The 249,431-nt window shown below is 36.0% G+C and overlaps 18 protein-coding genes, 2 long non-coding RNA genes and 1 other non-coding gene across 29 annotated transcripts; 11 read left to right on the top strand and 10 right to left on the bottom strand.

The window, feature by feature from the left end:
• Nucleotides 1–988: 988 nt before the first annotated feature.
• LOC113508284 lies at nt 989–2,126 on the bottom strand. Its single transcript, XR_003402014.1, has 3 exons — nt 1,855–2,126; nt 1,570–1,686; nt 989–1,485 (listed from the first exon to the last, which is right to left on the bottom strand). It is a non-coding gene; the product is annotated as an uncharacterized LOC113508284 (long non-coding RNA).
• A 551-nt stretch (nt 2,127–2,677) lies between these two features.
• On the top strand, nt 2,678–3,527 carry LOC113508283. The gene is made up of 3 exons (XR_003402013.1): nt 2,678–2,778; nt 2,862–2,965; nt 3,137–3,527. It is a non-coding gene; the product is annotated as an uncharacterized LOC113508283 (long non-coding RNA).
• Nucleotides 3,528–43,006: 39,479 nt separating this feature from the next.
• LOC113508285 (protein krueppel-like) lies at nt 43,007–50,623 on the top strand. Its single transcript, XM_026891229.1, has 2 exons — nt 43,007–43,342; nt 47,384–50,623. Exons 1-2 carry the CDS (start codon nt 43,306–43,308, stop codon nt 48,241–48,243), a joined length of 897 nt encoding a protein of 298 aa, XP_026747030.1. The 5' UTR covers nt 43,007–43,305; the 3' UTR covers nt 48,244–50,623.
• Nucleotides 50,624–75,315: 24,692 nt separating this feature from the next.
• Nucleotides 75,316–84,495, bottom strand: LOC113508287 (cysteine--tRNA ligase, cytoplasmic). Its single transcript, XM_026891231.1, has 11 exons — nt 84,099–84,495; nt 83,424–83,690; nt 82,375–82,591; nt 81,954–82,164; nt 81,452–81,684; nt 80,944–81,177; nt 79,999–80,134; nt 78,955–79,160; nt 78,589–78,751; nt 77,789–77,985; nt 75,316–76,888 (listed from the first exon to the last, which is right to left on the bottom strand). The coding sequence occupies exons 1-11, from the start codon at nt 84,278–84,280 to the stop codon at nt 76,763–76,765; spliced, it is 2,172 nt and encodes a 723-aa protein (XP_026747032.1). The 5' UTR covers nt 84,281–84,495; the 3' UTR covers nt 75,316–76,762.
• Nucleotides 84,496–85,035: 540 nt separating this feature from the next.
• Nucleotides 85,036–90,957, top strand: LOC113508290. 2 transcript variants are annotated; one of them, XM_026891234.1, is made up of 7 exons: nt 85,036–85,359; nt 85,805–85,984; nt 86,394–86,707; nt 86,913–87,069; nt 88,336–88,453; nt 89,055–89,188; nt 89,366–90,957. In XM_026891234.1, exons 1-7 carry the CDS (start codon nt 85,237–85,239, stop codon nt 89,465–89,467), a joined length of 1,128 nt encoding a protein of 375 aa, XP_026747035.1. In that variant the 5' UTR covers nt 85,036–85,236; the 3' UTR covers nt 89,468–90,957. The 2 variants fall into 2 exon arrangements, with proteins under 2 accessions (XP_026747035.1, XP_026747036.1); XM_026891235.1 differs by lacking the exon at nt 85,036–85,359 and adding an exon at nt 85,376–85,486.
• Nucleotides 90,958–91,032: 75 nt separating this feature from the next.
• LOC113508292 (intraflagellar transport protein 88 homolog) lies at nt 91,033–100,799 on the top strand. Its single transcript, XM_026891238.1, has 19 exons — nt 91,033–91,385; nt 91,901–92,043; nt 92,268–92,394; nt 92,495–92,599; nt 92,997–93,110; nt 93,194–93,297; nt 93,605–93,714; nt 93,984–94,102; nt 94,434–94,588; nt 95,066–95,291; nt 95,512–95,746; nt 96,555–96,723; nt 97,186–97,288; nt 98,282–98,395; nt 98,930–99,038; nt 99,249–99,356; nt 99,652–99,717; nt 100,051–100,129; nt 100,590–100,799. The coding sequence occupies exons 1-19, from the start codon at nt 91,170–91,172 to the stop codon at nt 100,708–100,710; spliced, it is 2,523 nt and encodes an 840-aa protein (XP_026747039.1). The 5' UTR covers nt 91,033–91,169; the 3' UTR covers nt 100,711–100,799.
• A 1,018-nt stretch (nt 100,800–101,817) lies between these two features.
• On the bottom strand, nt 101,818–108,886 carry LOC113508289 (branched-chain-amino-acid aminotransferase, cytosolic). The gene is made up of 8 exons (XM_026891233.1): nt 108,521–108,886; nt 107,894–108,079; nt 106,770–106,979; nt 106,329–106,559; nt 104,110–104,293; nt 103,762–103,884; nt 103,351–103,505; nt 101,818–103,198 (listed from the first exon to the last, which is right to left on the bottom strand). Exons 1-8 carry the CDS (start codon nt 108,539–108,541, stop codon nt 103,010–103,012), a joined length of 1,299 nt encoding a protein of 432 aa, XP_026747034.1. The 5' UTR covers nt 108,542–108,886; the 3' UTR covers nt 101,818–103,009.
• A 511-nt stretch (nt 108,887–109,397) lies between these two features.
• On the bottom strand, nt 109,398–111,785 carry LOC113508291 (succinate dehydrogenase assembly factor 2-A, mitochondrial-like). The gene is made up of 3 exons (XM_026891236.1): nt 111,668–111,785; nt 111,186–111,325; nt 109,398–109,825 (listed from the first exon to the last, which is right to left on the bottom strand). The coding sequence occupies exons 1-3, from the start codon at nt 111,695–111,697 to the stop codon at nt 109,555–109,557; spliced, it is 441 nt and encodes a 146-aa protein (XP_026747037.1). The 5' UTR covers nt 111,698–111,785; the 3' UTR covers nt 109,398–109,554.
• Nucleotides 111,786–111,880: 95 nt separating this feature from the next.
• On the top strand, nt 111,881–154,138 carry LOC113501716 (cytoplasmic dynein 2 heavy chain 1). The gene is made up of 78 exons (XM_026882923.1): nt 111,881–112,376; nt 112,525–112,658; nt 112,734–112,898; nt 113,108–113,207; nt 113,596–113,725; nt 114,352–114,485; nt 114,863–115,107; nt 115,229–115,328; nt 115,410–115,549; nt 115,706–115,927; nt 116,064–116,207; nt 116,583–116,801; nt 117,322–117,507; nt 117,593–117,721; nt 117,832–117,977; nt 118,048–118,200; nt 118,490–118,702; nt 118,930–119,182; nt 119,276–119,419; nt 119,548–119,753; nt 119,853–119,968; nt 120,206–120,351; nt 120,866–121,033; nt 121,105–121,263; nt 121,571–121,701; nt 134,480–134,693; nt 135,304–135,549; nt 135,634–135,916; nt 136,496–136,583; nt 136,742–136,883; nt 137,031–137,150; nt 137,261–137,455; nt 138,007–138,230; nt 138,577–138,756; nt 138,868–138,991; nt 139,077–139,184; nt 139,349–139,505; nt 139,739–139,946; nt 140,188–140,362; nt 140,439–140,591; nt 140,940–141,103; nt 141,276–141,378; nt 141,525–141,650; nt 141,835–141,995; nt 142,162–142,285; nt 142,567–142,680; nt 142,917–143,127; nt 143,208–143,296; nt 143,378–143,515; nt 143,871–144,039; nt 144,285–144,450; nt 144,802–145,000; nt 145,242–145,456; nt 145,721–145,817; nt 145,904–146,040; nt 146,243–146,452; nt 146,784–146,997; nt 147,120–147,220; nt 147,306–147,462; nt 147,551–147,705; nt 147,941–148,107; nt 148,310–148,419; nt 148,557–148,847; nt 149,062–149,211; nt 149,295–149,411; nt 149,500–149,692; nt 150,107–150,255; nt 150,622–150,762; nt 150,853–150,951; nt 151,047–151,191; nt 151,324–151,586; nt 152,014–152,137; nt 152,253–152,380; nt 152,763–152,894; nt 153,051–153,186; nt 153,260–153,385; nt 153,471–153,613; nt 153,732–154,138. The coding sequence occupies exons 1-78, from the start codon at nt 112,340–112,342 to the stop codon at nt 153,900–153,902; spliced, it is 12,372 nt and encodes a 4,123-aa protein (XP_026738724.1). The 5' UTR covers nt 111,881–112,339; the 3' UTR covers nt 153,903–154,138.
• Nucleotides 126,717–133,412, top strand: LOC113508286 (laminin subunit beta-1). The gene has a single exon (XM_026891230.1). It carries the CDS (start codon nt 126,924–126,926, stop codon nt 132,267–132,269), a length of 5,346 nt encoding a protein of 1,781 aa, XP_026747031.1. The 5' UTR covers nt 126,717–126,923; the 3' UTR covers nt 132,270–133,412.
• Trnad-guc lies at nt 137,602–137,673 on the top strand. The gene has a single exon. It is a non-coding gene; the product is annotated as a tRNA-Asp (tRNA).
• Nucleotides 154,139–154,207: 69 nt separating the features above from the next.
• Nucleotides 154,208–156,002, bottom strand: LOC113508293. Of its 2 annotated transcripts, none has more exons than XM_026891239.1 (4): nt 155,629–156,002; nt 155,313–155,540; nt 154,813–154,994; nt 154,208–154,510 (listed from the first exon to the last, which is right to left on the bottom strand). In XM_026891239.1, the coding sequence occupies exons 1-4, from the start codon at nt 155,700–155,702 to the stop codon at nt 154,383–154,385; spliced, it is 612 nt and encodes a 203-aa protein (XP_026747040.1). In that variant the 5' UTR covers nt 155,703–156,002; the 3' UTR covers nt 154,208–154,382. The 2 variants fall into 2 exon arrangements, with proteins under 2 accessions (XP_026747040.1, XP_026747041.1); XM_026891240.1 differs by having other exon boundaries at nt 155,615–155,985.
• Nucleotides 156,003–157,059: 1,057 nt separating this feature from the next.
• Nucleotides 157,060–172,735, bottom strand: LOC113508294. Of its 2 annotated transcripts, none has more exons than XM_026891242.1 (8): nt 172,300–172,735; nt 167,066–167,284; nt 165,742–165,923; nt 161,223–161,363; nt 160,831–160,954; nt 160,044–160,163; nt 159,452–159,575; nt 157,060–159,155 (listed from the first exon to the last, which is right to left on the bottom strand). In XM_026891242.1, exons 1-8 carry the CDS (start codon nt 172,326–172,328, stop codon nt 159,003–159,005), a joined length of 1,092 nt encoding a protein of 363 aa, XP_026747043.1. In that variant the 5' UTR covers nt 172,329–172,735; the 3' UTR covers nt 157,060–159,002. The 2 variants fall into 2 exon arrangements, with proteins under 2 accessions (XP_026747043.1, XP_026747042.1); XM_026891241.1 differs by having other exon boundaries at nt 160,831–160,957; nt 172,300–172,733.
• A 326-nt stretch (nt 172,736–173,061) lies between these two features.
• On the top strand, nt 173,062–175,204 carry LOC113508296 (cytochrome b561 domain-containing protein 2-like). The gene is made up of 2 exons (XM_026891244.1): nt 173,062–173,447; nt 173,536–175,204. Exons 1-2 carry the CDS (start codon nt 173,220–173,222, stop codon nt 174,043–174,045), a joined length of 738 nt encoding a protein of 245 aa, XP_026747045.1. The 5' UTR covers nt 173,062–173,219; the 3' UTR covers nt 174,046–175,204.
• Nucleotides 175,205–177,033: 1,829 nt separating this feature from the next.
• LOC113508295 (mitochondrial ornithine transporter 1) lies at nt 177,034–181,620 on the top strand. Its single transcript, XM_026891243.1, has 7 exons — nt 177,034–177,190; nt 177,398–177,488; nt 177,597–177,841; nt 178,032–178,178; nt 178,850–178,982; nt 179,129–179,326; nt 180,733–181,620. The coding sequence occupies exons 2-7, from the start codon at nt 177,419–177,421 to the stop codon at nt 180,852–180,854; spliced, it is 915 nt and encodes a 304-aa protein (XP_026747044.1). The 5' UTR covers nt 177,034–177,190; nt 177,398–177,418; the 3' UTR covers nt 180,855–181,620.
• Nucleotides 181,621–181,704: 84 nt separating this feature from the next.
• LOC113508298 lies at nt 181,705–183,535 on the top strand. Its single transcript, XM_026891245.1, has 2 exons — nt 181,705–182,481; nt 183,202–183,535. The coding sequence occupies exons 1-2, from the start codon at nt 182,078–182,080 to the stop codon at nt 183,434–183,436; spliced, it is 639 nt and encodes a 212-aa protein (XP_026747046.1). The 5' UTR covers nt 181,705–182,077; the 3' UTR covers nt 183,437–183,535.
• Nucleotides 183,536–183,646: 111 nt separating this feature from the next.
• On the bottom strand, nt 183,647–185,182 carry LOC113508299 (S-phase kinase-associated protein 1). 2 transcript variants are annotated; one of them, XM_026891247.1, is made up of 2 exons: nt 185,083–185,182; nt 183,647–184,852 (listed from the first exon to the last, which is right to left on the bottom strand). In XM_026891247.1, exon 2 carries the CDS (start codon nt 184,850–184,852, stop codon nt 184,364–184,366), a length of 489 nt encoding a protein of 162 aa, XP_026747048.1. In that variant the 5' UTR covers nt 185,083–185,182; the 3' UTR covers nt 183,647–184,363. The 2 variants fall into 2 exon arrangements, with proteins under 2 accessions (XP_026747048.1, XP_026747047.1); XM_026891246.1 differs by having other exon boundaries at nt 185,013–185,159.
• A 957-nt stretch (nt 185,183–186,139) lies between these two features.
• LOC113508300 (histone-lysine N-methyltransferase Suv4-20) lies at nt 186,140–190,826 on the top strand. 3 transcript variants are annotated; one of them, XM_026891248.1, is made up of 3 exons: nt 186,140–186,394; nt 186,716–187,045; nt 187,334–189,094. In XM_026891248.1, the coding sequence occupies exons 2-3, from the start codon at nt 186,725–186,727 to the stop codon at nt 189,092–189,094; spliced, it is 2,082 nt and encodes a 693-aa protein (XP_026747049.1). In that variant the 5' UTR covers nt 186,140–186,394; nt 186,716–186,724. The 3 variants fall into 3 exon arrangements, with proteins under 3 accessions (XP_026747049.1, XP_026747051.1, XP_026747052.1); XM_026891250.1 differs by lacking the exon at nt 186,140–186,394 and adding an exon at nt 186,437–186,569; XM_026891251.1 differs by lacking the exon at nt 186,140–186,394 and having other exon boundaries at nt 186,725–187,045; nt 187,334–190,826.
• Nucleotides 190,827–191,017: 191 nt separating this feature from the next.
• On the bottom strand, nt 191,018–192,097 carry LOC113508302 (RING-box protein 1A). Its single transcript, XM_026891254.1, has 5 exons — nt 191,912–192,097; nt 191,795–191,822; nt 191,596–191,717; nt 191,419–191,504; nt 191,018–191,145 (listed from the first exon to the last, which is right to left on the bottom strand). The coding sequence occupies exons 1-5, from the start codon at nt 192,002–192,004 to the stop codon at nt 191,133–191,135; spliced, it is 342 nt and encodes a 113-aa protein (XP_026747055.1). The 5' UTR covers nt 192,005–192,097; the 3' UTR covers nt 191,018–191,132.
• Nucleotides 192,098–193,217: 1,120 nt separating this feature from the next.
• Nucleotides 193,218–202,984, bottom strand: LOC113508301 (proton channel OtopLc-like). Of its 2 annotated transcripts, XM_026891252.1 has the most exons (11): nt 202,822–202,984; nt 202,191–202,301; nt 198,115–198,231; nt 197,426–197,543; nt 196,400–196,487; nt 196,004–196,212; nt 194,923–195,369; nt 194,456–194,671; nt 194,058–194,281; nt 193,698–193,896; nt 193,218–193,445 (listed from the first exon to the last, which is right to left on the bottom strand). In XM_026891252.1, the coding sequence occupies exons 1-11, from the start codon at nt 202,851–202,853 to the stop codon at nt 193,263–193,265; spliced, it is 1,944 nt and encodes a 647-aa protein (XP_026747053.1). In that variant the 5' UTR covers nt 202,854–202,984; the 3' UTR covers nt 193,218–193,262. The 2 variants fall into 2 exon arrangements, with proteins under 2 accessions (XP_026747053.1, XP_026747054.1); XM_026891253.1 differs by lacking the exons at nt 202,191–202,301; nt 202,822–202,984 and adding an exon at nt 199,281–199,950.
• A 1,797-nt stretch (nt 202,985–204,781) lies between these two features.
• Nucleotides 204,782–214,977, bottom strand: LOC113508303 (proton channel OtopLc-like). 2 transcript variants are annotated; one of them, XM_026891256.1, is made up of 14 exons: nt 214,134–214,977; nt 213,807–213,916; nt 210,797–210,955; nt 210,349–210,513; nt 209,114–209,228; nt 208,828–208,930; nt 208,440–208,553; nt 207,911–208,362; nt 207,645–207,744; nt 207,383–207,555; nt 207,199–207,313; nt 206,429–206,583; nt 206,017–206,163; nt 204,782–205,318 (listed from the first exon to the last, which is right to left on the bottom strand). In XM_026891256.1, exons 2-14 carry the CDS (start codon nt 213,914–213,916, stop codon nt 205,145–205,147), a joined length of 2,082 nt encoding a protein of 693 aa, XP_026747057.1. In that variant the 5' UTR covers nt 214,134–214,977; the 3' UTR covers nt 204,782–205,144. The 2 variants fall into 2 exon arrangements, with proteins under 2 accessions (XP_026747057.1, XP_026747056.1); XM_026891255.1 differs by having other exon boundaries at nt 214,142–214,976.
• Nucleotides 214,978–249,431: the final 34,454 nt, after the last annotated feature.

Consider the following 249,431-nt stretch of genomic DNA (forward strand, 5'->3'; position numbering starts at 1 on the left):
TAAAAGAAACAAAGAATGAATTGCGTTAAAATGATATTAAACCATTAAAACGACTTGTTGTATTGCGTTCCAACGGTGATACACCATCGAAACGACTTGATTGTAATGTTTTCGTTTTGCGCGCTCACAACTGGTTCTGTCGTCTGGTCCAGACTCAAACGCAGTATACTTTTTCATCGCAATAACGATAGGGAACCAACAGGCAATGTTTGTAATATTTTCGTTTTTGCGCGCTCACAACTGGTTCTGTCGTCTGATCCAGACTCAAACGCAGTATGCTTTTTCATCGCAATAACGATAGGAACCAACAGGCAATGTTTGTAATGTTTTCGTTTTTGCGCGCTCACAACTGGTTCTGTCGTCTGGTCCAGACTCAAACGCAGTATGCTTTTTCATCGCAATAACGATAGGAACCAACAGGCCAATGTTTGTAATGTTTTCGTTTTTGCGCGCTCACAACTGGTTCTGTCGTCTGGTCCAGACTCAAACGCAGTATGCTTTTTCATCGCAATAACGATAGGAACCAACAGGCAATGTTTGTAATGTTTTCGTTTTTGCGCGCTCACAACTGGTTCTGTCGTCTGGTCCAGACTCAACGCAGTATGCTTTTTTCATCGCAATAACGATAGGAACCAACAGGCAATGTTTGTAATGTTTTCGTTTTTGCGCGCTCACAACTGGTTCTGTCGTCTGGTCCAGACTCAAACGCAGTATGCTTTTTCATCGCAATAACGATAGGAACCAACAGGCAATGTTTGTAATGTTTTCGTTTTTGCGCGCTCACAACTGGTTCTGTCGTCTGGTCCAGACTCAAACGCAGTATGCTTTTTCATCGCAATAACGATAGGAACCAACAGGCAATGTTTGTAATGTTTTCGTTTTTGCGCGCTCACAACTGGTTCTGTCGTCTGATCCAGACTCAAACGCCAGTATGCTTTTTCATCGCAATAACGATAGGAACCAACAGGCAATGTTTGTATTTTAAATATGCTATTGCGCGCTCACAACTGGTACAATCGTCTGTAACACAGACTGGTACGCAGTATGCTTTTTCATCGCAAGGCACATAATAAAAAACAAACTAAAAGTGTAATAATATATTGATTAAATTGTATTTAAAATATGACACAAGTAATTGATCTTATGCATTAGACGAAAAAAACGTTGGCGGCTTCATAAACAGCTCATCTGCAGACTGCACGAACGCTTGGAGTTTACGCCACTGGATGGTGTCACCGTCAGTCTGGAGTTTTAATCGAAGTAGCGCTTTCCTCCATAGTTCTTGAGAGTCTGTTTCACGAGCGTCATTAGTTTGATACACCTTGAGGTCAATATAGTACTCGCCGGAGGTGTTTGCAGTCCGGGCGCTCGTTGCCGTTTGCTAATCTTGTAACGAAGAACGTAGACAACACAGGCGTTGACGAGCCATCACATTCATCGTTCCGTTCATGTCGGAGCCCGAATATATCTGTCTTGTTTTTTTTGCTGCAACAAGGAGTAAAGAATAATATTAACACGTACTCGTATATTCATTATAATTTAGCGGTAATTTTATAGTACCGTATATACCTTATAATAGCAGATTTTGTGGGTGTCTTGCGTTTGCCTGTCGATGTTGTCCGTTTATGGGAACTTTCTATTTTACGTTCATTGTTGAAGGGAACGATGTCACTCTCGCAGTCCGACCTGAAAGTTTAATTTATCAATTAATTATAAACATTTATTAAACGTTATGTTACTTACACATTAATTTCATATAAAACGTTTGTTTTAAATAAAATTGAACAAGGTTCGATTACATCAAACACTGAAAAATCAAGATAGAAATTAATCGAGTAATAATATAGTACTTACATCTTTACTGGTGTGATTCTGGCAAATTAGGTGGCGATGAAGTACGAGTATACTAAACTTACACTAAAGATATTCAGAAGTAAAACTTTTGTTTTGTTGAACGATTTACTTTCTAGATTTTAGCTGAAAACCAGTAGCTGGGGTATGGTATTGAACCAAATATTATATCAGCACTAGAAAGTAATGATCGCTAACCAACATGTCTTTGCTTATAAGCAAATGTGAAGTGTTACCTCGAATAATTAAAAACGTTCGCAATCAAAGCAAACATTATAAACGACAATACAATTTATTATGTACGTATTATACTCGTGTAAATCCAAAAAAGTATCGACTAAGGGATTCTTATTGTAATGCAATATTCGCTTTATGTGATCACGTTACATCGTATGATTTTTTACTCATTGCTAATTTAGCAATTCGTAAGGATTATCATTTTTATAGATATAATTATATTATGATTATATTTTATGAATTATAGTTATTAGGCTGATAGGAGAATATGAAAATCTAAAGTAGACAAATAACACCGTCTGTGAGATTTTTTGCCAAAGTAAAAATTTATTAATATCTATTTGACCAAACGGATCGCAGATTTTAATATGCTAAAAATAATTAGTTTTGAACAAGTACTCAACTTTAGTCATTCATTCTGCATTATTTTTAACAAGCTACAACTTGTTATTTCTGTAATGATAATATTATTTATATTCTTTGTGCGACAACCCTACGTAAAACAATGCAAACAACAATAATTGCAATTTGAAACTTAGGTACATTCATAATTTCGTAATTTTGCTGCATGTTAGACCTATGTCATAATAAATAATTTTCACTCACAGTTTACTTACTAAACTTAACTAAAATTAATAAATCTCATGAATTACCTGTAATTCGAAGAAACTCTTGTCTCAACATTGTAAGGTAAGTCTTTAACTATTTAACTAATTGCTTCACGATCATTAACACCTATGGATACTTAAGCTCATGTATTTTTGTTTTTTCAGGACTCCTAAATGTTAAAATTCCTTATACCTTTGGGAAACAGAGATCGTCGCACATTGAATAAGATCTTACAATTTACGATTAAAAATACGATATAAAAAAGGAGGTAATGATTTTCTTTTGGTTTTTAAAATAGATTTGAGCTATCTTAAATAATAATATTATAATCACAGGTTTTTATGTAAAGAAATGACCGCGGTTCTTGTACCGCGTACTTTAGTCTAAATTACATTTTTGTGTGTACACTATTTCTAACCTAAGTTTTATGGTTTTTCAGAAGCAGAATAGAGCCGTTACTTTGGTGCTTGTGATGAAAATATACCATAGTCTAATAGTAGCAGCAGTCAACAGATCCTGTGATTAAGTTTTAGTTTTTAAAGTAGTATTTACACGAAAAATATACCTCGCAGGTACGATTACTCTTTTATAAGTTTCAATAGATAAAATGCCATTCTGTTCGGTTTGCAACATTGAAGTGGATTTTCGTCGTTGGAGTAACCATTTGCGAACTAATAAGCATAAAAATAATAGTACTATTCACATCAATGATAACGTCGCAATAATACATTCCTGTTTGAAAGGACGTATTACAAGTTACCGGATAGCTACACCTAAAACGGAAATAAATATTTACCCAGAAAGCTTTTTAAACATTATTAATGATCAAGTTAAATCTTTAATTGATAGTTCGCTTCAAAAACATTATTCTGTTAAAATTAATTTTGAATATTTCGCTAATTTTTTAATGTTTAAAAATGACCTCCAAGAGTTAAAGTCTTTTGCAACAAAAAATTTTATTATTCATTTAAATTACAACTTCAAATCTTTCTATGAAAAAGCTGTATCGATAATATTAAAAAAAATTGATGACTTTCAAGAAAGGGACAGCGGATGGACGTTTTTGAATAATTCACATCTAGAAATAAATATTAATAAATATCAACCTCTCAGCGGATCGCAATTTATAGATTTACCTAAATACATTAAAAATAAGAAAGCATGTTTGAATATTCAAAATAATGACGAGTGTTGTTTTTTGTGGTGTGTAGTTGCTGCTTTATACCCAACGAATAGACATCCTGAAAGAATAACATCGTATCCTCATTTCCGCGATGTCTTGAACGTAAATGATATCCAATTGCCAATCACTTTTTCTGATATAGATACTTTTGAAAGGAACAATCCTTTTTTAAATATTTATATTTACGGTTTAAGAGGTAGTAAGACTATAACAGGACCTCTATACAAATCTGAGAAAATTAATCATAAATCTAAGAAAATTCATTTACTGTTTTTAGAAAATTCGAATTCATCTCACTATTGTCTCATTAAAGATTTACCACGCCTCGTAAAAACCCAAATAACAAAGCATCATAGTAAGATATATTTCTGCGAAACCTGTTTAGTGTTTTTTTCCAGTGAAGAACGTTTTGAAAATCATTTGTGTGCAGGAGTTATTACTGTATTGCCTGATAAAGGAACATTATTACAATTCAAAAATTATAATAAAAAACAAGACATTCCTTTCATAATCTACGCTGATTTCGAAACATTACTCGAACCGATTTCCGGCCATGAATCGGACACCGCTAACACGTCACGCTTACAACGACACGTTCCTTCAGCCTTCGCGTATAATATTGTTTCATCGTGCGATGATAATTTTAATGAATTCAAAACTTATCGTGGAATTGATTGTGTATCGAAATTTATAGAGTTCCTTACTGAAGACGTCAAAAGAATTTATAACATATTAACTCAAAATGTTTCGCTTATATTTTCTGAGAAAGACGGAATTGATTACAAAAAAGCTTGGAAATGTCACATATGCGATAATCTGTTATGGAATAATAAAGTAAGAGATCACTGTCATATTACTGGTCGATATCGCGGTGCAGCTCATCGACATTGTAATTTACAATATAAGCTACCTATGTTCATACCAATATTTTTTCATAATTTATCAGGATACGACTGTCACCTTTTTATTAAAAAGTTAGGTGAAACGCCTGGCAAATTAAATATCATCCCTAGAACCAAAGAAAAATATATATCATTTTCCAAATTTATACATATCGACGAGAATGAATACGTACAAATTAGATTTTTAGATTCATTTAATTTCTTAGGCACTAGTTTAGACAAGCTATCAAAGACTATGCGAATTGAGGATTTTATTAGCTTACGCTTTCATTTCCCTATAAATGATCAGTTTAATTTACTTACCCGAAAAGGCATTTATCCTTACGATTACATGAGCAATTGGAATTGCTATGAAGAAAAAACGTTACCACCGAAACATTTATTTTTCAATTCCTTAAGTAATGAGCATATTTCACAGGAGGACTATAACCACGCTAACTCGGTATGGACCAAATTTGGCATAAAAACAATGGGTGAATATACTGACTTATATTTAAAGACTGATGTACTATTACTTACGGACATATTTCAAAATTTTCGAAAAACTTGTAAAGTGCATTATAAGCTCGACCCTGCGTTTTATATTACTGCTCCTAGTTTATCGTTTGATGCTATGCTTTTAAAGACGGGAGTTAAATTAGAACTTATAACAGACTTATCTATTGTGCGGATGATTCAAAGCGGTATAAGAGGAGGTTTATGTATGTGTTCCCACCGCTATGCAAAAGCTAATAATAGATATATGTCATCGTATGATGCAGTGGAACCACAGTGTTTTATAAGTTATTTAGACTGTAATAATCTTTACGGCTATAGTATGTGTCAGTATTTACCTCACTCGGGTTTCCGATTTTTAAATCAACACGAAATAGATCAGTTAGTCGTAGAAAATATTAGAGATAACGCGGAATGGGGTTTTATACTTGAAGTAGATCTCTTATACCCTGAAACGTTACATAATTTACACAACGACTTACCTTTCTGTGCTGAAAAATGTAAACCCCCGGGCGGTAAAACAGAAAAACTTATTGCAAATCTCTACAATAAGTATAAATACGTGATTCATTATGTACACTTAAAGAAATGTCTTGAGCATGGTTTATTATTACGTAAAATACATAGAGTCATTACGTTTCGACAAAGTGCATATTTAAAGGAGTACATCGATTAAATACCAAATTACGACAAAACGCAAAAAGTGTTTTTGAGCAGGATTTCTTTAAGTTATTAAACAATAGCGTTTTTGGTAAAACTTTAGAAAATACAGAAAAAAGGGTGACTGTTCATTTAGTGAACTCATGGAATAGTCCAAATAATAAAACCAAAAAATATACTTGTGCTGAAAAACTCATAAGCAATCCTTATTTTCATAGTGCTTCAGTTTTATCGGAAAACTTAGTAGCAATACAAATGAAACCTGACCGTTTAATATTGGATAAACCGATATACATAGGCTTTACTGTATTAGAACTATCTAAATCACATATGTATCATTTTCATTATAACATAGTTAAACCTTTTTACGGCGATAGAGTAAAATTATGCTACACTGACACGGATTCTTTTGTATATATTATATACACGGATGATTTCTATAACGATATAAAATATAATTTTTTACAGTACTTCGATACTAGCAACTATAACATTAATAATAAATTTATGATACCGCAAATAAATAAAAAAGTGCCGGGATTATTTAAAGACGAAATGGGTGGCGAGCTGATTACCGAATTTGTTGGTTTAAGGTCAAAATTATATTCAATAAAAACGATGAACAATGTCATTAAGAAAGCAAAAGGTATTAAGTCTTGTGTGGTCCGTGATTTAACTATTGATAATTATCAGCATGTATTATTTAATAGAGACATAATCCATCGAAAAAATATCTTATTCAAATCAATTAAACATGAAATATTTACACAAAGTGTGAATAAAATAGCACTATCAAGTAACGATGATAAACGTTTAATATCCAAATGCAATGTTGCAACCCAAGCGTGGGGACATACTTCCATCTTAAAAGGTTATTTGACTTGATGTTATCTCAATGTGTTATCATTTAACGTACATAATATAAGTTATATTATTTAAGATACAAATGAGCTGTAATATTATAGAAACAAATATGTTATTAAATAAAATACTTGTTTGTAAAACAGATTGTAAATACGTATAAATTAAATTTTGTTGAGTACAAACTTGTTTTATTGAATTAGAAGAGTTAAATATATAATACCTGTACTTTTGACATGTGTTTTATTTTCCATATGTCTTGTAATATTTGTGATTGCAATGATTCAATATAATACATAAGTTTGTAGTGGACGAGTAGACACTTGTGCTATGTTGCAAGTAAAATATTATGCAAGATTGTAGTTTATACTTTAGTCTAAAACCGTTATGTAATATGGAACTCTAAGTATATTTACGAAAGAGTGGTTTTCAAACAATTTATATACAGACCCAAATAAATGCAAAGCTAACAATTTTAAAGCCTTATATAAAGTTGATTGTTGGTTGCGTTTTTATTATTTACAGACTATTACTATAATATAGTATATGTGACATTATACATCATCATGTCAACGGTAAGTTAGATATTGTATTCTAACGTTAACCTACTAGTGGATTATGTACACCAGTATTGATTATTTATTTTTGCGTATCTTCTTGTTTCAGATATCTGACTCAGAAATTGTGTTTAGCCAGTATGCTCAGGATCCTTACGAAGGATTCTCTGAGCTGTGTCGCACTGAACCAGAACAATGTAAAACCAAAGAAAAAAAACAGAAGCTGCGTCGCAGAGAAACTTTAAAAAAACAGAATGCCACGAAATCTTTTGTTGTCAGCCGATTACAACGACGAGGTCTTAAGTTAATCAAAATTGCTGTTATTGATCTCTGCAACAACAATAGTTCTCAAACAAATGACAGCGATAGTGAAAACGAGAATGTTGTGATAAGTGCTCAGTATATTGTCAGGGATGCCATGGACAGTGTTATGGATGAAACAGAATCATTAGTTAAAAAGATCTCTAAATCTTTAATAGACAGTGATTTTTGATGATATCGATCTAGAATTATATTCAGTTTTTTATTAATCTTATTTATATTGGTTATTCGTTTCAATTTAATTTTGTAATTTGTATACGATGTATAATTTGAATTAAAAATACAATTATAAATAAAAGTTGTTTTATTTAAAAAATATATCTTAAATAATACATTTAATTACCACTCCAAATACTTTTTCAAACATAACACATTTTTTAGAGCACATAGTTTAGTGTGTACACTACAATTAAAATTAGTTTTTATTTACAAAACTATTTACTTAATGAGTAGGTACACATTTTACCATTCTAAATACTTTTTTATACATAACACATTTTTAAGTGCACAATGTTTTGCATGTATATTACAATTAAAATTAGATTGACCAACACAATATTTTTTATACAGCTCTGAGAAATTGATACAATGTGTTGTTCCAAGGTCTGATACCACACAATCCTCACAAAGATCATTTATCCACTTTATCTTTTCAAAGCCATTTACAATAATTTCCTTATTTTCTAGATATGGAACAATTATTCGTTTAAACTCTCTGTAGTCAATGTATCCCTCGTTCCAATAAATACCTTTATGCCTTTCCAACCATTTAACTTGTCTCTTTTCGTCGCTTGTCAAATATTTAAACAAGTATGGAGGTTTTACTAAAAATGTTTGAGTATATTCTCGAGTAGCAAAAGCCAATTCCTTTATTATGAAATTGTTATAAAGATCTTTAAAACCTTGAACATCTATTATGATAGTATTTGGATTCATGATATTTTTCTCACAGTATTACTTAAGGGTTTGTATTCAATGATACAATCGTTCAATATGAGACAATATGCTGAAGTTTGGTCTGGTATCTCCGCTTCGCACTCAATTTCTACTCTCACATCGACAACAGGGCCTGTTTTTACGTTGTCCGCTTGTCTAGAGCAATCGATTATAAATAGTGGTGCTATATCTCTAAATTGTTTCTGGCTTAATAATGGCTCCGAACGGCGTCCGTAATAAGACTGTTGAAATCGGATGTATTGCTCATATAATAAAGCGATTCTATTATTCGCGAAACTAATATTAAGGTTTTCATACGGGAAGTAAGTCGAATTTAGATATACTTTAACATCCCGAACGTGACAGTGATCAAACTGTGACATATCAGAACTTGAATTATTTTTTCTGTTTGTTTGTAAACCAATAATTACGTATCTTGGTTTCTCTATTTGCGATGAAGTTTTTATAGACCAGGTGTGTTTCGTAGTTTTTGGTAGAGCTGGGTATTCGTATAAATCCCAATTTCTAAATATCATCTGAAGAGGTCGATCTTTTTCTAACAATTTTAACAAACTTATTTTTTCTTTGTCCGATACTTTAACATGCGGTACACGCCATATAATTTTATTGATCTTTATGTCGTCAATTACTTCACCAGTATTCAGTTTCACTGCATTTAAGTTCGTGTTACTTCTTAGCAATATCAGTTCATGTCTACTATTTATAACAATTTTCTTAAAATCTTCAGCAAAACCAAGTATGTTACATAGTGGTATAGAAACGGAAAAATTACCTCCATTAATATTTTTTATACCATCAATGTTCCAGCCCCATGCGTGAGATAGCTTTGATTCACTTTCATTCATCGATATTAATGATTTCATGGTGGTAGTAACTCCCGCATTTTTTATTTTATCAATCTCCACGCCATTTAATTCGTACCTTATATCTTGGAAAAGATAGAGTAGAGCATTATTAGTAAAATGAACACTGCTCGCGGCTTCTTTTGAATCCTTTTTATTAACAACTATGGTTCCTTCCAAATACAAAGTGCTTGCTGACGGTAGTACATACAAGTCCTGTTGGTTGATAGGTATGCGTATCTCGTCATTCCTGTTAAAACTAGTCACGTACGGTTTATATGAATGGTATTCGATGCCTTCAACAGTATTGTCGTAGGTTGGTGCGGATAAAACATCTAAGATATTCATTTTAGTAAACCGATTGCTTTAAGAAATGCTTTATTTTCTCTTGTTAATTTTATTATTTTCCTCGAGCTAGATCTTATATGACTGGGAGCTTGATGTAAACTGAGGACTTTTTCTGGTTGATATATATATTTATTATAGTCAATCATTTTTTCTTCTTAGATGTAAATACAGCTGTACTTCTTCACCGCGTAAATTTATCAGTTGATTGTTTATGTCCAGTAACCGTATATGTATGCAGCTTATGTTGTTTTGGTTAATTGGAAAGTATATTGCGTTTTTAGGAATTTCTATGATTCTATATCCTGGTGGCACGTTGAGTGCAAATTCGTGGATAATGTGACTGGGCTCTCCGTTTATGTACGAACCACTGACAATATCACATTCAATCCTGATCACGGTTGTTGGTAAAATGTTAACTGGGAACTGTGAGACATGCAATTTATTAGCTTTCAAGATCTGCTTATCATACCCTAGTAGATTTCGAAAAGTGTCTTCCTTATCGAAGTTTATATCTTTTGAACAGAGTATTGTAGTTTTTAGAGTATTGTTATTGCATCGTAGTTTTATCGATGCATTTTGTATTTTGGATTTAATATAATCACTAATATCTTGAAGTTCATAAGTTCCTTCGGGTATTTCAATTACTTCCTCGGATCCATAGTAGAACTTATTGTTCTTTTTATCAATATTTGGAATAGAATTAAACGTTGAGAAATGCAATAATGCGCATTCGTACTGACCGTTTAATTGTAACGTGTTTGGATAGTATGTAGACAAATCTGATGAGTTTCCAGTTATTGACAAAGTGAGGGACATCTTGAGAATGATAAAAATGAAAGAATAACATATTAATTTATACACGTTTATTTTTCCAAAAATTCCTTAGATATTCTAAACATAAGTGTCCACAATTCACAGAATTGAATTTTTGGTATCTTGTGTAGTTATAAAAAATATTATAGTTTTTTAAGTACCGTATCAATTCGAGAGGCGGTTTTAAATCACCAAAGCTGTCAAAATATTCACAATAATTATTAAATTTAACATAAGCTACCCAATGCGTTCCTTCATTTTTTGAATTGTCCAAATTCACAATAGCACATTCAACCTGGTTTGGTTTTCTCGGTAGCTGATCTTTCATGTAAACTCCTCGAAAGTATGGCAAGTCGCGTGCGTGCTTTTTGATATCAATATCAGTTAATGGCCGATTAGGTAGCTCTCTTATCAGTTTTTTGATGAATTTATAAATAAACCTGTACCATTTTTATGTGGTTTAATGTACAACCCTTTTCCTATAGCTAATGCTTCCATAGTTTTATTGTGTCGTTCAGTTTCTTGTAAATTTTTTTGAGCTGTTCTATAATCGTTAACAGTTTTCGCGATACCAGCAGCACCACCCGCTAAAGATCCTAATGCCGATAAACCAGCAAAAATTGGGATCAAAGGCAGAACTCCACCAGTTTTCGGTATGGGTATGACCCGAGGAACTCGTACTTTCTGTATGCAAGGAAATATTTTTCTTGCAGCCAAGTAAGCGGCGTTTATAAGAGCCTTACTGTCCTTGTGTTTTAGTTTTCTAATTTTTGATCTTATTTTCGACACAAAGCTGTTAAACGTTTTAATTCCTGCACCAGACTTTATTTTGGCTTTCATGACTTTGCTCACTAACCATGAGCTAAGTTTTTCCCCTTTTCCTGCATCTTTAGACCTAAGTCTTTGTTTAGCCATGTTTAACAGTTGTAAATCGGCTTTGTGTCGATTAGGTAAATCTGTATGGTTCTGATATGCAATATCGTGATGCATACAAGCTTCGTCTAACTTGTTTACGCCTCGATCTCCACGTAGTAAACGTTTTTGAAGTTTAGTACCCGGTCCACAATAATTGTAACCAGGCAAATGAAGTTCAAAGGGTAAATTATTAATCACACTATTTACTAGTCCACCACCTTGCATCGTTCAAAGCAAAATGAAAGACATGTAAGAAATAATAATGTTTATATGAATGATTTGATATCTACTTTTTATCAATTCACAATCGCAGCTCTGTTGATCCAACTATTTTCTGCGTTATTTAAACCTAACCATTTCACAAACAATTTATTTCCTTTTCTTTTTAAAACTTTTTCTATCAAATAAACGCTTGGGAAATATGTTTTTTGAAGTTCCGGTTCATAAAAAGTTCCTAAAATAGCTTGTTTTCGTTGATCTTCTATGTGATACGTTGTGGGTGTGGTATTGTTAACTTTTTTTATGGTAAATATTTCAGTTGACCAATTAGGAGTATATCCCTTTTTAAAAACATGCTTGTATTTACTAATGCGAACACTGTCACCAACTTTGAACTTTGGTACGCAACGAAAAGATATGTGCTTATGTGTTCTTTTTATATTGTCTTTTACGTTTAATTCATTGCATTTATTTACTTCAACAGGTTTGCATTTAATAGTACGGTGCTTTGTGTTGTTATACATTTTCAACGTATCTTGTAACACCGTTACATACCACTTGTAGTTTCCGTTCATACTAAAACACTTATACAATTTATTTTTAATAGTTTTTATCAAACGCTCTACAATTGAAGCTTTCTTTGTAGAAAAGGTCGAGTAATGGTTAATATTAAACCTTTTCATGAGCATTTGGAATGATGTATTATAAAACTCTGTTCCTGAATCTGTTTGTAAATTAACTGGTTTGCGTTGACTTTTATTGAGTATGTTCTCAAATGCAGTAGTAACATCAATTTTATTTTTCGATTTGAGCGGTTCTGCCCAGGCGTATTTTGAGAAACAATCAATCACCAATAATATGTAATTGTAACCTTTGTTGTATTTTCTTAAATTTTGCATGTCCATTAAATCGGCTTGCCACAAATCATCAATCCCTTTTAAAATGACAGATCGTCGATTAAAATTTTTTCTCGCTGCTTTATGGATTTCATTTACAATTTCTTGTTTGGACATTATGTTGACTTTTTAGGTGCTAATAAGTTATCTACAGCTGTTTTTGTGTAAAACTTATCTTCTAAATGAATGGAAACTTCATATATCTTCGCTTTTAAAGTATTTTGTACATCGTCCATAATTCGAGCTTGCATTAACAGCATGGCTTTATGTAAATCTTTTGTTATTTTTGTTATGAATTGATCGACATAGACCTTATTTACAGCGTCATCTGGCTCTACAGGAGTTCTGACACCTCTTAACGTTGCAGCTTTCAAATCAAATTCACCATTTTCTGTTTTTGTCAATGAATTATCATTACTCTCGAATAATTCTGTCAATCGCATTCTTTTATGAATATAATGACCAAATTTGTCTATATTCATTTTAAATGTAGTAGTATTAGTATGCTTTTTATTGAAGGGTTAACAGTAAAATGAAACGTATGCAGAGGATGGAAGATATTTATTAACTGATAACCTTACTTTCACGTAATTCTTCAATGATGGAGATTATTTCATTGTCCAGCCCAGTGTTGCCAGCGTCTCGTGAAGCAATCAAAAGTTTTAATCTATCCACTAGTTCGTTTGGATTGTCCCAATAAACATAGTCTACGTTTTTTCTCCACACTTTTGTCAAGGGTAGTCCATTTCCCTTTGGTTGATTATAGATCTGATTTGTACTTTGTAATTTGAAAAGAGGTTTAATAATTTGCAAATATTTTTGTCCTTTGCTACTTTTGATGGGTTTGTTTGGTTCAAAATCTCGACGATGTGCATTTGTATCGAGCAGCATGGACTTGTAATGTTGCATATCATTATCTGTCACTATACTCAAGTCTACATCTTTTTTTAGCAGCAACTGTTTCAAACCGGGTGTATTACGATATTTGCGACCTGCGACTGTAACAAAATCGTCACCAATCGTAATGCTAGCTGAACCTAACATAAGTTTTCCACGCTCTATCCGAACACCGAATGGTACATCATGTAGTGCTTCAGGAGATAGGGACCAAGATGATGTATCGCATTCTTCGTTCTTATCACCCATGGATTGAAATGAAGATTCACTGTCGATTTCATTTTCATCACTGCTTTCTTCGTACTTTCTGCTACTAGAGGCTTCATTGTTTAATGTATGACTGTTTTCCAGGATTTTTCCATTTTCATTAGAAGTAGTTTCATTACTGGTGTTGGTTATTAAATTAAGTGATTCGGTTATAGGTTTAAAAACCGTTTCTAATGCTTGCTTATTGCCAATCTCAAGCTCTCTCATGGCGCGTACTTTTTTCTTTACAGCCGCTGAAGCATCTACTATTTGTCTTTTCAATGATTTTTCCATCGTTGATAAATGTATAGTTATCTCATAAGAGTTGTTAAAGGAGTAATAAGGTAACAATGTCAGGAGTCTTAAATATATATCATTTTCTTATTCAAAGACGACAAATGTGTCAAACTTATTTCTATAACATCCATTATTTTTAGGGCAATCTTTATTTATTACCAGAAAGTTGTAAGGTTCACTCCAAATTTTAGAACACATTTCACGAAACTGAGCCCAAGTCATATCTGTATTAACGTGTTCTTCATATATATGCTTCAGATTAATATCATCCTGCTTAAATAGTACGATAAGGTTAGCGTTGTCTCTTACTAACTGTTTTGGCACTTTACTATACGTTTGATTGAGATAAAAACAATCGATATTTTTGTGTCGACCCATTGCAAAGTAATCTCGCATGTTACTTTGATTTTCACATGCAACGTCATCAAATATTATGACAGAGTTCGGTTTAGCATCCTGAACACTTAAAACGTCTTCATTTCCATGATATTTCTGAAATGAAATACCTGGAACTCGTTGTAAAACACTTTCCAGAAATCTATACTTAAGTTGGTGCAAAGTTTTTGAATAAACGTAAACATTTTGAAATTTTAAACCATTTTCATGGATAAGAAGACCAATGAGCAAATTTGTTTTTCCACAATTTGACGGACCACAAATTATACAACGTACTATGTTAGGTAATAATTCACTATGACGAGCATGAGTCTTGGGAATATCATCACAGATAGTGTTTACATTCAATGATTGGGGTTGTTTAATAAACTTCATGTCTAAGAATGGTAAAATACGTTCATAGCCTTCACTTATAAACTTTTTTGATCAATCGAATCACAAATTACACATGGTAAGCCTGTGAGAATACTCGACTAAATGGATCGAGTCGATTATCGGATATTGAACATACTCTACCACTATCGGCTGCGAGGCGCACCCGCCGAGCGCACCGACCAGCCACCATTAGGCGTTCTATTCCATGATATGTGTCGCTCATAACCTATTGGGCATTCTGTCCCACGACGCGAATGCGCATGCATGAGCGAAGGAGTGGGACAGAATGCCCAATAATATACTACTTATAGACACACCGAATTACTATAATGGCCCTTGAAACCGCTAATAGAGGGAATGACTGGGAATGTGATTTAGGATTTCATGTACGCGTTGGGACTGTATTTGTTGAATCTTGAAATAACGTAAGAGAAAACAATTGTTTATTTATTGTTTAATGACCCTTATTAATTTTCATTCAATTGGGGGCAATTAAGAAACGAGAACTTTAGTCAACACCTACGCAGTCAGAGCTAAAATTATATTAACTTTACAGACATCTTCTGACATCAAAAAATGACAACAATTAAATGGTTTAGACATTTTGTTCTGTACCTACGTATATAGGCACTACAGGCTAGGAGTTACATTTATTAGGTGTTTGCTTAGCTTCAGCCATGCATTATATCGCTTGGCAAAATTTTGCATAATACCTTTGCTTTGTGGTACAGTGCTGAACAACAATAAGAAGAATCAAGTTAATCTTTCGACACTTTGTCCATATCAGCTAATGAAACAAAATTATTAGGTTAAAAAAACCTAACGGATTCATCCTGAATTTGTGTGTTGTGGTTAGATACCATAAATATGACAATATAACAAGCTCTAACAAACCGTTCATAGACAAGTAGTATTAAAGCGAACCCTTTTACCTGTTGTGTGCAATTACACGATGTTTACACGGACATTATTCCTTTACAACTCTTCCCCAACCCTTTTGTTGGGTGTTTTTTGTGCGCGCGCGCACTTGCGTCCCGGACGCGCTCGTAATTGAGCCCGACTTAAAGCATGTGAGCATGGCACTCATAAAAACTTCAAAAAACGTGCATATATGCATCAGGTGAGCGTAAAGTTTCACTTTCAAATATTTCTTTATTCAACCCTTTTTTTCCGTGACACGCGTAGACAAAAAACTGATCGTCTGAGGTTAGCTTTTACTGCGACTTTGTTAATGGTTTGTTAAGATATTAGATACCATTAGAAAGATACCAATCTTTGTGGTTTTGTGCGTGCAATACTAATCTGCCAATTTGGATATTAAACGACGATGATGACTTGAACCATCGTATGTGTTAAGTAATATTTTTGGGCCGTGCGTGAGCGTTTCAGATTGCAAAAACATTTTGGCATTTCCTGAAGGAAAAGTTTCAATTTTCATATTTTTGTTTAAACAACAGACGGACAAACGTTCGACTGTTTACATTGTTACTTTATTATAAGTGAATATTAATAACGGTTACAAATATCGTAACAGGTTAGTTTTTTACGTTCGAAAAAAATATATCAGATAGGTGCGACAGTTGAGGCACCATAACAACTTTCTGTGGACACGGTTAGTTTTTTAGTTCGACACCTGTTGGTCCAGGATTATTGAATTTGATAAAACAACATATTGCGTTAATGTAACCCAACAAAAAAGAGTTCGTTTTTTGTAAACAGTAGAAAATGACGGCCGCGGTGGACCTCTCCTTATACCATGGTTATATTTTAAGTGGACTGTAAATAACTGTTATAAAGACACGTTTTTGCGCAATATTCGTAAATTAATAATTTTCTTATAATATCCTTCTGTTATTCTTCTATATAGTTGTAACATTCGCGATATAATTCAACTTTGCGTTACATATTTGAACTACATTTTATTACGATATAAGGCAACAAAAATGAATTGATTAAATCGAGAAAATTGTAAATGTTAAAAAATATTTTACCATGTTAAGGTGAAGGCAGATGTAGAGACACATTGCTCCTCAAAAAGATTATCGATTAAACACGATCCAATTAATTGATATCGAAACAATCGCCGTGTTCGGACGTTAACGGCGTTCAAATAGCTCTATCAGTATCCTTTCGAATTAGGGTTATAATATGATCCAGAGTTTTTTCTAAAGACGTGTGTCTACCCCTTTTTTAATCGGATTTCGAAGGCGCGTGTGCTGCGTTTTTATAAAACTCAATAAAAAGTTAAATTCACCTTATTGCAGCCGTTAGGGTCAGGTTTTTTTGAAGTTCAGTTGAAACGCGGTAGGTGAATGTATTAATTAGTCAGTTCACCCGCGGGCCTAGCGCCCAATCATTGTGGATGTTCATTTATAACTTTGTTAGCATAATTTAACAGACCGTTGCGTGTATAGGCAGATAATATCATTCTCGCTACAGTCAAGGGGTTTTATCAATTAGACGTTCTTGGGGTGGTCATCAAGCGAAGCCGGGCTGTGTGAATCTTAATTCATCAAGGTTAAAAAACGTCTTAGATAGATCATAATCGTTTTAGTAGTAGTTCGTCAAATAGGTAATTTCAAGTTTAGCTTAAAGTAAAATAGCAGAAGCAAAACGTGTTCGTTTAATGAAAGTATTTAAGAATAACAAGGTCTAGGCGGAAGCACGTGACGTACAAAGAAATTTGCTGAGAATGGATCGTTGGGACGAAAACTGTGGAATGTCATTAATATTCAAAACGTAACTAGGAGGGATTATAAAATAATAGCAGTAATTTGGAGCGGCACGCGTCCGGCGGCCCCGCCCGCGCCCCGCGCCCTCCCCGCGCCCCGGCCGGCACCTACGGGAGGAATTCCTTGATAAGATATGCATGGAAATATGTCCGCTTTATTACATTTTTTTCTGTGATTAACTTGTATTATAATGGTATTTTAAGACTCTTTGTTTCAAAGCGTTCACTGATGTTGACGAAAATACCTCTAACATCTATTGGGACGCATAATTACTCCCTTATGGTGAGATGATCGTAAGTGCAGAAGTAAGATATCTTAATACGGAATATAGGTTAAGATTACGAAACCAGAGTTACTATTTCTTGTTTTAAGCTAAAAAAATTGTCGTCAGCTACTAGCCCATGCCCAAAGTAACCCTATCATTAAATTCTATTAGAGAAGTAGTTTTATAGCAAAAGGATGTCAAGTGCCGCAATTAGGCGCCTTGTAATTACACCTTATTACTTTTCCCTTCTTTTTGAGCCAACGAGTAATATAAATTAATTTTACTACAATTATCTCCTTTGACTTCGGACCAATAATTACGGGGTGAGTCGAGTTTTTTCTTTCCGAATTCATATTGTATAATTCAAACTACAATTATAAGGTTTTTTCGTAACTGGGCGATAAGTTTCCAAGTAAATGTCCAGACGTGGGAGTAACAGTTTTTATCAACAGTTGTTTTGCATAATAGGAGAACAAACAGTTTGTGCATCGTCAAACGGTTATGCAAACAGTGGACGTCGCTCTTCTGCGAATTTGAATATTGGCAAAAATCCTTTTGTTAAACAAAAAATGTAACAGAAAACACAAAGAGAAGTCATTTTGAAAAGGAGCAGTTTTCAAATGATATTGCCGTGTTCCCTTAAAACGACACTGGAACTAAATTAGCAAAAATATGACGCATAAAACATGCCTTAATTTTTTTGTTGTTCTTTTGTTAACTGTATTATGAAGTAGCATTTATTGTTTTAAAAGAAAAGCATAAAGAGCATGCCATAGCGTCATATATATTTGGTCGAGTCGTTTATGTGAGCGTAATGGTTGTCTGGACCAGATTTAGTGGTGTTTTAATGATAAAGTTATTTTTGCATTGATAATAGAAACTAAGATAGACTAAGATCGTTGTAATATTTTTAATCTAGATACTTTCTTGTCAAATAAAGCCTGAAATAATTAGTTAAAAAGAGGCTACTTATTTTTGCGGCGTGAATAGAGAAATTTTCTTAAATAATATAACATAATCTAATCAGTAGTTAATGAAACATGATGCTTGTTCTCATCTCTATTTTATTAACTTTGAAAGGTCAGCTTTTCCTCGTTCAACAAAAAAACAGCTGTTGATATCTTTTTCTATCAAAACAATGATCTCGATACCTTATATTTGCATTACGTTTTCAACACTGCCTCTCTCGAAGTGCGTGTTTCACATAAACAAAAAAAAAACATGAAAAAGCAGTTTAATAATAATGCAGTCCAAAATAGTTTGGTTACCGAGAAGGTAGTTAATTAGGTAGTAGTAAAATAATTATAAGTGTTACTGCCAAGGTCCCACTGAGTCCCTTTAGATAATTATAATTGAGAGCCGGCTCGTGTAAGCCTCTGTTAGGTTCTGTCATGTGTTATTTTATGAAGATGAATTTGTTCGATTCAGCAATCTGTAGTGTGACCAAAAGGTTACTTTCCAATGAGTTCTAATTATAGCATATGTCTTTGTCAATATGTGGCGAATAATGTTGGTGTTATTACTTTGGTTTTGTTTGATATACCAACCTCAATAATAAGTGTTACAAGTAATGATTTTGCCATATAAAATAAACTAATTTAAATAAAACATAATTACAAGAAAGAATTCAATTGTGTAAGTCTTTTGAATGATGATTTTAACACAATATGTCCTAGTCTCGTAAAATAACGATTTTAATCTTTATATTTTTTCTTTTGTGACATCGTACCAATTTTACGATAAACTCTGTAGAAATACAAGATCTTGTTATCCGCAAGAAAATATGTAGCTGTAGGCATTCGGTGGCGGGATAGGCTGATCAATCATGAGCCTACCCCTTCTATCCCGCCCAGTGTCGGCGCGAAAACAAACGGTTGCCTAGCAACGGGCAGGGCGGGGGCGCCCACCGGCCCGGCTACCGCATCACAACCCCACACACGGCTCGCACGACACATACGACACACACGCTCACACGATGCACAAACTTCACTCTTATTGTGTGAAAGAGGTTAAGTCCCCTCACTGTTCGCAATGTCACGCAAGTTTCGAATGTACTCTACTAGGATGCGGGGCTTGGTTATTACGAGTTGATCAAGCATGGCAGTTAAAAGTATCTGAAAGGTTAAAACATGTAACTAATAGCCAAAGACGAGATAGCACTCGACTGTGTTTATTTAAAATAGGTTGATTCTTCTATACCGACAACTTTTTACCGAGATATTTCTGTAAAAGAGTTTTATTTGTTAACTTAAAGGAAGTTCCACATATGCATGTTACATAATAAATGTGTATCTGATCTATCAATATCGGATACCTACGCTATGCGATAAAAATATAAGCAAACATAACATCCAAAATGAGTTGTTATGTGTTGGTGTAATTGAGAACCGAAGAGAAGGTCGGCGTTGGCACGGAGCGCGGTGATCCATCATCCCCGCTGACCGCTGCGGCGGCGGCGCCCGCCTCCCACAGCCACCCTCTCTTACTTTTCACTTTCTCTACATATTTTAAGGAGAATAAAACTTTCCCTTCACCCCCGACGCTTTTATTTTTTCTGCGATTGTAATAGAGCCGCGGTCACAGTTCGTTTCCGGCGAGATTCAGGCCCGAGCTCCGGGACTCTTCAGATCTTACTTGTCTCGTTATCGTCCTCGATGACGGCTTCCAACTGACATTCTAATGTAAAAATTTTATCATAAAGATTGTAATTCTGTTGGGAGTCAACTTTGCTTACCCGTGTCAAGTTTAACTTATCTCTTAAACGATTTCTTTGGAGTCCATTTAAAAGTTGCTTACGTAGGTAGCTCTGCGTAATTTGTATCAATCTATCTGCGACGAAAAATTAAGGTCGTTTGTAATGGTGGAGGTTTTGTTTTTGAAGTGTATTTGGAAATTCGATTTTAGCATTTTTATAGACGAAATGTATTATTTCGTTTTATCAAAAATATTGTGTATCGAATGTCCATAATGTATGAGGAAAGCGTGTTTTATTTGAGGGAAGAAGAAAAAACAAGGATGCATTACAATGAATTGGCAAGAAAGTAAGCGCGGGGCTCATGTCGTGCGTGGTCCGGCAAGCAGCATCACAGTGTCTATAATAAATGAACGGGCGCGGGGGACGCTGACCAATGGTGGTCCCTCCCTCAATCAATATGATGGACTCGGCCGCGAGGGGACGATCGCTCACTGATTTTTTCCCTCGCTGACAGGGCTCGGGAGGACGCGTTTTTGCGCCCTCCGTGCGGCCACGCAAAGGGAGCCAGCAATTAATAAGTACGACCGTGGACCACCGCGCTCTCGTTATGCTTCTGTGTTCGCCTGTTATTGTTCTTACAAGACGACTAGCGACACTCCTTTTCCTTGTTGCTTTGTAAATTGATCTTATTTGCTCTTTAACTTGCAAATTTTACTAAGACTTACTTAGTGATCTATACTGTACCCTCGGTGGCTATGGACCAATAATTCAATATAGTATGCCGTATAACTTAGGTATACTACTAAGGTCTACGGGCTGTTTTCTTAACATTCAATATTATAAATGCATAGCTATTACAACAAACCGAAGTATTTTCTTGTTTGTCTCTCATTACAATAAGTAATTTTAAGCAAACGTCTTTTAATATTTGTCGCGAGACACTTATTCATAAAAAGCAATTAAAAAGCAATTAGACTAGATTGCTTAAAATTCATACTCTCAGAGTAAGCTTTGGAAAAGTCTCTCAAAAACATCTCGCAGTTTCAAACATCGAAATCTTAATCTAAGTTTAAAATTTCTTCGGGAATCGGCAAATTTTGCACTAAGTCATTAAAGTATAAAACTTCAGTCATTTCGTTGGCGTTGCTTAAAAGCCTTTTTAGGCGGAGGAAAGTAATCTTTCATTAGGAGGGGGAGGAGCTAAAACGGAAGTTCTCTTTGAAAGGAAAATTACACGTCGGATGTGTCCGCGTGACGTTCGCCCGAGATGGATTTTAATTATGTCAAACAAAGTTTAGAGAAGCAAAGTTCACGACGTGACAGCCGCCATCAGACGCCGCGAGCCGCAAGCCGCGCGGCTTGTGCTGGGACTTCATGGATTTACTCACTTCTGGAATTACTAACAAGATTTAAAACTTGATGTTATTTAAAATATTTTAGAGCTATATTTTAAACTGTACACAAAGTCTATACAATCTACTCTCATTAGCATTATACGGATATTTTTAATGAATCCTATTCAAATGTAGTGTACAAAATGTTTAATACAGTTAGGTATCCGTGTGTCGTTAGTTCCTAGTTAATTAAGGATGGACAACCTATTAGGAATTAAGCTCACATATAACTATACATGCAATAAATAAGCTTAGTTACAATCACAAATCCGAAAACACAAAAAATCCAAAGCCTGATTCAAAGTTATCAATTACTATAATAGCGATGTATAAAACGGTCGTATTCCACTGATAGCTATTTGAATGGGCTAAAAGGTGCGATAAATCCGCCACGCCCGGGCCGCCACTCCGCGGTAAGCGCGCTATGGAAATGTATTGCGCGTCCACTGGCGTTAATCAGAATTCAGTTGCCATTAATTTGATTAGGGTTAGTGGGCGCGGGCCTATCAATCCAGCACATTACCATGCCGCGCTCCGCAGGGCTACTACCGCGACGCCGCGCCAAGCCTGTTCTACACCCCGCTGATAAGATTACACCAACTGTTATTATACCTTTGTTAGACGTTTACGATACTTGATAACGTTATGCGTGTTACGGGAGCTGTTCGAGATACAATAACAACTAGTTGATACTATGCCCGTGCTCACTCTAATCACTTCCTGATATTGTAGTTTAATCATACCTATGAGACTCATATAGTTTTTATAGTAATAAAGGTACACAGTAATATCATATAAAACTTGTTTGTTTTTTCAATTCGGTAACGGATATAATCCTCAGGAAATGTAATAAAACAGCGTAGCGGGGTGGGCAGCCCTTGTGGCTTGTAAAACGCAATTTCGACCGATTCGTGTCCAGTACTTTTAGGTCAATTAGGCAGAGTCGCACCCGCGGCGTCCGCTAACTAATCACTGGGCACGCCAAACTTTATGCCGTGTTAATTTGACTAATGCGCGTCGGATTACAACAGTGATAAACTGGCCTACCGTCGACGTAAACCCGCGCGTCTATCATTCGTTTATGCCTAATTTGTTTACACGAACGATTACTGTTGTTTATAGTAATAACGATGAATAATGGTGTTTAAAAACTATTATCATGTTTTACATACAGATGTAAAACTTCTGTACCTTAATGTATATCTCGCTGTGTATAACTGTGCATGTTGTGTATGTGAATGAATGTAAGTAGCCTGCGTGTGGAGACGGTTCCGGACAAGTACCTTTTTAGAAGGTAACATAACTCATTTGAATGGTTATGATGCATGAATCACATCAACAACCTTGAATTTGCAATTGAATTTCGGTAACCTGGCTATCTTTGAAAAAATGTATTTCCTTTTGTTAAACCGAAAGGGTGCTTTAGATCATGGATGTTTATTATGTTAATTAAATAATCGCGGGAGAGGCAATTAGGCAGTGGGAAGTAGGTGTCGTGTCCAGCGGCAATTAGGTCGTTCTACTTAACCAATTAGAAGTGAAACAATCGCCCTCATGCGCGGCGTCGTGTGAATACGCCCCTATCACTGCGCTTTTTCTACACCACTTTATGACGTTTTAAAAGGCACCTCATTACCCGATTATTTACAAAAAAAGGAAAATTCGTCCAAAACTTAGTAGTAATTGGTCTGCACTCATAGGGGACAATTTATGCTTCCCATGCCACGGAGTTATTGTTGGTTTGGGAGTAGCATGACGTGTCGCCAATACATTACTTATTCACTGTAGTTTATGTTGGCACCAGCTTTTGTAACAATTTTAATTCAATCAAGTTGCCGGACATTGTTTGGGACATATTAAGGTAATTTGGTGAATAATCCCCCTTTCATTACCGTTCATGTCGTGTGAACCCGGCCATGCGGCACCTCTGCCTACATCTAAAGGTATCTCTTTTTATTTAAATTTGTTATAATTCTGATAACAGTATTTGTGAAGGTCCCCGTATTAATTGCCTGCCATTAAGCAAATGGATCGGATTAAAAATTCAAATTCAACTTTTATTAAAAGCATTAACAAGGATATCGTTTCAATGATAATATATATCTCCATAAACGGAATAAGTGATAATTTGTAAATATGTGTTCACAAATTGTATGTACAGTTGTGCACAAAATAAGTACTAACTTCGAGATAGTAATTTTACAATACATTGATGGACATTTTTTCAGGAAACTAGACGCGGTTAGCTAAGATGCGTTATTATTTTATATTAGTAAAAAAATATGCAAGACTCTTTAAAATCAAATCGTCCTGTGATATGAGCAACGACTTATTTAACGTGGTTTCATTTTGCAAGGTTCAGCCACAGTAGAATAGTTGTAAATAATGCAGTGTTTCTGAAAACGATAATTAGCTCTACCGACTGCGATGCTTGATTGTGAATCTAAAATTCAGGAATATTTTAAATTAAGTAACCACTTCTCTTTACCACTGTACCGAAGTAATATGGCCGGTTGTTCTCAATTGATGGGAGAGGGTGACTGTACTTAATTCATTTGTGGTCGCGGCATGCGGGAGCATTTGATACCAGCACGATACACCGCTGTCATTGCCTTTACAACGCGTCCTTATGCCACAAACACTGTAGGTGTGGCCTACACAAATATATTATTCCTGCATATATCTGTACTGTAAAGCTGACTCCATACTTGAATGTTTAATTGGTGGAAAATGTTAAATGACTAACATGATTCAAGCAAGTCAAAAAATTATCATGATTGTCGCTTGGACATCATGATAATATCAATAAACTTACTCAATTAATTCATATGTTAACTACACTTACACATTTTTTTTGTGGAATTTGAAACTAATCACTGAACAGTGTAGTTCAACATAAGTACACTTCTGATATTTATTGCTGTCCTTAAAACATTGGCGCGCACTCTAACACCGAAAAATATGAGTAGACACACACATGTTTAGGCTTTTTTATATTCTGAAATTAATATCAAACTAAACAGTTAAATTATAAAAAGCTACAGCGTTACAGCTCTCTAAACATAAACTTGAACCGGTTATTGGTCTCATGATGTAATCCGATACCGAACAAAAAACGAACGCATGGATCCTAATCAAAAGCTTCGAGGTTGTTCAAAATAAAACCGCGTCGAGTTAATTCAGAGATGAGCCCCGCCTTACACCGGATTGGCTGTTAACCCTACCACCGCGAAAGGGTTATTATTAGGCCCCTACCGAAGCCGCGCGCGCGCCGCCTCGCGCCGTCTTTTAAGTTTTTTACCATCACTCGTTTTTTTACCAACATAACGCATTCTGATTGGGTGAAAGGGTTAGGGTATAAATAAATCCGTTGCATCATCTACGCGGAGCAACTTTACATAGGGCGTGCCCTTTCGAGAGTGAAAGGGTTGGAATTATTATTTTACAAAGGGGATATTGGATGGGGTTAAGTGGTATAAATCATGGTGACGTGTACATAAACCATTATGTAGTGTCGTGATATGTGATGGAGTTTGAAACGGCGATATCAACGTGAAAAATTGTAAGTACCGCATTAAACCATATTAAAAATATCATCTTATTGCCTTTGTAATTAAAGTCTGATTAAAAAAATAGAGTTAAAATATGCAACGATGCGTATTTATCGAGATTGGCCGACTAGTTTCGGTTCCAACCAGAGTTATACTCATGTGAGTAAACCACTGTATCTTTTAATTATGAACCATCATATAATGAATACAGCTTTAGATAACTTGCTTGTTCAACTTAAAGGATAACTTTAATGGGTATCTGGCAAACTTATTTCATATGGTGTGGCGTAGCACACTCGAGCGTAACAAAATTATGACGTTATTAATGTTCGAAACATTTGAACATCGGCTTAATCTGTTAACAGTTAAAATTAGTCTTTGTTGATTTTTCGTTTATGCAAGTGTGTCATAAAGCTAGCGAGGGTTTGGCGAGGTGACGTGATGGCGGGCCACTCGTGGGGATTACGTATGTAACACCTTGCTCGTTTCGAGAGTTTTCAACGCGGTCATAATGCCTCTCCACGCATCTACATTTAAACGGATTAAACTTGCCATTATCGCGATATAGATGTTGCGTGCTCATGCTGTGTTACCCTTATCGTGTTTCAACATATTTTATTGATAAATTTAAACTACTTCTGTGGTAAAAGAGCTCTTAGTAGCTTTCTCGGTAAATTAAAAGTCAATTAATTTGCGTGTGCTTGTTATGGTAAAACATCTTCAATAAGTTTTCATTATCATATTAGGCGAGTCAATAAATCGTTAATTTTTGGTATTCAAAACATATTACGTAGGTAATATGACTTCTGCTTCAGAATGCAATACACTGGCACGGCGGCCTCACTAAAAAAAATTAACATTCATCTATCATGTCCTTTGTACGAATAAAATCGATTAAAGAAACAAAAGCAGTAATTAAACAAAACGTACACAGATAGATAGCAGGTTGGCAACAAAAAGGCCGAAGCAAATTATCTTGCCAAATCTTTAAATATGAGGTCCGAGATATATGGTATGTCGCAGCGAACCCAAAACAACCGTAATATATTAAAGTTGGATCATCTGAGGCGGGCTGCGGCGGCTCCATAAATTATCTATTAGTCGAACATCACTTGACGTGTCCACAATAGGCCGAGTTAACTTTTGTGCAACCGGGTTGAAGACGGGGGCGAACAATGTATCGGACTGCGCTAGAAACCCTTCCTCACCTGCATTCCCACGATACATTCTGTAGAAAGTGCATCGACGCATCGCAATAGAAAAAGTTTGCGCAAATAAAATTTCACGTCAAACATTCAAATTTGAAGGAAAGGGTCCGATTTGATCGGGTGTGTAAATAGGAACATGTGAGAGCGCGTGGGAAACTAACTACTGACAATGATTACGTCAACTATTACTGTATGACGGTATTGGGTTATTGTGTCTACTCTCTCTAGTTTTTATTGTTGAGAAAATTGGGATAGAAACACCTACACATGAAATTGATTGGTATAGTACAATACTACAGTAACTAGTAGGTTTTTATTTGTGTAGAACACCTACACCAATGCTTTTTTATGTCTATCTTTTAAATTACAAGACAAGACTACGATTTTCTTCTTTTTTTATCACATAGGAAATTAGGTATTGTTTTACTTTCTTTTTAAGATCGTATTTTTTAAGTTTTACATTTTACAAACTCCTTCATTTTATAGAGACGCTTGTTTTTAAGAAGAGTATGTTTTATGATATTTATTTAGCATGTAAACACGAGTTGAGATAAAAATAAGATTTCTTGAATTTGGACTATTATATTATGTAAAAGTTAGATTTTGTATTGTAACATATTCTATAGTCCTACTTGTATGTCTGCTTACTATTAGATAGCGATCACGTCTCTACAAGTTCCAAAAGGTTATCTCCCATAACAAATTCATAGAATGCAAATAATAACGCAATATCTGTCGATCAACACAAGAAGGATATATTCCCACGTGTTTCTACTTAAAATTCGCCAAAGGATCAGTGTGGCGCATCTGATAGTGGCACAAAAACGCGAAGGTCAGTACCCGAGAGAAACTGCGCTCTCGTATTGCATGGACCCTTTCACTCTCGACTATACCTGCGCTTTTTACTGTCTTCCCGGAATCGCCAACGATGAAGGGACCGACCACCAAATCATTGTGTTTCTCAAACATTTAGTGACTGCTCCAATAAATTATTTGATTACATTATATTTTGCAACTTAATAAGGTTAATTTTGGTGTTCGGAAATTCTATTATGTCGATAGCTGTTCACCTCTTTATTGAAGATATGTGTTGTGAGCTTATAATGCATTTATGAAATCAATAATCTGTCATTTAATTATAATTAGCCTTCGATGATCAAAGTGAGTTTGGTTTCTTCTTCATAAACTAATTCAAGTTTTAATTTTTTACACCTTGAGTTCGTTTTTCTCTTATATTCGGTATGATTGAAGCTAAAAATAAAAAGTAAACTCTCAGAAGATTGAGAAACTTTGTTGATTGCGCCTTTTCAATGGGCTGTAATATTTCGCAAATTCTTCTTTTACGAATGAGCCTAAAAATAAATCAAATGTATATGGGATGGTCACAAAAACTCCGGTTAATTACTCGCCTTTGGGATACTTGGATGAAAGGATGTATCGTTTTTCACTGAGTGTGCAGTAGGTATCCATTTCTATCGGGTTTTTACTAAAACGAATTGAAACCATATGCTTTGACCATGCGTTTGTGTGATTGCGTAGCGAGCTATTTTTAGAATTAAAAATTTCTGACTCTACTTTTTTTCGAATTAATTTAATGTTTATTTTCTTAATCTATTCCGTATTTTCTATTTTTCCAAGATAATATATTTATAACTTGTAACTTATTAGGTTCAAAATAATAATGCAATTGATTCGTTTAATTTAATTATAACTAATTAAATAATCGATATTTATGTAGGTATAAAAGATTATTATTAAAGGACTGTGTTATCGAAATGTTATAAAATGATACATGGTTTTTGCAGCCACTAGGTAATTTTCATAAGTTTCTATGTTCTTCGCATTTTTACTTATCACTATTAATTCTTTTCAACCATTTGCACAATTTAATTGTATTTTGCAGTAATAGAAATAGTTTTTCAAGCAAATTTACCTAAATCTCCCTATTGTATTCAGGTAGAGATGTTTTTTTCTTGTCATGCCTAACAAAACCCGATTTAAACCTAAAGTTAAGAGAATAAAGTTCACATTCCTTTGAACACAAACTTATGATTTGTTACATATTGATGTAGCAAAATCGATATCGCAGTTTCGATCATTTATAACTCGCATTTGACGGGCAAACAAAACGTATGGTAGAAAAAAATATAGGAATGCGTAACTGGAAGAGTGGAAATGAAGTATTATTGCAACACTTGCACTTTCGGTGGCTTTTGTAGGCTCCGGTTACGACGGCTCCGGTTTCCAAGCAATTGTTGTCATACCTACACGTGGTTACATGCGACTGGGTTATGTGTTGCTTTTGTACTCTATTTACTTCCTATAGTAAATACAACACTTGTGTCTCTTGCATATTTATAAATGTACCTTTGTGATTCCTCGACTTATAGCGACGTCGGTCTATACATATAGTTATTATATATTGTAAGATCGAACTATTTTTGGCAGAACATGGAAAATTATCAGCCATATACCAAGACCAGTTTTTACTAAAAGAAAAACAATACTTCTTATTTCAAAATTTTCTTTTTCGTATCTTCACAAAGAAATAACAAATCATACTATTTCACTTCCGCTTTGTATAAAGCCGCAAACTCTTTTCACAATTTCCTCATAAATTATGTACTTGAAATAATGTTTTGCAAAACTCCTTTCTGTATTTACATCGTTCGGTTTCGAGTGGATAATGGTCGAGTGTTCTATTAAACATGTATATGTTACATTACAAGGCTTGTTAGTCCAGCCAGTGATGCCTGAAGTCTTTGTCGGCGTGTGTAGAGCCTCTTTACAATAGTAAGTGAACGGGTGATTTCACACTCTAGTGGTCTCGAGTAACGCAAGCAAACTATCGCATCGCTGCACCTCGAGACCGCAGAGAATTGTAAGCAAACGAGCTTTGGCAAGGTCCAAAACATACTATTCAGAATTGTATTTAAAAGTGGCCAATTTTGGTAATGTAAGGCCTGTATTAGCTTTAAGCTATGCTATTTAACTGTCGGTTTGTATAAATACTGTAATTATTTGTATTTCGCGAGGGAAACTGGCCTACATATTTAACTGGACTTTAAATATGTTCACGGTGCTGCAAATTTAATATGAAGAGCCGGTCTCTACATTTTTAATTGCTAAAATTAGTTAAGATATTGTTATTGTTTTTTGTACTACTTTTTATTCCTATTATTTTTATGCTTATATGAATAAACTTGTGACTAAAAGACAAGTAACCAGATCGTAAGTCGTTCTGTCGATGCTGTGTGTTGTGTTGCGCGGTGCGAGGTGCATCGCACGCGTGAGGCGGCCACTTTCGCTCGCCTGCACTTGGGAGCTCACACACGTGCACATTATGAGTTTCAAAGGATTTTTTACAATAAAACATATGCCGCTTTTTGCTTAACCCACTTTAAGCTCGATTATAACCTTCTTACCTACATTTGCTCCGGTTTTTGTATGAGTTTAGCCGCGCAAAAATATTTCTTTTAACCATTCCTGTAGATAAATGCCGCGCTTGAAGTTATTGATTTTTGTGTCGGTGTTTTTGACCTACATAAATATACATAAGTATTACAACCTTTTTTAAGATACTGATCTAAGCTATGAACAAAGAGCAATTATAACCATTTGTACCAAAAGTTATAAGAATATCTATTCTCCTACATAGCATACAAACTACAAGTGTAATCCTACATAACTTAAACATTCTAACGATTGCCACACACCGAACATTTGATATCGTGCAAATAATATCAGCAGTAGTTAATTAATTTATCGAAAAGCTGCGGTAGACAAAAGGGAGTCGTGAGTGTGAACCAAACCCAAGTGTTGTTTGTTTGTGTTTATGTATGTCTGAGCGAGCCTGATGAGACGACTCGCATATGGACCCGCAGGAAGACTCGCGGAATATCGCACATATCGTCAAATCATATCAGGGCTGCCACCAACCGAGGGCTAAAATATTAAAAATACATGTATAAGATCTCTCTTCTATTAATAGTTTAATTAATTCCTTTACATATATTTATTTGTTTGTGATCAGTAAGTGTTTCGTAACATAAACGAACTTAACATAGATGAGAATGACGAAAAATCGGTGATATTTATCGCATTAAGGCAAATAAAACATCTCCGCTTTTATGGCCATGACATGTGACTGTTGTACTGCTATTACTCAAAAATGGATTTTCCGACAGGTACATCATGGATGTTCAAGAAAATATTAATTTTGAATTCAGATTGATCTACATGTATTTTTCGATATGTGGAGTATGTAACCCTAGCAGCGAATAAAAGCAAACATTATTATATTCAGAAGTTGGATGTGTTGACAAACATGGTCGGCGTCAACCCTGGGCATGGTTGCGTCGTATCCCACGGTTGGTGTAACCTGAGCCGGGTGTCCGTGGCTTCCGTCCGGCTTTTAGCGGCGTCTCATCGGTCAGGGCCCCGCCTGCCCTCGCCCGCCCATCCATCCTCGCACATATCTAATCAAACATTGTCTCGTGTGCGCCCCGACGCCGGACGCCTACGCGCCGCGCGCCTCTCCACGACTTCGCAAGACACTCGCATTCCTGTAAAAGCACATAAAGCCATCAGACAAAAATTAACGCGACTATGTGTAGGTGTCAGATAAGGGACGCCAGCGGCCGTGGGCGCCTCCCGGGGTCATTAATATTAATTAGGCGCGGTGGTGCCGCGCTCAGGCTCAATACGCGGCCTCTTTGCTTCTGACTCGCTGCGAAAATTAATTACTCGCAATCTTTATGTTCCAATTATAAAGGCCTTCGCAACAAATTAAATCTGTCCGGAGCAGGCCTCTTTTGAGAGAGGTTTCACTCTCTTTGTGGGCTTGATAAATGTTCTTTTGCAAAAATTATTTGAATTCAGCAAAATGTAGATATTTGACTTAATTCGTTGAATTACGAAAATCTGCGAGAACTTAAAAAGCAATTCGATTATGAAGTTTCAACAATGAGACGGCAATTATAGCAGAAGTTCGTTACTCTGTGTGTGTAATTGTATGTTACTTGGTACTCACCGACGGAATAAAAGCGAAACCGATTCCAAAATCCAGCTTTTGCATAAGTGTAGACGACTTCCGCGTTGACTGAGCAAAAACGAGATTTCATAGAAAAAACTACAAGTTTCCCTTTCATCGAGAGGCAAAATATTTAACGGCCGTAACCGGATATCTTGGTGTGGCTCTTGGAAACAAAGAAAAAACCACCAACGTGTTATTACGCGAAACCAACATTTAATAAGGCTATTTTTTATTTTGCATTGGTTTTGGTTATCCATTAATTCGTGGCGAGCAAAAAATATTTGGGTTCGCTAACGCCTGCGTAGTATTTGAATAGTTTGTTGGCGCTCTCATTGTTGTAGGAAGATGCGGAAATGGGATATTTTCTTTCTAGAGAAATATAATATTCCGTGGCTTTATGCTGACCCGATGCAAAAACGTTCCCATACATGATTATTGTGCAATTATTGATACTTGTGTGTAGTAGGGACTCGGTGGGTGCAACCAAATGTAGTGAAGAATTCAACTGAGAAACATGACAAAGAGTTATGTTTTAACCAATTTCTTCATTATACAAAACCAGAATGTGAAGGAGTTCTTAGTGTTAAAATTATATCTGTCCTGAAACGTTTACGTACCAAGTACGATATAAGGTACATAAGTATATGTAGTTGCATTTGCACGTGTTCACGCGTCACTAATGTTCAACAATATGTTTAATAACTCCTACCTACCTGTATTGTCCTTTTATAAAATTCGTCATTGATATAATTTTAAGTGACGTTCGCCCGCACAAAGGTAAATCCGTATTAAATGCTCTTTTGACACTAATGTTTTCTATAACATTCTATTCTGATGTCATATTGGACAGGAAACGGTTATTAAAAACCTCAAAGGATCGAGATGTCAATTTGCCAATATTATAAAAAAGTGAGATATGTGGGCCGAATTTTATACATGCTTAAAACACGCTTATGCGATTTTGGAAATGAAAACACTGCATAATATTTTTATTCTTGTCAAATATGATATTAATTTTTTTTTGGGTTTTGGGGGTTTTTGTGAAGTTTTGACTTAAAACAACCCATTTTTGCGAAAAGCACTACGAGTAATTTTGTCTATTTAAATTTTTCTTAAATAGTGTAACAATGGAAAATCAATGATAGCCACATACTGGTGTAGGATAAGCTAAATAGTTGGCTCTCCTCCTCAGACCATGGAAAAATAAGATGAAACTGACATGAGATGGAACTCACCGTTGCCCAAGGTTCGGGAAAGTATCCAATATTTGTCGAATTAAATAATATATACCTAGCTATAAATGTTTATGTGGTGCTGGTAAACGAGTCCTAGATTCTTCTTAGTCGTTGCACTCTTGGCAGAGTGGTCGTGGTCGTCATTTCAGCTGTTAGTGGCTCGCCTAACTATACGCCGCCATTCCTGTCTGATGGCTTCCTTTCTGGTGCAGACGTGCAGGGAACTGTCCACAGCTGCTCTTATCTGGTCCGTCCACCTCATAGGCGATCTACCTCGTGCCCGAGTGCCTTCAACTTTGCCCTGCACTACTAGGCGCTCTATGAGTCCTAGATACAGAATCTTATTGATAACAATTGTAAAATCATATTAAACACATTATCGTCCAAAATCAGAGTTACATAAATACTAAGAACATCGTATTTGGTAGAAGAAATTATTCTTCTAGAAAAAACGTATTCCATTTTCGAATCGTTCAGCTATCGTATTTGTATCTCTAATAAAGGGCAAATAAAAAATACAAATCGATTTCCTGTCAACAACTGACCAGACACAAGTGGTTGGAGATGCGAAGCTAAAGATTAATGAATTTACAATTAGATACGTCCGAATTGAAATGAAATTGGTCTATGAGATCGGAAGTTGTTGAATGGTGCAGTATTGATGGATAGTCGGGCAGTCGGCAAAAAAGTGCGGCGTCCGCAAACTGCCCCGCAGCTGGCCTTGCATTCGAGTAATCCGATCAACATTTTTTACTCACTTTAAGTATTTTCACAAAAAAATATAGATGTCAATCACCTTATTTGCAGAGTTTCTCGTAAGCGATTTAGGTGTCGCAATAATTGTTTAAAATAGCCTTCTTTTGTGAGCTTCGCTTCATATTAATGTAGTAGATGGCTACTTAAGTATCTAATTACTTATTAATTAACTATTTTGAAAGTACTTTTCGGACGTACTTAATTAATCATTTCGATGAGTAATTATAGCTATATTTTTAGGTACCTAATTATGACTAAGACGTCTTTAATTAAAATTTAGTACGATTTGCGTGGCCTGAACTTTCCGATAGCTATTGAATATTGGAATATTGCTTTTTAGTCACCAATTTGTGAACAGACACGTCTTTACCAGTTCTTTTTGTGTTATATTGATTTGTGTATGAAATTTGACGTGTGCGAGGAGGGTTTGCGAGAGGTTACGCAAGGGCTGTTTTGTGATTGCGTCAAAGGTGTTGTCAGTTTCAGGAGGTGAGGGCTCCGTAGGTCGGCTCTCCACTGTCCACTATGGTGTTGCCAGCTTCAACATCCTTTTTAAAAAATCTATTTTATTTCAGAGTTTTTAGGATGCCTTCAGTCAGTGAGTATTTAAAGTCAAACTATCAACAAGATTTTGAAATAGGTAATGGCAGCATTTAATTCGCAATGATATTAAAAAATCGCAATAACTATATTAAATGATAGAGAGTCATAAAACAATTTCTTTCAAATATGGTTTAATTTAATTATATGAAGATATATTTAATACTTTACAAATTTCTTATTAAGTACCTCATTGAAATAAAAGAAAAAAAAACGTCACTTTTGTACAGTTTTCCAGTTCTGGTAACACTAACTGAATCTCGTGGCATGTCAAAGTAACGGAGAGCGTACGTGAAATCGGAAGGATTTGCTGTGTCCACGACTTTAGCGCGCGTCCACAATAGCGCTACCGAATCTACGGACTAGTATTATACGTATCTGACATATTTCCATTATTCCTAAGATAGGTAACCTATTGTATTGAAAACTAACAATCTTGACCTTGAGGAAATCTTGTGTTCAATTCCTTGTAACAAATTCCGAAATAGAAAGAATTGTCTGAAACCATTGTGTTGTCTGATTGGACAAAAAACCCAATCAAAGATTTCAGGCGTTTAGGCATTACAGAATAAAATGTTCCTGAAGCGTAATGAGTCTTAAAAAGGTGTCTAACTTTTTTTGTGATGAAGGTTGCCATTTTTATCTAAGAATAAATAATCAATATTTTATATTGACTTTATTATTATTCACCAAGTACGGTTGATAACGTAATTTTAAGTTGGTGAAGAAAATAAATAAAATGTTTATTGTCTATCTATCGTGGAACAATGATAGACAATAAACATATATTTAACTAAAAGGACATGATATACAAACTTACATACAATATGGAAACTTACAAACGAATTACCTGCACTTTCTACACGTAAAGTGTGAAATAAAAGGAAAGCAAAAAGGGATATTGCAAGCTTAAATGATGCTGTTTATGACGAGTCCTGAAGAAAATGTCTATTTAATACATCTAGCTACATACAGAGCTACTGATACTCAACTCAAGGGTGGATGCGTCTCTAGCGCCGCAGGACGCAAATTGCTCAGCGTACCCCGTATGAACACTAGTTTTGTGTGTTATTTGATTTTCTTTTTATTTACATTTTACTGCATTCGATTTGAAGTAAAATGAAATCTTATTGTGTTTGAGATGAAATGAGTGCTTAAATAATAAGATTCTACTTAACCGGTAGAAGGGGTCGTGGATAAATTATAACTGCATAACTTGATCGATCACATCCCGGCTGTTATTTATACATCATTGACAGTCGTTACTGGTGTTCAGAAACTAGGATTTCTGACAACCAGTCTATCTAAGTGTATCGCTGGCATTGCAGTCTATCGTGTTGCCCAGGTAACTGGGCTGAGGAAGTCAGGTAGGCAATCGCTCCTTGTTAAACACTAGTACTTTGCTGCATCCGGGAAGACATAGTTGGGAAAAGCCTAGGCTGATCATGATGATTTTCTACTTGTCGGATAGTTTAATTTTGTCTCAAAACCAGCACACACACAGACATGAAGTATGTAGTTGGTACGATTGACCCCAACCTTTATTTTTCGACAAAAAATATCACATCGAAATGTAAAATTCTAATCTTATTAACAATGGATAGTGTATATAATAATATCTTTTATGCGAACTCGCACCTGGACGTCTCATTTGTTGTCCATGCCGGGGTCAAAAAATATTCAATGGATACCGTCCAACGGATTCCCGTTACATAATCGATCTCTAGGTCACCTTTTTTCCTCATTTTTTGGTAAAAAACGGCATGTGCTTACAAATTATGCATTTCGTTGCATCACAATAGCACGCGTCGCTCCGGGCCGGCACGAGTGCATCGCTATTATATTTTTTAAAAATTGCGATTTGATGTCAAGCTAAGCACCTATTATATTGTGTGGCTTCTTTACACCGCACGAGATGACTCGCTTTAAGTTTCACTTTGTGAACTCTCGACATCGTCTTAATGTATGATGTTTTATTGCTTTTGTGTATTTTAATGTTATTTGTATAATCTATTGATGATGACCAAAAAAACATCTTTGTCACTTTAGGAACTGACTTTGCGATAAGTGACTAGAATTGGGAATGTAAATATGTTTTATAATGTCAAAACATGATTAACGGACAGTTGAAATGTTTTTCTAGGGAAAGGATGCACGGTGTTATGAATCTTTGCTTATCGGATAGAATATGCAAGATTTTTTTAGTTTACCTTAAGGTTTATGGCTATACGTTTTCATTCATGATCAATACACAGATAAGCGACAGGACACGTCCGTTGTTTGCATCAGACAAAGATCAAAGCCAAACTTATCTAAAGTTTGTACAGGAACATTACAAAAAACGTATGTCGATGTTATTTTTGAATTTGTGCAAGGCGTTTGACAGCGGACGAAGAGTCGTGCGACACAAAAGGTGACAGTTTCGACTGGAAGGAGTGCGACGGGCGCACAATGCCCGCAGACGTTTGAAAGACGTTATGAATGGCTGAAAGAAGGAGTGATCGAGCAGTGACCGGCGCTGTACCCGCTACCCGCCGCCCGCCGCCGGACCGCGGCTCTACAATGCCGCGAGATACCATTACCTAATCCTTTGTGCGCCCTTAAATGACATATTTACAAATGAACGGTTTACATATAACATACGATACTGCTATTTCATATTGAGGTCGAGATTACATACGTTTCATAGATAAAGGCTGACGGTACTGATGGTCAAGTGAAGTTGTTTGAGATTATTTTTAATCTTTTTGGTTTAAGTTTCGATTTCAGTTTATACACGATTACTCCTTTACCAAATTACATATGAGCTATCAACAAAAAACAATAACTTAATAAAATCTCGACGGCAGTCGAACATAGAGTACGGAGCGCCGAGTTATGCCTCAATCATTTGAATTAAGTTTGTAAGAGAATTAAAAATGTAGCTATTAACCATAGATCATTCTATAAATATGTATGTATTATGTAACAAGAATATGTTTTGTCTGCTGGCCAAATAACACGTAACCGGTCGTAATGTTCAGTTGGGGGAAAACATAAATCCAGCTTTAGCGTTGAAATAAAAAGAGGACTTCTGTAAGTGGGATAGTGTAGGATATAATTCACATTTATGCGGAGCGGCCGACGGTGCGTATCGAGTCGCCGGGATAGTTCGCAACGACAATTCTCCCGGAGAAAAAGGGAATTATTCATCACACCCGGAAGGGGAGAGCCGTGACGCAAGTATGGAATAGCCACCTGCCGCGCTACAAACGACCTATCCACCCACTTTCAGACCCTCGATTTTATACCCTATAACCATTGATATAAAGTTGATTATTGTAATTCATGAACACATAGGCGACCATCCTGATCAATTCCGAGGGTCCAGTTGACTGTTGCCAGTTGCAGAATCAAAAGTTTAAACGGCCGTCGAGAACAAAGGGCAGTTGGACAGGGCTGCGCGGCCGGGGATAAATATTCAATGCGAATCCTTTGGAGGCGATATTTTATACTTTATTCTTGTTCGATTGTCACTCGCTCTCACCTGCACGATGTATAACTCGTAAAAGCTCAAGAATTTTATATGAGAACTTACTTTGCTGGGGTTGAGACGAATAAATGTAACGGACTTTTAGGTTTGTCGTAAAACGTCAAAAGAATAGATTACTCATGCCCTAGTAGTGAGAGTCAATATTAATTACTGTACATTCAGATTTAAATTATTAGCCGGTGTGAAGTAACAGCATTACATTGTATTTGGAAAAACGTCTAAAAATAGCAACAAAAAACTATTTAAAAATTGACTTTGCTTTAGAAACCACACAATTTTATTAAATATCGAATCCGAAATATTGATTGTCGTGATAATTGTTCGATATAAAAACGTTATAATTAGTAGAACGGTCGCTTGAAACTTTGACACGTTCCATTGATGTGTCAATCTCCTCAAACAAGTTTGTAATCAATCATAAGATTGTTGTAGCGCTATCGGCTCTTGATCAACCGCCCTTCTATTATGTTGAAGGAAAACCTGATTTTGTCCAAAGTTTACCAGAAATTTACATTAAAATCGCACACATATACACAAAAAATCGTTTCATTGTGTGCGATTGATTTGTAACGGCCAAGCGCCCTATAATGTGAATAAAAATATTCACGATTTTTGTAATTCCGTCGCTTGCGCACATCTGTCGTTCACACGGAAGGGATCGATTCACGATTGTACGTAAACAATTAATAAGCTTACGTGTATTGGGCAATTCTACCGAGAAATAAAACATTCCAAAAACAATTTACGTAATGGTCGGACATAAATACTTTAATAACTACCGACTCGTACTTTTTGCTACAAACAGTCGACTTTAAACGTGGCCTCGCTTTTTTATGACAAGCTGATGATTTTTCTCGATATCCGATGTCCATTGTCAATAATTGTTAACTACTGGTGCAAAAAGTTTGCAAGGCTTTATCTCCAGTGATACAATGCGTCCGGCGCGTCATAAAGCGTAGTTGTGCCCCAGTTTGCAAAACGGGTATAAAATTTGCTTTGTTTCAGATAACAACGCAATAGGACAAATTACTTGCGCATGTCGGAACACTTTGTTCTGGACCCTTTTGTTTACTTTCGCTTTTAATGTTTGCTTTATGACGTCAAGTTGCCAAAATAAGGTTTGCACGATATTTCACCTTCCCGACCATTATATTACCTAAAACTCCTGTCTGAACTACATAATTATCTTATTTTTAATTACTTTAAGCACAAGCCATAATATTTACAAAAAACGCTTGTAAATATTACCAACCCCATTAATATTTTAAGATCTTACGTTTTTACGAAATTACCTAAATAGTAAACTAATACGAATATCAACATCAGGTGTTACGGACAGTTGTAAGACTTGTCTATCAAGTATATTGAAAGTAAAAGGGTTGTCTTTCAAATGCTTGCGTCGACTGTGAAAGGGTTCTTTTGTTTACAACATTGAATAAGCCTTTCAAACAATACACATTATTGCGAATAACCCTGTTCGAAATAAAAGAAAAGTGAGAGTGTTACACGAATACCTTTTATTTGCGAGTAAAGTGATGCGTCCTTGAATTCACTTTGGCAAGGCTTAATTGTGGTTTCTCGTCTTCAAAGAGTTGGTTCCTTTGATGAGCGCGCCGGCAGAGGTGGGGGCGCCTTCTCCACAAAACAAAGGAATCTTAGCTTTCATTTTCACTCTGGACAGAAGCTCCGATGTGTATTTTAATATAAAAAACAACATACTTCAAATACGCTTTTGTAACTCTACCTACAAAAATAAATCTAATTAATACCACTATCTTGCATCTGTCATTAGGACACGTGCATTGAATTCTGTAAGACAAGCCCTAAATCAACATTAGCGAGATGGCATCAGGAAACTCAAACTATAATTCTACATTTGTGTAATTTACGTTAATTAACGATGTCGCATCGATGTAAGATAAGTTACACCTGCCTGTTAGCAAACTTAATTGTTTACTGCAAATGTTTGAGGGACAAAGATGTTGTTGTTGCCCAATTTATAGTTACCCTGGTAAAACACGAGCCTGCCCCCGAATCCGAGGCAAGGTGGCTCGACGTGTGCCAGATACCAGACTTAAACATCCTGACAGATAAGGACCATGCACTACGAGCAACAAGGACAGATGAATAGTTTTTTATCTAAAAAACATAGTTGCACATATTTACAACAGTCCCAATTCAACTCTATTGCTATCTAGTTAAGAACGCTTTTTCTATGGTATCTTCAGGCACGCGACAACAGCAGGTGGGAGCAATACTCTTAAAAAACGAAGAGTTCTTTTCGCCGTGCTCTGTATTGTTATAGAACGGTGTCTTTAGTCTTGTTTGATTTATTGATGCTGATAAGGTGTACTGCCTCACACTAAAGCTAGTTCCGGTTACATACATGGTTCCAAGATAAGTGGTTGTTTGATTAACGTTAATTATAATTATATATAGATATTTAAAACAATTAAAATTTGTTGAACATATTGAAATAAGGTAAAATAGTACAACAAGTAAATTATTTCATCACTTAAATTGCTTGCAAGTGTGCTTCGGGAACAGCGGATTTTGGTATTCCAGATAGCATTAGGAGAAATTTCTATTATTTTTAATGAATTGATTCTTTAAATATTTCGGTAACAGAGACTCTTTTAAATACACCATTTAAGATTACTATAATGTGCAGATTAAAGAGATTGATGTTACCTCTGCGATGGTCCCATACATCTACGACGTTGATTGTCTATTAAACCCATTTGTGTCTCACAAACCGAATGATATAACTGGAAATAACTTCACATAATGTTGTCTAAAAACACGAAACTCTAAAATAGTTGTGTGCTTCTCGTTTATTTCCCCGAGTCGGGACAAAAAGTGAGTTTGGCTAGGGAGGCGCGTGCTCACTAAAATGGTAAAAATAAAGTGGTAAAAATAGCGGCTACAATAAAAATGGTTAATTTACGCGGTCCGCCGTACTGGGCCGACACTTATGCTTTTTATGCGTGTTGTCTTTGAGCTAATGATTGCCTCGTGACTGCAAGGACGGCGGTAACGTAGTGGAGCGTGGACCCGAGCCTCGTTATACATAAGGTACCACCGAATTAGACGCCACACCAACCACCGTCATGTTATGTAGCTGTAGAGTGTAGACTATCCGTTCCTATACAGTTGTGTTTTGTTAAATAGTTTGTTTGTTCGGTGATAGTTATTCAATGTTAACCATATTCCTGTCGTGTGACTCATATTTGAAGATAGCTATTGTTTAACTATTGTGACTATTGGCAGGACATCCAACTGTTCAGTTATTCTAGTGATTCCTTGCGAAATTAATTCAGTTGAGGTCTTACGTCTTAAATTAAGTAGATGAAGTAAGCCATACGTACACACGGTGATTTTTTAAACGTCTTACAAAAGCAGCCCCGTTCATGTATCCGACGTAAAATACCCCTAGGCGCGATTATTATATTTTTATCATCAACTAAGATAATAAGTACGAAGAAAAATTAAACAAGAGAAATCTGAAATATACTCTTAAAAATGATAAAAACACCGCCGCCTGCACCCCTCACCATTGTTACAAGGCTCGGACCGCGCTCGCAACAGAGATGTGTTTCTAAAAAACTACAAATTGCATCATAATATTGAATAAAAATTGCATTTTAAATTTATTCAAATCTCATAAATACCTATTTTTTTATCATGAACGTGTTCTAGTCATTGGATACATGAACTGGGCTGCTTTTGTAAGACGACTAAAAAATCACGGTGTATTTGGTGTTACTTTCCATGTTGCTATGAATGTTTTACTTCATTTTATTTTCAGTTAGTATTTTTTAACTTATACAAACCAACAAAAAGTTATTATACAGATCATTATTAAAGACCATTGTTCGACCAATTAAATAATAGCTTTTATTAAAGGTAGAGCATTTACTTAATGCAATGCAATCAGTTTTAGCTCTATCATTAAAAACAACGAACGGGGAAGTTCATTAAAGATCATTATGACAGTCACAATTACATTCATGAAATATAATTAATGTAAAATAGTAATTAAATTATTAAATTAACGAATCCTTTAAGTCATGTTAATGAAATTGCGTTTATATATTCATGAAATATAATTACGTGTAAGTATGTTTAAAATAAATATTGTTTGATAAACTGTAACTTATTTTCTCTTTCCTATTTTGAACTATAGTAGCAGTAACCATTTATTTATATTTTATTTATTATTTATTTTATTTAGTTTATTTTATTATAAACTATCTCTTCAACAACAGAAATATTTTTAAATATCAGCTAAAAGTCAGGAAATAGACTTAAAAAGAATTATGAGCAGATATTCCTACTGGAGTAGTTAAATTGAATATATTATATTTCTTTTTTAAAATCATGTTCATTTTATAGAAAGGAACTTACTATTTTATAGTTAACATAGTTCTAGAATGTTTTAAAAGACTCTACCCACTGTCAAGTCAGTTCACGCAATGAGTTGTACAGATTTCCTCGCTTTTTCCTTTAAAAGCTTCTCTCTTGTCAACGGTCACATGCCAAGTGCTCTACTTTTATACAGGTGGTGCATCTCCTTGCGATATATGATCTATTTACAAAATTAGTGTCAACATTTCTCATTTTCATTTGAATCCATGATTAAATGCTTTAATAAGATAAGTAATTGAATAACAAATGACATCAATTTTCCAAAAGATACGTATTTTTTGTTATTTATATAGTAATTACTGGAATACATGACATTATACTGTTAGTAAGAGTACGAACTCAAATAACACAGTGGCCTAATCTAAGTCTTAAAAAAGTTAATTACACGCAACAGAAACACAACTCATGTTCCAATAGTGATTATAATAATAACAACCGAAGAACAAACAGTAATGAGATAAAGCGCAGTAGGTATGTTCTCAAATTAGTTGCAGTCAAAGAAAGTACCGGCCGGGCCGCACGGGAGCCGCTCGTAAAACATAAAAAGTGCTTATGTGGCGCTCGCTCCGAGGGCTAAAAAACAACATCAGGAAGGAACATAATGTAGTAGCGGCCATAAAAAGTGAATGCATTGCGTGCACGTGGAGTGCACCGGGGGCCGGGGGCGCGGGGCGGCGGGGCGAGGGGCGCGCGGGGAGGGGCGTGGGGGTGTGTTTACCGCGCGGAGGGGCGGCCGGCCGTAAGCTCGCCGCTCGCCGCCGCTACCGCCAGTGTTGTGGTAGGTCGCACGGAGCGCGCTCGCATCGCGTGCTCGAATCATTCACATTCGCGACTCCGCGTCGGCATAACATGTAATCGGTCTCCAATAAATATTATCAATTTGTAGTTTTTACTTGACACTTTATAAAGACTAATAAAAAACAAGTTGCCGAGCGACAATAAACTTTACCAAGAAATTAGTGCAAATAAATGCATTTTGCCGTGAATCTGGAGTGAGATGGCCCTGTCGCTGCAGTCGACGCAGAATTCTAGAGGTTTGTGAAGTTTTTAGTTAAGTGCGTCTAGCTGTCTTCTCGGTCCGCTGAATCTGGAAGTGCATATGTGTAGTAAAGTTTCAAATGTTGCCGGGCGCGGCGCGCGGCGTGCGTGGAGCGAGCGATGCGATTGGCCGCCCACACACCCGCGCTCACCGCACACATGTTTATTTGCATTCAGCGAACTTTGCAGATTCAGTGAACCGTAGGCAGTAGCGAACGCGTAGCCGTGCGCTACGTCTTTGCTACGACGCGTAGTACACTTCTACGAAATGTAGAAAAATTTTGTTTTTGTGTTTGTACCAGTATTTTGTGAATTATAATTTATTTCTTAGTCGTTTTATTGCTTTGATAAAGTGAATAACTTCAGAGGTATTCAAAATTGGACTTTAATCACAACATGCTGGTTTGCCAAGATGAGAAAGTGTCTGGGATTGCAATTTAAAAGGTAAATAATGTTTGATATTATCATATGAGAACCTGACCAGGACAAGATATTCTGTAGTATTATTATATATTACTTAATTCACCATTAACTTCCGAAAACTCAGATTAAGTGTGCACCGTATAATTAATTTTCATAACAGATGTATATTAAATAACTGATTATTATGTCTCGTTGCTAATTAGTAATTACTCATACATCATCTATTATTAGAATTTAGCGCAATTAATACTTGAAATGATTTTTAATGGTCTGGCTCCTTAATGTCACTATGATTTAAAATGATAAATTACATATTGTATCTAATTCACCGGTAGCCTGAGTATCGCAGAAATTTTACAATTTGTGTATACTCGAAGGCATAACAAGCAGCGCCATCTCTTATCGTTTTTATGAAACTGACTCTTTTATTCTTACTCCTCATTCTTTTGTCAAAACTCAACTGTAATGATCAAGTAAGCTTTCTTGAATTAGAAACTTTTTATATTTCGCATAATTAAAACATTCGATTTGTAAAGTCTATTGAAAATCGTTTACTGGTTATTTAACTTGTAATTTTTATTGAACATTATAAAAACATATTTTGAACTATTATACAACCTTATCAAAACAGGTTTTCAGGAAACGTCATACAATTCAATACTTATTTCAAAATCCTTTGTAGGTCCTTACTTAAATTGTGTTCACAAAACGTATTTTTTAATGTCTCATTAATGAAAAAATTCTTCATAAAATGTATTTTAAAGTTTGACAACAACATAATCCATAAAAAACAACTTTAATTAAATTAATTTGCAATTTAAATTCACCACCATTTATCACTCTTGAAGAAAGACAAAATGTTGAGGAAAACGAGTTCCCTCTTTCTTATCTCCTATCCGACGACATACTTACTTAATTGTTATCCATTTTAAAAATATATAATTCAATATTTCTCGTATAAAATAATCTACACAGCTTGAATGCAAACTATAAACACAGATTCATATTAAAATTTTCATTATTTCAACAACAGAAGAAACTTAGAAAAGGTTTGTCTATCTCATCAAAGAAAACTGCCCAGTAGTAAATAGCCCATTAATAAAGCAAGGAAATAAACAAAAACTGCCTTATAAAAATAAACCGAATTAATTTCAAATAAAAAACAAAATAAATTAGCATAGAAGCGTCAAGTAAAGTTACGTTACAAGTAATACGGTTACGTCCAACATTGTTTGTTGTACAGCATTAAGGCTGGATGCTATCCAAGGTTGCCGCTTCAGTACTTACGCCAGTTACGGCTACTCTAGTGTTATGTCAGCGAAGCCCCATTACCCAGCCCCGGCGCGTGTATCGCGCTTAACCCTAAACCACCGAAACCGTACGAACTCTGTAATCTGTGCGAGTGCGAACGTACTTAAAGCCAGCGGTAGCCGCAGGTTAATCCCATTATATGGCGCTCGCCGTAATTAGGTCGTTTACGACAAATTCGGGTTGTGTATGTCTTAAACTATGCGTCTTACCGTAATCGAACAAACACTGAATTGTTTTTATATTTAGAAAGAAGAAAGAAAAAGTGTTTTATTGCGAACTTGAACGCATACATCACACAACACACTAAGAAAAAGATATAACATAAAAGAAAAAAATATATGTATATAAAAATCAAACATTGGGTAGTATGCGTAACAATCTCGCAATATGGTCCTCGCTCAGCAAAATGCTGCGACCTAATGCGAGAAAAAGTCTCAGCCAAATCGGTAAGATCATAGCTAAATGCGCAATATTCTTATACATATCCGTAGCATGCAACCGACAATATTGTACTATCTAAAGTTTCAAAAGTATGGAAGATTCCATCGTAGAGTAAATGCGAATTAACCTATTCACATATTTATTAAGCCCTCATTCTGTAAAACTAGAAGTACACTAGCATCGATTCCTTTAAGAAACCTCTACAAGAATATGAGTAACAAGTAGCAAGTGCGAGCAATAAGGACGTCATTGACACGTCCGTTATCGGGCGAACCCTTACGCAATAATGAGTTATGGAGTGGCGGCCGCAGGCGACTCCATAAAAGTATTGAATATGGGTTATTGACAAATATTTATGGCGTATAAAGAGGGGATAATTACAACTCTTTAGCACATAAAAAGCTCCGTGCGGAAGGGTGCGGCGCGCTGTTAAAATTTATCACCAACATTGTCACCCGACGGGCCCGACCGACTAATAAAAATGATACATTATGACGCAGCTCCGCACAAAAAATGTTCCCAATAACTGATCGATAGGTGCCCAGTGTACTGCGGGATTCATTCAAATTCTTATTTACTCTATTTTTTAATCCTGAAGGAGAAAACCAGTAGCTGCGAAAAGCTCTAAACCTAAACTCGCTAAACAAATAATAAACTGTCGTCATGTTTTAAAACTGAATTAGATTCTACGTCACATTACCAGACTGGTTTGCAAAAAATACGATATTTACTTGTTTAAACTTTTACATTAAGCCTAGTATTATAATTCTGATCACATCACGAGTGCGGTTCGCTGTTCGTCCTCGAAATATAACGAGGAATGTTATTAAAAAGTTATGGGATAAGCCGGTACGTGCCGCGCGCGACGCCTCCGCCTAATCATAAACTTTAAAATTATCTTATACTACGGACTTTATGTACTTATCAATACGTAGTTTCGACAAGTAATTAACAATTCTGAAGCATTTATAAGAAAACGCGATAAATGAGTTGCTGGTTCTTTGTAAGATGTTTTATAATAGGACAAAATGCCTTCCACAGCACAATACTCGTAGACGACAAGATATTTTGCGTTTTTCAATTAAGCGCGATGGCTGAGTCCACAGACGGCCGGGAATTAATTCCACGGCTAAGTAGATAATGTAAGAAGCTCCCTCCTCGTGCCGCCTCTTCACGCCTCGAGGAGAACTTTCAATTATGATTTTGTCTAATTTTAATTAAGTGCTCTCAAAAAGGCTTTTCTTCAACGAAATTAATATTTGAATATAATTTGGGCGGAGCGGGCGGGCGGAGTTTGCCGCTCGAGGAATAATTAATTCCATTATATAGGTAAGTGGTCTGGTCGCTTCTCCCCGCCCGCGCCCGCGCCTCGCCCGCGCTGCGCCCGCCGGCCGCCGCTCGGCGACACTATACAAACTCGTCGCATCAAATTATTACTCTTCATTCCTGACATTTTGAAAGCAAAGACTACTCTGAAGACATTTACTTAGTTTCATCAATCATTAGGCAATGAAAGTTAATAAGTTTCGAAAATCAGAGTGCCACTAGTATGTCGGTAGTGGCAGCTACAATTTGCGCAACAGGTCGGGGCGGAAGCGACCTGCAGCGGCGTGATTGCGACCAAATGTTTCCTTAACAGCGTCTGGTTCAGTTTTTGCCGCGTTTTTTGTTCTCTGACTGATAAGTATGCTATCGATAGGTTTGACAACGTTATTTGTTTAGGTCGAAATCAAGTCCTGACGGAAGTGATCAACGACCAACTTTAACTACACTAAAAGAAAATCATGAGAAGAATTAAAGTTCTCCATATGATTGAATAGTTATTTGCCTAGTGAATTCATTTAGTTTTTTCTTTGATGCAGGTGTATCAGTAAGGCCGCTATCGAGCATGCGTCAGGAGTCACTCCCGATGCTGGCGGAGCGGCTGCTGGCGACGCGCGCGGCGGCGCTTGTGGCGGGGCTGCCGGCCGAGCTGTACTCGGGCGCGCTGCTGGCCGCGTGGCCGCCGTCGCCCCCCGCACCGCTGCTACCGCCGCAGGAGCTGGAGCGCGCGCGCAAGCGTCGCCGAACACCCAAGTTGGATGAAACAGCCACCGCGCCTCCCTCTCCGCCCTCGTCCGGCTCCTCGCCCGGTGCTGCTGACCCGCCCCGTGACAAACTTTTTACCTGCAAGGTTTGCTCACGCTCTTTCGGCTATAAGCACGTCTTACAAAACCACGAGCGTACCCACACTGGCGAGAAACCATTCGAATGTGGAGAATGTCACAAACGATTCACCCGAGATCATCACCTAAAGACACATCTACGTCTTCACACTGGAGAGAAGCCATACAGCTGCCCGCACTGCCCGCGCCACTTCGTGCAGGTGGCCAACCTGCGGCGCCACCTCCGCGTCCACACCGGAGAGCGACCGTATGCGTGTGCTCGCTGTCCGGCGCGCTTCTCTGACTCCAACCAGCTAAAAGCACATGCTTTAGTTCACGAAGGCGATGCTCCGTTCGCCTGTCGTTGCGGCGCGCGCTTCCGTCGGCGGCAAGCTGCCGCGCTACACAGATGCGCCACCACCGGCTGCGAGCCGGACACCCCGAGCCCGCCCGTGTCCACGGCGCCCGACTGGCGCTGGGACGAGTGGCCCGAGCAGACGGAGCCCGAGGACCTGTCCCTGCCCCGGAGGCCGGCCACGCCGGACTCGCCCACTGACCTGCGGGTCCACTCCGCGTAGTGCCCGCGCGCCGCCGCGCGCCGCTGAGCCGGTATACGAGTTCCTCCTGCGTAGACCCCGCGCTGCCGTCGGCCGCTGAATCTGGTCCTCTCTAGTTCGCTTTCACGGAGACACTCGCACTTTACTCCAATATTCTAGGCAATATCCTTGCAAAAATAATTACTGCTCTACTAAATAAGGCAACATTTACTTTTTACAGACTATTTTTTGCTCTTTTCTCCGTAAGACTACCGACATAGTCTCGTTAGGTAGTCCTCTATTCTTTTTTTACGATTTTGCATTTGCAATGTTCCCCATAAAAAGTGCTTTTTTATCCATGTTACAGTTTAGAAGCTTATTGTTGTACTATTTGCATAATCGTAAAGCGAGGTGAGGCAAAAACGACGTGTTTTTGTTCTTTTGTTTTGCAACGTTGCTAAACTTGTAAAGAACATATTTTACAAAAGATATTTTTTGATTTATTGGCAGCGTCTATTGTTTTGTGATAAAAACTTGATAAAAAATGTTCCGTTGTGCTGGATATTTATTGATGTTCAATTGGTTTTCGTGTCCTCACGATTAACGAACTGAAACTAGAATATGTATTACCGTAGAAGGTCATTTGTTTTTCATAAAGTTCTTTGGCGATATAATATACAACTCAAATGGATATAAATAAATACGAAGCCCTAGTATCAAGCAATTCGTCTTACAATAGTTCGATAACGCCTCTAACCGGCTTGCAGTCACCCATGTTTTCTTTATAAAACCTCTTAAAAAGTTTTAAATTGCGGCCCTTTCTTTTGCTCAAAATAGGAAATAATACGATACTCTTGAATTCATGATACGGGATAATTGTATAGAATCATTGGAGCTTTTGTAATTAAGATTGAATGTGAGCGAGGCAGTCTCCGGCGAGCGGGGAGGCGCGAGCGGCCGGCCGCGCGCACCGTGCTTCTGTACATAGCTGTCTCTTACAAGATTATTTATTATTTATCGATTAGTTTGTAGACGTTTCGATGTAATTACGGTATCTCGACGTAATGAATACGGTTACTGTTAATATTACGTGTAAATATTTATGTAGTGTTACATAAAGTACGTTGTAGAGAAGTTGGTGTATTGAGAATTATATTACAAATTATTTTAAGTCGATACCGAACATCTCTGAACGGGCTGTGCTGTATCGATATTGAGACAAGTGAATATATGTGTTAGAGCGGGGCCATGCACGCGATGACCTGATGCCGTTTAGGTGAATATTTACTTGTAGTTGTAAGGCAACAGTCAGAAATATTTAAAGTGTTGTACATACTCTTAGTGTTAACTTATGATCTCCTCGTCGTGGACATGGCCCCTGTGTTACGCCGCTGCGGCCTCGCAGGTCGCGGGCTGCACTGGTGAGCATTATTGCAATTTGTTCTACGGGTATTAGTTTCCTACTAGATGTAATGGTTTATTTTCCATGTTTTAATATAATTTAATTTCATAGTAGTTGTTCTGAACGTTTTAGCGCACATGATTTATGATATCGTATGTAATTATATAACTAGGCTGTACTGTTTGTTGATTATTATTATTTTATTTTCTATAGTCATGTTCGAAATGTAGGGTCTTATTATAAGGAGTCGATGTAGAAGTAACGATATATTTTTTTCCAAAGAAATTATTGGTACAAATATAAATGTGTACAAATTTAATGATAAATCTCGATTAGAAGTCGTAATTTCATGTTGCAATGTTGTAATATTATGGTAGTTAGTGTAAAGCTAGGCGAGTCTGCCATTATCTACCTCACTTGACTACGGTTACTACGCCAGGGTAAAGAGCCAAAGTTCTTGGAAATATTTTCTATTGTTCATCTCCGCGGAGATAATGTACAAGTGACAGGATTAGCGAGCGGCGCCTGATCATTAGTTTGAGACTGATTTTATTTGTTATATTAGTTAGCGGCTGTCCGTGCCGCGACCACTCGCCGTCCGTGCCCGTGTGTGACTGTAGCCGCATGTTACAACCCCACACGTGCACAAAACGGTTTGCAATTGATTTGAGTTCCTATTTAATTGAAGATTTTGAAGTGTTGTTTGCTTTTTATTGTTTATGATACATGGTTAGCAATGTTTTAACACCGAGTGCCATTTGATCACACCTCAGGCCTGTCCGTGGGTCAACACTAGTTAAGATTGATGTCTGGTATATTTCTGTGTACATATATTTAACTGTCAAACCAATCTACCTCATGTACAATCTATATACAGGTATTGTTTAAACATTCGTACACTTGATTTCGACTTTTACTGTACTTGTACAAAATATTATAATATATGAATGTGTCATAATTATTATGGTACTACGATTATATATGTATTTCTTTATCAATGTCCAGTACATAATTATTAAAATAAAGAGATGTTTGTTATTTAATTAATTTTGTTATTTCAAACCCTTATAAACCTTTACATCGAAGAAACACCTTCCATTTGAAAAAAAAAAATCTACTAATACAGGTATAATTAAAAAAAAATATTTTTATTGACAACACAAAGTCCCAATAAATATACAGGACATGAGTTCAATAAAACTAATTTGGTGTTAGTGCGCGATAGGCTCGAGTAGAGGTATCTACTAAGTAAGAAAAGTGTGTAATTTATCTTAGATCGGCCGTAAGTAATGAGTTGTCGCACTAACACACACGCACGGCGCGCGTGTAGTACGCCGCACGCACACAGCCGCACGCCGTCCCCACTTTACGCTTGATTCAGGGTCGAGTCACCTTCAATGGAAGCGTGTTCATTTCGTAAGATTTTCTTGGTATTATGCCAATATACCAGATATTAACGACAAATAGATGTTAAATAACAAGTACAATTATTTCAAGATTTTTTACGTTTTTTCTTTAATACTTCGGAACTTTATACCATCTTAAACTTGAACTTACTTGAACATCAAAAAATAGTACAAATAACACAAATGTTTTTAATAAAAACTATACCTCGTTTCTGGCGTTTTGAGTTAAAATATATGTAACAACATCATGCAGTGACCTTTAATTGCCCTAGTTAGCTACTAAACTATTTAAATAAAACATCCGAAGACAAATGACTTTACACGAATTCTCAGTATCGTCCATTACAAACAAAAATAGTTTAAAACACATAACTATATTACAGATAATAAAAACGAAACAGATTTAAATGAGGGTGTAAAGTAATAAAGCCCAAAATGCAAACTACATTTTGCAATAAGGAATAACCGAATGCATTGCATTCATCTGAATGAATGGAAAAAGGCATTGCGAAATCAAAGGCGGTAGCCGATTCATAAACGAGGTGAGTTTAAATATGTGGTGCTATGAAACGTGGTTATTATATGTACAGTCGGACAGAAGTTCATCAAGATAATGATATACAAAACAAAAAATTGCTGTGTGCCTATTGTGATTTGGCAATTATTTAGCTTTATCGAATAAACTATCACACTTATCAAGCTGAAATCCATTTAAAAAAATGTGTTAGGATATTTGTCAAAATTTCCGAACAAATTTTAAGAAGTTTTTTGCTGACTCTACATAAGTGTCGATATAAAGTAATTCTACACGTATTTAATTTAGACAACATACCATTATACCGTCTTCTTATAAACCATCTCATTATCTGCATAAAATTACTTAATTATATACCAATACAGTTATTAAGCTCCATTATCCCATACAACAGAGTAATTCTACTAAACATTGACGTAACGTTTACATGTTGATTGCTCAATCTCGACGCTGGCCGCTGAACGGATTTGCATAAAGTTCCACATGCGTAGCAAACACTTATTAGATGATCACTGAACACTTGAAGTTATCAGAGGAGATACTTAGAAGTAAGTTTGTGTGAATATGAGAGGCTCTTTGAAGAAGTAGTTTTCAATTAATTTTCATAACTATGTGTAATATTTTAGTTTATAGTGTACAGTTCCAAAATAAGATCAGGTTACCGCTCTAGTGTAATCATGAATAACTTGTCTAGCAATGATATTTCTTTTTTTAAACGAAAGTTTATTTTTGAAATTTTTAAAGTTGTCTTTGAGCCTTTCGATCAGCTTTAGTGCTCGACGAAATGTTTTTGCAATAAAACCTCTTTTTAGGAAACTCGGTCATTCCTAAGTGATTAATAGTGTTTATGTTATCAGCTATAAATACAATATGTAGGGCAGGATAGAGTCGTAATTCAAGAAGCGCCTCACGCCTGCCACATAGCTCGGAGACAAACGCACCGGAATCCGGTTGGTATTTATTAAATTAATCGTTCACCCCACACCGCCCCGTCACACTCCACGATTAGTTCGTGTATTTCTTGCGAAATATCCTTTGTGACTGCTACCTGTATACCCTGCTATACGCGAGAAGCTATATGCCTATACGAGAATGTAGAAAGTGTTAAATTTCCTACATTCTTAGACCATGTTAATTGTTACTAGATACTTGTAGTTTCTTTCCAAATCTTGGTTACGTTTAGTGTACAATTTTGTCGTCTATGTTACTATTCAAAATTCAAATTAAAAAAAAACACAGACTATATGCAAATTGTTTATGGTTTGATTCTAGTAATAAGCAAACATTTAAAACAATAATAAGCACGCGTATATCTTTATCTTAGTAGTATCAGTACAAAGAAGGTACGTAATTTCAGTGGAATCGTAACTTATCTATAAAGTAAATCAAGATTAATAGCTAAGTAATAGGCATGTTTGAAACAGTAGTCGCGAAACGCTCGGGTAGAGGACGAGCGGGCGAATTATAATTTATTTGGAGAAGTGGCAACGAACCCCGCGCTCCCCGCGCAAGCCCGACCTACCCTTTGCTTTCGCCCTTCGTTACGGGCGCACGCTCCAAGCGTTGTAACTCGATAATTAACATTCATACAATTTTATTTTTTAACAAGTTTTACCGACTTTTTGGGATATTTTGATTTTAATTATAACATATTAAGTATTATTAAGTACCTAAGTGTTAAAAAAATCTAATCTCGAAAACTAACTGATTTAAAAAAATGTCTATCATCTTAACTGATAAACATGGAACCTGCAGCGTCAAGTTATCTGGGCCCCGATTCTGCAATTTACAATGGCTGATGAATGAATGGCAATTTTTAAGAATTGTATTGACGTGGCGTTTTCCGTACCATACTACATTTCTAAGTATTGAGTAGGAAAATGCTTAAGAGTATACGAAAGGTGTCATTTTAAGAGAATTTTCATTTATTCATCGGCCATTGTAAATAGCAGAATTGGAGCCCTGATGAACATGTATGTTAGATTTACTTTATAAAATTGTTAAACAGTATAAACTCAGAAAAAATATCGACAACCGAACATGTTTAAAAAAAAGGTACATAGATTTTGGACTACCTATATTATTAAAGTTCTTATCATTTGAGTTTCTTTAACGTTCAAGTGATAACCATTATATAATATTATGCATTTATAAAATAATTGTTTTTGTGTGCTTGATAGTGGTTTTTATACAAAAAAAACAAAATCAAAAATAGATAAAATAAAAATAGTAAACCTATACACTAACACACAGTTTTAAAACTATTTACGTTTTAAGCTTTTGAAATAAAAAGCATCGAGGCACGAAGAATGGTATCAATCTAAATAGTTACAGTTGAATTGTCAACTTCTCAATGTATCTAGCTTTTTTTAACCTATACCAGGCATATGCAACTTCCTATTATAATTTGACTCATGTATTTTACGCTTAATTATTATTTAATAAATCTGCTTCATAGTGCAACAATAAATTTGGCAAAAAATAATAATAATATAATTAATTAAGTTACAATGCTTGGGGAATGAACTTTATACTTTTCTGTTTTTTCTCTAGGTAGGTTGCGTTCAAAGGAGCTGGCGGGGCGCGGGGCGAGGTTGCGGGCCTGCGGGGGGAGACGGAATTAAGAGGGAGGAGGGGGGCGGCCCGCCCTGGATACTGAGAGGAGTTTTAACCAATTAATTTTGTTCCTCAACGCAAACTCCGCTATATAATAAGGTATAAGTAGGCATTAACTGAGGCGCGCCGATAGCTAGCCCGGCCGGGGGCGACTTGGTCGTCTCCTAGCCTCTTATAACGATGTTTTATTTCTTGTTAAGCTCTCTGTTTGCCCACTTTTAATATTTAATGGCATTTTCATAGCTCATTTTTTATAGCGCACTTACAAATTCCAAACATTATTGATGTTGTTTAATAGACTATATTTCGCAGTTTTCCAAACTGAGATTTAGACATCTTAAATACTCTCTCATTTCTTATTTTTTTCTCACGAGCGCGTAAAACGAAAGGTAGTATTTATTTGAAAAATTAAACCAAAACAATAATTATTGAAATTATTTAATTTATCGTCTTTCCTTGTGGCTGGTATCCTTTCCATAACGATACCGCTGTATACAAATATATGTACCAGCCTGTGTACTATATGCAACACCTGCCTCCCGTGAAAAACATCGTCTTTGTCTAACGAACCATATGTCTCGACGTCGCTCGTGCTCTACCTACCACCTTTCCGCCCTAAGATATAAATACAACGTACCTACATGTTACATAAAAAACAAAAGTCTTCCCCTTTACCAATCCGTGACTAAACACTAAAAACTTGTATACCCCATTTACCAGAAGCGTTGAGATTTAAAAATAAGATCGTACACAAAAACACTAGCGATCGCGCCTTGAGCTCGCGCCTCGCGTCAATATGACGCACTTAAAAAACAATTCTTAACAACGGTATTGTGTTGTTAAAAAACAGAAACGCATCACGAGAAAAAACAAACCGCTGAGTTCGGTTAAAAAACAGAATGCAGCACGCGAGCCGAGCGAGACACCCTTTCCCTTTTGCGTCGCGAGCTACGTTTTTTCTAAGTGAGGGTTGTGTTTTTTTTACCGCGATGCCACGTATAAATTAATAACTGAACGTGCTCATAATCTGCTGTTCGAACACTTTCGGCCATCGTGTTATTGTTATTTTTTTGTTATAGTTATCATTCATTTGTTTTTGTTTGCGGCTGTGATGTGGCGGAAACGAGTTTGCTCTATTGATTATGTCGGTGCAAGGACAGGTGTTTCACTTTGTTACTCAAGTGTTCATTCTACAATCGCGCTGCATATCAAAGTTACAACAAACAGGCATGACATTTAATAAATTGTAGCTTGTAGGTATATTTATATGAATGTAGAGCAAACAAAACTCAAGCCAAATTTTGAGTCTGTAGACAAGGCACTTTTTCTACAGACCGAGCGATTTGATCAGCATTTGCTCTCTGCAAATGCTGATCAAATCGCTCAATTTTCTGAAACTGACGTATTACGTCACGTCAGCCTAAATTTAATTCCACTTACTTGCAATGTAGCATTGTTTAGGCGCTCAGTTTTAAATTAAATTTTTAATGAAGCTTGGAGTATATAACCAAAAAATTATACTATAATATAATGGAAACTTTTAAAGGACTTATTTAAACTGTTGATGTCCCAAAACACGTTATGAAGCTTGCAACCAAATGGCATAAATACCGGAAGACATCAGGAAGGATGGACTAATAATGCCGAAACCAACAAAACAGTTTTTGTTCACATTCCAACACTAAAATTTTACGTCGCATCGAAGTCAAACTAGACTCTTTTATTTATTTTACGAAGCTCAGTGGAAACGACAAAATATAAGGTGATTTTTATTAATTCATAATCTAATATAAGTTTTTAGAAAAATTACAACGGCACAATCTTTAAACACACGTTTAAAGATTAGAAGAATACGGTTCAGAATTGCGAACATATGTGACATAGTGCTTAACGGTACCTCGTAATTATTTAGGTTTAAATCATAAATATTGAAAGGAATAAAAAAGAAGTGTAGTAAAAGTAGGTCCACAAACTCTTTCTAATACTTTACAGAAGTTTTTAGGCTGAAGAATGAATAATGTAAATATAATTTGTAACACAAAGCAGCTATACAGTTTTTATTTCTATTATTTGCTAGTGAAAGTACTCAAGTTTATACAATATGTTGGAAAGATTCCTTTTAATAGCCACCAAGGAGGATATTTGAGTGTGAATGGAATCAATCGTTTGGAGCTAAGCAAATATATCTGAATGCATTGGCCACGCATTGTAAGATCAGTCCCTGCACGTGTGCGATACATTCGAGTAGTTTTTTGCATAGATGACAATAAATTATTGCGCTCTGTTTACCCTTTTTAGATACTTGAGAGTCAATACTCAATATATGTAGAAGAAGAAAAAATTGATTCGTTATAGGTCCAAGTTAGTCCACATAAGAAATGTCAATGTTATGTCACCTGATAACTAGTTTCAATAAAATGTAGCAAATGAAAATGCTTTTAGAAAACGATCGCCTACTAAAATTTAAAAAGAAATAATGGTTTTACTCCAGCCCTGTGTAATTAAGTGCTACATAATAACGCTTAAAATTTAACTGCCTCCAGTTTATTCGGCAGTTAAAAATAATATTATGTTACGCATTACTCACCTATTGGTAATTCAAGTGTCGATGATGACACGGCTTCGACCCGCCACTCGACTTTGAAGTAACGTTAAAAAAACCTCCACCCACGCCGCGTCACGCAGCAGCATTTATTTTGATAGTCAGTCCGGGTAACCGCCGGCCATTGTCGCCGCGACGTTTGATTATTGATTTTTACGCTAAATGTCCCCTTTTTCGAAAATTCTATTCAACGCAATTATAGTTTCCTTCACGTTTTTGATGTATTTAATTCACAACAAAAGGATGTATCTGCACAATGTCATTAATAACCCGTATGTATGGAACTTGTCGTGATTCACGTGAATCTCATTCATATACTTACACCAATACTGCAGTCTCGCGGGGTTGGTATAGAGTTGCAAGTCACTATATAAACCTATCTAGTGCGAATTGTTATAATAAAAACTTAAATTGATTCTGAATTCAAAAACGTTTGAAAAGATACTCGAATCTGCAAAACAAGTCGTTGCCTGTGAATTGCTGTAATAAGGAGTAACAATAGCATTCAATGGAATTAGAGGCTATTTGTGTTAAATCAATTGTAGAGTCGAAAAACGCTGTTTAAATTTTAAGGGGCCACTAACTTTGATACAGGGTTAATGTAATACTAGGTCACAGTTTATAAACGCGTCCTTGCCTGTAATATCAGTAAGTTTTGATATACCATAGATTACAGTACCCATTAAAATGTTATGTGCACCTATGTGTAGTCAATCAAATTCTCAGAAAACTGCGGCAACTCAAGGCGTCTACAGCTATAAGACCGGAGTGTAGAACAGATCGGCGTGAACTTGTTTACAACGAAGACGTAATCCTTTAATCCTCGGAGTATCGGTGGCGCGCCGTGGAGCGGCATTTTAGTCCTCCTCACAATACCTAATTGTCACTGAAATCGTATACAGGGTATCTTTCGAAAGAAGCCCAACAAAAGAGTTTGTTTTCGTCCGCTTAGCATTAGTTGTTTGTGTAGCCGCACAGACCCGCACAGTAGCCGGTGGGTTTGTTTGCATTTAATCCGTTTGTAATGTCCTTTCTTCCATGTTTTCATAACAGGAACAAAGGGTCCATCGGCACGTTACATGCATACTTGCGTTGTTGCGACAAACATCGCATTGTTATGTATTTCATCGTTTATTCACATAAATGTATACAGAAAGGGTGCTAATCTAAATTGTAATCGCACTGTGTGTCGGGAACTAATAAAAGAGAAAGATATCGACAACTTTAAAAGTATTGTATCACCTTCGTGTAGCATCATGAAAGCACGAATTAAAAACAATACAAATGTGTGGATAACAATACAGTACTGATTACGTACTGTACCTACTATTAGGTTGAAACAAAGGACATCAGTATGTATTCCAACTAAAACCAAAATGAGTTTCATAAGTATATATAAGTAGCGATCTTTAAATTCTACGCTACAATAAAAGCACTTTTTGTTTTCTTTTTAAGGCGTCACGACTTGAGAAGAATTCCATCAGCAACATTAAATAAGAATCTAATCAAAAATAATTAATTTAGGAAATGGTATTTCGCAGGAATTCTCTTGGGTGGGACTTAAAATTTTCAATAAAAGATTTGTTTGAATTATAAACGTGTCACCCGAGCCGTGACCCGATTTTGAGCAAAGCTAGGAATAATTAAAAAGAACTCTTAAAAACGCCTTGTCTACTGATGAAACTCTATCTTTGCGAAATCAGATCTCGACCGGCTCACTCTTAACTCGTAAAGAAAAAGCTTCCAAAAGTTTTTTTTTCTTTTTTCTTGGTAAAAAGTAAGGTGTAGATACAACGGGGGCGGAGACGACAGCTGCCACTAATTTTAGAATCGCAAATGCGGTGCCTCGCTAGATGGGTTGCTGTTTCACAAAGACCCTTTGAGCAACGTTAATCACTGATAACTAATTATACATAAAAAGTGCTGCGCGGCTGGTGGTGACGGGTAAACAGGATACAGCAGGAGTCACTACTGATGTGGAGAGAATACGAAGATGTGTTTCAAGATTTATGACTAATTTTGTAAACATATAACAAAGAAGTAAGAAACAAGTCAATTTGGTACTGAGACTAATGCGCGTTACGTATGGACTTGTCATTTCTACATATGCATATATATGAATAGAAGTATATGCATTTTATGCGAATCGAACGTGTTATTCACTTTTCTCTAGACGCTCAGATTTTCTTTTTAGACGATTTTTATTAAAACTGTACAACGAGGCTTACCATAATATATTTTTATTTGAAAACACACGGACAGATAGTAGATGCCATATACACGTGTTACGTTCGATAAGTGAGTTTACATGGATTATTACGGCCATGATATTTTTTTTACCATTAGGTACTTAACTTTGTTGACAAATAGTGCGTACTAATTGAAATTAAAATATGATTGCGTAAAATATGATGCGTATGTTGGGTGGTGTACGTTAGCTATCTCTTACGCCCAAATGCTTGGACAGATTTGGATGACATTCTGTATGAAGGTAGCTGTCACCTTGTTATAACACATGGGCTATTTATCCGGCTTCGTTATAGGACAATCATTTTGCAACAAACAACAAATATTTATTTTCAGGTGACAGAATGAATTTGATTTTTACTTTTACAGACGTATTGACAAAATACGCTTCATTCAGTGTCGTAACTCACGTTCTTAAATCCAACCTTACCCATAACTATGACTTTTAACTTTTGCTTTGTTTGTGAAACGGCGGTTAGTTCAGAATTTACAGAAATAAGAGGTGTAATAAATACTACAGCCATGAGAATGTTAGTCGACAGTACACATGACATAGAAACTAAAATGACGTAATCTAATCCTCAACACTCAAATAGTAGATTCAAGCCAAAAGATCTAGGTGTTTCTTAAAAATACCTAAACAGTTACATTTCACAAAACCAGATTAAAGCACAGGCAAGTTAAACTCGCGCAAAAACGCGTCGGGTAGCAGCCAATGGGGTATGTTTTTTTTACTAAAAAAGTAGTTTTAACAAAAGCGTGATAAACAGAATGTGAACATAACGGGCTGCAACTTGATAACCCTTAACACCTTGATCAATGTGGGTTAGAGTGTTGGCGGGTTAATAAGTACCGGTGCCAACAGTGCCAACGCTTTTTACAAATATTGCACAAAAATGAGCGGCTGCTGTGTATTGCGAAAGATGACACCATCCGCTTACTCTACTTCAGAACTGTATTGTCATAAAGGGTGGTCGATTGTAGCAAAAATTATAAGTCGAAATTATTATCAACTCAGTTTTATTATGTGTTCAAAAGATGGTTTGTAAAAAATAACTAATTTTTTATGTTAAAAAAAAACAGTCGTTTGGCCGAAATCGATGCATGAGTTCAAACGCATTTTCAACACCTAACTAAAAATAGCTGAATGAAGTATAAATATTATCTGTTGCAGTTGTTTGTAGCTTATAAAACCTGATACGAAAAGAGAGTGAGAGAGAGAGTGTAATTCAAGAATTATAAGAAGACTTTTATCGCTTATTAATATATTCATATCAATTGTTGAAATTTTGTACAAATTGTTATTTAGGTTATTAGACTATACACAACTTTTATAACTCTGTTTCTTTGTCACATCATACACGTGGAAAAGCTTAGTGTCTCAAAAATGAGAACTGACGATTTCATGAATCTTTGGAGCGCGTGACTTATATGAAAGGAAAAAAAAAAACAAATTCACCTTAAGTAAACATTTTGACCATTAGTTAACATATGACTGTTGATGTAATGCCTACCGAAATAAAGGACGTACATATAAAATATTAACATTATATAAATAATAGTAAGATTTAGAAAGATAACTTATCTTTTTGAAAATGCGTTTTCAAAATATGTTTCCCATGAAAGATAAGCCTATATGTGTGAGAGTTAGTGTTCATATGTTTTTATTTTTGTATATATTATTTCAAACATTCATGTCTTAAACTAATAAAGTTCAAAAACAAATCGCGTATTTTAAAATAATAATATTTTATCACTAACAAATGGCAAGCGTAACAGTTTGACTTACTACAGCGATGCTGCATCCATAAAATAATGCGACCTTGAACGAGAGAAAAATCAATAGCACATGTGATCGCAAGTGCACCATTATGCCGTCAGCTGATCTCTTGTTAAAGGTCATTGCACTATTATTGTTCTCCGCACGAACTCCATACAGAAAAAACTGCATCAATAAAAAAAGCTCGTCGGTCCATTATAAAAAAAACTTAACCCTACCGCTGAGTCGCGTGGCAGGTACCTACCCCACACAACCCTTTACAAAAACGCTTACAAAAAAAGCTCAGGGAAGCGAAAGGGTAAAAAAGGGTTGATATTACGCATGCGCCCCGCGGGATCACTGCCCTCGTTTCTCATTTTAAAATTTCGAAGTGCACATTTAGCATTTTTTAAATTAGATTTTTTTTTCAACCGGATTAAACTTTTTATACTTTTTGGCCATTAATTTACGACCGGGTAGCAATAATAAGGGGTAATAATCGTGAACAACGCAAGTTATTATGGAAATTAATGCTCTGTAAATTTCCCTTTTTCTGTACAAGTAACATCAATATTTAAAAAGATGTATTAATATTAATGGTATTTTAATATTAATACAACCAATAAGTCTCAATACTAACACATTATTAATGGACTTTGTAATTGTAAATCTTTACTATGATAAATAAGAACCTGTTTCAAAATTTCAAATAACGGCACTAATAAAGTTACTCGTTACTGAATGGTTTTCTAAATAATTACCAAATGTGCATAAAAAAAGAGTATTTCCGGCATCCTTTTTAATTAAAGCTTGTGTTTTCACAGTTAACATCCCTTGCAAGTGCGAGGAACACCATTTGAACTTCTCTAATATCATACATACATAACCAGTATCAAGTAACTCGAAGACAAGTTAGCTTTAAAATAAAAAGGTATTTAATACAACAAACGACTTCATCTTATTACGCATTCTTACTTAACACAATTTACACGATAAACAACAATATACATATTATTACTTTATAAGAACAAAATTAGGAACGTTATTAGAGACAGCTCGAAGCTACAATACGAACAAATTTAACATTAACGACAAACATAGGTACATAATTCGATAATAACACAAACATTTGAGGCGAAAACACGCACGGAGCTACCAAAAACAGAGTGAACCATAATTAACAAAGATAAATATCGTTTATTACTGTTAGAAAAGTCGATTAGAAAAAAACTACCCCTTTCACCCCACAATTTGTAACCCGTACAGTGGGCGCCCGACGGCCCGACACGCATAAAAACTACGCGCGCTCCAACCTGTGGAGAGAGCTTCCTTCACCACGCAACACATTCAATAAAAATCTCAAACTGAAACCGATTTGTAAGAGTTATTATAATGTAATCATGTATTAAGCGCGTGTGAAGGTGTCATTTCTTAGTAACGTAATTGTCGTCAATTTAAGTTTATAGTATTTATTTGGTGACAATGTTAAATGAATGATAATTAAAAACAATTAACAGTCTGTTTGTTCGAATTACAAAATATAGACGTTTAATGAGTAACTTTACTTTTTTTATTGCTCTTGTGCAAGCTATTAAGTTTCCTGAAAAATAGTAAAAGTATTAAAAAGAAAATTGTATGTCAAAATGTAACTGTTGAATGGAGTGTTAAATCAGACGATCAAATTAATATGACACATATTCTATGTTAAATAGTTGCCATAACATATATCAATACGTGCCGTGGGGGCAATAGGGCTAAGAAATGTGAAATAACATTCTGAAATCCGTCTCCATACTCACATATCAGTTGGAAAAAAATGTTACAGTTACATAACGCTTTTCCATAATAATAGAATCATTATCGAAAAACAGAAGAGCGGGCAGCTGATTTATTGGACGATAATGGTCGCTGTCATAAATAGCTTTTTTCTAATGAACTTTTTTATGCGTCCGTGCACACACCGGGCTCCGCACAGCTTTTTATTAATGCACTCTTACTAATTACGTATGCATGTTAGCTTTTTTTTGTTTCTTGAAAAACCCGGTCAAAATTCACCTTGCTTTATAATCGAAAAGTAAACTCGATAATCAAGCGTGAATTTTTATAATACAAGTTATGTTAATGTCGTAAAATGGTAAAAATGTTTTTTTTCTGGGTTAAAGCTTATTTTATTATGAAAGGACTACTTTTCACTTACCTACGTTTAGTAATAATCATCAGCTAATATTTGCTGTGGACCAGAAATCTTTTAAGTAATTAGTGACAGTTGTACGTACGTATATATACCTGAATAACAAACAACTCAAGATTGGCATGATTGGCATGAAATGTATTAAAATTGATCACTAAAAAATAAAAGTGAACAATTGGACATGAACGACAAGGACGTCACGAACATATGTGGTTCGACCTTGACAAATGTCCGTGGCTTGAATCGCAACGAGTATCTGGCCTGTGATTTATGACTATCGCCAACTTCAAATATTAGCTGTGTACAGCGTGTATCCGCGGATTGCGTGAAGCGTAGCCAATACATTCAACTCGCGCATAATTTCTCAACATTGCGTCGCGACTTAAAACGACTTAAAAATTCAGCGTTTCCCCGTTGAAAAAAAGAGTTAATATTGATCGTAGATTTCTCGTCGTGGGGTGCAGCGGCCGGCTGAGTCACCCCACGGTTTTTTACTCACCCTAAGTTATATTTTTTGTAAAACCCCCTCTCTCCCCCCGGCCCGCTTTAAAGGATGAGTAGTCTCTATGGAAACGGCTCGATCTAATTTATAGGCGGGAGAAAGTACGGATTGCTTAATTAAGAATTTAAAATGTGTCTGCTAAGTAATTAATTATAAATTTTCAGTCCGACAACTTAAAGCGCGAGATAAAATTCTTTTTTTCTAATGACGCGCAATTTCTGTTGTAGAGGCAGTGAGAATTTAATTAACGCAGAACAAAGAGCTTTTCTCGGAACGAACACGACTACTATTTTACGAACCATTTCAGTAATTTTATAAAAGTCGAATTTAAAGTATGTAAATACATACATACAATCGCTTTGACGAAGTTCAAACAAGCAAAAACGAAATCCTTGGTTCGTCAATCACTATCAGCAAATAAAAATCCTCGAAATCTTAAAATATGAATCATTTTAATACGCCATAAAAGTGTTCAGTAAACTTGTGTAACGACGGTGCACGGCGCGGTGCCCGACGTATGACGTGTGGGTTTATGAATACGCAAGGGTTGTTTAGCGGGAGAGGCGAGGGCACGCGCGCTTCAAAAAACTGTGGGTCACGGCCGCCGCTGCCGACACTCAGTTGCCGCTTTTTTGTGGCCCAGAGCGCGCGTCCCACACCAGCGCCCGCGCAGGTTCCACGATAACTACTGCATCTAAACCGGTGAGTTCCTTTGTTTTTAAACTTAATATGCTCCCAAATATGTACAATAATAACTAAAATTAGCATACCATAGTACGACGCAAGATATTGATCGGCTGACATTAATATTAAGATTATTCGTAATCTCACTGCTTCACCCCTATATTAAATATCGATCCGCCACAATTCCGATTTGATTTGTTTGAAGTTAACCACCTACATCCTTTTAATGTAACTGTTAAATACGATACCTACATGTATCTACAAGAAAAAACACATTGCTATGTTAATCTTAAAATAAAGTATCTTGTCGATTTCTAATATACTAGCCGTGACTTAAAAGTTTTAAGACTTATGTCTTAACAATAATTATAATCAACTTTAAATGATAAACGGAAAACTGTAAAAATGCCGTCAAAACTTTGTTTACAGTTAAGCATGTACATTAATCACTTAAGTAGTTGTTAAAACAACAGCTAACTTGACAGTTAAGTAATAAACAGTTCAGTAATCAATATAATATGTGGATTGAGTAACAAATTCTTTGTGGAGCGTTACCCTTCGTACTAATATTGAGGCACCCCTTTGCTCAGCCATTGTACGCCATAATGAAGATAAGTACCGATGACAATTGTCGATTCTGCCCTATTGATCAATTTCATTTTTTACGTATTAGTCCATTCATCAGTATGTTTCATGGCTTTATTTAGTAATCGCTATTTTATGACGAAATTCTTCATTCATCATGTTCTGTGGAGGGTACAAGTACCTCAATTAGGGCTTTTTTAATTATAACAACAATTGTTATAATTGGTTTATAATTATGTAAAATGTCATTTCTAAATACAAGTTAACGCATAAAGCGTTAATTCTTATAACTTTAGTTTCTATTAAGACAAGAACAATAAAAAAAAATACTTTCAAATATAGGATTATTATGGCATACTTTATATTATATTCAACATTGTTATGAGTCCACTAACCGAATGAACTATAAGATTCGCTGATCATAATAAGTAATTAGATCTTGTGGGTTAGGCGAAAAAAAAACAATGGTGACAATGCTGCCTAATGAGCCATAAAGAAGAAAGCGATACGTAGAGCAAGGCGTAGACAAAAAAGGGCGCGGCAGGGGAGCGGGAGGGGCGCGGGCGGGGGCGCGAGGAAATGGCGGGAGAGCTAAATTAATTTGCGCGCTCCCGCCAAACAAAGGCACGCTAATGGAACGCGCCGAATGGAAAAAATGCCACCGTCCGCTCTCCGGCGACTTATTTTTTTTTGTAAATACAACCTTTGACTTTCCCAAATGAATAACATTACACCCGTCGAAGTTTTCCAGTGCTTGCTTTGTCCCGATTTAATGAGGAAGAAGAAAACGCGATACTCACCACGCGTATTCCATAATTGTTCACTCAAAACAAACTTGGCTTCTGTTTTAATTACTTCGAGTGAAAAGTTTTCTAAGAGAAAAATATTCTTTTGTTCACTGACATATTTTGTGAAGCAAATAAAAATAACCTATTTCAATTTCACTATTGTGATATTACTTGAATAAATTATTTGAAATGAAAAATCGAGATCACAACAGCAATCGGTAGAGTGCAACGTTATTTCTTTGTCTTTGAAAGTAATATATGTCATGATACTTAACTAATTAAATATTTTATCAGAAAGCTACATATATTTTCTGCTTACTCAATTATGACATAAATAAGGAAAGCAGGAAGAAATACAAAAGACATTACATACAATATTGGCGGTTTTATAACCAACGTGTCTTCGTAGCACGTAGCACTTTCGTAGCACGTAGCAACGGATGCTATAACACTACGTATGCTTTCTCAGTAATTAATTACTCGGTTGGGAATAGGTCATTAAAAAAATTCAGTACATGCTACTTGGTATGCATACAATGATGACCTGTAAACTCAATTACTTTTAAATATTAGTCATGAGGTGTTACCAATCCAAACCTTGTCGTTTGGTAGTTTTGTCATTAAAGATAGTCAACAGTTTGGGAATTTCAAAGTGGGCCAATAACTAGTTATTACTGCACTAAGACAAACAAATGATTGAAGGACACTGCATGAAGTTGGCATTACCTGAGGTGTTCGCTCCAAGCCGTGATAAGCGATAATCGCATTAATCGTGTGTGTCAGCCAGAGCGGGCGGCGGCGGCGAGCGGGCAGGAGTTATCTGGAGTCGCGAGATGCCGGAAACAATGAGCGATGATTATCTAAATATACCTGCTCTGAGCAGCTTTTTGTCGCACAAAGATATTAATGCGCGTGCCATTACTCTGGACGGTGCGATTTATGGGCTCCCAATTAAAAGTTGCCACTGCTGAAGACGTGAAATTAGTGGAATACCCTTACATTTATCAAGACATCAACATTGCCTCGCGCCACGCGAAACTTCCCAAATTTAAATTAGAGACGATTTTTACAGCTACCTCCCGGTGGGGTCCGGGGGGGTCGCTACCCTTTCCTTATAACGAGGAAGGCCTCATGCATTTTTATGTGCTTCTTTTTTCGCCGGCGTTTTAAACAAGGGGGTGAGCGTGGGGTGCTCCGGGGGGTGAACTTTTTTATTCGCGTCTTGATAAGTTAGGGTTGAAATTAGACGTTCGAGTTTCGTTCGCGGAATTCATAATGACGAAAATTAATAAGTTTTCTTTGAGGGCCCTTCAAACTACGCCGTTTATCGAATACGATGGCATAGATACATGTAATATTGACTTGACTTACGTGATTGTATTTTCAACTCAATTTCAAGAAGTAACCATCTTATATGATATTTTATACATGCCGAGAATGACATGTAGAGAAGACATATTACGTCAACTGGGAGCGAACTTTAAAGTCTTCATCTAATAGTGAGGGTACAGAATTGGGCACAAATTGGACATTCATTCATATATTTTTTTAGTTATCAGTTTATTATACGTAGGCATCAGATTATTTCCTTAATTATCTAAAAAAATATCCAAAAACTATTCTTCCGTATTCCCAAAAACTTTATGATACCAAATTAATATCAAAATATGTTAATAGCGACAAGTATGTATGAGTTTCTCAAATCATTCGTTTTCTGACGTGTTATTTTAATGTCGGTTATCTTTTTTCTTTATGCAAATAGTATCGAGGGTGAGTCGGCGTATAACGAAACGGAATATAATAGCTACAGTATTAGCATCTCTTCCACTCGACGTGCTGCCATCAGTATCGGTCCTTGTTTTAATTATTTATAATATTGCTCAACCTACGGTAAGATATATTTATGACTATTTGTAGTTAGGGATGCCTTTATTGAGTCTTGTCGGTTCTACTCTATTGGAATTACTTTTGAAACCGAACAACTAGAGGCCTACGTGAAATAAAACTGATTTTGTTTTGAATGTCATAACAAACAATTTTCGAAGATTTGTACTAAAATGTAACACTGATATTTAAATAGTTAGCGAATATAACCATTATTCTGCTGCGATGAAAACTGAACTAATAAATTAAAATGTATGAAGGCTATTGATACCATCAGAATTGTAATTACAAACATTAGTTTGTAAAGGACGTAGTAGATTTCCGTAATCTGTAGTTAATTACTTGACGTGCGATTAAAATGAATACTTCAACATGTTTAATTACAACTCCTATTATTCAATCGCCTTCATATACAAATCGAATAATGGGTTAGTAATGTACTGTCAATTCAATGTACCGACTCGTAGAGGTTCTATTATCTCGACTCTCGATCTCATGAAAGCAAACCTAAAATAGCCGTAATAGCCAGTCGTGTAGGTATTTCCCCCACGTCAAGCATTAGTGCGGTAAGTAACGCGCTCGGACACCGGTGTCCGAGCTGTCAGCCGGCGCGGCGCGGCTCGTGTGCACATGGGGGCACTTGTTGAGTCTATGTGTGAGCATGCGCGATCTCGCCACTACTCACATGTCACACACGCTACGCGCCGCCTATAACAACATCATAAAGGAAAACCACGTTTTAGCATTGTACAGAACATTGCCAACAATTAATAATTATTAAGTCCAGCTAAATATGCCGTCGTTAAGGATTATCAAATATAATGAGTACGCAACTTGATCGACTTAAGTTTAATAAATCACGAGATATAAAACATCCAAATATTCTTTTCATAACAGCCTATTTCCGTAAATGAGCGACTATTATATTTCATCAAAGTTAGAAATTGGAGAAATCAGCGAAGCACCGTGAAGTCTGATTTGTGCAATTATAAGAATAAAAGAAAGTCATTAGTCCAATCAATCTGGGCGGGCGACGGGCGAGAGGCGAGCGGCGAGCAGGCGCGGCTACTGGCAGCAGCTCTCGTATTATAATTCGCGTCTAATAACGTCGTTAACAACGCACATTAAAACAAAACAAACAGCGGTGACGGCGCGGGCGCGGGCGCGGGCGGGCGCCATCCTTCCTCGAATCCGTGTCATTAATTTACGTAATGCGTAGGTACGCGCTATCCCCAAATATTTAAGAAGCCTCCTCCGGGAGCGCCCGCTCCTCCACTATCCCCCTCCCGCGCGCCGCCCGCCACCCACACCCGCCTGCCGAGAATTATGGCGGCCGCCTTGTAATTATATTTTTTAATTTATCTTCCTTAGCGAATACAATGGAGGCGCCACCCCGCCACCGAAGCGCTTCTTTCTCATGCTGAATATTGTATCAGGCCGCTGAAAAAAGGAAAGAACGCTTTAATTACAAGCGAGAGAGCGACCGGCATTACGCGCTAAATATTTGATGTTGTCTCTTTCTCCAGGCGGTGGACGCGGCGGGCGCTCGCGGGGCGGCCGCGTCCTCAATAATTAAAACGCCTATTAACTCATTCCTCTTCAGGTGACCCCTCATTACGTTCCGAATAAAAAATTTCGAACACACCATATACATACTGATTGCTGCCGCCCCACTTAATTAATCCCCACCAAACTTACTCTAAATTCTCTATTACTTTTATTTCCGTAATTATCCAACAACCATACTGTCCGGCTCACCAGATGTTAACGATGAAAATCATTCTCAACATTATTGAAAAGCGTCTTGACAACTTATGGAAAAGTCACCTAATATCTCATATCGGTCAACTCCTAGTTACCTATATATTACCCTGAATTTCACTGGAATGCTAAGACCTTTACTACTTTAGTCCGAAGTCATAATAATCTATTACATTTATATGCTGGTTCCTTTAATCGCAAATATGTTTCAAACATTTCTTTATTGCTTTCACAGAGCAAAGACAATCCACACAATATTCACACGGTATGTGAAATACGAATTAACAAAATAGTAATATATTGTTTTCCTGCATAACGTAACCCATCCGACAAATTAATGAAATCACAAAATTAATCCATTTAATCTGTTCTGATTGAGAGTAAGTAACACTCGCATAAATATATAACTACCAGGAAGTGAAACACTTTGATTTATATCTGAACAACAGTCGCAAATTAAGGCGGATTCCGTCGCGCGGACACCCGTAGGTGCAGTACTTAGCGCGAGGAGACAAAGTATAAAGTAGCACCCCCAACCACCCACTGAAAAACGTCTCTAATATTCTTTTAGAAACGGTGGCATTTACGGGCTATATTTTATCCTGAATTTGCATACGCTCCTTTTTCGTACCCGTCCTCTATTTTATGGGTGAGTATTTTTTTCATCCGGGGGTTAAGATACAAAAGGGTAAAACGAAACCCCGCGCTGATAATTAAATTGCACCGCGGAGCTGGGAGCGCGGCTAGCAGCGTGCCCTCAGCTCCTGAGTCAGCCGGCACCCGCGCCGTCGCCGACGCGCCGCTTTGTTATAGTCGCACGACACATTAAACTTTACGATTAAATTATTAATATTCCATAACAGTGATCGTGTCTTTGTATCTTGTTCTGCATCTGATTACCTTCTCGATAAGTAGATTATAAAATGTAGAGTCTATAATTTTTTCATTGTTTTGAAAAAAAAACATTTTCTAATTAAACAGTAATGTTCTTCATTAATCAATAAAACCGTTTTGATCTCGAATAAATATCCCGTATAGTAAGTGTTTGTCAAGTAGGTACTTCATGTTAAAAAGACTATAAATTGCTTGTATCTATTATTGTACATCCCTCTTCACAAATTAATGATATTCTAATTGAAGGAAATTTTTCGTGTCCTTACAGTCGTGATGATAATTTAACTAACAAATTAGGAGAAATCTTACCCTGCTCTAAGTCAAATTACCATAATTGCTAATCAAATGTTGTAGGAGTAGCCGCGTCGTCGGCACGGGCGCTCGGGCGCTCGGTCGCCGCGCTATGTACTAATTACAAATTCTAATTCCCTCTCTTGTTTTATAGGCCCTTTGAATTTGTAAATTATTGCTTTTGCTTTAAGCTATCAAATGAATTCTCTATTCTTTAGTATCCTACCGACGGTAATTAAAAATGTTTTTGGAGAAAAAAATAATAATTAGCAAATTATTAGCGTATTTAGCAAAACTTTTGTCACACTGTTAAATCTCAGATAGCAAACATTCCATTCATAAGTAGAGTTAATTATCACAAAAGACCTAACTATTTTCAGTTTCAGTTCTTCGCTATTTACACCCGATAACTTCCAACGTATTTTTATCAGGTAGCTTACACAAAACCTCATTTGTTTGAAGTTGTATATATTACCCGTAAATTAAAGTGCTTTTTTAACAACGTTTGGGGTGTTTACACCACCTTGGTCCCCCGGGCCCCGACAGAGTCTTGAAAATTAAAATGTAATGTTGAAATTCAACATCAAGTTACAATATTCCAGAGGAACTCTTCTATTTAAAAATAGATATTGACACGCAAATTATTTTAAACCATTCTTGAAAAATATCATTTTACAAAAAATACTAAATATTTCCTTTTATGATGTGAATTTCCCGATCGGTATCAAATCAATAGAATTATAATCATTACAAATATCTTATTCTGTGTTCGACGTAACATGTGTACACGTTTGTAGAACTGTTTTCATGAAATCAATGGAGCAATAAATAAAATTAAAACATAACATAATAAAATCTCACTGAATACCCATCAGTTATATGAGCTTACGAAGAGGCTGTAAATTTGTTTGAAGTGCTATAAAGAGGATTTTCTTAAAAGGAAAAATAACTCGTCAAAAAACTTAATATTAAAACATTTTCTGTGTATAGGTCTTCGAGAGCGACGTAGCGAACGATTTTAATTCTATCACAAGTCTACTTATAAATAACACCGGCTCCAATTAAAAGCGCGCGACAGCTTTGAACACGGAATGAAGGAAAGTATAAGTACCTAGGTGGGGAAATGTGGCCGTGTTTACGGAAAAGCTCCTCCGGCAAATATTATCGCGAGACGAGCGCGATCAAATATTCAGGCGGCGCGCGGAGGCGGCGGCGCGGGACGCAACCCTCTCCAAGTTTCAAGCCCTTCCCTTTGCACGCCCTACACTAATTACGTTTAGAGTTCTTAAGCGAAATTACTTAGGCCCCTCGCCACCCGCGCCCGCCACCCCGCGCCCCCCTTCCGGAAATGAGGCGCGCTGGAAAAACAAGAAAGAGGAAAGCGTTATATAAGAAGGTCGCTGTCTTTCTGAACGTCCTAAATCTGGCCAATCTCTAAAAGATGTTGATGTAATGATTTTTTTCTTCATTTTCACGAGCCTTCTCTGTTCATGAGCGGTTGCTAAGTGAAAAGCAATTAAAGCACGGGCGAGTGATCTCCACCCCCGAGCCTCCCCGGCCGCCTGCCGCCTACCTCGACACTCATTCGATCAACAAGAAAAGATATTATAATAAATACGATTATATGCATTTGTCGACCATTACCGTCCAGTGACAAATGTCGGACTACCTCGACAACACACTCATGGGAAGATATGAAAATAAATGTAATGAAGACATGAGTCGTATATGTGTTTACATATACATAATAGATAGGCTCACAGCCGGCCGGGCCCACATGTAGCAATAACCTGTTGAGTGTCAAGAGTACTAAAAGCTATCGCAACACACACGTGTAGGTGGTGTACGACTTGTGTGTATACTATTATTGTTTGATTCAATATAGGTATAACCTAGAAAAAACATGTATTAGCTAAATTGAGAAGCTACTTATAATACACTATTTACGGCCTAACCAAGTGAGGATCACATCAAATATGTCGGCATAGAAACATCAAAGATTCGTTAAACACATTAAGTAGGTCGGGAAAACGTTTTCAAAGTTTTTAATTAAATTTACCGTATCTAAGACTACGTTTGTTTGTAAGTAAAATGTTTTTTAAGGAAACAGAACGAATAAATCTCGTTCCTGATAACATGATTTAAAACATAATTAATTCAGTTATGCGGCACAATGAAGCGTCAGCCGCAGCCGCGAATTGAACGAACAACCGCCAGACACCGCGCTTCCGCACCTTTCATGTGCCAACGCATACTTTAATTTCCTAATTTTCAAATATTCTCCAGAGACAAGACAGTCCTGGAAGACTTTATTATCTAATAGGAAGCCTCCGCCGTGACGAATACACAAATACTCGGTACGCAGCCACAACAACGCTGTATAATTTCCTGTTTTACTAAATAGCTTTGATGCCATAAATGGATTTATACGAGAGTTCCTTTTGAGGCACCATTTTGTTAACCTATTGCTCTCTTAAAATAATAACCTCGTTTCATCCTGCTTCAAGTACTAACAAAGTCTACGAACTAATCAACAAAGTAAAAAATCCCAGACTGAGATAAGATTTAGCACCGACATAACTGGATTTTTAATCTCATGAAATTTCCACAGCGTCCAACGGCTTAAATTAGGAAATGTAGATGGAGAATAGCGTCGCAAAATTACAAAACAAGAGAGGGAAACTTGCGGTTGTTTAATGAGATTTAAATAATTAATGAGCGTGCAAAATTGGTTTCTTTTTTCAGGCAGCGGAGTGCTTCGGGGTCCACGATGAAAAACAAGCCATAATTGCAACCCCGACCGACAGGGACAAGCGCTAACAGCGCGTCGCTCTCTCGCGAAATATTACTCGGTGAGGGAGCTTTACGCCGATCATAATTTATAAAGTAAAACTTTTAATTGCTATCGTTATAAATCTTATTAAGGCACCAATTAAGCTTGCGAGCTACTACTTAAAAATTCAGCATTCCTCGCCATTTTAATGTGATAAAGAATCTTTTTGGTATTTATTTATACTTTGGTGCTTTATTATTCTTTATAAGTTAAAAAAATTTGGAACTTTAACTTAAGTTCAATAGAAATAAACGACAAAAATTTACCGACCGCTTAGTTTTGATTCCCACGAAAATGTTTATCCTTGATGGACAATTATATTTATCAATCGCTACAAGATATATAATGCGAACGTATAAAGATCTTATCAAATGTCAAGTATTTACGGTACAGTAAGTTTTCGTTAGTCCCTATGAACGACGCCCTAGTACATTTACATATCGGCCATATAGACTCACAGCAATTGGTTACAAAAGCGCGACCGTTAGTCGCGATTCCAGATGATCGATTTCAAAGACATTTACATTGAAATAAATTTCTAACATTTTCACCAAAAATGCAACTTTCAGTTCGTTGACTTCTTAGAATAAAATCTTGTTATCGCAACATCTCAACGGAATATGAAAACGGAACAATGTTCTTATTCAAATGTGTGTGATTGACATCTCGCCGGGCGGTCAGCGGCGGAAAGCCGACGGTTTGCAAGATTTGCCTCCCTTCGCTCGGCTCGCCCTACCGACTACCGAAGCTATTGTAAGCCTGACCACGATCAAAGCGATTGTGATCAAATCCAAAAACTATTTAAATTTCATTCACCACCAGAAGCTGTTTTCAACAATTCGCTGGGAACTTCCGTTATTAGTAAGCCGACTGTTCTGATTCATCGGCAGTCATGTATTCACCGGTGTCAAATACTAATGCAATAATACCACAGGGTCTGGTAAAAGTACTAGAAGAATGATAAAATCATTTTATTCTGTTGAATGAACATTTTTTCTTACGTAGACATAATGAACACATGAACCGGACCTTGAGTCCATGCATGTAAGGAATATTTATTTTAATTAGAATATTTTTTCTTTAAATTTTAATCGTAATATGTTCAAAAATTCATGTTATTGATTAATTTAGCATTTACGACATACCTACCCATATTTTGCAAAAATGGCAAATTTCCATTATACGTGTATAACTGGTTATGTGTAATTAGTATTGACTACTTAAATCACACCTCTAAAGTGCTTGAAACATCGCGCCCTACAAATCTGCGTGAGTAACGTAGCTGGGTGCAGATGTTGTCTCCGCTCGCGTGCTGTACTTGTGCCGGCTACCCCTCCCAAAACATCATTGTCAGCTTCAATACACAAAAAACGCGGCCAGATTGTTTACCTCAGTTTTACCTTTTTTAAAACTACTGTTTAGCTTTTTATATGTATTTTTGTCGTGGAGCACGCGGCAACCGCCATTGTACAGCTATCATTGAAGCGTTATATATAGGTGCAGTCTATTGTGATCACACGTCAAGGCTATTCATTTTTAATGTTTATTTAAATACTGATAATCGGTGGATCTGTGGAAGACATAATTTAATTTGTATTTTTTTCTGTTTACTTAGGGGTAGTTGCTAGATGGGGAGTATTTTGTAAAGAATCATTCAGCCGTAGCACTTGTTCATTATTCGGACAGTATTACGGTAATCTAGATTTATAAGATAAATTCTCACATGTTTTTAATACATTTACGTCACTAAGAGGTACTTATCTTTTTAGTGTTTTTCAGTGTGTATTGTGGCCTGTTGTCAACCGCAACGTTATTGTATTTGTGTACCAACGACTTTTCTTTCTAAAATTATAATCTTAGGTCACCTTAGGGGCAGTGAAACTACGCTGAGTGCCCTCCCTTGCTCCCTTAGGGTTCCCAGTCAGACTAGCACTTAACCGGTTTTAGTTATAAAACGTATATTATAGAGCTTAGATACGCTACAGCAAAAAATAACTTCAAGAATGTGAATGCAATGTAACTGTGCAATAACTAAAAAATATGTCTTTAATTATAATTTTTAATTGATATTCATATCTGCTGTATCATAATAATTAACTAAGAGTCTCTTGAAATTAAAATAAAACCACGTAAAGACGTTGTTATTATTTATTTATAAATATAGTATAAAGTTACATCAAATGGATGAATTTAAATACTAATATTAGGGACTAAATGAAATATGCGTAATCCAGAATGTACAATAAGTGTTGTAATATTTATCTATATACTTTTATTTCATATGGAAATCATAATAAGCTTGGGAAATAATTCCAGAATTTACCTAATACTGAGTTTCCAGAAAAAACTACTTTATTGTATCATGATTGCACAGCAAGTAACAAATGTCTTACTAATGTTTCCTTCGCCAAGAAACCTTGAATTCAATTGCAAATCATAAAAGGTTAAAACATTTATACATGAAGTAACATACAAATAAATAGTTGTCAACGAACGGAGTTTGTTTTTATTTCATATTGTTAAGGATATTTTCTTGGCGTCACAGTTCTAAATGCCGAAATTACATCTTTGTGATTTTGATAACCGAAAAGCCTAAAGCATAATATCATTTAGACATAAACATTAAGATGATAAGCGAATGACAAATATCATTTAGGAATAAACCACTGACCTTTAAATATAATTTACCCGACTACACACGTATATTGAGCTACGCCAACTACTCTATACATACAAATCTATGCTATGCTGTGTCCCCTCATAAAACAATGTATAATTATGTATAACCATTATTTACCTGTAATCAACCGTTTGTGAATGAGTCAAATCAGTAACCATCTTTACAATAGCTTAATGAGTTCTACAAAATTCTGAGGTAACACCAATATTGTTAATCTAAAGTATAGTATCCAAATACATTTAAATATAATACTCACTTTACTCCGCGTTTAATACAAAACATTAAAAATTACCTCTTACATTTCTCGTAGCACATTTAATTTAACTTTAAATCTTACGCTTACAATAATATCCATGTTTTGGTTTATAATTTATGATACCATAATGTTAATTTACTTTGAGCTATTAAAACGATATTGCACCATAATATTTACTTTGAAATAAGCGCATAATACACCTATGGTTAGTGTCAATCGAATTTGTAAATCAATAATAAAACAAGTTGTTGTTTAAATAAGCTTTATTAATGTTATTTAAGTAAATATTAAGACAGTTAAATAGCAATGTTTATAATTATTTCTATTACAAATTAGATTGACATGTATGTATAATACTACGATTTAATGTATGAATTAGGCACAACACCAAACCTTGCTATGTTACAATTATTATGATAAAAATGCAATGATTTGTCACAGACATTAAAAAGATAGACGAGAAAATGCCGTAGGCAGGTTGAAGCAGTAAGTTTAAGAAATTCAATAATGAATTTGATAGGGTTGTAATTTCCCCATTTTTTTAATATACGCGTGGTACAGGCTGCTCCAATTTTCCTTCTTTTGTTTATGTCTCAGTCTACCTTTTTTAATCGGTCTGTTTGGGTTGTAAGTAATATCACATTGTCAGCAGGTGTTAATAGAGGCTAAGTACTCGTTGTATTTCTTCTCTTGAGCCTGTTGCAACTTCTGTAGCTTCTTCACGAGGCCCTTGCTGAGCTCTTTGCCTTCGTGGTCGTGTGTTGGCAAGCCCTAGAAGAATAATTAGGAATGAATAATAGGCACGATACTACAAACATCTTCGGACTTTTTAACGTTCACATTTATTTCTTTATTTTTAATGCACAATTACTAAATTCTACTACATTATTTAGGCTTTGGGTATACAATCGTTACGTACTTACAGTTTTTTTACAGTGACCATACTTTACTAAAGTATAAGTTACGTAACAGTAGATTGGTATGTGTCAGTAACAAGCAAACTAAATTGTAGAAATAGATTAGCGACAAGAGGTCATCGTTATCGTTGCACGTGCCAATTCATACAAATAGCTAATATAAAAAGATGTGCAAAAAAAGTTATGTTGTTCAAATTGATAACAAGTCAATACAAATATTACATAGGTGAGGACTTTGTTTGTTTGTTTTTTTTTAAACCATTTAACTTCAGTGAATTTCTTAGGAGTTATCACTATTTTAACATAACTCCGCAGCAAAATAATTATTGTTGTTGCGATGTAGCAAGGCCGTTTGTGATTTCGCAATATATTGTACATATGTACTTAATATTCGTTTTTAACTTCTTTTTAACGATAGCTTTCAGCTCTCTCTTATATCTTCATAACTACGTGGATGATGCTCGCGATGGCTAGTAATAGATATTTATCGAGGCAACCGGTCGCCGCACGGGTAGTAAACAAAATTTTCAAATTTACTTTACGCATTAACTAAATAACACATAAAAAATTAGTGAATCTGTTAAAAATGTTAATAGAAAAAAAAAAGTATGTGTGTATGCCGAATAAGTTAATTTGAATTGCAACTTAATGACTAGTGAACAATAACGTAGTATGTTATGTTAATCTGACTTTTAATGACTTTCGGTTTTGCTGACCATCCACTATAGACTCGTTAAAAAGTACTTGTAATTACCTTATCGTCGAACTTGGAATACTTGTCGGCCTCCCGTTTGAACATCTCACTGGGTGGTATTTTCTTTTGCTCCTCTTTAGCGCGCTGCGCTTCTAGTAACTCTAACTTCTTCTTCTGCTTTTCAGCTTCTAACCTGTTCTTTTCTTCTCTTTCTTTCATCAATTCTTCTTTGCTGACTAGTTTTACTATCGTGCGGTCTGCAATAAAGAATGAGAGAATCAGTCGTTATATGCATTCATATTAATATTCATCGAAAGTTAAAACAACAGGAATTACAAAATTTTGTTTGCACTAAAATTATGAATTTAATTTTTTTTTTTAAATTCCAACGATTTTCAAGAAGACTTATTCGTTTTTCTTCAGCATAAGATTATTGACAAGTAACTAGTAAGTACTACGTGCATGTCTAGGTCAGCAAGAAGTCCATATAAATCCGGACATACTTAGGATTTTTGATTGCGTATCCGGCCAAACTAAACTTCTTTGCCGGAAATTGTAAGAATTTAACAAGATATAAGGTAAAGATTCTTTTTGTAGTATCCATCTATGCTGAAAACGAGTTCGAGTTGACTAATTCCGCCGCGTTAGCTCATGATTAAGGACTCCGGTTGGGTCCGAAACTAATCGGGCCCTCCCGAAAAATACTCGTGAGTCAACCGTTGCATCATTTAAAAATACTGATAACCCTCAACAATGTGAAGAGTCCCGCTTTTTTGGTAATACTTTTTTTCAAACGGGCTGGTATATCCGGCTATAAGGATTTGATGACCTGGCAACCAACAGTACGTGTGGTACCATACCGGGCTTGTCCTCGAGCCTGACGCCGAGCGCGGGCAGCTGCTGGTCCCGCAGCGCGTCGCACAGCGCCAGCACGGCGGGCGCGGCCGCCTCGCGCGCCGCCGTGCGCACGCGCAGCCGGAACGCGCTCAGAGCCTCCAGGTACGGCATCACAGTCTCTTCTAACTGTGGGTGCGCGAATTAGTTGAGTGAATATTATAAAATAAGTAAAGTAGGAATTAATTACGTTTTAAATCCTTATATTTTTAGGTTATATTTTAATAACTAGTGACTGAAAATACTGTTTATTTACGCTAATGTAATATTAAAGCTTCATCACTGTGAGAACTGCAATCCAAAAACTACAACAGTAAGCAAAAGATCCTCACGCCGGCACTATTAGCATCAGCAACGGGGAATCCTATCCCTCCACGAGGCCCTTCAATGGCGCCGAATATATGCAGGATATCGGTAACGTATCTGGCGGCGGCGGCCAGCAGCGGCGAGCTGCGCGGCTGCGTGCGGCGCAGGTACACGTGGGCCGCGCCCACCAGCTCGCGGAGCGCGTCCAGGGCGCTGCGGGTGTCGATGTTATCTGGGAAATAACACATTCCATTGTATTTTTTTTAAGAAGGTTTCCCGCTCTAATGAACTGCATCCAAGTCACAAGCACAAACAGACCTAGACTCAGGGAAAGCATTTGCCATGCCGCGACATGTTGCTTAGTGGGATTGGCTAGATGACCTCAACTACTCGGCTATCCGTGCTTTCAAAAATCAAAATCCATTTATTTAATATAGACAATGTAGCAGTTTTCGAATGTCAAATAAAATTTTATATAGACAGCTCCCCGTATCGTAACGTTGAAGGGTGGGCCTTCGACGTTTTCTGAGTGCTCTGGCTATGAAGAAGAAACAGCGCAACATACTCCACAGCTAGCACGCTGTCGCTTTTTTACAATAACACATAATTAAGGAAACGCTGAAATAGATCATTATGTTGGCTGATCATTGCAAATTAACATTGTGAGAATAGATACAGCAAACTATCATAAGCTGCCAATAGTTAGCAGGGTCATTAGAAGCCATTGTAAGAACTTGAAACGATTCGGTATTTTCCGTCGACCCCTAAGATTGCAAACCAAGCGAGCAGTTCGATTGCCAACCACCGGAATGCAGTTGAATTGCGGTCCGTTTAGAGCCTTAGCATCACGTAATGTCCACGCGGCCTAAAGTTTTAGAATTTCATAGATTTATAGGTGGATAATTTCATTGGTGCATGCAGTGGTTGTATCTTCCTGAAAGTACTTTAACAAATTTCTATATTGTTTGTACATAAAATTTATGTAAACAATTATTTTTTATTTGTCATTTGTCAGTTCTATTCAAAACTATATTACACAACTACATATATGTATGTATAATGTTACGTACCACAGAGAGCGGCATGCACTTGTTCCTTCACGGACGTAAGTTTAGCGGACAGCTGTTGTTCTTCGGCATCCCAGACACCGCCGCAGCCTTCATCGTAACCACTGCGTAACGCATCCTTCACGGTCAGGAAAAACTCCTAAAATTAAAGAAAATATAATCAGCAACAGAAGTCTATAAATATAGTATGATTTACATTGCAACTGAACGCAACAAAGCGCAAGAACAAAAGAAATTTTAACAACTTTCATCACGACACATGATAATAACATTTATCGCAGTACGCAAGACTGTTTTGGTTCAATGAATTTCGTAGCTGATAGTAAATCGAAACATCGTGATAGCTCGATCTTGGCTCGTCACGCTACCATGTGTCCGAAATGAATAAAAAGTCGTGATTATTCTGTGTGAGATTTTTATGGTGAGTTAAATCACGAACAAAAATGTCTTCAAATTTTAGGATACACAGTGCCATTTAAAACTAGATATCAAAGGATAATTAATGCCTTAAACTTGGCATGAATTAGATATTAACTATTATTACATCCCTACTAAAATTATAAAGGCGAAAGTAACTCTGTCTGTCTGTCTGTTACCCTTTCACGTCTAAACCACTGAACTGATTTTAATGAAATTTGGGACAGAGTTCCCAGAGTTCCCTTGGAATCGCGATATAACCGACATCGACGCGGGCGAAGCCGCGGGCGAAAAGCTAGTTAAAATATATAGAACGTAGTTTTTTAAACCGCGTTCGTATTTCAAATATGGTTACCCAACTTTTGATCAACTGATAACGAAATATTGTCAGCTGACCAACATTTTCTTTCACTTTAGGTTTGTATTCTGGAAAAGTTGTTTATTTCTATTTCATAATTTACCGACATCTATTAATCCACACTATAAATTTTTGTAACAAGGCACTTTTTCTGCTCATAATACAATACTTACATTGAACATTTTCTCGGTCTGTATCGCCATGTCCATGGTGTTGTCTGAGTAGTCCAGGGTTTCCTTCCAGCCGTGCATGAGGAAGCCGATGCGCAGCTGTCTCGCTGTATGCCGCTGTAACGCCTCCGATATCGTGATGAAGTTCTTAAGGGACTTGGACATCTTGCAGCCGGCGATCGTTAGGTGACCAGTGTGGAGGAAGTAGTTCACCCAGCCTGGCCGGTCGAAGTGGGCCTGAAACAAAGGACATGTAAAATAATATGAATTTATCAATACTTAAAATGACTATAAAGAAATCAATATAATGAATGGCTTTATTGACAGGTGACTTTTATTAAAATTGGTGAGGAATCAGTGTAACCTCAAATAAAGGACCTCTGGCACAGATGAAGACGGGATCGTCCAGTTAATCATCTAATAAATTTATTTGTTGGTATCCAATTATGTCCTTATATCTGTCTTACACATTTGGTTCTTGGTAAACAAAAAAGAATATTATTATGTTTACCTCACTCTGAGCAAGTTCATTATCGTGATGCGGGAACTTGAGGTCGACGCCGCCGGTGTGTATGTCGAGGTTGTCGCCGAACACGTCGGCGGCCATGGCCGAGCACTCGATGTGCCAGCCGGGCCGGCCCGCGCCCCACGGCGACTCCCACGACGGCTCGCCCGCCTTGCTCGCCTTCCACAGAGCGAAGTCGTTTGGGGAACGCTTTTCACTTGTGTCGTCTGACAGATCACCTGTCATCACAAATTATATTATTAGCTTGATATAGCGAAAAGAGCGAAAAGCGAAAGATTATAGCGAAAGCGTACAAAAATCAACCAACATACTAACGAGATTTAAATCAGAGTTTGTCAGTTTTAAGTACATACCTACTCATATATCATACTTTCAAACTAAATATCCAAAATTTGGCTTTCCTTGAACTTGTGCATGAAACACGTAACACTACTATAAAATTACTGCATAAATACTATTTAAACATAAAATAAAATTGTTGTATTACCTTCTCCTTCTTGTAAAGACTTAGTATCTCCATAGGCCTCAGGTACTAGCCTAGCATAATGGTGTTTCTCCTTACTATCAAATTCATTCACACTGAAATACACAGAGCCATTTGATTCATATGCAAGGCCGTTTGCTATTATCTTTTCAATAAAACTAACAATCTGTGGTACATATTCGCTAACTCTTGTTAATACATCTGGTGGTAATACCTGCAATTAGACAAACACATTAGTTTAAATAACTAAAACATACAAGAATATTTCAAGCTGAAATATCAAGCTGAATGTCATAATTATTTGAACAAAATTTATATTATGATCATTATTAAAACTTGATTTATCCTGATGAGTCCATCAGTGATTAGTTACAAAATGTATTACATTATTAAAAGATAATAAAAAGTATTAACAAATGCTTACATTAAGTGCTTTCATGTCTTTATGGAACTCATTCTCCCAGTACCTGGGCAGTGCTGTGAATATAGCATTGTCTGTGACTGTTGCCCCGCGCTGGCTGTCCAGCCATTCTGAGATAGGACTCTTAGCAGACTGGAGCAGCTCAGTCTTTGCATTTGTGATGGTTGCATCATCATTCCCTTCCACTGCAGATTTCAGTGTCTTCACAGCTGATGCAATGCTGAAACAGTTTTGTTTTCATTTGAACATAGTACATAGTGGAGAAAATGCTATTGAGTTTTTCAGGGCAGATGAGGATTACTATGAGGATATTCGAAAATTCAAATTTACAAATTAAATTTTAGAATACTATGTTGTATTATATACTATGTTAATATACTATTTTTCTTCTACAAAAGTATACTAAAACTTAATTCATAATGAAGTAATTCTACACTCTGATCATTAATGAATTTAACACAGATTAGCAGTGTTTGCCAAACTATAACAGACTAAATAAATGCCTAATTACCTCAGTAATCTTCATGATGGACATTATAAAAACACTAGTCAATATTCCCATTATCACTAACTCAAGTTCATACACATTATAATAGTTCATAATTGAAAGGCATTGAAATATGCACCTACTGTATTGTATCAACAAAAAGCAATAGTGTGACTAAGTTTGCTGATAAGCCCATATGCCCTACACATACATGAACCGCTTATCTACCCTAAGTATCACAAAACACACAAATTGTATATTAAATTAAAAGTGCCTTAATCGCAGCTGCTTTGATGAATACATATTATATATCACTGGTGTAGTCTTCATTCAAATACATTTTTGCATGGATAATACAATTTGTAATAGTATTATTGCATTTGTTGTTATTCGCAACAGCAGTGGTAAAATGACAAATGATAAATAAGTTTCCATACATTTCTAAGATTTCCCATGTTGCCTAAACAATTAGTGACTAAGAAAATTGATGAACCTACTTCTTAATTCTTTGAAAAATGCTTATGTAAACAACCACTGTTTTACATACTATAAACAAGTGACTTACCAATCTAAAGTTTTCTGCATAGCATTCTTTTTATCTGGGTCAGTAGTCTCTTTGACCACTGTTTCATAGTAATTTACAACCGATGTTGCATCATCTATAATACAGTTCAGACTCTTATTCTCTCCTACATATTTCTCAAACAAGTGATGTTGCCTTGCTCTCTTAATGATTTTGTCATCAATATCTGTGATGTTCATAACATACAGTATGTCGTATCCAAAGTAGTTGGCCATCACTCGCCTCAATATATCAAAAGATATGTATGATCTGAAAATAATGTTCAAATGAGAATTATTATTCAAATACAGGTGAAAGAAAGAACATGATGTTATGTTATTTAGCTTTATAGAATGTTGCAGTGTGAGGAATGGTACAAAAATATGTTTTTTTTTTTATAATGTTATTTTTTATTTGAATCATTGTATTTCACAGATTGGCATTAAACTTTATTCTACATGCTTTTTATAGCTATAAAGCTATTGAAAGGTTTCTTAAAGCTTACATAGCAAGCTTATTAAGCAGATACTTAGAGGGCCAGGAAAAATTATGGACATAAATAACCTATTGGTTTAATCTCCTCATCCTCAGTCTAATATGCAACTATAATGAGGTATAACCCAATAAGATAGGCAGAAAGTAATTCAAGTTAACGAATAAGGATAACTGAATATTTACCTGGCGTGGCCCATATGGGAGGCGTCGTATACGGTAGGTCCACAGCTGTACCAATTAATGCGATTTCCTCCATTGCAAACAAATTCTTCCTTTTGTCTAGTCAAACTATTATAAAGTTTTAAAACTGGTCTTCTCTCCTTTCTCGCCGGTGGTGACCAACTGGGTTGACTTCTTTTGGACATTGTAACTTGCTAATCATATAATCAACTTCAGACCATAAATTTAAAAGTAAGAAAACAGGTACTAAATGCTTTTTTAAATATTTGCTTATTTCACTTTTAAATTTAATTCGCCACGTACTGAGTAGACTGCAAGCTTCAAATAACCTGTCAGACGGCTGAGCAGCAGAAAACGACAGCCGACGACCCGACAAACCATCTGTCGCATCAAGCCAATATTTTGAGGTTGACAAATGTAGTGATTCCCATTTTTTGATTAGCTTAGTTGATTAGTAATCAAAAGCTTTTAGTCAGCTTAATTTAACTATCACGTGTTCAATTAAATTTACCTAAAACTCAAACAGAGAAAGAGACAATTTTATTTCGAGCAACCTAACACTTGCGTTTAATTAAATTAAGTCAAAATTAATGAGATTCATCTAAACTTGCGTTATTCCCATAAGGAAGCAAACAATATTCGGAAATGAGGAACTAAGACATTTGACTTAATACAATGATATTAGAACTAATTGCTTTAAACAATAAGTTCATTAATCTTTACATGATGTGCCAGCTCATAATGTCTTAAATAATTCATGATTAAAAGAGACCTATTCTAATTTAATTAAAAAATAACTACTTTAAAATTTAGTCGATTTTAAGTGAGAACAGCACTCTTCCGTAGTAAATTTTTAGGAGAAACTGAGGAATTTTTACTATTTCATTTCTTCCTTAACGAGAGTATTGGATTATGACAATTGCCAAAAGAAGACAACGCTATCGATATGTGATAACATAAGTGTACATGAAAATTCCGTGTTGATTGTGTGAATGTGTGTGTTGTGAACAAAAATAACTAAACTATCTATACATATTTCTACGCGTTTATCTAAAAGTTGCGACTACTGTACTCATAATTTACTTAATTTTTGTGTATTTTTGTATCGTTTTGCCCAAATCACTTAATCCATTTAGTCACCATGGCTCTCTGTGTTTGTAAATGCCTAAATGTAACGCTTGAAGGTGATAAAATTGAAGACAATGTCGATATTGGGAAACTGGAGTTATCATCCATGGAACAAAGGGATATTTTTTTCAGTGAGGTACCGTCAGTAAACATGTCTTGACCTTGACTTATAAGAAGGGTTTTTAATACTTGGAAACCATGAAACATGAATGAAACCTAATATACAGCATTGCAGTAATAATTAATTTGATATGTTTATATATGTATGTATTATCCATAATACATAAGTACATGTGCGCTCGGCACTGTCTCGACTTGTTTACGATCGTATTCGACATCGCTACATACTTAATTTTATTATTATTTTGTTGTTTTTATTTTTCTATTGTCTATATTTGTGTTGCGGCTGCGTAACTCTTTAATTTTCATTGAATATTGTTGTTATACTAATTTAATAAATACTCTTCAGATAAAGGCCATTATTTATCGAATACTCTGGTGTTAACAAGTCTATAATTACTTACCAAATTAGTACCAATACGAAATGTATATATCAAATGTTTGTTCTTATTCTGTTTTAGAAACTGCTGTCCTGCTCTTTAAGCAGCTTAAAGACTGAGGTGGCTCAGCCAGCCCTGGTGGACCAGCGCCCCCTCAGCAGATGGACAGTACATTCTTGCCTGGCATGTGGTCAGGCCACCCATGCCATATCACATGACAAAAAAGAACCTTATGCACTGCTTGTTTGTAAATCTAATCAGGTCAGTGTTCACTTAATATTAAATTACATTTGGTCAGCATAGGTACAATGACAACCAATTTATTCATGGTCAACCGCATTTTAACTGGAGTAAATACTACATATTTAGCACCTACAATTTCAATACTGGACAGCAATAATGTAACTTTTAAATAAAATTTCAGCATAGCGACAAAATTTAGTAAAATAATTAGGCAGTGATATAACAATGATTGATAATGTTGTTTTGATGATATTGCTTACTTAGTAAAGTCACTAACAAATCATTGTACATACAATGAATCATTATATTTTTATAGCTATAAGATGTTACTAAAAGTGTTCATACAAAGTTTACTTCATAATCTAAATCTTATCACCAACAACATATCATTGGCCCTGATTTACAGATTTACCTTTGTATGTTTCAGACTACACAGGACCGGATTAACAATCTGAAAAAGTCAAATAACTATTCACCAGTATTCAACTTATTAGTGCCAGAAGTAACAAATGACATAGAAATGAAGGAAAATGTGGACACAAATAACTTCATGCGCAGTGATAAGACTGTGTGGCTCCCTACACAGCAGGTGATAGGCACACTTAGTAAACAGTTGAATCAAACTCTGCAGTCTCAGCTGGAAGCTGTAGAAGAAACTGTCAGACAGTTCAGAGATCAGAAATATGCTGAGTTTGAAGCCTACAGAGAAAAAGCACAAAGAGATCATAAAATATTAGCTAGGTATGTTGTTTAAATTTTTATAAATTATATTTATGCAATAAGCCCTTTCTACATGATTCAGTCAAAAAATAAAAGTCAAGATTGAAGAGCAATTAATTTGGTCATAGTTTTGTCTTGCCCATGGCAAAATTACATCCTATTCTGACACACTCATAGCATTTTATGTCTTAAAGTACAGTCTCAAGTCATGATTTAATGTTTGCAGTATCATAAGTAAGGCGCGCAACAACGTTGAGCGGGACAGCTGGCGGAACGACGCCAACATCGACAACGGCCCGCCGTCCCCGCATCTACCTCCCCTGCAGAGACGAAGACTGTCTTCCTTCCAAGATGCCAAAAAAGTCACACATAGTAATGTTAAGGTAAAACAAAATGACATTTGCTTGAAACAATACTTTTGCTCTGCACAAGTGATGAAAAACTTGTAAGTAGTGTGAAAGGCAGGATAATTACACTCCTTAAAACCTCATCATTACCCAGTTGCGATAGGTAAAACAAAAGAACATATACTTAAAATAATAGTTACCTTGTCAATATGGATGAAGCATTCCCTTTGTTACTGCAGAGTGCAGGAAAGCTTTGCTTTTTATAAACTATAAATAAAATAAACGGTTTTATTATTAAAAGTATAGTTAGAGAGATCAATAAACACCGTGTTTGTCTTCAACATTTAGGTGTAAATATAGATCATGGCTAACAAACAAAAAAACACCTAAATATGTTTTAACTTAGTAACAGTTAAATAAAATGAGAACCATAAGATATTGTTTGTTTTCAGGAATCAAAGCATTTATCCAAAGTAAATTTATCATTTTCATAAGTCCTTGGTTTCATGTTATTGCAAAACTCGCCTTGTGTTTACAAAACATTACATTATCCTTTTACGATAACCGTAAATTACTATAGGCAGTTTAAAAACACAGTATAATTTGTATTAGAAACACTTAAACTGAGGAAAAGGTGGCGATAAATAATAATAATTATTGTGTTTACATTCAGTCGAACACATACAATTATTATTGTTTCATAAATTATATTTAACACTGCCTGGCCTATGCCACTTTGCTGGGTGGTGTTTTTCTAGTTAATAATGTGTAAAATATGACTATGACTACAATATTTCCAAACAGATTCAGATTTTATCCCCTGAACATCACAACCCTTACTTATTTATTGATTGACGGACCAGTTGGTCTAGTGGTTAGTGACCTAGTTAGTACCCTGACTGCTATACCGGAGGTCGTGGGTTCGATTCCCGCCCAGGACAAATGTTGTGTGATGAGCATGATCATTTGTTCTGGTGTCTGGGTGTAATTAATCTATAATATGTATGTATTTAGAAATATATAAGGCAGTTTATCAGTTGTCTGGTTACCATAACACAAGCTCTTCTTAGCTTGGGATCAGATGACCGTGTGTGAGTTGTCCCAGGATATATTATATATAATTTATTTTAATGGGCACAAAAATTAGTTATATTTTGGTTAAACTTATGCTAAATTGACAAACATGAACCAACACCAATTTCCACAAGGATATAAATGACGAAGGATGTTTGTGAAATTACTTACAGATAATACGAGTCTAGATATAGTACTTCAATGCTTTAAATAGTTTTTATTATTCAGTCTTCTAGAAATATGCCTCCTGAAGAAGATTCATTGGATGCGGAGGATCTTTTTGAGTTAGAAGGCATGGACTCCAGGAGCAACATGCTGTCTGACCAAGATGACTATGATTCTGATCGTGAGTATAATTTCCATAATATAAACAATAAAAAAAAAAATCTTTTTTGCCTGATATTTTAATTTGGACAGAAACCAGTATGCTTATTCTAGACACTGATTTGGATAAAATTACATTGAAGTACATATACAAATAAATATAATTTAATGCAGTCCATTAAAGGGTTGTCCTTTTCTTTATTATTCATTATAAAATTATAAGTATTAATCATATAATTATTGAAAATTAGAGAAAATAGCGGTAGTCATCAACCTATCATTATTTATGCACGTACGCGTCAGCGAGTGCGTCACTGGAAACTCGTCAATACTTGTTACGCAATTTAATAAATGTCTGACGATGTTTGTTAATAACAATATACTGTAAACTATAACAGTATATGAAGTTATAGGTATCTATGAGTCTTCATTGCAAATCAAAGTGACGTTTTTCGTATCGCATTTGCATTGGATTAAAAAAACAGGCGTAATAAATATTACACTCAAAATAATCCCTAAATCTAATCTATCTCTCAAAGACGTATTTGCTTGGTGATTAATTAAAGTAACAAAAAAAATTTTGTTATTTTAATTAATCGGGTTTCTTTTTGTTGTTATTTCAGAAGGCAGTAACGACGAAGGTATTCACATTTCGCGCCCTCGCGGCGGCGGTATGGAGGTGATCGCTCGATCTCTTCCTATGAATATGCCAAAGTTCCCCAACGAGCGTCCCGCTACTCGGGATTTAGATGACGATGTAAGGACCTCTTTGTTTTCTTTATTAGTTTAATTAAATTAGTTATAGTTGTCACCATAACAAGTCTCTAAGGTGTCTAAACAATTTTTATAACAAATCTAACTTAAGTATAGAATGTCCCATTGATACGTTCCGTCCGCAATGTGTGCGAGTGTATAGAGCCGGTGTGTCTCGCAGGAGGAGCCGGCGGACATCGCGGCCAGCATCAAGGCGCTGGCGCGCTCGGTGCACGGCGACCCGTTCGAGCTGCCGCGCCCGCGCTTCTCCACGCAGATCTAGCGCCCGCCTGCTGCGCGCCACTCCGACATCCGACGTCTGCCACACATTGGTGCTTCGTAATGTGATCACAGTGACCCTAAACCCAAATTATGAGTATACATTACATTTGACCTTACATTAAGTGACAATACATCGTACGTTAAACATACAGATACAATAATATGGCAGCTATGTAGTGAACCCCGAATAAGGTTAACAATGAATACATATGAGAGCCTGTTGATTACAGAATAAGAAATAAATATATGAGAGTAAAATAAGAGGCTATAAAATGTTATTATAAGCAGAGTAACTATTATATTGATAAACACCAATTCGTTTGTAGCGCAGTTTACTAATTTAATTTAAACGCATTTTTGACAATACGTTACTTTGAATGTATATAAGCTTCGCCATTTTAATAAGTCGTTCGGTACGTTTTTAGGAATGAGAACAATAAATTTATAAGATAAAACGAGTGTTGTGCGTTGATGTGTTTCAATATATGCCTGGCTGGAATATAATTCATAAATGACCAACAATTAATGCAAAGTCAATTAAACATGTAAAACAAAGTGTCAGGTGAGGCATGATATAGTGTTGTCTGCTTACTGTTCCAACAGTGGTGTATTAGCGAGTACATAACCTAGCCATGTAAGAGATTGATAATGGAGTAAGTCTATAGCTGTGACAATGTTGTGTTAATATAAATTCAAGTCGAACTAAGAGTAAGAAAACATGCCATATTACTAAGAGTCATTTTTGTCGGCCTTTAACTGTAAACATAATGTGCAAAAGTGTCTTGGTGTCAGTGAGTTTTGTTAAATGTATGTAAATATAACAAATTTTATAGACGACAAGTAAATATACTATAAATTGTTAACATCTAAGTCATATCCACGTTAATAGACTTTTCTATTATTTTTATCTGGTGTTATCGTAATGATAAGTGAAAAGTGTACAAAATATGAATACCTTGCATTTCTTACTAGTCTTTTAGGGTCACGAATAATTTTTCATTGTTAACATTATTTTCAGTAGGTAGTTTATAAAATCGCATACATAATGGACAATCATAAAATGTACATATAAGGAATCATTGTTATTTCGTTGAATAACGATACAATATAAAACTTTTGAAAATCATTTATTTTTATACCCGATATTTTGAATGTTTATGTAATGGTTAACAGTCAGAATCAGGAGTAGGCCTCGGTGACGCAGAGACGTCTCGGTCGTTTGTATGTTTATTATCTCATAACTTGCTTAGTGTTTAAGTTAGGCTATATTTACGTTTTCTTATCTCGTGTGTTTACTGAACAAGCGAATCATATTGTCAGCGTCTTCCAATAGAACTGATTTAAAAAGAGAAAAATGATTTTTAAGTGGTGTCTATTTCAGTCAGTTATTTTCTAATTTAGCTAAAACTAATATTGTTTCATTGGTGTGACTTTAAAGAGATGGACCTTGATTGTATGTATTTAGAAGTATGTAATAAATATTGAACGTGACTACAGCCTATCATTTACCGTAGCCTATAGTAATAATTCCACTAGTAAATATATTCATACTTTTTCGACGAAACGTAATCAAACTTGACTTATGACCTATGTGACCTCGTGGTCGGTGACAAACCGTTACCATGGTTACGGCGTCACAACAAATGGGAGTTTAATAATTTCGGAGGAATTGACGGTGGTCTTTTTGATTTGCAAGGTGCAGAATGTTGAGTTCGCGTTATTATAGTGCGTCGCGGCTGGGCACGGACGCCAAGCCGCGGACCGCCATGCTCGTGGACGAGGACGACGAGCTGTACGCCGGCTTCAACGACGTGGCGCCCGCGCTCGACACGCGCAACCTGCGACACGACCAGGACTTCCAGGACACGCTGCGGACTGCCGGCATCGGCCGCAAGCCGCCCGCCAGGGTGCCCACCGGGGTCTGTCCACATACCGTTACATTACAAATAATGCCAGGAATTCTAGATATCTTTACTTACAACAAGTAGGTCAAGTCCTCATTATTGCCAGATTAAGAGCCAATTATTTTCAGATTAAATTTAGATTTTCAGTATAAACAAAATATTGGGCACACTGTTTATTACCAATTAATTACATATTTTTAATGAGCGAGCCTTATGGACTAATTAAGTAAAAATGATAAGTACCAATAAGTAAATGAGGTGCCTATCTGCCACTAGATTATGGCGTGGCAGTTACATTAGGTAATTAATTGAAACTTATCCTTAGGGTTAAACACAGTAGTACAGAAACGTTTTGAAGTGTTAATCTAAAATTAAATATAAGTCTTTTTATTCATACTAAACTCAAAAATAAAATTCTTGGATGTCCTCTGTAAAAAAGACCCTATGACAAACAAGCAAACGACATCTCTTGATTTTTCTCATTTCAACGACTTGTGATTTATGTTCAATCAATGATATCTTTGATTAAGATGATGCGCATGAGCACGGTGAGCGTCCGCGGCAACAGTTCGCGCGCGGCCACCGCGGCGCGGCCCGTGACCGCCGTGCGCGCCGCTGGGTACACGTCCACCACCCGCGACATACCCACGAGGGATGATGTCAAGGAGGATAGGTATACGAATAAGTGACTGCATTTTATATTTGCTATCTTACAGCCTCTACTATGATCATATGCTGAAAATTAATTGAATGCCGGACTCGGGAAAGTGGGTAAAAGTATTTATCTAAGCAAATAAATTTAAGATGGTCTTTGGAAGTTTTGGCTTATTCGGCAGAGCATAAAACAAATTACATAAGCATATTTCATATTTACGTACACATTCATATCGATTACAGTATTGAAGAGCGGGTAAAACAAATGGAAGCTCGTATAATGACGCTGGTGGAAGAGTCGTGCATGTTGAGTGCTCGCACCGATCCTGATGATGATAATGCACCGAAGAAGGACGTCGATTTAGGGCAGGTTAGTGTTGAGCATCTTCATAGGACATATTAATATCTCGATATTTACACTAGTAACAATTAGTCAGTGGTATTACTAAATTCTTTCTGCAATATTATAGGCTCTGGCAAAAGCGCAAGAAGCATCGGCGTTAGAGAGGCAACTGATACGCATGCAAGAACAGGCCAATGTAGGAGACACGCACAACTTGGATCTCACATTTGCTGTAACTATTAATTTAATGTATAATTTGTCCAGCAAATTAATCAGTCCACACCTTTACCCCTGCACTCCTATTCTATTTCTCTTAATAGTGTAAAAATGGCATCTATACTATTATAAGTATAGGATATTATAATTATAGATCCCCTTGTGGGTCTCCTAGGTTTCCCCTTGTTTGGGCAACGGAAACTACCATCCTCGTATCCCTTAAAATCAAGAGTCTGACGATGGAATCCTTAGAAACTGTATTCTACTCTTAGAAGCCTTGGTAACTCCGGTAGTCGCGCTCAAACTGATCTTTCAGCTCGTCCCATAAGTGTACGAAATCTAGTCCGGGTTTTAAGCCGTTTCAGTATTATTACAACATAATAAAGGTAAAAAGGTTTTTGTTTAATTTACAGGTTCTATGCAATTTGGCAGGCCAGTATGCGCTCAATGAAATGTATACTGAAGCGTTGAATACATATCAACTACTCACTAGAAACAAATTGTTCCCGCACGCCAATAGACTCAAGGTAGAAAATACGATTTCCTTTGCAAATATTCCTTTATCAACTAGTGCAATATAGCAAAAATTAAAAAGTAACCTTCTTTTAAGGTGAACATGGGAAATATTTATTTCAAAATGGGAGAGCATCCTAAGGCGTTGAAATTGTATAGAATGGCACTGGATCAAACTCCGACAGCTGAAAAAGACTTAAGGTATTACAAATTTACTCTAGATGACTCAATGATTTGTTTTTTTTTTTCTAACGAAGGCCACACTAAGGAGACAAACCCTTATGCTGTGGGAGGTTTCACTAAATTCAAGCACAAGCACAAAAACACACACAATTACTTGTCTCATGCAATGATCGAACTCGCAACACGTCGCGCTCGGTAGATGGCGTGACTATCTATCCCGCAAAGAAAAACTTATATTAGAATGAAAGTTTTCAAAACTTGCAAAACTTTAAAGGGTATTTCCGTTTAATTATTTATTACATTAACATATTTTTCATTTTCTAAGAATGAAGGTGATGCACAACATTGGTCTGCTCCTTGTACGCATGGGCAAGTTCCGAGACGCTGTAACCAATTTTCAACATATTATGCATGAACAGGGAGACTTTCAGACTGGTATGTGTGATATACTGCGATACGATTAGTACACAATACTCAATAGTATATGCTTTTGTCAATTATTGTTTTTTTGCAACGAAAACGTTTTATGTTACGCATTTACGGAGAAAAATGTAATAGGCATAAAAAAAGTAAACTGCATATTTAAGCTATTGTTTACTGAGAATGTAAGTAAATAAAGATGTTTTCCTGTTATGAACTTTAGCCTCGTAATATTATAAGTTCATAATTAAAAAGTCATAATGTTATTGTGTGATTCCTTCCAGGTTTACACTTAGTACTATGCTCAGTGGCGTTGAACGACGCTGAAGGTGCCAAAGCAGCTTTCCACGCGATGTTGGACGTGGAGCCGCCCACTTTTCATCAGGACATCACTATTGATGATGCGAGTGTCACATGTTATTCGTCCGTAATTTTTAACAATTCTTAGAATAAGTGAAGATTGATTTACAATCAAGATTAAACGTGATGCAATAAAAAAGCGGTTTAAAACATCTTTCTTAATTAAAACAAGCTCATTTTTTTTAAATCGCCTCTCAAGTAAAACTTATTTTGAAAAAGATAGTCGCAGTCGCTCAAAATAAGTTAATCAACGAGTTGACTGCGGTCAAAATTACTATTTTATTTGAGCGGCTTCGGCATGGTGACAGCTATTAAATTTACAGTTAAAAAAATCAATTGAGAGTAACTAAACAGAATGATGTGTTGTCGTGCAGGAGAACGACGCGTACGAGTGCGTGGTCCGGGACGTGGTCCGCGGCGACCGGCTCGCGCGCTGGTCCCGCCGCGCCGCCGCGCACGCCGAGCGCTGCCTCGCGCTCGCCGCCGCCGCCGCCGCGCAGCGCCCCGCCTCGCGCGGACCCGACTCGGGGTATCACCACCACATACTTTATGCCATAATATGTTAAACACATAGTGCTTCAAGACGACCGAGCTATTTACACTTCTCCCAATTGGTCTCCTGTGTGTCCACCTACAATGAACATGTTACCGTACTAAGATCACGTTATAGGGAGGGAGAGTAATATTTGACTTTAAAAGACATGCGTCATTCAGCCGAAAGACGTCCATTGCCGGACATAGACCTTCCCTAAGAAGGGGGGGGGGGTGTCTTAATCGTCACGCTCGGCAGACGGGTTTGCGATCGCAGTATTATTGTTAAAGTACTCAAAGAATGCTGCTGCCCATTCTCGATTGAATCCCTTAGACGCCTTTTACAACATCTATGAAAAGAGATGGCGCGATGCCATTCTTTATGTCCGGCACCACACGGGACAAAACGACTTACGATAATTAGCAATAATTTCCAGCGTTGGTGGTTGAATATTTGTATATTTATGTATGTCAGCGGCATGTCGTGGTGCGTGGAGGCGCTGCGCGGCTACAGCGGCGGCGCGGCGGGCGCGCGGCTGGAGCTGGGCGGCGCGCTGGCGGCGCTGCGCTCGCTGCGGCCGCCCGCCGCGCCCGCCGCCGCGCGCGCGCTCATGCGCCTCAAGGCCGTGGCGCGCGCGCACCCGCACGACCGCGTGCTGCGCGCTGAGGCCAACACCGACGCTGCCTTCGTGGCCTATGCGGTAACCACTCCGAACGTCAATAACACAAGTAACGTAATGAACAAACTCAGACCTCACACAAGATTCAAGCCTGCAACTCCTGGCTATACGCGCCAGTCGCTTTACCAACTAAGCTACTGAAGTCCCAAACCAGGGCTTTAAATTTATTCTTTGTATCGTGACAGTCGTGACACGCCTCATGACGGACTTTTCAATAATATTCTTTTATTTCTGTCATCAGTTGGGCAACAGTACGGAAGCCCTGCAGCTGAGTGAAGCCGCATCTCGTGACGACCCGTACGCGTGCGCGGCGCGTGTGACGGGCGCGCTGGCGGCGGCGCGCGCGGCCTCCGCCCCCGCCTCGGGCCCCGCGCCGCCGCCCAGCCCCGCCGCGCCCGCCTGGCGCAAGGCCGCCGACCAGCTGGCTGCTGCCACACACCTCGACCCTGCTGATCTTATAGCTGCACACGATCTTGGTGATTACATCAATTTAACATACGCCGATTAACCGCTTGCATTGGTGGCCTTAGTTTAAATTGTGATCAATAATAGATAATCAAAATCAAAATCAAAATCAAAAAGTTTTTATTTCAAATAGGCCGTATCTCAGGCACTTTTAAAACGTTATATTACTGACTCTAGTTGCACGGTTCCAAAGTGTCATTCTTATGGAGAAGAACCGGCAAGAAACTCCATAAGTTACTCTTTTCAAAATAAAATTTTACAGTAGCATTTTACATTAAAATGAATGTCTGCAAAAACAGCGTAAATTAGCAAAACAAGTATCAAATAGCAAAATGTTAATGATTTTCTATAAAACTGTATAAAACTGACCTCCAGAGAAGAAAAATAAAATAACGTTACAATGAAGTAAGTTTTGCTGAGGTTTACACTGTTGATACATATACAAAGCATATTTCACGAAAAAAAAAAGGAAAACAATAATAATTTAATGATAATTTTACATAATCTAAATATGTAGTCCTAATCAAATCCTTAACAGGAATGTCAAGGCATGTCATAGCTTCTATGAATAGAGCTGTGGCTAAACTAATAGTAGATAACAAGGAAAATAAGATAATGATCTAGTAGACCGCCAGGGAGACCACATGTACAGAGATAATACTAAGTCCACGCGCGTTTATCATTTATATAATCACTAATTTTATAGTACGCTTTCTTTACCAGCATAGATTTAACGGTATTTTTAAACTTGTTTAATGGTAAACTGGTTATAGTATCTGGCAATTTATTATATAATAATGACTTGGTAATTTGGTCTAGCGCTAGCCCTGGAGCGCACCGGCGAGGAGTCTGCGATGAGCGGCGCCATAGCCCGCTGGTCGCTGATCCGCAACGCGAGCGGCGCGGGCGCCACGCTGCGCGCGCTGGCGGCGGCCGGCCTGGCCAGACAACACCGCGCCAGGCAAGATGCCGCCGCCGCTGACCACTGGTACACACAGCCTTATCAAAATGCACACACTTATCAAAATGAACTTCACACTTGAGAAGTGGAAAGCTTACAAGAAAAACCTATTCTATTTTGCTCGTTTCAATACGAACCCCGCAGTTAGGAATTTATTCCTTGAGTTGCGGGGGGTTTCACAAACATTCAAACATGGAGCACAAAGATACCCAGACTCAAGACTACATGCACATTCGTGAATGTACTCTTCACACGAATGCTTGTCCTACGCGTTGATCGAACACGGGATACGTCGCGCTCGGTGGAATTAACATGGTGACCTCAACCCCGTGCAATCACCATTCAAGTCCGTGCATGCATCATAACGTCCTGTACCCAAAAATCCTATAGAAGTACCACAGCTTTGACTACATCATTACACATTTAATGTTATGCCTCTGGGATAAAATAATGTAATGCTTAAATTGTTTATTCTATCTCTGCCTATAGGTACAGTCTCATCGGAAGCTGGGACGCGGGAGTCACGTGTGAACTTGCGCAACTGCATAGTGAGATGGGTGATACTCAGACTGCCAAACACCATTACCAAGACGTAAGCTATCTTTGTTTATGGTGATATATTGCTTTGCTGAAATAACCCGCAGGAACAAAAATATTTTTCTCATTTGTTTATACCTAATGTGGTAGTGAATTTCTAACACCGATTTATTATTATTACGTTAAGCGCAATTTTTTCTCACTGCTGAGCAAAGGCCTACCTCTCCTTTTCCATCTTACCTTCTCCACAGCAAGTGCTTATCAATCCTTCATGTGGGAGTCATGCTCACCCCGCCATTTATGCCTGGGTCTAACATAAAGTGATTGTTATAAATTCCTCATTTATTAGATATGTGATATATGATATAGTACTCATATGTGTGTGAGTGTGACATAAAAACGACCTTGTATCATAATAATGAGTTCCAATCAGCCATCGTGCGACACACATTCATTGTTAAGTATTCACGACGAACGCCTAATTAGATATTTAGTACGTAATCTTTCGAACATTACCATCTACGTCACAAATCATCGATAGTTATGTAGCACACTTGTTTTCAGCGATGGTAGCGATGTATTTTCTATTTAGGCCACTCAGTGTTATCTTGTTTACCATTTAAATCTGATGGTAATCAATAGTTAACGTTTGGGGGGTCTTACGATTTTACGTTTTCGCTGATAACACAAAAACTGCGTTTGAGTTTACACTCGTGTTCAACTATTGTCCCGAAAGTTCCATCAAATCTTTTAGCATGATAAGCAAATGAGGACAAAATAATGTGATGTTTTGCCCTCGTAGTATCAATGCCTTACGAAGTTTTCCTATATCCTGTCTAAAAACTAGAATAAGTTCTGCGCGAACGTATTTTTATACTTACTGCTGTAGCTTATAAAAAAAAGTATTTTCATTCCGAGCCACAAAATTCTGAGGGAGACTGTATTTGTATTAAGCATCTCCTACGCCTTTGGAATAACCAGCTGTGGTTACCTAAAAGATGAATTATTACATTAAGTTAATTAGTTTCATACAATATTGTTGATGTAGGTGGAAGCAGTGTGGCCGTGCGAGCTTTCGGCGTTGGAGTGGCTCGCCAGCGAGGCGCAGCCCGACGTGGCGCTGCAGTACTACAGGAGAGCCGCCAGACTGCAACCCAATAACGTACGTACTTTGCATTCATCTGGACAAAAAAATATATTAAATATATCCGGTTCTTAGTTGACAACATATCTGTACCTAAGTAGTAAATAAATAATGATTTACATGTAAACTAAAACTCTATTTCTACTCTTTTAAAATATGCTAGTGAGCAGCAACTACTAAACTATCAATAACCACTAGTGGTGTCATACTAAACACAGAAACCACTATAACAATTTCTCGAATAAACCTCCATGAATAAAATTAGTCATTAAAAAAAAGAGAATAAGTATGTTGATACGTAGCTATCAGTCATTCCATTTACAAACTCGTGCGTCAATTCAGAATAATCGTACATTGTAATAACAAATTAGATATCTCTACACTGACCTCAAAGAACTCAAAACAACATAAACTTTCAATAGTAAAAGTACAGAAACATGTCCTTTGTTTATGTAAATACAACAATTAACTAGCACACGTTTTCCTTGTATTTTTGTATAGGATTTATGGACGAAAAGGCGTCATACCAATTGTAGTATTTCTGTATTATAGCCACAATGGGGTTTACTAATGGGAGCATGTCTCCGCGCTAGCGGACGGTATCAGGAAGCTTTAACTCTGTACAAGAAGATGAACGCGCGATTCCCGGACAATGTTCAGTGTTAGTATTTCTACAATATAAATAGACTTAGCACTTTATCAAGATATTGTTCGTTGAACTAATATTTGCTGAAAAAACCAATTACGTGCAAAATATTACCAGCCTTGGATAAAATCCGTGGCATTCTATAATAACTATATTATCTTTATTTTTAAAGCGACGTTTTTGAATAGCAAGACTTAATATATTTTATAATTCTAAAATGTCTAGGTTTGAAGCTGATAGTCAAATTATGTGGAGATCAGGGACTTGAGGAGACGACTTCGTGGGCTCGAGAGTTGCAGCGAGCACAAGCACGAGTCAAACAAAAAGAACAAGGTAGCTAAAGACTACAGAGTCTATTTAACATTGATTAAAACAATATTGTTTTTTTTTTAAGAATACTGTTTGGAATAAAACATAAAGGTACTACGTAAAGCGAAATTTACAGTTTACTATCTACGACGGAATAATAAATACTACGCATTATAAATATGTTAGGTCGATGTGAAATTTTAATGCGCATTAGTTGTACGCATTCCGTAACGTATTCTAATCTTATCGTCAGAATGAGATCAATACAATGCAACGACCAACTTGACCGCTTAATAGTTAATTGATGATTTCGTTTCAGTATCAGTTACGTCAGCCGGAAGTATTTCCTCCGGGGCCAGCCAGTCGCCGATCGACCAGATCAGAGGTGAACAACATGAAATACTAGACAACATTACACTGTTTTTTTAAACGTCTTCCTTAATTATATTTACGTAAACTTATCAGATTATCTGCTCAATTAGGCCAACTCGTTATTAAAAAAGTATGTTATCGCTAACGATTTCTGAAAAATATTTTTATGCGTTAAATAAATAGGTTGCAAAAAAATGTTACGATCTAAAATCAAATCAAAATCAAAATCAATTACCACCATTACGACCATTAAAACAAGGAACAAAAATTTTTGTTCCTTGTTTTAATGGTCTTTAATAGATTTGTAGTCTATTCTTTATAAATAAACATGTTGTTGTCTACCCAGGCGGCAGCCGCGTGGACAGCGCGCCGGGCGCGGCCGCCTCGCGCCGCTCTAGCGACGCGCGCGCCGACAACACCTACACGTAACGTTACATTCTTACTACAAACTCTACGAAGATGTATGATCTTCATCACGATTCTTTTATTGGGAAATTGTCTAACGCAGATTACCTATCGTTTAATCAAATATCAGAATTAGACTTCTTTTATTATAGTTGAATATATTATACACTCTAATTAATGGGGTTAATTTATATTATGTGCATATGCATGTAATAAGTAATTCATTAACAAATACCTAACCTGATGAATGTAGCGTGGGAACGAATCGCCGCCTCATTACCGCTATTGCGCACCAGACTCGATACTTTTAAAACTCAGTCTGTGGCGCCGCGGGGTCAATCGTCTGAATATTTATTGGATCGGTTCTTAATCAATTCAATCCATTCAATATGCGTGCTTACGTTTCGTGAAAGGTAATCATTGTCACAGTCAAAAATCTATTTGTGTCGCAGTTTTATAATCAATACGTTTGACCGATAGGTTTACAACTACGCCGAACCAGGACGGCTTACAGCCGGCCAGCCGTGCCATGAACCGCTCCGACGTCCGGAGGAAACATGTAGAAGAGTTTGACGACGATCTACCTCTGCCGCCAGAATAAATATTAACTATATTCTTTAAATGTTTATAATTTCACACTTTTAGTATTAAATTGAGTATATGAAAATGTGATTTTAGTCATACGCCCTATAATTTTGCTTTCTTCTACTTTTAATCTAACCAGAAGTCAATCTAGGTAGACTTAACCACATTTTAGAAACATTTAGCTTATTTTTTTTCTCTTCTTCAATAAATACGCAGTTTATCCACTTTATATTAATGAAAATGCAAGGAAAACACATTTATGTCGGTTGCATATCGCATATCTAGAGAAAATTGTGCACTTATCTATAAATATGCTATTGTTAAAAATAATTTTAATCTTTCAAGAGAATAAAAAACGAAAAGGTTATCGTTTAATCTCCACGTAAGGCTCTTCTTTATTAAATGATGCAAACGTTTTTATGCAGTTATGCCGAGTTTTCTTCTTTTGATAGATATTTATTTAGGAGATCTGATAGCCTAGTGTTATGACCGCAGGATTACCGACTCTCTAGTTCTCTCCCTGTGTTCACAGCGAGTTTTTGAATGTTGTGTGCGTTAAAAAAAATAGTTGCGTATTACCTCGTTTTGAAGCACGTTCGTTTGATTGTGAATGATGTCTTTCAGCTCCCGTTTTACGGCAATAAAAGTGGCTGAAAACCAACGCTGTGACGGATCTCGATTTTTCCGATACAGTATTAGCTGAGCCTCCTCTTTTTCCTATCTTTCAAATTTCACTTTATTGTTTATTTTTGTTCTTTAGTGTGATATCGTATTTTATTAGCAATAAATGAAAGGATGTTCAATCCTTTCATTTATTTATTTATGAGAAAATATCAGGTTGTGACAAAATGACGAAATAGTGAAATGTTATTCAGTTAACTAAAATTTATCTCCACACAGATCCATAACTTATGGCCTATCATAAAATGACATAAATCATCTTCGTCATAAGTCTGTATTATTTATGTTACTGATGTTATGTTTTCATTTGTCTTTGTTGTTAACGTCTTCAATATTATAAAGTAAGAGACACTTGTTTTAAAATCTTGTTATAATTTAGTTTGTCGAACATGTCATCAAAAATGGGAATCTGGACTTTATAGATAAATGAAATAAAATCAAAAAAGGTTTCAAATTATGATATATTTATAAATATCAAACGATTCATACAGATTCTTACCTTAGACTAGAAAAATGCACGTTATCAGTAAAGCTTACATGGAATTTCGTCTGTTTAAACAATTGGAAATATCGCTCTTAATGAACAAGATTAATCAATTTATTTTTGATCGCGACAAATATAACGTTACTTACTGTTGAGTAACTGCTGAAGCAGACAAAAATATTCGGTTTTTTTTATTGTAGAAGTGGATAGGTATGTAGTTGTATATTATATTTTATAGAAATTTAAAAGCTAAATATATTCTTCGCTATCTGAACTTCTTCATTGTTTTTATCACATTAAAAACAAATCGTTCAGTGTATTTGATAACTAATACTAACAACACATTATCTACAATAATTTACAAAATATATATAGAGAGAGAGAAGTTTCGGGTTACATATAATTACACTAAAATATCACATTGTTTTACAAGTCTGTCATGACGGAGTCATGGTTAAAGGTAATTTGCGGGAATTTACAATTAGGTAATTTATATAGCAGAAAATTTTCTAGTCCACTGTTTGCAACATACAATTTTACACAACACTCTTCACAAATTGTACAATTTCATTAAAATTTACAACTAGAATATTAAATTATATTTACAATCCTTGCAACACCTGCAAACCAAATAGTTTGCGGTAACTCCCTAGCAGTCAAATAACAGAATTAGTACGCAGGAAAACAGACAAACCCAACTGATTACAAGTATCCTAGAAAGTTTTCAAAGTTTCTTTTTTACTTACTTCACTTTATACTTAATCAAATTTCACAGCAAAGTGAAATAATACCTATTACTTACGTCCTCCCGAAGATAATAGATAAAGAATAAATAAATAAAATAAACACGTTCATACTGATAGCGCCAACGATAACAGTCTAATTAGGCGAGTTTTTGTGGTACCAAATGCGCAGCATTATACATTCTTCGCCTCCTGTTCAATGTAACCTTAACTTATCAATAAACTTTATCATTTAAATAATATAATTTATCGTCCACACATGTTAGGCACAGAAAGTTTTCTGATTATTGACCAGTACACAACAGCTTCTGATATATTCACAGTTCTCGTCTTACGACGTTAAAATTAGATTGTCATTATGTTTTACGTGAAACTCACACGCGACGGCTCAGCGCCCATTGTTAGCACTATGATATAACCTTCGCATACGGATGTTCTATGTGACCGTACTGTATCGCCAGCAGCGTGTCCTTCACCCTCTGGAATACTGGTTGGGCTTGCTTCATAGTCGGAACGTGGATCTCCCGATCCAAAAATCCAACTTTGCTTATGGGGCTGATCACCACGGCTGTACCCGCGCCGAACATTTCCAGTAACTGAAAACAAAGCAATGCGTGAAACTATCTGATTGATTCGGAAACAGAAAAATAATATTTTTAGTTGAATTTCTCATGCCCGTCGCATGAGAAATTTGTGGGGCTTTAATTTTCCTTTTTTTTAACAAGAAATGAGTCTCAGTTCTACTTACTCGGCCTTTCTTGTTCAGTTCGATGACCCTGTCCATGGTGATGACTTCTTCTTTGACAACTAAATCTTCCCATTGGCTCGCCAGCTCGATGATAGAGCGACGCGTCACTCCAGGCAATATAAGCCCGTTCAAAGGCGGAGTGCTCAATTGTTTATCTAAAAAATGAAATAAAATAATACACGTACCACGATATAGTCTGGAAAAAACATTGGAAGTGATGTTACTGACCCTAATTGTTGCTTCAGATATGAGACGAGAATTTACCGGTCAAAAGGTCAGAGTGACAACGACGCACCAGATAACATTCAGTATCAGCCAGTTACACGGATATCCAACCATTAACCGCATGATCATACATGTTTTTATATTGTTACAGATAGTGTTGATGGGATAATTTATTGTGTGCATTACCTCCTTGTTCATTGATGTAAACAACAAATATGTTCATCGCGCCGACTTCGGTGAGCTCATGATTGGGTCCGAACAGCCACAGCACTTGGTGGTGACCTAGTTTAGCAGCTCGAGCTGTGGCCTCTGTAAACAAAATCAGAACTTACTGACTATTCTCGATCACACCAGTTCCTAACAAAAGATAAACTAATACAGAAGCAGTTCTAATTAAGTTCGCATATATGTATTTTAATTTATTCCGTTTGAATATTGATAACGAAACAAAGGTAGTATTTTTATCAATAAAAGGAAATTGATGTAATGCTGGAATGTTCGACACAGGGTAAACATTGATATAAGGGCTCTTACCGATAGTAGGCCCATAGTTGGATCCGACTTTGCGGTTGCCGACTCCTCCTGGGAAGGCGCGGACAACGTTAGGGTCAGCGTATATTGACACGGCCCCGTCGCCGCCAGTCTTGTAGTACGCGCTCACTGGGCTGAGGATAGCGAACAGTAGCGCCGATTCAGGAGCCATTATGCCAAAAGTAGGCTGTCGAAAGAGATAAAAAAGGCAAATTTAGTCATCAGTAACAAAATTATGCAGAGAATACAATGATTTCCTTTTTTAATTTTAACTCTCTTATCTTTATGATTAATGTATTTGATTTACGTAAGAACTAAGTTATTGCAAAATAATATGTTTACTTCTCGAACTTATTACAAACTTTACCTTGAACCGATAGCGCCAATAAGCATGCGATAAAATCCTACGCAAAAACAATTTTGCCAAAATTATCGCACGGCGATAGTGATCTATCAATATCTAATTGCGATTGTTTTTTTCTACATGACTTATGTACTTATTTTTCTAGTCACTTATCATCTTCAAACTTTTTACTGCCCTTTACTGTGAGGGGCTAGCATGCAGCATATTATTATAATAGTCACTCTGATAAAAAAGGAATAAAAAGAATGACCGCACCTGACCCGTTGGGATACCCTCCGACATTAATAATAAATAAAAAGGTGTGCAATGTTGCATGAGACTTAAAAATTTATTCAATTATACCTAATTGGTTTGCTTAAATTGTATAAAATGTGATAAGGTATTGCAAAATATTTTCTATAAATAGGTTATCGAAATTCGTTAAATATAACGATTAACCAGTGTATAGGTAATACTTTATACTTAGGATTTTTAATAACTTCACTACTTTTGCTTTAGTGATCAGCTTAGTCTAGTAAACATATGCATATAAGGACTAAGTATATTAATAGAGGTTAATTATCAATTGATAACAGTATTACTTGACGACAACGGCCGATCTGTAAATTTATCATCTTTAAGGATAATAGATAAGCTATTTATTGTTCTCTATACAGGTCGATAATATAATTAAATGAAATATTGACGTAAAAGTGGGATGGTGGGCCTAGATTATATATTCCCATGTTGCATTCTGGTTCAAATTGAAAAAAAAAATTGTGTTAAATAGACCATTCATCGAGGAAGGTTTTAGGCTATATAACATTACGGTGCAATTAATAGGAGCGAAGATGCAATGGAAAATGTGGCAAAAACGGGGATAAACATTCATCTACGAGAACTTCCGTTCAAAAATTCCTAACTTATATCTTCTAACCACGCGAACGAAGTCGGGGGTAACAGCTAGTGTTTAATATGTCCGTCGGTACTATTCTGTACACTTCAGCTGCATTAAGGCACTGCGGAGGCAAGTTGCTTGTTTGCATGTTTGCTTTTATGACTTTCAATATTCGAGATACACAACTTTATCTCCAGCATGTGTGTGTCACGTAACTCACGTATCACGTTTTCAATATGCAGTAATAATTTATAAGCAATTCGAGGACTCTACCTATGTTCAAAACATTCACCTACGATCGTCCTATGACGTAATAAAAAAAACTAAATAGATAATTAAGTATAGCGTGATCGAATAAATCTATTTGCGATATCTTGGAATTTATTGATAATAATATTATTTGCCATTTTTATCATTTAGAGGCGTTAAGCTATAAAGATAAATAGATAAGAACAAATGGGCTACTTCATATCCCGTATTTGCACAGATTTTATAGCCCGCTATTATAAACTTAAAGAAGCTTAATGCTTCGTTTTGTGATAAATTATTACTATAAAGAGTTTAAACGGGAAGTGCCCCTTACTTGGTAGCGTGATATGAGCTGCCTAACAGGGCATTACCAACCGCATTACATTAATAAAAAATTACTTATCTTACTCCGAGAGAGCTCCGAGTGTATAAGCTTTTGGTGTTCGTTATTTTAATGCGTTTTAAATTGATTGATTAAATTTAATTGGAGAGCACTAGCGACTACTGCACCTTTACTAGAGTGGTGCAGAGAAATGTCAACAAAGGACCCTAATAAGTAATATCATCCGTATTTATTTTTCTTGGATTTTCCTTATATGAAGCAGTGTATAAGCAGAAGTCCATCCGTGGACATCTATCCGTGGAGGGCATAATTATTTTATCAAAGTTTTAAGTAACTAGAATATTATCAAGAAATCATGCATTGTGATTAAGTGAATGTTGATATCTTACCTCGGTTCCTATTAGCGTAGGTCGTATATATAAGGTAGAGGTTTCTGAATGTGGAACCCACTCCTGGTCTATTTGTACCAGTCGCGAGACACACTTGATAAGTTCTTCTCCATCAAAGGTTGGCAGACCAGACCTTTGAGCTGCTAAATTCATTCTTTCCATGTTCAGATCGGGCCGAAACAACCGTATCTTATCATCGACCCCCCTGTACGCCTTTAGTCCTTCGAACAACTGTAACATATTTTATCGCTTTATCTCTCAGAATACACAAATAAACATTAAGGTCCATAATGACATCACTCGATATTATTGTAACAATAAACTGTATTGATAAAGCGTGTTGGTGAATTTAATAAATGGCAAACATTTCTCTACTGCTGTTTGTTACAAACAAAAACTACTTACATCTCTCAGAACATCAATATCATCAAAATAATATACCTGTATCGCATAGTGGAGAGCTTTGGACGCAGGATGTAGGCTTAAATTCTCGAATGGCACAATCTCTGGTTTTTGCCATCCTCCTAATTGTTTGAAGTAGTTAATTTTGAGCATATGATCCGTGAAATATTTGCCAAAACCGAGGTCGGTCACCTCTGGTTTCGGATTCAGTTGATAGGGCGCGGCTAGCCTTACTTGCAAATCTTCGTGCTGAAATAAATATAGTCATCAGACATTGAACTACACACTGAACTCTGACTGTGTAAAATGCTTGTTATATTTTTCTAATTTAAATTAGCTTTTTAAACGATTCAATGATAATTATTTAATGTGTTGTTTATATTAAAATTGTACCTACTGTCGACTTAAACATTAAGCGTTTTATTATTTTTTGTGTGTTATCATATTATCGCATTAGTAAAAGTACGAAGCTATTACATCACGGTTAACATAAATATTGAATTGAGTCCATGTAAACATTGAATACTGTAACAATATAGGGTAAAGTCGTAAGAAGGGTACGTCGCTGGTCACGTGGCACTTGGCATGCTCGATTCAAGTCAATACATAAATCATGCATCTACCTCCTGACTAGTAGATAGCAGTTTAGAAGCTACTTACAAGAGAGCAGACAAACAAGATAAAGGTTCAAAGCAGATATTTATGTCATTATATACGATTTAAAAACAATACATTACTAGCAACTATCTCCGTCGAAGCCGTTAATAAACAACAAATACCCGCAAAGTTATTGAAAAAAATCAATGCGTACCTACATTCATTAGAATAAAACGTTAATGTCTACATACAATAAAGAAGGTGTAAAAGAAGTGTCCTTTTTTCTTCATAATTCTTCTGAATTTAAATTCTGATTTTATGGCTTTGGTAACTATGATATATATAAAATAGAGGAATCAATCATATTTGTTAGTGCTCCAGATCAAAAAACTTTCAAGAATGTGGAGCATATTGAAGACGCATCGTGATACAAAATTTATTTATTTTGTCAAACAACTTACTCATTTACGAAAAAAGATTATCATAAGATATAAAGTAATTAATCAGATGATTTTGGTGTTGTTGAGTGCTGTTTTTCATTTAACATTAATCGCGATAGCACTCACCTTGAATGAGATTTCAGGCGTAATGTGTGGGCGGGGTTTGTCGTCGGCCGCGGTCATGGGCGGCGCCACGTGCTCGGCCTGCGCTTGCGCTGCATTCTCCTCCAACTCCTTGTATCGCAACGATGAACTACAAGAACGCACCGTTTGGAACTTGTGCTGGTTTTCGAAGATCCATTTTACTAAATCCTAAAACAAATAAATTATAAGCGCATGCAGATATATTAAATAAATTCTAAGTGTTTAGTGTCACTATTGTAGTTAGAGACAATACAATTAATTGATTATTGACGACCCCGATTGTTTCTATTTCTACCTAGAAAGGCAGGCAGACCGAGTAAAAACTTGATGGTATGGACTAACGATAATCATTTCACATTATTCAACCTTAAATAGTTTGAAATACACGTTGCCATACCTATTTCGTCTACCTACATTCATTTAGATTTTGTTATTTTTTTCTTTATTTTACAAATAAAAAAAGAAAATTGAGACAAACCCATGTGTTGTAGTGTAAGAAAATATTGAATTTAATATTACCCTGTCAAGAATGATCTAATAGATTTTTTTTACTGTTCGGGATAAAAAATAAATAAATTTTAATATATTTATTTTTAATTCTATCCTTACCTTGCTGCGGCGAATATGCATTTTATTCACACAATATTTACACTCCACAATATTAAATTATATTTTTATATTTTCACTAAACACTGTCTTATTTGAATACTGAAATATAAAGTCCTATCGATTTCTTGGGCACTCTTGGAATTACTATGTACATTGACAACTGGCTTCAAGTTAACTGACTTCACTGGATCAAAGCACAAACATTTAAACAGCAAATGATAAGATTGTGGCTGACCTGCGTGTGACGTGCTCATTCATAATCAACACAAATTATAAAGCGCGGAGGCAAGGATTAACACGTTCAATTATCGTATTATTATTATTATAGAATATTATTTGATAACGTAGTATATAATCAAAGTAAAGATTACGCACTGAGAGTTATTTATTTAAGGGCTACAACGTGTGCGCAGTTCACACGAAACTAAGGAGCTCCACTGCGTAGCTCCTAGCGTTAGCCGCGTGAGGTCGAGTGAAATGCCTGTATTAGGTCACCGAGCTTCCATGTTCATACACATTTAAATGAATATGTTAATACTCCTGGCAAATAAATGCTTATTTACGCACGACATCAATTTACATTAAGAATTATTTTGCATAATAATACACTTGAACTGACAAAAGAAAATTGTCCAAATACAACCCTTTGTACTTTTATTAAGTGCGAGAATTTAACTGACAAGACAGAGAAAGTGCAAGCGCCGCTGTAGATGAATAGAACTAACCAGCCAAACATTTTTGTAACAAGCGTATATGCGTATTTGCCTGCACCAAAAACTGGACGTCACACGCAGTGCGTAATAATCTTAGTATCCTACGTCAGCAGTGACCAAAAGACGATGTAAGTCTTGACGTATGGTCTAAATGAAAACAACAGTTTTATATCATCGTTATTATTGACTAATTTACAAATAAATTTAAAAAGTTAAATAGATACCTATTTTAATAAATCTTTCAAATACTAAATAACTGCCTATCATGCAGAGGTAGATTCAACTATTTGTTCAGCTAATCCATTTGGGATACATCTGGTTTTATTGCAGGTTGGGCTGGCGTAGGGTAAGTCGGTCTTCATTTTTAGCGTGTTTTTTCAGCATGTCCATAATTTCGTTATCGTATTCTTTTGGTGTCGGTTGCTTCTCGACCATCCAGTAGAAGAGGTCCCAATCATTGCTCACGGTGTTAATGAGGCGATCATACATCATTGTCTGTTCTTCAGTAAGTGAATCCAAGTATTTTTTGGCGAAGGTACTCAAGAGAAGATCATTTTCCAACATTCCTCTCTTGCGAGACTGGTACATAAGCCTGGAAACGACAAAATGTTCATGTACAAAATTGACCTGATAGCATTCTACAGCATTTTATTTCTAGGATTTCAATGATTTTACGAGATTCTGCTGAATTATTGCCACTGCTTACGGAAACAGCTACAGGCTCTGCAGCAAACATTGACGAGGTTTTGAGCGTTCAAACCAAACTAATACTCTTTAATTTACACATTCCAAATGACATAATGACTATGCAATGAATTTAAGATTAGGTGTTGTCGAAACGAAAAAAAAATGGAAGTTTAATTCAGTACCTAACAGTCGCTCAAAGTTGGCTGACTCTAGGTTTGGTGTAAACGCGGCCGGAGAACACGACAAACATAGGAATTTTCTATTCATAAATTAAATAAAAATAAATTATTAGGCCTATCAATGGCTTATATCTTGTAATAGTTGCATAACTATCGCTTCACAGTGACATACAAGTAAATATTTACATTAAATTAGTTATACTATAAACACTTTTACTGTGCACAACAACCAATAACATGTTATGATAAATAATTCCGAGAATAATGATTGAACTAGTATTTATCAGATAAATGTAGCATTAATACTGGGATCACTAACCTATGTGTTAAATGCCACAGTAAGCATGCCCCTCTACCTTTCTTGCATGGGCCTAAAGACCCAGAGGCATACTGGACTACTACATAAATAAGCTCTTGTAGTTATTTAACATAGAAATGGATAATACCAAAATTCAAAAAGATTTGTAAAAAATTATCTAATTCACACTTTTTATTTTATTAGTGATTTGATGGTAATAAATGTCATAACTAGCAATTATTTTATTGATTGAATTGGATTTGTTAGAATTTTTGTCAAGTACCCTATTATAAGAGTGAGAATACTCAACACCCTGCACATAGCTTTTTTACAATGATATATAGTCAAGATATTAGTAGTAATAATGTGCAAGTAGTGGTACTAATACACAATATTTTCACATAACAAACAATGTTGTGTATGTGGGGGTGGGGATACTTTAAGATTTAGATAAGAAGAATTGGTTCTGCATAATTCTACAGGAATAGCTTCTTTCACAGGAATGATCTTGCAACATTTGTTGAAGACGGTAAAGATGGGATCTTTCCTCAAACTTTGTAACCTTTCAAATGAGATACAAGGTCATTAGAACATAATCACCAAGATTTTTTATAGAACAATTTGTAATTATAGGCAATAAAGGCATTTTAAAATAAAGGTTGAAGGAGAGTTTATTAAAAAAAATTATATTTTTTAACCTAAAAAATAGGTTTTAACACATTACCTAAACATAATTATTGCATAACAATTCAAAACAGACATAAGAATATGGTGTAATTGATTCTTACCTTGCCTTACGGGTCTCAAGTGCTTGCGGTTTATCAATATTGTAACGAGGTATTTCCACATAAGAAAAATCTACCTCAGTTGGATTCGAAGTGTCACTCATACGAACAACACTGGGTAGATTAAGAGTCATTCTGCAGGTCTAAAATGAGAAATTAAGTTAGTCAAAACAGAATTCTAGGATTGATTAACTGTGTTTTAAGCAGCAAATCCATTACAAATAAATAAATCATGAAGACAAAATTATTACAATATAGAATATGTTTTTACATAATTCTGTGTAAGCACGATTAAATATTTCTCCATGGAAACATGGATCATCAAGAAAATATTGCAATTTCTATAGTTGATTGAGACTGAGAGCAGCACAAAAGTTTTAAACCTACATTGAGAAATTATGAAAGGAGAAATAAAAAAAATGGTTAAACTCTCTTTAATGGAAACCACCATATTGTGAAAAATATATATTCTGAAAATAACTTACTGAGTAGACATATCTCAGAGGGCGAAACATTGTTTTTAGGGTTTTCTTAAGTTGTTAAATAGTTTAAATATATCTGAGTTCTTCTTTTAAGCTTGAAAAACAAAAATAGATCGGCGATTATGACAGAAAGAATATTGATTTGCGTCATTCCATTCGCGTGAATTTGTGACAGTTACTTCGGTTTTACGAAGAAAGTTTTAGCTAAATAAACGCCTTTTTAAATCTAAAATAAAAATTAGTATAGGATACTATTGATAAAATAAAGTTTATTATGATAACTAATTTTATGCTTTACTTGGAATATTGTAAATAACTTAATTATTTTATTTAAAAAAGCTTTTCTTCACACTATCATTTTTAGATTCATTTGCTTCAGTAAATTCGTTTACCTCAAACCCATAACGTAATATGTATTCTTTGTGCGTTCAAAAACTTCTATTCTATGCCATTGACATAAACCGCAATATTGGAAATTCTGGATAATGTTGTCATGACAACAGTGTTGTGTTCAAATTTTCATAACAACGACATCAATAAGCAAAACTATTATCAGTTAGCAGTTTAAATAATTGATGTATCAATATTCAATAACTCTGTGATGCTTGAAATTGACATGAAATGATTTGTCCTGAAATCGTAGAGTGATAGATCATTGAGCTCTACAATAATAATATGCTACCAATTCGAGATTTGATTATAACAACAACTGGTAAGGAGAAATTTATATTTCCTCATTTAAATTTTACTAAAAGACTGACTATTGATTCATGCCACCCCATACTTTATTTTAACTTTTGGACATAAAGTAGTTTTTTGGCCTTTGCATATAAATTAATAGTTTTATTTATTTATTTCAGAGAACTATTGCTGTAAAACGAATTTGCAGCTTGATAAAAAATCTGAAGAGGCTTTATCAGATTTCATTAACAACCCACAGGTCCTAATACTACAAAGCTTCATAAATGATCAAAGTATTTGTCTATATACTAAAGTGAGTATCTATATAAATATATTTAAAAGTATTATGGTATGTATGCTTCTAATATGTTTTAAATCATATTTTCAGATACAGAATGATAAAAACAAAAGCATTGTTTTCTATAAAACATCATCTCAACAGTTAGTGAAAGATGATGCTGCACAAAATATAAATATATTGACTTTGTCCAACAATACAGCAGAGTCTTTATATCAGATATGGAGACAGGTCTATACCCCACTCCTGGCTGCTGTAAGTATATGTAAGGTTTCATAAACAAGCCTGACCTACATGATTTGAAAAGAATAAGCCATCTATTGTCTACCGCATGCCAAACTCCTCCACATTGTTGATTAAACCATGCTATATTAGATTCACAATAAACCACATTATTAATTTGTAAGTGGTAAACTGTTGTAGCTGTAAAGGGAAATGAAACTAACATTGTTCTCTCTTAACAGGGAAATGACTTGTATTCTAATAAACTGCAGAAAAATCTCTCTGACCTGGAATCCAATCTAAGGATTCTAGCTCATGGAAAAGGAAACACCAATGTATATGGTAAGTTTGACGATAAATGGATATTCTAATGCAGGACAAAGGACTACCAGTTTTCCACTTTGTATTCATCTACAACAAAACACTTGTCAAAAAGCCAAACAGTTGTTAAAAATACATAACATGTTATTACAATGCTTTTTATCTATTATTGCCTGGGTGAGAGACAAGTAGCCACCACAATATATCCTATATTATTATAAGTAAATACAAGATCAAATTTAATTGGAAAAACACAGTGAAATAATTGTTAACTTGTATAGCCATTGTAGATCCTGATTTACAGGACTTGCAATGGCGGGCATGTGTGGCGGGCTAGGCCCAAAACAAAAAAAAATGTTAACTTTATTTGTTGAGCTACATGTTCCAAATACTTATTTATGATTTGCAGTTGTTCTAACAATACAAGACGAATTGGAGTATTGGAAAGTATTGGGGCAAAAACGAGATGCTAATAAACATGAAAAAGAAGCAGCTTCCACTTTTTGTGAGTTGTTTGAAGATGTTGTTGAAGAGTTGAGGTAAGATATTATTTATCTAAAAACAACTTTCCCAATTAATATTTTTAATCCAAAGCTTTTTAAACAAGTGTAGTTTAAAAAAGGAATATAGCTGGAAATATGTCAATGAAAGAAACATTTAGGCCCGATTTTTCAATCGTCAGATAACTTTCATCTGAGGAATAAATATGGCCGTTTGACATAATTTTCTATACAAAAGATGTCAAAACGTCAAACATATGCGTCGAATAAAAGTTATCTGGCTTTTGAAAAATCGGCCTTTAAACAAATATACCTAGCTACCTGAACCAAAACTTTCTAAATGTGAAATTATGCTAAAAGAATGCTTGAATTTTGGCTTTAACTGTTTGTCTACTTATTTATTGCTACGCTTAGGAAATAGAAAAAGGGTAGGTATATAAAATTTTGAAGTCAGTCTAATTGTTCGTATAATAGTATAGTCTAATCTAATCTATTAGATTAGATTAGACTATAATCTCATTTTATGGTCTAATTTCAAGGTCTAATTTTTTTTGTAAATTTTACTTGTAATGTTATTATTATTATTTTTTAATTGTAAAGATGAAACCCTTGCTGAACCTTATTGATTATATACTTATTGGTTCATTGTTACTTATTTTTTGCAGAACGATCCAGTCCTGCTCAATAGATGAAGTCAGAGAATCGGCAGAAAATATAGGGGGAATATTAGATGATGTTTGGCGGTTCTCTTCCTTGCCTTATGCACAAGAGAGGATGGTTCATGTGTTCGATATAATTGGTACAATTTTTTATAAAATATTCCATTCCACTTCTTACTTAATACCAATCACCAATCACGTATACCTAGAAGTACAAATTATTTGGCCTAAACATAATCATGATTAATAATAATATGTTTGCGAACAGGTGCATTGCAATTTGTTGCGAAAATCAGGTCACTTGATTATACAGATGTGATATTCTTCACCTACACACCTGCATATATTAGTCATACATAAATATATTTTTTGTTATCTTTCTTAATTAAATTCCTTTTATGCTTCTCAGGTAAGTAGTAAGCTTACTTTCAACCTTGTTGACTGGATCTTCGTGCACCAATGTGTAGGCAATGATCGATGCGACGAGAGTAGGTAATTGGACCTATTTAATTTTCAGGTCATGAAATGTGCACTGTTATACAGAAAACGGTGACTACCAGCGAACTTTGGAAAGTCCATAATAACAACAAAGACTCTGAAATACTGACTCTCCTATCTGATTGTTTGAAAGTTATTCAGACTTGGAACAGCGCATGTGAAACATTAACTGAAACATACTGGCCTAATTATGCGCTCCATACTTGGACGGGAAAACCCTATGTACCACAGTTTTGCGTGAATTTCCAAACTAGATTGAAAGAGGTAGGTTAAAAATAGGTTTAAAAAAAGCTTTTCTTTAACCAAATGTTTATTGCATGAGACTTAAACTCTTGGAGTTAATTATCAGAGCAAATACTATTCTAATCAAGCTCATTTGTTTCAGATCCATGATATCAGATCGACGCATTGCCAGTTAAATAAATTGCTCTCTAATAATGAAAGATTAGAACTTCAAACTCATCAACTTTTTCTACCGTTTGAAAGTAAAAATTGTTATAACGTACCTGATAACTACACTGTTAATTAACATTTTATCAATGATAATTCATAAAATTTGTTTATAGGCATCAATATTTGGATGTGCAATGGACCGAACCCTGGTTGGGAAAATGCCGTGTCCCGATTTTCAACAAGCTTACGCCCAGCTGAAACCAAAGTTGCTGACAAACTGAAACCTAGACTGCACAACATATCTACTAAACAAGTATTATTCTTGATCAGTATTTTCTATGTATCACAAATAAAATGTTTATTTACACTCTTGTATTTTATTAGACTAGAAAAAGTGACTATTTATATTTGTCTATTATCGTTTTCACATTGATACCCAAGAATGTTATAGAGCATTTTCCATTTTCAGATGCTCTATGAATTTATGAGATACAGTGCTCTGATAGAAAGACCCCTTGTGAAACACGCACTGAATAATGAACTGGAAATATTTGTATCATCCCTTATCTCAATGATGAAGAGTGTACAGACTCAGATGGATGCAGACGTAGTGGACGTCAAGATGTATCAGCCACCAGAAATGTCTACCGTTGTTCATCAAGTACAGTGGGCTAAACAAATGGAGGCTAAGGTACACCTTGAATTTATAAGCCAGCATTGACATGTATAAAATGGGGAATTTTTGTTAAGAGAATCGTAGACATAAGTATTGAATAGAAATGCCGTACTTGAAGACTTTAGACATGACAAAAATACATAAATTCCAGGTAAAAGATATCAAATTATGTGCCGAAAAGTACCTAAAAGAATTCGACGGCAGTTCTGAACTATTGACGCTTGCTACCAAAGTTTTGAAAGATCTGAAAACGATGTACACTCAACTTCATGAAGAGTGGTGTCGCGATCTCCAGGTAATTCCATATTTATCGCATTTGTCATGATTTATTCATGACATGAGTTTTTGTTTCTTTTATTTTTAATACCGTAAATATTTTTAACTCGTTTAGACGAAGTGGTATTATGACCCGAAACTTTTTGGTGTGTCACAAAAAGATAACTGGGTACACGCATAGAAATAAAGACAGTATTTAAGAAAGCCCTAAAAACCAGTTTTATTAATATCGAATTATATAAAAGAAACTACATTTTTTTTTCAATAGTATATTTGATGATATGTGGGCAAAAAACGCCAAGTAATATTCTGACATAAAGGTTAGTTACCTCAGCGCCTTTTGATATAATCATAATGTTGCCTATACATACTAATAAAGTGTTAAAATAATGAGGCGCAAGCAAAGAACGGCTCCCTCCAAATGTCGTCGGACAAGCCGGTGGTGGAGTTCAGCGGCAGCAGCCGGCTCATGGTGGTGAACTTCAACCCGGGGCTGGTGCGCGCCGAGCAGGACGCGCGCGCGCTGGCCGCACTGCGCTTGCCGCCGCCGCCCGCCGCCGCCGCGCTCGACCAGCTCACGGCCGCGCTCGCGCATGCCCGCCCGCTGCAACAGGTACCTATATTCATATGAAGGGAAATTAAATAATTCATTCACACTTATATCGATATATCATCACTTCTACATGTCTGTTTTGATGGAGTCGACATTTCCTATCTGACAACCTCTTTTAAAACCTCCCGTCTCTTTTAAAGTCCAGACAATTTTAAAATGCGAGTAAAGTGTATAAACTAGTGTTCATACACATAGACATTTTATCTTCGCTATGAAGAAATCCGTCGCTGTGCTTCTTCATTCCCCATTTTGCCGGATACAAAACGGGAACACTAGCAAACTACTAGCAAAAATAGTCCTAAAAAGTATTTCCTAAGTTTACTAAGGGCCAATCGCGCACCAACTGGAAGGTGGCGTTGTAGTCGCGGAAGGTAATAATGGAAAGAAGTTTAGTGTGTATTTAAAATTACCGCATGTATTAACAAGTATAGCCGAAATCATCACACTCTAATTAAAAAAAAAAACTTACAATGCAGAGACCAAACGCGCTGTGCTAATAGGATGCAACTTGTATTAACAGGTGGCATCATTTCACAACACGTTGGGTGAACGTATGATCCCTTCGACCCGCCCGATGATGTTGCAAGCAGCTCTCGATCTCTCCAACTTAGTGCAGGACCAAAAAGCTGTATATTGGGACGATGTCGAACAACTCGAAAATTATACTAATAAACTTAAGAAGATTGTCTTAAAATTAGAGACACAGGTACCAGGTTTATTAATGAGTTTTGGACACCATCAGTCATTTTGAATATACTTTAATTCGTATAAATAAAAACTTTATTTTTCAGAACACGTATTTGACTAGCCAACATGTAGCTATCAGGAATATTGTTGAGAAACTAATAGATACGGAACTCCTATCCAAACAATCTGAGTGGAAGAAAAGTGTTAAAGACATCAGAGATATTATAGACACGGTACATTGCTTATACGTATTTGTATAGAAACATGAATTCTTGGAGACTTTTTCAAATAGTATTTTAGTGATTGAAATTTCCAATTTAACAAAAAATATTTGCCTTTGCAGGTGGAAGCTAACGGTTATAAGAATACTGAACTGTGGCGGTCACACTGGGACTTGCAGTTATATAAAGCTCTTGAATATCAATATATAAAAACTCTTCTATCTTTGCATAAGCATTTTCCTTTAGTGAAGGTGGATCTAGTCCTACGGTAAGTTCAATTGCAGGTACTAAAATTAAATTATTTTTTAAATTGCTTTATAAATAATGTCTATTTGTAGTGGACACGCAGTGCGGGTGCAGCCTCCAATGGAAGAGCTTCGTGTGCAACACTACCATCAGCTTCGGCGCCTCGTGTCGATGCCGGCGCATTTTGTCGGCGTCCAGAATAATATTACTGAAAAACAAACTATATTTGCTTCGATTGTCGCAAAGTTAGTAAAATATTAATTCTGTGGTAAATTTAAATTGGTTTGAAATTTTAATTCAGAATTTAATTTAATTTAATTAAATAAAATTTAATTTCATTAATTTAGTTCAGGAGTTGAATGGGAACTAGTGCAGCAACTGTGTGTCAAAAATTGTAGAAAATAGTGAGGTTACGCCAAATTTCTTCTACCTTTTCGAGATGAATTAGAAAATATGAATGTAATGTCATTCAATAATCCACCATATGACGGATATAAAATTGACAGCTAGCATAACAATTTCCTTGTCCATCAGCCACAGCTGGCTGGGCGACAAGGGCGTGCGGCAGCTGGAGGCGGGGCTGGCGCGGGTGTCCGCGCTGGCGGCGGGCTGGGCGCGGCGCGCGGCGCTGGGCTGCGTGCCCGACCTGCCCGCGCTGTGCCGGCAACACCTCGCCACGCCCAAGCACTTCGAGGACAACTTCAAGGCCTGCAAGGCCTACGGACAGGCCGTCGCCAAGATGACCTTGTACATACTTTTCTTATCTATCGAGTTTATTTTTTATAGGTCGAACCTGCTACATCACATCATTGCAACTCCTGACTCAAAACATAAATTAGTTAAGAAGCTGGTCGCCGTTCTTAGTTGATTTCGGTTTTGAGTCGTCATTTTGTTTAATAAATTAAATCAATTTGTGCCTTTACTTTTAATATGTTATTAATATATTTCATCAAGGACCAAAATATTTTTTACAGCGAGGACGAAAGAATAGAATGGATTATAGTCGGTACTACGACTTTACGTCGCGAGTTTGAAGCCCAAGCACGAAATCTTTGGGCGTGTCTTATGACGACGTTGGTTGCTAGCTGTCGAGAAGACTCGGCACGTGTTGATGCATTTGTAGCTTCTGCAACGGTTATGCTGGAAAACCAAGCTTTGCCGAAAAACGCTAAAGAATTAGCGGAAATGAGCGCCACACAGCAAGCTTTGCAGCAACAGATGCCTGAGGTATGTACTTCTCGATGCTAAAGGAAAACAATGTACCTACACTTTGTTATCTTGTTTAAAAAGGAATATCATAATTTTATCTATTCTTAACAGATGGAAAAGACCGTAGAAGATTTAAAACGAAAAGGTCATATGTTAAGGACTTGGGGCGGAGATTCTTCAGTTGATGGCACTATGAAAGAATGGCTAAAGATACACGAATTGATGATCAGCCAGCAAAAGATGTTTGAACATCAGGTAAGACTACAAAAACGAGTAAATCTCTCTTTACGTCGGCAGAAAAAAAAGAATAAACAAATAAATGAATTCACTACATAAGTTTAGGTATTTTTGGCTTTAACAACAGACACTTAATGTTTTTACAGGCTGAACTAGTAAAATCAAGTTTAGATGGGGAGTGGGAAAATCTTAACACGAGTGTGGAAGCTTGGACCTCGCGATGGATTCAAGCCAAGCCGCGTCTAGAAGACACACTCGGTGCGAGTTACACGGAGATGCTCGATAGATGTCGCTCTGTGTTCGAAGCGCATGCGCATTACAACAAGCTGGTTTCAGATAGGGATGAGCTACTGTAAGTTGCTCCCTCGTCTTTATATATTTTAAAACTTGCTTGGCCTCAATTTGTTAGCAAATCTTTATTTCTTTTATTATTTTTTTCAAACTATTACAGAACGGAGTGTCAAAAGTTCAATATGAAATTGAATTTACCTGAAATATGGAAGCAAGCTGAAAAACTTATGGATGAATACGTTGAATTATGGACTCCACTTAAGGAGTACGATGAAGGTGATAGATATTACTTAGTCATTAACAACGCAAATGGCGTAATGTCAGTTTATTTTTGTCCAGTTCCTAAAATTAACTATTGGGTGAAATAAATAAACACGTAAAGTTCATACAAGTGTATGGGTAAAACAGATGTTATACCTCTTTTAGACGCACATAGCCCCCGTGTTCTTACAGAATTTAACATAAATTAACTACGTTTATCAAACTTGATTTTTAATTCTGTTTCTCATTTAGAATACGAATCTATTGCATCGCAAGATTGGATAGTATTCCAAAAGAAGATTCATTTAATTGAAGAATTTTTGGCCAAATGGAAGGGTCGCTTAGAACCATTTACGACGATTACGTTATATATTCAGCAAGAGCTTGAGAAATATACGGTGAGTAACCACATTAAACGCACTTGTAGAGGTCGGTGTAGATAGGCACATTAATATTATTAATGTGCTTATTATTGTACTGTATAATGCTTTGAGATCGGTACTTCGGAGTACTACATCTGGTTGCCATTTTGGTAGTTAGCCTAATATCCAAGATTTACTTGTAATTCAGTTGTTTAAATGGTATTTTATGTTTTGGCTGTTAACATTTGGTGACTCTGTGTACTAAATATAAAAATGTACGCACCTGCATGTGTATTGAGAGCACAGTTTATGACTAGCTCGTTTCAGCTTATTATTGCTGCGTGACTCCGATGCTTCGCGGTACGGAGAACATGTCTAGATATTTATATCATATTGAAGTGTTGCAATCTCATTACTCTAGTACTACATGTGTATGTTGTTTTTTTTCTAGGATTAGCGCAATGACATCATTATCTACACCGCTGTTAACATATTTACAACTACTTAAGGTCTATAAAAACACCCAGTACCTATGCTGTTTATTTCACAGGATTTGTCACTATTACTGAAGTATGTTCGGGGAAACGACTTTACTGAACGTCATTGGCGTGAGGTGTACAGTCTTTTAGAAATGGAATACAAGAAACCAGACACTCTACAAGTTAGAGATCTATTGAACGCTGCGTTAAATATTAAGAAACATATAAAAACTTTGCAGGTTGGTACTTCGGATGGGACTTGAATTGCACGAAATACAGTCGTAAATGAAACATGTGCAATGTTTTACAGAAAATCTGTGTATCTGCGTCGAGCGAGTCAGCTATTAGAAATGCTTTGAACGAATTGGAGATCTGGTTTGCCGGTGCTCGGTTTACTATCACCTATTACAATGATAAGTCAAAACGACCTACGCCTATCGTGAAGGATTTTAAGGATATACTTTCTAAGGTCAGTTTATTAGCCCTTCGTGTCATTTATAAAATGTTAATTTGCCAAACCTACCGTTAGTGACGTGTCGCGGGGTGGATCCCCGTATAGGACAAGCATTTTTATGATCCAGTAGCTGACAGATTCGGGCTGCAGAGCTCGTAGTTCTGGCTTAGGTAGAAGCTTGTGGGCTCCGAGGTGTTTTATGATAGTGGGAATCGAAGATTTTTTCTTCGCCACCTTAACCCTTTGGGGTGAAGCCAGAAGATGTTTCCACCTTTTGGTGCTCAAATCCACGTTACCTAATAATTAGTATTTGTGGGTATAGGTCGAGGAGCAGCAGTGGGTGGTGTCGTCGCTGTCGGGCAGCGCGAGCGGCTCGGAGGCGTGCGCCGCGTGGCAGGCGCGTCTGCGGGCCGCGCGCGCCTTGCTGCGGGCCACGCACCATGCGCAACGCAGGTACGATACCTTCACACTCTACACACACTTTCTGAAAGCCAAGTAGTATTAATACAGTGACATTTTAGTTGCACTTCATCGGTTTTGGCTTTAGATTAAGCTTTAAAGTAATTTATGTTAGACGGACTGTTGCACGAAAAGTATAGATTGAATATTATGATTGATAGATATTTTTGGCTAATAGATTCAATTGAATGTTTTATTTCTACTCTCGGTCTTAAAACACTATTTCAGGCTGTACATCTGATAAATCTGACAATTTGTCAAAATATAATTAGACGGTAAAAAAAAATCCTAAAGATACATTTTGTTTTCAAAACACAATAGGACAATAGGACAATAGTGCCAATGTATTAAAGAAGCATAAGATAACGTAAAATAATCAGTTAGGGCATGTCGAAGGATTTGTTTCGCTGCAAACATATGGTCGACAGATGTGCTAGCTATTTTGACCAAGCATGCCGCGTAGTTCCTGCTCAGTCTGTTCTTGTTTTTATTATATTATTGGGTAGTTACTTGCTAATATTGTGATGTTCTAGAAATTACCACGATAATGCAATTACATAGGTATATAACATTCTTGGTTTCGTCCGCTTCTTAACCAGGCCCGACCCCATTAAATCTTTTCCAAAGCGAAGTGATATGAGTTAGTAAATACTTATTATTATGTTCTCATTAATTATTATATCTAACAGATATGCCTTGACTTTTGTGTTTTACAGTACTTTGTACCTAGCTATTTCTAAGAAGGGGAATTACCGTTTATTGTATTTTATTTACGTATGTACTTATTTCTGAAACTTAATCCATACATCTCCAGTAACAAAACTTTAGTACAAGCTAATGATAACTTTCTATCTCTTTGTATCAGGTTAATCCCCTAAGTTTATTTTCACTGTAAATGTTTTCTGATTGCGGGTGAAATAAATAATATGCTTAAAACTTAACTGAACATACTTACACTACACAAACTAGAAATATATTAAACAAGGCGAGTAAGCCAAAGAAGAGAGCCAATTTACTCCTCATACCATAGCTGTCGGCAACTTTTATTATTTGTAATAAATATCTGTACAAATTCATTTTAGAACTTCAATAACGTACCCATATTTACTGATATCTCAAACATGTTATGCTTATTTGCTTGTCTTGAGATCCATATTTGGTAACAACCACCTCCATATAAAGTTATAATTTTTTAACTTGCATTGCCGTTGTAATACTCGCTATTATAAACACTCATCGCTCAGTTTGACTCTACTTCCAATCATAATAAGTTTTGAAGCCTTACAAATACCGCGTGATTCATCAAATAATAACGTAGACACAGTTTTGTGCAATCGCCTAATTAAGTTAGATGCAATCAAGGACAAAACGGAAATTTGACACAAGAGAGGTAAATGCTCCATCTCTACAAAATATTACTTTTGATTGACGAGAAACCAAAACAATACGGCTCAGAATCAATTTTAAAATAGGACGTAAACAAACTCATGTATAAATAGATCGAGTGACTTTCTCAATGCTATTGTTTTAAGAGTGTTGACACCATATGCTCCATAGAAACTCGGCCCGCGCTGCCAAGCTGTCGTGAACTTGTGATGTAATATAAAAGCAACGTAGTTTCAGTTGATTTTGTAAGCTCAGCTCAGATTAGCTACTAAGGATGTAAAACACTTTCGATAACACGGGGTCGCTGTCCTGACTCAAACATGGCTGTTACAAAATTAGGCGACATGCTTTTAAAGATAGCGTGCGATTTAATTGCCTACTAAAAGATACTCTCGTATGTATGTATATTAAAGTCCATTCGTTTTGATCAGAAATGGACGTTAATTTATACCGGAATACTCTACAAAGTGTTCTTTATAACTTATAAGATTTCATATTGTTTGATCTGCTTCAAATTGAATTACATTTTATGGTGTTAATACAAGTCAGTACGTTTTAAATAATTTTACATTTATTTCTGTTTAATTGGGACTACCTTATAAATTAATGTCTACCCAATGGTCATGGTCATACAATACGAAAGTAGCTAGTTTATAAGCCTATGTTTGTAATATTATCTAATGAAAGTTGTTGTTGTATTATGGAGGATACTGAGACTAACTGTAGTGTTCTTTCTTTGGCTTCGGTCAACGACGTACGTACGCAGTGCGGTAACAAGTAGACACCCTACCTACGTCAAACGAGAATTTTATGATTCTTGCCTTCCTCGCCGCACCATAAAGCTTTGCCATCATTTTGGAATTTCCTTCCTGTGAATTTATAGTAAGCCTATAAATTACGCAATCCAAAATACATTTTATTCGCATACGTGAAAAACAAATGAGTTTACAAAATGAAACATCCAGTTATTGTAGAACTTATCGCATCACATAATTTTTAAGACTAATAAAAAAGCCTTGCTTCCACATAATATGTTCACTATACAACACAGCGAGATAGTGGATCGGATCAGTAGCCAAGTATTTATCTTGTGTGAACTTTGACATCATAACCGCCTTTTGAGAATGAACCCTTATCGACGGGGAAGCGTTCATTCACAGCAACATGTTCGTATTTTTAAGATTATTAGCCGAGTTCTTGTAATTTTCTGTGCTTTTTTTACTGACCTTAATACAAAGCCCGCATTATTCTTTTGTTTGAGAGACGTAATTTTGGTATGGGTTAGTGGCCAAGGTCTCGACTGTTGGTTCTAGGGTAGCAGGTAATATTATGCTATTATAGATCCATTAAGGTACTTGTAAACATTTTTTTATTTTACGAACACATGAATTAAATAAACGTGTAAAGAATTTGACAACGTTTATTGTCTTTCCACATTGGTTTTTGGTCGCATGTTATTTTTGCTATGATTTTATTTCAAAAAGACACCAAAATTACCTTGCAGTACCTAAACATATAGAGTGTAGTGATACTAGTGATATACGTTATTGCCTGCTTTTGTCATGTCCATTTCCACACATTTATGAAATAGATCTAGTCCAGAAGGTAGAAATTTGATGGTGCAGCAAAATATCTTGGATGCTAAAACTGCTAAATTGGCAAAACATTGATTGGTATTTACTTAATAATGGACAGGTAAATTTGATACTATTTATTTACTTTTCTAAACTTATTTTAAATTAAAATGACAATTTACATAGGTACATCCGCAATATAGATAAAACATGCTAAAATTGTTTTAGATAACAGCATTTGTGTCATTTGCATGCTCTTCGTTTATGGACCAGTTTTTGTACTTCCTACAAATTTTACTGCTATAATATGTGTATATTATTAGATCTGACAGTACCAATACATATTTAAAGTTTGGACAAAGCGTTTCTAGTCTTGTTACTGATAACCCCTTATCACTGAAGCTGTTGAAATTGTAACAAGTTATCTGTCTATTAAAAAGAACGCAGACTATAAAATCAATTCAGCCGCCCATGACGTCATTATGAATTCAATGTATTGTAAGATGAATAGGCAATGCACAATGAATGGTAAAAATATTGTAGAGCATGCCCTCGTACCGTCGTTTTCCTACCATACGCATCTACGATACCCATTAGACTACTCGTGATACTCAATACTCAATACTGAATATTTTTATTGCACTCCATACGTTCAACAGGTGTTACATAATATAAGTATAGTACACTATTTACCCTGTAGGGCACGGCAATGTAGGAGAGAGGAGGATGCTAACTTTATTTAGATTATGTATCACAGATTATTTTTATTTATTAAGTGGTTGATATTTAGAAATTAATCATTGATATTTAGGGCTTACAAGTTTGCAAATGATTTAAAATAAACATTAAATTATTTTTTATGGTTAGATTGGCATTTACTACCCTAAGAAAAGACCGATCGACTTTTCGTTTGAATGTCATAGAATGATCGCAAAAGAGCCCTCCGTTGTATGTTTTGTCAGGTAAATAGAGCTGAGCGCAAAAAAATAAATGTAAGCAACTCTAGTCCAAGGTTTTTTTAAATTACATAATTACTTTATTAATTCTTACATTTTTGTAAGAATAAAACAGGATCACTAAAGCAATATCGTATAACATAACTGCGATATTTTACCATTTTATAAATTGCTCGTATTCACTTCATTAAACGTTTTCTATGGCCCCTTCACTGAATAAAGGTGTGTTGTATTGACCCCAAGCGAGCCTAGGTTACCTGCCACAGTAGAAGAGCTTTTGACTACTTTGATTTTTCCTCATGAACTAGGAACAAAGAGACATCAAATATCTTTTTGTGAAATCCTAATATAACGCTGGTCGGCATTGTATCTCTTCGGTCTGTGTGGTCGTTCATTTAGATCGCGAATGTATTATCAGCGGCGGATGTGTAGGGCGGAAGGCCGGCTCTGACGAACCGAGTGTCCAGTATCGGACAGTGTGTGACCCAACCAAAGAGATCTTATGTACGCATTAATATTGCAAACTTAAAAAGCCTTCAATACGTGCTAAATTCATCAGAAGGGAATTAGTAGGTACTTATTTTGGAAAAGACAACGTAAATGAAAGTGATAAAACAGTTATTTGCAAATTCATTACAAATACATGTGTTTATTACATGTCATGTTCTCAGTTGTTAGGTGAGATTACAAGGAAGCTCGTTGCCATAATATAATGACCAAAACAAAAAGCGCATCCCGAAATGCGATGTTATTTTTGTTGCTTAGTGCCCGTTTCGGAGAACGGCACGAGCGGGCGCGCGGGCGGGAGCGGTCGTCGCCTCGCACAGGGTCGCATTCCACACTCAAAACATAACTGTTACTATCACCGCAAGCTTTGCCGTACAATCAAAGCTTACAGTAAAAGAGCGTTCAAAGTGTAGAAATTTTACTGGGTTCCTGAGCATTTTCAGAAAGATACTTGTTAAATAACAAATTGATGGTAACCATCAACCGTCTTGCTTTTTATAGTTTACCCACTACTAAGATTGTGGGAACGATTATTTTATTTGGTATTGTATTTTATTTAATTTAAATCAATTTTACTCCAGGTAATATTTGTTTCTCAAGACAGTTTATAATTCAAAAAACAGTAAAACCATGTTGCTTGAAAATCATCGTAAGAAGCTTTTTTATTCCGTCCAAGTCCGTACCTGTTTATGTAGGGCAGCGGGGAAGTGGGGGCGTGGGGCAGCGCGAGAGTGTCTCGGTCCAAAGCGGCCGCCAGTGCAGTGAGCGGCGCGCTGAGAGCCCGGACCGCGCCATGGCTCTGCGCGCTTTGTTTATCTTCTCGGCGCTTATCGCCGGCAGCGCCGCAGTGTACAGTAGGGAGCGTGACCGACTTCGTGCGGACCCCCGCCTTTATGACCGCTCTTGTGAACTAAGTTCCTGTTATCCGGCTACCGGCAATCTGCTAATTGGCCGTGAATCAAGGCTCTTCGCATCCTCCACGTGCGGGGAGCACGGTCGTGAGCGTTACTGCATCGTATCGCATTTGGAACAGAAAAAGTGCTTCTGGTGTGACTCGACCAACAGTACAATACACAACCCGTATTTAAATCATCGAATACAAAACATAATCTACAAGTACTATCCGGGGACGCGAACAAAGTCCTGGTGGCAATCGGAAAGTGGCAAAGAAAATGTTACGGTTCAACTCAACATGGAGGCGGAATTTCATCTTACGCATTTGATAATTCAGTTTAAAACATTTCGACCTGCGGCAATGTTAGTGGAAAGATCATTTGATTTTGGAAAGACTTGGCGAGTGTATCGGTACTTCGCGCACAACTGTGACGATTACTTTCCTGGCGTCCCAAAACATACTCAGCGGTCCCTGACGGAGGTGGTGTGTGAATCACGTTATTCTGCTGTATCGCCATCTACAGAAGGTGAAGTGATATTCCGAGTTTTGCCGCCCAACATTAATGTTACAAATCCATACTCAGAAGAAGTTCAAAATTTATTACGTATGACTAATCTACGAATCAATTTCACCAAACTTCATACTCTCGGTGATGATAAACTGGACAATAGAGCAGAAATTCAAGAGAAGTACTACTATTCTATTTACGAAATGACAGTAAGAGGCTCTTGCTCTTGTTATGGGCATGCTTCTCGTTGTTTACCAATGCCAGGGGTGGAATCAAAAAACAATATGGTGCACGGACGTTGCGAATGTACACATAATACGAGAGGGTTAAATTGTGAATACTGCGAAGACTTCTACAATGACCTACCCTGGCAACCGGCCGTTGGAAAAACGTCAAATGCTTGCAAGAGATGTACATGCAACAATCATGCTACAACATGTCATTTTGATCCTGCTGTTTATAATAAGACCGGTAAAATCAGTGGTGGTGTGTGTGATAATTGTCAACATAACACAATGGGTGTAAATTGCGAGCGCTGCAAGCCAAAATTCTTTAAAGACCCTAATTTGGACATTCAGAGTCCCGAAATTTGTAAACCTTGTGATTGTGATCCAGACGGCACCACAGACAAGGAAATACTATGTGACGATGAAACCGATGCTGCTAACAACAAAACTTCAGGTCGTTGTTTATGCAAGGCGAATATAGATGGAGCTAGGTGTGATAGATGCAGAGACGGTTACTGGAACTTTGATCCACTAAACCCTGAAGGATGTGAATCGTGCACTTGTAACAGCTTAGGAACGATAAATGAAAGAGGATGCGACGCAGCAACTGGAAATTGCTTTTGCAAACGTCACGTTACTGGAAGAAATTGTGATCAGTGTTTACCAGAATTTTACGGACTATCTGATAGTGATGACGGTTGTCAACCTTGTGATTGCGATGAAGGTGGTTCTTTAGATCGGGACTGCGATGTTATAACAGGACAATGTAAATGTCGACCAAATGTTAGTGGACGTCGTTGTGACAAACCAATTCAAAACTTTTTCGTCGGAGCTCTTGATTCTATCGTGATTGAAGGAGAATCGAGCCAGTGCGATTCTCAAATAGATGATAATGCTATTCAGAGTCAACTTTGCCATGTTGTTATTAGGGAAAATTATCCAGATGGCAAGAAAGAAACATGGACGGGTCCTGGGTTTATGAAGCTTCCTGAGAGCAGCACTCTTGTTTTCGTTATAAATAATATAGAAAAAAGCATGAATTATAACGTTTTGATCAGGTACGAGCCTCAATCACCTATAAGCTGGGAAGAAGCTACTATATTAGTAAAAAGACCTTCACCTACAGATTTGGACTCTCCTTGTGCAAATGTTCGCCCTGAGGATGATACTATTTACACTAATTTACCAGCTAATCAACGAAGTGTTTTAGTAACACCGCCAGTGTGTTTGGAAAGGCATAAGGAAACTGAAATCAGAATTTATCTAGGACGTCAAGATAGAAGGACACCTAATTCTAGAGCATCTATATTAATTGATTCCATTGTTCTTATTCCGTCCTTTGATGACCTACCATTTTTGGCTAGTAATACTTCTAAAAGAGAAGAGTTTGACCGCTTCAATTGTGGCGATCCATACTATTATGACCTCAATAGAGAAAACGTTCCTGAAATTTGTAAAAAATATCATGCGAGTATAGGATTCTATATAAGAAACGGTTCACAGTCATGTCAGTGTGACCCAACCGGTTCAAAGAGCCATCAATGCGATCAATATACTGGATATTGTCAATGTGTTGAAAATATTGTCGGTGCAAGATGCGACCGTTGCGCCCCAGGGACATATGGTTTCAGCAAATTTGGATGCAAGCGCTGTGACTGTAACAGTATAGGGTCCCTTGACAACTTCTGCGACGCGACTAGTGGTCAATGTAAATGTAGAGCAAATACATATGGACGCGCTTGTGACTTGTGTCAACCTGGTTATTTCAACTTCCCTAACTGTCAGCAATGTGACTGCAATGGGCACGCGATTGAGTGCGACGACAGGACAGGAGCTTGTAGAGAATGTAGAGATTTCACTGAAGGCCATCGTTGTGAGAGATGTGTTGAAGGATACTACGGGGATCCACGCCTTGGTTTTGACATACCTTGCAGACCTTGCCCATGTCCTGGAGTAATAGGTGATCCGAATAAAAGCAGTCATGCTGATCGCTGTGAATTAGACCCAGAGAGCAAAGATGTCGTATGTGAATGTAAGGAAGGCTATGCTGGACCTCTTTGTGATGTATGTGCGGATAATTATTATGGAGACCCTATAAGAGGAACTTGCGAGCAGTGTGAATGTAATGATAATATAGATATCACTAAACCTGGAAATTGCGATCCATACACAGGTAAATGTCTACAATGCCTTCATAACACTGCTGGGGAACATTGTGAAGTGTGCGCTGAAGGATATTACGGAAATGCTTTAGAAAAAGCATGTTATCCGTGTAACTGTTCGGTATTAGGTACAAACTTCACAATAGGTAACTGCGACCGCAACACTGGCCAGTGTCCCTGTTTCAAGAATGTCGAAGGTGTCAACTGTGATCAGTGTACAGAAAATCATTGGAGGATTGCTTTAGGAACAGGTTGCGATCCATGTGAATGTGATCCTATTGGATCATTGTCCCCTCAGTGTAATCCATTTATCGGTAAATGTGAGTGCAAACAAGGACATGGTGGCAGGCAGTGCGATCAATGTCAAGAAAATCATTGGGGTGATCCTAATATTGAATGCTACGAATGCGACTGCGACCTATATGGTTCAGTTTCACGTCAGTGTATGCGTGAGAATGGTTCTTGTATTTGTAAACCTGGAATCGGTGGATATAAATGCGACACATGTGCTAGAGGTTATTTAGGTGAAGCTCCTGAATGCTATGCTTGTGGTGAATGCTTTGATAATTGGGACCAATTAATTAACGAATTGCGAGTACAAACAGAATTCGCTATTGGCAATGCAAGTAAAATAAAAGTAGTTGGTGCCACGGGAGCGTACACAAGAGATTTTGACGAAATGACAAAAAAACTGACTGAAGTAGAAAACATACTTGATAGTGCGAAGCAAGGAAAAACAACAGTTCAAGACTTGATGGCTAATGTAACTAGCTTACAAAATTTGTTAACTGAAGCCGATAAGAAAGTAAAGGAGAGTAACGAAAATCTCAATGCTCTTACTTCTAAGATTAGCCTTGGCAACGTCACGTTAGATGGGCTTAGAGTTAGCATAGATAACTTAAAAAGCAAGACTTCTGACTTAGGAAATAACGCTACAAAATTACAAGAAGCTAACCTAGAAGGCGCTCTTAACTTGACTCGAGAAGCTAAACAAAGAGCTGTAAAGGCCGCAGATGACGCTGAAAATGTACAAACTGTTATTGCAAATACTGATCGACAAATTAAAAACACCGATCGACTTATAGAAATGCAATATGCAAACTTCAACAATACTCAAAACGAAAATGATAAGAAACTGGACGATATTCGAGATCAACTGTCACAGTTAGAGTCACAGATACCAAAACTGAATGAAAAAATGTGTGGTCAAGAAAGTGACAGTTGTGATATTTGCGGTGGCGCTGGATGCGGAACGTGCGGTGGTATATCTTGCGACCAAGGCGCTGTCACTAAAGCTGAACAAGCTTTAGATTTTGCAAATAAGACGGAACATCGCATCAAAGAACATGAACTTACTGCTGAGGATTTATTCAAAGTTATCTCTCAAGTTAAACAAGATACTGTAGATGTTAGGTCTCGAGCAAAAGACTTGTTCAGTAAAGCATATGACTTTAAAACATCAGCTGAAAGAGTCACAAATGAAAGTCAAGATCTAACTACAGAATTAAAGGAATTCTTGTCGAATACGTCTAATACTCCGGCAGACGTCAGAACTTTGGCTAATGATATCCTTAATCTGTCTATCAGTATAGAGCCTAAGGAAATAACAGAACTATCCCAAAGAATAAATTCATCGGTATCACAGTTGACTAATATCGAAAACATTATTGCTGAAACTAAACCAGATTTAGAAAAAGCAAAAGCCCTAAAATTGAATGCTACTGCTGTTAATAAAGCGGCTAATTTAACTTTGGAAATGGCAAATAAAGTATTGGACGCTTTAGATGAAGCTCAAGCGGCCCAAGATGCAGCTGAAAATGCTATTGATAAAGCAAATAATGACATTGAAGCAGCTAAGAGTGACTTAGTTCCCATAGCAACCGAAACAGAAGAAGCACAGAAACAAGCAAATAAGACAAAAGATGAAGTAGAAGGCCTTCGTTTAAGACTTTCCGATTTACAAAAAGACATACTGAAAATAGAAAGTGATGCCGATCAAGTTAAAATAGAAGCTAATGAAGTTGTTAGTCGTGCTGAAGGCGCTGAGCAATCAGCGCGACAGTTAAGACAGGATTTCAAACATACGAATATGTCACTCGCGGAACGTGCAAGTCAGACTTCAAATTCAAGAGAACGAGCGCAATTGTTACTTAAGCGTGCTACTAAGTTAGCTAGTGACACTCAAACGCAACTTAAACTTCTTGCTAATATGGAAGTCTTGTATAACGATCATAATGAGCAGTTGAATACATTAGAAAAGGAAATTGGCGAGCTTAACACACAAATGAACTTCTACCTATCAGAAATAACAAAACGATCAGATAACTATAGGTCTTGCACAACGTAAAATAATCTACGAAATTGGTCAGTAATTTAATAATACCTAAATAAATGGATAGGTATCTTTTAAATATTTTCCACATGTGCCATAATTCTGTATTTTTTCAGTCTTATTCATTATTCGTTAAATGTAGTTTAACTACACCGTGTCAGTGTTTTATTGCAAAACTAAGTGGGTTGTAACCAGACATAAAAATGTGTATCTCATTCGTAACATTGTACTTATGAATCAAAATAAGTTTTTTTGTCTTCATTTTTTTTTTCTAAAATCTTTGTAACCGTAATTAATTTTATTATTGTATTCCCACAAAAAATATAAAATGATATGTATCTTAAGAAAGCCCACCACAATTTGCCTATTATAAACATTGTTAAACACATATTTTAATTTTAGTTGACATTAAATTGAATATTTACAAGTGTACTACTTATCATAGTATGATTTCAGACTAATAAGATTCACCTAAGTTTGATAAATTAGTGTTACTGGATTGTAAGTATAAAATAGATTTTGTATGATTTAGACAAATATTCCAAAGAATAACATTATATCGTATATGGTGACATAATGTTGATTTATATTAAAACAGAAGGAAAGTAGTTGTCTGCTGCTATTTTTAATTATAGGTAATTTATGAGCATTATATTTTGTTTTATGCTGTTTTCCATAAGTATATGTTCTGTGTGTAGTAATAACTCTATTGTTTATTTTAACTAATTGTTCTGCCAGATTAGATAACTAGCTATTATTTTAATATCGTATGTATTGTTAAAATAAGTTGGGCACTGTGTAACCTTTAAATACTAACTAATAACGTACACTTACATATACTTTATTCCACGAAACCTCTATTTCATTTCTAATTTAGATCCTATGTAATAATTGACTATTGTGTAAAATATTTATATTTCTACTGTTGACATATGGTATGCATTTAAAGTTTATACTTTGTCCTTAAAATGTAACATCTAATTGTCAGACTAATTATCTGAGACATTGCATTTAAATATTGAGATTGTTTCTATTATTCCATTTACTTAGTCATATTTTGAGGCATGCATTTGAGATGCTATTTTATATTTCCATAATGAATGATTTTGTAATATACAAGGCATCAATACTTAATTGTTAATAAAACATTGCCATAAATGCTCTTGTTTTAATGTAACATCCCTTCCTTACCCAACCAAATAAATATGTAAAAAATATATTGTTGCCACATAAGCACTGGTAATTGTATCAGAAATATACTTATCAACAGTGTTGTGGGTCAAAAGGCAATAGTTATTTGATAATGAATAGTTTTTAACGGGTACAATCTATGACTGATCTATTTTAATTGACTGAATTGTTCTATTTTAACCAGTTGTTTCCCATTCTGCCAAATTTTAAACTGAAAAGAAAATATATCAAAATATTGAGAAATCATTTAATTATCCCTCTTGGGAAATATTTCTTTCAACTATCCTGGTTATTGTAATTTTTCTAAGAGAGGAAATAAGACAAGCAGACCTACAGTAGACCTGGACGCCAACTTTTTATAACAAAGGCGCGAACGAACCCTTCTTTTTTCAGTATTTAGTGTTTAGTCTATTTAATTGCCAACCATAGAAATTGAATCTTTTATAAGATGGCACTATACACGGCTTAGTGCATAATGCGATAGAAGAAACACATTTTTTACCATTTTTTTATCGTTGATTTTACTAACATTTCAAGGCATATATTGTAACATTTTTTAGTCATTAGTTGCTTATAAAAACGTAGTTATATGTGTTAGCAATTAAACTTTGTACTTTTATTAATGATAGGTGTTTCTTGCTGACAGTCATATTTACTAACGCGTTATGTTTATAACACTATCAAGTAGCATGCCAAGTCTTGCCATTGAATTAAACTTAAAAAATATATAAGTAAAGATACACTTCTTCACTTCACTTCTTTCTAACAAAATCTAATAACTTCTATATAGGTTAAATTTGTCATGATTACATAAAACCCGCTTTTGTCCATGGCTTCGCCGGCATTGTTGTCGGTAAAAAGATCGCAGTAAAATGTACCCTTGCTCCTATACAAAATTTTATCAAAATCGGTTAAGCGGTTAAGCCGTACCACTAAGTTACTTTCACATTTATAGCTTTAAGTAGGGAAAAGCACCTCGAGACAAAAGCGATTTCACATATGAAACATTTTGTAACATTGCATTTTAATTTCAGATGGTTATATTTAGAACCAATATTATCCAACGATGATGGAGATTTAGGAGTCAAGTTCCGGAAAGTGGATCAAGGTTTCCGTCAAGTCACCCGTATCTTAGAAACTGATCCTAGACTGTCAGCACTTTTGCAGTCGTCTAGATTACAGCCGATGTTGGATTCCATATCTGAGCAGCTTTTAGCTTGCCAGTCGGCCCTCAATGTGTATATAGATGTAAGTAACGGTCATAAATCAAATGACTGAAATAAAACCATTATCACAACATACAGTTTCCGGTTTACGATTTGCTTTTAATGTACATATATAATATCTAAATAGTCATACTTACATAACGTGATTTTGCGAACATTACAAAGTAAGGTTAAACTCCATACTAATGTAAAAGAAGTAGACTTTTTTCATTAATAAGACTTTAAAAAAAAGGTCTTAGGATAGTCAACAATTTATTAATTAGGTACATAAAATAAAAAATAAGTTATATCATCAAGATATGTTAATATAGTGGTGTAACGAGTTCTTACTAAATTCCCGTTCCTTTTTTTACTTCTATGACATCATTTCTTTATTGAATCTACGACAATGCATTCACTGTACCAACAAGATGTTAAAATACTAAAAGAATATTGTACTCGATATCAACAAGGTCTATAGCTATGACACATTCCGGCCTGTGTTTCATATATCTAAGCTATTTTGTATTTAGATATAAAATGGTAAAGTACAATACTTTTTGGGATATACATTTTCTGGAACAAGGATCAGATTAAAAAAGGTTATTATACAGATCATATTGTACCTAATATGTTTATCAACATAATTTCAGGAAAAACGCTCAGTATTTCCCAGACTTTACTTCTTGAGTGACGATGACTTGTTAGAGCTACTGGGCCAAGCTCGTGCCGGTGCAGACGGTCGAGCGGCCGTTATGCAAAACCATCTGAAGAAACTGTTCACGGGAATCACTGGAGTGCGTCTTGGTCCCGGTGATATGTCCATTACTGCACTGTGCAGTCATTACGGAGAAACATTCCAACTAGACCACCCGGTTGATATCGACTGCCCTGTTGAGGTACGGTCACTTAAAACTATACCGTTTGTATTCTTAAAAAATATTGGAACGCGTTTTACCATGCGTTATCCTTGTATTTTGCAGGTATGGTTGAAGAACTTGGAAGCCGAAATGCGATCATCCCTTAAAAACATGACCTTGAAATGCATAGTTACGAATTCACTACAGGAGCAGGATCCATTTTCATTGCCGACACAAATACTCTGTCTGGCACAAAACATTCGTTTCACAGAGCAAGCTGAAAAGGCAATAACTTCAAAGGAATTACATAAATTAAATGCCAATATTGAAAAGGAAAATTCATACTATGCTTCAGCCGAAATAGAGGACGAAAGTGAGCGACGTAAAAGACAGGCGCTCATATTACATGGGTCAAACAATTTAAGTACTTGGGTCACTGGGTCGTAGATAGTCTGAGTGATGATATGGATCTGGAGAGGGAACGTAGGGCACTGTCGGTTCGATGCAATATGCTGGCTCGTAGGTTTGCACGTTGTTCAAAACCAATTAAAAACACGCTATTCAAAGCGTACTGTCAATCTTTTTACACGTGCAGCCTATGGGTCAAGTATACGCAGAAGGCCTACAGTGCCTTACGGGTCCAGTATAATAACGGATACAGGATGCTGTTGGGTCTACCTCGCTTCTGCAGCGCTTCGGGGATGTTCGCAGAGGCTCGTATAGACGACTTTTTTGCCATAAGGCGAAAAAGAATTGCATCCCTATTGCGGCGGGTGAGGGATGGCGCTAACAGTTTTCTGGCCGTTGTATCTCAGGACATAAATAATGATATCATGAGGCACTGGATGGCTATACAAAAACCGTCGATTCTTGTTTTTAGCGTTAAGTGAGTTAATGTGTTCCTTAACAGTATTTAAATTGTATTTCTAAATATGGACTCTGGTTCGAAATAAAGATATTATTATTATTATTATTATTATATTACAATGTGCTCATTATTCGTCAGTCATCAGAATTCTGATAGACAATAATGTCGTGTCAACTAGCGACTGGCTGTGGCAAAAACAGTTGAGGTAAGTATCTCGCTGTTTATATTGGAGGGCGATGATGTTTTGTTATTATAACAGTTTTAACTTTGTTCATATGTATTAGACAAATTTAAATAAATGGCTAATTCTTTCAGATATAGGTATCTTGTGAAGGTATGTGATTTATTCGTTTTTCATTGCAGATTTTATTTGCTAGGCTCCAAAGAAGTGGTAGCTAAAATGGGTTTAGCTGTAATATCGTACTCTTACGAGTATCTGGGAGTCAACACGGGTCAGTTCGTCCGTACGGAACTAGCTGATGATTGCTTCTTTATTTTAACACAGGTAATTCATAGTTTGTTATCGAAATATTATACCTACATGGTTGCAACTAGGTACTTAGAAAAAATGTATTAGTACTTAAGGACAAGTGGCGTAACTGATTATGACTTGTTATGAATGACTATACTACAAAAACCAATATAATTTCAGGCTCTACATCTTGGCTTAGTGGGAAATCCATTTGGACCAGCAGGAACTGGAAAAACAGAATCGGTTAAGGCATTGGGAAGTCTCGTTGGCCGTTTAGTGTTAATCTTCAATTGTGATGAGGTAACACATTAGTCTTATTCAGCTGTTGGGTTTTTACATCAGGCAGAACTAGATTTTCATTTTCACTTTTACGATAAGTAGTTCTTAAGTTATTAGCTTATTGATTGTAGGCCATGGATGCGGAGTGCATGGGCCGCCTGCTGTCCGGGCTGGCCCTGTGCGGAGCGTGGGGCTGCTTCGACGAGTTCAACCGCCTATCTGCTCACACACTAGCAGCTGTATCGCATCAGCTTTCCTCTCTGCTCTTCGTCTCTAGCGATCGAACGCCCGGCTCCGAACACACAGCTATCCTCAATGGAAAACATGTAAGGCTATTTAAAAGTTATTACTTTTTATAGATTGTTGTGTCGCAATTGGAATGGTATGTGCGATAGTCATTATAAGAACTCTGAATTACTCGTACTATTCTATTTAAGTAACTTGAACTGTAATTTTGCAATTGTGATACAAGTCTTCGGTAGTATAGTGGTAAGTATCCCCGCCTGTCACGCGGGAGACCGGGGTTCGATTCCCCGCCGGAGAGATTCTTTTTGCATTTTACAAGTATGCGTTAGATCTAATGTATAGTGAAGTTGTTTATTATATTAAATTCGCTTTTAATGAGTTAATATAATTGTATTTTATGTTTAATATGATCTACTAATGAAGAAAAATCGTTCTTTTTTTTTAGAAAAATATTTTATTACATAGGGTTAAATACTTTACAATCCAAATAAGTTGGAAAGCATTCCTTATGCCGCCGGCTGTCGTTCTTGTGTTCTTCCAAGTAATCATTTATAGCGTGTGCTTTTAATGAGGCACCAACAGTAAAAGAGTCCATAGAAGGTTGTTGTGTTTATGAGGTGACGTGTGGCAGGTGCGCGTGTCGGGCTGGTGCGGCGTGGCGGCCACGCTGAACCCGGCGGGGCGCGGCTACGGCGGGCGGCGCGCGCTGCCGGCCGCGCTGCGCCGCGTGCTGCGCCCGGCCGCCATGCTGCAGCCGCGCGCGCGCCGCCTGGCCGCGCGTCTGCTGGCCGCCGCCGCCGTCACGCACGCCGAACACCTCGCGCACGACCTGCACGACGTCTTCACACTGGCCAGGTACGCTAAATCTGTGCTGTTATCAAATATTGTCAAAAACCACTAAATACTTAATGGGCAAGAAATAAACGAACGTAGTGCGCCGACAAAAACAATCCAGTTTGAAGTTGTAAAAGTCACTGTTTATGTAATTTTTGTCTCTATTCCCTTTATCAACCAAGTATAACAAACTCTATATGTATATAAACTTTTCGTCTCACGGTACATATTTGAACTCCTCCGAAACGGCTCGACCGATTCTCATGATTTTTTCAGTACGTGGTCTGAGAATCGAGCAGAACTTATTTGTACTGCAAAATGTTTGCTGGAACAGTAAGCATGTTTATCATCTAGAACAATTTCGCAGCTCATTACTGAGCGATCAGCGTCATTACGACTGGGGCTTACGCGCGCTGAAAGCAGCAGTGGGCAGTTGTGCCGCCATGCTGCAGAATCGGAATGGAGACCTAACCGAGAAGCGAGCTGCCGCACGACGTGTGCTCACACTCAATAATCTGTCTAAACTTACTCGATACGATGCACAAAGGTACGTTTATTTCGAATAAGTTGAATAGATAGACTGTTTGCAGTGTAAGATTTGAAAGAGGAAATTCTTCCTCGTATTAATATATAAACAAATGAGAAAAAATGCCTACAGATTTGAAAACATATTGTCGTTGGTGTTTGCGGACGTCCCCTCCGAGGAATCCAGCTCTGACCCAATAATCTCAGCGCTTGAAACTACAGTCGCGAATCTCAATCTAGTGCACAACAAATTCCAGGTACTTGAATATAGTTATTTATTGTTATTACTTTTGGTTAATTCCCAGCTACTTGTTCTATTTTAAAACTTTTTAATTTTATCAGATCCAAAAGTGTGTTGAGTTGTACGAACAAATGCAGCAACGAATGGGCGTAGTGATCGTCGGCCCACCGGGATCTGGTAAAACTACCATCAGACGACTCTTAAAATCTGTAAGTACGAAAATCTTAGAAGATGTCGTATGTGATGCCTATTCTCCATTTATTTAGATACAGAAAATGACACAAAAGATTTGTGTCATTTTTTGCCTAAAAATTTGGTTTAAAATTAAAACGAGACTAACCCGCAACCTTCAGTTAATTTTTCGGTTTCCTAGGCTCTAGCTCTTCAGGGCAAGAGCATAGTGGAGTACATAATATGCCCAAAAGCGATGAGTCGAGAGTGGCTTCTGGGAAATATCGACAACGACACACGCCAGTGGACGGACGGCGTTATATCATCCACTGCACTTGAAATATCCAACCAACCAAGTGGTATGTTTTAATAACAAGTAGCTAATTTAACTCTATTCGTTTATTTCTGATCTACCATAACATATTTCAAAGGGTGAATCAGAAATTCATTTGGGATTTCCTAGCCGTCTAGAATAATTTAATAGGAAAGCTACATTAAGTGAAGCACCACCTTCTGTATAAGTTATTTTTCAACTACATATCAATGCATGAGTACTTCATTGATTATCACACCGACTTATTATGCGAGCTAGACGTGTGGTCGTGGGTTGTGTGCGACGGCGACATCGACCCGGAGTGGATCGAGGCGCTGAACTCAGTGCTAGACGACAACCGCCTGCTCACGCTGCCCTCCGGCTGGCGGATACAGTTCGGTGCCAACGTCAACTTCCTCTTCGAAACCCACAGCTTGGAGTACGCCTCACCCGCTACCATCTCGCGAATGGGGATCATACTTTTCAGGTAAGTGTTTGCTAGGCACAAAATTTTGCCTTTTTTTCGTTTTCACAGTGATTATTGCTGTTTTACAAAGAGTATTTTACATTATTTGAGTGCTTGGCCTTCTTACCACATGCCTTCAATTAAAATCAATAAATAAAATGTAATAAAGTTGGCGTACAGATACATTTTAGTTGTAATAGTATGTATTTTTTGTACTGCTTTTCGAATAACAAAATATTTGTGTTTATTCAAAACCTTTCAGTGACGATGTAAGCTGCGACCTGGACGTGTTGGATGCTTGGATGAGTAAAGCTGATTTTGATAACGAAAATGCAAAACTAGCGCTGCCTCTATTACAACAAACTATCAAGAAATGCATTCAGTGGCTAGCAGATCATAAGTCCGATCTTGCTTTGAAACTTCATAACATTTCTGTGGTTAGTAATGAGGTGTACTAGTATTTAATCTTTTTTTTTCATTTTTAACGCCTTCTATATTAACGTATTTTTTCAGGTAAAACAAATACTAACTCAATTTGAGTACATAGTTCAAGATACAGGTTATAACACGGTTGGCACAGTACCAGAAGAAATGGTCTACCTTGCCATAGAACGAACTGTCGTCGACGCTCTCAAAGATAATGCTATTGATGCCTTTCATGATGCGGTAAGTTAATAAGAAAAGCAATATAAAATAACAGAAAGTTTATTCTGAAAGTTAGGTATACCTATAAGTTTCACCTACGGGCAATAATTGTTGTTAAAGCAAAGCGAGATCCCGTTCCATTGCGTTGTTGCGTCAGAAAGGTTTTTCGTTTATTTTTCCGGGCGAATTTTATAGGTTCATATTTCTTTATTCGGAAAAATCATAATGGACCTTCTCCGCGCTTAAAACCTGTAAAAGCAGCGAAGAGCTTTACCGAAAGCAAAATTGTAATGCAAAATACCGCGGCAACTGTGTAATGATTAAGTCCTGTCGTTATGTCATTACCTGTAGTGTATGTATCACGTGCAGGTGTGTGGGGCGGTGGCGTGCGGCGCGGGCGCGGGCTGCGAGTGGGTGTCGGAGCGGCTGTACATGTCGCGGCGGCTGGGCGCGCGCGCCCCCGCCCTGCGCGCCGCGCTGCACTCGCCCGCCGCGCACCTGCTGCTGCTGGCCGCTGACGCCGCCGCCGCCAAGTAACAGTCGCACCACATACTTTGCTTATTCTTTTCGTGTCATTACTAAACCTAAAGTAGCACACCCCTGTCTCTTTTTATATGCTTATAAACAATAGGGAAAAAATCAGTGTTGTTCAAGTAGAAATATCAAAAATAAAAATAAAATTAAACGCATGATATTCTTTTTCAGTCTCCTGGCCGAGTACATAGTGAAGGATTGTAACTCGGCAGTCATAATAATTGACTGCACACCCATTTTAGAACCCACTGATATCATCGCTGAGCTAAAAAGGGTAAGTGCATGATCTACAGATTTCTTAAACACTGATCCGAATGAAAAAAAATACTGAACTGAATATTTTCAATTTGGTAAGCCCTGTGCAAACGTTACAACTTTATTAAGGTTATTTACAACCCGAGGTGGATGTCTGTCCGTCAGAGTAACCTGGTCCGGTCGGGCGGGGGTGGCGCGGGCGGCTGGCGCGGCACGCTGCTGCTGCGCGCGCTGCACCGCGTGCGCGCCGACTGCTGGCGCTCCAGCCCCGTGCACAACTTCCTGCTGCAGGTAGGCTGTACTCAACCTGGTCCGGTCGGGCGGGGGTGGCGCGGGCTGATGTGCTACGAGCTATGTGAACTTCAAAATTCTTGTCCTGATTGTAGAATAGTGGTAAAAAGTCGCATCGTTTAAAGCATCTCAGCAGATTGTAGTAGTAATAGTTTCAGTTTCTAAGACCCGTTCTTGCTTTCAGTTAATACAACACAACGGTTTCTGGTCTCGAGGTACCGACGAGGAAGGTGGCACCGGCACTCAGTGGTGTCAAGTCGTACCGCTGCGAGTGTTGGCCACGGCTACACAACTCAACGCTATATCACCGCGATTAGCCGCTGCTATGGACCTTACTATTCTGAGGTTTGAGACATATCCCACAGATAATGGGTGGTGTTATATGTTATAATTAGTATTAATTTTTTTTAGTAAACATAGATACCTTTAAAAGAGCTTGTTATTATTTATTATAGTAGTTAAATTTCACTCAAGCTTTTTCACAATTTAGTTTATTTATTTTATCTTACAGCGACCCGGATGATGAAGAACTATTGGAAATAGCAACGAATTATTTAAAGATCAGTGTCGATAAGAGTATTCCAATAATAGAAATCAATAACCTAGCTGACACAGTTCTCTCTATGTTCAAAGAGGTATGTAAATTTGTAGGTTAATTTATATTCAATTATATTATGAGGTCGGTAAATGTGTAATTAGACTCAAGTCACAAGATCAGACCAAAAGAATATGAAGTTAGTCGAAAATGTTAGTCGAAGTTAGTCGAACAGTGGATATCTCGAGAAATTAAATTAAATTTCCTATCTGACTTCCCTGAGAAGTAATGTCGAAACAAACTTTCTGGGGTTAAAGTTGGTTAGCCGATTTACCAAACACAATTGCTGCGTACTCTTTCATCAATATATCTTTTAAACAGGTGACAGATACCTTCTTCTCGCAAGCGCATTACAAATGGAACGCTTCGCATTTGAAGAGGTTGTGTGAAAACATCAAGTGGTACAAGCCAACTGATATGGACCAACTTTTAATCGTAAGTCAAAAATAATTCCTACCACTTTTTCTTAAAATAAGACGGTAGCATCTGTAAAGTAAGAGGGCGCTTTACACGTCATAGAGTGATGTCATACTTCAAATATTCAACATTACTTAAAGTGAATAGATCCTTAGCCATCCTAGCCTAGGGCATCCTTAGCCTGTAATCGGTAAGTACGGGTAAACCTGTTGATTTAAAGTCCTTTTAATCATTTCGGGTACGACCATTTGCAGGCAATTAGTGCAGAAGCAAACTTCATATTCAGAGAAAGACTAGTTTCCGAGCAAGAGAAAGCTATGTTTAACGCCTTATCAAGAAAATATTTAAAAGTCAATACAGAAGAAATGTATTTTGCTTGCAAGTTACGAACTGAAGGCGTGTATTTAGAACGGTCAGATTACGACGTCTGGTATCAAAAAACTCAACAACTTATCAACCAATGCTGTGAGTATTAAATAATTTCAGCTTAATGGTTGAAATATCTGCGATTAATCTTTAATTCTATGGTGAATTTATTATTTCAGTGTCTGAACACGAACAAAATGTATTTGGAGAAACTGGTGCTGAGGTTTGTTCAGAGCTAGCTCTTTTGATCCCAGCTATGGCTCGAACGGTAACTATCGCAATTAATAGAAATATTATTTGTTTTTTTTTACATAAGTGTGAAAGTGCAATTATATATTGATATTTTCAGATGAACGGTGCTTTATTAGTGTGCATCGGTACTGCAGGTGTGGGTCGACTGGCTGCAGCGCATATTGTTGCAGCTGCGTTACCAGCATCTTTGTTTATCATAAATAACGAAGCACAGTTCAATACACAGCTTAAAAATGTGAGCCCCAATGTTTTATGAAATATTATAATATGATAATTTTAAGCTACTGTAATAGTATATTTCCCACATTTTTATACACTCACTTTCTTGTTTGATTTTTTGTCCTTCCGGTTGGATTTTTGCAACTTAGTTTTGAGGCACTACTCGAAAAACGGCTGGACCGATTCTGATAAAATTTTAAAGGACACATAAAACGTGGGTTTCCAGATTTTTTAGACTATTAAACTTGTAGATTTCTAAAGGTTTATAAATATTTCAAAGAATTTGAGTGCACAGAGCCCGTAACGTGGATAACCCATGATAGAATAACTGATATAAGTATTATATTTCGCTCGTTTGTGCGTGTGGTCAGGCGGTATCCGCTGCGGGCGAGGGTCGCCGCTCGCTGGCGCTGGTGCGCGAGGCGGCGCTGGGGGGCGCGGCGCTGGGCGCGCTGGAGGCGCTGCGGCGGGCGCGAGCCCCGCACGCGCTGCCAGCGGCCCTGCGCCCCGCCGCCGACGCACAACACAACCTGCTGCGGAGTAAGCTAGCTGTCTTATTGCAATAGCGATATCTTCTCCTTTCGAGACATGACATGTTACGAAACCAAAAGACAAAAAAAAACAGTGAAGGCACTATCATCATCATCATTTGCCTATCTTAGTCCATTACCGGGACATAAGCCTCAAAGCTTACGCTCGGGACAACACGTTTTTCCTTTTAATTTTAAACTACCAACAATAATAACCAACGGTATCCGAATCAACACAATAACAAATTGTTTCAGACATAAAAGAAAACCTCGGCATTGTCATATGCTTAGACAAAAATCAAGAAAATCTGCCAGAACTAATGGACAAATATCCATTACTATACAATGACGGCAACGTAGTCTGGTTAGACCGCTGGTCTGACGAGACGTTGCGCGAGATGCCACGTCTCATCGTACATAGGTATAGGCACCGCCCACTGTGTATGGATCACTTTGCACTTAGAGTTCATAATGTACCACCGCTGCACATGGTTTCTAGTTGAAAAGGTAGAGTTTTGCTTGTAGTATTATGTCATAGCAAATTCCACATTGTTTTGAATATTAGGTATTGTAACATTAAAAAAATTGTTTAATTATTTTCTATTCCTATGTAAGTTGCTCTCTTTATATCTATGAGAATAAAGAATTTTTATCTACACCTAAACAAGTATGTAAGATACATTATATTTGATAATGACTGAGTTTTGGAGAACATCATTATTGCACGAATTGTTTTCATTCACAAGTAAGATCGTGAAATGTTATATTTCAGATTATTAAAAGAAAATGCAGTAGATATGACTAAAGAACAAGTTGAAGCATTGCCCGTTGACGGATTTATGAACATTCACAAAAGTATCGATGAAGAGTGGAAACAAGCCCCGTGTCGATACGTTAACTTCGTGAAGTCATATCACAATATCTTCAGTAGGAAGAAAACCGCATTGGTGCAAAGGCAAAATATGCTTTCGGTAAGCGGAAGTAATCATTGTATAATAATAAGATATTATATAAGAACGTGGCATATGAATATTAAAGATACAGTTCGAGCAATATGTGTAAATAAATATTACTTTCTACGTCTGGAAAGAGCCATAAGATGGTAAAAGCGAGATGACATAACATATAAGTATGCGAGAAAAAGATGGGTTGTGGCAAGGTAGGGTCTTTTTAAAGGTGCCAATTTATTATAATTTGTTGGTTGATTACCAGGCGGGGGTGGAAGCCTTGCGGCGGGCCCGCAGCGACGTGTCCCGGCTGCAGGGCGAGGCGGCGCAGCAGGAGCTGTTGCTGCGCGACAAGCAGGCGGCCGCCGCGCACGCGCTGCAGCAGATCAGCGCCACCGTGCGCGCCAACACCGACCACAAGGACGAGATGCACGCGCTCAAGCGGAACATCGAGCTCGAGAACGAGAAGCTGCAGGCGCAGTAAGGCCACTAATTTTGTTATTTAGACATAAAGATGACATTGATGTGAGTCCTTTTTTATATATAGCCTGTTTTTGATCCCACTGCTGGGCGAAGGCCTCCCCCTTTCTCTTCCAAACCTCTATGTTCCTTGCAAGTTCCTGCCACTTGCGCCCCGCGTATTTGACTTGATCATCACACCATCTTCGTCTCGGACAACGTAGGCCTTTATTAAAGAAAAAAATAATCTTACTTCTAGATTCTAATTGTAGGCTTTTTGTACAGGAAAAAAGAAATAGAAGCTGAATTAGCAGCTGTGGAACCTATTATAGCGGAAGCGCGGTCAGCTGTTGGAGATATACGGCCAGAGTCTCTTAGTGAAGTAAGTCCGATTTATATTTAAATAAAGAGTGAAACAGACATAGTTTCATTCATAAATAAAACTTATGTAAAAATTTGATTTTATAGGTGCGATCTCTTAGAGCCCCGCCGGAAGTAGTGCGTGATGTGTTAGAGGGCGTATTAAGACTTATGGGTATCGCTGACACTTCATGGCATTCTATGAAGAATTTCCTATCGAAACGGGGCGTGAAAGAGGATATTCGGTAATTTTGGATATAATTTTTAACAGTTTTTACTATGAGAATGATGGCGAAAAGGCAAAGAAACATAACGCTTAGTTAGTTGCTAATTAAACTTTACGTCTTTTGATTATTTGTATTTACAGCCATAAAGGGTATTTTGCATCTATTGTGCATATAATAACAATAATAGAGTGGCGATAACCAGTAAGTTTGATTGCGGCAGCTGCCTGGACGCGTCGCAGATCAGCTCGGGCGCGCTGGCGAGCGTGCAGCGGCTGCTGGAGAGCCGCGGCGCGTCGTTCTCCCCGGCGACGGCGCGGCGCGCGTCGGCCGCGGTGGCGCCGCTGGCGGCCTGGGTGCGCGCCAACCTGCACTACGCCGCCGCGCTGCAGCGCGTGCAGCCGCTGCAGGCGCACCAGGCCAAGCTGCACAAGTGAGCACACACACACCTGCTGCCTTGTTAGCACCTTATAATTTCACCTTGTTACACAAGGGGTATTATATTGGTTCTATCAATTACAATAACTTAGTACTGGGCCTTGAGACTGGACATTACTGGACTGATAAACTACCATAATTTTGCCATAAAATTATGGATATTTTTTCACCGAATAGTTAATTGTAATCCGCTGTTGGAGTTCTTGCCAATTCTTCTCCATAAGAATGAAAGTCATCATTGTAACGTTCTGAAAGTGCCTGGGTAACGGCATACTTGAAATATAAACCTTTGATTTTGTTTTCGCAATGACGATTACTTTTGGCAGAAATTTAACAGACGCCGAACAACAGATGGCAGCTCTGTCTAGCGGGCTAGCCACAGTAGAGGAGCGTGTGGCAGCGCTACAGCAGCAGCTGGGCCAGCACACACGCGACGCCGCGGGGCTGGAACTCAAACTGACGCAGGCCAACGAAACCATCCGCGCTGCTACCGACCTCATCGAGCAACTGGCACACGAATATGCCGCCTGGGAGAATGACGTAATATTTAAGAAATTTCCTATATTTTAGTTTGCAATAAATGGCGCCGCACATCTCGCTAGCTGGTAGTTTTCATACTGATGATGGTTTGCTAATTGATTGTGGATTATTTCTTTTTCCAGTTGGAGTACATATCTAAAGAAATATCTCAACTAAATCAACGGTCGTTACTATCAGCGGCATACATCGTCTACTTGCCTGATGTGACCGAACCACTTGCCAGGTACGATAATTGATAATTTGTTTAAAATTAATACAAATTATTTAAACATAATTGCTATGTGCTAAAAATGTTGACTGTGTTATAGGACCTTTGTTGAGAAATGGAGTGCACTTATAGATTTTAAGGATACATCGTTTTCGATCATAAATTTCTTGTCGTCTACTGAGAAACAACTTAAATGGGAAGCCGATGGTCTTCCGTCAGATTCTTCTGCTATTAAAAATGCGGTATTGATTGATCAGGTACGTAACAAAAATATAATTTAGATCTTATTACTACCGTTCTTAATTCCTTAATACTTTAGCAGACTAAACATTTTAATAATTTTAGTATTTGGAGAGTCAAAAGTGCGGCTTTACCCCCTTAATTGTGGACCCAGATGGTGAGGGTTTGGCTTGGCTAAAGAATACGCTGGCAGACTCCCAATGCGATTTCATATCGCAACGTAGTGAGAAACTGACAACTGCTGTTCAATATGCTGCCAGGTAAGTTATATGACTTATCCATTCGAGTCGTAACAACAATTAACAAACTGTACCATCATGCGTGCATACGGGAATTTTCAATGTTTGTGAATTAAATTAGCTATCATGTTAAATTATTTTGGATATCTTTGTAATTGATTATGGTTTTAAGTAGTGTATAATTACATAGCACGTTCGCAGTTTACTTTCGTTCTATAAATAGCAACTGTGTTTACCGCGTGTTGTATCCTGTCAGACTGGGCCGCACGCTGGTGATCAGCGACGTGGAGTCCCTGCACTGGAGCTGGCGCGGCGGCGGCGCGCGCGTGTTGCTGCAGGCGCGCGCGCCGCCGCCGCTGCCGCCGCACGCCGCGCCCGCACTCGCCAGGATTAACTTCACGCCCACACACCACGCCCTTACCGGTACCTTTACTCATTTATAATACTGCATCATAATTTGACTTCGATGTCAAAAAAGACAAAATTACTCAATCCTACGCCATACACATTTTGGCCTCGAACTATATTCGAGGCCTATAACAAATTAGAGTTGTAAGACTCAATTCCATATTTAAGGACAAAAAAATGAGCGGTCATTGAATACATAATTATGAAACTTTTATAGATCAGCTAGTCAACTACGCTCTGCAACAGCAAAATCCTGAAGTAGACGAAAAGAATAGAGAGATAAAATTAAAGAAGGCAACTTTACAAAAACAGCAACATGAGCTACAGGTTCGTGAATATTTTAATTTGTATACGTATTTTATAACACTCCAGGTTTCAAAGATGCAAAAGAATGCTGTCAAATGATATATAATTCAAGACTTAACTGAAATCATTTCTCATTTCAACTATTTTAACTACATTAGGAGAACTTACTCCGCGAGCTATCAAACAAAGCAGAGATCTTGCAAGACACGGGTGTACTGGCATCTCTGAGCAAGACTCGCGCCACGAAGGCGACGATCGCGGAGTCCCTGTCGGCGGCGCGCGGCGTGCAGGAGGCGACCGCGGCGGCCGCGCGCGCCTACTCGCCCGCCGCCGCCCGCACCGCGCTACTGGCACTGGCCACCAACAGCCTGGCTGAGCGCTGGCCACTCATCACGCTGCCCGTCGACTTCATACAGCATGTGTTTGTAGAAGCTGTACGGAGGCAACAGGTCATTGGCTTTTAATCACTATTTTGCCCATTTTTCAGAATGAAAATATTGACCGCGTCAACAAAATTCGTTTTGCCGTATCGTGAGAGTATTCAGGCTTCTTCTTCCTCCTTTTGCAAGTTAATAAGATCCGACTGCCAATATGCCCGCAATAAGCTGAAGTCGTGGCCTTATATCTGTGATTGTTTTTTTTCTAAATTTATTTTTGTTTTAGGACCAAACAAATATAAACAGTGATGAAGTTGTCAAGTATGTAACACGAAAAATTATGGAGAGGGTTTTACTTGGCTTACATAAGAAAGACAAATATGTTGTTGTTTTGTACCTTTTAAAACAGGTGTACGATAAACTGATACCAAATGAGGTAAGTCTCATACACCTTATTAATTTATTAGTCCAAGACAATGTTACCGTGAATATTTATTTCTTTAATTGTATTTTTTTTAGCTCTGGCAAATATTCTTAGGAAGCTATGATTTAGAAGATACTAGTAACGTTGATGAAATAAGAAGACAATATTCTTGGATACCGCAAGATTGTGTTAAAAAAGTAGCTAAACTGAAGGTATGAAGGTTCATTGATTATTCAGCAAATAAATACCTTAAAGATACAAAAGTACATATATAGCTAACTTTGGTGGTACTCTTTTTAGGAAGTAAATACAGATCTTTTTGCAAGATTATCATTGAATAACGAAGAAGAATGGAAGCAGTTCCTTCAAACAGGCGACATCAATATAATTAATAAGATGAAGCTCACCGCGTTCGAGGTTGTCGTCGCCGTTACAGTAACACGACCGGACAGTGTGTATCGAGCTATTGTGGCCCTCGTGGATCAATTACTAGGTATGAGTACGACTTGTTATTGAATACGTCGACATGTTAACTATACTGAAAAAACACTGCAACAATCTGTGAACATTTATCGGTATATATTTATTAAGTAGGTTTAGTAGGTAGGTATTTATTGGTAATATCATTTTTTTCTAGTTTCAATAAAATGTACCTTTGTATGTTTTCGGCCGTGGTTCTTTTGATGGACGTTCTCAAGTCGGAGAGTGGCTGAGTAGTTTAGAAGAATGCATACCTGGGGCACTGGACACTGGCTGTCACGTGTAATACGCTAGCCCGCAGATTCACGCGGTATATGAAAGAGGTTTAAATAACGCAGCAATTTCAGGGCCTATGGATGCTGTGGAAAATGTTGCGATAATTAAGTTAAGTTTCAGTTAAATAAGTGCTATATTGTCCTGCGTGCAGGTGCGGGTGTCCTGCAGGGCGGGGCCCCGGTGCAGCGAGCCCGTGCGGCGGCGAGGCGGGGCCCGCGCGCGCCCCGGCCCTGTCTGCTGCTCGCTGCGCATGCGCGGGACGCCCTAACCGCGGCCGCCGCGCACACTACACTCACATACGTAACTAATACTTTATAATATACTGAAGAAGGGCTAGAAATGAAGATGACATGAGTATACTTATACCAACCATTCGAAAGTCTCAAAATTTATAAAACAAATAGATTTATATCACTACTAGCTATTGCCCGCGATTTTGTCCGCGTGGTTAGAAGAAATTGCGACTATAACTTGATATTTAAACTATCCTATCTCTCAAGTTGGATCGAACTGCACATGGTGTGCGAATTTTATTATAATCGGTTAAGTGGTTTAGGAGTCCATTGAGGACAAACATTGTGACACGAGATTTACATATATTAAGATGTAAAGGTGTTTTATGTTTAAATCATGTACGACATTTTGATTAATATTATTTTTATTCAGGTGGGGGTAGAGGAAGGTCGAGACGCATGGGAGATTGCTCTCGAGTCGTCTCGCGGTGGCAACTGGCTCGCCATCCTCTTAGGAGCCTCCCCTTTTACCGACGACCTGCAGGCGTTTATCTCCGCCTACTTGGAATCACCGGTTCGTTTTAATTATCCAATAAATCGGGCGAACACTCAAAACAAAATATTGTTTTATTAAAATGGTATTTAATATACTATATTGTTTTAGGCTGACCATTTCAATGAGGAGTTCCGATTATGGATATTATCCGAAGACCGCGACATACCGCCACTTATTTCTAACGCTTGCGTGAATGTCATACTGGAGGTAAGTTTCACATTTCAATGAACCCTTTATCACCATTAGTGTTGTGAAAAATGTATTTACTTATTTACAATTATTTCACAACGGTCAATGAATAGGCGCCAGAGGGCGTTAAGAACAACGTGATGAGCTCGTTGAATGCGTGGGGCGCGTACACGGGCGACCCCAACACCGTCCGGCTTCACGCCGCGCTCGCATTGTTCCACGCCGTGGTGCAGGAGCGACGCGCTTACGTCCCTGAAGGTACGTTTCAGTATGAGGCCGTAACAAATATATTGCCACTTCTGGTCACCCAAGTTGTCTTTTCATGTTACTGCGGTTTGAAGCTTTTAACCCTTCATTGGAAAGAGAACTAAAGGTATAATACTTGAGCAGGATGGTCGCAGTTCTATGAGTGGGAGTGGGGCGATGCGGAGGCGAGCGCTCGTCTGATCCGCAGCGCGGGCGGCGGCGGCAGCGTGGGCGTGGGCGTGGGCGCGCGCGCCGCGGTGGGCATGTACGGCGCGCGCGTGTGCGGCGAGGCGGACGCGCGGGTGCTGGGCGCGCTGCAGCGCCGCTACCTGGCCGACGCCGCGCTGGCCGCGCGCTGGCGACCCGCGCCGCTCGATCAACAGCTGCCCATGACGAAAAACCTAACGGTAACAACAACTTTAGGCTCTAAATTCACTTAAAACTTACCTAATGACTTATGTTACAAGGAGCGACTGCCTATCTGACCTCCTAAACCCAGTTACCTGGGCAACACAATACCCCTTGGTTAGAATGGTTGTCGGACTTTCAAGCTTCTAACTACCTGTAACGACTGTCAAAGATGTAGGAATAACAGCCGGGACCCAGAATTTAACGCGCCATCTGAAACACGGAGGAACTCGTTATGACAAAGATGGTCACCCATCTACTGACCAACCGCGTCAAGCGTGGCTTAACCTGTGATCGATTCACTTATGCGGTTATAGCTTAGCCACGAGCTCCACTAATGACTTACGTACAGAATATAAATTTGCTTTATAAAAAAAAATGAAAAATGTTTTTTTTATTTAAGATTAATATTGCATACTTTTTTAGGACTACATTCCTGCTTTTGACGCGTTACCCGATATCGATACACCACAACTCCTAGCTTTGCCTGCTAATTGCCGTGTCGCTTGGGAAAAAAATGCGGCCAATAATATCATAACGAATCTGAAAGGTAATTACTTGATTGTTTCTAACGTTAGTTGACCACCTTTTGTAACTAAAAGACTGTAAGTTAATTGTATACCAGAAACACCATGGTACGTATGACAAAGATTTTATGTTCACAGAATTACAATCAACTGCCAGTCTTGCCAACAAAGCTGATAATCTAACACCACTCAAATCAGTTTTGTCCCTTTGGAAGAAACTTATGTCCGGAAGCCCATTTTTAAAAGGAGACTTTCAAGTAGAAAAGGTAAGATATGTGTTTTTAAATCAGTTATTTCAAGCCGGATTCACGCCACTGAGGGTTCCGTCGAAAAACCCAAAAAAAAACAAAATTTAAAAAAAATGTGTTCTAGTTATAATTGCTCAGATACGGGCTCAGATACAGCTGGTGACGGACGAATGTTCCGTTTTTTACCAACTGGGTAGGGAACCATAAGAATGACAATACAGATAGTAGTACCTAGACTTAGGGATACCCTAGTTAGTGTTGCGTTAAATGCGATTATTTTCTTGGATTTATTTATGGAAACTGCTTGTCACAGTCAAATTAAACGAGTACAGTGGTTTTATGTTAGTAGCTGGCTTATTTTATTTGATGAGTATGTGTTAAGTAGGACTGTTTCTTTAAGGCGGGCGGCGGCTGGTGGCGCTGGGCGTGCGAGGGCGAGGCGCGCGATGCCCTGCGCGCGGCGCCGCGCCTGCACGCCGGCCTGGCGCAACACGCGCGCACGCACCGCGCCGCCGCGACCGCGCTGCATACTGTACGTAATACTCAATATACGCAATTCGCAAATACGCAATACTCATAGTTTTTTATTACAACTAATAAATGACTGATTTTTATTGGAAGTAAAACCCAACTTAAAATAAGATTCGTGCGATTATGACTCCATTAGTTATAGACTGTGTCGCTTTAGGTGAGTGAAGAGTGGCAGCTTTTATGGGCGGGACCTACCACGGTGGACGCGTACGTGAGAGAATTTGGTATGCGGGCACGTGCTGCACTCTCACGGTTAGAGACCACGCCGCTTAATCCTGACTACATGCCTACAGGTACCTAACCATTGACGTAAATATATATTTTTGAATATTGTGGGAAAATATTACAAGTGTGTATGATTTACAGAAGTGGACCTACGATCATTCCTGCGGCCGTCGCGCGTGGTGACCGCGCTGCGTGTACGCACGGCCGCCCGCCTCGCATGCAGCGTACACGCACTCACGCTTACCGTGAATTGGAACTGGACTGAGGGTGATTAGTCATCAAATAATATCCATTTAATTCTGAGTTCATTACTAAGTTGTTCAGAGGGTGAATGTATTTTGTGCTGTTGAAGGTGAGAGCGTCCAGGATGGTCTGGTGGTGCGCGGCCTGCGGCTGTGTGGAGCTCAATGGGCCGGAGGAGCACTGCAAGCTGGCTCGTCTGCTGACCCCCCACACTCGCCCGCGCCACCGCTGCTTCTGCGCTACGTATTGCAGGTACGGTAGACCATAGACGGTATGTGAAGACTATTGGCGCAAATACGCAATCGACTACAGCCTCCGGCAGCAGTAAGGAAAGAAATATGTATGATACATGCTTGCAATTGGTTGTCAGGAGGGCTCGAGCGCGTGCGCGTGGGAGCGCAGCGTGGAGGTCCCGGTGTACGCGAGCTGGACGCGCGACTCGCTCGTGTTCAGCGCGCGCGCGCCGCTGGCGCCGCACTACGAGCCCGACGCCGCCAGCCTACACGCCGTCGCACTCATTGTTCCCGAGCATGACTACTGAGTAAACCCCACGAACTACGTTCCTATCACAGATGTCGCTTAGAGCCACTGGGATGAGATTAATTACGATTCCTGCTCAGACCTTCCCAAAGTTTTTCTTAAAATAATTATTTTGTTTAAGATTTGTTCCTATTATTCTTATTAAATAAACATTGTATTGTGATGTGTTATTAAGTATAGTTACAAAATGTTCTAGTTTTAAGTTGATTTGGCACAATAAACTTAATTATTAGTGTGTGATTGTAGTTTTATATTTATATAATTTACCTACGTTTTACATCCTTGTAAAAGAAAAACAAACAAAAATAGACGTATTAAGCAGTTTATTAATATCGGAAAAAAAATGACAGGTTTAAAAAATCATGACGAAATGTGTTTTCTTGACCAAGAGTTGAACTATGATTTTCAAACGAGACCGACAAAAAATGCAACAAAGTTTTAGAAAATGTCCCTGGACAATCAAGAAATTGAACAAACTTTTCTACATGTTTTGCATAATATCCGAAGATTTTTCTGTGTTGAACTGAAGCAACTCTTTTAGGAGATGTCGAGGAGAAAATGTCTTCACTACATCCGGCTGCGGAGACCCACGCACCGAAACAGGATCGTCTAAAAATAAAAAGCTATAAATAGTTTGATTATAAAACCGAGGCGAGGATTTCACACTGGCTCTTCATTTCAGTTTCCATTCCAAAAAATGCGCCTTATTTGTTTACCTGCTTCTTTAATCTTAAACAGTTCCTTAAACTTAAAAAATAATAATGCCTCAGCAGTGAACTGCTGACATACCTATTAATTCGCAAGACAGACAATGTTACGTTTGTACTCATTTCCACGTATTGACTGACCAAATACTCCGCTTGTGACAATTTACAAAACTTAGATTTTAATAGTAGACAGTGGATACTTACAATAAGCCACAACCTGAAATACTTGAGTGCGCTTTATGACGTACACAAAAATTATGAAGATGAGAAAGCCGACCACAGCCGCGCTAGTCCATAAGTAAGCGTAACGCGATTCACTTCCAAATTCGAAGAACTCTGGCAATACGCATTTTCCTTTTACACCATCCCGATACACATTAATAAACCTGAAATCCAGTAATTTATTAATACATAACAAAGGTATTGTATGCCTGGGGTGAGCGAATCTTAATTAAGCAACCTGGGTACCAATTCTGTGAATGAATGGAAATTGAATTAAAATGCCACTATTCGTATTCTCCTAAGCATTTTGCCAACACAATAATTAGAAATTCTGTACCTACGGGGGCGGGATTTCCAATTATGAAATGGTTAGGCGAATACGAATAGTGTCCAATTTAATTCAATTGCCATTCATTCATTGGCAATAACTGTAAATAGCGGAATTACGGCTCAGATTTGTAGGTAATCATCGCCAAACGTACCCTTCAGAACAGGGGCCACAATCCGTCGCAGATTTAATGCAGCTATCAGATGTATTAAATTTAGGCGTGTGTCGCTTAAGGTCCGTGCATCTTAAGCATTCTTTACAAATATTAGATTGTATTTCACAAAAATATGCTTCAGAGCAGTGTGTGTCCTCTTTGCAGGATAACGGCTGGCCAGCTGCAATTTGTGTGGTGAACATCATCATCAACACGCACAATCTTGTCCTTAAAATGAACATAATAGTTAAAAATAAAATAGTAATAACAAAAGAAACATTCGTTTAAAAAACAATTCTTACTTAAACATTTTCACCTGCTTTTCCTAATATTCTCTACACTATTATACGTATGCACAACTTTTGGAGTTTTCCTCCAAAAATACAACATAAATCACGGAGATCAATCATATTCCTCTGACGCTCTGAATATAACTGGGATAGCGAAAGGAATAAATTGCTTAAGGCGTTTAAAAAACAAGTAAGAACCTGCATGAACCGATAAGATTATAATCAAGTTGTAACTTGTCGCACGTCACCACACCGCCCTTTTTGTTTTCGAACCATTGTTCTATTCTCATAATAGGAAGAGAATAATAGAAAGATCCTTCAACAATTTCGGGATTATGAGTTGAAAAGCAAACCTAACCTACCTAAGTACTTTGGACAGACTATTGTTTTTAAAAATTTGATAAGACTGATAGCTTATCGAGTAAACTTTAACATGCTTGCGCTAAAAAAGTTAAGGACCTATCTATCTAGATTGTGTAATGTTACGCCCGTCGTGTATAATTATTTGTAAAACTAGCCGCTCCCCGATTTATTTAGCAAATAAATTAAATTAGTCAATCTATTCGATTTTGTTTTTACAGAAAGTGTAGATATTTACATTTGTTGTTAATAATTATTTTTTTAATCTTCATCCTTTGATATAGTTTATTCGCTAACAATCTCGTTGCTCAAAAATAAGCATTGCCATACAACGTGGCAATGCAGCCAGCCTTCTGGGCACGTTCCACTTTCCACAGGGATGAAGATGTATCTTTTGACGTTCTGTAAATTATGTATATTATTTATTTTATATTTATATTTAGTTTTATTTATTTTTTCATATGTAACATACAAGGCGGACTTGATACACTCTCTACCAGTCAACCATAGGGTAGGCGAGAAGTAGGTGAGTTCGCTAGGTGTGATGATGTGCTTACTTTATAAAATATACATACACTAAATTACGCTATTAATATATAAGTACAAGTACATAGGTACAGTAATTATATGATGCAAGGAAACAATTACATAATTCCTGAGATTAGCGCGTTCAAACAAACAAACAAACTCTTCAGCTTTATTTATTAGTATAGAATATAGATATAGATTTTAGGTCAGAATTTGAAAATTGTAGTTTTGAAAAACACACTTCTTAATTTGTAAAATTACCGGCTTGTATTCATAAGTCAGTATTTTTAGCACCTCGTGCGCAATAGCGCATGATAGACAACGTTTTTTTTTGAAGTAGCATGCATGTATTGTAAAGGCGTGGCATGGCGTGGGCAGGGCGAGATATAGCAGCGGTCAAATGGACAGTGTTTTGCCGCGTGAAATGAAATGAAATAATTTATTTTAATAATTTACTTTCTCTCAACTCAATGAATTTAGAATACTTTTAAGAAGCATTACTATGAAAAACGTCAATATTGTCTAGAACTAGCTTTATCGTAACGAACAAAGTAAATAAAAAACTTGAGTATATTTACATTGAGCTTTATTCACAAAAGACTAAAAATCTTATTTAACTCATTAATGAATAGTTTACAAAACACTACAATCCATTAATGATTTAAAGTTAACAATTAACAAAAGAGTTTGTGTAACATTAATTAGTGCTTCACAGCCTAACAATAAGGCACTTCAGTTACATCTCTTATGCAGCAGCAAAACAATATTGGCAGTAAAATATATTGAAAACGTGTTACAGTAAGTAATTTGTAAAATAGCACATACAATCAACCTCGAATGACAGATAAAAGATGGCACAATTATGCAATTTAAACGAATCACAAACCAAATAGCTGTTTAATTAATCTACTTTTATCTATCTTCAAAATATTTTGTAAAATGGACCTACTTAGTTGTCTAAAGTAACTAATTGCACGCATATAACATATTTAAAATCAGAACATGCAAAATAAAAATAATGGAAGCGCTGAGTTAATTAGCACACTTGGATATATAGGGCAACATATTTAAAAGATAAATTATCTTTAATATTTAGCTAATATGTACCTCCTGAAATAAAAACCTTTTCAATTAAATTTCAACTCAGAAGATTTAGTTTTCTTTTTATATTTTGTTTTTCACGATACCGATTCTAACAGGCATAGGTAATGCAAACTTTTTTGTGAAGCCAACATTTTATTTCAAAAGGTTCACTATACACCTAATAATAAAAATAAGAAACGGCTACGAAATCACAAGACAATGTTAAGTAATGTTTAGGTAAAAGCGATGCGATTGAGGCCATCGCGCATCATTGTCTCATTTTGCGCAAGGGGTCATTTCTTTGGTTTTAAAATCAATCTATTATTGTTCGAGCTGTATTGATTTTGATAAGATTACAATTTGATAGTAATTTGTATTTGCCTTTTTTGTCAGAAATCGATGCAATTAAATAAACCGTAACTTATCGAGTCTCCTACTTTGTGATTGGACTATAAAAATAAAGACTAAATTATCACAATTCATAAGTTTCGTATAATAAATGTCTTGCAGTTAAAACTAACTTCAGATATTTACATATCGACAAAATAAACCAAACGTAACAACACTATTATTACTGATTACAGATCAATATATATTTTTGGATATTATTATATTTGTATTATATGTAATTTATAACCCAATGAGAAATTATAAAATTAGAATATTAAAAATACATTTCAGCAATAAAATTTTATATCAGTAAACTATTTGTATCTTGTCTTTAAGCTCTTGGAAACATTAAAGTGAAGATATTATGCAAAATACAATTGGTATATACAATATCATTACATGTATAAGATTTATTCAGTGGTATATAGACCCGACATGGATTTACTCTCAGGAGCCAAACTATTGATCATACCTTACATAATAAAAATGCAAAAAATATTCGCACCTCTAAATCATACACAATACGCACTGGTCTGACTACCACGACTTACAGTGGCAAACGATCTAAATATTGAACTAAATTAACGTTACTTGAGCAATCGAGCTCGTAAATAGTGTCTTTTCTCTCTCTCGAAACCTAGACCGTTTAAGCTACCGACTGTTTACCTACAGACACAAATAGGACGCTAAAATCATTATTACGTATGTTACTGAGATCATGAATTGATCGCACAGATCTCGAACATGACTGGAGTATGCACGGGTATGATGCACATAAAACTAAATCACAGTAAAATAGGTAAGAATCCTCTCCGAGGCACTTCCAGACTCACCTTATACCTTACGAACTAGTTTTTTTTTTAAGTTTTCAATATTTTAATAAAAATATTACAAATTTAAATCTACAATCTCAATTCTATAGGAATAATAGGCACAAGTTTTAAAAGATATGACAGTGGCTTGTCTATGAAACACCATCATTTTCTTTTAAGTATTAAAATGCAATAAGATGTGCAGAGTATTCGTTTAGGCAGTGAGGTCACTTGGTGGTGTTGATTTGCACGACATTGGTGATCTGCGTGATGAAGCTGTAGGGCGGGCCGCCCTGACTCGGCGACGGCGAGCGCGGAAAGCTGCTCTGGCTACCGTCGCCACACGAACTGCTCTCTCGGTTCCTGTTGTTGTTCGAGTCCTGACAACAAAACAACCAAGTTAGGTTTAAGTAAATTATTTTGTAATTATTTATTTTATGATAGATTTACATCGTAATTATCACCAGAATTAAGATCAAGATTTTTTTATTTTTTAACCAACAGATTCTCAACTGGAATTAACATGAAACTTATGGAAAACGTACTTCCTACAGTAAGCAGGAACCAAGTTCATTATTCATATTTATGGAGACAAAATTGCGACTAGTAAACAATCAAGGACTTACATTGCTTTTTTTACAGATTAAGTTTTGGACTACAAAAGTATATTACACACCTGTCGCACGCATCGCTTCTTAGCAGCTGAAGGTTCGAGCAGCGTGGAGTCCCGCGCCGCCGCCAGCAGCGCCGGCAGCGCCGCGCCCGACCCCGCCGCGCCCGACACGCTCACGCTGTCGCCACTGCGGATAACATATAACGTTACATACAATGCCATACAACACGACAAAGGGACTACTATACACTAACTCATAAAATAAGACTGTTACGGTCGTGAAAGCAAGTTGCTGATCTAGACTCTGCAGTAAGCTGTCTTGCTGCTACTGTGCAGTAAGCGGGTATTTCATAAATAAACAAATAGAAATCCTTGGGAACCACTGTGTTTTTAAACTTCTAATAAACCTGCTAACTGGTGACCAGCAGAGTTAACAACAAACACATCACACATAATTCATAATGCCAATACTATATTTCGTCAGTACACATTTCCATGTACGTTAATTAAATATTCATAAATTTGTAATATCGAAATAATGATGATTGGTACTAAAATTGTACTAAAAGCCTCTGCACGTGCAATTGTTTTCTAGAAAGAACGTTGGCACAACAAAATATAATATAACTAGATAGCAAAACTATGTAAGACTTACTTGGCATTAACATCAGGGTTGCCATTGCCGTCCACAGGCGTCCAGGGACTCGGGACCGTGTCCTCGTCATGGATGGGCGAGCTCATGCTCTCCTCGTACTCCGGGGCCGGAGACTCACGGCTGAGGACAACACAACACTCCATCACATATCACCTTACACCAGAACTAAAGTCAACTCTACCATACACTCAACAACAAAACAATGAAAATCAAACTGTATTTATTCAATCAGTACAATCGCGCTAATGTCCACCACCTGAACACAGTCAAGTCAATTCTAGAACTGTATCAGTTATACAAAATGTAAATTGAAATATTTCATACTGATAAGTTTCATTATCAATCTTTGCTCAAGGACACCATGCGGATAGCGTGGATAAAATATGTCTAATATTGCAATTTATTTGTGCGAGGGGTAATGTGGCATTGGTACACCTAACAAGTACAAAAAACACCTCTATAATTCTACTTTCCTTGACTGTTATATAACAATGGTAATTGGAGGTATAATGAACATAAACTATTATTAGAAACGAAGTGCTTGAAAATCTTATCTCTTAATAGTGCTAAGCGTTATAAACAAAGTTCTTAGCACTCAATACAGACTGACCTGTTTTGTAGCTCATCTTGTAAGACCTGGCATAAAGACATTAAAAAATAAATAATGTATTTGAGATCTTAAATTACTAGCATAAAAGAATTTCTTTTAATATTCAGTGATCTGCTTTGATCTGTAGTTTTTTTTTTGGAAATCGTAAGGAGAGTATTTCATAATATAAATGTATACCTTGGTGGACGCGGCTCGCGCTCATAGATGGGCTTGTTGTAGACATTAGCCTCCTGGTTGCCTGCTGCCTCGCGCGCACCGCTGGGTAAACTTGTCGGCCGGTGCTTAATGAACGGTTGATCGTCTTCTAAAACAATACATACTTATTTAGTCTCATCGATAGATAGTTTAATAACCAATAAAAGTTCAAGCACAAATACGGAGGCACAATGGATTTGTGAATAGAGTTATTATTTTGGACAAAAGTGATTAAATTGCTCTCAGAGTTGTGTCTTGTCGGTCTGCACTAGTCTACAGAGCGAATTTCAGTCAGATGATTAAATCAACCGTTGATATCAAATTGACATTCCAATGTTTTGGTAAGAAATGAATCATACTTTAAAAAGTAGTACCTTCATTGTAGGCGCTGTTCTCTACGTCAGTGTAGGGTGAGTCGGTGCGCACGGCCGTGTATGGCAGCGGGTTGTACGGCGGCGGTGCTTCGGGGGCCGTCGCTGTGATGCGAGCTGTTACTGTGCTCGACTGGTTCGAACCTGACACAGAAAATTCAGTAATAAGAGCATGCTTCTTAAGAATACTTACTATTATATTCAAGACAAAACAATTCGTCCCATTAGTAGAACAAAGTTTTATCTACAAAATGTCTACTTTTCGGTAGAGTGATTTGAAGTTTGCGCGTGCATTATTTTGCTTATAACTCTTTTATGGAAGACTTTAGCCATTTAATATTTTTACAATGCACATAGACATAAATATACGCTTTTATTGTTGTAATTATTTATTCTAAAAATTATTCCTGTGCCTAGATAGTGTGTCGCATATGAATACATAACATTGTACTGCCAACGAGAACGGTTCAAGAGCTGTCTCTTGAACTCATGAATCGTTATTCGACCAAATTAATCACGTTATATCTGCATGTGAAACAATATTTTACGGAATCCTAAAATTATGTCAATGTTTTTCGTGAAGATGTTTTATATAATACTAGCTTCTCGGTGCGGCTCCGTCCGTGTTAAGTATTAATGACGATAATTTTAAAATTATTCGACACACTTATCTTGTTTAATCGTACTTTCCTATTTATTTGTACAGGGAAAACAACTAAAAACAAACAATTCTTTAAACAATTAAAAACAACAAGTTGGCAAGTTATATAATATAATCAGAATGAAATTTTACAAATTAAGTTGTAACATAAAAAGAAAACACTAAGGCATGTAGGAAAGTTACTAATTTAAAAAAAATATATTAAATCACAATTAAATCTAGCTTAGGTTTTTTACAGCCTAAAAAGTTTGGCACACAAAATATCACATTTAACCTTAAAGTAATATTATTATTTTTTATATTTATTATTTTAATTAAGAAAGTACATATTTTTTTTAATGTATACAGTAACGATTTCAGTTATTGTATATTTTTAGTTATTAAGGATTATTGTTTGTTTTTTTTTGTTGTATATAGCAAATGATTATTACTTATAGACCACCGCACAAGTAAACTCCACTCTTCTGGAGTGTATATGGTTTTATTTGCTGAGGCGTTTTCTATAACCGAGTGCACACTGTCCACTGTACATTCTGGGTGTGTCCTTTTTCTAAAAATGAGTGTTTAAACTTATAGTATTTAAGAACATTTTCTTGCAAATATTTATGGAAGACGCTTGCCCCTTACTTTTACCTAAAGATAAAGGAAGATAGTACTTATACGTAAAACTTCGTTTATTGGTCGTATTATAAACATCTCTTCTTTTTCTCCTTTGTAGTGTACTTTAATACATACTCTCATTGCTTTTTTCTGTCTCCCAACTCCCAATTTTTTTAAATGTAACCGCTGTACGTAACTAATTCTATCAAAACACTTAAATTTACAGGAACATGGTGGACCCATTTGTTTTGCATTAAATACTTTGCCAGTTTTCGTAGAGTACTCCTGTCCAAGGTTCTTTTGTCGTTTCCTACTTGTATCTGTCCAATTATGGCGTCATTTTGTGCGTTTTTTTGGATTGGTGTGGTATCACAAGTTCAAAAACAGAGCTCTCTGTACCATAAAATGATTAACTTCCAGCTGATAGATCGGGAGATGCCATCACAGTACTCTCATTGTCGGACCGAGGTGGGCAAGATTGAACAATGGGGGATATGGGAGCATCTTTTTGCGTCACAGAATTAGACGGATTAGAACCTTCTAAAGAACGTTCTTCGATAGCTTGCACTTGTGATTGGAGTGGTATGACACTATTAGAAACAGAGCAATCTATAGCATGAAGCGATTGACTTTGATAAGAAAGACAGCGTGATGCCATCACGTACTGTGTGTTCTGAGTGTTGAACTGACTTGAGCAAGATTCAACTAAGTATGGGTGCATTCTGCTGCGTTACTGAATTGGATGGATCATGATCTTCTTCAGTTTCATCCAATATTTTTTGCCAATACTATTTAAATACTTACCTTTGTCTTGAATGTTTGACTAGAATATGATTTCATCATAACTCGTGTCAGATTCAATTGACTGATCTGAATGTATCGGACAAAAATCACTATAACAGTTTATGTCATATATACGGTGGTGGTGACGGCTTAGGAGGGATACAAATCTTAGATACGATACTTGAAATCGTTGCTGTACTGATAGCAGGTGATGCTTCATAACTGGATGCAGATTGAATTTGGAACGGAGTTACTGGACGCAGTTCAGTAAGAGTCGTTTGATCCGCTGGTCCATCACAACAATAGAAGCGTCAGGAACATTACTTGATGAATCATCCCAAAAGGGTAGTACGTTGCTTTTCTTAGCACCTGTAAATAATTATTTTTTTACAAAATGTACACACGGCTACCGTTCCACCTATACAGTTGGCCAGCTTAGACTGATTATATTATGTAGTACACACGGCTATGTGTACTATGAAGTTGGACGAATTTTTTTTTTAAACGACATTAGAATTGAAAAAAATATTGTTATTTATGTTAATTTAGTTGAAAATTAGCTATTTAGAATAGCTGTGTACAATTAAAACTGTATTTAACAATTTTACAACACTTTTAGATTTCGAATAATGTATTACAAAAAACTAACAAACAGAAAAAAGTAGCATAAGCGCTTACGATGCACACTTTAAAAAATAATTTGGTCGAATAATGTTTCATGTGTGCATGCCGACGAAAAGAAGATGCAGTTATGAGTAGAAAAATATATTATGTGCACAAGAAACTACAAAACTAGAGAAACAAATAAGACAAGCTTTATTGAATATTAACATGTTAAGAAACTTATCAGTAAAGTGTGGAAGCGGATTGCACTTTAGTTTAAAAAAAAGCGGCAACTTGGTAGAAGAATGTTTTATGTGATCTTAAATACTGTCTCTGTGGTAATGTCAATAATTTTGTGTAATAGACCCAAAACAATGTAAATTAACAAAATTAAAAATGTTTATTACTTTTAAATTGAATTTAGATTTATGTTTGTTGTATAAACTTTAGAATAATCCAAGAAATATTTATTTTACGTATATTTCATTCCGTAAATAATTTTCTTATCACTAATTTAAACGTTTAATTCTCAACAGTAATGAACCACCTTGTGTATGTAAACAAAATAACAATAATTTAATTGATTTCTTACCATTTTGTTCGCCACTGTCGGTATCCATTGTCGCAGTTCCTCACTCCCGGCGACTACGTTGAAGAAAGCGCGTTGTAATGAAGGAACGCGACACACGGAATCGGGAGCGCCAGAGCGGCATAGAGATATTCGCGTTATGTGTTCGTAAGACGTTATTGTAGGTATGCCGCGCGGCAAAAACTTTATTCGAACTTCATAACTTTTAAAATATTGAATAAAAAGTATAAAAAAAATATATCATTGGATAGCTTACGTCATTCTGATAACGAATTTACCATAATATAATTTTTGTTACATGTGATGATAAAACAATATTCTACTAATGGGACGAATTCACTCAATACAAGTGGGTCGTTAACAAGGAATACATTCGTGGACTAATAGGCTTTGAATACCTTGCCATAGTTAAAACTATTGTTAACAATTATAATTACATTTCCAGGGGTGGACAATTTCTTCCAAATATTTAATTAAGTCTGCCTGTATACTCATTATCATATTCTTAATATCTACAAAAATTGTTTCAAGTCCAGCGTTATTTATACTACCAGTGCGTCTATCAAACATAGTATCGTCATATCTTAAATTTTGATTGCTGTCCACAAAATAGGCATGTCCATGAGAAAGAGTGTCTAGATAAAGCAAATTATTAAAGGACTCAACTCTTGAATTAAATAAATAATTGTTATTAAAGAATTTGTATGTTGGAGTGCAAATAATGACGTTAGTATGACAAATTTCCTGTAATATTTCTCTTATCTGCATTACACAATCTAAGTATCTATTTGTAAATTTAAAGTCTTCATCGCCTAGTAATATTATACAATAGTCCTCGAGGGTAAAATTTGATAACTTTTGTTGAATTCCATCCAGAAGATGCTTCATATTGCTCTGTGGTGTGATGTAATGGCAAGTATCACACTTACTAAATGTATTTTCCGCAATGTTAAGTATTTTATTTTTATTATCAGAGCTTAGGATACAGATTTTTTTGCGCTTCATATTGTTATTTTTCTGTGTAATGGATTTATTTTCGGATCTTTTTTGTGTCGTCACTGTTGTTGGCAGAATCACCTTAGTATTCTTACTATCCAGGGTGCATATTTGTACCTGTTTCTTGTTTTGTTTATTTTTATTCTTCTTTTTAGTCGCAGGTGGATTAGTATATCGTTTCTTTAAAATGCGCAGGTATAATCAAGAACTCCTTGAACGCGATACTCTTTGTTTGTACCGGCAATTAAACGGGAAAGAGGAGAATTCGCTTAAGGAATAAAGAAACTCACCAGCGGTCTTAAAGATCTCAGGGTTGCGTAGCAGGTAGGCGATGATACCGACGACCAGTGCCAGGAACAGCAGCACTCCGAAACCGATGAGCAGCCACACATAGTAGGGCGTGGGCTCCAGCTGCGACGCGTCGGGCGGTACGCACTCCGCGTTGACGTCGCCGCGCCGGTCTACCACCAGCCTGCCGTGAGACGAAGTGCAGCTCACGTTAATTACAATGTTCACAACAAAGGGTCATGGATGATCGTGTAAGATTTTCGGTCGAACCTGGCCAGAAATCGCATGATTTGAAAGCAGGGAGTGGATTAGCCTGACCACTGCTGGCTTTGTCCAGTTTATATAGGTTATTGGAACCATAGTCATCAGGTACTTGTATTGACCTACCTACGTTAACTATGGTTTCAAGGTTTCTAGATAAAGATAAACAGTGTAAGTACATGCTACAGTAGGTACAGCTCTAGTTCCCGCAATTGATAGGCCTATGTTTCCTTATTTATTAACAATTCATACAGAGTATATAGACAATATACTCTGTATGAATTGTTTATATTATTACATGTTATTCTCTATATTATAACATTATTAATGATATGCACGAAATTATGTGATTTTCGCATTATTTTGATCCTTTATAGTTATAGGAAGATTCTACATACATTTACGTTATCGATGATCCTCTCACAAAAGACAGATCTTAATAATGACAGATAATAATTCTCTTATCGCCTAAACATTCCATTTCGATTAGAACCCAGAAATAGGCAAAGTTACAGAGGGGACAAAGCCACCACAGTAACCTTAATTCACAATAGCATTGCTAACACATTCATCTGCACAGTAAGGTTGTAATCAAATTAACATGACGTTTATAACAAGACACGAATTATCACATCAGCGAATGTCGAACTAGATATCGGGCCTCTATAATGCGTATCGTGAACATTGTATCTGAAGCTGAAGGCGAACGGGCTTCTCTGCTTATCACAAATTAAAATGTTGCAATTTCACGCAACTTTTTGTAAATACTGACAGTTTTGTGTCCTTAAAAATGTATTGTATCATAAATTGACATATACTATGAAATCGGTTTTATCCTTATGCAAAGCGACTGAATTAGATCCTATTTTGTTTTTTGATAGTTTGATTTGCCCCGGATACAAACTGGGAACTAGGCTTTGAGGAAAATCTTACTAATATTACGCATTCCGGTTACCGGCTAACCGGTGCCAGCCACGGCGTCTATCGGTAAAAAGGCTGTGGCTGTAAATACGACAATTTCAATGACTAGACTAACGAACTGAAGGGATTAAAAACATTACACACCCTTTGAAGCAAGATCCACATTCGGCGACGGACTTGATGCAGGTGTTGAGAGCCAGCGACTCGCGCTTGAGGTCCTGGCAGGAGAGGCACTCGCGGCAAATGTGGGAGTCGGTCTCGCAGTAGTAACCTTCGGAGCACTGCGCGTTCTCTGTGCAGGACACCGGCTGGCCGGCGGCAGATGAGGACAAACACACCACCGCCACGCACAGTGCTAGCATCCTGAAACAAAGACATTTTATTCGTCTACGGAATCATCAGTCCCATCTTTAAGTAAAGGCAGGTTCTGCCTGACATAGAAGTATGTACTACTGTAACTACGTATAACATACTATACATAGCGTTAAGCAAGTAGTCCTAATTCCAATATTATCATTACTTAATACACTCTGGCGGCATCCTGTAAGCTTGAATGATCAACTCTGTTTTTGTAGAGTTCCCACGCATCATACCAAAAGTGCTCTCAGTGAAACATAATTTCGATAATGAATTACGCACTCCCGATTCCAACAAGTTTAGTCACTCGTTGATGAGGTGTCCGACTTGCAAGCTGATTATTTTAATGTTTTGACGTACATAATCAAATCAATACTAATTAATGTGAGCTTCTGCAAGTGCTTATCAATTGTAAAACCTTGTATAACTGTTAATAAAATTATGAAATCGCAGAATACATCGATTTACTAAGCAATCCCCGCTTGGTTATTTGGTAGATGTACATAAATATTTTAAACGAAAACTACATTTTAGATAGAGCATAAGATCTTCTTTCTAAGTAAGACCGAGACACAGACATACAGCCACCTGCCTACGTGCGAAGAGCTCAGTCTTAGTCCGCCGCTTATTCACCGAACTATTTTAATTTATTCTAAATACAAAGCCCGCCCGCTACAGAGCGACCTGCCTCAAGCTCTTAAATAGGTGATGATGCAATCATTATCTCAAATGCTGTGATAACTTAGTAGTATGAATAGGGAATATTTCTGCAGGTCGTTGACCATGTAAAACGAGGTTTCGGGGTAACACATTTATCCATCCTGATTGTCTTTGATACCCTCTTAAATCTTTTATTATACATATGTCTGTATTTAAACTATAGAAAATCAGCGTCAAAAGATTGGCCTAGTATTTTACGTGAAATCCGACAGACCAGAAGAAGAAAGAAATATTTTATTTTATTTCTAATGGTATTTTATTGCATAAGGTTGTAGGTACTGCGCAATTTAACTACTACGTTATTAATAAATAACATTATCATGACAACAACATAATATAAAAATCTTTGGATAATAATTAATTACTGTTATGGAAATTATAATTAATTCACACGTGCGTCGTGCGTCGTGCGGTTTGTTGCACGCATAATTTACACAATAACATTATGATGGCCCATGTTTTCTTAACAATATAAACTAATATTAACATGATATTGAAATATTGTAACTAAAAACTTATAGCGCTGTAAAAGTACGATGTCGACTTAATGCTAGTTTGTTAGTGCCTGCACCTATAGACTACCTGTCAGCTGTAAACAAAGGATACAAAAAGGATATTAATAAAACGTAATAACACACATACAGATCATCGCCGCGTCACGTTTTTTTATCTTTTGAGTGAAAGCCCCGTTAGACGGATATCGTACAATAATAAAATTCAAGGTCTCGCAGCCTTCGCCAAAAGTCATTATTTTTATTTCTTTCCTACACATGTATTCGATTTCAAATGAGGTACGAATGCTTTTCGTTTAGTACATGACCTTGGAGTAATGAACAAGTACACGCTAATACAAATAAGTCTCTCTGTGGGAGGACGATTTGATTAATATAACACGCATATCATCAAGGTGAGCTAACAAGCCGATGTAGAATTTGAGACTATTAGAACAAAGAATGTTGAAAAATAGAATACGAATTATATGTAAAGAATACGAAGTGTCATATTTAATCTAATTTCCAATTGTTCACGGGCCATTGTAAATAGCAGAATTGAGGCCCTGAGAAAGCTAAAGTTCGGTCCAATTGATGAATATAGTTTTTTAAATGCAGAAATGCTTTCTTTATTTACAGATAGATGGAGATAAAACAAATATACGGTTTAATAATATCATCATTTTGATAATCTGATATGCTTACTTATTATTCTAATTCTTCTCTTCATAAATACTCTATTTATTTGTTTTCCACACAGTAGGTATGCATATAGGTTAATAGGTTAATCTGTGCCGTTGTCGTATCATCTGTTTTTGCTTCATCACTGAATAACAATGTGACGAACACATGGTTAATTACTCCTAGCAATACAATTCTATCTATTTCTAATAATGTTCAATCAATGTCTAACATGGTTGTCCACATAAAGAGCTGACATGGAAATAATCGGAATAAAAAGTACAAAGTGTTCGATAGGATCATCTCATATTTTTATGTTTATTTTTGTTTTAATGCGCTAGTTTTGCTCCTCCTGTTATGTGGAATAGTCTGTGAGTCACAGTCCGGTTTGCGAGTGCCAAGCGCGGTGTGATACGATTGAAAAGCAAAAGGAATGAAATTAAAAATAAAACAAGCGCGAGAGCAGGATGGAGATGGCTGCCGATACAAGCGCAACGATAAAACGACACATGTAGCTAGGACGAAGGATAATAACACTTATGACAAACACAAGAAGGACACTATAATTGTGCATGACGCAATACTGTGCAATACTTATTTATTTTACCTTTACTAGGCTAAAGATAATTTACTTATTGGACGCTGAACTCATTTTACCAAGGCAGTTTATGAACTTAATTTATAAAAGATTCAGTACACTAGATGAAAAAAGCCTACATTTAATATTGCCTATTTAATCCTATTTTGTTTATCCATCATTTATATAATACATTAGAAAACTAAATAGCTTAGACGTCTTAAAAAATGATTTAATTTTTGATAGTTTGCCAAGGGATACCAGAAGATTTAGAAGATAACTAAAATTGTGTTTCTAATTTGCAATGGTAATATTAATTAAAATTACGTTAATTGAATCCATCGCTCGTTCAAATACGTGGCAAGGTTCTTACAAAAAAGGCCTTACCGGGTATAAACACCTGAAGTCGACGCCGAACCCTACATGAGTCATCTTTAACGATCACAAACATTTAGCCGTTGTTACTAGCCGCTAACTAGAGAGCCTGCTTAACCGGTGTATACTGAAAAGGTCTGCTGCGTAACGTTGATTCTTCTGCACGCTAATTTTATCTTTATGTAGAGACGATAAGGTTGATTTTCGTAAATTTTAGTTTTCACTTATATGATTGTAAAAATAAGCAGAATAATGATTTTCAGAGTTTCAGCTTTAATACTTAAAACTCCGAGGTAAAAAACCATTGCCAAACATTCTAATGTGGTTCGATGTTTCTTTTGGTATGATTTTCGTATACTGTTCTTTGTATTTATTTACTCATTTATTCCGGCGTTTTCGTTACCTTGTAGGAGCCTCTAGATAAGCGTAATCTGTACAAATTTTGTAAGTTAAAAGCCCCGAAAGCTACCTATTTATTATTTTCCCCTATTGAAGTTTTCCCACGTTGTTAACTTACTTGTAGCAACGTTTTATACGACTTCTATCGACGTGATTGAGTCTGTTTGCGTTATTGTACAATAAACGCTTTTAACATTGAAGGTTTAAACCTTGTACGGTTTTCAGTTACGAAGGTAAAAGGACACTAAGCTCTACAGCAAAACTTTACAATGGCGATTTTGAATCTCCACCTATATAAGTCGCTAGATACCGATGAACAACAAAAGTTACGATCATAACACCAAAATAAAATTAAAGACAGGTTGAACCAGGAAAAACCAAAACGTTTTCTTGAATATTTATGCTGATTAATGATACTCATGTTAGCTTTTATTCATCTTTACTTTGTCACTGACTAGAGGTCACTAGAGTATCTACAATTTTTTTGACCTGGATGGGTAAGTCAATTCTCTGGTGTTGCACTGATAAACTGATTCCATCATTCTTAGTGAAGCAAGGGATATTGGGTTGGGAAGATCTCTCCTATACTTTTATTATATACTGCAGCTGAATACAATCTGCTCTAAATTGTTGTTACTATGTTCTATAAAAAGTAAACAAATAGTACTTAAAAACATCTCCTAATGTTATGAGATGAGAAAGAATTAATTAGTGTTACTTCCGCATCAAGCAATAAATATTTTACATTGAATTTTGTATTCAATACTTTTGTATGATAAACTTATACTTCAAATTGAATACAGTCAACCCTAAACTTTTAGTTCTAATTCAGTTTAATTTTCTCCACTAATTTTTTCTTAGTCTTTTTAATGTAAAAGTCAAGGAAATAGAATGTATAAATATTACTATTTAAAAAGAATAAGCTTTTGGGTGGTTATTGATATCTGTCTAACAGGCAACTTAATATAGTGGACAGAAAGCATACTTGTTATCAAGTCTGAAATCATAACTTATTAAAAAAAAGATTCTATGAGTTTTTTTTTTTTGTTGTACCGACTATCATAATGTAATGCAATATTTGTTTACATTACTATTTTCGACCATACAAGTCAAGCAATAACTGTTTGTTATATTACAATTTAATTGGTAGTTACAGATGCATAGTGATAAGTCATCTTAAAACATTATATGTAGGCATTTCAGAGGTTTAATGTTAATTAGAACAACTTTATGTCGATACAACTATGTTGATTACAAAATTACATTTCGAGATTTTAATGGCGTAATAGGTTGGAGAGGGTATTTTAAATTTATAGTTAGTGTTCTTTCATAATTATTTTATAAATGCAGGTACCCTGTTGACTATAACACCTTAATCTGAATTTTATAAAATGAATTTCTATTTTTATATTAGTTAATTCTGATACAATACACTGTTTTAAAAAAAATGTATTGATATCTAATACTAGAATATTGTAACCAGATTCTATTTTTGGCTGTTTTTATCTATTTCTGTATTAGCATTATGAAATCATATTTTAGTTATTGTCTGTTGTGATTTATTAAAAAGTATTAAATCGAATCAAACAATAAAACTTACAAAGAAAACACTTATTTTATCTTATAACTTGTCATCATCCAGTCTTTAAACACATTTGAATGGTATAAGTAAACAACTTATAAGGAAAAAGAAGCTATGAAGCAAAAATGATTATTGATTAGCATTAAAACAAAACCAAAAATCATACATTTAATTTAATTAAATTTTTTTGACTTACCTCAACATTCTGGATAACAGTTCATTCATGTCTGGTCAAGTCTCAACAGATCTTTACCCATATACCGATATTATTGAAATACTTTAAATGATTTCTTAAATTATTGAGCAAATGCAATTTTAATGTTTTAATAACTATTTTTAAATAAACACTTAATAATTCACTACACATAAATCGCGGCGCAATAGTAAATGCGTTGCTAGGACGAGGCTACTCATAACAATAATCAACTATATTCTGAAACTTGATCACCGGATAAAGTTAACAGATTTTCTTCACAAAACTTAGTCTCGAAAAGTATGAGCAACAGGCAGCCGACACTTCTGCACAAAAACTTCCAACTAATGCGGTGAGATGACATTACTTAAAATATTTTTGTAAACAACAGTCCCAGCGACAAGTTAGGACTTGTACTCTGCTTGCTGTCTTTGTTTATCTTCAAATGTCAGAAAGAAATAACAAATGCAAATCGCGTGAACAGCGTTTGGAACCTGGAATGGACCAATCGAACAAAAGTGATTCCGTTTGACAGTCTAATAAAGGTAGAATGACCAGAAAGAAAAACATTTAGAATATTTCTTACATTTTATTTATGTGTCAAAGAAATAAAAGTAATAAATATATATTATGTCACATCTTAAAAAAATGCCAATACGCACAATAAAAGATTTTTATTTGCCAACAAAAAGCAAAAGATGTCACTCCTAAACGATTTTATTTTCACTTGTTGATGAATGACGTTTTGGCCTTGACACTCAAATGCAACTGTCAAGTTGGCATTACACTATCATAGAAATAATCAATACGGTCGACTACCTACCTACTTGAGTTTTTAATTATTCTTGTGCAATTTTCGGAACGATTAAGTGTACGGCTGTTCTTATTAAATTCTACCATATACCGCTGAGGAAGCAGCATTTATGGAAAACTTAGACGGAGGAGACATCGATGCCGGTGAAAATATGAGGCGCACAGACAGAAATTCTGAAACAGCCAGATTAGTTAGTTCTGGTCCTAACACACGACCAAGCTATTTAAATATGTTGTCGAACGCATGTGGTATAATATTTCTTTGCATAATAATTTACTGTAGTTTCAATAAAGGTGTTTCGCTGTTTTCTTTTCATCCCATTTTGATGACACTTGGGGTAAGTACTTAGATATAAAAGATTAATGCTTATCTAGTGATGCTGCGTATTTGCTGAGAATAACGAGCAAAACGTTACTTTGTTTCAGTGGATGGTGTTTATGACATCAGCAATTCATGCTATCTCTCCGGGTGATGTGGCCACCCAGTGGATGCCAATACGATTACGAAGTGCACGCCATTGGATTCTACAACTAGTTAGTAGTTCTATATTATTAACAGGTTTTATTGTTATTTTAACAAATAAGATTCTTAACAATGCTAATCACTTTACTTCATTCCATGGTAGATTTGGTTTGGCATCTTTGATTTTTATGTCTATTACCATGTTAGGAGGCATAGGTGCTTTATACAGCCTTAAATTGAAAAATTATCTCCCACCCTTATACACCAAATTAATCCACACTGTGGTTGGTTTAATCACATATTTCTTGGGGATAACTACAATTTGTCTTGGGTTTTTCTCAAACTGGTGGACCTTTGGAACAGTACTGACCTATATCTGTTTTACTTTGGTACTTATAAGTATGGCTGCCACTGTGTTAAGACCTGTTTGTAAAATATACTTTCGAGTGGCAGAAAGATTTGAATCCAATTAAACAGGCTTCTAAGATTTATTGAAAATGTAATTTGTGATATTTTTATTTAAGTTAATCTTGTTATGTACCTATTTTAAAGTGTTTATTTAATTTTTTATCCCAAATTGTTTGGAGACCTTTGTAAGCGTTATATTATTGTCTTCTGTATGTGGTGCTCCTTATAAGTTGACAATATGTTGTCTATAATTATGCCTCATGAAATGTTAAATATATTGTATATGTGTGCAACTTGATAATAATATAATATGTGTAATATGATTGCATTATTGATAGTAGACAATATTTTATTCAATGTCACAGGTGTATGATACACTAAACATTCAGATTTCAAAAAGGATAACTTGGAGCAGGAGAATATTAATTTAAGTACAAAATATGAAATGAATTTTAATAATTGTTACAGAAATATTGTGTTCAGGTAATAGCAAATAGTATGTATATAATGTATAACTATAATCTTATAGCTTTTTATGTTTAATTGCCACAAGTGTTTGTGATGAAATAGCATTTTAGCGAGTAATGTAGATAAACACATTCTTGGATGTGCCAAACTAGTTCTGTCCCTTCCTAACAGTCACAAGTATGTACCTCCTAGGTTTAAGGATATCTAATACTTTTGCTACATTATTTATTAGATCTTATTAACTACTTGTGTGGTTAAGAAATGACAAACATTAAAACAAATTATATTATAATGTCAACTGTAAACAACAGCTTTTGTTAGTTTCAGTCCAATAAGAAATATTTAAAAACAGAAAAATCGTACAATAATCATATGGCCTCAAATCAAAGGCCTCTTACTTTCTGAGAGGCTAAGAGACTGAAAGCTCTTGAGCTTAGAAAGCACAGAAATTTTATATTTTCTTATATGTACAACCTTCATACTTTTAAGTCTGTTTGTATTATATTTTTATTAACTACTTTTTATGCTTTACACACAAGTTTTATCTTACAAATACTGTACTTTGAGATAAGTATATTATTCACTCAATAAATTTATTATTTTTATAGGACCCAACTGTATTTATAGTGAATAGGTGTTCATATGTAGCGTTGTTAGCGCATGTGTAAGCTTCATATCGAAATATTATCGGTGTCTATTTACACTCTAAAAAAAAGAAAATGTATTTATCGAACAATAAACAAGTCGAAACTGCGACTGCTGTTTTATTTCTACTTTCTCTATTGAGTATGATTGGGTAAAATAATGTATACTGTAAAATACTGTATTTATATTTTTGACTTATTATATTACGTTATTACTTTTTGGCCTTAAGATTGGCCTCTATTTAGTATTTTGTCAGGTCACCTCTCATAATCTAATTAGACAGGTTTTTATTAGTGTCACAACCTACAGGTGATTGAGACAGTAACAACTAATGTGAATATAAAAATTAAGAGTGAACATAATATAATTAACATATTAATCGAAATCGCTTCCGCTGCCGCGCTGTCTTTCTGTACATATACGGGGATATTTTGACGAAAACCCAATGTTTTGCAGCTATTTCTGAAAATCTGAATGGTGATAAACCAGCTCTTTTTTTACCGAACTCGCGGATACTCAACAGCGAAAGTAAGTTCATTCACCTTTCGAGGACGGATACTGAATACTGTGTAACGTGCTTTCGACTTATTTATTTATTTAATAATATTGTGTAGGTAGGCCTCTCGTAAGAAGGCTAAAGGATAGGATAGAGATCTAGGTTGGAAATTGTTATAGGCGGCTTAGAGGTCATCATCTAGTGTGTCTATTAGATCGTAACTATTTGGGAAATTCAACAATTTGAGATTAATTCATACTAATATTATAAATGCCAAAGTATTTCTATTTTTTTGTTGGTCTCGCTTTCTCACCAAAACTACTGAACCGATTGTAATGAAATTTTGTACACAGGTAGTCTAAAGCCTGGAAAAGAACCAAGGCTACTATTTAACTGGTCAAAAAGTTGTAAGGGGGGTATAATCAGGGGAAAAGTTTATATGTAACTTTTGGAATGAACTACGGCTTCGAACTTTGGTTTAAATATTGTTTATTTAAAGTCATGAAATATGTGCACAGCGGGGTCAGTCAAATCTTCGAGGGGATGGTAGAATGTTCATTGCTCACGCAAAAAGTACTCCATAGGTTTTAAGGAAACTTTGCAGTAGTGTATTATCCATTTAAAGTTACCAGTAGGTATTCCCGCCAACAGCTAGCTAGTATTCAATATTTTTTAATTGAGTCTTAAAGTGGCTTTTAAAGCTGACTAATAGCTTGAGCAGTTTTTAATAAACATTTTTGTTCTAAAACAACGCTAACCTGTAAATCTGTTTTTAGGTAATTTAAAAACTACTTATAGATGTTTTTAGATTACTAGTTTTATTCAATGAAGATTTTCAAAACGTTAAGTAACATGCTGAAATAATACGCTGTCTATGACATGAGTAAAGATGCAGGTAAGAGCTACTATCCTACTAATTTTATAAACGCGAAAGGGTGTATGTACCTATAGTTAATTAATATGGGTGGATGTATAAGTACCTAGTTTCTCTTTTACGTAAAACTACATAGACTTTATTGACACTTTATAATAATGAAGCTATATTATAAGAATACAGACTGATATTCATTATGGTATCGTAAGAAATAGTATGAATCTACCAAAATAAGACCATAAGTGGCAAGTTAGTAAAAAGAATCTATCATCTGCGAGTTATTCAAGCGTGCGAAATGTTTGTCTTAAATAGTCCTTTAAAAAGCCCGCCACTGTATGAGTCTATAACTTATGTGAACAACCAAAATAGTGAACCATAACAAAAATAAAAATGATATTAAATGCACATTAATTAGTTATGAATTGATTCCTAAATGAAATTTGATTTTGCGCGGACGAAATCACGGGCTCCAGAATCATAAAAAGAATTTGGTTTAACGGTTGGCTAACCTTCATTTCTGTCAACGTCAGTGTCATTTATGAAATGACATATTTGTTTGATTGATCTTCATATTATTTGAATTAGTTACAGATTCTCGTCTAGTGGGTGTGCACGTGATTTCTTCATCGTCGGAAAAAACGAGGATTTGTAAATGTTGTGAAATTTGATTTTAATGAATTAAAAAGTCAGTCGATGAAAGTGATTTGTAACTAAAACATACTTTTTTGTGAGTCGTTTTTTTATGCACGTTGTTGCTGTTATCAGTTATCACTATCAGTTTATTTTGTTAACGTGATCTGGAATTCATTTATATAAAGTATGCTTAGTCTGTAACTGAACCTGGCGTTGTTCTGAAGTGTTAACTGTGCATGTATATTTCGTCATTATATTTGCTATTTTTAATTAAGTAGTTAAGTGTTTATTATTTTTACAGGTTATATTGTTTTCTTAAATCATGGCTCATTCATCGGGTTCGTCAAGCAGTATGAAAAGTGGACTTATAGATTTTACTGCAGGGTCTTTAGGTAGGCAGCACGCAAAATTAAATTCAACTGTTTTTACGACAATTTTTACTGTTTTCATGTAAGTGACTTTTTCAAACTTGAATCACAAATATTGTTTTCTTCCTTTAGGTGGAGTAGCAGTAGTCTATGTAGGACAGCCTCTGGATACAGTCAAAGTTAAAATGCAAACGTTTCCACATCTCTACAAGGGAATGTATGACTGCCTAAAACAAACTCTTAGGAATGATGGTGTTATTAGAGGTCTATATGCAGGTACCACTCCAGCAATAATGGCAAATGTGGCTGAAAACTCAGTATTATTTGCTGCCTATGGATACTGTCAAAAATTTGTCTGTGGAATAACAGGAGTTGAGGTAAGAACAATAAGTCAGCATTTAGATTCTATCTATTTGCTCTTATTTTATTTTATTACTGCTACATACATATAGTTATACAACTAAAATTACTAAATGACTATAGCAAGCTTCCACAAGTAGTAGTTAATTTAATTATTTTTTTGGGTAATTATTTCATAATTTTGTTTATGATATTTATTTGTTTCAGAAAGTAGAACAGTTATCAGCGCTTGGAAATGCTTCAGCGGGTTTCCTAGCAGCATTCTTTTCGTCATTCACACTGTGCCCAACAGAACTGATCAAATGTCAACTACAAGCAATGCGAGAAGTGAACGTGCAAGGTGCACAAACAGCTGTACGCTGATTATTTTGGGTATTTTCAATGTTATATCTGAAAAGTGAAACAAGCATCCATTGATAACATATTATGAGTAATGACTTTAACTTAAACCATTTTTAAGTAATTTGTTAATCTCAAATTATTTTTTAATAGTTGTAAAAAGTTTTATTACATGTATAAAAAATATTTTTTTGTGATATTTTTTATATTATTCATATTTTTTATCAAATAATTGCAATTACAATTCAGGTATTGACTTCAAAAAACAATGCTCAAAAGTTCAATCACAAAAAACTGCGCAAATCAAACGTATTGGTAGTATTTCTTTTTTCATTTATTTTACTGTAGCCTTCATAGTCATCTAGTAAATTCTTATACGTGGACCCTATAAATAAATCTGTGCTTTGATCGTTCTGAGTTAAAGAAAGGTAATGTTTAATAAAGTTATCAGCAATTGTTTTTTTTGCAATAAGTATTAACAACAGCTTCATTAAAATCGCACGTTCGCGACGTGTTTCGTTAATGAACGTCATTTTAATTTGATTATTTACTTATCTCGTGTTTATGTATGTTATCAAGAAGAGTAAATTACTTCTTTATCTTGTTTGTGCCATACATTCGTATTACGACCCTCAAACTAATTCAATATTATTGCAAGTTATGTTTATATTGGGTTTTCTTGGCAGGTTAAGGTGACGCCTCTACAGCTTACTCAACAAATATTTAGGCAATATGGCATTCAAGGACTATTCCGAGGACTTGTCCCGACTATCATGCGGGAGATGCCTGGATACTTCTTCTTCTTTGGAGGATATGAAGGTCTGAGGGGTTTTCTAACTTGTGTACGATTATTTTTGAAACTTGAGATTTTGATTCCTTCTTATTTATAGTACGCAAGCACACATAGCTCCCAAAGTAACGTGCTTCTTATGGAGCGTACTAATCTTGCCAAAAAATATTTTCAGGTACTAGAGAATTATTGAAGAAACCAGGACAATCTAAAGACGACATAGGCTTCGTTAGGACAATGATAGCGGGTGCGGTCGGCGGCCTTGTCCTCTGGACCGTAATATTCCCGACCGATGTGATAAAATCGAGAGTACAAATATCAAATAAAAGTCAGAAGTTCCTCACAGTTGGATATGATATTGTCAAGAAAGAAGGTATGTCTTATCATAATGTTTGTTCTTTGTTAACAAAGATTTGTGCGTCTTCGATATCTAAGTATTAAATAAATGTTTACTTTTTTAGCACATGTACGTAATTGCGTACATCAAAATTATTATGTTTAAAAATAACTTATAGGCATATTTACCGCAGTGGCCGCTGGGTTTGATTGTTCCATTTTTGAATAGGTTTCACAAAATTGATTCTCGGAATGTTGCACTTATTTAATAAATTTGTAGGCACGGTACCTAATTGTCTATCTATTTAAGTATATTGACTAGAAGATAGATCTCAGTAGGGTCAAATAGTTAAACAGTGTTTTAGCAAGGGATAAAGGTTGATACCGTCACAGGAGACCCACAAATTTATTTGAACAAGATCCGTTTTATGCAATCGCTTGGGAAAACTAATGACGGTTTTAATTTGCTTATATTTCATAACAAAAAAAAATGCCACAATATTTACCTTCCCTGATTACTCTTGATTTTCCGTATAAATGTTTGGTTATATTGACTAATAATGTAAAATTCTAAAAAAAGAAATAGATAGATATATATGTATTTAAAATTTCTGCCATTTTACAAGCCGGTCATTAAGTCTATGACTGGACAATAATTCCCACAGTGTTGAGATAAATGAAATACTCTTCAACTATAGCATCATGTCGTTAAGTTTGACCTCGCTGGCATAGGAAGTGATAAGAGTCTTACAAGGAGTTTTAATCGCTGGACGATATCGCGTCATTGAAAATAAGAAGCATTTTTCATCAGCCATAATATGAATATAACGCAATTAAGTAATTACGTACATCTAACGCAATACCTTACTTACTAACTTACCTACTACAATAGACACTTACAGCTTATTTTTTATGTTAGGGAATTCCATATACAGCCGACCAACTTTTTTGCGATATGTCCAGTCATTATGTTATACTTATTTTTGACTGCAAGTATTACCTAGTGTTATAGTGCCACAGCAATTCCTATAATTCAGCCGCGATGTCATTCGGTTCTACGCACGAGAGTAGGTTCGATCCTAGCGCAGGCAAAGAACCAATGTGCCTTTTTCGAATTTCTTAATTCTTATTCTAAGACATTACCTACTGATAGAGCGGTGAAGGAAAAATTCGTGATGGAACCTAGATTGATAGTAGAATCTGAAATCGCCAACCCGCATTAAGCTAGCGTGGCGATCAATGCTCAAACATTCCCTATACAGAAAGAGGTCTGTGCCTAGCAGTGGAACATTTCTCGGCTTGTATTATTCATCAACAAACAATTGTAAACCTACGTTGGTCTCCACGTGCGCGTTGAGCATGTGCGCTTATAATTAAGTACCTATTTTATAACAAAGTTTCAACACTTTTACAACATCTTACGCTCGCTTTACGTGTTTCCAGGTGCTCTAGCTTTGTACAACGGACTGAAGCCAACGCTGGTGCGAACCATCCCCGCGACAGCCGCGCTCTTCGTCGTCTACGAGTACTCGAAGAAATGGATGCACCAGTCCTTTGGAGACTAAAGAAAGCTTATGTAATAGGCATAGATAGAGAAATTTAAACATTTTTACAGCAGCGTTGTATACTTAGGAATATCGCCCATTTAATAAAATGTATATATAGTAGCGACGTCAGTAAAATGAAGTGAGAATGTCATTATGAACGGGGTGTGCAAAATCAACTATAATAATTCCATGTTGCATTTGAAGTGACTAGAAAGCTTTAGATCGACTTTTTATTGTGTTACCAATAAGTACTCTATTTCTTTTACCTAAACAGGTAAATAATCATGGTGTAAACAAATGTAAAACAACAATAATGTTTACCAAAATCAAATATCCACAGACCAAAACTAGTCGTTTATTTACGATGCTATGATTTAAATTCTTGATTAAGACATTGTTTACCATTTTTTGAGGACCTCAAGAAACGGAGTAGGTTAATATGTATTTTACCGCATTTAAATCAGATGAAATAAACTGTTTACAATTGCTACAATGAGTAATGAGTAACAATATTTTAAGACATATTTGGTCTTACGCAGCTGCTGCAAAAAAAAGGTTCTTTTAACATTGCAGTGACAAAATTAGTATAAAGGCGTTTATTTAATAATATTATTTATTAGCAGTATGCAACCCTGATAAACCTTTAGAATAAGGGTGTACTTGGGCCCTCCACCAGTCTGTAAATAGAGCACATTAGTTGGGCGATATCTCAGGGTCAAGTGGACTCGAATTTGTTACAAGTACCTTAGATATACAATATTATTAAATGTTATGATTACATTGTTTCAAAAATGTTTTATTGAACCAGTTGATTATTGAAAATAATCTATCGGTAACGATATCGGCAATTGATCGAAATATTAAAAGATCTTTTAAATTTTCCACTTGTATTATGCCGAATGGACAGGTATACCTACGTAAGTAATTATCTATTTAGGATACAATTTCTATATTAACCGATAAGCTTAAACGCCCATTGGTGCATTCTGAGTTTTATATCGAGTTAATAACCGATAAGTTATTTATTGTTATCCAGCGACAACGTTCTCGTTAGCTTGAAATAGACAATTGACCTCCATGTGCTTCAGACACTTGTCTGATAACAGTCTCTTTAACTCAACAACGTTGAATGAGTGGGTGGGTGTGTATCTCAATTTATTTTGTTGAACTTGTGGAGATCACACCCCTACCTAGGTTAGTTATTGTACACTATTTTAACATACCGCAAAACTCTTTGCGTAATGACAACTTCACTTTTGAATAACATCTGTGTAACGTACACAATCAGTTTGAACAAAGTAGGTATTTATACCCCAATGTCATCAGATGATTATCAAGTACAAAATATTTATAGATATTCTAGAAAAACATACAAGAAGAACAGAAGAGGGACTCATGACGACGCCGGCCCTCTTGACCATAATTACGACGGAGCTGAAGCTTCACCAAGAAGTGATATTCGCAGTGATGGCAGAATGGACAGTAACATCGATTCTCCCGGATGCAGTTGCGATGTAGATCCCGAAAGTGAAATCGCAAATATCCTCCACAAAAAATGCCCTGTAATCACTTTAGCGCAGCAGCAACTTCAGAGACTCCTGGATGAAACTGACAAACTGCTTTGTGATAATACGAGATGTTGCAGGTCGGTATATAGGACTTGATTCTGGTAGAGCTATGCCTGAATTATTAGTAGGTATATAGTTAAGTAAGGTCATAACAGAAAAAAAGGAAAGGATGAACAAACGTAACTGATATCTCTCGAAGCTTTTTAAGTATTCTCATTAAAATAGGTTAAGAAACGAAGTCATTGCGGAATATAGATATTTGTATGAATCACCCTGTAAATACTACACTTCTTTTGGCAGTGGTGTAATGAAGTGTTTTTTTACAAGCTTGCTTGCCCTGGCCTGACAAGCTTACCCTAACCTAGACTCTAGTGTGTAGAAAGCTCTCTAGTGACTAGAGAGCTTTCGATGCATTCAAAAATTAATTCCGCGACTTCTGCAACTGTGTCTAAACAGCTTTTTATAAGCCATCCACTTAAATTACCGAGCACTCTATCATTCCGCTGAATCCGAGGCATTGCTACGTTGCATTTAGGTATGTATAATTAACGGTTACAAAATACGTTACGCATTGAGACACATTCGAATTATTAAAACCAAAATAATTATGTATGCTAGAAACACTGATAGAACTATGTTACGGTTTGGAAAACAAAACGATTATCGACTACGCGACCGACAACCCACAAGCACACGTGGTTCTTCTAAGATTGATGCGACTTGTTCTATTTTTATCTTTAGCTCTCTTATCGCGATTGTGGGTTCCCTTAAATTTAGTTCTTAACTATTTGTTTCAGGTCTTTATACGACTTCCTCTGCATTTGTAAAGAGATTTGTGTAACACAAGATAAGCTTCGATTATTTTTAATTTTATTGGTTGCTATTGGTTTTATAATGGGTCTTATAGTTGGAGGTGCGACATGCGGATCTTACCTCGGAAGATTTAACAGCCCAATACTGAGATGCATCGACACGTATTTCATTTCAGATTCATATAACAATATAGAAGACACATATCGTAGCATAGTATAAAAGTTGTAGTTTTAAACTTGTTATCGTAATTCAAAGATTTCAATATATTTATGTATTTTAGTAAGAATATTTTAGATGAGATTATAGTATTAAAAATAATGTTATTTCTTTTCCTGATATTTGAAAAATCTGCTGGCATTTTTTACAAATGATTAGGTATTTAATACTAATTAAGCATTAACAAGGATTTACGAAAAGAAACTCTAGGAATAGTTGGTTTACAACATTGATTTTTTTATTTATGATTCATGTTTGTAAACACAGGCGAAATGACCTATCCAAGTTGATGTTTTGTTTATGATAAGTTCACACCAATACACTATCAAATCTGCTAGTTTACAAGGGTTATGATGAATAAGAATTAGTATTTGTATGAATCAGTACAAAAAAATCAATAATAGTATTCAATTACAATCACATTAGTTTGACTGATGAATGATATTAGTACCATTGATGCACTAAGGCAAAGAAAAATAAATTAAACCCCTTCTCAAAGTACTATGCTTACAAAATAAAAATTACAAATAATTTGTTACAAGAATGATTTACTAATTCATTCCAAGCATATATACATGTTGAAAAGTAACAAGGATGTGCAAATAAATAAGAGGATTTCAAAGAGTAATGTTATCAATAGTTTAATTTAATATAATTAAAATACTAATACTGAGAGTTCAGAGAATTTATTCTAAAATCAATTTGTATATTCCTGAAATGTTCAGTTTATTGTTGAATGAATGAAGTTCAAATAAAATAGTGGGTTATATGTCTTTTTGACTTCAGTCTATAATCTATAAGTCCTGTAATTTTATCACTACAGATCTATTATAGACAGGTAATTGAATTATAGATACATTGTTAGAAACTTACAACATATTTTAGATATATTAAATCTAAACAGAGAGTGTTGTTACAATGACTTGCAATTTACTTTTCCTCGCACCACTCATTCTCCTTACGAACTTGGTCTTCTTCAGCAGCAGTAAAATCATTTTTAATGTTGAATGTTTTGCGTATTTCTTCAGGAGTTTTACCCTTGATCATATTGGCCACTGTTTTGCATGTAACATCCAGTAACCCTTTTATATCTAGGTAGTTGGCAGCTAGTATAAGCTCAAAAAGAGTGCCTTGATCAACTTTCAAGAAATCTGCATCCCATGAAGAAATGTCATCTGTTCGTTTCTCTTTATTCTCATCATCTTCTGGCAATGGAGGGTCATCTTTGTGATAGGTTGCCCATTGTATCACTTTTTTTAGTATAGCAGAATTTACGTTTGGCAGTGGTACTACCTCCTCTTCGTCGTCTTCCATTCCCAAGTCTTCCAACATTGTCTTTATTGTAACCGAGCATTTTGCTATCTCAACGTCGACAGTAAAAATTTCACTGTCTGAAGACTGGAGCTTAATGTTAGGCATCTGGAACAATAAACAAAATAAATTTCTAATAAACTTGAATGAGAATAAAGATCGAGTAACGAAAAATAGGACGCCATTTTACAATGTACATAAGTTTTAAAAATAGTGGTTCAAATGAAGTTCTAGGTGTTGAAAACGATTTCATGTCTTAATACAATACCTTGTTTTATTTGATAAGACACAAGTTCTGATTAATTAGAAATACACTAGCAGATTAATTTATCGCGCACCTTAATCCAATGATATCCAAAAACTTGAAAAAACAATGAATGCTACCAACTTCCAGTTACTTCAACCTCTTACGCTCGTTTTGACGTCTATAGGGATTGAACAATATCACTAAATTTGGAAAACCGATATTTGGAGCAAGTCCAACCTGATCAAAATTATTGATCTTTTCAAATCATACTAGGCCTGTAACTGAACAATATAAAAAGTCTTAAAGTTATAAAAAATCTGTTTTTACCACGGTTACTCAAAAATGTTCATGGTTCCTCTACGAAATTGTGCTTTAATGGAACCAACCATATCTTCAATATTTAGTTTTATGGGTTTATGCTTCGTAAAGCTTTTTATATAAATAATTATAATTTTGCCAGTCTCGTTTATAAATATCGTTTAGATAATATATCTCGTTGTTTTCTGATGTAGTGGATAATATTTAAGTTATTCATTTTTAAATGACCTTCTGGTTATTTTTTATATAGAAGGAAAGATATAGAAAATACGCATTTGCTTATGTTTCACTAACTTAAGAGTTAAGATAATAATTTGCTGGGAATATCTATACGACCTACCAATCCTTCCCAAAAAGGCAATTTTTTTTTACTACAAGCAATCGGTTTAAACAATCACTTTAATTTCATCAACTGTTAGCCGTGTTTCATACATGATTTCACATTTTAATGAAGACTCTTTTCATCTTACATCAGTTACATCATTGTAAACTTCTCTCGAGTCCAAAGTGACAACGTTTTACGGTTTTATGCGTTCCAAAAAGTAATGATCATTATAGTGTTACTTTTTTATTTACTTATTTTATTTGAATATTATTAATTTATTACAAAATTTGCTTATAATATTTTCTGTGTATTGAATTAACTTAAAAATATATTAATGAATTTTTTTAGATAATATTTTTCGACCTACAAATTATAAAATGTATATTTAATTTACCCTGCTTGGTATTTTCTATATAAATTTGAACCTAAATAATATCAAATAGCTCTTATTTCATCATTATCATTTTGTGGGTTCATGTACTATCTACAAAGTACAATGTACATCACTACCTAATGAATGGAGTGCACGAAAACATGGTTGTTTTTCAGCTTTCCTTGGAGATTAATTTGAATATGATCAGTTTGCTTCAGTTTTGATTCATGTTAAATAATTATGAATTAATTTATTAGAATTTGAAATTAACACTTAGTTATGTATAATATATGTAAATAACCTAGCGGTTAGCGTCTGAAAGTGCTTCTAGATAGTGAAGTTGTTATTAAAAATAATCATGAATTTTACGTACATTCAATGATATAAGTAAGTGTTATTATTAGCTGAATAGTTATTCTATATTATTAATTCATTTTTTTTGTATTTAAGCTGTTCCAAAGAATAAAAAACAGTGTCAGTAATTTGACGTGTCGGTTTTTGGTTTTCGTGTTCGGCCGCCATGTTTGTCCATTTATATTTTAGAAATTGAAAGATTGTATGGGTAATAGTATTGTACTTTTTACTGCTGATGAGAATGCTGCTATTCGATAAACAGTCATTTTTTATTAAAGAAAATCAATCCCAACTGTGTTTATAGGCATGGAAAAATAATGTGTTACTACAGCTTTCGCGTCCTTTGTTATTCAGGTATTCAGGATGGTTGTTGGATCAGCGACATACCCAGGGAGGCAAGTGCTCCACAAGATGCAACCAATGGGAATGACTCCCCGTGAGTTGTCAGAGTACGATGATCTGGCTACAGCACTAATAGTGGACCCTTATCTTGACATCACTACACATAAGATGAATGTTCGATATAGACCATTAAAAACAAATAAAGAGGAGCTGAAGAGTATTATCAAAGAGTTCATCCAGACTCAGGATTACAATAAGGCATACACAAGACTAGCCAATGGTGAATGGATGCCAAGACATTTTAGCAAAAATAAACATCAACAGGGCAAGCTAAGAGAACATGTTAGTATTCTCTCTTCAAAACTTTTTGGTTTTTTCTAAATATGTATTTCATTTACTAAACAGTAGTATTGTTATTCTTAATTTACATATTTCATGATTATGTGGTATATACATCCTATTTAAATACTTATGAGCACAAGAAAATATTTGTTTTGACCTTAGTAGCTTACTTGCTACTAAGGTAAACTGTGCTGACTTTATACCCACTTCTTACATCTCTTTTAGAGAATTGCTAATTAACTAAATTGACTGATTGTATTCTTTAAGTTTAATTCTGTCTCATTTCAGATTTATCGTTATTTACGAGTTTTTGATAAAAAAGCAGGCTTTGTTATTGAGCCCTGCTATAGATATTCCTTGGAAGGACGGGTGGGAGCTAAAATTTCAACAACCAAAAAATTCTTCAAACATGAACGTATTGATTTCTTGGTGGGCTGTATTGCTGAAATGACAGAAGAGGAGGAAAAACAATTGCTACATCCTGGGAAAAATGATTTTTCTGTAATGTATAGTTGTAGAAAAAACTGTGCTCAATTGTGGTTGGGCCCTGCAGCATACATCAATCATGACTGTAGGCCTACTTGTACCTTTGAAGCAACTGACCGTGGCAAGGCTTTTGTTCGTGTTTTAAGAGATATTGAGGTTGGTGAAGAGATAACATGTTTTTATGGAGAAGACTTTTTTGGAAATGGTAATTGTTATTGTGAATGTGAGACTTGTGAGAGACGAGGTAAAGGTGCATTCTCTGTACAAAATGCACACAATGATGAGCAAGCAACTAGATACAGATTTAGAGAAACTGATAATAGAATAAATAGAAAGAAAGCAAAACAAACACAAAAGAATATTAATGGCAAAAATCCAGAAAAACCTCAGATATCTAGTAGGCAAAGTTCTGACATAGTTTCACCATTAAGCATGAAGGAAATGAAACAAAAAGGTTTAACAAAGTATGATGCAGAACTTTTAATAGCTCAAGGTTGTATTGCAGATGTTATTGATGGACCAGGCAATAAAGAGGCACAGGGCAGTAGAGAGTCCTCTGCTTCAAGTAGAGGTGATAGGCTACGACGAAGGACAGACAGTAACAAAGCAAGTAATGGTTTGCCTGTATCTGCTGAAGTTAAAAGACGAGCTCCTCCATCCCGTTGCTGTAGCACAACCAGTTCTCGCAGTAGTCGAGATTCTCATACAGGCATAGTGTTACGAAGTCACAAACGCTTACTTGATACCTGTACACAGTCAACCTGTGTTAAACCAAAATCTACATCAAAAGCAAGTAGCGAAGCAAAATTGGATAGAAATTTAACAACACCAAAAGCAGAAACAGAGTTAAATGTTTTAATTGCAAGTAATATAAAAACTGAACAATCGAATGATAGTCAAAAAGAGAATATGGATTCTCCTGATAATGCAGAGGGTAAATTAGAAAAAACAGAGAATAATTGTGATACAAATGAATCTCTACAGCCAAGTGAAGAATTGAATATTCCCATTGAAGGAAAGATTGAGACTTCTGTTAGTAATTCCAATGTTGAAGAACAAATGGTTGATAATAAATGTGTAAGTGACAATGCTTGTGTGAAAAGTGAGATATATGATTTTAGAGAAAATGTTAATCCAAGTGAATCTAAAGATAGTAAATTGAACAAGAATCCAAAATTAGATGTAACAAATCGGCCTGAAGAGTCTAAGAAAGAGACGGACTCAGGTCCTCCCTGGTTGGCAGATAACTCTAATAAAAGTAGCGAATGCCCGTGCACCCCTCCACGACGTGGTTTGAAGCTTACGTTGCGGGTGAAGAGAAGTCCAGTTGTTGAAGAGGTGATGGACTGTGGAACGACGACAGAGGCGACTGAGTATGAAGTATTACGGCTAGAGGGCGTTGACCCCGAGACAGCGCGACGCCTTAAGAAACGGCGTCGATCTAAAGAGCGTCACCGCAAACATAGTCCAATCCGTCCTCTGCCTCCCATGAAGCGCTTAAGATTAATATTCGGCAATGAGAGCCGTACTATTGATTTGCCAACTGCTATTTCAGCAGACTGACAGCCGCAACTACCTTATGGTTATTTTTCCACCGTTATTATTCAATTATTAGTTTAATTGACACTGATTAGGATTATTTTATCTAGTATTTATTTTGGTGACGTGAAGTTCTGACATTTGAGTAATGTGTGATAAGCATCAGATTTTATTTGATGATTCCATGAAATATTTATTAAAATGAACATTTGGAAAGATTTTACTGATTTTATTAGTGCAAATTATCATTCAATCCCATTTGTGTCAGGTGTTTTCACAGTCGTCAAATAAGTTGATCTAGATATGGATATCTATTAAAACCTATGTTAATCCAAGGCAATTATGTACAAATATGTTGGGCTTTGTTTAATATAGCTACATCTTTATTGGTTTTAGAGGCAGATATGACTTATTTGAAGAAGGTGGAATGAGTCCTGGTGTATTAAACTGCCATTTGTTAAGAAAATTGTTCTGCATATAGTCTTAAATATTGAGAACACAAGTTTTTCTTACCGTTTTTATTTAAATGTTGACTTAGTGGACTTGCTGCAGTTAGATCTCATTGCATTGTATAATTTGTTCTTGTATCAATGTCTTATTGAAATGTGTATATTAAATATGTTATGGATTAAAAATGAGCATAGTGAAATAAATTCTCTATTTAAAGAGTAATAATAATAATTAATGTGTAGCGATATTATCTTCAATTGAACAAGTCTCGAGACAGGATTCAATCATTCTCAAAGTTAGTGAAACATAAGATTGTATGTGAAAAAATTGAGTTCCAGAGTTGATGAAATTTAACATTTGGCATGAGGATATAAGTAAATTGTGCTGAAGTAATGAAATTGATCCTTAATTGGTTTTGATAAATAATTTTTCACTATTAAACTGTATATTGTTAATATGTACAGTTTCATGTTGATTTTTAATATAGTTACGGTAATTAAATGTATCGACGACAGGTGTTACGCTTGTATAAAGCAGTTCAGCAGTTGTAGGGACATAGTTTGTATATAACAGTAAAGTAAAATTAACTATTTAAATGTTGAAGCCGTATTTGGAGTAAAAATAAAATTGCGACAGCTTAAAGAGGATGGTACTTGAGTTGGAATAAGTTGAGTAACCTGAGCGAAAGTATGGAATACATATATTTTATATGGTATTTGTTATGGTTTGTTACAATTAAATTGATATCTTGACATTATATTTGTTCAAAAGATGTGACAGACTGAATATAAATAAAATTGTTAGCTATGAAGTAATAGACCTTTGAGAATGGAGGGCATTTTATAGCAAACATGAGTTATTTCATTCTGCATTATTATTCCATAAAGAAGAGGTGTTTTTAGTCTGGTATGTTTTAGCATATTCTGATTTGTCCAAATGCTATGTAATATAATTTATTTATAGCTTATGTATACAGTGAGTGACTTAATTGTATCCTCCATAATTATAAATTATGTACCTACCTCTAAGAGTGGTCATTTTTACAAATTTGTAGTATAATTTCTGTATTTTAATTTACAAGTATTGGCTGTATTAGAAAAATTTATGCACATACTATGTGGCCAGATAGGCTACTTATGCAGTTATTTGTAATTGCTAGTTTTACGACTAGCTATTGTGATATTCCTAATGGGAATAGTGTATGTAAGAAAACTGTAATTTAGACGAAAACGAGTTGCATATTGTTGACAAACAAATATTTTTCATTTCAAATTATCACAATAAATTGCCTCAAGTTTCTTTCTAATATATTGTTTCATTTGTGTGGAGAATTTCTCAGGAGATCCTCATAAAATAAATATGTAAGTTTTTTCCCTTAAAAATAAACATTTCATGGTAGACAGGTAGATGTTTACTATTTTTTTGGGTTTTTATTTTCATTACAAGAGTTCCATCATCACAATTTACAAAAATAATCGCGAAATTAATAACGAAAAATTTAGTACTTTTGAGTTAGTTTATTATCAACTTATAGCAATATTGACATTGGCATGGCCCATTCTCAATATGGTAAGCAGTGACTTCTTGTGTGGGATAGGTTTTACTTCCCGCTCTAGTGTCCGTACCTGAAATAGGAAATAAGTTTAGTAATACTGATATTGGAACAATTTCTGTAAGACTACTTTGACTTAGTAAGCCAATACAATAGTGTAACAGCTTCTTGTTAAAGATATCCTAAGGAACATGTTAATTAAACCCTAGGACAAAATCCTTTGTTTGCAATATTTTTTTTTTAACCACCTTCACAAACACATTTTAAACTAATCAAGATTTAAGGCCACAAGTGTATGTTATTTAAGGTAAAACAATGATGACTAAGAGAAATAATGGTAACTTACTTCTGGAATTCCCATTCTCTGTTGTCTAGAGGACAGACTTGTCTAGTTTTAAGCCAGCGTGAGATACAATGGAAGTGGAAAGCATGCTGAAAATAATACATAATTTGTTTATTTTTTACAGATAACAATGATTACACTATAATTTGTATCATAACAAGTGTTACAATAGATACTTACATTACACACACCCCAAGCCACTGTACATTCCTCACTCGTAGCTGATGCCTGATTTGCTTGACATTCTATGCACAGATCCATAATATGGTTTCGGCAAATCGCGCAGTTATCGACCACAATATCTGCAACACAAAATATTCATCATATTACTTGGTTTAGGATACAGTGAATCGATTCAAAATATGTATTTGAAACATACCCCAAGCCCATAAAGCGACTGCATTCCACTGGAAGGAAAATATAATAATATAATAAATAATTTACCAACAAAGGAATAGCCTACTGTTACGATGAGTATGCGTTTATGAATATATACCTTTTTAACTTCAAATCTCTTTTTGTCACCTTTACCACTACTGGAGGAAGCCATTTCGACTTCTTCTTCATCTACATCCATTACAGAAGCCATATTTTTTTACAAATACCTTGTTTTTAAAATCTAAAATGAGGGAGTATTGTACACAAATTTGACAGATATGACAGACGCAAACCGTCCGTCCTCCGAGGTTACATGCGACTAACTTTTTTGCAGATTGAGGTACATGTCTTTATGACAAGGGAGATTCTAATTAAAATGTGTCAAACTTTTTTTATATTGGTCGTGAATGTGAACAAATAGGTATGTACTCCACATAAATGGTTGAGTTATAGATATTAAAATAATAGATGATCACTAACTTACATAATTAAGTGGTAGATTTCTAATGAGACGGAGATTCGACTTGGACTAAAACTAAATAGAAGCGTCATATTGGTGTTGCTCACTTAAATATTCTAACCATACCCAGCGGTGAGCCTAGCCTATAATGACTAATTATAGATTGAAAGTAGGTACTTCGTTCCTAAATTATTTGATAAAATAATGTGAGTTGTGCATCTATTCCACATTGTTAATTTGCTTATTATCGTATAAAAAGCATTCCTTACTTTTCAATAAGTTTTGGCTGTAGGTGATCTAACATAATTATAATTTAGTCTCGCATCCGTTTAAGAATCATTTTCAACTTTCTTGTGATTGGTTAGTTTTAAAGGTGCGGCCTCATATGGCCTGGACTTATCTGACCACTTGACTGTATTTTAAATTTCTCGCGTCTCGAAAAGGTCACGTAATATGTACCGACAAAGCTGAAAATTATATCGATATAAGTGTGGTGCTGCAACGGCTTATAAATTTATTCCTATAAATAATGGAATCAAACAAGGTACCTAAAGCTCCTATTTCTTTCACTAGTATCACTACGCGGTAAATTTAAAATGGGATGACTTGACCAGATTTGTCGCTGCAAACGAGCGTCGAGCAGCAGCATAAGACTGGACCTTAAAAGTTTTATCTGTGTCGTTTCAACACAATGTTTGATTAGTAGATTAAAAACATTTCTTAGTTAATGTGGCGACAGTCGTGACTGCCTTGCTATTCTGAATAAATTTTAAAGCGGGAGCCTGAATTTAACAATTAGAGTCGGGAATTGCCAAGCTGTAATTAGCAACCGTGCTAATACTCAATCGATCTCTTCGTTGGACCACGTTAAAGCTTCGGCTTCTTGTTGTAAAAGATGAGACATTGCTACTTTTATGTTACGTACATTGAAGATCTTTAATAGCTTTTGAATAAAACGATATCGGCAGACTAAACAACATTTTATCAGTCAACTTTATTTGTGAAAATACTAAGCAACATGGTGACTTTTCAATTCCAGATCATCAGAGTCTATATAAGTCTCTCGTGATCTTTTATAAGCATTTTTCCAGATTTCATAGAAACACACAGTTGCTTGAAACCTATAGCAAACGAGCAGTGGTACTGATACGTGTGTAATGAGAGTCCACGCCCAAACACCGTAGAACTCCATCTGTAATACAAAATATATCTATGGTTTAATAAGTGCGTTTATAAAACATTTCATCTGTTTATTTTTATATTTAATTCATTACGTATTTAGGTATCAAATTTGTATCTCGTTTTCGTTTCATATTGAAAACCAAAGATTTTAATTGTAATTATTTACCTTTATGCTATTTGCATAACTGGCCACACATTCAAGCACTTTGCTTCTGCTCTTCTTCAAACTTATTCAGATACTGCTGAGTAAAATCATGTTTACCTGTAACGGGTGAAATTCGGCTCTTGCGTTTTTAATTCGATTGATAAGCCATAGCGCCAGGTTACCAACGAGGAGGAATGTCACAAGTTGCCGGCCTGGTCTCTGCCGGCCCGTGCTGGCACACCGGCGGGACCACGCGTCTAACACCAAGAGCGTTTGGCACGAACTTTGTATCACTGCACATAGTGGTGATATGATTCTGTATTGAAAAAGACATCAGGTTGAAAACTTACGACAGTCTAAGTCAATAACTTGTAAAGTGAATGGAGGAAATCTAAATAGGTAGTAAAAATTATATTTCAAAAAAATAAAAGCAGGATAGACTAGCATTTAGTAAAAAAGACATTTAGTAAAACCTACCTGGTTGCTCGAGATTCTTCTGGATATTGCTGTATTAAAAATCCAGCTCCTATTATTTGAAAAAGGTAGTACAGGTAAACCCCACATTGTGTAACTAGCAACAAGGCGTGTTCCAGAGGCAGCGTTGTAATGGCTCGATTTAACGGTAGGGTCCGCATCCTTTGAAGACATGCTCCTGATCCGAGAGTCATTATCATGAACAAAATTGATTCCCAGATGTTTATCTGAATAAATAATTGGTTATAATTACAGTTCAAACATTATTCTCAAAGTATGAAGATCATATATTATAGTGATCGTAACTTTAAGGGCGGAGCTTTTTAGCTGTATTCGGTCTGATTTTGTCCGGCTTTAAGATGGAAGTTGGTAAAGAGCAAAAACATTTTTACATTAGGTACCTGTAATAACGCTAAGTTCATATGTTCACGTTTTTGGAACAATCCATTAAACAACATGAGGCTAACTATAGTCCCAGCCAGTACAGCAACACCCATGAACAGTCCTTTGTGTGTGCTACCGCAGTCTACGGAGAAATGGTTGTTTGATTTGGTTCGAGCGCAGCACTGACGATCCTTGCCAATTATTGCCGCAGGAGCGCGCTGCTTTGCCGGTTTCTGGAAACGAACTCGATATTCGATATTCATTGACCTAATTAATGCGAATCTAGCGCTTCTCCGAATTAATTACGCGGAGTTCTACATCAAGATTATAAAATCCTGCAGGTTTGGATCTAGTACCTATGTAACTGAAAATTTGCGGAAAAATATGTATGTTTCATTACTCAGTACTCATTTTTTTATGCGTGGAATATGAAGAAGATTTGTATAGCTTTGAAAATTGAATATAGAAATAAGATTATACTGACCGATCCAGGTACTGTACATATATCATTCCAGATAACAACGATGATGATGGAACACAAGAGGCTGTATTCCACTCCACACGGTCTCAGGTATGGATTAACACTTCTAATCAAAGGTGTGATCATATCGGTGACGTTGCACGTCCAGCCGTCTTCATTTACCGTGGTATTTAAGAAGTTTGTTGTGCGGTTCGATAGATCAACACTTATATTACTTGAGAGCTCCTGATCTAGTTTAGAAGTGGTATTTTCGATAAGTCCTTTAAAAAGTATTTTTGTGCCGCCGGTGAAGTTGGCGTAGCGTATGAGTGCTGGCCGGTCGTAGGCCATGGCAATGATATCATCTCTGGTTTCTTGTACGACAACATTAAGCCATTCGCAAACGTTTGTTGCTATTAGGTGCATCAGTCCGAATCTATCAAGCACCACGCCACGCATTGGATCTAAAATCTGAAACGTTTATTTAATAAATTCATTGCATGTTATAGAGTACCGGTAGCACTACGAATCGTAATTCCTCAGGCGAGTGTAGCTTCAATAGAGACGTATTAAAAACATACCTATAAAAAGAAGTTACGAATTGATTGAAAAAACAGCATGAGTAGTTTTGAGCATTTATCAGGTGATCATCAATTTGATATCGGAAACAGAGCACAAATGTTGTATGTTTACCGATTAGAGGTAAGTATACAACATACACCGCGTCGTGATGTAGCCATTAGTAGGTAAGTACTTAGTATACTTATGTACGTCATGCAAGAGTTGAGAGGGGACAGGGGGTAACCGAGACGGCTTGAGAACCCAGATATGAGGGGGCGGGTCCTTGACCATCAGGAAGAGGAGACATGAAGGAGCTTAAGTTCCATTCAAATAATTTGTGGATGAGTAGTAGTAATGAAGTAACAACCTGTATGAAGATCATAATGAATGAACCGCAAATGCGATATTGTCCCAATTTTTGTTCAATCGAAGGGAATTAATTGACATTTCATAAAATTGCAATTAATGTGGTTGTAAGTTGCTTATTTATATTTCAATCAGCTCTTGAATTGTGTTATTTAAATAGCGATTAAGTAGTACTTACATCAGTGTAAGAGAAAATGAAGACTGTTTGAGCTACAAGGTACAGAATTCTTAGAGCAGGCTTGAGAGCTACAATAGCGAGTTGACAGTCTCCCGAGAGGTCAAAATAGCCTCCGAACTGCAGGCACGAATATATAATGGATCCCACACCAAAACCTGCCACACCCAAGTGCAGGTAAAAACTGCCGTAGCGGGTCCGTTTCACGTTCTCTACAACGATTTCAAAGAGTTACATTCAATAAATTAAATGAAGACTAGTCATAAAAAGAATAAGCGTTATTCTTGGTTATTTATTTTTTAAGAATTGACAAATTCTAAAATGAAGAAGCTGTGCAATTCTCTAGCTCAATAAACTAGTTACTAATGTCCAATAAACACATCTTACTGGCTAACTTACCATCTCTCTCTCGTTTTGCTATTCGCAGGTGATAGAACGTGTAGGCTAAGAACAGCATACTAACTACATATAAATACATTGTAAAGACCTGCAATTAAAAAATAAATTACTTCTCTAATAATTTGATCTAGTCCATAGCCTGCTTATAAAAGGCCTTTGGGCCTTTTATAAGCAGTTTATATAGATATATAAATAGCAGAGAGAATATAATTATTGTAAGGAGAACAATATTTATGTTTTAAAATTACCTTCTGGATCGACGTATTGAGTTCTGATTTAAAATCATCTTTATTAATTAAAATCAAAACCTTAAAAACTAAACAATTTCCCACAAAACCTAAGTGAAGGTTTGACTTCTATTCATTGGTGAAGTGAAAACGTCAAATATTTATGTACTGCATTCGTAAAGATGGATTTGGAGGAGGCAGTTATCAGTACCTGCCTTATTACCTATATATTTAAGTTACAATTTAAATACTGATATCTCAGTCTGGGTATCCCCTTGAATAAAACAGTCTTGAAAAGATATTCGTATAGTGGCTGTAGTAAGAGTCATGTACATTTTGATGTATTCAATCTATTAATGAAGACCCATTAAATAGACCCATTGGCCACACCACCTGTCAAGTAGTATGCTTTAAAATAACACAATTTAAATACTGATATCTCAGTCTGGGTATCCCCTTGAATAAAACAGTCTTGAAAAGATATTCGTATAGTGGCTGTAGTAAGAGTCATGTACATTTTGATGTATTCAATCTATTAATGAAGACCCATTAAATAGACCCATTGGCCACACCACCTGTCAAGTAGTATGCTTTAAAATAACACAATTTAAATACTGATATCTCAGTCTGGGTATCCCCTTGAATAAAACAGTCTTGAAAAGATATTCGTATAGTGGCTGTAGTAAGAGTCATGTACATTTTGATGTATTCAATCTATTAATGAAGACCAATTAAATAGACCCATTGGCCACACCACCTGTCAAGTAGTATGCTTTAAAATAACAAACGTAGTACTTACGTCAGACATAACATTAGTATATACTTCATTTTGTATGGTGCTCGTTACTGGCAATGCTACTCCTAAAACGATTAATAATTTAGCATAAAACGCTGACAGGACCATGGTCATCGATTCACTGAAACAATATGATATATTGAATCAATTAACTGTTCATGAACTAAAACACGATGCTAGTGGAAATTAATACGACGCTAACATAATTAATGAAAATCGTTAGCAATATTTTGCGGAGAATTCTATTACCGGCATGGCTAAACAGTTTCGGTTTTTAGTAGATGGGTATTTTACCATCCTTCACTAGGATATAATTACTAGTGGCTAGATGTAATTCGCTGAAATTCGTTGGAACTGAAATTGCAAATTGCAAACAAGTTTTGTAGACCATAACTAATGTCATTTAGCTTTATTTTTTATTACGTAACTGTTTTCAAAGAAACATTCAGTAGTCGAAAGTTTATGAAAGAAATTTGAAGTGCAAAATTAAATTATGTTTATTCAGAAGTTTAGTTATAGGACAGTAAACGCATTCTGCCTATTACCAGTAGTGGCATTAGCTATGGGCTATAGGCTGAGTTGATTGTTTTTTTTAATCTGCTTTTCCTTTCAAACCTTGTAATTGACTCTACATGGGGCACTACAAGTGAGTGTGTATAGAAGATTGCTAACGATTTCCGAAGCATACTTACTCTCCATGTGACAGTGGTTTCCGTGTAGACTTAGGAACTGGTATCTGTTCCATGCTGGAGCCCGTGCTGGCCGGCAGCACCACGCTTAGCCGCGGCAGCGAGTGTGGCGGGTGCTCTCTGGAAACATACGAGGTAACAAACCCTCTTTCGTCATAGAGTTTTTACAACTGAACCTATACAATAAGTAGTAGCTTCGTTTAATCTTGTGCTACGGTAAAATTGACTATAAGCGTCTGAAGGCTTTGGTTATCATTTACTAATTGCTGGTCTGCTCTTCTGCAAAAAACGTCAACTACTTAATTTTGTTTGATAAAATCAACACACAACACATGCTAGAAGAGATTAGTAGGTTGTAGCTGGTGGCGGACACTGTGAAGAAGACTACCAAATTAATGATGATCCATCTGCTGGTAACCTGGTTAAGATTTAAAATCTACTTCATGATTTTGTGGTAATTCCCATATCATGATTTAATTTTAAATAACGCAATGAGGCATAACAACGAGTAGGCGGCACTTAAATCAATACCTATTTTAAACCTGAAGGAAAATCGATTTGTGAACTGAAAAATACATAATGACTAACAGATTTAAATTACTGGCTATAAAAGAAACTAGGTTGGCTTAACAGACGTAAATAATAAAGATGCTAACAACAGTTTATTGAGTTAAGATTATCCTACTTTTTCATGTCATTAGCTACTTTTATCGCAAGTCGCTTAGTTAAACCAATATTGTGAAGTGTGTTAATTTGAGAAAGAACTAGATTAAGTCGAGGAATTTGGGATACTTGGTATAGATGTCACTACTAATACATACATACGATTACTTTAGAAGTCAGTAAACACAATTTTACATGTAATTAGGACGACATTTTCATTTCTTATGTCGGGCTACGATACGAAACGTATTTAATCCGTCAACCAAGTCATAAAAAAAATACACAAATCCTTAATTTACTTAGCCACTACAACAACCACAACTAATACATTACAACCAGAACACGTAGCCCTACACATTGAACAGCTAAAACAAAATCCAGTATATAATATTAAAAGTGTTACATAAAGCGGTGTCGATCTACCGTAACACGAAGTTGTTTTGTTTGAGAAAGCGCTTATCTACTAATAGTGGTGTTTAATGAACCCCGCTCAGCGTCCTCCTCACCTTTCATCCTCAGGCACCGCGATGAGAGGCTCAGACCTCCGCCGCCAATCCTTCGATGCATTTTGATTAGATTTCTCTTTATTTTTCGACATCACATCCCTTTAGCACGGATAACCGAGAACTTAACTAATCACCTCGATCCTCACTGGTTTTCGTCGAATCTAACAAAGTACTTTCTTTTTTTGAATTTGAAAAGATTGACACGTGTTTTCGTAGATGTTGTACGCTGTAAGGCGTGTTAAGAACTGTTCACGATGATACAAATCGCAGCGACATGTCGCACTCGTGTGCGTTAGTAATTAGTCGCTAATTGTGGCAGGGTTGAACTTGTGCGGGAATATCGTCTAATTTCCTTAGTCTTAAAACTTTGAGAGTATGATACAACAGTTTGTAGTGAGTCTGATAGTTGAACAACATTGTGTAATATCTAGAATGTTCTGGGAGGTTCTAGGAACAACCGCATGATGAATACGTGAGTCATTTGACATTGAAACGATTTGTTGTTCTCAAATATTTACGTTTCAAAATTTCAGGAACACCATATGAGACATTTTTATGGTAATAGGTGTACCTACAATTACTCAACGGGCCTTTTGATATGGTAGTGACGTATTTCTTATGTATAACAAAATAACGAAAAATATGCTTACATTTAATATTTTTCATTTTTATTATGGAACAAACATTTATGTAATTATATATGTGTATCTAATTATCGTTTTAGACTCAATAGCTTCTCATTAAAAATGCAGAACATGCAAGAAGCGCAAAACGAAGTAGAGTTCTAAAAAAATCGCAAACAGCAAACATAAAAACAGGGACAAAACCAACCCTCCACCCCTTTTAAACTATGATTTAATGCGCAGGTGACCTCGTAACATTTAATTACGTAATAGTCGGCACGCCGGTGTAAGAACACCGATCAATATACAGAGATGCAAGTAACAATCGACACGGGCGTACAATAAGCTGCGGCCCGTACCTAGTACATTACACCGGGCTTTGTGTAGCGAGCAGCTCAATCAATGCCGCTTCGGCCGCTCCGGCCGCTGTGAGCCGCTGCAGGTTACATGCAAGCCCTGCGATGGTTATTGTGATCCTCTAAACCGACAAGCCTGCCTTTGACATAACGTATTCAAATTAAGAATATTGTTGTCTTTTTATATTGTTTTTTCTTGTACACGTTTAAATTTAGAATTAAAGAAGCTTAATATTGTACTGTTATTTTTAGTCTTACTTTGGCAGATCTCAAATATAAAAACCTTTTTTTGATTATAACTAATATAAACAACTCTCACTGATAGTATTATTCTGTCCTAAACTTATCCAAATTAAATTAAAATAAATGTGTGATTTTATTTTTATGTGTCCAGTTTTAAATTTGCTGACAGCCTGCCAGTTTTATAATTAAGCTAGATAGAATTTCATTGATCTGTGATTAAACCGTTAAGGCTAACGTCACTGCTTAGGACAAAGGACAATTAGCAAGTGTGTATGTGTCAACAGTGGTCACGATGCCTTTGATAACTACGTTCGCCGTGACAAATTTTCATAGTGTTAATAACCTGGAACACTGTGTCATTTCAGCTTAACAAGAGTGCAAGAATATTGCCCCAAAATTAGGACATTGATCTCATTTAAAAGGAATCTCATCAGAAGCACTTAACAATATATTTTTAATTTGGTACAATGAATGTTTCACTACTATTTCTATTGTCTATTCATCACTTAAAATCTAGGAACTTTTGTACTTTTTGTCTGCGTTTCTCATCACACGTATGTACACAACAATGAACTTGCAGTTGGCCAGTTTTTCCCAATCTATTTTCAACCGCGAAAACTGCGCAATAACCGAAAAGGTCAAAGTCCAAAAAGCTGTTTATTTTCGTCAAAAAGTTATCTTCGTACGTCACTATTTCTTCTTAAAATAAATGTTTGAATAAAGTTGTGTTAAACATTTATCGGTGGAGTCGGTGAGCTGTAGTCCTCATGGGTAATTAGCGGCGGCGGTGTCACTTTCAGACGTTCTTCCTAACGAGCCTGGCATATATACGCGGATGCACCGCTCTGCAGTCACCCCCTTATCTCTAAGCAATTAATTAGTCGTCTTTCTCAAAGACTGCCTCTAACATCACTTTTTTAAACGATTTCTGTTGGTGAAGGTAAACCATTTATTTTAATTACTGAAAATGTTTTAAATATCATATTTTTTTTGTAGATGTTGCTTTTAGTTATTTGCGAATGTTATTCTTTGTTGAATGAACATCACCAGTTGAAATCTAAATTAAAAATATGCGCTTTAATTTAAAGCTAACATATTTTAAAACAACAAATATTAAAATGGAACGTTGTTAGTGTATAGTTTGCACCATCAACTATTTTACCGGTAAAATTCAAGTTATTCAACTAGACGGGGTTGCAAAATTACACTGATATTTTGATTCAAGAACCTAGTCTAAAAATAAATAAACAATAAAAATAAATTTATCGTTCTAGCTACCGCTCGCTTTTTTAAATTTAGATAGGTATAATGACTACATAGAGTTTAACCGTAGTTGCCTTTTGTGTGTCTGAAAGTTTAATTACTTATGCTTATGACATACCACGGGTCCATCTGAGTGCTAATTTTAAGACAGACATATTGTTTTGTGTACTAAACAGACGCAATAATGTAGTTTTAAGGTACGGAATTTCAATCAGTGGTTCCTGATGTAATTTATCTTTTATATAGCACAAAATATGACGTCATCATGTTATGGTCGTATTCACGTACGATACTCGTCCATTGTCCTTGTGCAAGTGACATATTAAAAAGTCAATTTGTCTCAACATTTAATTTGACAATGACAAAGACAGCAACACTCGATTATAATATTATCTATATTGTATATTTTAGTGTATATCACCGACCGTGTGTGACGTAGTTTCCGCTCTAGCGTGGTACTGGTCTGTCTGTGGGGATGGTAGTGGTGGGAGGCGTGCTCGTAGGATACTGTCCTTGGGTCTCGGTGATCATGCGTCCTAAACGAACCGAAAATAAAAGTTGCATGAGTGATAGAGAGTCTCTATATATAGCAAGGTCGTAGTCTCTATATATAAGAGACTAATATGTGAAAGGGTTCTACTTAAGAAATAGGTATATCTGCAGTTGAGAAACTTTGGTAGAAGAGAGCTTCTTTACCACGTATAGTACAAATAGCGTAGACCAGCTTTTCCCTTCCAAAATCACTATAATATTACTTTAAAAGGTAGTGACCTGTGGCAGGATCTCTGACATCGGTTTCTACAGACACAAAACTACATAATATATGTAGTAATGTGTCACCATAACTCATATGCTTATAACGTCGTGTATGTAAAACCACCTGCTTTACTGGGCAAAGATTACTAGTTACTTAGTAGGCCAGGTGTCTTCAAGCAAATAAACATTAGCCTGACACTGAAAACTGTATCCATGATAATGTCTTTAAGCGGTAATCTTATTGACATAAAACAAAAAATAAGTTTGTGTATATCGTAAATGGGGGATGTTAAAACGTACCATTGGACATCTTCTTCTATGAGGTTTTCCATGGTATACAAAGGAATGTTTTCACACTGTTCAAGTTATTCACATCGGATCACATCTGCTACTGAAGACGTTATCCGCCGCTAAGCTGGCCGAGATAGTCATATTATCTTGACAAGAGTTTACCGACGCGAGCTGTTTTAACACACTCAATGTATGTGATCATTTTTTATACTTAACCTTTCGCCAGGGTTCCATCGCCCTTTCTTGCTAACAACAGGTTAATAAATAAAAATAAGTTAATGACTGCAAAATGAATGATTACTCTGTACCTAGTCAAGGCTACTTGGCGCATTGATTTTGTTCTTTTAGGCATTTCATATGACCTGCAAACACCGTGTGGTCAAGCCAGCGGGTGCTGGTAGCCCGGCACCCGATCAGCTAACATCTTTAGAGGGAGAAGGGCGCATCGTCCTGTATCGTCCGTTCATTCGAAACAGGAAGCACAAGCCTTACGCATACACAATTGCACCACTATCGGAAACCGGGAAGTAGGTCATATTTAACTTTTAAATTAATTGACATTCAACGAATGGGTCATCTGAACATTCTGAACAGTCATAATAAAAGGACGTACATATATGCATAGCGACGTAAGTTGAGTCGTGAATAAAGTTGGCTCTACAATAATTGTAATAAATTATGTCGGTAGTACAAATGCTTAAAATTGAAAAAAGAAAACCTATTATGGCTTAATATTCAAAATAATTAGTTAGTCACATGAGTTATGGTAAACAGATAGTCTATATTGTAAACGAAATCGTCGTCATGAGAGTAGGTACATCATAATTGAGTAATTAATATATCTATCAGGCAGTCTTTTCATGAACACGTAACTTACTATTTGAATATATTATTTTCGGTGTGCTGTCATTGAGTTTTAAAACTGCTATTAACATTAAGCGTAACTTTATGATACTACCAAATATACTATTTTAAATACAGTGTACGTCCACTTTAAAATATAATTTATTAAATTACCGAAGATTTTTTGTTAGTTTAAAAAAGATTTCTATTGTATCTAAATACAAAAGGCACGTTTAAATTTATTTTCGTGGCCAAAGTAAATTATACTTTAAAACTTGCTCTACGAAAATATGTGTCAATTAAAAGGTATCCTTGTGTTTTTTTGCTAAAATTTTATGACATTAAGGATACGGGTTATTTATATGTTAGTGATTACGTGAATATATGCGTAATATTAACAAAAAGTCAAGAAAAATACCAACTTACTCCTCTCAAATGTTTTTCTCCGAGATGAAAACTATCGTCCTACGATAGCTCAGTCACTGTGAGAGTCTACGACTGCACTGACAAAAGCACTTAAAACAGACGACTTAACTGTCGCTACTAAAGAGATTTCCTTAAACTTATGACAAATTAGAAAACAATATTTGAAAAACTTTTAAGATAAGGACGGATGCTTTGGTTTTTTGTATAAACATGATGCACCAGTTTTTAAATATCTCATAACTGGGCAAAGATGGAGCATTAAATTAATAAATCTTAATAATTTCGCTATTTTCATTCAAGAAGCTACAGAATTAGACCTATCGATGTATCAAATTACACTTCATTTAAACATATCAATCACGAGACTATTTCACGTCTATAAGTGCGTAATAAATTCCAAAGTTTGATAAAAATTAGCAGATGTAATCTAAATTCAAGTGTTATTGTCAGAAAGTGCAACCGTGCGTAATCTGAAGTGTAGCTTATGAATGAAAGGAGATATCTAACCGTGCCATTGTGCTGATAACAGTTAGACTATACCTTGAATGTTTACTTATATTATAATCCAAGTTAACTTCTATTTGTTAAGACGCGCTTATAAGTGATTTTGAGGTGAATTTGAAAAAGTGTTTCAAATTCAATTTTGGGTATAGGTGTAGGTTTGGATAAAATGTTGGATCAACAAGATAAATAATAATAATCAGGTACAAAATACTTTTATTTTAACAATTTTACAGTATCATTTATCATATCATAATATATAATAATGCAGGTATTGTCTGCAACTTCATTTCATATTCTTATTAAATTAGGAGATCCCGCAGGAACTTAATACCACGATGTTATTAAACCTATAAGTGTTTTATTTAAGAACATTTAGATATGCCTTCATAACAACTTTGTATATAAAATATGCTTAAATCAATACATTCAAAGGTTTTTGAGATTAACTAAGAAACGTCTTTTCAAACTTATCATGTCTTTAATTTCATCTAAACGCATTGAACTACTAATTATCATTGCCTCCCCTCATTTTCTAAGTTCTGTCAACCCAAATATAAAGCTAAACATTTAAAAACAAGGGTTTGTTCTTGAAGCATTTCTTCCAAATTTCGAAGAGGCATATAGTTGAGTGGAACCGGTAGAATATAGCCAGAGGCATGGAGACGTGGGTGATGATGGTCCATGCCCAGGGTCCGTAGAAAGCCAGATGCGCCGGTCGGAATTCGGCGCGACTCTGAAACATTAAATAAGTTGTCAAAAATATGGGAAATGGAAATAGTGTTTTGTGTGGATGAATAAAAACAGCCAGTGACAAAAAAACTAAGGAAAAAAGATGGCTGGATTCCTCTCAGACTGGGAGAGTTTAAATTGAGAACGCCTTTATTTTCAAGAGTAAAATGGTTTTTTTTTCACGTTTTACCGATAATAGTGTCTGTTCGGTTCCGATGTCTATAATCTGTGCATATTTATACGTTTATTTTAAACAAAACATTGGAATTATGAGTGTCCTAAAGAGCTCGTTGAGCGTACTGTTGTGTGAACAAAATAATTACCATAATGCACATTTGTGATAAATGATGTTTATTAATTTGTTTTATATCGACGAAATTAAATTATCAAATATCATTGGACCATTTAATTCATTTAAATTAGGTTAATTTCAGTAGGTATGTTGATTCAGGGACAATAAATGTAATGTTAGCCGATATTCGGTAAAATGTATTGACTTTTTGATTTCCTAGGCTTATTATTAAAAATCCTCACACGACCCTTCACCTTTATCTCAATATAAGTATATAAAAAAAGTTGTTACAAAAAGAGATACTAAATCTTAAAGGTCTTTACAAAACTGAACTGTAAGACTTTTGTCAAAGAGCTCTCCTTGTCCACTTGCAGGTAACCTTTATACTGTCTTAGCTTTGAAGTGTTTACCTTCTCAAGAGTGTTGATGGCCCACATGGCCATATTAGCAACAAGTAGGAACGTGACAAGCTGTCGGCCGGGCTTGTTCCGCCGCTGCTCGGACGAGCTGCTCCGCCGCCACCACGCATCGATTATGAATAACGTTTGAATAATCGTCTGGAAAACATGCATAACTTAGTATAATAAATCAGGGGGAAACTAAAAGCTTTCTTATTTTTAATGTCTTATTTAAAATCTAATTTTTTTATTGTGTGGATTTTCAAACTGGAAACTACGTCGGTTTATTGATAATGCCTTAGAACCATTTAAATCATCTACTCTAGATAGTCTTTCTCACACATTCACATTCTTAATTGACTACTATACTGACTACTATTCTTATTTGACTACTATATATAAACTGCAATTTATTTAGACTCACCTGATTAAGAGATAGAAACTCGGAGAAGAATCCTGTCAAGCCGACACTGTTGCTTTGGTTCTGAGTGTGGTGACTTCCTATTAAGCTGAACATGCAATACACGAACATACCAGACTGAGCCAGTATCAGTAGGAACGGATCCAGGCCTAGAATTGCTGGAATGTTATAATAATAGTTAAAAAACTAGTCACACTCAGTGTTTCAGTAAAAGGCAAACTATGATCTAACACAATTAAGAAGCGCATTTTTTTTGCATTTAATAGGAATGATATCTAAATATGCTAGGTAAAAGTATTTTAGCCCACTCAGATAGATAATAAAAAATATTAGACACGTATTTTTGCTTCTATCTGAACAGCAAAAATTTATAAGGATAAACTGCTTCAAAGTTCTGAAGAGGGGGCTTGTGATGTAACGACTACGCACTTCTTTATGCACAAAAGTGGCATCAAGCGACAATTAATGTTTGCGGGAAAAATAAAAAAAGAAACATAATTATTATTCATTAAATTAAGTACATGATAGATATTGAAAAAAAGTCTTCATCCCTATTGCGTATAAATGATTAAGAAATTGCAATTTAACCGTCGTCGCTTCATCAGACAAAGCTATAGCAACGTCACTTCACTACATACTACAAACAAGCATATATATGTAGGTACACATAAAACTAAAAACGTATGTGAGTAAAACAGAGTAAGCATTATACCTGAAGGGAAAAAGGTACGGTAAAAGAAAATGTTATACTAAAATCTTAAAAGATTACGAACCCTTTGATTTCCTTTTATATGACAAAGCTCTCATTTGTATAAAGGCTGTTACGGATGCGATTATTGATAAAGAGTATAGAACTAACTCGCATACGTTGACTTCGAATATTGCATCCTAGAAAAAAAAAACAATTAGGTAGGTACTTAAATGAAGAATAAGAAAAAAAAGTGTTTTATTACATACAGTAATCGTGTTAGGGTTGCTGGCCAGTACGAAGAACATAATAAGAGATATTATGGTAAAAACGATGACTAGTATCCCAGCGAAGAGACCGCGGTGAGCGTGGGAGCAATCCACTGAGAAATTATGGAGGGCAGCGCGACTACCATGAGGAGAACTCACTCCCAACATGCCAGCTGAAAAAAAGTATTCGAAAATCAACTTTGCTACTAACAAAATAAGAATTAAGTGCCACATTAGTGCCCCTTCTATTGAGATACGTTACCGAATTGTTGAAGAATTTTTTCTGGTGTCATTGAATTATTCCGAGATTTATTTTTAGGAATATTGAATTTCCGCTCAAAGTCTTCTGGCGTGCACTTTACCTAAAATAATAAAAAAGTTAGTAGGTTCTTCTTGCGTATGCTGACACGGACATCTGGATTAAAAAGACAACTACATATTTATTTTTATATAACAAAGCTTTTAGCGTAGGTTTTCCGGAGTTTAAAACTATTATTATTTATTGTTTAAGATTCAAATGTATGTCACCTCTTTCCACATTTCGTATAATATGACAGCACAGATGAGAGAATATTCAATAGTACATGGAAATAAGAACGGTGCAGCGTTCTGAAGCAGCGCCCCCATAATGTTCGACCTTCGGCAAGGAATCTCCTCTGACACATGATGCGTACTGTTCCCTCGAATCAATATAGTATGTTCTAAGTGATGGATTTCATGTTTCGTTTCTTCGACTAAAACGTACAACCATTCACACAAGTTTGTTGCAATCATGTGCATAAAACCAAACCTCTGTATCAACTTGTATCGGCCTGTTTCAATGTCTTTGTTCGTCAGGAACATAAACTGCATTTGACCTAAAGTTAGGGCCATTCGTAATCCCGGCGTAATCACAGACAGCACGGACCGGCACCTGTCTGTCATTTCGAAGTATTCTCCTAATTCCAATCCACTGCACACCATGGAACCAATACCAAACGCTGCAAAAATATTACGGTTACAAAAATTTGTTCAGTTCATACAAAATAATAAATCGAATCTAGTAATTTTATATCACCTATTCCTCCAAGCCTTAAATAAAAACTTCCGTAGCGAGAAATATTTTCCTTTGGTTTATGTTTATCTGCAGGTGTAGTTTTGCCATTTTTATCCTCCTTTAAAGTATTCTCTTCTGTAAAAAAATAATTGTATACGGTCGCCGGTCGTTAGACAACACATGTAAAATAAAATTTTCCGGTACATTTATAAGAATGGCTGAGAACGTAAATGGAATGCAAACCAAAGAAGCTAATATTCTTTGCAGTCGTAATTATGCAAACAAATGTGATTTTAATGTCTCATTTTGTTAAGCAAATGTGCTTAATTACCTAAGCCACATGCTCTTAGATCTGCGACTTTGTTTGTATTAAAGGAGGCAAATTGAAAAAATATCTGAAATTACTCACCGTAGTCGTTAATAATTAGTTCGACAGCCTTCTGGCGCATTATATTGAAGTATTGGAATACCACAAATATTAGTGATACCAAATATAAGTACAAATAAAATCCCTGAAAACACAAAACAAGTTCATTCATACAGAATTCTCTGTCAAAACAGAACTGCTGCAAAAATACAGCTGTACAAAAACCTTTATACAGATATAGTTAGTCCAAACTGTATGTTGAGCAAGAATTGAATAAATCGTGGTTGACCCATATTCTCAAAACAATAATATGGGAATATAATGTTACCTGATAATAACCATCAGGTACTCCACCCGCGATGACTTCGGTGACGGGAAAGGCCAGACCCAGCACCACTAGAAGCTTGCCATACAAAGCTGATAGGGCTTTGCTTAAAGCCTCGCTAAGAAGCAAAACAATGTAATATAAATTAAAACCACGTTCATCAGCACATTGTAATCAGATGTCTATATTGAATTAATTTAAAATAAACTATTTTTTGTCCATAAAGTCATAGTGTATCAGAATGTCGCATAAGGTAAGTTTCATTCAAAAACATTTTCACAATCTAATTACATTCATGGAGCGATGTTGGCGCTGAATGTTCACAGTGCTATTGTGAGGCTGTCTATCTATTAACAAATAAAGGGTGCTTTTCAATGGTGTTGACGCGACGTAGGCTGCTCATTGTCTGCGGACTACATGACGCTATCCGACTGAATAATATTTACCTCTAAATAGGTTTCTCTTATTCACAATTAAGCGGCAGATGACATAAATTCATGTCAAATGGCAGACGGGTTTTGGTGATGCCGAAATGTTTTATTCTTTACAGAACACTTTAAAGGGTTTTCAGAGTTTCCGTATCGCGGTCTCTTTTCATCATATTTCACTTCTTTCGGCTTGAAATAAAAATGTATGAAATTAATCTATCATTATTTTTTGCTGATAAAGACGAAAACAAACCATTGTACTTAAATTCATTTTTATGAGAGAAATTCTCAGTAGGTAAGAGCAGCACTATTTCTTAGAATCATATTGGTTCAAGTCTAAAGTTGATCAAAGTTTTTAATTATGGCGGAAATTCTGAAAGTCGATTAAAAGTGGTCGTTATAGAGAATAGTGGTATTAAAACGGTGTAAGTTTGCGGTGTGCAGGCCCATGTCAACTATTCGTGAATCTTGCGGTAAGACGAGCGTGTGTCGCGGGCACATGCCGGCTGCCAGCCGCTCTGATTTATAGTGGTGTGTATGTTGCCTTACGAATGTTTACTCAAGGATTTTCACGCGTTTTGATTTATATTCTCGATAGGAGATATGGATATTCCAGGTAAACCAGGTGACAGAGTAAAAAGATTCAAAATTGTAACATCCAATTTCGAACTTTTTTTTAATTTTTGATCGTGATTCTATCCATCGCCATTATGATGTGTGTTTGGTTAGACTTAAAACCTTATAAGAGAGATACGAGAGTACCACATACTTAATTCTTATGAGGAAGTTATACAAAATGATGAGACTTACTGTCCTAGTATGTGAGCAGCTGAAAGCGGTTGTTCGTGTGCAGTGGAAGCTACGGAGGTGCGTGAGTGCGGCGACAGCTCGGACAGGAACCTGCGTTGCGTGGCCGCGCACAGCGCCAGCGCTTGCGACGGACGGCGGAACGCTGCTATTATGGCCGACGGCCGTCTAAAACATCCATCATATTAAACCAACTTGTAAATTTTAATGTCCCACTGCTGGGCCAAGGCTTTTTCTCGGATAGAGTATTGTTTATTGATTTCAACGTTGTCACAAATATTATAGTACGTATGAACGTTCATTTACAATAAAATGCACATTCTAAAGACATCTTCCGCAGTTTACCATCGGGTCAGGCTTTTCTTGCTAAAGTGACTAGATTCAACACTATTTAAAGTATAAAACAAGCTAGCAATGAGCTAGATGTGCTAGCTAGATGTTATGTTTATACCTTGTGTTGAGGTTCGCAGCGAGTTTAGCTTCGATATCGGAGGACATGCGTCGGCTGCTGGGCTGCGAGTGTGGAGGTTGCATCAGCGGCTCCGAGGGCGTGCCCAGCATGGCGCGCGTCCGCTCCCGCAGGTGACCCAGGTCTGAGTACGACTCGTCACTACACAAAAGATATCTCTTCTTCTTATCTTCTTCTCTTATATATAAAAATGAATTGCTGTTCGTTAGTCTCGCTAAAACTCGAGAATGGCTGAACCGATTTGTCTAATTTTAGTCTTGAAATATTCGTACCAGTCCAGGGAAGGTTTAAACAGTGAGAAAATATGGAAAAATTGCGGTAAAGAAAAAATTATCTACGCGGGTGAAACCGCGGGAAACAGCTAGTAAATATATATATATATATATATATATATATACATATGAGTGCCTACTTCCTCTACTAATATTAAGACAGTTGAAGGTGTGGAAGCGAGATGGATCTCTTTACGGCGTAGACCAGTGTATCTTTTTTTAATCCCACCAAGTTAAAAATAACCCTTTCAACTGAGAATTGAGAAAAGGGTTTGATACTGAGATGCCAAGGAACAATCTTGTTTTGTTAATTTTTGATTAAAGGTGCAGTTGTTTTATCCATTCATTGTTTAGAAAATATGGTTCAAAGAGAGGTTATATTTCCAGGAGACATTAAAACCGGAATGCAATAGGCACGTATTTTGTCACTCTTCATCTCAAAATATTTCCAAACCGACGTATCATGAGAGGCTTTTATAATCAATCAAACCGTAATTCGCTGAAAAAAACTGTCATTTAACTGAACTGGTCCAGGCGTGTAACATCGGCTTTAAAGCAGTTCTGTTAATATTTGCCTGATTATGGAAAATATAATTAATTTCGTATTAAAATAATTATGTTGCAGTGTTCTATTTAAATAAATTGTATATCATATTCCAATTTTCGATAAATTTAAGTTATGTATAAATATTGAATAACATATACACATTCAAATCGTTTAGTTCTGAAATCGACTTGACTAAAGATTTTTTTAAATTTCTAAAAGAGTAAACTAATTCGAACACCTGAAAAATCGACTATAATTTTCAGTCAAGTTAAAGCCGGCCAATGGCTACGAGCGCGTTACTTTATACTCACTATTTTCTATTCCCTAGGTATGTAGAGTAGTCAATCCTTTAGGAATTTAGCGTGCAGGGCTGCAGACGCGTGGAGTATCGCGACACAAAGCAGTCTATCAAACGTCATAAATATTTTCGAAGCTCTTTGCGACTGCACCCAAATCCCTCTTTGTGTATGCGTTTCAAACTTTCCGCTCAAATACAGTGTGTTTGAAAGTTACTCGTAAAAAAATTACCCACGGCAAATGACGTGACGTCCAATTGACAGCGTTTGTATACCGAAAATACGCAAATACGTCTTTTTACTTAAATACACGGGGTTTTGAAGCTTTGGTTGAATTTTTGCACTTTTCGTAGCTGGATTTAATTTTGCTCCCGGTTAAGCGGTAAAGACTTAACATTTATTTTCACAATGTTGTTACTAGATATAAAAGCCTCACGGATAAGAAAGGATGCTGTGTGTTGCTGAAGGCGCTGAGAAATTCATTGCAGGTAACCATGTGGTTACCTGCAATGAATTTCTCGAACGGTGGTATTATTTAACGTTATTAAAGAAATGAGAACTGATTATTAAAAAGCTGCCATTAAATACCACAAACGGAACAATTATTAGGAACATCTAGAATATGTAGGTACTATTTAAGTCGGAAATATTAAATTACCCTTAAATACGAACATACTGTAACATGAATATTTAAAGAAACGTCTGAACTGCAGTTGTATTGAACTATTTCGACTGGAGGGTTCTGAGCGCAAAATCTCCAAAATGTGCATCCGTTCGCCGGAAATGTCTTCGTAAGCTTCGTTGTATCCTCACTGAACCTAGTTTGAATAACGTCCGTAGACTCAAAATATTGATATTCGAAAAGAATATTACATCTACACTTGTAGAAAGCAGTGCTTCTACTTAGTTGTGTTTAAATATTATTTATTGCTTTGTCAGTCTGATTGGTGAGCTTAAGATCTTAAGAATATTTTAAATCTCATAACAGACATAACAAAGCCTGGCAGCCAACTATATCTAAAATAGCCTGAATATAAACTACATAAGCAACAGATTCAGTATTTAGATAAAAGATAAAACTGAGTCACGAGACAAAGGAAAATGTGGTTTAAAAGAAACTTTAATTAAATGGTTAGCGAGCACTCTTTGTTTATGACGACTATGGCTGTCCGGCTAGCCGACGGCCCGACGTATCCATTTCCCCGCGCTTTTGCAAAAGAATGGATTTTCATGTTTGATTGTTCACAATAGTAAACAGAGTAGTCAACGGGACAAGGCGGTTTATGTCACAAAAGTGGGTCACGTTTTTTAATCAACGTGCAAGGCAACAACTCAGTTAAAAACATATTGATTTTCTTTAAATAATTGTAGTTTGGTATGAAGCTTGTAAAACCTATTCCATAAAAATTTATACTATACGTATGATGAATACAACTCCGAAATAAAAAGAGGTAGATATTAAATACAGAAAAATAGATGTTGCGCTTTACCGTAAAGTGGAACCTACTGGAGCCATATTAATATGTGTTTATAAAAAGATAATATTTACTTTTAAACCGAGCTTCGTATAACAATTTTCCACCTCAGAAAACTATGAAAAAACTGGGTTAATACGCAGCATACAGGGGAATATAGCAGTCTTTATTAATGACACATAATTATCACTAGTGTTTGTCGACATATATGTAGTAGATATTTAGGATTTACTTGAAGGTTAAAAATAAAAATTAACTCTATGCAAAACGATTAAGGAAATGTGGTAATAGATAGCAAATGATCTAAAAATGTTTTCCATTCAGAAAAATTCAAAGTTGAACTAACTCAGCTCTTATTAAGCTGGTAGCCTCTTATAGTATGAATATAACAATTTGTCTTACCTGTCGTTGTCATTATCATTCTCTTCATGCACAGTGTCCATGTCTGTGATGGTGACCCCTGGGTGCAGGTCGCTCGGCTCGCAGATGGGAGTTCTGTTGGCTGGACTCATCTACAACATACGATAGTTACATCTTGAGGCCCTTAACACATCACCTTGACTGACTACTATCTAGGGAATTTAAATTTCTCACCTAAAACGTCATTCATTCAAAATTCGTCATTATTGTCCGCACTCAGATGCTTTATGACAATGATAAGATAAAAGATGATTCGGCCTACATGACTGGCTTAATAAAGAACGTTCGTAAGAAAAATAAATAACATACCTATTTACCTATCTATTATAATTAAACGTGCGCTGGATTTCTTCCTAGTATATTTTTTCATTTCCTAATCTTCACAACAATGGGCTCGCCTTAGATTCAGTCACGATACAGAAATAGTCTCACGAATGTTTCTAATTGTCCATTTTTTCTCGTACAAAGAATGTTATTGAGACGGGCGAGCCGCGGATGAGGCGAGCTTACACTGAGCTGAGATATAGGCTTTGTTTACAGTCGTGCACGTACGTATTGCTGCGTTACGTAGTTATCCGGTAATCCCTTAATGTCTGTTTGCTTATGGCGGCGAGATGCTCCACTTGAGAGCAACACTTCGCTCTGTCAATTGACTGATTAAATTGACATAAACATGCCGATAGCAAGCAAACGTTATTATACATAAAAGTATAGTGGCAGACTGTTAAGATTTATCTGAAATTTGTGACAAATTAGTCATTTTATGAATGGATACATCTGACGTTGTTAGTACGGTTTGGATCGTTTAGAGATACGGTATTAGACTTGATGTAAACAGAGAGTTGAAGTGTCGACGTATTTAGATACCTTTGTGAAGGTAATTTGATAAAGTGGGAGGGTCGTTATTTGGAGAAGTTCTGGCTAGTTAGGCACGTTTGTTAATTTAAAAGGAACTTTTGAAACATTTACTCACTTTTATCCCGTTGTTTATTGTCCGGTATAAGATGCACTTCTGAGGCTTAGAGTGCGCAAAACATTACTTTTCACCTTTCTTGTAAATAACGAGCTAACTGTTGGGCTTTTGTGATTTAATTGCGCCATATTATTTCATTGAATGTAATATGTAGGTACATATGTACGTAGGTATATTTCTATTCTCTATCCCATGCAAAGAAAAACTTATATAAGGCAACGTATGAACATTGTTAACTTGAATGCATGCTTATCAATTACGTAAGCAATAAAGGATGCAACATTTATATAAAAAAAAATCTATACCATTTCATATCATGAAATAAATTGCAAAAATACCCAAAACAAACAATTATGAAATGTCAAAAGTATCAATATTATCTCGTTGATATAACTGGAATGCAATGAACAGCATAGGCCATTGTATCATTTACGAGGGGTTATTACGGGGACTTTTTACAAATATTTGCAGCAGACGTTTTTTAAGACATTTTTATTTTTAATGTTGTAAAAAGTAAGATTAAATGGTGAGTTTGTTTGTCTTGTGTCCGCCGTTCGGTCCGCTCTAAGGTTGTTAGGTTGTTGAATAAGTTTCTGAATTAAGAGAACTGAAAGTTTTCTCATCTCGAGATTACAGCAAAGTGTTTACCGTTTGGCTGTAGGATGCGGCCGCGATGCCGACACCCCCCGCGCCACGCTAGTCGCGAGACATCGCGCAGACAATCGATATCGATGAAATATGATTCGTATTTTTATGTCATTTTTTGTAGTTTAGGTTTTCAACATTGAAATTGTGTTGTAATTAAGTTTTGGTGTTGCGGTTTAGGTTTTGCCGGAAAATAACTTTTTGTACTTAACAATAATTAACTACCTAATAACATTAGGACGTGGTTTAAAATCTAATAATATTGTGATCAATTTGTTTAAATGAATTTGTTACCGAGGATTACACAAATGAAGTCAGATAAACAGTTTTTAGCTTCACGTCTACCTACCTTTAAAAACTCGCATTAAATTAGCCAAGCTACAAGAATTATATCTACTAATCATTTCTCTACGACACAATCTTACCTTAAAAGTCCTTTACACTGCCTTATAAACGTATTTTTATTGCTTTCAAACATCGATACAAGTAACAGCACTAGTGTTAATAATCTAGGTATTTTCATAAAATATTTGCGTGAGTGTATCGCACCTGATGCCAAACGATGTCGCTGCACTTTAAACTTGCCGAGATTTACACAAACACAACCACTAACTAATATTCACGTGAAAAACTAACTTGGACGTGTGTCTTTAAGAAAGGATTACCGTTTTATATTTGAACAGGGTATTCAGCAATTACGAATTCATATTCGAAATTATTGAATACCCCGTTCATTTGTTCGTTTGAATTATTGTTTACTTTGTCGATAAATAGACATATTTTTAATTGTCATTTGTGTTTTATCATAAGGTCTTCTTTAGGTAGTGTTTAATTATAAAGATTAAATCATCAATGCGATTGTATTTTCAGGTCATTAGTTATTGTAAAATTTTAACCAATCTCTCAGAGGGAAAGGGATTTAATTATGCAAGCTGCGCAGCAATAAATAAATAAAAACTATATCGTTAATTTTACGTAAATAGGGTTATATTATACTAAGAGAAAACTCAGCGTAAATTCATTTTAGTGTTCAAAATATAATATATAAAACCTAGAAAAAGTGTTTAAATATCTTCACTTTCTTATAAAAGATCTGGCAACAAATCTTTAACATATTATGTTATGCATAAACTGTAATATCAGCCTGTACATTTTGTATAATACTGAAGCATAAAAGGTTGTTAGGACGCCATGCACATATTATCGCCTCGCGTCGTGATCTATATCAATTAGCACCCCACTTATATTCTACGTGGCTACGCGCAAACTGTTTGTCAAATGTTTGCGCATGTTATAGTCGGTATATGTACGTAAAATATGTTGTAAACAAATAATGTGACTTCACTGTTTACACTTTCTTAATGTGTAGGTATCATTTTTAAGTAGGAACTATTGTTTGGCTTAAAGGCAATATTTTTTCGGTTAATGGACTTCACTTTTTAAATGTTCAGGAAATCTTAAATTTTGTTATTTTAATGCCCGTTTCGTTGTTTAGACTTTACATTTGCATGTACTTTTAGCGAGCTAAAGTGTTACCAAATAAGGTTAAACATTTCAAAAACGATAAAAAAATATGAATTCTTTGTGAAATAGATGAAGAACTGTAGGCGGGTATTGAAGTTAATATTTGATGCATTTTCAACTTTGTTAAGGTAAATTTTAGTGTAAAGACGGAGTTATAAAATTACCGAAATTCATTAAGCTGTTAACGATCAAGAATTTTAACCAAACAAAACTTTTTTGTAAGATATAAAACTAGACTTTAATAGACAAACAATTAAAACAAATACCTTGGAATAGCATATTTAGGAACGAGCACAGAGCACTAGAATTTAAAAGAATGACAGTTTTGGGAAAATGTATGAAAACAAAATAAAATCACCTTAAAAGGCTTTTAATCACTCAAGAAGTTGTAGAAGTTGTTATATGAATTTCTTATCTAATTCTAGGAATTAAAAAACACTTACCTTATTTGTTTTGCTGCTCACTGACATTTTACAAAATACATCCCAATAAGAATACTCTTCACTGAAGGCACCGACTTAACTCTAAACTCTCAATTTTTGCCAACTAGACACCACGACTTCCATGCGCTAATTACTTGATCAATTTATGTAGCACGACCATCGTATAGTCCACCCATAAGATTGAAACTCTTTTATAACACCTGCGTCTTATTTATAAGGGATAAGAATCATTTTTGTGATTCATTATGTTGTAGCTCAAGGTTGTCGTGTGGCTCTCTGGAGATAAAAATGGTTTCAAACGATTTTTGTTTGTGTATTTAGAGAACTGCTCGTTAATTTACACCTAAGCAATTCAAACCAGTTATTAAACCGTCATAAAATTATTTAAAAAATAGCATGAATTAACTTCTCTCGAATGTTAAGTATTTGAAATCTATTTTTGATTGTTTCGACTGCGTTTTTTAACCGACTTCAAAAAGCAGGATGTTCACTATTCGTCTGTATTTGACTCTTTTTTAATTAAGTAATAATTTTTTTGACGATAATTATAACGAAGCTGGTACACGTCAAAAAGTTATTTAAAAAGTCATGGCAGTGCTTTTAATATCGAATAACAGAGCCGCATTAAAATACCCGGCAAATCCATAAACAAGCGTCACCTTCTAGGAACCACTCTACTTAGGACCTTCGATTTCCTCTCGCATTATTTGTAGAGCGGAGATGAATATGTTTTCTATAAGCGTTCTTAGTAAAGCTGATAAGGAAACAATCGGGCTGCCATTTCCTGTTGAGTACCTCGCCAGCCGATGCAGTGCTCACGTCGACATTGTAATCAAACGCTTGTCGGCATTAAATTGAATATTATGGCCAGAATTACTTCCAGGATAAACAGCTAAGATTGCTTATATAAACACCGTTACCTTGTAAAAAAATGTTTAAAAAGTATAGGAACTTTTTTTTCTAAGGTTTCTTGACTTGAAATAGATTGGGGACGGGATTTCGAAATTCTAACTTCGTGTGTTTTAAAAGAAACGTTCAAAAAAGTTTCAACATGGGGGAAAAGGAGAATTTTGTTTTCAGATAGGATTTTTTTCCGAACATATCTTGCTTCCTTTTCTAATTCGTTTGGTCGATGTCTGTATCTGATTTTAGATTTTACGCTGCTTGTAGGCCTCTGGTGAGGCCTCACAGTCCTTTAAAATATGTTTGTGTGTAGTTTCCTCACAACGAGTTCCTCTTATAGGAGTCAAGTGGAAGTTGAATGATTACGATTCGGTATTATCAAGATTTTTCACATGACAAAGCGTCATAGTCTCATCTCATAATCTGTATTGTCAGGCACAGTCAGAATAAAAGTATATTGGCTTGCCAGAAATAAATACAGAGCTATATTTATCATGAAAATGTAACCACTTGACAAAAAAGATCTCCAGTTTTAGATAATATTCCAATTGTTCTAAATTTAAATAAGTATTTCATTGGATTTGATAAAAAAGAATTGGATGGTATCGGTAAGATTGAGAAAAAGTAGTTTTTTAAAAGATGTCTTTTGAAACGATTGATTTCACAAGTTAAGAAGGACGCTGCGTTGTATGAAAAGAGCCTTATAAAAATTGTTGTTAAAAATTAATATAGGAAAAGGATAAAATACACGTTTTTGTTGTTACCAGTAACAACCAGTTTTTTGAAGATACTAATTCTCGTGTCTGATTAACTTCTTAATCTGGATGCTTTTGTACCGAAAAAGTTAAAAAAATAACACCAAAAATGATAATAATTAGTACCACAAACTATTTGGTTTTAATTTTTTTACCTCTATTAAATACATGTATTTTAATTTATACTATAGGGGAATATTTATTTGGAAATTATATTTTGTGTAGTTTTATGTTATTGGTTTGGCTCAGCTTAATTGCACGAACTTTAAAAAAATATTTATTCGGTTAATCATAATTTGTGTTGTAGTTCTGATGGATTTTGGCCACAACACAGTTGCAGGAAATTGTAACCACTGTCACGCGGTCACCATGTATAGTCCACGATGTTATATGTTTGTAACAATTTCGACTATACACAATTTACAGGTAATTAAAGTTAGATGTTAAAGGGTTGCTTTGGGCAAACCAAATATATATTTTGCTGCAGCGCTTGTTGAGAATTTACCTCTTTTCATAAACCGTATTTAATTAACAGTTTTCATTTTGTATCTCGGACAATTATGGAAATCGAGAAATCTTTTTCGCAATTTAAAGTTTTGTACCATCGTGAACGTCAATAAATAACACTCTCATGTATTAATATAGCAGTTCGTTTCATTAGTTCTCCATATATTCGCGCAATTTTGATTCGTGAAATGACACTGGGCTTGAGGGGCTGATATTAACACAGTTTAGGGACTATAATAATGATCTATAGCCACAGATTTATCTTTATGTATTGCATTAATATATGCATCCCTTCTGCTACATACATGCAATCCATGCAATTTATTTTAGAACTTTGAACAAGGAACTTTCATTAGAAGGTTTTTGAATCATAATGATTAAGTACCTGTTAAAAAGTATTTCGTGCTCAGAGAACGGGTGACGTAGTTATGACGCCTAGTACACGTGACTGCTGGTTTCATGACTCTGTTTCATGATATCCAAATATAAATAATAGTGTTAAGTTTTGATACATTTTAAAAATAGCAATATTTGATTAGATTATTACTCAGGTGTTTCAGCTATACGTCATTGTATAGTTTATACGTAATATAGAATTTGTTTATCACGAATGTGAAATATGTACCGTCATTTCACAATACGTGACGATATCATATCAATTTAAAATTTGACTGACGGCGTCATTTAAAATCAAAAAGTTTTTATTTCAAATAGGCCGTTTTAAAACGTTATAATATTGACTCTAGTTGAGCATTACTTTTGTTGACTTAAATTATTTGTAAACAGTTCATTATTATGCTGTTTCAACTGTATCAAAATGCTTGCGTAAGGAATGTGATATTTAAAATACACAAAACATTTCCCAAAAGATTTTTGCCATAATTGTTAGCGCGTAAAACCTGGCCTGCAGTTTATGCGGCAAAGAGAAAAAACTGTATTCGAGATTGGGTGTTTGACGAATACGTTCGGCTCTGACAGCGCGTGTGTTGAACACTGTGCCTTGCAGAGCACTAGTTTTTCTAGGTAGTAGGTTTAGTGATGTGCTCAAAGAGCTTTGCTGTCGGCCGCAATGTTTGTGAGCGGGTCACGCCTCGCCCTAGCTGCGCTGGACCTCTCTGAAACATGATTGAAAACACTACCGGGAATTTTATACATATATTCACGCTAGAATAACATGGCGTATTTTTATGTTTTTTACACAAACCAGTAGTGAAATTTTACAAATATTTTGATTTTAAATGTTCGTGCTAGCTGGTCCTAACTTGTAAAAGTTCAGTACGATTGCGTGGGATTTAATAATCTTATTACTGAATTTGACTTCCATAATTAACACAAAATTAAAATGATTTACAGACTAGTTAACAAAGGCATTTCTTCATTAGTGAATAATTGTAAGATTTAGCTCATTTACGTATGAGAGTATATTTTCGAAACCAATCTGGGCAAATTATACAGCTTAGAACATTTAGCTCAAGTATACAATACATTTAATTATGCTCGGATCTTGAAATTTCTGTGTAGATTATCCCGTTAGTAACAAACCCTTCTTAAAATCCTTCGTGAAATATCACCAAGGCTGAGGAGATTGAGAGTAATGCACATTAAATGCCACAAAAGTCTAATTATAATGACATTAATGAATTAATTAGGATTCCCCGTTTTTGTGGGTTTACGGGGCACAGCTTTACGTAAATATTTTCTCAGCGACACAAAGGGAGACGCTGATGCCGCGTGAAATTATATTCCGTAAAATGAAGTTGAATTTTTTTATTCTCCTTTGACGTCCAAAGTTGGCGGAGTTAATTCAATTTATTGTCTCTCTTAAAACGAGACTCCACCGTAATGTTATTTATAGGGTTCACCTACGGCTTGTTTACATGCCCCAAAAAGCGAGTGCAGGAGCGCACCGGCGCGCCTAAGTGATTCGATACACGTTCAATATGTTTCATTAGGGAGCCCGGTGTTCGCTTATTCAATCATATCAACGGCGGCAGAGAGGCGCGCGCGCCGCACAACAACCTTTCTACGCTCCGCTCAATTCCTACATAATCAGTTTTTCCGACTCAGTAATGGTATACACTCAATTTGTTCTCCAGCATTTGGCTAGCGAATACTTCCGCAAATGTCTTTTCCGAAGGGCTTTTATTGCGATACTTATTACGTCGTATATTGCGGCAGATAGCACTTCCCTGTTCCCGATCGCGGTGCGTGTGTTCAGAGACGATTGCTAATTAGGAACCAATAATGTTGGAAGTTAAGTAATTGTTATGGCAATTTTTCCTTCCTCCGGCGTGGAGCGCGGAACGTTCGTGGTGCCAGTCCGCTGCTCCTGTCGCCGTGTCTGCGTCCTGTGTCACAGGAAATCGTAATTACCGCCTAATCTCGCCTGAAGCGCAGGGCGGCCCGGCGTCCGGATATGAACTTCCGTTATGAACAATTTAGCGCGCGAAATTGGACGACGGTACGCTCTGCATTCAGCGTGTCGCAGAGCAGGTGATGCAGAGCATACGTGCGCGGCTCACGCTCACCATTCAGCTGCGGATTTATATTTCACTGCTAACGAATAAGTTGCGATGCTGCCGATGAATATGAATCATAAAGCTTTTAGCTGGACTGGATATTACATTTTTATTCAATTTTAAAAGTTTAAAGTAGAAATTTTTCCCTGAAAAGAGAACGTGTAGACAGGAATTTATCTAAGTATTATGTCAGAGGCGTACAAATATTGTAGTAAAATAGGAAAATAATGCGCTATATTCTGTTGGGCTGTTTTTTTTTAAGATTTTATTTAAATATTCCAATTACCCAAGGGTTGAATAAAAGTGCTTAATATACAACGAAATGGTCATTGAAATGAGAGCTATAAATAAGTTGGTTAAACAAGTCAAAGCCTGCGGTTCGACTGGTTGCATATCTTTTTTAAGTAGCGACAAATATTTTTAAACTCTACAATACGGTGTTTGACATGTCCTGAGTTCGTTTGTTTTTTTTAGTTAAACTTGCCCTGTCTATTTTCTTTCCCATGTTTTGGGGTCCACTCACTATCAGCGTCCAACTTGAATGATCTGCGATTCAACCGAAGGATAAAATTTCCCGAATGAGTATACTCATTTACTTTATAGAAATTGTAAAATATATTTATATAGTCCTTTTATTAAGCTCTACATTGGAGCTTAGTTTCAACTTTTATTAAGCTCTACATTGGAGCTTAGTTTCAACTAAGTTAGATTTCGGCTTATAAGATACTTCTAAATATAGCTTGCTAGGTTCAAATGATATGTCGCGTTAGGTGCCACACAAATTGAACAATTTTAATTGTAACTGAAATAAAGCATGGGAACAATATCAATAAAATATTTGCAAAAAATAAACATCCATTTTTATGACTGTACCAACCGTTGCTGCACATTGCAATAAAAATACATCATCCGTAAAAAAACAACTGGCTTGAGGTTCATGAGATACAATACCTTGTCAGACAGAAATACCTTATTTATAAAGTTCCGTTATTACCATTTGGGTACTGAACTATTACTGTTTGACTAATAGATACTAAATGAGTAACGTTACACATGTCTTCTAATTACAGGTTTTACAAATTAAAACAATATACCATATGTTTGATATAGCAGAAAATAGATGTTACGCTTAATTAAAATACAAACATTGAGAACATAAGCTCGAAAATTGCAACATCAGCTTCGCAGGACGGAATGCATCAGAAAACTAATCAGGTCCACGTTAGTTTTAGTTTATGTAGTACAAGCAACATTGGCTGGAGTTGCTTACAAAAGATATTGAACACAATCGGTTTTTGTAAAACTCATCAATAGTACTCAGTAAAATTTGTGTGACCGACAAATGCTTGTTCTGAGTCTGGGTGTCTTGAGCATGTGATTTGTATGTTTGTAAAACACCCCGCGACACAAGGATTAAATTCCTTACTGCGGGAGGCGTTAAAAAAAATACATACAATGCTTCATAGGTCAGAATGCGAGGTATTCTCATGCAAGGGGGTAAGTATTTGCTCTATGTTGATTTCTAGGGACTTAATGAAGAATAGATTACGTCATTTTTGTTTTGGTGTTAGAAAATATGTTTAATTTTGTGCCTAAAATAGATAGGAAGAAAGATAATGAAATACATTATCATAGTGCACGGATGCCCGCAGGGGCGCGTGAAAAGCGCGCCACCTTCGGGGGGTTCGATTCTAGATCAAGAGAAGCGTTTGTGTGATCGAGTGCTTATCCTGATCCTGGGTGTCCATGTGCATCGATGACACAACGATTAAATTTAATATTACAGTGAGAAGGTTTTATTTCAAGCAGGACCTTTTAGGCACTTACCACAGTATTGCTTCTAAAAATGACTGACTTACTTTAAAATAGCTTAGACATAAAACAAAATAAAAAAAGGATTAAAAAATATATGTACTATTGAGAAACTTAAAGTCTTAAAAACCTCAAAGGTTATTTTACGTATATGTTTGAAATCAAAGTTATAAGAAAGAAGTAAGTGCATTTTTTTTCCTGCAAAATAATAGCTGTGTGTAACTTTACACCTGGTTTCATGGTGCACGATCGGATGATGCACGATTTTTCTTCCAGTGATGTTGCTTATCGTATTAAACGAAAATTTTGTAATGATTTAAAAGTTTCTGTGTGTAATTGCACTTGTTTAGTGAGACTATACCACCGGATATTTTAAGGGTTCTGTAGCTAATGTGTGAAAACGGAATTATATTACTGAGGCTCCGATGTCTGAACGACAGTTGTCACCAGATTTTACCTCATGGCTATCACATAGCTAGACAGTTGACAATTTCACACATGATTATATTATATTATTTCTGATACTGCTGAACATTAACAGGCAAACTACGGATATACCAATATCCATAGTTTACCAATTTGTTTTTCGTTAGCTTATTTGTGCAGAACCGTCGGTGTTGCAACTATGACTTTTTTATCATATCAATATAGTGCCAAAATTATTGCAGTGATGAGTAACAAACGTTTATTTAGGTCATTATTAATTTTGCTCTACCCAATTTTCGAATAATCTGAAATTTTGGCGTCATTTATATTGGGTGTCCACGCAATAAATATTATGATATTACATATAGGTAAAAAAAAGTTTAAATTCGTTTGAATTGGTGTTCGAGCACTGATTCCAAACCAAAACAGCAATCTAAAAATCTTTTATTTGAATCCTAACTTATTGCCAATACAATTTCATATGAAAGCATTTTATAATATTCTTAAAGCATCTATAGAATTGTTTTGGTCTTTTCAGCGGTGCTGATATGAATGTGCTATTTTAGAAATAGTTTTAAATTGTAATCTCTACTTTTTGCAATCGTTTATTATTAATACTTTATTTTATATCTATACTAATATATAAAGCTGAAGAGTTTGTTTGTTTGTTTGAACGCGCTAATCTCAGGAACTACTGGTCCAAATTGAAAAAATATTTTTGTGTTGAATAGACCATTCAACAAGGAAGGCTTTAGTCTATAAACCAACACGCTGCGCCTAATAGGAGCAAAGATACAATGGAAAATGTGAAAAAAAACAGGGCAGGTATAAATCATAACTTATATCTTCTACCCACGGGGACGAAGTCGCGGGCAACAGCTAGTTGCTTATAAAACAGTGATCCTTTTAAAAAAAGTGTTCAGATATTTTCCACAGAATTCTGCTTTGTTATTTAAAAAGAAAAATAGTTTAAAAACATGTTACCTGTGTTCTTTGAAGGCGTAGGCAGAGTTATGACGCACGCCCACACTGCAACAACATCTACAGTGAGCTAGAAAACAGCATACAAAAGGTGTAACAATAGACGCAGCTCACAGAAAACGCAGACAATGTATCTCTTACACCTACATACTAAATCCTAAAGGACAGATTTTATCCATGGACAGTATTAAACTCTCTGTAAATATAATATTTTTAAACTAGCTGAAGGTATATTTTGCATCGCCACGCTACGTGAAAAAAAGATGCACTTGTTTCACGTGTATTAAGTGTTTCGAAAGACGTTTTCTCTTAAGTTATCGTTTATTTTCTGCGAAACTTACTAATACATAACACTCAAAACCGATTGACTAACTAAACGAATCCTTTTATAATGTTAGTTATCCTCCTCCGAGCGGCTTGACCGATTTTATTTTTAATGTCTTTTTATATTTAGTAGTTCTGAGAATCGACTACTAATGGCAAAGCAACGATTGCTAGCAAGCAACGGAGCCGGTTCCGGAATCTTAATACAGGCAGTGGTGGTGGTGGCAGGTGGCAGCGCAACAAAATTTTATCTAAAGATAATGAATTGACAATGGTTTTTTTATGATAACTCAAAACACTAATTTTATCTATTAAAAAAGCCTGTTATGGTATGTGTTAATTTTTAATGTATTAAAATACACACACAATATATACTGATTGATTTACATATCCGTCAGATACTTGCCAAGCATTTAACCTCAGAATGTTACTCTGTTTTCAATAATAAACCACTTTTAAACCATTTTTTTCTAGTTTTTTTATTTACGACTAATTCTTGCTCACTATGCTTACCTATTCTAATGAAAAGTGTCTTGTTTCAGTTTTTGTCGGAATTTCTGTTATTTCATATAGATATATTTTCAAACTATTTCCCTCTTAGCACACCTACTTATAAGGTAGTTTCCGTGTAAGATTTACAATTTTTAAACTTGTGTTAAATTATCAAATATTTTTACTTAATACTCTTGTTACTTTAAACGGACTTCATACTATGTAATACACACAGTTTATATCTTTAAGTAATTATATGTACGTATGTATATCTTCAAGCATATTGTTAAACCAAAACAATTTTTTAATTAAAAAAAGAAAATTTTGGAGTCTACTTTTTATAATAAGGGAATAATGTCAACTTGTGACTTACTTATGGCCTATACATATATATATCGTCAAAATACGACTTATAAATAAATGAACTCGGTAAATAAAATACAATAACTGCTTAAAAACATTTTTTATTTCGTAATAGCTAACACAGATAAGATGGCGTAGCGCTACGGCACGGAGAACTGCGTAGCGACCTGTAAATATATTTGTAGCAGGGTGTAACCGTAGCAATCCGTAGTAAGCCTAAGGATTAAAATTGGTCAGGTCATGCCGAATCAGTTTCAACCCAGTTATGAAACGTTCGACATCAGAATTGAGAAAGGCATATAAATATGTATGTTCAACATTGTCAATATATTTTTAACCATTTTTTTTACCTATAAATAAAGGTAAACAAAATGGTTCTATTTAAGTACTTTTGAGATGAAATTTTAGAGATATATTTTTGTTACCATTAAAGCAGATTTTATTTAAGTCATATATCTAAATTATTATATTTATGTTTTTTTACGGACCAGGACTTTATAAAATAAAAACTGTGACGATATTGTTAACATCCAGTCGAACATAATTTCAACCTATTTATCATAAAATTAATCAAAATTGGTGTCATAAAGACATACAACTGATCAATTTCATACTAACAAGAGAACATAAAACATGGACCGCATTGTGAAACAACATTGTCAAGAAATAGCAACATTTTACACTGTCTTCTGAAGTAAATACTTTTAATCTTAATAAGGACTATCTAATTACATAATTAATTAGACGAATAAAGAATTGCGTACATTGTTCCACAGATAATTTGTTAGTTAAATTAATTTATTAAATAACCACTTTTTGTACGATTTTACTTAATTATTAACAGCATATTCTTATTATTTTTTAATATTAAAACCTTTGGATTTCTAAATAAATTCAATAAAACAGGCATTATGTTCAATTATTATTTTTGCAAACATAAACAATACTGTCACATAAAAACTGTATATCTTAAAAAAAATACAAATTTTTAATTATTTAAGAATTATTCTACTTGCGAAGAAGTCTAAATAAAGTGCCTAAAAAGCTCTAATTAAAAACAAAGTTTAAAGGTTTGATTATGAATAAACTATTGATAATTGAGTCCAGCATACAAAAAGTACCTAAAATTCAAGCAAATGAATACAGAATATTAGCATGAACATCTATTTTGGATCATAATATGTTCCTTACAGGCTGTCTATTACGTGACGTCAAAGCGCGCATCAACGTTGGTGCGCAAATGATGATCATAGTCCGACATGCTAATGATCCCATTCATAGTCATCTGCATTGATATGGAGCTATTATTACTTGCAACTACAGACTCCATCTACCATTTGTCAATGAAAACCCGATGGTTACGTTACACAGACTTATCTCCTAATTGAAGACCAATCATGTTTAATTGATTAATGGACTAATTCTGGTGGCAAGTGGATCTAGTTTCTATTATTGTTGTCTTCATCTGTGTACTGATAGTACCAACCGATTATGGTATTGGAGGATTATTACAGCAAATAATGGAAAACATTTGAATGTAATTATTGTTATAACATAGTTAAATTAAATTATATTTATTAAACGCTTGCACTTAATTTGTAGTCCGACCTATTTAAAAACCAAGGAGTTTGGTATAAACGTCACACTTATTAACATACTAATTAATAAACAAGTAATTATTTTCATTTCTTATGAATCCTCCGAGGTCTTCTTTTTCTTAATTACGCTCTTATAGCTTATTAGTGTACTTACTAGCGAACGTAATTTGTTTTGTGTTCTCATATACATGCCTTGAAAGCTTTTCATAAAAGTAATATTAATATTGTTCCATAATGAGCACTATCTGTGATGCGACCTAAGATATTGACATCCTCTTCCGAGTATAGGTAAATGGGTTTTAGAGTGCTGCGTAAACATTATATTAACTTATATCGGATACAATGTCGTTGACTCATTTAATTATGTTGCATTCTGGTCCAGCTAATACTTACTAATTAAACCAGGCAAGCATCAATCCATTAGGCCAAAACAATTGCATTCAAATTGGCAGCAACAGAATGTCAGATAATGTTCGTAATTCAGTTATCGGTGTTCCACATCGGCGCGGGCTCGCCCACCAGGAATCAGCGCTTGCCATTTGCACCGCTCAATGCAACGAAATGGCGAAAAAAATGATTTGGATATTCAGAAAGCGAGAAACGAATGGCCACCCGGTTATTGTCGGCTCCCATACAGCCTCCAAATGGACAGCGCTCGTTCAATTTCGATACTTTTACAACACAATAGGTGGGAGTAAGGCGTGTTCACTCACCTGTCAAATTAAAAAAGCACTTGCACATTCAAAATAAACTATAGGCCGCGAGCATTCAGAACGTAACAATATCAAGAATACATATATGTACGTGTAGATAGGATTTCAATTATGTTCTAACAGGACTTAAAATGATTGAGTCCTAGGTAGTATCCAACTTGATGGGGTCTTTTTGTAGTCTGGTGTTCTCTCTCGCCGAGTGACGTTCACCGCACATTTTGCAGGTTTCGTCGACAACGAACCAATTTTAATCACGGTTCCGTTATCCCGAAACCCGAATTATATGCGGATTCTTCATAAACATCTTCATGTTTCTTTCTTCATTTTGAAGGGTACTGCTGTACTTGTAGGGTAAGCGAAAACTAAATATGTATTGTAAAATAAATTTTGAAAACCACACTGCTTAAAGAACATGACTATGAGTTCAATTTCTCCTTTTGATATATCATAATCATAATCTGGTTCCATTATATATTATTCACCAAATCTACTGCAATTCAAACCGCTTGGCATTTTCAATTATGTAATTAAAGGCATTATAGTTCCCTTAAAATAAAATTATGATTAGTTTGCAGCGAAAGTAAGTCTCACCATAATTTTAATCAAGAAATGGATGGGCAATTAATTAATTAGGCAGTGCCCTCGCTTAGCAAACAAACGACTTGATTACTGTCTCTTGCGGCCATCGCGACAAGTCTGTTGTTTTGTTTTTAAGAATATTTTCCTTCCGTCCCTTAAATAAAGATTTACTTAACAAGTAACGGTTTGCTTTGCCTTTGATATTCGGTATATAAAATGAATATTCATACACAAAAATGTAAAAATGTACACACAGTAAGAGGCCAGTATATAATAACGTAAAAGTTTCATGTTATGATAACATAACAGGAACTCGTCATTCAAACTATAACAAAGCTCATACATAACCCAATTTTCTGTAGTAACACTACCTCATATCTTACACAAGCAAAAAAGACACCAAAAGTAAGTAGGCCACTAACAATTAGTTCAACAAAGAGTTTGTCTCCCCTATCGTCCGTCTGTCGTACAAGATTAACGGACGTTTAAGCATTCCCTCCGCAACAGATGACCAATTGTTCGTTCTCCCATAACGGCAGCTAAAAGTTTTCCCATTTATTCAGTGCTCATACGTCAAGTGAGTGTGGCGGGACGGCGGCGGGGCGGCGGCGGCGCGCGGCGGCCCGACGCGTTCCGGCGCGATAAGGCGGCGGGCCCATTGTCGCAGCGTCGGCGCACGTTTCCTCCGCTGCCGTCGAGCCTACCGCATTGTTCCCCTCGTAATGAACAAACTTATTCCCGAGCCTAATGCTGCAAAAGCGCTGCCGACTCCCAAATTCGCTCACTTTACCGTTATCTCGCAATTGTCAACTTGTACCTTTACATTGTACATTACACGCATCGCGACAATGCCGCTATAATAGTCCGAAACCCATCGGCCTACTTTTGTTTGAATAGTGTTAGAGGAATATTGAATGTGTACTCACATTAGCACAATTTGGCGTAGGGTTGTTTGACAAGGCCCGAGATCTATCAAGATTCAAATTCTGTTAAGTACTTATAAAGAGTAATTGATGTCATGTTGATCGTGTAAAACTTATTGATCATACCATTTTAAATTATCTGATTCAGTATATTACAGTAAATATGATTTCTGTCATAAGCTGCCGAATTCAGACGAGATAAATTCTAATTCCAGTATAAGTAGATAATATATAAATTCTACGAACGTAGTAATTTCATAGAGATGCTAAATGTACAGTTACATTACTACATAAATATCAAATCAATACGACGTTCATTAATTAGCGACGGCCGTAAAAGGCTAATTGATCGTCTTATATTTCAGTAAGCAAACCTGTTCGAGATCCGATGAAATGCTTCACCTGTTAAGCACAATGTCTGTTTGTATATTTATTGGTGCATTTTCAGCGATATGAATGATGGCCAGTTATTTGAACAAACAATTACGTTCGTGTATATTTTTACTAATGGTTCGGTGTGGGCGCCTCGCTCCCGCTCTATTATCCGGCAGACGCCCGCCAAGAGACTGCCTCCCCGACCCTCTCCAACTCTTAGCCTACGTATTATGCATTCTCCGTGGCGCCAAAATTTCTTATTCATTCGAATATATTCAAAAATATTTCATAGTAGTAGCTCTCCATTTTCAATGACGAAAAAATTTGAGTCGAGCCGGCAATAGCTCCGAAGGGAGAAAATCGTATTTCGATCGAAAAGAGGGGCAAATCTTTTATGTAATATGAGATTGTCATCGCGATTATTACAGGCAAATAGAATACGCCGGATCAGTAAGTAGGTTATCTTCTTGCTTCCTTTGGCCGGAATCACTTTATTGGATGTTGTTAGGTACTCACTTTATTTTTGCGATTGTCACTTCTAAGAAACTGTAAAAATTGTTGCCGCTGAAATTAACTTTAAAATAAATTTTGTTTAGGGAAGGCTGTCGACTAGAACCATATTGCTGAAAGCAAAGTATATTATTTAATTGATTAAAACTAAGAATACATTGTCCGTATATCTAAATACCTATACTCTTACTTTATACTGACAGATAATCTTAAAAACAAAATAAGGTGTATGAACTGGTGCGTTTCTTTTCTTTCACAAGAATCAAAACTTTTATCGTTCGTGAAGTGACATCAATTTGTAAGAAAATGCTTTTCCGTCGCCGGTGAGTCGAATTACTCCCAAACAAATGCCTGTCGCGGGGTTGTTATCTCGTAAGTTTATAAGAAAGTGTGTGCCATAGTAGAAAAGTTTATAAGGGATGATTTTGTAAAATCGCTCCGCTGCGCTGTATGAATTTCTCGATAAAACGACATTGTGTACTGTATCATTACTAGACTCCATACGCGCAACACGTATTTACAAGTCTTTTATGCATCAAAGCTTTAATTGCATCGAGTTGAAGGCGACAGTCGCGGAGCGCTGCGTCGCGCTAAGGCACCTTATACAGGAGCAGATGTGCGGAAAAATCACAGATTATTAGCCGGCTCATACGGAAAGCGCCGGCAACGACATATTCATATTTAAATGTCACGTTGCGACTGCAGCCCGGGAGAGTTAACTCATGTGTGCGCGACGACGCGGTTTGCTTAACTACGATAAAATGTGTCGCGCTCAAGAATTACATCGTTGTTTTTACATGGCTTCTTGAGTCTGCACGTTGTGCGCAGGTGAAATTAATTTTACTTTTTCCATGAGATAAAATTTTAAAATGTTGAAGCACCAACATATTTCAATTCACGTCTCAGGAAGCCATTATGTCCTTTTAAAACTATAACTGTGATTACAACTGTCGCGTTTAATTGTACCGTATTTTGAACATGTATGTGTCTACGGATGTTGACATTAATACTCAGCAACTAGAAAATACGATGGGTGCCTTAATTTTATAAGAACTCATTAGTGATGTACGGTAGTTTAAGTATAATGCGATTTATGACGTCATTATAATTTACAGTGACTGCTTTCATTATAAAAATTAATATTCGAAAAAAAAATCGAATTCGAAGATATAGTAATTTTCTGAAATTCGAAAAAAAAACGTATCGTTGGAATTGTTTAAAGAACTTTTTACAATTTTCTACTCCCTTTTTTCTTGATACCCTTCAAATCAAGCCTTTTAGCCTAGCCTAGTTTTAGCCTAATCGGTGGTCTGATGGATGTTGCTCTAGAGATCAGTCAAATAACTTAAAGTGGAGTTTTAATTATATATCTATCAACAAATCAAAGTTTCCACGCCTGATATAGTTAATTTAATTACATATGTATACAGTGTTAGCATATCGTAACTACTATGTATGTGAACCAGTTATGTTAAACATGCAACATAAAACTATAAATTACACAAATGAACTGGACAATTATACATACATACAGAGAAATCTAAAATTATAAAATAATTCAGGTCCAGTATTTGTCGGCAAATGCCATAATCTGTAAGGAAAACACATATGCGTCGGAATTACAAATGAAATGTTTTCTCAAGCTTAACGCTTAGTTACACTCCATCAAGATATGCCTGATGTCCATTTGCAGGTAGAAAAGGACCAACTAGACTAAAGGTGCGTTTCCGTGTATTGTAATTGTGGCCGATCGCTGCTGCGCGCCCCTGTAAAGACAGACAACCAAGCTTTAAGGTAAGATTGTCAACCAGGACGGTGATTGGCCTACTATCACTTCTTGAACTAAGATTGTTCCTAAGCGAGGTCCACATATCCCAAAGCATGGAAGTTATAATGACTGAGTATAATGAACCTCGGCCAAATTGTAGATATAGTTCCTGGACATCAATCGTAAATTTGTGGAGGAAGTAAATTGTGTTAAAAAAAATATTGCAAAAAAAAATTTGACATGTGACACGGGCGTCTTTCACAGACCTCGGAAACGGTCTATCAGAATATTGGCGCACCTGCATTACATTTGAACGCATGCACGGAATCGCACCTTAGCAACATCAAAATGATCGCGATGGCTCAGTGATTCGTGCGACTATTGTAATGTGTTGTTAATCATTATCTTTGTTGTTATTTTGTCACGGAGTTTCTGACTGGCAGATGTTTTTTAAAGTTAAGATATTTGTTTGATGGATTGATATTTATGTTTTTATTTGTGAATTCTTCATCATAAATCACGACCTAGGTTTTATTGGTGTAGCCTACGCTGTCTCATGGAGATATTTGAAGTATGAGGACTATATAGCTTTAATAAATACTATTATATTTATTGTATCAAAGAGTTTTTTATGCAGTTGTGTAAGACTCATCTACGAGACCTATATGTATGATAATGATAAAAATATCACATCAAAAATATATGTATATTTTTATTTACTCGAACCCTCCCACGCCAAATTTGTATTCTAGGAAACCACCTGACCTCCACGGATATTCACAGCTCAAGGACTTAATATCGTTCAATACTTAACATTGTATTCATAAATTGTAATTTTATGTGCACATGTGGGCGGCCAGTAGACGCCAATTTAGCGAATACCGACGTCGAATCGTCGACAATTTTAATAACATAATTTTCGATAAATTCTCCGCATAGCTAAAGCTTCGCAGAGAACCTTTTTAAAGTGTGTACTAAATGTACTTAAGATAAACATTGTAGAGAATGTAGAGTATGAAGTGTTTTGTATCCGAACTAACATAGCAACAGTGTACAGTCCGTTTGTTCATATGATGTTCTCTGAAAATGTGAGTTAGATTTAAGGGAATTTCTACGAATCGTATAAGAATTATAAGCTCGTGGCTAAGCTATAACCGCATAAGTGATTCGATCACAGGTTAAGCTATGCTTGACGCGGTTGGTCCGTAGATGGGTGACCATCTTTGTCATAGCGAGTTCCTCCGTGTTTCGGAAGGCACGTTAAATTGTGGGTCCCGGCTGTTATTTCTACTTCTTTGACAGTCGTTACAGGTAGTCAGAAGCTTGAAAAGTCTGACAGCCAGTCTAACCAAGGGGTGTCGTGTTGCCCAGGTAACTGGGTTGAGGAGGTCAGATAGGCAGGCGCTCCTTGTAAAACACTGGTACTTAGCTGAAACCGGTTGGACTGGTAGCCGACCCCAAAATAGTTGGGAAAAGGCTAGGCCGATGTATAAGAATTATAAGCATTTAGTAGTAACATGAAACATCACATTACATGAAAAAAAAAAACGTTAAAAAGCAATAAGACTGTGTGTAAAATGTGTATAGTGTAGTTACCTGAACTGTTATATATAGTGGCAATTTATTGTTAAGATTATTCCATTTAATTTCACAAGAAACGCCAGGTAAAATCGCAGTTTCCGCCTAGTGATAAACATGCGTGAATATATAAGCGAAGTTGATAGAGCAAAGCTTTACATTGGCGACTTGGATTATGACATAGTTGGTAATGTTTATGCAGAGCCTACGCCCACGCCTCATTGGCATGCAACTGGGGCCGGGGCGATAAACAAGAGCGGTGGGCAGCCTCCCACCGGACCCTCTTAAATGTACCTCTTTTGCAAGTTCCAACACAATTATACTTGTGTTAATAGATGCAAATATTACTACGTTTGGTCGAAATGTGGATATATATCAGTCGAATGTCTGATCATTGTATAATTGGTATTCAGTACCAATGAGTCAGAGTCTATAGGGCGCCAGTTGCTCTATATGTTTTGGTATGTTTGAACAAGTGTAGGTATCATATTTTATCATAAGGCTACACTTTCACGATGCGCGAGTTATTATAAACCAATAGAATTGATTAATTTACCTAACCTTAAACGATTTCTATTAATAAACCAAGTATTTTAGCTGTAAAAAAGACAACCCACGCTAACCTGGTAAAATGAGGCCTGATATAAAAACACAGGCAGGTGAGTACAAGGTAACATATTTTGCGTTATATCTAAACTAACCAAAAGTATCGTTGCTTACGAATCTTTTTAAGGTTGTGTGTTTGCAGTACTGAAGACTGACACCACCTGGTCATCATAAACTGGTCACGAGGAAAGTCATTAATAAGTTGATGGTTTCCCACTCAGAAGAATAATAAAAACTCTTTTGGTAATTATAATATCGATACAACTTAGTTTTACTATTTGTTCCACGAGGATTTCACGAACAGCAAGCATAAAGATACCCAGAATCCTTAGAATAGAATAAAGTATGTATTTATTTGAAAGAATATTGTTGTTGCGAAACTGTAATTTTCGTATGATTGACTCATAGTACGTAGAACCAACATCCGTATTAGCAATGTGATTAACATGTTAGCTCTACCTACCTACAACCTACCTTAATTAGCTTTTATAATTAGCATTTGAAAAGACGTTTCAATTTTAAATTTGGACTTAGTCTTTGGTTCTGATACGATTCGATGTTAGTCATGGCTGTGTCTTTTAAATGTGCAGATAAATTGAATAAATTGACTCGAATATTTTATTGATTTCTTTTACTTGCGAATATACGTGACAGTCGCGTTGATAAATAAGAGATGACTTTTTTTTTTAATCCTTCGTTATATTTTTAAATACATAAACAGGACAATACCCGTGTGACGTGTTGTCATATACAATGTTTAGGATCAAAGAATATTCTACATAAATAATTGTATGCGGTGGTGAGAGGCGCGCAGGATCAAGACCGATGAAGGCAGATCGTCTGTGCCAAATGCTGCCCTGATGCCGACCACGATCCTCAGATATGAGCGACCGATATGAAGATAGAGAGAATAATTTTAAAGTTTCTAAGTTAATTAGGACCCATGTTGTAAGACACAAATCTTACGAATACAATGTCAAAAAGCCATCCATAAGATTAATTTTAAGTTGCTAAGTTAAACTCTACAATTCTGATTCTATGAGGAATTTCCCCTAATCATGAATGACCAAACCAATGAAGGTGAATAAAACAAAACCAGTTATCAAGCAGAATAACAAGATTGTTTCCCATAGCAATACATAATACAAAACGCTGTCATACTCTGTTAATTTAAATAACACATTAAAGTTGTAAGCCAGGGCCGGATTGGACAGATAATTAAAGTTGCCAAAGGTTTAACACCAAGCCTCGGGCAATAAATAATGGAGGATGTTCAGTATACGAGTATTTACGGGACATGACATTGTATTAATAACTTTTAGGAACAGAATACTAACGGGAGTTAGTCAGTTTGAGTTTTTACTATTGAGTACTTAATTTCGACTACTAGGAAGACGATCATGATAGCTTTATTTTTTTAGTTAATCACTTAACTTTATAATACTTAAGCAATGTAACATGTATTTGATCGAATTAACATGAAAAAGTTATCTTATTACTACATTTCAAAACTATGTTAAACTAAAATTATACATGTAATAGTACTTATTAACAAAAGAAAACTGTAAACATAAAGAATTATAAAAATGCTCTATACATACTGAAATATTGTTACCTATAAAATGACATAGTGTCGTGTGCGCCTAAGCGTTGTCGTAATCCGTGTCTGTTAAGGCTGCGTCCACGCAGTTTTCCATGTTGGTCCTCGCGGCCCCCACTCTTGCGCACGCGAGCCGCGATTCCGCCGGTGTCATAGTGTAGTCTCTCCCTCTCGCTCGACCGCGTGTGCGTTATAGGCGGCATAATTCATAATGTGAACATTTTCGCCAAAATGTTTGTGAATTTATACGGTAATTACTTCTGCATATAAACATACTTTATCAATGTTTACCGGTAAATTATTGCGTCGTGTTTGATTTTGATGAGAATGTGCAGTGTAATCGTATTTGATCTACAATATTTACACTGCGTCAAAGGCTAATTATTTGCTTGTCGAAATTACAGTCGAAGAAATCCCACAAAATTAAGCTTTTAGTAGTCCTTTGACAAAAGGGATAGTGTCAGGTCTCAGGAAAAGATCACATATATATACTTTAATATATCGAACGTACGTCTATATCTTGATAGTATAATTTGGGTATTCCCTCTACAGTAAGCCCTAGACTATCACACAGATTAGATGTATTACGCCTGAATTCTCAAAGGGCTGCAATCATAGTGACCAAAGACTGAATTAAGCTTAGCTACGAATATATTATGATATAATTGAAAACGTCGCTGTATCGATCAATATAGAAAACCAGACAGCAACGGAATCCTTAAATACTACTTTAAAACTAGGTAAACAAATTGAAAAAAAAAGAGTTTTCAAGATTTTTGACATATTAAAATTTCGTTCAAACATTCGATAAGCCTGAAAAAGAGAGTTTCAGAGTTACTGATACAGTCCAAAAAGTAAAATACACATGTAGTCAGACAGTCTACATTAACGGCCGCTTTCTATATTCGATCTCAATCCCTAATTTACGGATCGAGATTGACATTTGAATCCATTTTCAACTTTTAGTGTTTCTATAACCGATCCATGGATCGTTTTCTCGATCTTTTTCTTCAATCTATCTTTGGGAGGGCGGATCGAGATTTTAGATAGGTATTTGTATGAAAGTGACAGTTATGCGTTTTCTATAACCGATCTCTGGTTTTGACAAATCGATTTTTGACGTTTTTGATCTATAATTGCGATCCCCAATTTTTTACGGATTGTACTGAGAAATCTGTGAAAATGGAAATATTTTCAAGTGATAGTGATAGCGATCTTGAAGTATTAGCTCAGCTATCGGACTAGGATAGTAGTGACAGCGAAGAAGAACAAACTCTGTCCTCAAAATTTGTTATTGTGATTGTGTGTATCGAGTGGTTGTTTTTTTTTTCTGTACTATACTTGTAAACGGGGGTCAAGGATTTAAGCTGAAGACCAGCGCTCAGTAATTCTTTTGGATTGCTAAGCATAAGCTGATGCTTAAATTTTTTTGCTTTCGGTATTATAGTTTTTGTGTACTAAGTACACTTTTACCAATATCTGTAATACTGGAATCAATAGATAACGATTATAATATTCTCGTTTTGATTTATTTATTTAAAACCATGAAGTATCATTACAGGGTTTACCCTAATGCAACAACTTAGAACTTAAACTAAACAAAAATTGCAACACATTACATTATTAAAAACACATAAACACGTCAGTCTGATTTTGAAGAAGTTGGTGGTGTGGAGAGCTCTTGTAAGAGGTGCTTTGGCGAGCAAATTTGTTCTCGCTGTAGGTGCGGGCTTCGCCGCCGCCACACGAAGGGGTCCGGTACACACGCTCAAGCGCTGCAATACTTCCGGGTGATTCTCCACTCCACGAATCACCTTCACCTGTGCAAACTCCCGTCTCATATACAGTTGATCATTGCCAACCATGCTCAGAACAAACAGAGTGGGATCCATGAGTAGGTAGAATGGATACACCCCATACAGTTTCTTGGACAGATGGCGCGTGAACTTATTCTGAACGCGCTCGAATATTGCCGCTGTATTCTATTCTATAATTGAGACATCGGAAACACAAACAACAAATAAACTTGCGATTTTAAAATATATTATGTTAATGTCAAACTGACTGACAACTTTTCGATTGACTGACGACGTTCCGTTACTGATCAATAAACGTTTATTGTCGTTTATGCTTTTTCAAATCTTGAGGTAGAATTACAGAATTTTACCGCTACGAGTTCCCAATCATTTATTTTTGTATTTTGTGCACTTTCTAGCGATTATACATAAAATAGATAAGCTTTAAGAAAAAAGTCACCATTTTACTCATTAATAATCGCTGAAGTACTTTTTCTGCACATGCGTAAAACAAAACGTTTAGCAGGGCGATCTATCCGTTTTTTTTCGATGGATTTCGAGACGAGATCGATTAATGAAATGCAGATTCAAGCTCAATCGAGGGATTGAGTAAAATCTGGATTGATCGGAATCTTAGATTCGGGATCGAATATAGAAAGCGGCCGTAAAATATGAGAACAATGACGCTATATCATTATTGACACTCTGATAAGCTTACCGACACGTGTATTGATCGGAATTTCAAAACAGACTTGCAGGTGATGCGAATATTATCATAATGTCATTTCTCGTTTTTAGGTTAACTCACCGAGCCGTATTTTGCCTACATTGCTTACCGTAAGACTTCAGTTAAAACTGTTTTTTTTTTTGGAACCAGGTGATTTCTTAAGTACCTTTTCGCATCATCATTTTCAGCACTCCAGTATCACGCACTACCGTTTACTCTGCTGTCGTCTGCCTCTTGTCCATCACATCGAGACATTATTCCTCTACCATCTAGATTCAACGAAAAATTTTCTTCAGGTGAAATGATGGATTACCACTATAAATTAGCATACACAGTCCGAATGCGGGATAAGTTGCACGGCAGTTCAGGTTTACTCTAGGTATAAGAGTTTGACATATACCGATTTCTCCCCCGAAAAACAGAAAAAAAACTTACTTTAACACTTCTTCACACCTTGTCCTCCAAATTTTGGCTTAAAGCATTGGGATTTTCCCCATTTCCATTACATCTCTTTTCTTACCGAGATATACAACAATACAATATCATAACTGCACCTATAATATTGTGGTAATTGATCATAAGCACTGTTTTGTTGACGTGTGCGCACCGTTACTTTGCACCTGTTGTTTTTGCTAGCATATTTGCATGTATTACTTGATATCTACTTGCGGACCTAGTTTACGCTGATATAACTTTAAGTATGAACAGTGAACACATTATACAGGCCACGTAATACTACACAAAGAGCCATTTAATTTATTGTTTAAAAGATTTATCAATACAAACAATTGTAATAGTCAAATCACTTGAAATTGCGGCCTTAATCAGTATCATAATTAATCCAACGAGTATTATTACCCCATGTTGTTACACAGCACCAACTCAGTATTATAAATAAAATTTAATTGATCAAATAGAACACAGCGTGGTAGAATGATGAATTAGGTATACCAGTAATATGAGATTATTGATAATACGCTATTAAAAAACCAGAATCGCATCACGCTAGTAATATTTTAGCACATTATTCCATTCGCGTTATCCCTGCAGACAGTTATTAAAATGCTGTCCAGTCCTAAAGACTTTTAAGTCGCTGGCGTGATGCCCAAATCAATATTTTTTCCATTTGTCAAGAAAATTGTTTAGCAAGCGGACGTAATTACGAGTTTTCTTGAAAGATAGGGAAAATTTACAACAATATTTTACCAAAAACACTAAAAATATTCTTATCGGAAAAAAACGAAAAAAAAAAACTAATAATACTTTTGTTAACAGTCAAAATAAGTCACGACAAGCCGTGTTACGTTTTCGAAAACCCGAAACAGTACTCGAAAACATTGGAGCCCTCTCGAGTCAAAGTAACCTTAATATAAAAGCAACAATCAATTCCCACTTAAATACGAGCCCTTTTAACCGCGTCGCCTCCGAAATCAAATAAAACAGCGTCACAAAATCATTTTTGGCTCGTTAAATTGGTCTCTGATATAAATCTGATTTCGGGCTTTTGCTGGTCCTACGAGTGCCATTCGACTTCTTTACTTAAAGCTTAAAAACATATTAAAACTCAATAAAGTTACTTCTGTATAAATGAATTGGTATTCAATGATCGGGAGAAAGGAAAAATGTTGGTTCTGATGACGTCACTCAGCGTTCTTCATATATTAGGACATGAAGACTTTGGTTCCATGTGTTATTTTTGGGTTTCGCATACTTCCCGTATGAAATGCCTATGCTGTCTGTCTCTTTTTTTAGACATTCAATATTTTATACAGCATGCAATAATTAGCACGTATCATTACGAGTATCTGGTCACACGGTAAGCGCTGCGGTTCCATTTAACGAATAGATCGCGGTTTCGTGGCTAGGGCACGTGACTACTGCTTCAAACCGCTATTAACTGTCACATTTGCGGTGGAAAAAAAACACTTTTAGTAGTTTCAATTTGACCACTTTTATAAAATCCCGACTATTCGACGTAGTAACCAAATTTGAAATTCTGAATAAAATAATAGATCTCGCAATTAAAATGACATTCATTTAAAACTGCTTTCAACTAAATGTAAATTATTCACAAAGAAACCAAATAAGAGCAGATTTTTAAATTAATACATAATGAATGTCGTTGCGTGGACATTTCAGTGCCTAATTAATGAACTTCAGCGTTAAAATTTATGACTTGACGTGATGAATAAATTACTCAGCTTGTTAATAAGAGGGCAGAAAAGGCGATCGAGTGGGATAAAAGTAAAATATTCCTTATTTTGTTAATTGAATTAATTAAGCGCGGATACTTAGAATGGCCCACAATGCTCCAAAACTAATGTATCTTGTGTACCTACCACCTAAGTTCACATTGTGGAATGCAATAAATGTATTGAGTATTGAATGATTTGTCTACAAAACACGAAGCGAAGGGTGGTTAAACTGCCCATAATGGGCCTCCATCCTTTCAGCCTTTCAGATTAGAAATAATCGTTACAAAGAGAAATTATTCGAAACCAGGAAATGATTCGACGGAATGAGAATTTTTTAATGACATTCTCAAAAATGAAATAATAAAACTGGTTTACCAAATTGATGACGGATGTTTTACCCCAAGGCGTCAAAAAATATTGTGCTTCCTCGAACTAATTCCTAACATTGCGTCTTGTAAGGACGAAAACTGTCTAAAAAAAAACAAATGCATCTTCCCTCGCCGATAATCTATTACTTCTCTTTAGTTGTTTAAAGTACCTTACTAATTACCGTTTAACAGTTGCCCGGGAAGACCACATCCATTCTAATTACTCAAAGACTAAGTTCAGTCCCGTTCACCTACCCCTACCTCTCACTGTGGAAAAGAGACACCGTTCTAAGCTATGTAGTGCGCTATCCCGCTCGTACAACTGCAAGTGTTTAAGAACCCTGCAACAAACATCCCTCTATATTTTACTTTAACTCAGATATTTTTCTTTCACCTCGCCCATTTTCTTTTAAACTGTTACCATTTTACGCTACTTACACGATACAAATGGTGGTTATAAAGTGGCCACTTACTACGGAGATGCGCCTTTGACATGGTTCAAATTGTTTTACTACAAAGTAACACTTTTCTTTTTCAGACGCAGTTGTTTAGTTTCTAATAAAATTAACCGTTTAGTTTTATAGTAATACTCAAAGTGAATATTATTAAGTATAATATGACATTGATATTAAAAAAATGTGATCTTTCGTGCGAGCGTTTTCTTTCGAATATTGCTCTTGTGGCATATTGTGGTCTATTGTGGCACCATGTAGGTAACATATTTATAAAATCTTCAACTCATGTGGTTGTGCAAAATAGAATATGATATCTATCTCTCCAAGTTTGTGTATTTCTCTTGACGAATTGATAATATTTATTCTTAAACGGACCTGAATACTTAATACTGGAAAAATATACAGCAAAAAATCTACGTATATCACTCTCATAGCTTAGATCATTACTAATCTTGTTAGAAACGTCAACAATATAATCTACTAAGAAATTGAACAATGTCGATATTTCGATAACGCGGATATCGAAAGTGTCATTCGTTACTTAATATTTCGAGATGGCGATAAAATAATAAGCAATCCTTATCAATAAATGTCAAGTGCATTACGAGATCCGTATATCAAAACACTTTATAGTCAATACAAGTCGATTTTTCAATATTCAGAAACTTGTTTGTGAAATAGCTATAATACTATCGGCAATAAAATTAATTAAGTAAAACTGCAATTTGCGATAAATCATAAAATGTACGTGGTTTTTCCACTGGTTAAAAGTGTTTGCGCCATAAATTGCAGTTATTATAAAATTTAATATTTTATTTTATATACTACGTACTATTTCACAAAAACTTTTTCATAAGGATTGCTGTCAAATCAATCACGGATTCGATTCAGGAAGCCAGCAATAAGTTTACGAAAATTTCTACCACTTATTGACGTTTAACATCAGATGCAATAAATAACACTACTGAGCCTTTTTCATTTCAAGATCTGTTCCTATCTACGAGTATCTTGGCAGCTGTCTTGCTACTTCAACGCCTCAAAAAGTCCTTGACAAATGAAGAAAAAAACCAGTCTCTTCCCAGACTCTTTACATCTTAATTTTCTTGAAACGACCCAAATCTCAAGCTCAAATCAGAAGAGAGAACGAAAGACAAACGTACATTAAAAACTTTTTAATTTTCCCACTTGAAACGCAGAAAACCAGAAAAACTAAAACAAACTGCTCCTAAACTCATAAAACTTTAAACATTAGTTTCAATGTTGTTTTAGAGCCACGCTCACTGGCTACTAAAGTTGACAGTCTTGCAACTGTTTGCCAACTAAACGGATACTGCTTTGTCTGCTATAACGATGATCCGCAAAATTTTGATTGGCCTGATCTGGTGGTTTCGAGTCTAGGTGATCTTTTATTAAAGTTTTATATAGTTTATTTTAAATGCCTGCGTTTTAGCTGATTTCTTGTCTAAGTCAGTCTAGCAACTATTTCGTTGCCAGTGAACGCTGGCTCTAAGTCATCTATAGCTTAGGAAACTTCCAAGAAATAGTTTCTTGGGAGTACTTTGCGTTAGAAGTTGTGGGGAAAAAGTGAGTGCGCATTAACGAACTTACTTTGTCCTTCCTTATCCAAGTTTCAGTTATAATTCAGGGTTGGATGCAGGAAAATATCCTTTAAAGGCAGAAACTATTTAATCATAGTTGAATTCAGTATAATTCTTAATTACATTAGTGTGTTAAATATACACTATTTCGATTTTACTTAAAAATCTGTATTTCTTTAACTAATGAACCAAAGATATTCTTTTGCTGGTATCAGAACGAAATATTTCGCAGCGCAACTACACGAAAATATCTGGTCAAAAAAGGAAAAATTAATTTATGAGGAACAGTTCAGATGATCTATGATTTCTGATCTCACTTGAGTTTTGACATAAACCAGAACCTAAAAATTACTACCTGTGCAGCAGTCTTTCTTACATGACTTTATAAGCCACCCCTACTATATAAACATATGATACACTAGCATTACTTACGTTCCCAGAAGCTTAGTTCTGGCGCAGTAATGGCTACATTATACTTAGAAGCTTTCTGTCTTGATAAAATCTCCATAACACCCCGTGCCGTAGAGATTATTGCGGAGACAAAGCTGACTGCTGTTGTTTTAATTTTCTGGTATAGAGTAGTTGTTTATTTAGGTTAAGTAAAGTCCTATTCAGTACTGTAACGATGTATTCGTTAGTTACTTCTTGAGCTACAGACAAGTACCGGCTAATACAGGTTAGAACTTAGGAACATTTACTGTGTACAAATGGTTTTAAATAAATTATTGTACGTTCTGGTACTAGCATAGATTTAAAACACCGTATTTTTCTCCATTACCACAATTGCATTTTAGATGAACCAAACTGAAAATAAATGGTTGCTATAAATCAAAACGTTTTCGTAGGTAATGTTAAACCCCAAAAACCTGAAGGAAGTGTAAGTTACTTTCCTATTACATTTGTACTGCTGAATGACGCACGCAGAAGAAATCATTCAACAAATATGTCAGACGTTGAAGAATATAAAAAAAAACGTGATGGTAGCGAAGCGTCACGAATGTCCAGCCGATGTGAAGATTGTTATTATCTTTAGATCTCGTGCTTCAATTGGAAATCCATTTTATAATGAGGCACAGTAATGTAGTATTTTATAGCGTGATGATTAGTCGAGATGACTGGAATTATGTTAGGTGTATATTCCATGTGTGAAATGTATCTTGAAAGAGTTTAGAACTTCGTTAACTCAGTTAATCTTATACCATTTCGAACACCAAAGATTTTTAGAGAAAAAAATGTGAGTTTGGGGAACATTTACAGATATTACGAGAACAGGAAAATTCAGTGATATTAAATTTAATTGAATTCTCCGCTGTAGCAGAGAAGCATAAAAATCATATCTCTTATTGAAATTTTGTGGTAATGTCCCTATTTATTCTTCGAGAAAAGGGCATCGAATTCGGCAATTCTTTCGTGCGGCCGACTTATTAAATAACATTTAGGTATCTGGTAGCGATGAAGGTACGTTCCATCTGGTAGTTGCCATGCCTTTCACATCATAATCCACCAAAGCGGATGGGAAACTAAATAGGGTAGGACCTACATATCCACCAATCGGATACATCATCAAAGCAGTTCCAAATAGCTATTGGAGCGTAACACTTCAGGTCCTGACCACACGAGCAACACTATCAAATGCACCCAACGTCACTTTGTTTTATCTAGGATAAGTGGCTCAAAGTAAATACTGATAACTCTTGTTTGGTGACCTTAATGTGCGGTGTTTCGTAAAGTTTTCGAATATAGAGTAAGTAATATTTCTTTTTTTTGATTATGTGGGTAAAGTGACGCCTAGTTAAAAGATAATACTTTAATACATATCAAATTTTAGAGACAAATTCTAAGTTCCAGAAAAGAACGATGTTTGGATGGTCTCTTCCTTGTTATTAACGGAAGGGTATACGACCAAACCTTATTGTGCGAAGTATAAATTACACGGTAATTTATCAATTTGTACGTGAATAGGCCACCTAACTAAACAAACGCTGACAATTGAATGACAATACAGTGATGCAACAGTCATTATCATTACAGGCGTTGCACTATTGTTATTGTCAATCACCACCATTATTAAAAGATCCCGAAGATTGATACGATGGAGAATAAATTGATGTTATGCAGGGGTTCTAGTTGGTCTGGCTACATTAAGCACCTGCTCCAATGCTGCTTGACCTACGATGCCTCCCACGAGTGTTGACTCAGTTGTAGGGTAATCAATGACTCCCAGGGTTCATGTTATGTTGGCCGATGCGCACCGTTTATTGTCGCACTTGGCCTGTTTCGCAGAAACAGAAAACAGAGGTTACATTATCAAGATTGTGCTGATTCAGTATATTCTATTGTTTTCCTTACGATGGATTCACATAAGTTTTTGTAGTTTATTTTGATGTGAAAACATGTATAGATATATTTATTAAATCTTTTGATTAACATTATCTTAAGAGATACTGGTTGTCTGTATGCAACGAAAACAAGTCAATGTTGCCCTATATGTACGAATTGCTTATATATAAAACAGCTATCCATGTAGCCACGATATATTCAATTACTTTATTCACATTTTTTTCGAGTTCAGTGACATGGTAATTGGTTAGTTTCCACATGAATGGTTTATTTGTCGTGTCGGCCTATGCATATGGGGGTCTAATATACGAGAGCAACTTGCGCAAATCGTGACGTGCTAGAATCTAGTAAACAATGGCAAAGCTCGTGAATGCGAGGCAAAGCAGTTCAGACAGCGCAAAATTACAAAACTAGTTACAGAGATTCCTTTTTAGAATAGTGTAACAAGAATTTACAGATGCAGTACAACTGTTCATTCTGAAGATAGTAATTCAGTAGTACTAATAATCGATTTGAATGATTAGTCATTAAAATTTTTACTAAACTAACGAAATTTATTTCATAAAATTCCGAGAATTTTAATAAGGACCGTGATTTGACTAATTGTGTTTGTCATTCAAAACGTAACTTTGAAAACTTTAGGTTTATGTCAGATTCCCAGGGTGCAGGCAAGGAAGAATGAGTAGAGAACCAAATCAAATCGAAATTCAAAAGTAGCTGTATTAAATTTACAGGTATAACAAATTGAGAGAAAATCAGAAATTCTAAATCAAAGAGAGGAAGCTAAAGTAACTAGTACAGGGCCGAGTGGGTGGCGTGCAAAATAGGCTCGGCAGTGGCATTGAGAAGGCTAAACTTGGCGATTTGAATACAATACTTTCTTTATTCAAGAGTTCTTGAACAAATAAGACTGGATTGTAAGCGTTTTTTAATGGTGCAGCAATACTTAGACACGCTTTCGTGATTGCTTTAGTTTTACTGAAGAACTTGTTTCCTATTTTGTTGGAGAAATTCTTTGGACCGTCTGTGTTATTTCTAATGTTTCTATATCCTATCTAAAACTGATGTTACTGACTTGAACTAAAGGTGTAAAAAACATTACTACTCACAATTTGAAATTCTTATCCCAAAACAAAAAAAAAGACGACAACAAGTTGAAGAATGACACCAATTACCAGGTTCAGTCAACGTCAACACATTCCCACTTACAATGAAGTCATCTTACCTATAAGGAGGATAGTACACAAACCATCGCCTAAACTGTCCCCCCATATATAGAACGTTGAGTGTGATGACGGTAAAAGCGATGCCATGACCTGTACAGAATGACAATGACCGAGATTTCAATCCTTTTCTCCTTTGAGATCATCGTATTGAAACGAATCACGTAGGTTTGGAACCGAGAGTGAATTATCAATTTGTGTGGAGTAAATTGGTGGAACGAAAGCTAGACGAGTCGGGTGGATTCATATTGGAGAATTTTTTGGTCGCATTTCGATATTCTGGTAAAATAATCTAAATGAATCTAAAAATTATAATCGGTACAGTTTGGATTTTATAGAACATGGTTCTTAATGAAATAACGTTTAGATTTAAAGGTTTTCCGAAACTGTTAGCGATTTGTCATCAATGCAAGTTCTCAAAAAGCGTCCGCTGTGATTCATTCATAGTCATCACCTGAAAATAGAGTTCGTTGTAAACAATGGCGTATTGAATCACCAGGGTCATTAACTGTTTGTTTGTAATCCAGTACTCGGATCAAATATGTTTTAACCAGCCGCTTCTCAAGCTACATTCTGCAAAAGGTTATCACTAATTTTGCCAAAAATATATTTTTTCCCAATGCTCATACTGTGTAGTTTTCGATGTCGGAAATGTACGAAATTTCAAAATTATGATTCCTCTTTAACTTGCCCATATTCTTCGAGTAACAGTCTATACTACAGTTCTTTGCGTTTATTGTTCATTTCATATTCACTAACGCCCACTCAATATAATTATATGTAGATCAACGACTATATGAAGCGCAGACAATAATTAAACCTCTACGCTTATAGTAAAGCGTCGCCGTTATTTTGCTAAAGGATAAAAGGGAGAAAGACAGGTCTGTTTGAATAATCTTTTAATTTTTCTAGATAAGTAATTAGGATGTGAAATGGGGAAATTAGGAAAGGGTTTAAATCAATTCATCAATTATTTTGGACATTCAAGTAGATAACATTAGAACTATCTATCGGAATAACAACTGTCGACATTGATCAAATATCAACCTGCATGCTAAATGCGAGTATTGCTGCCGTAAAGTTGACTAAGCACCCCCCCCCTCTTTATTTTTTAGATGGGTGGGAGTTTTTCGCAGTGATGACAATATGGATTACCCGCACCGCTTGGATGTAAGGTACTTTATTCTCTGATACCCTTCAACTGATCACAAAATAAAAGAACTTGTCAATTCCCTTTACAATCCAAAAAATTCTCGGCATTTGACGGAATACTATTCCTCCATTCCCAAACATATCCGTCAATTTCTCCAGTTAAGTGCGCCATCTTAGATAGTGACGTTACGTCACCGACCATCCAGATGTGTCGATAGCATTGTTTGGGTGCGTATTTATGACGCGGCCGCCGCATGTGTGCCCTAAAGAATCATAAAGATCGCGGGGAAAAAATCGTGAACGGGGTAGGGCGTTGCCCCGCACATGTTACGAATAGTAAATACATCGAGATTTCGATCTTTGATGTGGTTCGTACATGTTTTTTGTTTAAAGTTTGTTATAGAACAGATTTGTACGGGTTCGATGAAAGCGGCGCGGCGCGCCGAGAGGATTAAGTGGGGCAGAAGCGCTTTATCTTCTAATTTTATTTCGAACAAAATGCGGTAAGTTAGTTGATATTGTTACTTAATCAAAACTTTATCGCCATTAAGAAAATTAGTACCTGTATACCATAAACACGTTAGCGTATTTCATTAGAAGTGTTCTTTAACGAAGATGCTTAGGATTACGTTTCTTATAAGACCATCTTACTAAAAGGGCCTTTGAAAGTGAGTATAAAAGATGTTTGATATATCAGAGCAGACATTCAACTAGTAACGCTTGGTAGGTACAGTCGAATGCTATGCTAATATAAAGAGTTACAACCGCTCATTAAAATTTATCGCGGAATCTACAACCATTAAAAATGAAATATTTTTCGCCTGAGTCACATTAAA

Source organism: Trichoplusia ni, chromosome 2 (genome assembly GCF_003590095.1).
Source record: "Trichoplusia ni isolate ovarian cell line Hi5 chromosome 2, tn1, whole genome shotgun sequence".
NCBI lineage: Eukaryota > Metazoa > Arthropoda > Insecta > Lepidoptera > Noctuidae > Trichoplusia > Trichoplusia ni.

Bases quoted from the DNA above. Each gene is read 5' to 3' on its own strand.
- LOC113508292 (XM_026891238.1), top strand. From the start codon at position 91,170: ATGTTGAGTTCGCGTTATTATAGTGCGTCGCGGCTGGGCACGGACGCC. The intron at 92,044-92,267 runs GTATACGAATAA...TATCGATTACAG, and splicing joins GATGATGTCAAGGAGGATAG to TATTGAAGAGCGGGTAAAAC. The intron at 94,103-94,433 runs GCGAGTGTCACA...GTTGTCGTGCAG, and splicing joins AGGACATCACTATTGATGAT to GAGAACGACGCGTACGAGTG.
- LOC113508291 (XM_026891236.1), bottom strand. From the start codon at position 111,697: ATGTTTCGCCCTCTGAGATATGTCTACTCA. The intron at 111,326-111,667 runs GTAAGTTATTTT...TTCTCATTTTAG, and splicing joins CTCTGAGATATGTCTACTCA to ACCTGCAGAATGACTCTTAA. The intron at 109,826-111,185 runs GTAAGAATCAAT...TGTCGTTTCCAG, and splicing joins CTTGAGACCCGTAAGGCAAG to GCTTATGTACCAGTCTCGCA.
- LOC113508300 (XM_026891248.1), top strand. From the start codon at position 186,725: ATGGTTGTTGGATCAGCGACATACCCAGGGAGGCAAGTGCTCCACAAG. The intron at 187,046-187,333 runs GTTAGTATTCTC...GTCTCATTTCAG, and splicing joins AGGGCAAGCTAAGAGAACAT to ATTTATCGTTATTTACGAGT.
- LOC113508302 (XM_026891254.1), bottom strand. From the start codon at position 192,004: ATGGCTTCTGTAATGGATGTAGATGAAGAAGAAGTCGAAATGGCTTCC. The intron at 191,823-191,911 runs GTATATATTCAT...TTTTCCTTCCAG, and splicing joins AGAGATTTGAAGTTAAAAAG to TGGAATGCAGTCGCTTTATG. The intron at 191,505-191,595 runs GTAAGTATCTAT...TATTATTTTCAG, and splicing joins TGGCTTGGGGTGTGTGTAAT to CATGCTTTCCACTTCCATTG.
- LOC113508290 (XM_026891234.1), top strand. From the start codon at position 85,237: ATGGCTCTCTGTGTTTGTAAATGCCTAAATGTAACGCTTGAAGGTGAT. The intron at 85,985-86,393 runs GTCAGTGTTCAC...TGTATGTTTCAG, and splicing joins TTGTTTGTAAATCTAATCAG to ACTACACAGGACCGGATTAA. The intron at 88,454-89,054 runs GTGAGTATAATT...TTGTTATTTCAG, and splicing joins AGATGACTATGATTCTGATC to AAGGCAGTAACGACGAAGGT.
- LOC113508301 (XM_026891252.1), bottom strand. From the start codon at position 202,853: ATGGAAAACCTCATAGAAGAAGATGTCCAATG. The intron at 196,213-196,399 runs GTAAGTTAGCCA...AAATCGTTGTAG, and splicing joins AGCAAAACGAGAGAGAGATG to AGAACGTGAAACGGACCCGC. The intron at 193,897-194,057 runs GTAGGTTTTACT...TTTTCAATACAG, and splicing joins GAAGAATCTCGAGCAACCAG to AATCATATCACCACTATGTG.
- LOC113508294 (XM_026891241.1), bottom strand. From the start codon at position 172,328: ATGAATGAACTGTTATCCAGAATGTTGAG. The intron at 160,958-161,222 runs GTACTACTTTTT...GTATTGTTTTAG, and splicing joins GAACAGCGCCTACAATGAAG to AAGACGATCAACCGTTCATT. The intron at 159,576-160,043 runs GTAAGTCTTACA...TGTTATCCGCAG, and splicing joins AACCCTGATGTTAATGCCAA to TGGCGACAGCGTGAGCGTGT.
- LOC113508286 (XM_026891230.1), top strand. From the start codon at position 126,924: ATGGCTCTGCGCGCTTTGTTTATCTTCTCGGCGCTTATCGCCGGCAGC.
- LOC113508296 (XM_026891244.1), top strand. From the start codon at position 173,220: ATGGAAAACTTAGACGGAGGAGACATCGATGCCGGTGAAAATATGAGG. The intron at 173,448-173,535 runs GTAAGTACTTAG...ACTTTGTTTCAG, and splicing joins CCATTTTGATGACACTTGGG to TGGATGGTGTTTATGACATC.
- LOC113508293 (XM_026891239.1), bottom strand. From the start codon at position 155,702: ATGTTGTATTTTTGGAGGAAAACTCCAAAAGTTGTGCATACGTATAAT. The intron at 154,995-155,312 runs GTACGTTTGGCG...ACTGGATTTCAG, and splicing joins TGTGGCCCCTGTTCTGAAGG to GTTTATTAATGTGTATCGGG. The intron at 154,511-154,812 runs GTAAGTATCCAC...TTTTATTTTTAG, and splicing joins ATTTCAGGTTGTGGCTTATT to ACGATCCTGTTTCGGTGCGT.
- LOC113508285 (XM_026891229.1), top strand. From the start codon at position 43,306: ATGGCCCTGTCGCTGCAGTCGACGCAGAATTCTAGAG. The intron at 43,343-47,383 runs GTTTGTGAAGTT...TCTTTGATGCAG, and splicing joins GTCGACGCAGAATTCTAGAG to GTGTATCAGTAAGGCCGCTA.
- LOC113508303 (XM_026891256.1), bottom strand. From the start codon at position 213,916: ATGAGTCCAGCCAACAGAACTCCCATCTGCGAGCCGAGCGACCTGCAC. The intron at 208,554-208,827 runs GTGAGTAATTTC...ATTTTTTTACAG, and splicing joins ACTAATTATTAACGACTACG to AAGAGAATACTTTAAAGGAG. The intron at 208,363-208,439 runs GTGATATAAAAT...ATATTTTTGCAG, and splicing joins TTTAAGGCTTGGAGGAATAG to CGTTTGGTATTGGTTCCATG.
- LOC113508287 (XM_026891231.1), bottom strand. From the start codon at position 84,280: ATGTCCAAAAGAAGTCAACCCAGTTGGTCACCACCGGCGAGAAAGGAG. The intron at 82,165-82,374 runs GTAAGCATTTGT...GTCTAATTGCAG, and splicing joins AAGACATGAAAGCACTTAAT to GTATTACCACCAGATGTATT. The intron at 80,135-80,943 runs GTAAGTATTGTA...CTTTAATTTTAG, and splicing joins AGACCGAGAAAATGTTCAAT to GAGTTTTTCCTGACCGTGAA.
- LOC113508289 (XM_026891233.1), bottom strand. From the start codon at position 108,541: ATGCATATTCGCCGCAGCAAG. The intron at 108,080-108,520 runs GTAAGGATAGAA...TATTTGTTTTAG, and splicing joins TGCATATTCGCCGCAGCAAG to GATTTAGTAAAATGGATCTT. The intron at 106,560-106,769 runs GTATATTATTTT...AATATGTTACAG, and splicing joins CTCTCCACTATGCGATACAG to TTGTTCGAAGGACTAAAGGC.
- LOC113508299 (XM_026891247.1), bottom strand. From the start codon at position 184,852: ATGCCTAACATTAAGCTCCAGTCTTCAGACAGTGAAATTTTTACTGTC.
- LOC113508295 (XM_026891243.1), top strand. From the start codon at position 177,419: ATGGCTCATTCATCGGGTTCGTCAAGCAGTATGAAAAGTGGACTTATA. The intron at 177,489-177,596 runs GTAGGCAGCACG...TTCTTCCTTTAG, and splicing joins TTTTACTGCAGGGTCTTTAG to GTGGAGTAGCAGTAGTCTAT. The intron at 177,842-178,031 runs GTAAGAACAATA...TATTTGTTTCAG, and splicing joins GTGGAATAACAGGAGTTGAG to AAAGTAGAACAGTTATCAGC.
- LOC113508298 (XM_026891245.1), top strand. From the start codon at position 182,078: ATGACAACTTCACTTTTGAATAACATCTGTGTAACGTACACAATCAGT. The intron at 182,482-183,201 runs GTCGGTATATAG...TATTTGTTTCAG, and splicing joins GATAATACGAGATGTTGCAG to GTCTTTATACGACTTCCTCT.
- LOC113501716 (XM_026882923.1), top strand. From the start codon at position 112,340: ATGCTACCAATTCGAGATTTGATTATAACAACAACTG. The intron at 121,702-134,479 runs GTACGATACCTT...TTTTAATTTCAG, and splicing joins ACGCACCATGCGCAACGCAG to ATGGTTATATTTAGAACCAA. The intron at 153,614-153,731 runs GTACGGTAGACC...ATTGGTTGTCAG, and splicing joins TTCTGCGCTACGTATTGCAG to GAGGGCTCGAGCGCGTGCGC.